General features: G+C 38.0%; 20 protein-coding genes, 3 long non-coding RNA genes and 5 pseudogenes across 47 annotated transcripts; 13 read left to right on the top strand and 15 right to left on the bottom strand.

Moving 5' to 3' along the window:
* Positions 1-8,338: 8,338 nt before the first annotated feature.
* Positions 8,339-9,947, bottom strand: LOC126584428 (F-box protein At2g17036-like; annotated as a pseudogene).
* A 2,528-nt stretch (positions 9,948-12,475) lies between these two features.
* Positions 12,476-15,558, bottom strand: LOC126584427 (F-box protein At2g26160-like; annotated as a pseudogene).
* Positions 15,559-16,355: 797 nt separating this feature from the next.
* On the bottom strand, positions 16,356-16,697 carry LOC126584426 (60S acidic ribosomal protein P1-like; the record flags this gene model as incomplete). The annotated part of the gene is made up of 1 exon (XM_050248814.1): positions 16,356-16,697. A coding segment is annotated over one exon (342 nt), but the record flags the coding sequence as incomplete, so codon positions are not given.
* An 8,225-nt stretch (positions 16,698-24,922) lies between these two features.
* Positions 24,923-27,922, bottom strand: LOC126586537 (xyloglucan galactosyltransferase MUR3-like). Its single transcript, XM_050251394.1, has 2 exons — positions 27,808-27,922; positions 24,923-27,685 (listed from the first exon to the last, which is right to left on the bottom strand). The coding sequence occupies exon 2, from the start codon at positions 27,253-27,255 to the stop codon at positions 25,258-25,260; it is 1,998 nt and encodes a 665-aa protein (XP_050107351.1). The 5' UTR covers positions 27,256-27,685; positions 27,808-27,922; the 3' UTR covers positions 24,923-25,257.
* A 12,049-nt stretch (positions 27,923-39,971) lies between these two features.
* On the bottom strand, positions 39,972-43,806 carry LOC126585696 (NADH dehydrogenase [ubiquinone] 1 alpha subcomplex subunit 9, mitochondrial-like). Of its 2 annotated transcripts, XR_007610623.1 has the most exons (13): positions 43,614-43,806; positions 43,426-43,522; positions 42,835-42,899; positions 42,523-42,608; positions 42,326-42,410; positions 42,171-42,241; positions 41,720-41,851; positions 41,523-41,638; positions 41,278-41,401; positions 41,128-41,196; positions 40,733-40,853; positions 40,420-40,630; positions 39,972-40,278 (listed from the first exon to the last, which is right to left on the bottom strand). XR_007610623.1 is itself a non-coding variant. In XM_050250174.1 (12 exons), the coding sequence occupies exons 1-12, from the start codon at positions 43,705-43,707 to the stop codon at positions 40,491-40,493; spliced, it is 1,200 nt and encodes a 399-aa protein (XP_050106131.1). In that variant the 5' UTR covers positions 43,708-43,806; the 3' UTR covers positions 40,417-40,490. The 2 variants fall into 2 exon arrangements, 1 of the variants encoding a protein (XP_050106131.1); XM_050250174.1 differs by lacking the exon at positions 39,972-40,278 and having other exon boundaries at positions 40,417-40,630.
* Positions 43,807-44,260: 454 nt separating this feature from the next.
* LOC126585695 (ABC transporter C family member 5-like) lies at positions 44,261-52,453 on the bottom strand. Its single transcript, XM_050250173.1, has 12 exons — positions 52,126-52,453; positions 49,710-51,971; positions 49,257-49,577; positions 49,064-49,150; positions 48,058-48,744; positions 47,780-47,944; positions 47,031-47,325; positions 46,308-46,522; positions 45,788-46,093; positions 45,560-45,623; positions 45,212-45,451; positions 44,261-44,933 (listed from the first exon to the last, which is right to left on the bottom strand). The coding sequence occupies exons 2-12, from the start codon at positions 51,834-51,836 to the stop codon at positions 44,821-44,823; spliced, it is 4,620 nt and encodes a 1,539-aa protein (XP_050106130.1). The 5' UTR covers positions 51,837-51,971; positions 52,126-52,453; the 3' UTR covers positions 44,261-44,820.
* Positions 52,454-61,628: 9,175 nt separating this feature from the next.
* On the bottom strand, positions 61,629-64,413 carry LOC126585157 (uncharacterized). The gene is made up of 3 exons (XR_007610338.1): positions 63,747-64,413; positions 62,661-62,729; positions 61,629-61,972 (listed from the first exon to the last, which is right to left on the bottom strand). It is a non-coding gene; the product is annotated as an uncharacterized LOC126585157 (long non-coding RNA).
* Positions 64,414-66,053: 1,640 nt separating this feature from the next.
* On the bottom strand, positions 66,054-70,158 carry LOC126587365 (tyrosine decarboxylase 2). Its single transcript, XM_050252400.1, has 12 exons — positions 69,802-70,158; positions 69,526-69,598; positions 69,137-69,367; positions 68,829-68,992; positions 68,565-68,705; positions 68,319-68,378; positions 67,969-68,133; positions 67,523-67,579; positions 67,326-67,390; positions 66,709-66,832; positions 66,432-66,569; positions 66,054-66,346 (listed from the first exon to the last, which is right to left on the bottom strand). The coding sequence occupies exons 1-12, from the start codon at positions 69,919-69,921 to the stop codon at positions 66,224-66,226; spliced, it is 1,461 nt and encodes a 486-aa protein (XP_050108357.1). The 5' UTR covers positions 69,922-70,158; the 3' UTR covers positions 66,054-66,223.
* Positions 70,159-71,438: 1,280 nt separating this feature from the next.
* LOC126587476 (pleiotropic drug resistance protein 1-like) lies at positions 71,439-78,756 on the bottom strand. Its single transcript, XM_050252558.1, has 24 exons — positions 78,271-78,756; positions 78,060-78,180; positions 77,438-77,526; positions 77,261-77,345; positions 76,999-77,158; positions 76,829-76,905; positions 76,632-76,685; positions 76,455-76,545; positions 76,068-76,369; positions 75,692-75,973; positions 75,286-75,602; positions 75,045-75,205; positions 74,855-74,958; positions 74,612-74,768; positions 74,472-74,534; positions 74,213-74,367; positions 73,785-74,117; positions 73,368-73,658; positions 73,182-73,265; positions 72,971-73,104; positions 72,639-72,866; positions 72,377-72,548; positions 72,014-72,268; positions 71,439-71,886 (listed from the first exon to the last, which is right to left on the bottom strand). The coding sequence occupies exons 1-24, from the start codon at positions 78,597-78,599 to the stop codon at positions 71,629-71,631; spliced, it is 4,302 nt and encodes a 1,433-aa protein (XP_050108515.1). The 5' UTR covers positions 78,600-78,756; the 3' UTR covers positions 71,439-71,628.
* A 7,837-nt stretch (positions 78,757-86,593) lies between these two features.
* Positions 86,594-89,959, top strand: LOC126585812 (uncharacterized). The gene is made up of 7 exons (XM_050250358.1): positions 86,594-87,400; positions 87,537-87,737; positions 87,996-88,103; positions 88,269-88,406; positions 88,524-88,775; positions 89,074-89,394; positions 89,493-89,959. The coding sequence occupies exons 1-7, from the start codon at positions 86,702-86,704 to the stop codon at positions 89,658-89,660; spliced, it is 1,887 nt and encodes a 628-aa protein (XP_050106315.1). The 5' UTR covers positions 86,594-86,701; the 3' UTR covers positions 89,661-89,959.
* A 1,123-nt stretch (positions 89,960-91,082) lies between these two features.
* On the bottom strand, positions 91,083-99,306 carry LOC126585810 (uncharacterized). 12 transcript variants are annotated; one of them, XM_050250352.1, is made up of 20 exons: positions 99,122-99,305; positions 98,136-98,831; positions 97,564-97,764; positions 97,381-97,464; positions 97,221-97,280; positions 96,171-96,215; positions 95,856-96,055; positions 95,244-95,738; positions 94,907-95,003; positions 94,627-94,806; positions 94,432-94,521; positions 93,917-93,979; positions 93,749-93,823; positions 93,572-93,640; positions 92,895-92,972; positions 92,470-92,604; positions 92,147-92,315; positions 91,958-92,023; positions 91,521-91,811; positions 91,083-91,366 (listed from the first exon to the last, which is right to left on the bottom strand). In XM_050250352.1, exons 2-17 carry the CDS (start codon positions 98,481-98,483, stop codon positions 92,151-92,153), a joined length of 2,385 nt encoding a protein of 794 aa, XP_050106309.1. In that variant the 5' UTR covers positions 98,484-98,831; positions 99,122-99,305; the 3' UTR covers positions 91,083-91,366; positions 91,521-91,811; positions 91,958-92,023; positions 92,147-92,150. The 12 variants fall into 12 exon arrangements, with proteins under 12 accessions (XP_050106309.1, XP_050106306.1, XP_050106308.1 ...); XM_050250349.1 differs by having other exon boundaries at positions 91,521-91,864; positions 92,130-92,254; XM_050250351.1 differs by having other exon boundaries at positions 92,130-92,254.
* A 1,306-nt stretch (positions 99,307-100,612) lies between these two features.
* On the top strand, positions 100,613-103,880 carry LOC126584425 (uncharacterized). Its single transcript, XM_050248813.1, has 4 exons — positions 100,613-100,724; positions 101,435-101,541; positions 102,406-102,889; positions 103,649-103,880. The coding sequence occupies exons 1-4, from the start codon at positions 100,613-100,615 to the stop codon at positions 103,708-103,710; spliced, it is 765 nt and encodes a 254-aa protein (XP_050104770.1). The 3' UTR covers positions 103,711-103,880.
* Positions 103,881-105,949: 2,069 nt separating this feature from the next.
* Positions 105,950-138,604, top strand: LOC126585092 (RPM1 interacting protein 13-like). Of its 3 annotated transcripts, none has more exons than XM_050249485.1 (3): positions 105,950-106,732; positions 136,794-136,880; positions 136,995-138,604. In XM_050249485.1, exons 1-3 carry the CDS (start codon positions 106,082-106,084, stop codon positions 138,279-138,281), a joined length of 2,025 nt encoding a protein of 674 aa, XP_050105442.1. In that variant the 5' UTR covers positions 105,950-106,081; the 3' UTR covers positions 138,282-138,604. The 3 variants fall into 3 exon arrangements, with proteins under 3 accessions (XP_050105442.1, XP_050105444.1, XP_050105443.1); XM_050249487.1 differs by lacking the exons at positions 136,794-136,880; positions 136,995-138,604 and adding exons at positions 107,468-107,554; positions 107,680-108,151 and having other exon boundaries at positions 105,952-106,732; XM_050249486.1 differs by lacking the exon at positions 105,950-106,732 and adding an exon at positions 135,362-136,038.
* Positions 116,072-116,997, top strand: LOC126585096 (uncharacterized; annotated as a pseudogene).
* Positions 138,605-138,617: 13 nt separating the features above from the next.
* LOC126585095 (uncharacterized) lies at positions 138,618-142,436 on the top strand. The gene is made up of 8 exons (XM_050249489.1): positions 138,618-139,417; positions 139,517-139,729; positions 139,869-140,060; positions 140,165-140,367; positions 140,486-140,564; positions 141,306-141,441; positions 141,955-142,047; positions 142,137-142,436. The coding sequence occupies exons 1-8, from the start codon at positions 139,313-139,315 to the stop codon at positions 142,208-142,210; spliced, it is 1,095 nt and encodes a 364-aa protein (XP_050105446.1). The 5' UTR covers positions 138,618-139,312; the 3' UTR covers positions 142,211-142,436.
* Positions 142,437-143,055: 619 nt separating this feature from the next.
* LOC126585094 (alcohol dehydrogenase class-3) lies at positions 143,056-146,468 on the bottom strand. The gene is made up of 9 exons (XM_050249488.1): positions 146,302-146,468; positions 146,016-146,152; positions 145,357-145,403; positions 144,945-145,270; positions 144,561-144,643; positions 144,404-144,479; positions 143,783-143,940; positions 143,546-143,707; positions 143,056-143,457 (listed from the first exon to the last, which is right to left on the bottom strand). The coding sequence occupies exons 1-9, from the start codon at positions 146,333-146,335 to the stop codon at positions 143,341-143,343; spliced, it is 1,140 nt and encodes a 379-aa protein (XP_050105445.1). The 5' UTR covers positions 146,336-146,468; the 3' UTR covers positions 143,056-143,340.
* A 902-nt stretch (positions 146,469-147,370) lies between these two features.
* On the top strand, positions 147,371-149,674 carry LOC126584167 (uncharacterized). The gene is made up of 2 exons (XR_007610007.1): positions 147,371-147,783; positions 147,966-149,674. It is a non-coding gene; the product is annotated as an uncharacterized LOC126584167 (long non-coding RNA).
* Positions 149,675-162,074: 12,400 nt separating this feature from the next.
* LOC126585099 (uncharacterized) lies at positions 162,075-162,894 on the top strand. The gene is made up of 2 exons (XM_050249491.1): positions 162,075-162,291; positions 162,568-162,894. Exons 1-2 carry the CDS (start codon positions 162,173-162,175, stop codon positions 162,806-162,808), a joined length of 360 nt encoding a protein of 119 aa, XP_050105448.1. The 5' UTR covers positions 162,075-162,172; the 3' UTR covers positions 162,809-162,894.
* Positions 162,895-165,670: 2,776 nt separating this feature from the next.
* LOC126585788 (uncharacterized) lies at positions 165,671-172,552 on the bottom strand. Of its 2 annotated transcripts, XR_007610654.1 has the most exons (15): positions 172,291-172,552; positions 171,414-171,569; positions 171,169-171,285; positions 170,998-171,082; positions 170,567-170,675; positions 170,365-170,432; positions 170,140-170,259; positions 169,003-170,063; positions 168,568-168,768; positions 168,418-168,478; positions 167,907-168,020; positions 167,338-167,451; positions 167,122-167,228; positions 166,661-166,739; positions 165,671-166,051 (listed from the first exon to the last, which is right to left on the bottom strand). XR_007610654.1 is itself a non-coding variant. In XM_050250317.1 (14 exons), the coding sequence occupies exons 1-13, from the start codon at positions 172,380-172,382 to the stop codon at positions 167,130-167,132; spliced, it is 2,397 nt and encodes a 798-aa protein (XP_050106274.1). In that variant the 5' UTR covers positions 172,383-172,552; the 3' UTR covers positions 165,671-166,051; positions 167,122-167,129. The 2 variants fall into 2 exon arrangements, 1 of the variants encoding a protein (XP_050106274.1); XM_050250317.1 differs by lacking the exon at positions 166,661-166,739.
* Positions 172,553-173,134: 582 nt separating this feature from the next.
* LOC126585789 (WD repeat-containing protein WDS homolog) lies at positions 173,135-176,813 on the bottom strand. Of its 2 annotated transcripts, XM_050250319.1 has the most exons (5): positions 176,113-176,813; positions 175,118-175,969; positions 174,888-174,989; positions 173,628-174,263; positions 173,135-173,516 (listed from the first exon to the last, which is right to left on the bottom strand). In XM_050250319.1, the coding sequence occupies exons 2-5, from the start codon at positions 175,760-175,762 to the stop codon at positions 173,331-173,333; spliced, it is 1,569 nt and encodes a 522-aa protein (XP_050106276.1). In that variant the 5' UTR covers positions 175,763-175,969; positions 176,113-176,813; the 3' UTR covers positions 173,135-173,330. The 2 variants fall into 2 exon arrangements, with proteins under 2 accessions (XP_050106276.1, XP_050106275.1); XM_050250318.1 differs by having other exon boundaries at positions 175,118-176,813.
* Positions 176,814-177,716: 903 nt separating this feature from the next.
* Positions 177,717-182,359, top strand: LOC126587380 (receptor-like serine/threonine-protein kinase ALE2). Of its 5 annotated transcripts, none has more exons than XM_050252421.1 (9): positions 177,717-178,185; positions 178,352-178,435; positions 178,673-178,801; positions 178,883-178,981; positions 179,526-179,894; positions 179,978-180,238; positions 180,330-180,725; positions 180,821-181,061; positions 181,388-182,359. In XM_050252421.1, the coding sequence occupies exons 1-9, from the start codon at positions 178,128-178,130 to the stop codon at positions 182,100-182,102; spliced, it is 2,352 nt and encodes a 783-aa protein (XP_050108378.1). In that variant the 5' UTR covers positions 177,717-178,127; the 3' UTR covers positions 182,103-182,359. The 5 variants fall into 5 exon arrangements, with proteins under 5 accessions (XP_050108378.1, XP_050108380.1, XP_050108376.1 ...); XM_050252423.1 differs by having other exon boundaries at positions 177,719-178,185; positions 178,397-178,435; positions 180,327-180,725; XM_050252419.1 differs by having other exon boundaries at positions 177,719-178,185; positions 180,327-180,725.
* A 653-nt stretch (positions 182,360-183,012) lies between these two features.
* On the top strand, positions 183,013-187,390 carry LOC126587581 (uncharacterized). Its single transcript, XM_050252667.1, has 13 exons — positions 183,013-183,165; positions 183,261-183,312; positions 183,394-183,483; positions 183,892-183,969; positions 184,077-184,151; positions 184,529-184,581; positions 184,876-185,026; positions 185,130-185,240; positions 185,686-185,812; positions 185,956-186,053; positions 186,187-186,325; positions 186,723-186,775; positions 186,869-187,390. The coding sequence occupies exons 1-13, from the start codon at positions 183,077-183,079 to the stop codon at positions 186,950-186,952; spliced, it is 1,200 nt and encodes a 399-aa protein (XP_050108624.1). The 5' UTR covers positions 183,013-183,076; the 3' UTR covers positions 186,953-187,390.
* A 29,176-nt stretch (positions 187,391-216,566) lies between these two features.
* Positions 216,567-217,280, bottom strand: LOC126587582 (uncharacterized). Its single transcript, XR_007611124.1, has 2 exons — positions 217,123-217,280; positions 216,567-216,852 (listed from the first exon to the last, which is right to left on the bottom strand). It is a non-coding gene; the product is annotated as an uncharacterized LOC126587582 (long non-coding RNA).
* A 2,594-nt stretch (positions 217,281-219,874) lies between these two features.
* LOC126585088 (transcription elongation factor SPT6 homolog) lies at positions 219,875-227,533 on the top strand. Its single transcript, XM_050249484.1, has 14 exons — positions 219,875-220,156; positions 220,244-220,357; positions 220,537-220,663; positions 220,809-220,881; positions 221,004-221,103; positions 221,201-221,577; positions 221,663-221,848; positions 221,935-222,558; positions 222,636-223,415; positions 224,530-224,677; positions 224,762-225,960; positions 226,174-226,383; positions 226,472-226,967; positions 227,068-227,533. Exons 1-14 carry the CDS (start codon positions 220,126-220,128, stop codon positions 227,289-227,291), a joined length of 4,689 nt encoding a protein of 1,562 aa, XP_050105441.1. The 5' UTR covers positions 219,875-220,125; the 3' UTR covers positions 227,292-227,533.
* A 3,872-nt stretch (positions 227,534-231,405) lies between these two features.
* On the top strand, positions 231,406-232,552 carry LOC126587647 (uncharacterized; annotated as a pseudogene).
* Positions 232,553-234,436: 1,884 nt separating this feature from the next.
* Positions 234,437-241,570, bottom strand: LOC126584423 (uncharacterized; annotated as a pseudogene).
* Positions 241,571-243,460: 1,890 nt separating this feature from the next.
* LOC126587834 (probable mitochondrial import inner membrane translocase subunit TIM21) lies at positions 243,461-246,747 on the top strand. 4 transcript variants are annotated; one of them, XM_050252913.1, is made up of 9 exons: positions 243,461-243,617; positions 243,759-243,880; positions 243,979-244,044; positions 244,130-244,148; positions 244,780-244,943; positions 245,294-245,472; positions 245,595-245,643; positions 246,103-246,222; positions 246,314-246,747. In XM_050252913.1, exons 1-9 carry the CDS (start codon positions 243,614-243,616, stop codon positions 246,485-246,487), a joined length of 897 nt encoding a protein of 298 aa, XP_050108870.1. In that variant the 5' UTR covers positions 243,461-243,613; the 3' UTR covers positions 246,488-246,747. The 4 variants fall into 4 exon arrangements, with proteins under 4 accessions (XP_050108870.1, XP_050108871.1, XP_050108872.1 ...); XM_050252914.1 differs by having other exon boundaries at positions 243,498-243,617; positions 243,736-243,880; XM_050252915.1 differs by having other exon boundaries at positions 243,503-243,617; positions 243,696-243,880.
* Positions 246,748-251,903: 5,156 nt separating this feature from the next.
* Positions 251,904-263,658, top strand: LOC126586564 (myosin-6-like). Of its 2 annotated transcripts, none has more exons than XM_050251419.1 (39): positions 251,904-252,220; positions 253,294-253,422; positions 253,569-253,712; positions 253,915-254,060; positions 254,149-254,305; positions 254,457-254,515; positions 254,617-254,776; positions 254,903-255,052; positions 255,137-255,273; positions 255,392-255,538; positions 255,673-255,774; positions 256,182-256,239; positions 256,329-256,430; positions 256,637-256,674; positions 256,817-256,943; positions 257,063-257,233; positions 257,345-257,476; positions 257,565-257,674; positions 257,775-257,835; positions 258,036-258,213; positions 258,316-258,521; positions 258,765-258,884; positions 259,105-259,203; positions 259,465-259,677; positions 259,815-259,954; positions 260,058-260,178; positions 260,401-260,445; positions 260,556-260,636; positions 260,712-260,882; positions 261,013-261,156; positions 261,297-261,482; positions 261,729-261,854; positions 261,965-262,035; positions 262,117-262,216; positions 262,309-262,365; positions 262,452-262,508; positions 262,647-262,727; positions 262,832-262,914; positions 263,163-263,658. In XM_050251419.1, the coding sequence occupies exons 1-39, from the start codon at positions 252,218-252,220 to the stop codon at positions 263,275-263,277; spliced, it is 4,527 nt and encodes a 1,508-aa protein (XP_050107376.1). In that variant the 5' UTR covers positions 251,904-252,217; the 3' UTR covers positions 263,278-263,658. The 2 variants fall into 2 exon arrangements, with proteins under 2 accessions (XP_050107376.1, XP_050107375.1); XM_050251418.1 differs by having other exon boundaries at positions 259,815-259,963.
* The last annotated feature ends 850 nt before the right edge of the window (positions 263,659-264,508 follow it).

Genomic DNA, 264,508 nt, shown 5'->3' with positions numbered 1-264,508 from the left:
ATCGCTCAACCCTTCGTGCCAAAGCTAAGGAACTCCATTTCTAATTTTATAGGTAAAGCTACTAATAAGATATGGCAAACCCATCAACAAGGAACACCACTAACCAACTTACTTGTCCCATGTTTCATCTGCGTGTATTGTCCCTAGAGACTTCGAGTGTGTAGGGATCTCTTATTCCTAAGGTACAAGTAATAATTCCCTATCACTTGTGGTCACTCGGCGAGGCAGGCATGGCTAGGAAAGTTGTGGAATCCAGCTACACTGTATCTCAGCTACTCCATGCATATCAGTTTATCTCACTTATCTAGTGCGAAATGAGGATCCATATATATATAAACTGCAGTTTTTAAATGTTTTGCTTTGTTGTGTGTTGCACTTATGCTGTGATTATACTGGTTACGAGAAGCGGCAACAATCGCATTAGAACATAAATAGAGTACTGGAGGTTTCACTTAGTATTCGAAACACAATCCCTGCCCCTTTGTCCTCACCACCACATGTCTTTCCTTCTCTGCTCTCTCTTTTCATGTTGGTTTTATAATATTCCTAGGGTTCATAAACCAACACATATGCAAGCACCCAGAGATAGATTCTCATCAGGTTCATAAAACTAGACAAATGCACACACACAGATAGTTTACAAGGGTGAACACATATGCATAGCTGCATACATTTTAGTTTCTAGTTTCGTGAATTCGACGCAATAGGCGGACTGACAGTTTATGAATCAACATTTTCGTTTCTAATGCATGGTAGTATACCGTTGCACCATTTGGGTGGAATGCACAATGCAGTGAGACAGTGGTGGAGCCAACATGGGGTCATTGGCTGCTTATGACCCCAATAGGTTCATAACCCAAATGTATATTTATATATAACACATATACACAACTGCGACAAGTTAGAATAAGTATTTAGTCTCAAACTTAGATTACAACATTCATTTAAGTGTTAGTTCGTCGTGATTGAATAATCATATACATATACGCGTACCTGAGGAAGCCATGAAATATGAGATTAATGCACCGAAGAGAAAACTACCAGAAGGTGAACGTATCTCTGGTGAGCAGGGATGTTCTTATTTATAGAGTATATCCCTAACCAAATCCCAGCTATCATGGGATCAGTTAGAACCCATTAATCTGCACGTTCAAATGAGGTTGACTAACCTCATCTATATCACGTTCCCCTTAATCCTATTATATAGGAATTCAGTTTATTCATATGGTCATGACTCCTAATTGGTTTAAACCACATTTCGGTATCCTTGTGATGATACGTGTAAGTTCAAAACCTAACATGCTCCCACTTTGAACTTTCACTTATCATGTCTTATCCAACGCATTAAACCAATCCCTTAAGTGATCACATGAGTCAATTCAACCATATAATTTCCCATACCTGCCATGAATAATATCAAAGAGTTGAACCCCATAAAATTTGTACATACAATGAACTTGTACCAACACTTTGAGATCACATCTCCCAAAACTATTCATGCATGATCCTAATGGAGCCAAAACATATAAAATGTTTATCCTTTACGCTCCCACCGATCAAACCAAACATCATTGTCAAGTCCTTATTTGGCTCCAATGAAAAGCTTTAATAGTCCAGCTCGTTCTGCTCTCAGTTTCATTATTTCAATGCATTGCATATATATATATATATATATATATATATATATATATATACAGGGAGCTTAAGGGGAGGGATCCCCATTTTTTCAAAAAAAATGGGGACACGCTCCCCACCGTTAGATTGACTTTAATGAAATTGTGTGGTTGAGATTAAAACACAGGCCATAGAATCTCAACCACAGGATTTCATTTAATTCAAATCCAACGGTGAGGAGCGTGTCCCCATTTTTTTGAAAAAATGGGGATCCCTCCCCTTAAGCAATTCCTATATATATATATATATATATATTTGTATACACATACAATACCTTAAACAATCAATTCTCATCAATTGCCATGATGACAAATATACGAATACATTAGTCCATGCTTGTTCAAAACACAAGGAAAATTGAGATAAAAGGAACAACCTTTACTCCCACATAGCAGCGGAGTCAAATGAGTCAATGACTCCCATATTCATGATATGATCCTTGAACACCCCATAGCCAAGGGCTTTGTGAGAAGATCTGCAATCACTGATGCAGTGTCGGTGTGGCTCAATAGACACCTCTTGCCTTCACCTTTTTTTTTATAGACAAATATTCACGTCCATCATTCATACATGTTTATGTTATGCCTTTGGGCAAGAAACGTAAACAACCATCATTTTAGAAATAGATTATGTAACCTTATTGTAAAATAGTCATGTAAAAGATTAAGAAAACAACCAAGATTTATCTTTTGACAAGAAAACAGTCAACTTAATTTTCTCAAAAAATTTTATGCCTGAACAAATCTCAAACTATTCATACATTCCTCTATTAACATGTTATGAATTTTAAAAACAAAATTTACATAATCCATTACCTAAAGTCTTTTCACTTTTGTACCAAATCTAAGACTTTATTGTTATGCTTCCAACCATCTGAAGAATCCAAGAAACATTAGGCAAAGGAACAGTCCACTTAACATTTTACAAAGTACAATAAACTGAACAACAATTTGAAGCACACAAAGTTCTTTTCTTTTGAAAAGAATAAATACACGGTATAAATTGATGATCATATATATGTTTATATATAGTTTCTTTGAACAAAATTTCCTTATAATTAATTTCCCTTTATTGAAAAATTATATCAACATTTGTTCAAGAATAACTCATTATGGTTGTTGCTCCTGCAAAATGTTAGTTTCAATAACTTTCGAGATGAGTAATTTTTATCATCTTGCCATTCAACTGGCGCCTGAGAAACTTTATGCACATGAATTGTTAAAATCGAAGACTAGAAACCCAAGGTCAATTTATAAGGTGATTTGAATGACTTCAGATCAATATTCTTTACGAATCTCAGGCAGGCTAATTGCATGATAAATCAAGATACAACATGAATGAAGTCTTTATTCATATACTACATATACCATTTGTAACACGTTCAAGGTTGAGCATGCGATTGATATCATGGTGAATTAAAAGAATAGCTCTTTTTAGAGAAAATTAAGGTTCATTACAGCTTTATGCATATTGGATGCAACATGTATATCAATTAGACATCAATAGCCATATAATGAATTCATAGTAACATTTTTACCTTGCCAAAAACTTCAAAATATGATTCAACCATATTCAATCCTTTATCAAACTCCAATGAGTTTGCCTAAATACTTCCAACAAAGCTTCAATTCTGCCATGTGCAGATAAACTAGTTATTCAATGAAGGACCATGACATGCAATTTTATGTCACACCTTTGGGCAAGAGACATAAAATATTAGTTGTGCAATCAAATTAGGTCTTTGTCTAGTATGCATGCATAAAACTTTAACATGATAAGTAGGAGAACCTTCCAGTAGGTTTCGAGGTATGTGTAGTTTCTATTTGGCCAAATAATTTACTTTACATTAGAATGTGGCACTACAGATTGAAGCCAAAGCATGACAACATACTAATACATCCAAAAGAACAACCACTTTGCAATATGGTATGGACATCGAACTCAAACCAGCTTCTATAATGAGAAATGAACACTCCAAACTAAGCACAGTGCAAAGCAAAGATACAGAAACAGAGAGATTGAGAAACCTACAATTGACAGCAATGGCGAAAATATAGGGGTACACATACCATCCCAGCCTTTGGGGACCAAATTGAAGTCTGCGAAGTAAGGCCTTCCCTTGAGCCTGATGGATCGAACGTCCGGGAACCACTTGATTATCATCCTAAGGATGACAGCGTAGAAATTCCGACTGAAAATCACATCATGCACCACCGTTCGATCTCGTACCACGACTTGCACATCATCAAAAACGAGTTATGGTCTTAGTCCGTCAGTATGAATGAGAACACGTGCTCCAGCACCTCATTGGGAAATTAGTTCTGTCATGTTTAGCATTTTCCACAACTCAAATTGGTCGAACAACATTAAACCAAAGCTGCTCTTCTAACTTCTCTTATGTCACCATTCAGTGATGTCAGAGGAAACCCAGTAATCACAATGCTCTAATTCATTAATTGAACCGTTCACATATTGTCTTTTTTATAAGAACTTATATGCATGTTATGATTGATGAATTACAATTTTATGCTATTATCATACTCGTATAATATATTATCATAAACCTTCTTTGATGTAGTTTATGCAATCAATTGTCCCAAGAAATAATCATACGGTCTTTTCGAGATCCTTCATTTGTTCTGAAATCACTGATGAACACAGTGATGCATGGATATAAATTGGAATAATGATAAAACACGAATCCAAGTGAGACTAACTAGGCTCTGATACCAAATGTTAGAATAAGTATTTAGTATCAAACTTAGATTACAACATTCATTAAAGTGTTAGTTCATCGTGATTGAATAATCATATACATATACACGTACCTGAGGAAGCCATGAAGTATGAGATGAATGCGCCGAAGAGAAAACTACCAGAAGGTCTTCTACTCTTTTTTTTTTTTGTCAAAACCTGAAGGTCTTCTACTCACTCAGACCTTATGTTCAATACTAGTGATAGTCTAGTTATTAAGTGAATGTATCTCTGGTGAGCAGGAACGTTCTTATTTATAAAGTATATCCGTAACCAAATCCCAGCTATAATGGGACCGGTTAGAACCCGTTAATCTACACGTTCAAATGAGGTTGACTAACCTCATCTATATCACGTTCCCCTTAATCCAATTATATAGGAATTTAGTTTATTCATATGGTCATGACTCCTAATTGGTTTAAACCACGTTTCGGTATCCTTATGATGATACGTGTAAGTTCAAAACAAACTACAAAAATGAGTCAAAAACACTAAATTACGACTAACTGCTTCTTTTTTGCAACCTTATGTATACTTATTTGTACCTTTTTTTTTTTTTTTTGTCTTCCATAAAATGCCTCACTCGACAAAAATCGACACAACAAAGCATAACTAGCTAGGTACCCACTAAAAGCTCGATGAAAAGATCCAATGAAATTTCTTTGGCCGAAATTATGACATCATTATTATAAAATTATGGCTCTGCCACTGCAATGAGGAGTGCATTGCATTTCTTTTCCTGGGACTCAGTTGCTTTCAGTTATGAGTTACTGCAAGCGTTATCTTGTTTAATTTCCCTTCGCATATAATTGTTTAATTTCCTAGGACAGTAAGCTCTTTACTCTTCTAGATCAACTTATATATATTGATAAATTTACAAACAAGTCTCCACCAAAGAGGAACCTTACAATTGATGCTATTTCCTGAACTCATTTTTCCCCTTTCTTATTCATCCATTGAACCTCCCCTCCCACTACAAAACAAAGTATCATTAGCGAAGGTCAAATACCGTTGGAAAAGGCATTTTGCCGTCGCAAATACTTATTGTCCCATTGGAAATACTTTTGTTCCGACCAGCCATCGGAATTAATGCATTTTCGACACACATAACTCATTGTTAATAGTTATATTTATGTTGGAAATGAATGTTCAAAATGGCAAACTTATTTTATTTTCGACATGGAATTTTGGTCACAAATACTTATAGAGTTGTCGAAATTACTTTTTAAGTGACAACAAATGTTTTTTGAGATCACTTTTTTCCGACAAAACAATTGTGTCAGAAAATCTTTTTCCAACAAAATCATCTTTTTTTACAAGAGTGCACAATCATCGCAATTACAATTACCGACCATACAAGGTTGTCGAAAATACATAACGGCTTGATAGAAATAGGCACAAAAGCATATTTGCTATGATCAAGCGTCGTCGAAAATATGTACTTCCAACGATGAAGTTTTGTCGGTAATACATATTTGCAATGACAAGCTTCGTCGGGAATATATATATTTTCGACAATGAAGCCTCATCGAATATATATATTTGAAATGGTGAAGTTTCATCGATAATATATATTTCTGACGATGAAGCTTTATTGGAAATAAATATTATTGACCATATTTAGTCGTCACAAATTTTTTCATAACCAATATTTGGTTGAAAATGGGTTTTTCCTATATGAGTGTCTTTGTTAGAAATGTGCACATTAATGAGAGGAATTTACAGTCAAATAAAACTTAACAAGTTCAGATATTTGGTAATATCAAAATGAAAGTATGATGCACTACTAATCTTCATGTTGAGCATCTGACCAACTTTCAACATTCTCCTGTCAAACAAACAATAAAGAGAGTAAGTAAAGAAATAATATATTATTCAACAGTAAGACAAACAATAAAAATGAAATAAAACAATTTACCATAGAAGCAGACGGTCTTGAGCGCGCATAATTATTTGAGTTGTTTGGCATCAATCTTTCAACTAATTCTTGCAAAGAATTCAACTTATCTGTTAAAGTGTGAACTTGGTCCTTCAATTGCTCATGGCTTTCTTCACGTTCTAAGCACGTACATTTATTACAACTTTGGCTATTTGAGGGATATGCATCTTTAGTACTAAAGCCAGCACCTACACTAAGAAGACAACCATGACTTGGGCCACAAATCACCTCCTTGTATATAACCCAATTATTTACTTCATTTTGGTCTTCCATAGCAGTATTCTTTTTGTTGTCCATTTTTTCCTTCAATAAAATTGTAATATGTAAGCATAGGTAATACACACAATATCATGTAAAAAAAAGATTGAAATTATGATAACATACATAAAGTTCTTTAGCCTTTTCACTTGCCCAAGTTTCTTCACCTTCACTCTTACGCTTACTCACATGGAATTTTTTGAAACAATCAATCGGGCTAGGTTCAATTCCACTACAATCAAGCTATTAAGATTAAAAAAAAAAAAAAAGTTCGTTAAATAAATTTTAAATATGCAAGAATGACAGTATGGAAACAAAGCATAAACATAGTATTTTTACCTCATCTTTTATGTACTTTGCCATTGGAACTGAACCTGTGGTGTGCACAATTGTGGATTGCTCCCTATTGCACGCGTTTTGCACACTTTGTTTCTGCATGAAAAAGAAAGCAAAATTAAAACCCAATCGTCTCACAGTAAGCAGATACATGTACGGAAAATAATATATTAACCATCATAAGATGATATTTCTTATATTAAACTTTTACCTTCCATTCAGGTTTCTCCCACTTTTCAACCATTTTACACCAAACATCTTTAGATACATTTGATGGGCAGTTAATGTATCTCTCCCTAGTAGTCTTGTACTTGTGAAAAACTGAATTCCTTAATGTGCTCATCCAATCCGCATATCTTGTTTTAATATGCAGTTCAAAAGCAGCCCTCATCTCTTCTTCAAAACACGTGTATGTGTATCCAGTTCCCTTAAAACGATCATACAATTCATCCATTTTCTCTTTTGGATAATCTTTAAATGTAATCCAAAGCCCTTTAATAACCTGATTAAAGAGCACCCCTATAGTTCTCGTAGCATTTGTGGTTACAATCCTATGAAATTAAAATTAGATTAAAACACTCACATATCTAAATAGTTAACTATTTGACAATCATGCTTTTAGTGACTTGTGCTCATTACCTGCTATCATGTATTACAATCGGAGTGTCATTCCCATCTTTACCCTTAGCCTTCCCTCTACCTTTCTTTTTGGTAGGGCCTAATCAATAAAAATAATAATGTGCATATATGTTTAATAAATAACCAATTACAAAAATGCACATTTTCAAACCAATATAAATAAGGTACCTTGGACACTTGAAGGTTGATTCTCAATAGATGTTTGTTGTGTCTCATGTATTTCGCTACCATGTGATGCTTAGGTAACACCAAGTTGGTTTGAAGAGGGTGTAGGTGAATGAGTAGTAGTGTGCGGTGCTCTATTTTGACTCATTCCTCTTGTTGCCGCGGCTACAATTTTACAAAGAAAACACAAAGATAAATAAGACATAATTATGAGAGAATTAGTTTCTTTTAGCATAGGACAAAGTTTATAAAACAGCCAACAACCTTTGAATCATGAAATTAAGCAAACAAAATATCACTATCTTCTATCTTCAAGTATACTTTGAAGTTAGACTATACATTCCAATTTAATTATTTGCACCAAACGGCCAGCCTAAGCTTTTCCCTCCCCCAACATCTTGTAATTTATGATTTATCGGCTGATTATCTTGAATTGTACTTGATTTTATAATTTTTTTTAATAAACAAAAAAGATATATCAACTATCAACTAGTTCATGTGGCTATGTACGTTCCAAACAAGACCTAATAAATTAACTATAAAATAATATTCTAAGGGACAAATAATAAATTATTACATATAAACAATTGGTTGAAGCATAAATGGAGGGTATCTTGTCCTCTTTACTGGATTCCTCAAACGTGCAAGTTTTGTAACGCTTTGACTTTTGAAATTGTACACCCCAAAATTGTCAAATGTATACCGATAATTTATACCTTTATAATCATTAATAACAAAGTATATGCAGCTTGACTAACATCCTGAATGCATTGAAGCCACCACATATATTGAATCGTTATCATCCACAAACAAAGCAATATCATCGATCGTCGTTTTTTCACAATCCACTCATCATTAGAACTCAATTAAAAAATTCTAAATTTCCTCGACTCGCGGGTAAACAGTCGATACTCACTAAATCTATAAATCATCAATAGTCCTTTCTTCTTTGAACCGACAAGATACATCTTCTGAGGTTCATCTGCTATGCCAATAGCAACCAATTGTATGTCTACAGTGGATATGGAAGTAGAATCAAAAGCCCAATTTTTTCTCTAATTATCAACCACATAAATCTTATCTTCAATTAGAAGAACATCTCTAATCCATGGATAAATTTCATCACCATGCTTATCAATATAAGTCCACCTTGTTTCTTTACCAAGTCTATTAATAGGAGCCAATTGACTAAGAGGTTCATAGAGAACCATAAGAATGCAATCTTTGGAGTTTGAGATTGGCGTCTGCTAACATCATAGCCTTTATGACAAACTAGTCAGAATGAGCTTTAGGCTTTAGCATAACACTTGTATTTTGTAATTAATTTGAGATTTTAGTTGAGGAAGACAAATGATTGAAGGCCTCTTTGTCCTCCCTTTAACATCAAATTGTGGATTCCTTAGGGTTACAACAAAATTCTCCACTGTTATTATCCATCCGTTGAAAGATCCACAAAATCGCGTCTTTGGTAATTTTAATTGAAAACCAAGGACTTGATTGTTCACGAAATCATATTCAGTCCATGTATTTTCTTTCCTTTCAGAAACCAAGGCCACTGGAGTTGTCAACCTAGCATGTTTATATTTTCTGTCTTTCTTCATACAATGCCATGACCTACAAATGGCCATGAATTGTACGCAATCTGATGTACTAAACAACCTGTCGTAAATCAAAGACAAAACATCTTTTGGCAAGTTCGCTCAATCTGATAAGAGTTGACGATGATATAAAAAAATTAGTGTAACAAGAAACTAGGAAAAGAACAAGCCGTGAAAGTGCACAAACTCGTGGCAATCAAATCGGTTATTAACTAATTTATACTCATTATGTAGTATTGTTTGACTAAAAGATTAAGCTTTTTAGCCTATGTGTATATAACTAGTGCTGAATTTGATGATTTCTTGAAAAAAAAGAAAAAGAAAACGTAAGAACAACATATGCAATAATAATATAAACAACTGTGATGAATTTCAAAATAAATGTATATGCACCTTGATTCATAAAGAATTAGGATATTGTTTGGGCGAAGATTTCTCTAAAGAAGGCTTCTCGGAACTCAGCACAGCTTCCTAAGGGATTGACACTTTGGATGTACAATCGGGCTTTTGCTTGTCGATGTGCTACAAGAAGATGACAAAGCTAGTTCTGAAAGATGCTTTTGTGGGGCCTTAGATGTAGGCATTGAGGCTCGCAATCAAAACTAACTGAGTGCTAGGCGTGCCACTGCTATCTCAGTATAGCAGATGTAAAACAAGTGTATTTTAAGTCGATTACTTGTGCCCCAAGTTACTCGGACTTCTTGTTATCAAAGGATTGTCGTGGATGAGTTAAGTCCACATTAAGTTCTTTTTCTTGCCTTGTAAACAAGGACTTTTATTTCATAGTCTTGTATGTTTGAATGAAGGGAGTCCATATCCCCTTAAGTCATTTACTTAGTTCTTGATTGATTTTAATGACAACATGTCCATTAAATTAACTAGATCCAGATGCAAATGGAACTCTTATAATAGGAGACCTGATGGAAATGACTTGAATACATGCTGGAGAATACATCAAGCAATAGATCTATTAATTCAGAAAACAAACAAATAGCCTCGGGCAAGATTTCACCTTGTTTGGCAAGGTTAAACTTCTTGCAGTCACTTCTCCTTGAGTTTACAAGGGTTATATGCTAAAAAAGGATGGATGGTAAACAAGTTTACATAAGGGAATCGATACTACGACACTAAGGGAGATAATAGAGCTTTAAACTAGACAAAAGATAGCTTTTGTAGGGAATTATCCTGGAAATGACTGAGATCTGGGCTGATTACAACTTTTGGATGCAAATCTGGCTTGAGAGCAGAGTTTGTATGTTTGTTTGTTTGATTAGTTGAGTATCCTTGTCTCTTGGGCCTCTTCCTCCTTTTATAGGCAAATTAGCTCGACTGCTGTAACTTTATTCTTGCCCGAAAACACTTGAAGGGTAGTAAGTCATCAACTTTTTACTGTAATGCCACTGAAAAGTGTTCTTTGGTTGGTAGTGGGTTAGTCTCCATCACTTGTCATTTCAATGGTAAGCACATGACTTATATCTTGACTGAGAAGGCTTCAATTTGCATTTGGGCTCGGTGCTGGGCTTCGGGCAAGTCTCCTTTTAGTTGGCATCCTTGGGCTTTCCTTCATTTAAACCCACTGTTCAAATATTAACCCAAACAAATATCATGATAATAGAACGTAAATAAATAAAATATATACCTGAAATATTTGATGTCAAAAGTAGAAGAGATGTCTTTCTTGGAGAAGAATTGAAGGGATTGATGTTTTCTGATTTGAAAGTGTGAGAAGAGATTGATGTTTTATCAGAAGCCTAATTGAAGTTTGAATAGATGCGCCTTTTTTTTCTTTTTTCTTTTTTTGAACGAAACGATAGTAGGATTTTATAGATAAGAACCAAAAGTTTTACATGGTAAGGCAAACAAGCCAATAGGCTGTGCCCAAATCAAGAACACTCAGACAAAATAAGGTTCGAAAGATAATCTGGAAATTCCTCGAATCAGGAGCAGATTGTGGAACCGTTGTGGAGAGCGAAACGAGCAAGGCGGTGGTCTATGCTACCGTATACTCAATTACTTTGTTATTATTTCCTAAGGAAATAGGAATATATGTTCCAACTTCCAAGAAGACTGAGGAAACTAATTAATTACTCCAATTTGAATGTTAATTTATTCATACTATACCGACTGCTGCTGGTCCAACTTTAGGGTTTTCTAACCGATTTTTTCCTGCATATCTTTTTTTCTGCTGGGTCACTTTACGTCATTCACTTGCATACAAGGGCCAAATTCTAACCGGCAAACAAAACTGGGACCAAATAAAGTCAAGATTCTCGCATCCAATGGGGCCCCAGCTTTAGAGATTCTCACACCGATGGCTAATGGTCTAACTAATGAAGCTGCAACTTTGAGAGAAAGATTTGTGCCGAGCACTAACGTTATTACAAGAGTGGCTGTTGCTGCTGCGGGGTAGTGTGGCTAGCAAATATGTTGGTTTGATTTCCATTATCTAAATATGTTGAGCGTTGCCTTAGTGGAATACCTGATATGTTGAGAGCTTGAATTGATTGGGATTTTTCTCTCCAGTAATTTTCACTCTATGTTGATGGTGCACTCACAAACTCCCTAACTTCATAGTAGCTTATCAATTTCGCCTTCTTAAGTGTGACATAACTAAAGAATTTGTGCGCAGTTTCAATGCTCCTTCCGTCCATGAAAATTTAACTAGAAAGATTTGTAGTCTATTTGATAGGGTTGCAAATTTTATTCGACAATATGAAGATATTAATTTGAAATTTCGAATAATGTATCGCCTTTTGTAGATGAACTTTTAAAAATAAATTAGAACAGCCAAAGGTTGATTTCCTTGAACTTATATGATGTTAGAGGTGAATGTCTTGCTAATGGTTTCATAATTTCGTTTGCCTTGACAATAGGTGAATAAGGTTCCGTTAAGGGCAGTAAAGTGATTGCAAATAATAAAGTCATGGGTGAGTTATGGTTGATTGTCCTTGTAAAAAACTAAAAAATCTAAATTCCCAATAGCCTCTCCGAGCCTGGAATAGGTAGATAACTGTGGCTTACCACCAATTGTCTCCCTTAAAAATTAAAAAAAAATTTAAAAAAAAAATTGCGAGAAACCTCATAATAATATCTTGAGGGACAAATAATAAATTTACATGTAAACAATTGGTAGAAACATAAATGGAGGGTACTGCGTCTTCTTCACTGGGTTCTCCAAACATGAAGGTTTTGTAACACTTTGATTTTTGACATTATACACCCCGAAATCGTCAAATGTATGCCGACAATGTATACCGTCGTTGTCATTGATGAAGTATATGCAGTTTGATTGACATCCTGAATACATTGAAGCAAGCACAGATACTAAATCGTTATCACCCACAAACAAAGCAATATCACCTAAGTCGTTTTTCTCAATCCACTCGTCATTAGAATTCAATTAAAAAATTCTAAACATCCTCGACTCGCGGGTAAACCGTTGATACTTACTAAATCTGTAAACCATCAATAGTCCTTTTTTCCTTGAACCTACAAGATACATCTTCTGAGGTTGATATGTTATGCCAGTAGCAACCAATTGTACATCTACGGTGGATTTGGATGTAGATTAAAAAGCCCAAAGGTTGCTCCAATCATTAATGGCGTAAATCTTATCTTCAATTAGAACAACATCTGTAATAAATGTATAGATATCATCACCATGCTTATCAATATAATTCCATCTTGTGTCTTTACCAAGTCTAATAAAAGCCAACTAACTAAGAGGCTCATACATAACCATAACAACGTAATTTTTGGAGTTTGAGATCGAGTATGCTGAAATCGTAGCCTTGACAACAAAATAGTCAAAATGAGCTTTAACAAAACCTCGTATTCTGCGGTTAATTACAGGTTTTAGTTGAGGAAGGCGAATGATTGGCCTCTTTGTCCACCGTTTAACATTAAATTGTGGATTCATTAAGGTTACAACAAAATTCGCCTCCACTGTTATTATCCATCCTTTGGAAGACCCACAAAATCGCTTCTTTGGTAGTTCTAGTTGCAAACCAAGGACTTGATTGTTCACGAAATCGTATGAATTCCACGTATTTTCTTTCCTCTCAGAAACCAAGACCATTGGAGTTGTCAACCTAGCATGTTTACATTTTCTGTCCTTTTTCATACAACGCCATGACTTGCAAACGGCCATGAATTGTACGCAAACTGATACAGTAGACAACCTGTCATAAATCAAAGACAAAACATTTGTTGGCAAGTTTGCCCAATCTGACAAGCAAAAAACAAAAAAACATCAGAGAGTTGACGATGATAAAAAAAAGTTAGTGTTTTGTGGAATGGTATAGCAAGAAACTAGGAAAAGATTGATCTTTTTAGCCTTTGTGTATATAAGCTAGTGCACAATTCGATAATTTCTGTAAAAAAAGTGTAAGAATAACATATGCATGTAACAACATAAAAAGCATATATACCTGATTGCATAATGTCAAAAGTAGCAGGGATTTATTTTTTTACAGAAGAAAAGATTGACGTTTTTTTATTTTCTGGGTTGAGACATGAGACAAAGAAGACATTGATGCTTTATCAGAAGACTAATTGAAGGTTGAATATACGTGCCTTAGAAAATAGGCTAAACCCTTTATTTATAGGTGTACCGTATACTCAATTACTTGTTCCTATTTCCTAAAGGAAATAGGAATATATGTTCCAATTTCCAAGAAGAATGAGGAAACTAATTACTCAAATTTGAATGTTTCTTCGTACTACACCAACGGCTGCTGGTCTAACTTTAGGGTTTTGTAACAAAGGCTAACTACGTCATTCACTTGCATATAGAGGCCAACTACGAACTGGCAACCAAAATTCCCAAATAAAGTCAAGATTCTAACACCCAATTGGGCCCCGGCCTTAGAGATTCTCACACCAACGGCTGATGGTGTCGGACGTTGGAATATAAATAAGATTAAGATTTAGCTAATAGTTATAACTTGTACCCCAAGTAAGTTAATATATTCTGAATTTCCTTGGGGAATAAGGGCTCCTAATCCTATCCTATATGGAATGAAATTTGGTTTTTCAATTATCCTTTCTAGATCTCTCTGCTATTATCTGCCTTCAAAACCCCAAATCCTTCATCTCCTTCCATCTTGGCAATTCCAACTCTCTCTCCTTAAAATTATGTCTTTTTCATTAAAATTTAAATTTTTTTGTCCTTTTAAAAAAAATTTAAATAGTTTTTCATTAAAATTTAAGTCTTTTTCATTAAATAAAGTTATAGCATGATTTTTTTTATTAAGATAAACTTAGTTCAAGCCATTTCCATGAAAGTTCTCTTATTTTAATTGTTTAGCAATAACCAAAGCACCACTATGTATAAGTGGTGAAGAACCAAAGGGGGAATTGGTTAATGTTCATCCAGAGGTGTTTCCATCACGGACCCAGGCTTCACGTACTACCTCAATAAAAGCTAGAATTTTTGCAGCCACCAAACTCACAAACTCTGTAATAGAAGCAAAATAAGCATCAAGGACTTGTGCCGCAGTTGTACGACCATTAGCACAAGAACCATCTATGTTTAATTACCTAAAGCCATCAAGACATTGAACGATTACAAAAACTGGAATAAAAGGAACCCAAACAACAAGCGGAGAAATGCGCAACGAATAAACAGTCAACTAATAACAAACTTGTGTTGAATTAGTTTCAGTCTACTGTGTGTCTTCCACTTCTTTCCTTTCTCGTTGACTCAACAATCCTATATATGGACATGGAAACCAGTTTTTACCAATCAATAAATAGGCAATGGTGCAATTATATTTGGACACGTAAAGACTGACACATTTTGCTAATACACTATCTAATTTGGGTAATTTTTAAGAAAAGTGTTAGTTTTGTACTCTTGTACGTATAAATAGGCATGATCTTTGTCTTTCCATTCTGTTGCCATCTTTTAAATCGTTCCAAATTGGTTTTAAATATCCCCTACTCACCCAAACCATTTATTCTCACTCAGGTCAGAAACACAGAAATTAGAACTCGAAAAGGAGTTGCCAATAATTGGATGACGGTTTAGTAGTATTTATTTTCATTTGTGAGTATGTTTTTATTTCAAATTTCAAGAATAGCAAGTACACAATCCATTTATTCATAATATATTCCCCTCAATTAATCGGCAAAAAAAAAGTTTAATATGATGAGCAATATAATTTTAAAGAATTAACCTGGATTTCCTTCCATGTTTATGCTCATGGAATCATTCCATTATTTTCTCTCGTCAACGCAAATTTAACTAAAATTTATTTTATCTTAACAATCTTTAACAATCTTAACTAAATCATGTACTCCTAACAAGATTCTCTTAACAATCCTAGTTTTTATTTTATCTTTTAAAATTTAGCACAACTTTAACTAAAAGAATGATGTTTTACAGGCCCATTGGTTTGCTGTCATAGATTGCAAGGAATGTTTTCTGTGTTAGTTAAAACATGAAAAACGATTATATAATTGATGTTCTGAACACAAGAAAAATTAAGCAGTAGTCCGAGTTCCAGTAGGGAAAAGGTTAATATTTCTGTATGAGCAGCCACGTACCATGAGTAATGCAAGAATCCAGAAATTAGAGAAGGGATTTTAGGAGAGGAGAAAGTAGCGTTCAAGCTTGAGAGAAGAAATATAGGGATTTAGAAGAGGATGATTCGTTTTCAATCATTCATCAAGCTATATCTTTTTTTATTAGTAATATTAAAATGGTAACATACTTTTATAACCAGACACTCAAACAGAAGATGTTCATCAAAATTAGGATGGCCAGAAGAAAACCAGGAGTCTGAACAATTTGTCCATTATTATGCTGATTCAAAAAAAGGAAGAACAATGTTCATCACCAATACATATCATAAGCCCAAGAAAAAACATGAGAACCCTAATACAATACAATATTGATAAGGTAACTTAACTAATCTCATATTACGTACTAAAAACAAGCAAATTAACTGAAGATATCCAAACTCATATGTCACGTTTGAAAGGAGCTCCTAATCGAACAAATTGAATAGTCCCTCGTCGTCACTTTCTTCCTTGGGTTCTTCCTTCTTTTTCTCCTCTGGTGGCGGAGGAGCAGCAGCAGCAGGGGCTGCAGCTTCGGCAACACCTGGGGCAGCGATGGAAACTGCACCGCCAGAGCCAGCATTCAGGACAAGATCCTCAATGTTTCTCTTCCCGGAAAGCTTGGCGAAGAGGCCGGGCCAGTAAGACTCGACAGGGACATTGGCAGCTTTCACCAAGGTTGCAATCTTCTCGGCAGTGACGGGGGTGCCTTCGTCAGGGAGGATCAGAGTGGCGTAGGCGCAAGCAAGCTCAGAAGCCGACCTCGTTTTTCACCGAACTAAGGTAGACGAGGTATATAAGATTGAGGGCTCTCTTTTGCTAAGGTTTTCTATTGAACTGCACAAAGCATAGATTTATAGGTGGAGGTTTTAGGGTTTGGCGGTTTAGGGATGTATTCCTAATCCTACGAGGACATGAAGAGAGAATCCCACCGTTGATTTTAAGGAGAAAATCCTGTCGTCGATTTATTAGGAAATAGAATATATTGATTGTAATTATTATCACGGTGATAAGCTTATTAATTACATTATTGATGGGTCGTTTTGTTAACCCATATGATTCGATTGACGGGGACGTGTAAGACGAGTTGTAACTCATAGACAAGGTTAGATCAGATAACACACTCTATTATAAATTCAAAACTCATCATGTGTCTATCTCACATTTTTACACAAAAAAATAATAGACTAACTAAACTTTATTTTAATTGGTCACAACCAACCCACCGAAAATAGACTTTTTAAATTAAAATTCGTCTTAATACTTCTCACATACTAAGGACGGCTTGTAACTGGAATAAAATAAAGGTTATAACTTTCATTTTGATTGCATAACGACTGTTTGTGAATGACACATTGGGAAAGGGATCCTCTCCGGATCCCTTCCTACTAATCCACCAAGTTCGGAGATCCGGACCGTTGAAATTTGATTTAACAGCTACAAACAGGGGTCAACTTTAAAAGTTATAATAACTTTAGCCGTTGGATCAAATTTCAATGGTCCGGATCCCCAGACTTGGTGGATTAAGAGAAAGGGATCCGAAGATGATCCCTTTCCATTTGGATATCAGACCAATTAATCAATTTGAAAGCAGATTTTGGATCTCTCTCTCTCTCTCTCTACATATATATATATATATATATATATATATATCTGACGACTGAAGAAGTTTTATATCACTGTTGTAGGCATAAGTTATTGAATGATTATGGAGGCCATAGAGAGAGGGAGAGAGTGCAGCATAGAGAGAGAAGAGAGAGATTGTAATTGTGAGGTGTGTTCCATTCCACCCCATTGTGCCTTTATTTATAGTAGGGAAGGTTAATTCCTTACCCCTTTAGGATTACAATTCTAATAGGATATTAACTACTAAAGGAAATATTCAAAGATATCCCTAGATACACTAGGATTTACACAATCACATTCCTATTTTAATAGGACTGCAACACTCCCCCTTGAGTATGTAAATACTCAAGTAAATGGCGTATCAAGTCTTAAGTGATGAAGTAAGTTCAATTGATGAAGTCGTTGGCACAATGAGCGAATATGCGAGTCTCAAATTAATGGAAAAGTGCATAAAAAGGTAAAACTCACAAAACCTCGCTATGGTAAAACCCAAGGTGGGAGAAAAACCCATAAACTAAGGAGAAAAGTGACAAGTTGCATTAAGTCAAAACTATAAGTCTTTTGGACGCAAGTAGAATAAGTCACAAGGGTATGATCAGCCCAGGATGAGTGCCTCGTTAAAACCTAGTTAAGTAGCAAAAACCCAATGGGAAAAGTGCTCCTAATCGTAGGAAAAAGAGTACATTAAGATCAAGTGAGTATAGTTCTGGATACTCCGCCTAAGTTTGATAGAACTTCCAAATGAGAACTACAAGCATTGCATATGATAGTTAGGCATACCAATTCCTCGAACAAGCTTGTGGAAGGTTGACTTCGGCGGTGACGTCGTGTAGAGGTCGGCAAGGTTGTCTGGGATCAACTTGCATGACTTCAATCTTCTGATGCTTAGCTGATGTAGATGTAGACGCAATATGTCTTGGTGTTGACTTCGTTGATGTATCATGTCTTTGTTGGGTTGATACATGCGGCATAGTCTTCATGGATCGTTGTTGGGACTCAACGATTGATGAAAACAGCAAGTACTTCGAATATGCCCAACAAGAACTCCTAACCATATCTCATTTGTGGCATAGTGAAATGAGGTAAGTTTTGGAATGATTTGAAGATTTCGCAACTAAGGTCATATCGTGGACCTCCAAGATATTACGATATCCCTTAACGGTAAAGACATAACCATTCTGGGATTTTACCTTGTGCAGGTTTGATAAGTAACCAGCGTCAGCATAACAAACAAGGCAAGATCATTCTGAGGATCAGGCGGGTTGGATCCACTCGGGATGCATTGGGATTTGCTCAAATGCGTAGTACCTTCAGGGTACATCTTTAATACCAAGTCAGTGGCTGCTCGTAGAGGTAGTGTTGCATCTTTACCACTAGATCAATAACGAATCATACGAACCGAGTGATCTGTCATGCTCCAGGCCAAGACAGATTGATTGGCTATCCGTCGATGTATTGGACCATCTAATAAGGGCAGCACACCCTCCAGGGATGTTGAATCGACGTCCGTTAAGTACGTCTATCCTTGCAGACATGTTTGCAGCTGGTATATGATCTCATCACTTTAGCTAGATTAGATGAATGTATTTGGAGCAACATTTTGAAAACTAGAATTCATTGCACTTGCTTATTATACTTGTGTAGTACGGGGATCGAGATAAGATATAGTGGGCTACGTCCGTGCAACTTCACGTCGTTCTACAGGAACGTTGACGTTCTTATCTCTCCCTAACAGGAGGAATACTGTCTCATTGAAGTGACAACCCCAAATGAAAGGTAAAGAGATCGCGTGCAAAGGCTCTAAGAAAGCTAGTGTGAAGGAGAATCATAATCGACAAAGATTCACATCCTTCTTTAAGGAATCATATTGGTACATTGCGGCGGCATAACTTGGCACGTGGAATGCACACCCAAAATGAGTAAATATGAAAAACGTCAAGTTCGTACCTAGTAACCAACTGTAACGTCGTATAGGTTGGATGGTAATGGGCCTCAAGGCGGACCAACATAACTGCGTACAAGATTGCATAGTCCTAGGCAGAAACTGAAAACTTGGTGCCTTCACCAAGGTCTGGGCGATCATTTAAATTGCGCTTTATGATCACTATGCGAGGCTATTTTGGGGTGAACAGGGGAATTCGATGTCCAATTATAAACCCAAGAGACAAGCAATACTTTATCGAAAACCGTCGATAGAAACTCTTCAGCATTATCCAGTCTCCCGAACTTTAAGGGATAAGTAGAGTGGTGAACCCTTAATCGGCCAGAGGATTTAGCAGCAATGTGTGTGGATAAACATGCGGCCAATTTGTCGATTTATCAACCAAAACCATAAGTATTTATATGGTCCGCATTTTGGTTGGACTAATCCATATATATTCCCTAAATCCACTGTGAAAAAAGGATAGTTTCGTATCTTTGTGAGGGATGATTTAGAAAATCAATCTCCCTAATGATCAGGCTTGGCAAAGTGTGCTTATAAGCACAAAATCCTTAATTCAGGTAAGGAGATGCATCGTGGCATCATTGTTCGACCTAAGTGTCCTAAATAGTCGTGCCAAAGCAAGTAAATTGCTTGAATCACCTAGCTCCAGGCCGGCCACATGTGTTCCTAATTGGGTGATAGCCTATTGGCCCCAAAGCAAAGCTTCAGGCTCATTTTTGGAGGTGGTGCAAAGATATTCAACTCTATTTTCCAACAGTGGTTTCATTTATGATCATTGTCATCTTGAATATCCTTAAAAACTCAGAACGGTGAGAATATAAAGTCTCTTAAATGGTAATGTAGTACCATTCATACAACAAGGAGTGTGTCAATACTCTTAATCAGGTTGGATAGATTGAAGTCGTTGCTAGAGATGTGATTTAGGCGTAAAGTTAGTGTGCGTAGTATCGCATTCATCCAGACAACTAATTGTCCCACATTCGCACCTAATCACGTGTTTAATTGAATTCAGTCACATGTATACAAGAAACATGATTCAATTAACTCGTATTCAAGGACAATATCAATAAGATTATCCATAACGAAAAACAAACATCAAACTTGAATCCAAGAGCATGGAAAAATGTTCACAAAGTAAACCAAAGTTACTAAGGGGATTCGGCCAATAAGGTCATTCATGTCAAAATTCTGCTATTCCAACGATGTTTGGTGGAGCAAAATTAGTCTCATAAATTGACTACGAGAATGAAACTCCTAAACGACATTGGTAGAGGCACGAACAGGTGCATAACCAATGATTTATTCCATCGAGGCGGAAGTAGATTCTGCAGGGTTGAGGTTCAGGAATAATATCCCTTATTCTTGAAGTTTTAGGTTTAGATGCCAAGGATCATACTTCAGGCATGATGCCACAACTTGACATGCCCTAATTCTATCATATGTTGTAAAAACAAACTTGAAATTGGATTGTGAGAAAAGCAGACCCCGAATTGGGTTCAGTAGGCTCTAGCCTAAGCTGGAAGGGTCTATTCGGTAGGTCTCTGCCAAAGCAAAGCATCACCATTCGGTAGGCTTTGACCGAACTGGGTTGAGCCATTCGGTAAACTTTAGCCGAACTGGGTCTATACCGTTCGGTAGACTCCAGCCAAAACTGGGTCTATACCTTTCTTTCATTCTTGTAGTAGTAATCAAATCCGAGAATTTGGTAAACTTCTGCTTTCTACACTGCTGCTTTAGAAGCGAGTTAAAAACATGGAAGGACGAGAAAAGTATTCTCCAGTGAAAATTCGATCGGATTTATAAACTTCAAAATTGTACTTATTCATGGATGTAGTCATGGTGTGCTTCAGGCAATTTCTTTCATGATTAGACAATTTGTAGAAGCAAGCCAAAGAGCCATGGAATCCTCGTTCGAGAGGTATTTCAGTTTGTAATGCTTCGGGCATAAGTCTTCGAATGAAGATATGGTAGAGGCTTATTCAGCTCTTCCTTACCATGTTGGCTTCAATGGTGTCTCAGCTACTTGATAGTTAAGTGGAGATTCACTTCTTGTACCGCTACATGAAGTGGTTTTTATTAGAAACATCCAAATCAGGGAAAATTAAACTTGTGATGGTTCGACAATCCACTGAATTGGTGGGAACAAGATTGTGATTGGTGCTATAGGAATGAATCATCCATAAGCATCAACGTTAGAACATTTGAGTTCTAAGACATGATTTTCATGAAAAACGTCAATTTTTTATCGGTGTATTGTTTTATAAAAACTTCGGGTTTCAAAGGCACTAAATTTGAAACTACAGGTTCAATTTAGTTTATGAACGGTTAGTTCATAAAAGAGAGGTTCCTGTAAGAACAAAGAATACAATTATATTGATTTAAGTGTAGTGGATTTGAGTTGCTTCAGGAACTCAAGTATGACTGCTTCGGGACTACAAAAGTGAGTCAACGGTTCAAAGAAAAGAAATAAAATATTGAATCGTTAATGTCCAATAGTGGGCTTTAGGCCAATAATTTTGGATTAATTGTCAGATTAATGGATTGCAAGTCACTTTTAATTAATTCAATAGATCGGGACCATTTGGGATCGATCGTAGAAGCAAAATAATACAAAGTATCAGGCATATTGGTTAAGGCCGTGAAATCAGGCACCAAAAATAAATAAATAAAAAAAACCAAAAAAATGGCTTTGGGTTGAGAAAATGAGCCAGCCCAGCATTGGCTTGCTGGCTGCTATCCAATTTGCAAAGCCCAACAGCTGCAAGCTTCGGGTTGGGCCGTGTGAGGCTTCTGCAATTAGCCCAATAACCTACAAAAGCAAGCTTGCAGGCTTGCTGCAGTCGTGGGCCAAGAAGAAAAATGGAAGCCTAGTGTGCTGTAATCAGAGTGGGCCAAGACCTCCTAGCAAAATTTTTTCTTCTTTTTTTTCATAGTTCATGCGGATTGCTGGTCCAATGTAAGGGAACGGGATAAAAAGCCCAGGAAGAAGAAAGGTCAGCCCTGACGGGCTGCAAAGGAGAAGAAAAAAAACTAGGCCTATCTTGTGGGCCAAAAAATCCAGGTAAGTTGAAATCCCAAGTTTTAGGAGCTGCATGCTCAACTAGCTAGGTGGCTTGGCTGAGTCACGGCTTCCAACCGCAACTTGGTTGCGATTTTGGGTTTTTTTTCTTTCTCAATTTCTAAGGTTTTCAGAACCCAAAAAATCATGTTTCTATTTTATTTCAATTCTTTGACTCACAATTTCCACATAGTGAATTTATAATTGCGTAATGCATGAACATATATATATATATATATATATATTGACAAATATATGAACATATACAATATATATCGGAAGGTCAATATAAATGTAGGGGGTTCATGCATCGTGGGGAATGTTTTCATGCTTCATGGTCGTTTCAAATATCTTCCTTTATTATAAGTGTACTTGATTTGTAGAAAACAATAAAAGCCTTTGAATTTGTAGAATATCATTCTCAGAAGTCGGTATTGCATCTCCAATGCGTTGTTTCATGTTCAACACAGAAAAATTAAATTGAATCAATAGCATGTAAATCAATTCAATAAAATAATAAATTAATCATAAAAAGAATGATTAAAACGTAATACTTCTCTGATTGAAGAATAATATCTCTTTAGCGCAGCATCAAGAGCATGTTGATAACGTGTTGTATGCATAATTTACTGAACGATTATGGAGGCCATAGAGAGAGGGAGAGAGTGCGGCATAGAGAGAGAATAGAGAGATGTGTAATTATGAGGTGTGTTCTATTTCACCATATTGTGCCTTTATTTATAGTAGAATGGAAGGTTAATTCCTTACCCTTTTAGGATTACAACTCTAATAGGATATTAACTAATAAAGGGAATATTCAAATATATCCTTAGATACACTAGAATTTACACAATCATATTTCTATTCTAATAGGACTGCAACAATCACATTTTTATTTTCCTTTCTTTGTCTCTAAAATTCAGGTTATTATTGTTTTTAAAATTTTAATTTCATGTTTCATTCGTCAAAAATAATTTTTTATTAAATGTGTTTGTTCTACTATAAAGAGTGAGAGTACTTTGAGAGCTTAAAAAAAAAGAATACAAGTTGAACATGATACGGTGGTGTATGAAGAGTGAGAATCCTCGCCGGATCCTCTTTGTGGGGATCTCAGGGATCCTTTTTGTGAGGATTTTAGGGATCCTCAAATCACATACGTTCATCGTACATCGTGCGGTCAAAAATTATTGTAAATTTTTTTATTTAAAATTAAATATAAACAGTACCTGATGAAAAATGGCCGCACAATGAACGGATATGATTGAAGGATCATCAGGATCCTCACCTCTAGTGTATGAATTCATAAAATAATTTTCCTTTTTAAAATATTATGGGGTCTATATAGTCAATTCATATTATAGTATACAAGTTATTTAATAATAAATTCTTGTGTTAAGTATATTCAATAATATTAATACGTGGGAGCACACGGTGCGTTACCATAGTGAGGGAAAACAATTATCATGCTTATGACGAAAAACAATCATATCTATGCACCATAGTGCAAGTTTGATCCTCATCATTGACAACACCACTAATCATTTGTGAAAAAAAAAAAATCAATTAGCAGCTGAAGCAAGAAGTTCATTGATCCAAGAATAAAAGGGCAAATGATTCAAGTGAATCAAGACACCACTAATCACCATCACGACATTATATTATATGCAGTGAGCATCTCGTTTTAGATCTTCGTAGAATTAAAAACTAAACAACAGTAGCTAGTTTGATTGTTTATGTGCCTTGTAAATAGTTGAAACTTCTGAGTTTTGGTTGTTGAATCATTCATTGGACCTTTTAATCCACATCTAACCATTCATTGCTCTAATGCATATGTCATACACCGAATATAGTAGAATTTTGTATATTTGATATTTGCTTAACCGTCTACAGCTCCCTACTTACTAATGTCTGTTGAGAACCAAAGGACATAATACATTCTCTTTCTCTTGTATCTCACATCACGTAACCTACTGGAAATGCATCCCCTTCTTTCTGAGAGAGAAGGGGAGATACCGGAGACAGCCAAGAACCCCGCTAAATTAATGCGTGGACTTTAAAGAGAGAGATTGCAAATGCTATGCACACAAATGTACAATTTTTTTCCATTTGGTAAATATAATAGTGTGCAATTGATCGTCTTCTGTCCCACATTTTTTTCATTAATCACAGTTCTTTTGACATTTGTTTTCAGACTTGGTAAAACCTGTGATCCGAAGGAATGGCCCAAATTGTTGTATAAAGAACATACCAAGTTCACGGCCAACAAAACAAAAGAAGAAAAAAGTTAAATTTGTGCAGAAGCAGAAGCTTATGGTGACATATATAGCTCCTGGAAATTGTATCCATGCAACATCGTACACATTCGCTTGTATGGTAGAGGACCAATAATTATACTCATTTTTATTTCCTGTAAGTAAATACGAACACGAAAAACTCAGCTAAATTACATGGCAAAGAATTACTAGACAAAATTACGTAATGCAGAAACAGTAACTTTTCTATCGGAAAAAACAAAAGCACTAGAAGCAGAATGCGTATATGTTTTGGATTTGAACAAGAATGTGGGGCCTGGATATCTTGAGGGCGAGTTCAGTGATGAGCGCTCGTGACAATACCTGCCGAAACTCAATGCGGGAAGGTTCATCCGCTGATTGGGTGTCTTCATGCTTTAGTTATCAGTGGAATCCTTATTGTTGTGCTGTTATCTGCCCGATGATTGATGTCGTCGTTCATTATGCCAAGAATTTTTCGCAGCTTCGGCAGATGCATCAACAGAATCTCCGTTCCCATCCTTTGGCTTCGAGAAGAAAGGATCCCATTCGTGAGCTCGTACCTCACGTTGTCCCTCCTCCAACAAAGCATACTTCCAACTGTTTTCTTCAATGAAGTTATCATCTATACGGCCTTCGATGATGTCCTTCCTCAAGTTTGTAACTTTGTCAATAATTGCCTGTACAGAAACATCAAAGGCATCTCTAAAAATCCTCAACTTTGAGCGAGGATCGGCATATATCATACTTGGAATAAGGTTTATGACCTCCTCCCTCATTTTCTTCACCTGCTCGGGAGGAATTCGACCAAGTGTTTCCTCTATGCTAACATTCCTCTTGCGAATATCGTCCTCTGGGATGAACACTGAATACCTTGTATAATCTTTTGGTAAATGCCAAGTATATTGTGTGTATGCCGACCCAGGATGGAAGAAGACAGGTATGCAACCAGCCAACATTGAATCAAATGCAGACCTTCGTGTGTATGAATCGCCTTGAGGTTGCAGGCAGAAAAGAGAGCGCTGAAACATCTGCATTATACTGCTTGGAGAATGACACTTGCTTTCCCCAAAATCACATTCCAACAGCTTACCAACCTTTGAACTCCTGCACTGATCAATGATCTGCCCCCTAATTGACTTGGGATTGTCAGGACGCGGGGCACCAGCAAAAGAGAAAAGGAATTCACGCTTTAATCTTCTCATTCGCTCCTGCCAAACAAACACATCAGCATCTTTTGCTGGATGGAAATATGTGGGATACGGAATACCAAAATCATTAGCATTCCACGGGCTTGATTCTACCACAAGCATAGACATATTCTTAGCAGCCGGCAGAAAGAGAAGCTTGTTACCCCAGTCCGATTCTTCCTCCGACAGTCTCCTGAAATCCCATGTTATCCTTCCTGCAACAAGAAAGTGGTCTTTGCCACCCATAATGCCCCATTCTGGCCTCTTCATAAGCCAGTCAACCAGATCAAGTGAAGCCGCATCCCTCCTTGATATGTTGAATCCCCAAAGGTATCGGGCAATGTCAAACCCAGCATAAAAGGGAACAAAAATAGCTGCAGCGATAGACGAATCATTTGTCAAGCACTCATATTGCTTCATCCGATTGTTAAATATGACATCCACAGCAAACTGATTCGTGGCATACCAACTCGTATCCCCGAACACACCCTCTGCATTCTCAAGTGGAGGCCCAAGCCCAGCATTCGTTGTGAACTTGCACATATTTGTCCAAAGGCTTAAACTCCTACACTCCTTTAACATATCCTCATTAAACCTCGAGGGAAGATCATGCACATAAATATACTTCCCACCACATGGATCACTCTTGTTTTCGGCAGTTCCCAATGCTCTCATGAACGGATATTTCTCCACTTCATTGATCTGATCGGTTTTCGCAGGGGCCTCCGTTTGCTGAGCAATGGCTACATTGGTAGGGGTTGATCCAGTGCTTTGGTTGCCCATCTGCTGATCACCGGTTACACTGTTAGGCGCCGCTTCAGTGTTTTTGTTGTCCATCTGATGATCATCCGTGTAGGTAGGTGTTGCTTCAGTGTTTTGGTTGTCCATCTGAAGATCAACCGTTACACCAGTAGGTGTCGATTCAGTGTTTTGGTTGTCCTTCTGATGATAACGGGCTACAGGGGTAGGTGTCGATACAGTGCTCTTGCTGTCCATCTGAAGATCATTAGTTACAAGGGTAGGCTTCACCTCGGAGTAAACAGGACCGGCTTGTATACTGACAGATTCATTCACGGTACCCCCTCCCAGCACAACGAAATGGAAGTACAACAATAACATCCAGAAGAACACAGACAAACAGGCCAAGAAATAAATCCTTGTATTCTGATTCTTTCCTGTCCCCTTCTCCATTGGCTCCACAGGTACACTGTCCGGAGAGCGGCGTCTCAATGAATTCATAATCCACTCAATCAAGCAACCTTCCTACACCCCATATGAACCCAAAATCCCAAATCCCTAATCATTCACCAAATTCCCACAATCCCAAATCCCCCAAATCAATCACCAAAATCCCACAAAAACCCAAATCCCAAATCAACAGAATCAATCACCAAACCAACAGAAACCCAAATCCCAAATCCCAAAACTTGCACCAACAAAGAACACACCCACACAACTTAACTCAAAAGCTTATATATTGAGCTCCAAAAAGCAAAGCAGAGAACTTTATTTTTTCCCAACTGAGATATAGAGATTTGAGGAACAAGAATGTAGTAACAGATGCAACCTTAACAAACTGAAATCGCCCAAATCTAGGACAAACCAGTTTTCCAGTCAACAATTCAGAAGGAATGACTGAGTTGTTCCGTAAGTTGCGCCTCTTTCGGAGCTGAATAAATATTACAGAAATTTACAGTCTGTTAACAGCTAAAAATAAACAAACTTTAAAACATTGAACACGAAACAATGTGGAAGAAATCGAAACAAAGGAAGACAGACAGAAAGACTCACAGAGGTTTCGTTTTGCCGAGAAAGTTGGACAAAATTTTATGTTGTTTGGTGCTGATATTAAGAGACGGTGAGAGAGAGAGAGAGAGATGAAAGTGTGTATAATATGACCAGGAGCTCGCGCGTCGAAGGCGAAAGTGGGCGCACGTTAGCAATGTGAGTCGGCGGCTGTTTCGTGTCGGTAGCCGGTAGGATCTTGCCGCGTGGAATGATGGGAGGACGGTGTCTTGTTGATGGATGTGATGTCACTCCACTCCCTCTAAGTTTCGAATCAACGATGCATGAAGTTGAAAATCCCACTCATTTCTTCCTGCCACAAAAATATTGAATGTATTTTTGCTCGCCGCTTGAAGTGAGGGTAATTAGTTATAATTTTGTAATTCGTGTGTTACATCAATTAAGTTAAATTAATTTAAGATAATTAATGAAGAGAGTGAGCATCATTCTTATTTTAAGAAGTGAGCAAAGTAACGCTCAAGTAAATTAAAAAATTCCCACTATTTTCTCACCAAACAAAATCTCACTTTTGTTTGGTTTATAAAATCCAACTCATATTTGTGAGTGAGAAATGTTCTTGTTGTCATTTTAAATTTAATTGGGCATCATTGAATAATATTTAGTTTTGACAAAATAAAAAAGAAAATAATGTTAAAGGGCCCATATGGAATCAGTGAGTAGAGAAATTCTTGCATTCAAGGTTTGAAACACCAAATTCCTACATAGCAGCAAGGCTCTAATGGCACACCCCTAATTTGAAGCACATCGCTACCCTATGTTTTTACTTCAGTTTCTCTCCCTTTTAGGCCATCTCCAACTAAAAAAAACTAAACATAGTCCCGTCTAGAATTATAGTCATGCAAAATTATACACAACTCCCTCAACAATTTATTGGTTTTATATTTTATACTTTAAATTTAGAGAATTATTATTGGCACTTCAAAGATCTCATTTTGCACTTCAAACTTTCTATAATTATAAAGAAAAATATGTTTGTGAGGAATGTAGAATGTGATTAATGAAGTACTAATAACAGTTCCTTAAATTTATTGCTTAATTTAATTAAACCAGCGTTGGATGTTTTCAAATAGGAAAATTTTGAAAAATAGCCAATTTTAGAGGCACAAATAAAAATTTAGCCATATCACCTAACTTCTAATAATTGTAACAAAAAATCTAGGTAAAAAGTCGTATTCACCCTTAGTAACGCCAATCCTCTCATCTTCTCTTCTCCTATTCTTTCTAACGAGCTTGAGCCGCTACTATTGTTGGGATAGCCAGGTAGCAAGCGTTGGCTTAGCCCGGCAGCAGCTTCTGCAATGCCAGAAACTATTGCAAGTAATTTTCAAGCAAGTGATTTTGGTCTTCCAGTCACAAATTTTAAAAGCATTTTCACGGTTAGAGATCAATACACCACAAGCAAGGACTAAGTATTTCCTTTTCAGTTTCCGCAAACCCTTCCACCCCCTGTGTGCACACAAATTATTAGAACTCCTTCGGAAAGATGTCAAACACATTCTTGGATGCATTCGATCTTTGCCGTCTGATAAAATGAGCGAATCTAGTATTCCAAACTGGGGTCAGCTAGATGAATCCTTGGTGCAGAGATTTGGTTAAAGATGACGACGACGATTGATTTTTTTGCTTAGTGAGAGGACAACGAGCAGTATTGGCTTTTGAATTCTCAACTTCCATGGCTGGAATAGCATCTAATTGTGTCAATAGTTGAGTTATTTGCATGAATACATCAATAGTTTCTGGCACTGCGCAATGGTCCACAAAGGATGAGAAAAAGGTTGTTGCCCGTCTACGACCAGTGCATGCTGCTCGACTGACGAAACAATCGTAGCGGCTCAAGACAAGGAGGATTAGTATTATTATGGGTAATTAAGACTTTTTATCTGGATTTTGGTTAGAATTATAAGGGATTAGAAAGTTTGGTTAAAATTCAATCCATGCATTTAAAATTGGTTATTTTTCAAAATTTTCCTTTCAAATATAACTGTTGAATTTGAATCAATTATTGCAATTGAAGATAAGGATCCCAAAAAAAGGTTCACCATGAAACTCCTTTGTCCAAATAATTATCTGGTGGACTTTATAAAATTATAGTTCATCCATTAGTTGGAGATAAGTTTTTAAACAAACCAGATTATTTTTTGGATCTTTAACCCTCTCTATTGAACACGATCTTAGTCTTGTTTGGTGTCCGAACAGAAGACCTTATTCAGGGAGTGTTGCTAACATTGTGAGCTAAGTGGGTCTCAAAATATAAGGTTAAAATTAGAGTTAACTTTGTTTTGTATGCAAATTAGAATTAATTGTAGGATGTCAAAAAGGAGACTAAAACCAATGGTAGTAAACCACAAATAACACAAGTTTCCTCTTTTTTTAGGAAAATAACAAATGACTCTCTTTTTGCCATTGTGATCAGAATCGACAAAGGTTTCTTGATTTTTCTTAACATGAATGAATAAGCAAATTTTAGCAAAAATCATTGTTTCCATTTGATATCTTAGACCCCATCGTAATTAATTGATTTTGGACAATCTCATTTTATTTACCCCATAAAGAACTAAGAAAAGTGGGGATCATGAGAACTATCAGCCATATCTTACCATACATTTTTTATGTGCATTATTCAACCTATATGTAAAATAACATTAATTAAACGTATGTGTCAATATCTCTTTATATGGAGAGAGGATCCTCGCCAGATCCTCTTTGTGAGCATCCCGATGATCCTTCAATCACATTCGTTCATCGTACATAGTGCGGACAGTTTTCGTTAGGTACTGTTTATATTCAATTATTGTAAAATTTTTACCGCACGATATACGATAAACGGATGTGATTTGAGGATCCGGCGAGGATCCTCATTCCTTTATGTGATGAGATACTGACACGCACGTTTTGACATATAATGCAAATCAATTATAACCGTTGATTCAAATATGCAACTAAAATAATGATAACAATGAAAAAAATTGAGGTTCCACCATAAAACTAGTTATCAATATAAGGAGTAGCTCAACCTCTTATAAACACATGCACGGTCCTTTTTTCCTCAATGTAGGTTTCGCTATCAACACACTCTCTCATGTGTAGCAAATGTTTAAGCCTAATACATGACAACACAAATCGGATGAGTTGGAGCATGTGTGGTTATTGGACTTCACACATGTGAGAACTTACTCTAAAACCATGAAAAAAGTTGAGGTTCCATCATAAAATAAATTAGCAATATAGAAAGCAGCTAAACCTCTTATAAGCACATGCAAAATTTCTCTTTTCCCCGATGTAAAATTCACTCTCAACAGTATATGTTTCATCAATAATTTTTACAGTTTTTTCGACCTAACATATCAGATTTTTATAATAACAAACACCCTAATGTCATATAAACACGAAATCTGAAGAAAGAGTGGTATATGGCGAAGATGGCACCGGCCATCTCAATCGAGGATTAGATCGAGCTGCAACCATATGGTTGTACCAACAAGCTTTTCTCCAGCATGTGAATGTGCATGTGCATGTGCCTGTGAGAGGGGCAGGATCCATCTTATGAGTGAGCTTAATTTTGGGTTGTCAATTTCTCATAAGTAAAGCATGACTGGCTCCGCACTGTACTGCCCAATCAAAGAAAAGGCTCATGCATGGTAATTTGACACTTGTGCTAACAGTGAGTTTATTTACTGCTTATTTATCTTTTAAGCATAATATTTGCATTCCCTTGTAGAAAGGGATGCACATATTTTATCCCTTACAAATGACGTATCTTTATCATATAAATTTTTTAACTTGACTCATTTTATTTCTCAATTTTCATTTGAAAATTAACCATACAAAAAACATCCAAATTGGTGACAATTGATGCATTCAAGTACGGAACAATTTGACAAGTTGAGTAGCAAGCAACATATTTATAATGAACTTTTCATTTAGATGATTAAGTGATTTTCAATACGAATAATTTTAGTAGAATGATCTTCAAGTGAAGGGTAAGAACTTGAACGGTTTTGAAAGAAAATTAATACAACAAAAATACGTTATTAGTAGGGAGTAGAATACATCATTCCCATTAAGAATACATTATTCTTATTTCAATGATTTTCAGAGGCTCATCACATGTATGGTGGAATGACCATAATAAACATATCGATATTTAATTAATTAATTTAGGGTCCACAATTGTTGGGAGCAGGGAAAGGATATCAATTTACAAATACCCCCTTTTTCTCAGTGTAAAGCAAGAAAATTTGTGGTTATTAACGTGGAGGCAGATTTTCTACCCTCTCACTTCCCGTGCTTTCCTGTACCTTTCTATTTGTGTAGTTAGAATTAAGCCAAGTCAACATTTTATATTACTATTTCTTTTTGTCTTATTATCTCTATTAAAAAAATAATATAAAATATTGACGTGGCTTAACCGTGACCATATCAAACAGGAGAGCACGAGAAGTGGGAGGGCAAAGAATCTGCCTCCTATTAATGTGCCTTTAGCGATAAAAAATTCTGATTATTAAGGAAAGGAACCTTATCCATATATACTAAGCCTACTGAGCAGGCTATCCGAGTTATTGAAATTTGATCAAACGGCTACAATTATTATAATTTTTAGAGGACTTTCTTGTTTGTAGTCATTGGATCAAATTTTAACTATCTGGATTGCCTGTTCAATAGGCTCGGTTTTATTGGATCCAGAGAGGATCTGGTTCCTTAGGAAACGCCTTTAATTTTTTATTTAACTAGTTTAGTCCCCATATGACAACTTATTATATCAGTGAGAAATACTCATCAATTAAACAATAGGGAAATCATAGGTTATAGTCGGTGATAAATTCAAAATTCTAATCTTATGGGTCCCATTGTAAAATATCTAGGGTTTATTAAGTATTTGGTGAACCTATTGTCAGCTATGTTCGTTTAAATAAAACCCCATGCCATTTTATTTAACACATCCTACCAAATGCTATCGAGATATTTCATAAATGCATTTTGTCAAACATTTAATGGATACAAAAAAAGCTCCTATCTGACATTCGGAGGGTATCCGAACCTTCACATGCATGTTCCCCAACCTTCGGAGGGTTCGGGGAGCACCTAAATCCCTATGTGGATCTGCCCATGCTTTTACAGTGCAATAATAGTGGTGAAATTATAGTTGAGTCCAAAGTTTGTTTTAAATCGAAACTGACTCTTGGAAGTATTTTTTTAGCATGCGTTTTGAGAAGCTTATTTGTGAGGAACTCTTCATATGTTTGGTCATTAATCCAAATCCAATCTGAATTTAGTCTCATAACAAAATGAGAGAGAAAAAAAGAGTTAGATCATATCTAATGTGTTAGGCAAGGGCAAGAGGCCAAAAAGGCAAAATCTAGCCCCTCACAACGATGATATAGCTTGTTAATATTTTTTTTGTTCTAGTGATGAAGGGCTAGAGGCTAGGATTCTAAATGTTAAGTGGGTCCTATGATGTCCAAGGCTTAGGCTATGGCTAGTTTGGCCTTGCAAGAGGATTAGGATTCTCTCCCATCTTATTATCTTCTTCTTCATTTTCCTCCTCTCACACTTTTCTTTTTGTCTTTTTCTTTCTGTAAAAAAATCAAAACAAGATGTTAAATGTGGCTTAATCATAACCGTTTAAATAGGAAGGAACGAAGGAGAAGAGAGAATATGAGGGAAGAGAATCCTACTCTCTCGCAAGATGCCTAGGCTTTATTTTGACTAAGCAAATTTAATTTTGTTGGGCTAGAAATTAGTTTTTCATTTTTGAGGCAAGATTATCAATTTATCTAGGTCAGAAGGCTCCCATTAGATATGTTCTTATAGAATATCTTCGAGCAATGAATGAACTTTTGTTAACGGTATGGAATCTCCATCTCCCTTAACATTAGCTCTCATCATCACTAAATCAAAGCATGGTGCTCCATTCTTTAATTTATAAACTATCTTATAGAATATCTTCGAGCAATGAATGAACTTTTGTTAACGGTATGGAATCTCCATCTCCCTTAACATTAGCTCTCATCATCACTAAATCAAAGCATGTTGCTCCATTCTTTAATTTATAAACTACAAATGATATCTCCTTACATGACCATCATATATTTTGTTAGTTTGCACTATAATATTGTTTCCTCCAATAAGATGGCTCGACAATACTAGGACTACAGGGACTAATCAAGCACATTGACTAGTAGTGACTACATAATTTTCGTACCAGAAAAAAATTGAAAAGGACCGGTGGGGAAATATGTCATGTCCTTTATTATACATGTAGGTGTTAAGGTCCATTATTTATTCAAGCAGTTATGGCTATTTTTAGGGTATAGTTTAGAGAGTAAAATTTTTATTATTGTAGTTCGACGATCAAGTCTTATGCGTAACTCGACTCGCTTAATCCATTGACATTAAAAAAATAAATAAAAAAAAAGGAGCAGCTAGCTAAACCTGTGCAATCACATCGCATATAAGGAATCTCTTATATATTTTTTGTCCCCGAGTTGGGCATCACAACTTTTAATATGCAATAGAGAGCGGGCAACCTCAAATATTTCTGTGACCTAGGATCTTTGTACTGATTGATTGTAATAATCTTGATGGATCTAATAATCTGGACGAGGGAGTTATTCTGAGCTCAAATGTTGCCAAGTGTCTGACGTTTTGAATTTTGTAATAAAATATCGAACAAAAGTAACATCTGTTGTTAATGAACACTTATGATATTTGATTTGTTGATAGTATGGAAGAGAAATATTAACCAGAGAATTCGAATTTATAGATAGGTAGCGTCTACGAAGGTTTCTTATGGTATTTTATGAAGGCATATTGATGGATACTTGCAATTCAAAATAAATATCTTCCATTATTTATGTGTGAGACAAGAGACAAGAAGGAATGTGAAAATTTATTTAAAATGCATATATCGTTTTGTTTTCATATCATACCTACAACTTAAAAATTACAATCTATAAAAGCACATCCTGCATAACGTCAAAAAATTCTTCGAATCAAAACAATTCATTTACCAAAAATAATCAAAAGTTAACCAAACGATTGAACAACAATATTAGCTTGCCGACTAACATAGAACTTTACATAACGACTTCAATAGGCCCACCAATCAATGATGTATCGAGTTCTTCTTTTTATATCCTTCACAACTTGTAAAACATTATATCCTTGACGTGTCAAAATTGCCTGAAATGACCAATTATAAATTAATCTCCTAGAAGGAGAAATAACGTAGATTTGATTTTTCACATTTTAATTTTGCCTTACCGTACTTGAATGCATAAGATGGATCCTGTCCCTCTCACATGCACATTTTGATTTTCACATCAGAACTGGAGACAATTGATGCATTCAAGTACGGAACAATTTGACAAGTTGAGTAGTAAGCAACATATTTATAATGAACTTTTTATTTAGACGATTAAGTGATTTCGATTCGAATAATTTTAGTAGAATGATCTTCAAGTGAAGGTTAAGAACTTGAACATTTTGATTGAAAATTAATACCACAAAAATACGTTATTAGTAGGGAGTAGAATACAACATTCCCATTAAGAACACTTTTTCTTATTTCAATGATTTTCACTGGCTCATGACATATGTATGGTGCAATGACCATAGTAAACATATCGATACTTAATTAATTAATTTACATCGGGTTCCACAATTGTTGGGAGCAGGGAAAGGATTGCAATTTACAATTAAATTACCCCCTTTTTCTCAGTCTCTAAAGCAAGAAAATTTATGATTATTAATGTGCCTTTAGCAATAAAAAAATTTATGATTATTAAGGAAACACCTTAATTTTTTTTATTTAACTAGTTTAGTCCCCATATGACAACTTATTATATCAGTGAGAAATACTCAAAAATTAAACAATAGGGAAATCATAGGTTATAGTCAGTGATAAATTCAAAATTCTAATCTTAGGGGTCCCATTGCAAAATATTTAGGGTTTATTAAGTATTTGGTGAACCTATCGTCAACTATGTTCATATCAACAAATGCTGAAATAATATGCCAAGTGATGTCAAGACCCCATGCCATTTTATTTAACACGTCCTGCCAAATGCTATCGAGATATTTCAAAAATGTATTTTGTCAAACACTTTATGGATACAAAAAAAACTCCTATCTAACATTCGAAGGGTCTCCAAACATTCACAGGCATTTTCCCCAACCTTCGGAGGGTTCGGAGAGCACCCGAATCTCCATGTGGATCTGCCCATGCTTTTACAGTGCAATAATAGTGGTGAAATTATAGTTGAGTCCAAAGTTTATTTTAAATCGAAACTGACTCTTGAAGTATTTTTTAACATGCCATTTGAGAAGTTTATTTGTGAGGAACTCTTTATTTGTTTGGTCATTAATCCAAATCCAATCTGAATTTAGTCTTATAACAAAATGAGAAAGAAAAAAAAGTTAAGAGCATATCTAATGTGTTAGGCAAGGGCAAGAGGCTATATGCAAAATCTAGCCCTTCAAAACGATGATATAGCTTGTGAATATTTTTTTTGTTCTAGTGATGAAGGGCTAGAGGCTAGGATTCTAAATGTTAAGTGGGTCCTACCATGCCCAAGGCTTAGATTGAGGCTAATTCAGCCTCTAAGAAGAGTGAGATTATCTCCCATCTTATTATTATGAGTAATGTTATTCATACCATGTTTTTGTACCATACTTTTATACCATCTTAGATGACATTTGATGTGGACAACCACATCATTTGAATTAATCAGATTTTTTAATTTAGTTCATTATTTAATAAACTAATAATTAAGAAAAACTAGTTAATTAAATGATGATTGTAGTATACGATAAGTCTTTCTCCTTCATTTTCTTGGGTTTTACAAATTTTTCAAATGATGTGGCTATCCACATCAGATGCCACCTAAGGTGGTATAGAAATGTGCTATAAAAACATGGTATGAATAGCATTACTCTATTATCATTCCTTTATCTTCCCTCTTGTCACACTTTCCTTTCTGTTTTTTTTTATATATAAAAAATTCAAAACAAGATGATGAATGTGGCTTAATCATAACCGTTTAAATATGAGGGAATGAAAGATGAGAGATATTAGAAGGTAAGAGAATCCTACTCTCTCGCAAGGTGCCTAGGCTTTATTTTGACTAAGCAAATTTAATTTTGTTGGGCTAGAAATTAGTTTTTCATTTTTGAGGCAAGAGTATCAATTTATCTAGAGCAGAAGGCTCCCATTTGATATGTTCTTATAGAATATCTTCGAGCAATGAATGAACTTTTGTTAAAGGTATGGAATCTCCATCTCCCTTAATTAGCTCTCATCATCACTAAATCAAAGCATGGTGCTCCATTCTTTAATTTATAAACTACAAATGATATGTCCTTACATGACCATCATATATTTTGTCAGTTTGCACTATAACTTATTGTTTCCTCCAATAGGATGGCTCGACAATACTAGGACTACAAGGACTAATCAAGCACATTGACTAGTAATGACTACATAATTTTCGTACCAGAAAATATATGAAAAGGACCAGTGGGGAAATATGGTTCATGTCCTTTATTATACATGCAGGTGTTGAGGTCCATTATTTATTCAAGCATTTATGATTATTTTTTGGATATTGGTTCTTTCTTTCTGCCTTGTACAGTTTAGAGAGTAAGATTTTTACTATTGTAGTCTGACGGCTAAATTTTATGCGTAATTCGACTCGCTTAATCTATTGACATCTTTGAAAAATAAAAAATAAAATAAATAAAAAGAGCAGCTAGCTAAATCTGTGCAATTACATCGCATGCAAGGAATATCTTATATATTTTTTGTCCCCGAGTTGGGCATCACAACTTTTAATATGCAATAGAGAGTGGGCAACCACAAACATTTCAGTGACCTAGAATCTTTGTACTGATTGATTGTAATAATGTTTATGGATCTAATGATCTTGACGATGGAGTTATTCTGAGCTCAAATGTTGCCAAGTGTCTAACGTTTTGAATTTTGTAATAAAATATAGAACAAAAGTAACATCTGTTGTTAATGAACACCTACGATATTTGATTTATTGATAGTCTGGAAGAGAAATACTAAGCAGAGAATTCGAATTTATAACTAGGTAGCATCTACGAAGGTTTCTTATGGTATTTTATGAGGGCATATTGATATATACTTGAAAGTTTATTTTGAAATGCATATTTAGTTTTGTTTTCATTTCATACCTACAACTTGAAAATTAAAATATACAAAAACACATCTTACATAACGTCATAAAGTTCTTCGAATCAAAACAATTCATTTACCAAAAATTATCAAAGTTAACCAAAGGATTGAACAACAATATTAGCTTGCCGACTAACATAGAACTTTACATAACGACTTCAATAGGCCCACCAATCACTGATGTATCGAGTTCTTTTTATATCCTTCACAACTTGTAAAACATTATATCCTCGACGTGTCAAAATTGTCTAAAATGACCAATTATAAATTAATCTCCTAGAAGGAGAAATAATGTAGATTTGATTTCCATGTTTCAGTTTACCGTTATATCCTTGATTTTCACAGGGATAGTTTGGAGCAACGAAAATGATCTGCATCTCGTTATGCCTGTAGTTTTTCACTTTGCAAAATCAGTTCAAACTTTCTTGCTGAAACAGTTTTTAAATAAACATATTTATTTGGAAAATTAAAGAATAAGTAGAAACAGAAATATGTAGAAGTTTGATATTAAAAAAAAGGAGGGGGGGGGGGAATAAATATATGTAGAAAAATAAACTAATTTTTGGCTATGGACAAGTGTTCTTTTTTCAGTCGAGCGACAAGTTATACTTTACATCTAAATATGTAGAGACACAAAGACCTAACTTCAAGTGCAAATCACACAAAAGTGTGTAGAAACAGAAACTAAAAGAGATAAACATTCAAATTTCAAACATATTTACTAAAAAAGATTAGTTCAACATCAATAATTCATAAATTCATCTAAATTAGGTTTGAGTGCGTTACCTTTTCAAAGTGTTGATGCAGAAATATCTGAGTTGTTTTATTTTTTGTGTGTTTTTAGTTTTAGTGAGAAAATGTGAAATGGGAGGAGGAGAAGGGCGTGTAAAAGGGATGGATGGCGACGGAGGAGGGGCAGAGCCGATCTTCAATGGCTTCCAACTTCATGGCCTAGGTTCATTCTGAAAACAACAAAAAATCGAAGTTCAGGGTTTATGTGTTCCAACTTCAATACCAACAACACCAATATTTCTAGTTTACTAGATCTTCATATCAAAACACGATTTGGAACATATCCGAGCGACATGAAATTGCTGAAATGGTGGCGTCGGAAAACTTTGCATCTGTTTTTGCAGATCGTGCGAAATGGAAGGAGGAGGTCAGCGTGATGGTTTTCGGCAAAAGATTAAATTCCCACACACAAATGAAGTAGCACGAAAATCTTAAATTTCATGGACAAAACAATGAAAGCAACAAGAGGAATAGAAAAGATACAAATAAAAACGTGGGCCAAAACCATAGCTGCTTTGAACCAGATAAGCTTTCCTCTCTCTCTCTCTCTCTCTCTCCATCTTGTTTGATCTAAATAAAAAAGACCTACCAAACTTCACTCCCAGATCCTTCATTTTCACAAAACTCCCATGCAAAACTGAATTATTGCACATTGTTGTTTATATAAATGTTGCTGCTATAGTGCGATTCAGCTCCGATGCCTGGATGCATGGAAAATGATGCACCGGTGTTCTTCCCTCCATGAAGCTATCTTTCAGACTATAATTCCAGATCATCCTTCTTGCTTCCTTTGCTTGCATTATGAATCTGGTATTAGACTTCGGAAGAAAGGCCAATATTCCATGTTGAACGACTTTATGTCAAACTAGAATTTTAACAAGCAAATTGCATTTGATTTCAGAGTCAGAAATTGGAGTTTGGAGTTAATTTTCGGACATCTTTTCAGCTTCTCACACGCTGGCATCGTTTTGAGTAAACCGAACGTAAACAGTAGCCATAATTAAACAAAATGTGTGAAAAGCTAAAGAAGGTTTGTGTTTATCGTTTCCCTAAAAAATAGTGCTACTTTCTTTTACAAGGCAATGTTTTAAATCATGCTCCGGAGATGGAGATTGTATTTCGCACAAAAGAGCATTCACACAGCTCTGACCAACAGGCCTTGAAGCAGAATCTATAAATTTAATAAATGAAGGGTAAAATTAAGGACAACAAAACTCCATCATTTTTCCCATCCCACTACCTCAGGACGTCCGTTCAGCAAAAACAGATGAAAAGATGCATCAAATTCCCTTCATGGCACAGGGCTTATGAACAAGCACAACAAAATGATGCCAGATGCGTTGAAATTACAAATGGTCGAAATTCGGTCAAATATTACAGATATGAAACTAGAAAAGAATCATTCTCCATATCTTTTATTTCTTCCTACTATTTCTCAGAAGAAGCAACCCACACCCTCTGGAAACCTGTCGTACAAATAGTAGACAACCCTTAGTATTAGTACAATTGTTCTGAAATACCACGAGAAACGGAAACAGAAGTTTGGATCGGAAAAGAGAAAAAAATAAATAAATAAAAAGATAAAACACACGTCCTGCAACCCTAACCTGATTCCAAGTTTCCAAGTGGGTTGAACTCCTCGACTTGAAAAGCATTTGAAAATTGGAAAGCCTGGGACTTATGGCCAAGCATCTGGAGAAACTCTTTCACTGACAGTAGAACCGTAGTTGGGCCCACCCTTGCGAAATTGGATAAGAAACTCAATAGGGTAACCCTTCAGCTTATGGGGCACAAGTCCAAGATCATTGAAACTCAAAGCTACAAACCCCACCACAAAATTGAGGAAAGTGAGAAAAACCAACCATGGATAAGAAAATGGGGAAGAAGGAACTATCACATCCTAAAATTTGTCAAAGTTACCGTTTTCTGACACGAGTGTATCTGTAGCTTGGGCAAGGATCTGATCTCGGTTGAAGATTTCAGGATTAGGTAATGGAAATGGAACTTTGTTAAGCAATATTTCTCGTGGAGCTCCCATTGCCTGGAACAATCAAATCCATAAACATTGGAGGTCAATTAGACATAATTAATTTTAAAAGAGAAGAGAGGCATGCACCTAGGGTATGAAGACATACAACTAACATGGTCATAAAAATATTCACACGACATGATCACTAAACGAAGTTGAATAACAACATTACACTTATTTTGGTGTGTGTGTTTTTTTTTTTTTTTGAGGGGGGGGGGGGGGGTGGGGTTTTTGGGTTTGCTGTCACGTCCAGTTACACTTGGCATCCAAGTACACACTTGCATACCTTTGCAATTGGGAGAGGAACCTTCACGTAGCGGGGCCATTCACGGATTGTATCAAACATAAGCTCTGCCTGCAGTCAGTCTTTTGATGCTTAGTAAGAGAAATTCCATATCAATGCAAAACACCTTCACATAAACAGATGAGAAATTACCAATTGATGCATTGTAAAGACCTCAGGCCCACCAAGTTCATAAACTTTTCCCATGCTGGTACCATCATCTTTCAAAGCTGCCACAATTGCCCCAGCAACATCAACAACGTATACAGGTTGGAATCTGCATACAAGTTATTGCATACAGGTTGGAATCAACAACATGTGCATGAGCAGAGTTGTTAAATTACACAAATTGAAAAATTAAAATTAACTGACTTTCAAATGATAGATTGAAGACATACTTGGTAGTTCCATCCCCAATAAGCGGAAGAAAGCCATATTTTTTCGCAAAAAATGCCCAGCGATTCAAAATCCGATCCTCAGTACCAACCATCACAGCAGGTCTCAAAATGGTAGCCTATTGATGAAAAGCGAATGTTAGACACTGCTCCTGAGATAAGCACGCCTACTTACGTGAAATCAAAGCACATAAATCTACCTCAGGCAATTCACTTAAAACAGCTTCCTCTGCAGCAGCTTTAGTCCTTAGAAATCTGGAGGGAGATGAGGAAGATGCCCCCAAGCAAGAAACTTGAATGAATCTCATGATACCCCCATGTTCTTTGGAAATCTGCAGAAATATAAAGATTAAACAGAAGAACAATATTTCTTACCACAAAACTTGAATGATCACATCCAATTTTTTTTACCACTAATCAGATATTGAACAGAATTTCAGATCCCAAAAGACACTTCCATGTATCTTGAAATAAAAATTCAATTGTAGGCAGGCTAAACAGCTGCTGCATTATAATCTTGATACACTTTTTACCATTTTTGTTAAGGATGATGCTTATAAAAATCAATTTTTAAGAGAAGAAGAAGGCACTAGGATCAGAAGCAGCACAGGAATAACACTAATGTCATGAATGTCAACGCAGGATACGTACCGTTGCCAGTTGTTGCGCCATGGAATGATTCACTTCCTCAAAGCTAAAGTTTCTCGTCTCATAATCCCTCCCTGCCAAGCTACAAAGTGTTCCTTCATTGAAGCCAAAGAGTTATGGATCTTTAACATGTAAAGTCATAACTGAAGAATTCATACCAATGAGATTGATAATCACATTTGCTTTTGACATGACTGCCTTAATTGAATCTTCATCTCTTGGATTGTATTTCATTGGTACTATCTGAGTACATGAAATATGAGAAGATCAGAAACATAATAGATTGAAGAATGGGAATAAATACATTCCCAGTTAAGAAAGAACATTGACTAAGAAACAGCACAGAAAACCTTACCTGTCCCAAATCCCCCATTAACTTGAGGTGGCGATGGGAGTCTTCAGAACCACGGAAAGGAACTAACACTTGACTTCCCATTTTGGCTGGAAGAGAAGTAAAGAATCAGCACAAGCATGCATGAAAGATAACCAAGCATCTTTCAGTCATTTTTTTAAAGATGAAAGATTAAAATCACACTTCCATAGATCAATTTCAGTCCAACAATCTCCTACTCGAAATGTTCCAAATCAAACAAACAGAGTCTAAAACAATGCATGCATGTGATTCGACGGAATTCAAATCAAATGCATTTATAGACAGTTAACTCACCAAGTTGTTGCACAAGATAACGCCCAAGGAACCCCGTAGATCCAAAAACTGCAGCAACAATGCCACTGAAAAAACACAAATTAAATTTCCAAACAACACAATCATGTGAAACAAGAAAATTCGAGTTCCAACACCTACGTTTCCTGGGTTTCTATATCTGTATAGTTAAAGCATTAATAGCACATTATCTTCACCAAGCGCAATCATAAAACATTTTTTTTTTCTCAAGACTTCAGCTGGCAATTAGCACCTTAGAAGTTGCATTCCATCGCCAATGACAACTTTGCTTACGAAGAAAAATGTAAGAAATCTATCCTGCCCTAAAATAGGCTCATTCTAGCTCATAAATTTGAGAAGAGAAATAATTTCGACGAAACGTTAAGTTTTCCTACATTGTCCCCAAAAACAAACGGAGCAACAACAATTAAACATTCTAACCATTTCAATAATATTCGATGCAGTAAAATCAATTTCGACAAAAAGTCTAACCTTTCCTACATTTTCTCAGAAAACAAACGGAAGCAATAACAAAAGGTTTAAACTTTCCAGACCGACTGACGCCAAAAGAGAAATGAAGAATTCGGGTGTTACCTAACAGATGATCTTCCACCTGTGCCCTTGCGCACAAGGTGCCCCACTCCCTTGGTGGCGAGGGTAGATCCGTACTTTGGACGATCAGCTCCATAATCTACAAAATTGACAAATTGACAAATTGAGGTCACCAAAGCGGGGGAATTTGAAAACCAAACCCTAGAAATGGAGAGGGAATGAGAAGTTACAGTGATCGGAAAGGGGGTAGATTGACTTGAGCGACGAGATTGAAGATGATTGGGTCAGATACTGGCGCCCAACGCGCTTCGACGCGGCCTGCATCGCGCTCTCAGCTACAAGTTCAGAGTGAGGCCAGAGAGAGAAAGGGAGACAGAGGAGACAGAAACCTGTGCGAAATACAAAGGTGCTGGATGAAGAAGATGGTTGGGCATATGCTTTACTTTGGTTTGGGCCATGATAAACTTGGGCTCTACAAATGACCCACTTCTTCTTCTTTTTTTCTTTTTTCTTTGCTGTTTTTAAGTAAAAACGACATTCTACTCTGAACTAATCCATAGGGTCAGAAGCCAGTTCAAAGTCGAAATCATAAGAAAATACACTCGTTTTCACATTATATGTTGTCAATCCGAATAACTGAATCAAACGAACTCCTTTTTTCAAATAGTTTAAACATGTTACGTTGTCAAACTGTTAACCTGGACAAGTGATTTAATTTTCACTCGTGTATACGATAGTTTAACATAACATACCAACTTAATAACATTAAACTTTCATTGATTTAAACGTGTAGTCTTGATCACATCACAATAAAAATTCTATTGTGAAGTTTTTTAAACATGTTACGTTGTCAAACTTTCAATCTAAATAAGTGATATAGCCGAAGTATTAATATATACATCAAAACAGAGTTATCTGTGAGGAAACAAGAACAAAAAAGTGGGATTGAGATTCTAGCATTAGGGTCTTTAACATTGTTCTTTTGCTACCAAAAATTGTGGAACAAACATTCACCCATCTTCCCTTGAAACCAAAAACATTGACTAACCGAGCTGCACCTATTCCCTAACTAAATCAATAGACCTACTGCGACAATCTAAACAACTACATTATTGAACACGATTACGCACAAATCTACTCCCGTCTTTGCCTCTCTCGCGCATTTTATTACACCCCTCGCCAACCTAACTTATTTGTCCGACCAAGAACACTGACCGTGAAAGGATTCCCCGATTTGGCTTGGGGGATGAATTAGAAACAACTTTCCTCCAATGGGGTTCTGCATTGATACAATGACGTGCGCCTTTATCCTTCCCATTTGTCTTCAATTTTCCGAATGCAGCAGCAGCAGCAGCAAGGAACGCGGCATCAACTGTTTTGTATCATCTGCTCTTGCTGCTGCCTTTGAATCAAAGTTTCTCGGCCATGACATCCGAATCAAAACTCTGGTATGCCACTTGACCTAGAGGAATACTCTGTTACCAATTTTAGAAACATGGATGACTTATCTTCTAATAGTCGTGTAGGAGTATCGAACTCTGCAACTCGACCTGCAAAAACATCAAATGTCTAGGTTAATAAGCACTGCATGAATCCCTATAAAACCTCCCTGAAGCACCAAAGAATAACTTTTCCCAAAAAATGCAGAATAATGACATCTCAATGCATTTACATACAAAGAACCATATGAAAACTCGACACAGTTTTCTTTATCATTATATATTATGGTTCAAGAGAAGGAACTTTTTTATTTTCAGTCACGAGTTTAGACTATTTTCCTTCTATTGATGACTAGGTGTGGAAATTCATAACAAATCATTTTACTTACCATCACTGAGTACCAGTACTAGATCACTGTCAATGACGGTTGGAATACGATGTGCGATAGTGCACACGGTGCAGTTCTTAAACTCTGTACGAATAATCTTCTGGATGAGATTGTCTGTGGCTGTATCAACTGATGCTGTCGCCTCATCAAGCACCAATATTTTTGCCTGCTTAAGCAATGCTCTTCCGAGAGAAACAAGTTGCCGCTGCCCCACACTCCAATTATCTCCATTTTCCAGCACTGCAATTTCAACATAAAAATACAACTCATTGGTAGCCATATACCCAAACAAAGGCGTTCTAGTTTCTTTATTTATAGGGTTGGATGTGTAAGAGATTTCATTCATACCTGGTGCATCAAGCCTTTGCTCTTTCTCACGGATTACATCTCCAAGCTGAGATTTGTCAAGTGCCTATACCGAATAAAGCAACCTTAGTTAGGAACTATGTGTATAATACACGCATGTACAAATTCTTGAAAAATACTGCTGATTAGGTGATAAAAAAAATTGTTTGAATCCCAGAGGATGTAATCATATTCCAAATGAAAAAGATAGGATATGCAACGGCAATCAACCTGCCAAATCTCATGATCCAAATGCTCTTCAAGGGGATCAAGATTGAGCCTAATGGTCCCTTCAAATAAGGTAGGGTCCTGGGGTATGATACTGAGACGGCTTCGGAGATCATGAAGACCAATCGTCGAAATATCAACATTGTCTATAAGGATCCTCCCAGCTGATGGTTCAATAAGTCGAAATAATGCCTGGATCAAGGTAGATTTACCACTTCCAGTACGCCCAACAATTCCAATCTTCTGTCCACCAGGAAAACTACAGGTTACCCCATGAAGGACGACAGGAAGATTTTCCTTGTAGCGAACCTTCAAAGGAAACAAGGAAGCAGAAATGTTTTCATTTCGTAATCCAATTGCAATACTTCATATATATCGAAACTACACATTATTCCAAAATTAAGCATAAGCATAATAAAACCTGTCCCCGACATCATGAATAGGCACAGCTAAAAAACTTATCCCTGACGTTAATCAGGAGCACATGTAAAGATCGGATGAGCTTGAACTGCAAGCAGCATACCTTTAAATCAATTATGTCAATTGTTCCATTCTCTGGCCATGTAGATGGAGGTTGAGAATCCTCAATAAGGGATGGAGCTTCACTTGGGATTTGACTGTACTGATATATCCTTTCAATGGAAATAATTTTGTTTTCAAGCTTGCAAAAGCTAAGTATCCATCGTGATAGGCGTGCATTTAAATTCAGACCATATGTGACAGCGAGGCCAGCCATGCCTACATGGAAAAAGCAATTACCATTAGATGTGGCATTTTGTCATAATCTGCAAACTCTTCTCCTTTGTCATTGTCCCATCACACCATTTAATCATCTGAATTATTTCGTGCGACTAAACTTTAGACTATATCAACACTAATCCAGTTCTCAAACCTGCTCAGTTTTCTTAAGCTAGCAGAAAGGGTGCTTTTTTTACATTACAAAGTGTGAAATGCACATCAAAGCTCATTAATAAATGCGAAATCAAAATAAGTAGTATAATGATGGTTGAAATTATGAGCTCAGAGATTCAATCAGGTTAACATGCAAGAGATCCAACGTCATAGATACTCCCACATAAACCAAGTCAAAGATTGTTCATATATGTGTGCACGCTTCGAAATGGAGGCGATCATTCAGACCAAGCAAATCTTAAGAATGGCAATGCTATTTCATATTCAAGTTATGTTTTTACGGGACTCAAATCTCATGATAACATACAGATAAAAGTATAAGACATGTACTTACTTGGATCGATACTCCCATGTGGAAAACTCACAAGTAAAATCATGCAGAAAGCGAATACAAAAGTTGAGAGTAATTCCATGCGCAGACAGAGCCATTCAATAGCTGCAATACTGCAGAAGAATGGGCGAGCAAAGCAATCAAGAAGATAAAGATTCCTCTTCATGAACCTTTTTTCTTGTCCAAATCCTCTTATAGTGGCAGCTCCAGCAATTGACTCACCAAAAAGATGGATAATTGGAGATTTCTGGATGCTAACAATACGGACCAGTTCCCTTGATGAAGACATGTAGTATTTCTGTATTGAAGAATGCTCACATTAGGTACAATAAAGTAGGTTTGATAATGTAACATACAGTAATTAGCTCAAAGATTTATATACACAACGTGATAAAAAGACAAACAATAAGATTGCTCAAAGTGATGAAACTGATCACAAACAATATGATTTATCTTTTGCAGTAGCAACCATTAGATGGTGCATAGTACTCAGCTAATTTATAGTTACATAAATATTATATATTTCGAAACAAAAATATATTAGTAATTGTACACTCCCGATCTCTTGAAAGAAAAAAATAAAGAGAACAATTTTTTGAAGATCTTATGTGATTAAAGTTCTAAAATCTGATTTAACTACCACTTAGAAGATGTGCACTACTGTGAGTTATATCCTTTCTTCTTTTTATCTTCATTTCCTAAATAACAAATAGGAGTTAACACAACAAATTCAGGGCAAAAAATTTAATTACCTGCATCCACAAACAAGCAATGGCCATAGGAATAACAAGCAGCAAAATTTGCCAGGTAACTGTTGTCATCACACCAACAATACCAATAAGTTGTATTGTCGTTGAAGCAAACCCGCCAAGTCTAAAGGGAATGTCAAGATCCACCACACTTTGATCAATTGATACCTATAGAAAATAAACAATGCAATAATTATATATGCAAACGAAAGGAGTATGTGAATTAGGTATTTGTCACAAACAAAAAATCACTTGAATTCCAAAAAAAATGTGAGACTTACACGATTCAAGATCCGTCCAGCAGGAGTAGAGTCAAAGAAAGACATTGGTGCCCGGAACACACTTCTAAGCATCTTCACAAACAATTTTTGAGCAGCTGCTAGACCAAATGTAGCTACCAAAACAGCCCTAACAAATATAAACCAAGAGCTTCCGAATGCAAGGGCCATGTAAACAACAAGGAGGACCATTGAACTCACTTTCGGTTGGTCTCCTTCTGTTTGGGGATTTGCCCAAGCCATCCACCAACTACTAGCGATTTGAAGGAACTGAAATACTATTTGTGCAATGATTATGAGTGGAATCAGCAATCCTTTATATGCTGCAGCCATATATGAAAAGTAGACCTTCATGCTCACCCTTCCTCGTACCCTTTCCTCTTCTTGGACAAGCTGCTTTTTTCTTGAGTGCTTTGCTTTCTTTTTCTCTTTAATTGCTTTCTGCTCTGAAGCTGACATACCTTCTTGCACCTTTGCCAAACAGTCAACACTACTGCTAGCTTTATCACAATTTTTTCGGAGCCCAATATCTGCACACAAGCTTTGATCTGAATCTCCCGATGAATAATTGGGAATATCCATAGCTTCAATTGCTTCATGGTGAGCTGAGACTAGTGATTTAAAATCAGTTCCTGCCTGCAAAAGATCATCATATTTTCCTGCCTGTATGATGTGGCCTCCTTTAAGAACCTACAGATACAGAAAATGAAGGTTACAGACGACTTCTCAAAAGCACATATAATAGAATACATAAAGTCAAATATAACAAACTAAATTTGGAATAAATGGAAAGGGAAGTAGAAAGTACGGAAAAGAAAAAGGAAAAAGAAAATACTTAGAAGGTGTTGCAATAAACTTAAAGAACAACATAAGTAGAGATTCTCCAAGCCAACAGAGATGGTACAACTGCTAATGTGTGACTGGCCTTATACACATAAGCTACAGACTATCAATGCCAGCGTGGACCTTTCAGTTCAGAAACAATATATCAAAGGTTTGAAGACAGTACCAGTATTAAATCAGCAGCAGGCAGAAATTCAACTTGATGGGTCACGAAGACCACAGTTTTATCTTCTAATGCTGTCAATATGTATTCCTGCATCGCCCCAATATAATATACTTAGCCATCAATCAATGTAAATATATGTAAAATACCACTTCAACTGAATTGTGATATCAGTGATACTATCAGCAAGTCTAACCTTAAACAACTCTGACCCAGTGTGTGCATCAACTGCACTAAAGGGGTCATCAAGTAAATAAATGTCAGCATCTTGATACAGCGCCCTTGCGAGCTGCACACGTTGCTTCTGGCCACCACTCAGATTTATACCCCTATCACCAATTATGGTCTGATCTCCATGTGAGAAAAGTTCCAAATCCTTTTTCAGTGAACAAGCATGGATAACCTTCTTGTACTTTGGTTTATCCATTGGGCTGCCAAAAAGAATATTTTCTTCAATATTTCCAGACTGTATCCACGCTGACTGAGGAACATAAGCAGCAGTGCCACATAGCCTTACCTGAAATGATAAGGTAAGAAACAAGTATTGGGAATATTAATACTTAATATTCATCCTAGGAAAACAACTCCATGAAAGGAAAGAAAACATGAGATCCAAAACAGAACCAAAAGTTCAAAAACACCAACTTACTTCACCGGAGATTTTTGGAATCTCACCAAGGATGCAAGAGAGAAAGCTTGACTTTCCAGCGCCAACCATTCCACAAACAGCCACTCGCATCCCTTTTTCCACTTTCATTTGTATTCCTGATAACGTTGGCCTGGGTGAGGAAGGGTCCCAGCAAAAGACACCATCTTCAATTTCTATTGACGTGGTTGTGATGCCTACTGGTAGGACAATTGTTGCATCCTCCTGCAACTCTTCCTCCTGCAGGAATCCAGAAATTCGATCAAGGGAAACTTTTGTCTGAGCCATCATTGATACAAGGTCAGGGAAATTCCTGAGTGGTTCTTGGAGTATCCTGAAAGTGGCTAGAGCAGAAAGAACACCACCTGCAGTTAGATGGTGACCCAAGAATATAGAGGTACCAAATGTTACGGCTGAAACAAATATAGGAGAGCTCCAGAACATGAATGTAATAAAAGCTTGAGAGTAGAGAGCTTTGCGTAGCCACTTGAACTCTACACCGCGCATTTCCTCTAACTTCAACCGGTACCTGTCCTCCCAAGCTTGCAACTTGAGAATCCTCATGTTTCGCAGACACTCAGAAGTCTTCCTCATTCTTTCATCCTTGGCAGTCATCAACTTGTCTTGATACTCTTCTTGTATCTTGGCCACTGGAACAGTAAGAACAATGGAGATAATGGTGGCAATCAATGTCGCAACAGAAGCAATTCCAACATTCTTGTACAAAATTGCAAGGGCAAGAATGATTTGCATAGGGAGCATCCACATGTCATGGAGATACCAAGAGTAGTCCCCTATCCTTTGCACATCAACAGCCATGTAGTTAACAATCTCTCCACTAGTGTGACTTTGCTTGGCTGAGCTGGAAAGTCTAAGTCCCTTTCGGTATACCATTGCCGTTAGAGCTGATCTTACATGCATACCCAAAATGTCTACCCCGAGATACCACTGCCGGGTCGTTATGGTCTCAACAAGCTTTGCCGCAAAGAAAGTACCAGCAAGGATATACCCTTCATGGGGGAAAGTCTCTATCCCCCCTAAGTAATCAACAAAATAGCTAATCATAAATGGACCCACGTATGAAACAAGAGTATTCAATCCAGCAAATACAGCATTACAAGCTGCCTCCTTCCAAAAGGACTTGAGAATTGCCCAGGCTAAAGAAGGCTGCCCTGAAGGGTTTTCAGCCTTACCTTTCTCCCAATTTGAATTCAAGATCTTATAATTGGTTTTGGCTCGATCTTGTGGCGCAAGAAGGGGAATGTCCTTGATCTCAAGCGGTCTCTTTGCCCCAATTGAAAGAAGCGGGTTCATCCAAGACAGTGTGGCTAAACTGAAAAGCCCAGCATCATGATAAGGGCTAACCTTAAGACACCCTGCTTCTTCTTGCAGCAATGGCTCTTGAAGATCAGATTGTCCAGAAACTTGAATACCAGTAACACCCCTAAACGCGACGAAACAAAGAAACGCCAGAGCCGGTGTCACAGCAAGATTTGCCACAACATGAGAACTCATGCGTTTCAATCCTTCAATTGCAAAAGCTTTCCCATCAACATATAAAGTGCACAAGCAAATCAGAAATGACACTGACCACCAGACCCTCAAAAGTAGTGGGAATTTCTCACACCCCTTGAATTTACAATGCAGAGCCGAAAAGCTCAGCGCGAACCAAGCCAAAGCTTGTGCAGCAGGCAAGACCATCACAGACCAATCCACAACATTCCCATTACGTCTCTCCCTTATCAGACCAACCCCATCAAAACCCAACACCAAAACTTGCACAAACAACACATAGAAACAACAAAAGACTGAAAATTTGAAGTCTGTGCCAACTCTAATCTCATGAGTTCCTCCATCCACAGCACTATTATGCCGAATTGAGCTCGAGTTCGAACCCGAATTGTCCTTGAAGATTCTAATCCGACCCAGACAAGCAAACACCTGTCGAGCTGAGAGGACGAAGAGGAACCCAACAAAGAGTACCAAATTGATGAGAATTGAAGCGAGCTCCAAAACAGGCAGAGCCTGCAGAGCTGTTAAAAGGGTAATCGACCATTGCTGAGCTGCTGGAGATAACGAAGGAGCTGAGGAGGTGCTTCCCTGGAAAAGGAGGAGGAGAGTGGGACCCATTATTGGATGTAGCGGAACTTATGCAGGAGTAGATTGACAAGAGTGAGTCGATGGTGAGCTACTAAGCGAGAGGAGAAGGAGAGATCGAATTGTTTGATAGAGAAGGGCATTTCACCATCTGGGTTTTGAGATACTCTGCAGAGACACATTGCACATGGAAACAAACAGATACAGATTTTTATCAACAACACGCAATTCAGAGCGAGACACACACGCACAAGGCGACAAAGACGATGACGAAAATTCGAAAACTTAACGGAAAAATACCAAAACATAAATTAAAACTTGCCTGAAATTTTTTTGATTCAATGGCGTGAACCGATGGAGGTCTGTGCTGAGGCAAGCCTGTGATGGAGGTTGCCCAACAAGCTCTGCCTGTCTCTCTCTCTCTAAACGCAAAATTGAACAAAACCCACAAAGATTTTACACTGAAAATCAACAAAGAAAACGTTAATGGCGATGAGAATTGAGAAAGCTGAGGGCTTTAACATGTGGAAGTCGAGAGAAAGAAAAAGAGGGTCTTTGTTTATGGGGTTTTTTCTTCTTTCTCTTTTTGTTATATAGTTTTTTAAACTCTGCATGTCAAGTTTTCCGAGGAGAGAGCCTTTATACTGCCGGTCGAGAAAGAAAGATGGAGGAAGGAAAAGGAGGGACCAAAACGAGTGAAATTACTTTATACTGCATGCCCATTTTTTACTGCATACTCTTTTTTATTTTTAATTGACAAATCAAACGAAAAAGAAAACAATAACCAAATTATTTAGTGTGTAGAAAAACAAAATGTGTATTTATGTTTTTCTTTATGAAAATAGGAAAGTTATTTGTTTATTATTCTTTTTTTTAGAAATTTTTTATTTTTTTAATATAAGCAATATCTTACTTCAAACTTATCCAAAATATAGTACAGAATTTAAACTTGTATGCAAAAGGTCACACTGCTCCAACCAATTAGACCAAGTCTACGGTGTTTGTTAATTTGTTGTTAGGTTTTAATTTTCATTGTATGTTAAGCTTTATTTATTATAGTTTTCCAAACCCCATTATTTATATAAATGTACATGGTTGTAGAGTTAGAGACATGTGTGTATGATATTAGAAAGAGATTTTTTAGGCAAGTTTAATTGTTTGAATTTGATTCGAATGCTTTTTTTAGGAATGGTTTTTAAATAAAGATTAAAAATTGAGCAATCCGATTATGAATTCTTCAAACACTTTAAATAAATTTATGGATAATATTTGCCTCTCCCGTTAAGTTCAAATTTGCACAATTTGTGTATTACTAGTTTTTAAATTTTCAACTTGTACTATGTTTAGTTGTTTATTATTAGTTTGCAAACCCTATTATTTATGTGTAAATGTACATGTTTGTAGAGTGTGATTTGAGAAAGAGAATTGTAGATAAAGAATATGTTGTTGGTAAAGAGAATCGTAGAAAAAGAATATTATTATTATTATTATTATTATTATTGACATGTTTAGATGTGTTTATTGATGAGATCATGATGGGGATCTCATCAAACAAGAAAATACTAGATTACGAGTGGACAGTCCATTTGGTAGTGTATGAGAGAGAAAGAGAGACAGAGACAGATATTTGTTTGTTTACACATTACAGTGAGTAATTTAGGTGGCGTTAGGTCGTAGTGGTGGATTTTTTAATGAGAATATTGGATATGACTCTGATGCCATGATGATAATTTTGTTTGGGTTCTCACTAATATCCCGATATTATTCCAATATTCACTACAATTTGACTTTGAGGCTTTTGCTTTTAGCACCTTAAATATTCTCAATCAACATGTTACATCCCACATCATTCAACAAAATGGGTCTTCTAAGCCTTATATGTACATACTCATCTCTTTCTAGCACGAGACATTTTAGGAGCTCATTGGTTTAGGGTTCCATCAGAACTCCGAAGTTAAACGAGTTCGCGCGAGAGCAATCCCATGATGGGTGACCCACTGGGAAGTTCTCGGAAACAAAACCGTGAGGGCGTGGTCGGGGATCAAAGCGATTAATATCGTGCTACGATGAAGTCGAGCTTGAGATCTGGTAGATCCCGAATCGGGATGTGACAAGGCACCAGATCAAATATTTGTTATAATATTCACTGCTTTCAGTTTGAGGCTTTGAGCATCCCAAATATTCTTCTCCAGTACCATCATTAGTGATTTAATTAGTAAGAGAAGTCATCAACCGGAGAGAAAGGAAAGTGGAAGCTTGGTTGATCTGATCCATAAATTTTCCGATATATGGATTTTATTTTTTTTAAATGAATTCACTCCTTTTTCTTTAATCAGAAGCGTCAATAAATATAAGGAAAATCATGAATTTGAACGGTTCCAACACCATGTTTTAGAAAATGCATGCAAATCAAGAAGCCGAATAATTTCACTATCCATTCTATATAAGTAAATTTACCACAACATAAAGCATATTCACATACTCAAAATGGAGGAATTCATTAATATGTGAAAGGAGTATGAATAAGAACAATTGCTCGCTTAATAAATTAATCCCGATTTTTTCAAGTATTAGGTTAATTACCAATTGTAATGTAAGAGTCACATGTTTTTTTAATTTCATACATATTAACAAACGCATGAAAAGTTATAAATCTTTCTTTGTAGAAACAATTATAGATACATATATGTTAACTAGGTAGCAGTGGCACACTGGCATATGCAATGCATGTAACTGAAATCATCAGGGGATTCACAGTTAGGGTTTATTAACACTACACTATGAATCTAAGAAGAAGAACAGAACAATCTTACGTAAAGAAGCAGAGAAAGAGAGAGAGAGAGAACGAGAGAGTGAATGGTGATTTTGTATATTTCAGAATGTATTGGAATACAAGTCTTAGAGAGAACCTTTCTATTTATACATGCTCATTTCTGTCTTAATCAGTTTCTAACAAACTCATAACCACCTTATATCTTCCTACAATCCCAACTAACTATCTAACTGACAGAATAACAACCTTGCTGATGTGGATTGCTGATGTGGATTGCTGATGTGGTATATCATTCAACATCCCCCCTCAATCTCAACTGGGTTTCCTAGTTTGAGATTGAAAGAATGCTTGAGAAATAATGGACTATGCAGCCCCTTTGTCAGAATATCAGCAGTTTGTTCTTCAGTGGACAAGTAGTGAACTTGGAGATCTCCCTGTTGAACTTTCTCCCGTACAAAGTGGTAATCAGTGTCTAAGTGCTTAATCCTGGAATGAAATACTGGATTTGCACTTATAGCAATAGCCGATTTGTTGTCACAATAGATCACAGGAGCAGAATTTAAAATGACAGCCATATCTTTGAGCACACTTCTGATCCATGCTATATCAGCAGCTGTATGAGCCAAGGCCTTATATTCAGCTTCGGTAGAACTGCGGGACACAGAATCCTGTTTCTTCGATTGCCAAGAAACTGGATTGCATCCAATATAGACCACATAACCAGTAACAGATCTCCTGGTATTCAAATCCGCAGCCCAATCTGCATCACTGAATGCATGAATTCCCACTTCTGTATGAGCGGAGAATGTGATTCCATGATGCATAGTGCCTTTCAAAAACCGTAATATCCTTTTAACTGCCCCAAAATGGACCTCAGTTGGTTTAGTCATGAATTGACACACAGTGTTTACTGCATATGCAATATCTGGCCGTGTAAAGGTTAGATATTGCAGTGAACCAACAATACTGCGATATAAAGTAGGATCTGATAAAGGATCTCCTTCATTTAGAAGCAAAGGAGTATGAGGTTTGCATGGTGTTGATGCGGGTTTACAGGAGTCCATACCGGCCTTGTGAAGAAGATCTTTGACATACTTAGACTGATTAACCCCAATATCTCCATTGGATTTATAAGTGATCTGCAAACCAAGAAAATATGTCACCAGGAAATTGTGTTTGTTTTTTGTGTTGAACATACTAAGTTGGCTGCTTCTGCAGTTATGAAGATGCTGACAAAATCACCAGGAAACTTTTGCGGGTTTCCCTAGGTATGGCCCCCAGCTGCTGTGGGCTGAGGTGAAGGATGATCAAACTTCTTTCTAGCCGACATGCACATGTGGCTGTGGGGGCACTTGCTTTTGTAAGTTTTGGTGACAGTTCTTATAATTTCTGGGCCGTGATCTCTGACTGTGAATCTGTGATGCACTCATTTTGTTTTCAATGAAACAATTGCTCATCAAGCGAGCCACATTTTACGTGTCTCCCAATTGCATGGCATTTTATAGGCAGTGCAAGCATGGATGCCTGCATAATTAAAGCCATCCCAACGAAGAAGAATAAAGTAGCTTTATTCTTTGTTTTTAATTCAAAATAGTTGTTATATATAATGCACTTCAAATAGAGAATCAAACTATTCCCTTTTGAAAATTTTCGACAAAATTTTTATCAAGGTCCTATCATAAAGTTTGTACGTATTTCTATCGTTAACATCGTACATTTTCTTTAAAAAAAATATTGTTAACCAAAAATAAAAGTTAATTGTTTTCTAATTATACTACTGTGCTATGTTATGGAAGAAAAAAAGGCAAACTTTATACACCAATAAGCTCAACTCAATAGGCTGCCCTCTCAGTTTCATGGCGACCTTTTACATCCATTTGTTGGGTACATTTTGTGGTTTTATGCACTGAGCTCTAAATAGTTTTTAGGGTTCTTTATAGATAGACTCTTAAAACTCTTTTTCCTAAACAAAAACCCACCTACCTTTTTTTTTTGAAAGCTAAAACCCACTTAACTTTAAACATTCAAATGAAATCCAAATTTCAATAGACTGTCACGCAGACAAATATATAACTAATTATTATTATATCATAAAATTCTAATTATGTCAATAAATGTTATTACTCACCCTAATTATGATGAGCAATTAAACCTATATGAAATTTTACCTTCCTTGTATCATAAATTTAGTAGCATATATAAATTAGTTTACCCATAGGGAACTGTTATTAACACTCCAAAAATCTCATTCTAGACTCCTCACAAGTATAATTTTCTTACTAATTATAGAAAGTTTGGAGTGCAAAATGAGATTTTTGGAGTCCTAGTAACAATTCCCTATCCATATTAAAAATAATATTAGGTATCTTTTGTATGATAAAAATTCCTTTGTACAATCAATAATATTGTTTGATAAAAATAAAAGCAATTACTATTGTTTTATTTTGTAGTTAAATTATTTTTCATGGATTATTACATATATCAGGCACTTTTTATTATATATATGCATGTTGAAATAATTTATCTATATTTATATGTAAAATATAGTTAATTAACTTTGAATTATATAACATGTTTTCTGCATGTATATTAAGGACGTTGTATTGTTATTATATACATATATACTATGTGTTTTTAAAATAATTTGCTTATATAATAATTTTGTTGTTAATATATATGCATTCAAATCATGACATTAATTTTTTTTTTCAATTTGTATAATTTATTTCCTCCTATGCATGAGACATTTAATTGTATTGTGAAACATCGATATTTTATTGAGATAGTAGAGACTGCATCAAGTCTTGGACAAGAAGGCCTTGAATGAGATCAAGAGGGCTCCTCGAACCAAACTAATAGAAGTGGTAAACTGAGCAATCCTATGGGCTTAAGCCATTGCAAGATCTTGAAGCATACACAAACTCAATGTGTATAGATTAATTTGTAAAATAAATGTTGATAACAAGTAAATAACCTAAAGTCAAATGTTATTAGGGGTATTTTTGGCACCCAAAAATACAAATTGTGCAAAGTTTAATAAATTTGTTTAGTTGGATCCTAGTCATTGGATTTTTGTTGGAAAAATTTTTATGGTGGGTTTTAGCATAAAGAAAATTGAATTTTAAGAGGTAAGGTGACATTTTCAGTAGTTTCTAATGCTATATATTAATTAATTGCTAACCATGCAAGTAATTAACCAGTAAAGAGAGTAGCACAATAAGCTTAAGGCTTCAAAATACTGAAATAAGGCTGCACATATGGTGGCATCTTATGCCGTGCGTATGGGGGGTAGTCATTCCTGGGATGGGTTGGAACCAGAGTGGTTGTTTAATACTCTGGCTTCTGGTGTAAACATTTCGATTCGTATTTAATTTTAATCCAACCTTTGACAAAAAAATAAAAATAAGCTTAAGGCTAGTTGGTGTTTAATTGCTCTTGTTAAACCGTTTGCCATTCAAACATTTGGCATTAAAACTTACGATCTTCACAAAGTTAGCCACTGGGTATCCATCACCATATAAACGTCTTAACAGCCTTTCTTGAACTCGGAATTAAATTCTTTGTCTCTGGACTGATGCTGACTTAAGCTCACACAAGTTGTAAAGAGCTATCATATATTCACGAGAAATGCTAAGGAGACTCTCTCGAAGTGATATTCTTTATAGACTCTTCGCTACCTCATAGTTTTGGCACAATATTTTATAAAAATGGCAGGGAAATTGTGCCAGAAAACATAAGATAGCGGAGAGTCTCACTTTTAAGAAAGTTTCCTTAACATTTCTCTATTCGCATTCACCCCCTAGATTGGACCAACAGTTTTCAATTAGGACGGCACCTTTGTGTCTTTCAAACTCCATAAAATTCAATAATACATGTCATGATTATTTGGTTTAAGACATTAGTCTCTATTTTGTTAGATGAAGCAGTAGGTTCAAATATTGTAAACTATAATTGTTTGTCTATAAATATACATAAATATATATATATATATATATTAGTATAATATAAAGTTTTTATATTTCAGAAGATGATTGACCATTTTGATTTTGTACATCTCTCACACGGTTCACCAACCGACGTCCTATACACATATACGAGAAGCGAATTGTATCACGTTTGCATTTTGTTGGTGACATATTTTATTGCATGCAGTTTCTTGTCGGTACGTCGTAATATATATCCCCACGAATAAGTCCTGTGAGCCGTGCTGATATTTTTTTTTTCGGTGGGAAGGTCCACGACTCTATGGGCTAATTGAGGATTAAGGAGGAGTTAAACACTTCCTTAATCTTAATTAGATATTGTCACTTAGTACTACGGTCTAGTGATATTCCTCTTCACTTGTAAGTGAGAGGTCTTAGGTTTGATTTTTACCAAATGCGAGTTTGAACTACATTATTGTTAGCTCATTGTGAGGCTAAGCTCACCCCCTCCAATTAGTGTAGATAATATCACTTGTTCAAAAAAAAAAAAAAAATTAGATATTGGTTAATCCATATGTACGTAAGTGGCTTGCATTTTCATCCCAGCTGCGTAACCGCGTTAGGGTTTGGAGTTTATTATTATGCCCTTGTACGTGCTTATCCAAATGGTTGAGCTACTTGTCCATGCACAATAATGATCGAAGACTCAACAAACAACCATTGCATCTATCATACAGTCCACATGTTCACCTACGTGTTCTTCTCAGAATAATATCGACATGTTATTCTTGCCTCTCAGTTAATTTAGCATTGAATTCCATGCATATCCCACTTATAGGTGTGGCATGAACTACAAAATCAATTACTTCGTAATCTTGATCGGTCGTTCCACTCTACCAGAAATTTACGGAATATATTAGGATGTAATACGTATTTGAATAGTGACAAATTCATGCATAAACATTTTGTATCTACGTGAAGTAAGTTAAATGTAGATATAACAGGACTTTAGCCCTTGAAATATGCTCTTTTTTTTTCTAAAACCAGACATAGTTTTTAACCTGAATAAAACTCAATGACTAGGCAGCACATAAGTAAATTTATTAGTTAAGCTTGACTTTACAAATTTTGTAATTTGTGAATATCTAAAATACCACTAATTATATTTTGACTTGTACTTTTTTTGTCAACGATAAATTTTGTTAAATTAGTCACTGACAAGGTTCGAACCCACATTGTCATGCAAGGGCTCAACACTTTTTTACCACTGTAGTAAATGACCACTTGCTATTTTGACTTATACTTTGGGTATGTTACTTTTGTGTTATCTACAATTAATTGTATGCATATTATGTGAATTAATGCCAATCTATTTTTATAAACTTTCCCTATTGAAAAACGGGTTACAGACAAAAAAAGAAAGGGCATTATATGTTATTAGTTCTATGCACATTGATGTTATTTGATTCGAAATTTTCAGATTGAAAGAAAGGAATGAATTTATTTACCGACAAAAAAAGAAAGGGCGTTAATGCTATAAATTCAATGCACATAGATGTTATTTGATTCAAAATTAATTTATTTACATATATTTTATGATCCTTAAGGTACCGTTTGGTATGTGGGACGGGACGGAATGGAGTGGGACAAGACGTTCCGTCCCACGTTTGGAGTGACTAAAACGGGTGGAACGCGCTGTTCCACGGAATGAATTTTGGGTAAATTTTCGTTCCGCCTCACTCCCTGGAACGACTCGTTCCACATCCGTGGAACACAAAATTATAACATCTCCGTCTCCTTCTTCTTCCTCCTTGTTTCCATCCGAGGGCATCTTTGCTCCCTTTGCGTTTCGTCTCGTCTCGTCTGCATACCAAACGATACCTAAATGTGTCCAATATATGTAGCAATACATGCAAAATAGATTACATATATAATAAAAGAATGTTGTTTGATTTGAAGATAACTCTATGTAATTTCAATTGTTTCGTAATGCTTTGGAGGATAGTTAACTCTAAGTTGTTGTGCATGACTCTCTTTTTTAGGATAAGATTTGATTTCCTTGCCTGTTAGGTTTTGGATTTACTTCCTATTACGATTCTGATTGTAGAAGTCGTATACTCTATTAATAGGACCTTAGGAGTTAGACTATTGTGGTGTGTCGTCGCCATTAGTTTAAAGAGTTTTCTCTCTTTTGGTTTTAGGGTGGAGATCACCGTTTAGAGGCATGAGTATGTGGAAAATTTGTGACTTATTTGAGTGGCAAGTTTGTGAGAGTTAATTTGTGAGTTTGAGAGTTTAGTGAACAATTTAGGAGAATCTCCTCCGTGTGTTTTGAGTTCTCAACTCGTTTGATCTAGGGTTTGTAAATAGTGAGATTTAGGTTGTTGAGAGTTAAACATTCTTTTGTGTTCTCTGTTTGTTTAGTGAAATTTCCATGGTGCTTCGCCTTTGGACATAGGTTTTATGCCCAACCACGTTAGTCTCTTATGTTCTTATTTTGAGATTGTTTGTTTCTTGGTTTTCACATGCGACATTGATATTTGGGAGAATCTCCTCCGTATATTTTTTTGTTCTCTACTCATTTTATTTAGGATTTGTAGTGTGTGGGATCTTGATTGTGAGAGTTAAACTCTTTTGTTTTCTTCGTTTGTTTGGTGAAATTCCTCGTCATGCTTCGCCCGTGGAGTAGGCTTAACCACGTCAATCTCTTATGTTCTTATTTTGAGACTGTTTGCTTCTTCACTTTCGCGTCGTTGATAACTTAGTACTTTGTTAGAATTTCGCTTCCACTTGCGCATAAAAGTACAACACTAAATATTCAGTCCATCAAACTTTAAAAAATGTAAGTTGTGATTACTATCATTTGGTAGAAGTGTCATATATCCTCTTTTTTTTTCCTTAAACCAGACGATATAGGAGGAGGGTGAATTTGAACATTGAATTTTTCATGCAAAGAAAAACATTCTAATCAACTAAGTTACAAGATACCACTTAGTACTATGATCTAGTAGTATTCATCTTCACTTATAAGTGAGAGGTCTTAGGTTTGATTTTCTCCAAAGACAAATTTGAATCACATTATTACTAGCCCATTATGAGGCTTCGCCTACTCTCCAACCCTCTTAGTGTGATAATATCGTTCGTTAAAATAAAATAAAATAAAATAAAATAAAACTAAGAATACAAGTGTTCCTTACAAAATATGTGGCTGAGCTCCATTGTCAATCATGAATTATTAAGCTTCGGATCCTTAATATTGGGCACTGAAAGCAGTCCTCATTCTTACTCTCTCTACAATGATTACAGCTGGAAATTAATGTAGGATACCATAAAGTCCGTCCAACCCCAAAAAGCTTCATAATTGATGCCTTTGATTTTTCCAACCATATAAGGTTTGATGTACATTTGTGGTCCAAGTGTAAACTGGAAGGGACCGAGAAAGGATCAAATGTGATGGTGTTAGGTTCCCCAACCTGGACAACATTTTCATGCACATGCATCTTCCACATGTCACAAATGTCTAGCCAGCCAGCTAGCTAGTAAAGAGATATTTTCAAGGATTCTGTAGATCTAGATTCATCATGATTCCTTAATAAAAATCCATCTAATTTTTTTTTTAATAAATAATATTATTTATACTAAGATGTATAGTAAGCTTCGCCTCAACAATTACAATGATTTAAGGGGAGAGAATTTGAAACAGTTACATATATTGGGCACATTATTATTATTGCATGTAAAATAATTTATTTATTATATTTAGTTATTTAATTATATGTAATATAGGTAAACTAATTGTTGAGAATAAGTCTCACATTGATGGAAGAAAAGACCTTTCATGAGTTTATAAGAGATTGGGTTACTCCCTATATTGCCAATTGATTTTATGGTGGAACCTCAACAACTTTCTTCACTAATTTTGAATAAAATAACAATAAGAAATGGTGTAGGTAAATTATCTTGCATGTATTAGTACATATATTGGGCACATTTTATTTTTATTATATGTATTTGTGTGTAAAATAATTTACCTGAATTTATATGTTAAATATAGATAAATTAACTTTAAGTAAAAAAAATTATACTTGAATGCATGAGAACTGTTTTAGGGTTTGAACTCCAAGTATAATTAGGTCCATGGGCTGATTAAGAATAGTTAACCTGCAGTTTCATCAGGCTGCATTGGTTTTGGACTTTGCCTTGGCATCATACTTATCCAAATGGTTGAATCTAGTAATGGTCAAAAGCATCAAAACAAAAGTATTGATCAGTGTGCGGACAGAGATTGCATCACACAGTATAACGTGTTCTTCTTCTGAAGGGTATAATCTCGACATTCTTTTGAAGAGCATAATCTCGACATGTTAGGATGCTACTCATGAGTTTATTTTGCCCTTGAATTCCTTCTCTCATTTAGTCGTGGTAACAAACAACATCTTATTGAGTAGTTATAAATGCACAACTAAATTCGTCTGATACTAAAATTTACATTGGAAATTCATCACTTTTAGTTTCGGACGTTCTATTCTATTGAAAATTTAGTGATAACAAACTCATAACACTATTTGTACATGTATGTAAACAATGTATATGTTAAAATTTGATGTCAATCCCAGCCTATTGTAGAAGAACTCATTTCTATGCCGCTTCTGCTGTTGGAATTCATAACACTTTATGTATATCTAATCTTGCTATTTACACTATCAAACCTCAAAGTTTTAACATGTGATTATCTAAACTTCTTCTGGTAGACCCTGCCATTTTAAGCTTAGACAATCATGAAATCAAAGATTTGAGCTCTCTCTGTAGTAGTAGCGCACACGGCATCAATGATAGAAGTAACAAATATTCAATGTCGGTGATGCCAATCATGATCTGGGTGACCCCGATTTATGTACGGCAGGAAAAAGGGTAGGGTTAGGGTACCATATATAAAGTCCGTCCAACCACAAGGCTTGTGAAATGTTGCATTCTATTTTCCCCAATAATAAATGTGATGGTGATAGCGCTCTTCAACATGCATAAGGATAAGGGATAACATTTTTCTCACACATATATGAATGTTTTACATGCCACAAATGCCTAGCTAGAAAATAGTTTTTCATGCAATTATCACCAACGTGCGGACCTTTTCGGCCGTTGATGTCGAATTTATAAAAATAAGAATCTCAAATAAGTAACAATAATTTTGTTATATGTCGACAAAAAAATTTAGGGTAAATTACATAAAACTACCTCAACTCATACCTTATGTCAATTGTCTGTCAATTTCTCCGTTAAATGCTGACGTGGCTTGAGGCGGGACCCACTTTCAATTAAATATTAACTAAATATTAAAAAAAATAAAAATAAAATAAAAACCAAAAAAATCCAAACCCACACCCAGATCCCCTTCCTATCTTCCCCATCGACCTGTGTCCCCACCCCCCAAAACATTCCTTCCAAACCCAGAACCCCACCCCCACCCCTTTTCTCGCTCCCGAGCCTCCCAACCACCTCCCTCTCTTCCACTCTCTTCACCTCCCCTCCCATTCAAAACTTTAAAAAATAAAAAATAAAAAACAATGAGAAACAAATCTGAACCCAGATTGTCCAGATCGTCGCACCCCACCCAACCCTTCCTTCCTGTCGAAGTCGGACCACCTCAACTGGTCCTCAAGTACCAGGAGCTCTGCGACCATTACCTTCACTAGACCTATCTCGCTCACCCTCTTCGGAGCTGATCACGATTTGGGTGTAGCGATGCGGATCACGATCTCGGCGACGAGCATGATGTCACTGTTGTTACTAGCGATGATGGGGGGTTGGGATTGTCGTCTGGGTGGGTGGTCGGGTTAGGCTTGGAAGGGTCGGGTTCGAAGAGTGGAGGAGAGGAAAGTGGTTGGGAGGCTCAGGAGGGAGAAGAGGGGGTGGGGGTGGGGGTGGGGGTGGGGGTGGGGGCGGAGGGGGGGGAGGGACACAGGTCGATGGGGAAGATGAGGAGTTTCGGGGGGGGGGGGATCTGGGTGTGGGTTTGGATTTTTTTGGTTTTTAATATTTAGTTAATATTTAATTAATTTTTTATAGAAAGTGGGACACGTCAGCATTTAACGGAGGAATTGACAAACAACTTACGGAATGTATAAAATTGTAACAAATTCGTAAATGAGGTATGACATTGACATTTTTTAAAGACGGGGTATGAAACTGTGACTGATCCAATAATTGAGAGTAATTTTATGTAATTTACCCAAAAATTTATTATATACATGGTTAACATTTGTCTAAGATGGGAAGCAACGTGTTCCACAAAATCTACCAAACATCTGTAATTGCGATATGTAATTTTAATTATTGAAGTGAATGTGATGGCATTGGCACATTAAACTTCTGCATTGCGATATGTAATTTTAATTATTTCTTTTAGCTTAAGATAAAACATCTGTAATTTTATTACTCCACAAATCAAATTTTAATCTAAAAATTACTGCATTTCGATATGTAATTTGAACGTATTTAAAGCTAACAGTTTCGTATAAAAAGTGGTAGCAGTTTCTGAAAGATAAACTTTTACCATCACCCTGCAAACAGGTTCAAATAGGAATCGAAAATGAATGAATCAGATTATTTCCATGTAATGTTTTAAAACGAGTGTTTGCGTTAGAGTCTAGAAGTGTGTCGGCTAGGAAACAGATATACCATTCATGTTGCAAGATGCAACAAAAGAGAATACTGATTTCTACTACAATGTTTGAATATTATTGGCTTTTTAGTCAAAATGGTCTCTGAGATTTTCATAACACATCACTTTGGTTCCTGAGATTTGCATAACACATCACTTTGGTCCCTGAGATTTGAAATCAATAGAAGTGATTCCTAAGATTGTCCATCATCAATCATTTTGGTCTTTCTATTCAAAATTATGTTAAATAAGGATCAAAATGACAAATATACCCTCAATTTAATAAATAATAGGTCAAAATGATTTGACAAAAATTAAGGGTATTTTGGTCATTATATTCTTGTTTAATGGAGATTTTTTTACGGAATGACCAAAATTATTGATGGTGGACAAACTCAGGGATCAATTCTATTGATTTCAAATCTCAATGATCAAAATGAGAAGTTATGCAAATCTCAGGAACCATTTTGACTAAAAAGCCAACATTATTTCATTTTTAGTTATTAGTTATTGTTCATTTTAGTTATTAGTTTTTATTTTTGAAAAATACATGAGAGGAAGGAGGGATGTAAAAGCTAGAGATGATGACTGATGGAGGACAAGGGTAGAATATGTGTATCAGAAAGTACGCAAAATGAAAACCAAAAACTAAAAATCCAAAAGCCAAAAATTATTTTGAGGGTTTGTATGACTGTCATTTCGTATTTAGTTTTTAGTTTCACTTTCTTCAAATATATTTCCTCATATATCAAGCACCAAAATAAAAGCCAAAAAAATAAAAAAAAATTATTATCAACAGACCCTAAATTATTTTGACTTTCAAGATGTTTCCATTAATTCTTCTTTATTTATTCCCCTCACTTCCACCGCTTTTCTTGTAAATTTACTTGGGATTTCTTGTTTGTATAAATAAGAGCTTTGAGCAATTTTTTATTTATTATATAGTTTTTTTAAACTACTTTAATTTATACTAAGAGACCGTTACACTGCTTTGACCACTACCATAACCCACATTTGCATAATATAGTTTAGGATTAGATAGAAATAAATCATATCCTAAAAACTAAAGAGGTGCAAGGAGGGCAGAAGCTTCCTTTTGCAAAAGCTTCCATGCTGCAAGCACATGCCTCTCCTCGGTCAATGGAGCTCCTACTGCAAAACGTAATACGTACTTTCCTGACAACACCTGCATATATAACATGTTGGTATCATCAGGACTTGCGAATTTACAACAGAAAAAAAGTGTCAACGATACCAAATAGTGAGCTTACAGTGTGAGAAACGAAAAATTTTCCAGTCGAGTTTACAGTATCTAGTAGATCATGGTTCAGTTTCGTCGCATAAGTTTCATCGTTGTGAGGGGGTAGAAGACGGAAACAAACCAACGAAAATATTCGGGGAGTAACAATCTGCAGTTATGGTGATTATCAACAAGGTAAATGTTCATAATATTGCAGCATTCAACTTGTAATGAAATATAGTAATCAAACAAGAAACTTCACTTTTTATCAAAAAACAAGAAACTTCACTAGGAATACAATTAATTACCTCAAACCTGGAGTCCTGAGCAACAAGATCTTCGAAGCATTTAGCCAAATCGATATGGTTTCTTATGTAGGATTGTAGATTCTCCAGACCATAAAGTCTTAGCACCATCCATAGTTTTAGTGATCTGGAAGCAGCAGTCGATATATAACAGTCAGTTATTAGCTTTAATGTGTGAGTTTGTTAACTTACATTCTTTTTTTCTTTTTATTAGCTGCCCAATCATGGTGGATGAGGGACCCTACTAACCTGAGGGCTTTAGGGTGCACATTGTGTGATTTCACCCAAGGGTGAACAAACCAAGACCACCATAACCTCACCTGGTTAGGATTCATCCAGGCAACCAATCACTTTAATTCTCTACTTAGTTACAAGTCCACGCTTCTAGGCTCGACATTAGCTTACCTTCTTAAAGAGAGAGATTCTACTCTAAATGATCTCTGTACTACTAAGACAACCCAATGTCACTGAGAGCATTACAACGGAGAGTTATAATGCCGTGTTTGGGAACCTTACGGAAATAAATATATTGAATTTCTCCCAACTGGGTTGCACATATGAGCTCTGAAAACTCATAGCATCGATCTAACTCTATGTGTGAAAAATGTTCAAAGGCACACCTAAACCGACGTCCAAGTGGAATTTGCCAATCTTTGTAATCCACAACCAGGTTTGCTTGAGAGGCCTGCAGTATCAACAATGTAATAATCAAGGGAGAATTAAGTGATGGAAACAAGGGAAGAAGTGCAGAAGGAGAAAACGCTAGTGTGAAATACCCATAGCTAATAGTAAAGAAGATAATTTAGGAGAAAATTACCTTGTTTTTAAGGAACTCAGGATTTGTAGACAGCGCCTGGACCAAAGCGTTTCTATCCTGTTATAAGTAAATAAGTATATGCTCTATTAATCAATCACAAGAACTGGAAAACGATAGCAAAAGGGTGTCACACAAAACAGATATTTTGTCACATGGCAAAACTGTCATGCTAAATCTCCGACAATTAATGAACGATCATACTAATTTCCCACAGGATCACACGTTTCCACTACAAGTTTACTGCATGGAAGTAGAATTCATGTAGAACTATTTGGGCAGTTCTCAAAGTTCATATCGTGAATGCTGAAAATGATAATGGTATTGCGCAAAGTCTTCAGAAATGATGCTCGCATGTGGTTCGTAGAGAGAGGAGCCGTTGGCAAAACTTGGAGGAAGTACAAAGTAATTAGCAGATGAACAATGTGCACAACCGCGTAATGACATACCTTGATCCAGAGCAACGAACAATCAAAGTTCGTAAGAAACCATTTATGTGCATTCATGTTAAATGAGTCCGCTTCTTCAACACCATTAATGTGGTGTTGGTATTCTGGACATATACAAGCGCTACCAGCGTATGCAGCATCCACATGGAACCACATTCCATTGCTCTGAGAAAATACAAAGAATTACAACAATTATGGACAAGATTATTTGCTCTGAGAAAATACAAAGAATTACAACGATTATGGACAAGATTATTTTACAGAAGTTTAATGTACGTGATCTTTGTATTAAAAGAGGTTTTGCATAAAATTGATAAACCATAAAGCAGATTAGACGATTCATTTGTTACCTTAGTAATCTTTCCCAGTTCTAGCAAAGGATCAACCGCCGTTGATGAAGTAGTACCAACCTAAAAGTACAGATGCAAAGTTTCTTTATTTAATTAGGATTCTAATTTTATGAATGTGGTAACCTTATTTCCATTATTGTAAATAGTTAGACTATTTGTTTTTTAAACCAAAATTTTTCCCGTTAACGAACATTTCAAGAACAAAATGGAAACATGCTCAGCATCTGAAGTGTCTTTGTATCTTACCGTTGCACATAAGAAAAATGGAACTAAACCACTCGCGATGTCATTTGAAATCGCCTCATTAAGTACATTGGGAGAAAGGGCATAGTTAGTAGAGGAATCGGTACTCAGCACCCTGCAATTCTCAGGATGGATTCCCCCTATCTGCAGTTAAACAATAAAAATCATTAAAAATGAAAGATATTATCAATATAGCAAGCTGAATTTAAGTGTTTACAATATATACAAATACGTTGATACTAGAGCTAGAGCACATAAGGAAGGTACCTGACAAGCCTTTTGTAAAGCTGAATGTGTTTGATCAGATGCATAGACAACAAGCTTCTCGAGGGCTTTTTTTCCTTCCGCCCTCAAAATCCTATCACGAGCAGCCAATAGTACAACCAGAACTGCTTCACTCGCTGTGCCTTGTATCACTCCACCGCCTTGTCCTGCAACAAGATATCTGACTGTAAGTCCAGAAGCTCAACAGTTCAAGAAATATCTTTCTTCATCTATTGATAAAGGAGAAAAAGCACAATTTTCTATGAGAAATTCATTAAAAAATATAGTTGTATATAGAACAATCATCTCACCTGCTGAAAGAAATTCTTCAGGAAGTTTAAGCATTTTAGCAAACCAATCCAAGACGATCATTTCAAGTTCAGTTGCTGCTGGAGAAGTTATCCAACTAAACCCCACAATGTTAAGGCCAGCACTTAGCATTTCGCCTAGGAATCCGGCGACACTGCTGTTTGAAGGGTAGTACCCGAAAAAATTTGGGCTCTGCCAATGTGTTACCCCTGGTAAAATCTTAGCCTGAATGTCTGCAACCACATAAAAGTTTGCTCTTCACATATGTTTATGTCACATGAGTCATACAAATCAAACATATACAATCAGGCCATGAATTTTCTTTTGTATACACATTTGCAATAGGTATGCAAGAAAATCTAGAACATAAGAACCCTATTAGAAATTTCACCATCGAAAACTTGTTGCAAAGACTCGGGATGAGTAGGCGCAGAATCCGGTAAAAGATCACGAAGATATCCAGGCTGCAAAATGTGACTAAAGTTATAACAATGGAAAAACTTGAATTAACTGAATCATCATCTGTGCCAATATGTGTGGAATACTTTTGCAAAGTTTTCACAAAACCTAATGCCAACATTGATAAAGGGAAGAAATAGAGATTTCTTCAGAGTTCAAATTGGCTTTGCATTTAAAATGTAAGAGAGATGGGATTGAGAGTTGAAACCTGAACTTGGCTGAGGACAGGGAAATCCTCAATGGTTTTGTAGTAATCAGCAATGAAATCTACCATTTTGTGGGCATTCTCTCTGAGTTGCTCAGCGTCCATTGGCTTCAACCCACTCATCTTCTGCTGTTTTTCTTGTTTGTTCCTCAAAATTATGGCAGAAAAACGAGGGAGATGAAGATGCCTTGGATTTCCAAGGAAAAATAAAAATAAAAACAAATGAGAAGATAAACGAACTGCTTCTCTTTTTTTTTTTTCAAAGATTCAATTCGATTTTTCTGAAAATTTGAGAAATTGGAGCAGAATGTGTTTGTCCTTTGTTTTGGACTCTTTTGTTTTGGACTCTGCTGATTGCTGAGTGGACGATAGGCAATCATCCACTCCACGACATTCGTTATAAAACACTTGGACGATATGCATGTTGGATTTTTGGATCCGCGGCTCGTGGGATTTCATTTTAATAACACCGATACTATTTCTAACTTTATCATCTGTTTAATCTATCAGATGTGGGATTTTATCAAAAAATACCTTATACTAGTTAGAGTGGAGTAATCATATTTAAACCTATGGTTTTCTTTTTCACCCACCGATGTGGGATTTCAACACTTCCCCTCATATGTAACCTCATTTAATAGTTCACACGTGAAGATTCACACATCAGCAATTGAAACTCAGAAGTCGGCTTTATGTTAAGAGTCCAAACTTACTTTCAATGGAACTCAGAGGTCAACTTTATGTTAAGAGTCATGGCTTGTTTCCTTCTTGGTGACAAGCTCGTTAGCTTGCACGGACATGAACCTTGACTCTGATACCATGTTGAAATTTTTTAGATCGACGAGCCCAGGGGGCTCACTCTTAATGACACCGATACTATTCCCAACTTTACCATATGCGCAATCCGTTAAGTGTAAGGTTTTACCATAAAAAGCATCAATATTAGTTAGAGTGGGGTAATCCTATTTAAAGTCATTGTTTTTCTTTACCCCCACAGATGTGGGAGTGCTAACACGCCTCCTCACGTGTAACCCCATTTAGTGGTTCACACGTGAATGTCAATTGAAACTCAGAGGTCGGCTCCAATGGAGTCCAAACTTGTTTTCAGTCTTTTCAGGAAGTGCCTCTTAAGAACTCAGAGGGCAGACTCTATGTTAAGAATCCAAGCTTGTTTCCAAGTCTACACTTTCTTGTGACAAGCATTTGGCTTGCACGGGCCCGTAACCGGGGGCTCTGATACCATGTTGAAATATTTTTTAGATCGACGAGCCCGGGGGTCCCACTCTAACAACACCGATATTGTCCCTAACTTTATCACCTACCCAATCTGTCATGTGTAAGGTTTTACCACAAAAAATCTCGGTATTAGTTGAGTGGGGTAATCATATTTAAACCCATTTTTCTTTTTCACCCACCGATGTGGGATTTTAACAATGCAATCATCCACTCATCATCGGCTTTTTTGGTTGATTAAAAGTATTAGTTTAAACAAATTGGCTAGAACAATGTGCTCTCTACTATGTACTCAAGTTTGAATTCTCTCTAGTGCTTAATTAAAATTATATTAGAATTTAACTTGAATAAAAGAAATAATTTTGTTTATATAAAATTCGAATTAAATACTAAATCTAACACTTCAATTTTAAATATTAAATTGTTTATATTTATGGTATGATCGTGTTGTATCTTAGCTCTATCTCCATTCATTGGAGTGTCTGTACCAAAAGAATTATAACATTTATAAATTTAGGAAAGGATTGACCAATTACAAAAAGTTGCACATAAGATCAAAGCAGTTCCTGCTTTCTTGATGTACAAGCAACAAAATATTCATCTCCTCTGGAAACTCAACATCTTGATGGACAAGGCAAAGATAAGTGCAAAGAGTAGAGCGAATCCAACAACCACAGCTGCAACCACTCCGATAAATTCTTGCTTGAAACCGAAGTATTGCCTCATGAATTCTTCCACTGTTGCACCCGTCTCGAGCTCGTCCTGTATATCTCCAAACTGCGATGTAGCCAGTCCGTACAAGGTCCAGGCCATCGGACACGCCCAATAGTACCATCTCCACCATACAGGAATCCTCTGCCGTTGGCGAAATGAACACGAATGAAAATTGCAGGATCAGAAAATAAAACATCAGTATATGTTTTAACTTCTAAGGACATCAAAGCCTGCATAAGTTAGGAACTAAGGGCAAAGCAACACTTACAGTCCGTGGGATTATGAACCCCGAGAAGACATTCCATATTGCGTAAAATGCGCTGGAATTTATAGCGGCTATGTGTTGGTTCGGCGTCAAGGCCACTCCCATCATGCCGTAGTAGGTGAAGTACAAAAATGTGAAATACATGAAGAATAAGTACCACAAGAATTTAGCCAGAGTCCATTCAAACCCGATCATTGCGTAAACTATGACACTATAGACAAGGGCTTGTACAAAAACGTAAGGGATCTCAATTGTAACCTGCAACGAAATATGGAAACTTGGCATAAGATAAGATAAATAATGCAAGTAATCGTATAAATTAAATTTAATATAGGCTAGTCTTAGGTAAAATGTATGATTAGTCACCTGTGCGAAGGCGTATGCCAACGCAGAATACATTCCAGCTGCTCGTTCTCTGTAGAAGACTGTTCTTTCAACGTCCACAACAGGCTGCACGGTTGTAGAATTTTTGATACCGAGAAAGAGAACAGCAGCGTACATTGAACCAATTGCATTGAAGAGATCCTTTTCTTTCGTTCTGTACTCAAAAGTTTCATAGTTACATTTGGAAGCAAAACGTATTGGTTAGAATATATTTATCTTTTATGTGGGAGGCATTGTGACTTACGTTTTGGAGCCAAGGTTCCAGAACATTGTCCCGAACATCAATGCTACGATGGTTGTGTAGATCAACCTGATGGCCGTGTATGGCGGATTGCGCCAATAGGACCAATGTTGTTTCCATAAGCAAGCTACGCATTGGGTTAAAAAGGGCTGAGAGTATTGAGTAGGAAAATGAAGATCCTTAGAACCAGAAGCAGGGTTGCTTAGTTCTGCAATAAGTGCTTTGTTTCTCCTGCATTTATGCCATGTGTAAGTACATTTTCTCAACAAATCTGGTTTACGGAGAGAGACATTCTTTTGTAAATTGTTTCTTAGGCCAATAGGTAATAAACAAACCTGTACAGTTCTGATTTCTTATACACTTCAGCAAAATCAATCTCCATGGCTATTTCTTTGGCTGACGAAGTGACTTCCAACATCCATGTTGCTGGATTGTAGCCATCCCTAATTTTACTGACGTTATCGATCCCCTAGATATAAATGTGCATTAGAAAACCTTCAACAATTATAAAGCTATCAAGGCTTGAAATTTCTTCATTCACTATACCTCAAAGTACTTGATCAAATTGCAAGAATGGCGGCCTAATGGTCCTACATAGAGCTCTTGTCCTCCTTTCTTCAGTAAGAATAGCTGCAACGACATGTTACATATATCATACTCGAGTAGAAAAGACCAGTCAAAATAGAGTTCAAAGTTTGAACAATTTGTATCAAAGAAGATTTTGATTTTCACCTCATCGAAAGCATCAAATATGTCAATGCTTGGCTGATGGATGGTGCAGACGACTGTTCTTCCAGTGTCCACAGTGTTCCTAACTGCTCGCATAACAATGGCTGCAGCTCTTGCATCCAAGCCTGAAGTCGGTTCATCCATGAATATTATGGAGGGGTTAGCCACTAGTTCAACCGCAATGGTCAGCCTCTTACGCTGCTCAGTTGAAAGACCGCTCGCACCAGGCAACCCTACTAATGCTTGCCTCAACGGGTTCAGCTCCACAAGTCCCATAACTTCCTCAACGAACATCTGCAATCATGTTCAAGTTTATGAAAGATAACGACAATGAGGCCGGTAGTTGCCTTAATAACAGGACCTAATTTTCCATCAGTTCATAAAGAATTAAATTTAAGCTTACAAAGTAAAAATACCAACCTTCCTGGTTTCAGAATCGATTTCTGAAGATAAACGCAGCCATGCTGAGTACATCAAGGATTCATAGACAGTAACATGAGGAGAGTGGATGTCATTCTGCTCACAATATCCAGAAATCCGGGCAAACGATTCCTGCTTTTTTGGGTACCCGGAAATTGTGATATTTCCCTCAATATATCCTCCAGTTTTTCTACCGGCTAGTACGTCCATTAGAGTTGTTTTACCAGCCCCACTCACTCCCATTAGAGCTGTCAAAACACCAGGCCTAAAAGCACCACTCACGCGCCTAATGAGCACCAGTTTATCCTCGGGAACACCTTGATTCTTCATTTCCTGCAATTTCGATCCAAAGAAATGTGTCACAATTTTGGATTTGCACAAGCTTGTCAAGTGTCAGACACATTTTACTTTGGTTGCATATACATCACCTGTGGCATGTCCACGGAGTATGTGATTTCATCAAAGGTGATGGAATGTGGTTCGAACGGAAGAACCATTCCTCTTTTCTTGTTACCATTTGCGTCATTAGTAGCTTCTTTTGTAATTGAGGAAGACCTGGAGGAGTTACTTCCATTCCCTTTTTCTGTACACCCACAAAATTTGGTTTTTGTCAAAAAGATAAAAAAAATAATGCCGGATAGACAATTGCACACAAAAACCGACATCCACGAATGTAAGATATATTACCTCTACTAATTTGAGGAGTCGAGATAGGATCTTCCAACTTAACAGCCTGTGGCTTCCCGATTGCTGCACAGTGTTTACATATTCTGAGTTAACTGTCGCTTCGAAGATTTGATGCAAAGCATTAAGATGAAAGTACTCACGCTTTAGGTAAGTGAGAGCCAAAGTGAAAAAGAAGTTGAATATAATCATGTATCCAGCCAATACTCCCGCGCCAATCCAATACCAACGAGGCTCTGTGAAGAATCCGCGTGACTTCAGAACAGCGACTCCTAATGGTTCTGTTGAGTTCGGAAGAACCTTCAAGGTAAAAAAGAACTTAGACTATGAACTGGGGACAAAACACAAAAACTAGAATGTTTGAAATGAATGTTCAAAGGAATTACATGTCTCCAACTCTTTCCGAGGAACTCATTGACTACTATTGCATTCTGTCCGTACATCAAAGGCGATATCCAGTAGCCCCACATCCACCATTTCTTTATATCGTCTGCGCCATCCAAGCCAAAAGATAAATATACAAGTTCAACTACCAGTATGTAATGAAACATTAAGTTGTTTTTTTTATTGTTATACCTCTTGACAGAACAAAACCACCCAAGGAGAAAAGCATGACAAGTGCAAATGATCCGAATGTGCTTGCAATAGTCATGCTTCTACCAACTCCAGCAATGAATCGGAACAACCCCGAAGCCATCTGATTAATGAGTAAGAGTAGAAGCCATTGCTTAAACAACCTGCATAATGTGCATAAATATTTATCATTTCGGATGGAGAAAACATGAAAAAGGTAGGAGAATTTTCTAGTTATTTTTACCTTCCGACATTTGGATCATATCCGATGACATAATAGGTCATAAATACCCAAACCACAACTTCAACACAGGTGATAGGGATCTTTAGGATCCACGAGGGAAGGGTATATGTCCACGGCGGAAAGAAGAGGAGGTTTCTCTGCTTATAAAATACAGGGAGCTTTGTAACAGTCATCGAAAGCTCTGCCAGTCCATTGAACATAACAGCAACCAGGGAGAAGAACAAAGCACCGGCATAAATTACCCCGTCATCTACTGAATTGCGATGCATCTCAGTTCGTAGGAACAATGTCATTGTAATCATAGCCAAGATTGAGAGCTAAAGAAAATAAGGAAACTTTTAATAAAGATTAAAAACATGTAAGATTGCGCGAAGCATGGAGTAAGTCGAATAAAGGAAAACATTACTTGGGCAAGCTTGAAAAGGTAGACAAATGAGTTCCTCTTCATGAGCAAGAACTCCCTTGCAAAGCAAGCTTTCAACAGTTCAGTTTTACTAACGCCATATCTTTTTGTTGTTAATGCAGCTGGGTGGCTCTTGGCCTTGTCAAATGGAGTTGCGAGTTCATCTCTAAGTTTGCGCCCGACATGGAACGATTGGAATGCCTCGACAAATTCTTCGACCGTGATGAACGTGTAAGGCTCATCTCTGCTTGCCCAATACTGCTTCTGATCTTTCCTTGATGTCACCTACAACATTCAATATTATGATTTATTCACACATGGAAAATTAATATGACAATTTTATGTGTAATGCTCAAACCACATCTATGTAGTGACATACTTCTTGCAGGAAGTCCGCCACGCCTTTCCTCTCAGGACATCTGAACCCCATGGATTCGAAAAATTCAAGAACATTTTCACGAGGACCTTGGTACACAATGTGGCCATCGGAAAGGAGAACAATGTCATCAAATAGTTCATAAGTCTCAGGTGCTGGTTGCAGCAGTGAGATGAATGCAGTCCCATTGAGAATGTGAACATATTGCTTGATCGAATTCACGATTTGATAGGTCGTTGAGCTATCCAAACCCGTAGATATTTCGTCCATGAACAATGCCTTAGCCGGTCCAACCAACATCTCACCTATATATAATTCATTAATCAAAATCGCTCGCTTAAAAATTTTGAAAATCATGTGGTTTATTAAGAACTAGAAATATGTTTTTACCAGTTGTGAGTCGTTTCTTTTGTCCACCGGAGATGCCCCTTATTAAGTTATCCCCTACCAAGGTATCTGCACATCCCTCTAATCCCAAAATCTGGAAAAATCAAATGAATTTCTGATCAATAAGGGGTAATTTTCAGAAAATCCTTCTCTTAGTACAAAATATAAAGGTGATTTTACCTTTAGTATATAATCTGTCACCACTTGTACCCTCTGGCCTTCTGTTGCCACTGCCTATATTAACCGAAACAGTGAATTAACAGTACGTAAATTGTTGATTATTCCGAAAACATAATTAACAACACACTAATTAACTAACTAATTGACCTCTCAAGTAGATATCTAAGTTCTGCTAAGTAGCTTTTCTTGTTTCTCACCTTCATGTAGATATCTATGTCTGCATCCGGCTTAATATTCGCTTCTTTCTCTCGTCTACTTAACTCTACAAGGATCTCTGCCATAATTCAAACCAACAACGGTTAATCTTCGAGTAATAGAGTCATTGGTTTGATTTGAAATTGAACAAAAGTCAGTTCTCTAAACCCACCATAACGTGCTCCGACCCCTTGGCATCTTGCAGAGAAGTGCAATGTTTCTCCGACTGTCAATTCTCCCATATGAACATCATGTTGGCTGATATAGGCAGCAGTCCTCTGAGGCACAAACTCATGCATGCCGTGACCATTGTAGGTCACACGTCCTGAAAACTGCACAACAATTTTTTACTCAGATAACTGAGTGACAAAAACCAAGAGCAGCCCCCGAAGCTAAAATCGGAAATCAGAAACCCAGATTTCGTGTTGTTTAACCTGAAGATCCCGGTCAAGCTCTCCAGCCAAAGCCAACAACAGCGTGGTCTTTCCGGAACTCGGAGGACCCAAAAGCAGTGTCATTCTGTACAATAAACACATGATCAGCCAAGTCAGATTTTATTTTCCAACCGAAACACAAAACACAGATGAACCAAATTTGCAACGTTCTCTCACCTGCAAGGCCTAATGATCCCACTAACATCTTTGAGGATAGACAAGTGCTTTTTCTTGCTAGGAAGAATATGAACGGAGTTCAACAAACCCTTAGGAAGCCGAAAACAAATATTCAGTAAGAATGTACTAAAACTAAAAATGAAATGGTTATCAGACGGGTCCAAACATGTAATTAGGTATGGGCAACGGTTACGACGGACGGATAATCATGGTTATTTATCCATAACCGTTTATTCTCATACCCGTATAACCGTTTACTTGTTGGGTAATTCTCTAAACGGCTATACTCATACCCATAACCGTTTATAAACGGTTAACCATACTCATAACCGTGTACCCATTTAATCGTAACCGTTTAGTACCCGTTTACCCGTTTATCATTTTTAAACCCGTTAATCCTTTCTTTTTTACCATTTAAACCCGTTTATCCGTTTATAACCGTCTATTTAAATTTTGCGGGTAAACGGTTATACTCATAACTGTTTATTTATCTAAACAGTTACCCATAACCATAACCGTAAAATTTAAATGGACGGGTAACCGCCGTTACCCATAACCGATGGGTATTTGCCCATCCCTACATGCAATGGAGAACTTGGAACTCTAGTAGTTAATCATTTACCTCCACTAAATTAACACAGTAATTAAAAACTGTAGGCAGAGCCCTGCTTCCTGCATAAGCTTCAGCTGCAATTTTCAAATGCTGGAATCTAACTTCAATTTTGGGAAGATTAATTCCAACTCTGAGATAAAAACCAAGTAAAACAACCCCATCATTATCAAAAACCGAGAAGATGGCAACACCCAGAGTTGCGAAAACTTTGAATTCTCACCTATCAATGCGGTTCTTAAGTCTCAACAAGAAGTTCTCATGATCCTCCTCGGCTACTCCAACTAACCGCTCGATCAAATTCTTCCTTTCTTTCACTTCAAGATTGCTCACGTCAACTTCGTTGGTCTCCCCTTGAGGAGTAGCGAGCAGGCCTTTCTTCAAGCGCTGAAACGTTGGAAGTCTCTGAAGAGCAGCCCATTTGAGAGCTTCCTCATCGTCCTCTCCGTGCGAAGACGTTGAGAAAGCTCCGCTGCCATTGTCAATCCAGAAGGAAGAACCACTTCGTCTAAAACTGTGGCCAGCTTTCTGAATATCACAACTGATCTCCATTGAAGAAGAACAGCTTGGAACTGGGCTAGCTGATAGCTTGAAATTAAAAACCAACAAAAACCCAAGTTTCGTTTCCCTCCAAAGTTCCAAACTTTATGAAAAAGTGTGATGGAAAAAGACTTTGGCTTTGTTGTTTAGTTGGCCACTTCCTCTATTTTTTGCAGCATCGAATTTATAGGAGGATAAGATGCTAAAGTGTGATGCAACTTTCATGGGGTCCTCCATGTCATGATCGAAAGTTTATGGTGTTGGCATGGGACATCATGGATGGCAATCGTATCATTACCATTACTTATGTTTTTTTCTTAATGTCATAAGTTGTTGGCCCACCTTTTTTCTTGCCAAAATTTTTGACCCTATGTTTTTGGTCAAAATTGTTGGCCCTATTTCATCATGTGAGGGTTTCGATTTTTTGACTTGCTAATTCCCACCATCTATAAACCCTAAATTCAAACATTCGCACCCAAAAGGAGAAAAAAAACATTTTCGTTTATATGTCTGGGGGAGCTTTTGAACTAGAGACCTAGGGTTTTCTGATTTCTGACCTTTTGTATATTGATGTATAAAACAAAAATCGTTAAATACATAAAAAAAACAATTTATTTTTATATCAAATATTATTAAAAGTTAATCAAAAGAAAATATTACTTAAATATTACACATCTCACATTTTTAGATGTAAATGTACTAATTAAGTTTATATAATCTAATTTTTTAACAAATTTTTCAATTGAAAAATAGCTAACTCATTCAATCTTCTTTTGTGATATAGTTGACCGAAGATAAGATTTTATCAACTTTAACTTTGAAAATTTTATTTTTGCAGAGGCAATGGGCTATTGTATATATATTTAGACAAAAACTCAAAGCCTGTAAAATTAATATATATATATATATATATATATGTCTTATATAAAATGTGAGTCTCTTAGGAGTGGGGACCTAGACCACCGCCACCCTCAGGGCCGACCCTATTAATAGGTGTGTAGTTTCTATTTCGTTCAGAGTCATATACGCACACAAATATATTAACACTAATTACTATGATCAATGGAAAATTAGGAATCGAACTTGAGACTTTGAGAGGGATAATGCTAGGAGACTAAATTTTTAAACCAAATTTGTAAACCAAATAATGTGTCACCAATAGAAAATAAACATATTAATCAACACTTAAGTAATAGTCTAATCATTAATATCCACATCATTTGGTTTACAAAATTTGGTTAAAAAATGTGGTCTCCCTAACATTACCCCTTTGAGAGAATTTTTTTTGTTTTTTGTTTTTTTTAACAAATGATATTATCTACACTAAAGGGATGAGGTACTAGACTAAGTCTCACAATAAGCGAACTATAATAATGTGGTTCGAATTCGTCTTTGGCGAAAAGTGACAATGAAACCTCTCACTTATAAATAATAATAAAAATATCACTTGATCGTAATATTAAATGACGGGAAAAAAAGTGTTATTTAAATCAAGATTTTAGAGCAAGTAAGACGCGTTAAGCTATTAATGTGTTTGGGCAAAATGCAACGGATTTTTTAACTTTTTATTTATTACATATTTTGGTCATGTGAGTAACACGGTTGTACCGACTAAATTTGAGGCCAGCACTGAAACAAACGAGTCAACGATAAGTCGAGGGTAGAATTTGGGTGGTCAATTCTTTGCATGAATGATTGGATAAAGTGGGACTGGCGGCGCACATACGATTTAAATGGGTTGAAGATGGGTTACAGGTACAGAGTTCAATGGTACAGAAATTTGCCAAATTCCCCTCCCCCAAAATTGCTTGTAGAAAGAGGAGACTTGGCTAACAAAAATGGTTGAAAGAGGAGGAGACTTGGCTAACAAAAATGGTTGGTAAAGCACAACTTTGAGGGAGTTAGTCAATCAGAGAGATACCATATTCAATGAATACTTTTCACATATTCTTCTCAGTTTTTAAATGTCAGATTAAATGAATTGAAAAGAATCAAAAGAGGGAAATTAACAGAGTATGTGGAAGGTAAAAATGAATGTATGGACAACACCACCTTTGAAGAACTGACTTTGATCTTGGTTAAGAGGCATATTAAAGTATAACTACAAATATATAGATTTAGTGGTGTGTATATAACCAATATGCATATAGTTTATATACCCCCTAAAATTTTTCAAATTCTTAGGTTTCATTAGGCTTTATATACTTTATCTTTCCGACACAGGTGACTATATCTCGAGGAAGACATATCCCTTCAAAGCGATGGTATGGTACGTGTGGATGTCTACTAAACTCTCAACTTTGATGCTAACTACCATCTTAATAGAAATGTGATAGGTTTAATAGCCCTCAAACGGAATTTAAGAGACATGGAAATCTATAGACACATCAATTACGTGAACCGTGTCATGGAACAACACAAAGGCCTAATGGTCCAACAATTCAAGGAATGCGTTCCACTAGATGGTTGGTTTACAAGTTCCGTTGATAAATGGATTCAATTTGCAATGGAAAAGGGAGTTCAAAAACTTGACTTGGAATTCTTTTTGAGATATGATTACTACCAATAATATGTCCCGACTACTTACTAGGTCTCGGAAAATGACCCTTCTACACTCTCATGGATACAATAGCGAATTTAAATTCTTAAAAATTCTTAATTTCCGTTATGTTGATGTGAATGTTAATACTCTTAGGGCACGTTTGTTTGGCCGGCTTAAGTTTCACTGGACTGGACTACTAAGCTAGAATCAGTAGTCCTGTGTTTGGTGTAAATTGGGATTGTGTTTAATGGGATTAAGCCGGACTCGTGCCGACTAAATCCTTCGCTAGGTGGGCTTAGCGAGAGCCACCAAAAACGAGGGGATTTGTAGTCCCGCTTCTGTTCTTCTCTTCACCTCATGTTGCTTCGCTTCACCCCAGGCTTGAACGACAACTTGCGGTCCCTTTCTCTGACTCTCTCTCTCTCCTCCTCCCTCTTCTTCATCTCAGAAGATCTCCAAATCTGCAATTTTGGGTTTGACGGAAACGAATCCAAGAAATCCAAGCCATCGCCTTCTCTCACTTCCCCGACTCCACAAACCCCGACTCGTTGCCGGACAGCTTGCCAGGCATTGTTGCAGGCTGGTTCCGCCGCTCCACAGGCTTGCGGCTCCGATTGAATCCACGGACTTGGAAAGCTCTCTCCAGTTGTAATCTTGCACCGAACAAAAACCTGAAAAACCAAGCTCGATTCTTCGTTTTGCAGAAAAAAAAATTGGCAATTAATCGGAAAAAAAGAGGGCAGGAATGAGAGAGTGGGACGGAGAGAACGAGGGAGATAAAGAGGGAGAAAAGGATGAGGCTTCCACAGAGAGAGGGAGAGTTTTATTAGAATAAAAAAGGTAGAATTAATTAATATAATATTATTAGATATGAATTAAAAAATATAATATTGTAGTTTGCTATTATCCTTCTTTTTAGTCCGACACTGCACCAAACGCTTCACTAAGTTAATCCAGCTTAGTCTAGTCTAAGCCAGTCCAGCTTAGTCCCTGAAGCTAGTCCAGTCTGAGATAGTCCGGTGCAACAAACGCACCCTTAAATACTTCTTGTGTAATTGTCCATTTCTTGAACGATTAATAGTGTTCGGTGCCAAAATTTTGGTTAACTTAAGAGCTGTTGGCTCCTCAGTTACATTGAAGTATCTCGTGATATATGCATGTGTTCACCTCAAAAGGATTGAGATTTGTGACGCAAACCCTGTTTCATTTATCTATCAAGGTAGTGTTATAGACCTGCGTCTCAGCAATGTTCCTTCACTTGTTGAGGTATCTATTCTGATCTACGCTGCATCGATACAGCTTCCCCTTTACCATTCCTTCACTTGGTGAAGGTATGTGTTTGTACTTCATGGATCATTTAGTAAAACATTTCTGTTGATAATTTTGAAGAACGAAAGGTATAAACATAAATTAAAATTGTTTCCTTGGCGCAGATGAATTGCACTGGTGACGGGAAATATGTGGATGAGATAAAGAAAGCTAAGGCATGCCCCCATCACTGCCTCAAGGTAGTGGAAATCGAAGGTTATCGCGTGGTGCACCTGCTAGAAGACATGTCACGTACTTAATCAAGAATCTTGTGGCATTAGAGAAAATTGTTATTGATCCTATCAATCGTTGGAGGTATCTTAGCCATGGTTTGGTATTGAGGTGATTCTGAAAAAATTGTCTATAAAAAAAACATGGGAGTTTTTTTATGTTTGGTAAACATTCAGCTTCAGTTTTTTTTCACAGTTTTGGCTGAAAAAAAAAAGCCAAAAACACAAAGTTGCAAAGCCCAACTTTGAAAAACCAGTTTTTTTTTTCACATCTGTTTTACATAAAAGTTTATCAAACACTATAATATTGTTTTTTTTTTCAAAAGCATTTTTACAAAAAAGTTTACTAAACACTCTGCTGCTTTATTTCATAGTTGTAACACCCACCCCCATTTATAAAATATATTTATGTAATTATCCCCTAAATTTTATGAATCTATCTATTTGGTCCTATTTTGACTACCTTATCAGGATCTAAGCTTTGGATTCTTTTCTTCCTCAAGCTGCCATGTGGCAGCACCCCAAGCAATTTCTCATTCTTCTCTCTTTGTCCCCCCCCCTCGGTGAACCCATCTTCTTCTTCTTCTTCTTTTCTGTCTTTCCCGTCTCTCCCTTCTCTCTCGAAACCCTCACTCCCTTATCTCTCTCTACTCTACACTGTGAACCCACACACACATCCGCATGCAGAGGCTCACGCCTACTCGAGGAAGACACCCATCACCATCATCATCTCTTCATCCTTCTCTCTCCCTCTTTCCCGTGCTGCTAACCCAGAAAACCGGAAAGGAACTCCGACGAGTTTTTCAAATCTCCGGTTAGGTAAGCCTCAAATCTTCCCTTTTTCATCCTAGAATCTTGTGAGATGTGGTTTAATTGAGTTTATTTCGTGATTTTGGAAGGTTTTAGGACGAAATCAAGGCAGGTGTAGACACACCCATTTCCGGCGAACTCGAGAGTGTCAAGGGACTTTCCGGCCATCTCCAGCCATCCCAAGGTGAAATGAAGGTATAAAAATACTCCCCTTGTGTTGTACTTTGTTTTGGTACCTAGATCGGAGTCTAGGGTTGTGATTTGAGGTCGGCCGAAGCTGTAGAAGCTCCGACGTTCTTCTCCGTCGACGCCAGGCCATGCAGGCCGGTTCCAAGGCAAAGGGGCCTTACGCCCGTGGGGAGTCTAGCCCAAAACCCTAACCCAATTGTTTTTAATTGTTTTAATTAAATTGATTTAGGACTTAAAGGCCTTCGGGCCGTGCCATTCAGGGCTTAAGGCCCGTGACCCAACCCAAAAACCTTTTTAGGTTTTAATAAATTTCTGTTTTAGAAATAAAGGCCTTGGGCCAATCTGAGTTGGGCTTTCAGCCCTTTTCCAAATCCATTAGCCTTAGTCTAGACCCAAAACCCTTAAGGCCGTTTCGACCCAACCCAATCCAAAACCCATGTTTGACTTTGACCTTTGACCAGTTGACTTTGACTGTTGACTCGGTCAACGGTCAGCGTTGACTTGGTCAACTGTCAGAGTTGATTTTGACTTTGACTTTGACCAGTCAAGGTCAACGTTGACTTTTTGAGTTGACTTTTCGGGGTTTCGTCAAGGACCTCTCCTAGGCTAATTTCAACGTCCTGGACCTGTTTTTGAAGTCCGTTTTCCCAAATTCAATCGTTTAAATAGAGTTTGACTAAAGATACTCCTTTATGTGAATAGATGCAATTATTAACGGTGATTCCGTTATACTTTTTTGGTATAGCTTTGCACCATCGGTGTACAGTGAGTGGACCCCTTCAAAAGCATGTTTTAATAATAGAAATACATACATGAAAAACATGATTTAATAATTATGTTTTATGAAGTACTTTGTGAGATAACATGCTTAATGAGGCTAGATTAAATTACTACTATTTTTCATATAACCCATGTTCTTATATAATATCCAATGGATGACGATATGATATTTAGAACATGTTTAGAACACCTCTTTATAGTATAGATGATGATGACTTTATACTATGAAGTTGTTTTTCAATATAGATATGTTCAATGATTTTGTACTTACCTAGTGGTCAATTCCGATACGGGACGTATGGATAGATTCTGGTCCTTCCCGAGCAACGGTTTTGTGTTGGCATAGGGCCTGGAGTGTGTTTCCTCTGGCTATTTAGCACATGGACGGGGAGCCGGTATGGGGCATGAAGTGTATTTTCCTCTGACTGTCTTGCTCAGAGACGGGGAGCCGGTATGGGGCCTGGGGGTTATCGGACAGATCACTAGTGTTTATTACTTATACAAGTTATGAATTTGAGATACTGCATATCATGCTAGTTTTCAGAAAACCTATTTTTTTCATTATATATGTGTTTTCATAAACCTGGGGGTTAGTATGTTGATAACTGTTTTATTATATCTATATCAACTTGGTCCACTCATGTTTGTTTTGCGCCCCTTCAGGACCTACAAACGAGGATTATGATTTAAGCTACGAGGCATTTCCCTACCAGTGATTCAATGCTATATTTCCTCTGCTTCGACATCTACTGTAATATAGCACATCTCTATCTTAAATTCTGTTTGTACTCTGTAATAGACGTATGCTCTAAGCTTGTGTGTATGACCATAATTTTATAAATTAGGAGTTGAACTTTAGTATTGTGTTGCTAGTTCCTGCTGCCTGTTTTAGCTTATTTCTGAGTTTTTACTTAAATTAAATGGCTTTCGTCACCCTTCGGGTGTCGGCCAACACGTGACCATCCCGATGTCCCGAGGACATCGGGATCGGGGCGTGTCAATATTTGCTTATTCTCACAGCACAGCAGAAGTAGTTTTTTTTTAAAGTACAGCAATATCAAACCAGCCAACGCATCATCCAACACAACTTCTCGTTAATCGTGGAATTAACATAGAAAATGAAGAAGTCGTGTTGGAAGAGAAGGCAAGAGATGACAGCAATGAATTACCTTAAGAGAAAAGTGCCTTCATCTGTTGAATTTGTGTACTTATGTTTAACGTGGTACGAGTTGATTTTTGGATTGTTTGGAAATAATGAAACTGATTTTGGGTTTGATTTACAGCTGATGATGAAAACTGTTGTTTAGCGTGGAGATGGAATTGTGATTGTGAATGTTTATTATTTGATGAGGATCTCTAGTGATGGGAAAGACATGTAACAATTATATCACCATCAGCGTGGTGAGCTAATAATATAATATCAATTATGAGTTTCTTCGTGTATTATTATTAACTGGAAATATCACAAAATAATATCAGCATTACAATTTACATGTAAGCCTCTTCTGAATGGTGATGTTTAAAAAAAAAAACACTTTAGTTAACAAAAATAAAAAAAATAAAAACCACCACAGATGGTCCAGTAGTTGGAGATGAATTTCAGGATTGTATTCCACAAGCCACTTCCTGAGTTTGATTTTTGGATTCCTGACGCTAATGAATCATATGATGATGGTTAAGAAAGACTAAAATGCATGTGTTAGACCAAGTTTGCAACTCATATGATGTGTCACCAATAAAAAAAGCACGTATATCAACACTTAAGTAATAATCTAATTATTAACATTCACGTCATATGGTTTACAAATTTAAAACTAAATAGTTGGTCTCTTAGCGTTACTCTTGTAAATTTTGTAAGTTAAAAGGGTGTGCTATCCACACACCTCTTTTTACTTCTCACATACCCTTCTAATTTTTGACCGTCGGATCGGATGAATTAAAGAAGATCAAATGACAGAAATTAGCAAGGTGTGTGTAGATAGCACACCCCAAGTTGAATTTTAGGGACTGGGTATCAAAAGTCAATTGGGCTTTAGAAAAAATAAAATATTTTTGGGCTCGGTCCGAGAAAACACAAAAATTGGGCTAGCCCACCAGCTATTCCCCTCTCTCCCGGTTAAAGGCGGTGGAGTCTGGACGCATATAAACAGGTCTATATCGGAAAACACCAGAAAAACGGCGACGTTTTAGGCATCGACGACGAAACGAAGAAGAAGAAGAGTGTAGTGCAGAGAGAGAGAGAAAGACAAGTTCCAATGGCGGACGACGAGGCAGAGATGTACGACGGAATCAGAGCTGCTTTTCCTCTATCGTTCGGGAAGCAATCTAAGTCTCAAACCCCTCTCGAAGCCATTCACAACACGACTCGTCGTTCCGTCAGCAACAACCCTCCGGAAAAATCCTCCTCCGCCGCCTCCAAAACGACCGGCCTCCCTTCTCTCTCCTCCTCCTCCCAAACCTGGCTCAGCTCCATCCGCGCCCCCAAAAACCCTAACCCCAATCCCAACCCCAACTCCAACCCTAACGAGAACGACGATGGCGATGCCATGGTTGGACCGCCCCCTCCGCCGCCGCAATCCGAGCTTGGAGACGACGACGATGGTGAGTTGATTGGACCGCCGAGGCCGCCGGCTGGGTCCAATAGGGACGATTCCGATTCCGATTCTGATTCGGAGGCGAATTTCGAAAACAGGTTCCGAATTCCGGTGAGCAATGAGATTGTTCTCAAGGGACACACAAAAGTCGTTTCCGCACTCGCCATCGATCACACTGGGTCTCGAGTTGTTTCAGGCAGCTACGACTACTCCGTGCGGATGTACGATTTCCAGGGAATGAATTCAAAGTTGCAGTCTTTCCGGCAGCTCGAGCCATCAGAAGGCCACCAAGTTCGAACCATCAGCTGGAGCCCCACGGCGGACCGGTTTCTCTGTGTTACTGGCTCGGCTACGGCGAAGGTGCTGCTCAACCTTACAATTCATCTTCCTGTTATTGTTTTGCATTATTTGGTTTGGGTTTTGTGTATTTGGAGTTGGTGCGTGATGGGCAATTTGCATTGCTTATACCCTTTTCGATTTCATGCGGATTTTGCAGATCTATGATCGTGATGGACTTACTTTGGGAGAGTTTGTAAAAGGGGACATGTATATTCGTGATCTCAAGAACACCAAGGGCCACATAACTGGATTGACTTGTGGAGAGTGGAATCCTAAAAGTAAAGACACGATTTTAACTTCGTCCGAGGATGGATCTCTACGTATTTGGGATGTCAATGACTTCAAAAGTCAGAAACAGGTTCGATATTGTTTTCGATTTTCTTTAAGGCAATGTTTTTGAATAATATGAGCGTCACTTGTCATGCATAACTATGGCACTAGAAAATTGCTTTGTTCATTGCTGAATTTGGAATTGCTTTATGTAATAACGAATTGGATTGCTAATTGAGTTTATTGTCATTATATTCATTTCTACTCTGTTTTACTTGTGCTAATGAGAATGCATGTTACTGAACTTGATGTGTTAGACTAAATGATGCTGTATTTCAATGAATAGGTAATCAAGCCAAAACTTGCTCGGCCTGGAAGAGTTCCGGTCACCACTTGTGCTTGGGATCGCGACGGAAAACGTATTGCAGGTGGTATAGGAGATGGTTCTATACAGGTATTGGCTGGAATATCTTACTTCAATAACCGCAGTAGTGAATTAGCTCACAAGGCCCCTCCCCACAAATGGAAGTTTGCATTGCTTGGATAGATAAATAGATAGATTTATATTGTTCGATTTTTGCATTAGCTTCTTCTCACAGTGCATGTATCATTTTGACAGGTATGGAACCTTAAGCCTGGATGGGGAAGCAGGCCAGATATACATGTTCAGAATAGTCATTCAGACGATATTACCGGGCTAAAATTTTCTATGGATGGGAGAATCTTACTATCAAGAAGCCTTGATGGGACATTGAAGGTAATGCATTTCCTGTATAAAGAATATACTGCTGTTTATTAGCAGTCTAGGATGTGCTTCGTCAAGATTTGTTCTTTCTGTTGTGTATTTCCCTACTAATTACATAATGTGTACTAGGTTTGGGATTTGCGTCAGATGAAGGATCCTCTTAAGGCATTTGAGGATCTCCCAAACAACTATGCCCAAACTAATGTAGCTTTTAGTCCCAATGAGCAACTCTTCTTGACTGGAACGTCTATTGAAAGGGAGAGCACCACTGGAGGTTTGCTATGCTTCTTTGATCGAGCAAAACTTGAACTTGTTTCAAAAGTTGGGATATCCCCCACCTGTAGTGTTGTGCAGTGTGCCTGGCACCCAAAACTCAATCAGGTAATGCTCTCAGTGATGGTCCATCATTTTCCTGAACTGGTCTAGCATGCTCGTTGATCTATTTGAGAATCGTACAACACATTCGTATGCATGCATGCACAATTTATGAAGAGTGCAAATATACTCAGAAATTACATGCCTTTGATTTTCCAAAGTTTAAAAAAAAAAAATCGCACAACTCATTCGTATGCATGCATGCACAATTTATGAAGAGTGCAGATATACTCAGAAATTACATGCCTTTGATTTTCCAAAATTAAAAAAAAATGAAAAATCTTACACGCCTTTGTTTTTGAAGATTTTTGCAACATCAGGAGATAAAAGCCAAGGAGGAACTCATGTGTTATACGATCCAACCCTTAGTGAAAGAGGAGCCCTTGTATGTGTTGCGCGTGCCCCAAGGAAAAAGTCTATGGATGATTTTGAGGCAAAACCAGTGGTTCACAACCCTCATGCTCTACCCTTATTCAGAGATCAGCCAAGCCGTAAGCGTGAGCGAGAGAAAGCACTGAAGGACCCACTGAAATCCCATAAGCCTGAACTCCCCATGACCGGACCAGGTTTTGGTGGAAGAGTTGGCGCAAGTAAAGGAAGCTTATTGACCCAGTACCTCATGAAGGTAACGTTTTTTTCCCCATTAAACATGTATTTATCTTTAGTTCCGGGATTTAGTATAACTGCGGAAAACATATACTGATCCTTTGAGTCCCATCTCAGCAAGGGGGTATGATCAAGGAGACGTGGATGGACGAAGATCCGAGAGAAGCCATACTGAAGTATGCCGATGTTGCAGTAAAAGAACCAAAATACATTGCTCCAGCTTATGCACAAACCCAGCCTGAAACAGTTTTTGCAAAATCAGACTCTGAGGATGAAGAGAAATGATCCGAGCAAACTCGCGTTTAAGACTATTCCCGCAAGCTCTTGCTGGCAGTTCACAGAGATAGTGGCTCCCAATCCATAGTAGGTTGAGAAAAATTCATTTGCAGGCCATCCCGGACAGAAACAGAAACCGTTCCACGCCTTATTCTAAATGTACTCGTGCCTTGTGATTCGTCAAAGCAGCTACAGAAGCCATGACAGACAAAACTTCGACTTTCAACTCGGAATCATTGTACGATGAAGCATTTTGAACACGAGAAATTGTAACGACCCTAACTAGTACGGTTTGATGGATCGTTAAACGACCCTAGTTTACGGTAGCTGGTAAGAATATGTATGCCTCTCTCTCATGTTGGAAAGGTTTAATTAGCAGTGATATCTTGTCTACAGAAATGTCTAGTTCTAGCTAGAACCCGTCAATCCTTACCCTCTTCCTACAAACAAAAAGCAAAAATTCAAGATAAAATAACATGCAATGAACACAACTAGTTAAGGCTCCATATTTAATCTTAGGCGTGTCAGTCCACCACGGCCAGCCTCTCTTCGCCGGATGTGGCTGCTTCCGTGACATGGTCTCGGCCGATGTCTTGTCCGAGAGCATCTTCAGCAAGACCGATGTTGTAGAAGCCACTCAATACCGTCAACCCGGGCTGCGTACAAGGCTGCACCGGCTTGGTATTCCGACAAAGTCCAAAACAAAATGTGTGGCACCACATTCCCATAGCCTTCATCCTGACCTCATACACTCAATCTTCCAGGTGCTACAATATTCACCGCTATGATCAGTCTCGGTGGCTTGCACCTAACATCCTCGCCTTGTATAAAATGCACCTCATGCCAATCGCCGTGACTGCTCACATTCCCCTTCCATGGCTCTTCACTCAATTCAGACACCAGAAGTCCAAAAGCAATGGGGATATAGGACCATGTCTGTGTAATCGGCCTCTGTAACATCATCTTGGTATTCCGGTCGTGGGAAAAACTTCCTCGCAATGCTTTCATGCATCATAATGGTTCTATAGGCCTGGGAATACTGCTCCCTGTCGGAAAGGCAACTCAATGCAGGCTTGCTTATGTGCGTGCTACTACAACTACTCTTCCCTCCGTCTTCCTGGCCTTCTACAAGGCAATGCAGGATCCGGACAATGTTGCTAAAACACCCAAATGATGGGGGGAATGGACGGGATGTTGCACGCTAGGGTTTTGGGGTGGATTTGGTGAGCCACGCTGATCATAAATCATTTGACTTTTTTTTATTTAAAATTAAACACCAATAGTATCTGACGAAAATTGATCGCACGATATACGATAAACAGCTATCCCTAAGATCCTCACAAAGTGGATCCGGAGAGAATCCTCTTCCATGTGAAAGAGCGCTGCTATTTATCCATCCACTTTTTTCAATGACAACTCTATCCTATGTAATATACAAAACTTACGTATTTATTGGGAGACATAAATGGTATGGGCAAACATGATTTAGTTTACTGCTACAACTAGTGTCAATATTTTTCAGGACCCATGATTTTTTCTCTCTTACGTTTTATTGACATCAGAAGCAACATCTTTTATGTCCATTGACATTTACAAGATTTTTGATACGATACAGAAATTCGTTACATCGAACATCATATTCCCGTAAAATATCGGGATTATGATCCTATAGGGTGTGCAATACAATACATTGGTGTGGAGATTTGCACTTTGGACTATAACTTTTGGGGTGTGATATCCACACACCCTTTTTTACTTCTCTCACACCTTTTTTGTTTCAACCGTCGGATCGGATGAATTAAAGAAGATCAACGGACAAAAGTTAACAAGGGTGTATGAGAAGTAAAAAGGGATGTGTGGATAGCACACCCCTAACTTTTATGTTGCAAAGTATTTGCTGCAAGCTTTAGCTAGCAGTTTGCAGAGATAGAAGCTCCCAAACCATGTTAGGTTGAATAAAATTCCTTCGGCAGGCCATCCCAACCGGGCCAGGAGCCATTCCACCCCTTCCCTCCAAGTTACTTGCACCTCGTCCTTCGTCAACAGTTGGAGAAGTCGTTATCCTTGAGACAAATCTTTGAGTTGCAACTTGGAATCTTCGAATGATGTGCTCATTTAACTTCTGTATCAGGTTTCTCTTAGGGGTCACCATTCTCGAAGCTTGACAAACGAGAGTCAGTTAGAACAGTGAACATCTGTGTGTCCACAAATAACTGCACAAGCCGAAAATTGCAAATGAAATAAAAGAGAGGCGATAGGCTACAAATGAAAGATCCAGGAGAAGTTTAGAAAGGATTGCAGGTTACCTTCATAAATTGTCTGTCCTTGCTCGGAAAGGAATCGATAAAGCTATCTTTAAGAAGTAAAGAAACCTGAAAGGACGGTAAAAGATTTACATGTCAAAAAGTGTAACAAGCCATGTACTCTGTGGTATTTTCAGTTTATTTCATCGAGAACTTCTAGGAATATAGAAATTACAGTGTTAGTTTCTCTACCCTGTCACTGTTTGATTGTACACTTGTTATTGTGTAAGACCTTAGATCTGAACAAAGTGATTCCGCGTAGTTCTTCATGACTTCCAAAAACTGGCCTGCAGCTTCGATCTGAAGCATGTAGGAACGAGATATGTATTGGCATTCGTGATAAGTAAAATGCTGGAACTGCCTAGAAAAGTATGATAAATTGTTGAACAATCATTGATTCTAAAACATTTTTCCATAATTTGGTATCTGCATGTGCAATAAAATATGAAGTTTCCAAGTGTAAAGCCAGCAGAATCACGAGCAGAAGCAGTAAGCATGCAAGTATGACAGTAAACCTGCACTTCGTTGCACCTATATACAGGATGCTTTTGAGCAAATGAACCTTCACGCGACAGTCTAGCATGGATGGGCCCTAATTCAGTGGCTAGATCTTTATGTCCTGGAAGTGACGGCAAATGACACATTTTCACCTGCATGAACAAGTAACAGTAAGTACACTCGTTATTCTTAATTTGAATACTGCAAGATGTAAAATATGTTGTAATTCCTCTAAGGTGGCATAAAAAATTGAGCATTCTGTAGTTCTGAAGAGATAATCCCTAAAAGAAAAAAGGACTTCTTGAATGATCAACTCGTTGCTTGACTCGAAGATGCGAGAATTCAAAGATCTTCCCATAGCGTTCTAGAGACACCTACCTCTTTATAAAGCCAGTGATAAGGAAAAAAGTAGCCGAAAAAACTAAATGAGAATAAAAGAAACCTGATCCTTTTGCACATTAACTTGAACAGGATCCGACGTTTTCCTCTTCAGGTCTGCAGGAACCTGTTGTATCCCAATCTGCCATATGACAAGAGCACAAAGGAAATTGAACTAAAATTAATGACAGTTTTTTTATTACAACCCTCAAAATTTAAGTGAGAACTTGACACATGATTTCTCTTGGCAATACAATTAGGATTTTCTATATATACCAGAGAGTAATATAACATTTAGGCACAGAATAGAATTCCGAGAGTTAAAACTATCAGAAGCTTTCTAGAGGGTAATACTTGACGGGATTACCACTTCACTTCAAACCCTAGTTCATAAACAGTACATGCTGTTTCAAAACAAATATTCAAGACTCAGTAATAGGTAAACTAAACAAATCAAAAAGAAAAATTAGATGCGGAATGTTTTAACTGCCTAAGAAGTATATGAATTTGGAGATGACTTGATGACATCCCATTTAGATTTCTGGCTTCATGAATACAGAATATCCAAGCAAAGCAAGGAACTGTTTTTGGTCAAGCCTTAAAGTTAACCGCACATACTAGCATAGCATTAACACCTCACTTGGAAAGATGAATCCTAAAATGTCGAACATTCGGTCTGAGAGAGTAATACAATGAAATACATTTATACAAATACAACTGTAAAAATGAAACGAAACTCACAATAAATGGAACTGGGGCGTCAAGAAAATCAAGTATTTTCCCTGGTAGAACCTGAAGATATTGAAGAAACTTAGAGAAAAACATATTTTCAGGATGTCATCAATGATATCGCTTAAATAATTAACAAGGTTTTAGCTATAAGCAAATATTTTACGTTCAGCAATAAATCAAACTTACAGGAAGCATTAAACTCTGCCATTGAAATGGACGAATCATGGGAATGAGAGACAATACTGTAGCTGATAGCACACCCTGCATTGATTGCAGTGTCAAATGATCAAACGATGAAAATAGAAAGTGCTCTCAGGATTGATGCACGTAACTCCAATACAAACAATTACTTACCAGATTCGGACACACTACCACCACTTGTTTTTCTAGTAATACTCCCGTAAGCAATGACAAAATCTGGCAAAAACACCACTGATGAATCAGTAAGTGTAGACAACAATATTTACTAAGGGGTTGACGGAAAAAAAAAGACTTCTTTTTCCAGGGACAAAAGTGAGCCCACATGCAAATACGCAGTTAGGTTAGAATGTCAAGGGGTCGTATGCCTAACAATTCCAGAAGAGCTATGCTAACAAGTTCCCGTATTTTTTTTCTGTAACTAAACAACAATCCACAAAATATGGTAAATCACATGAAAAGTGAAAAGCTCAAGCATAAACATCATTGTCAGTGTGGTACGGGATTCAAAATGTTTCAGTCTCACAATGGACTTGAATCAAAGGAAAAACAAAAAACTAATTGAGTCACATGGTGCGAATAAATATTGCTTAAAAAGAATCTGGACCAGATGGTAAAAATTATTTACAATCTTAACACCAGCTGAACTCAAGGCAAACATTGAAGCTTACACTTTCAAGGGAGAGAACTCGGCAAATTGTTGCAGTTGTCCATATTGATAGTGCAAGCGCTTCCTCAGCAGCAGCTAACATAACATTGACCTTTAACCAAGTGAAGTAACGTTAAGCCAATATTAAAGAATACAACAAAATTTATAGAGAGAGAGAGAGAGAGAGGCCTTAAAAAATGAGAAATCAACCAAATACCCCAGGATCTTCAAATGAATCAACACTATTCTCATCAAAACCAAGAGCAGCAACTGAAGGTCTCCTATACTCAGTAGCTTGTAGGTGTTCAAGAGGTTGAAAAGAAAACTCACTTCCTCGTTGCGGGAGAGGCAAAGCATGAAAACCACAAAGAATCTGTAATAAATCGTTCTTGTTCTCCTATCATAGAGAGTTGATACAAAAATAACTGTCAAAGGGAAATCAAATTATCAATAATAGAGAAATAAAATTAGTAAGATTGCAGTGTTGGTAAACTCACCCTAGCCCATTCCATTATTAGTTCATCACCAAACTCTTTCTCACACGTTGAGGAAAGGTCATCATCTTCATCCTCCGATACCATGCTTCTAGCTGGACTGCCAAAGATAATAATAGATTATTGAACTTGTACTTGTATGGTAACATGGGAGAGTGGCATCAAGTTATTTTACACGGCATAAAGAATTGAGATTGAAACTAATAATGGAGCTATTCAAGTACTACTTAATCTCATATAGCAGCATATATACAGACATAGCATTAAAAAAAACCCCACTACTTCATCTCTAAAGCATAAAACAATAAATCGAATAGTAGAATAGACATATATTTACCACCTGAATAGAGATTCAGAACTGCCAAGACGCTCCAATGTGCGATTCCTGGTGGAGAAAGATGTCCCAACCTCTGGAGAAGTATGGTCATTTCCATAGATTGCGCATATTCTTTCTGAAGCCTCTGAACGAGTTTCAGAGGCCTCAAAACCATAGTCATCAGAACATTGTGAATCCCTTCTACCATCTTTGTCTAAATACCGTACTTGACAAAAATCTGAACTTTCGCTAGCAGAAACACTTTCAGGGGACTGCAGTTCCCATATCTTGAGTGAAGAAGGTGGAGTCTCATCCTCCGGTCTGATTCCTGCACCAGCAACTGTAAGTGCAATTGAACTGTTCACTGGTATTGCGGAGTCCATCCAATTATCAAAAGACTCCCTCTCAGGGGACTCATTATCATAATCTTGTACTTTGGGCAATGTAGGGACAAAATCATTGAGGGCCATTTCACTAGCAAATTGTGTTATTCGCTTCAGACGCTCCTGTTGAATGATACTGCATCATCCAAGTAAAATGCGGTGAAATGCATTGATTTTTTTACAAGGATAAATAAAATTTTGAAATGTCTATACTATACTTACAAATTATAGAGAAATAAAAACTACAACTCACCTATTCAGCATCTCGTAATGTAACTCAAAAAAAGGAACTCTGGATAGCACACAGTAGCATCGAGGTGCAGAAACCAAAAAGCGGAAGAGTCCTCCTGTCGAATGAGAATTAGGTGATGAGATGCCTAAGATAGCAGGAGGCCTCTGAACAATTTCTGACACGTGCAGGCAAACACCATAAAGTGTTGCATTGTCTGCCACCTGATCAAAGGGTATTACCTTTTTAGTAACCGTGTGTGCTACAAACATATGTAAATAGCAAGCTGAAATAACAACTGTACAAATCTTCAAAGGGGACAAAATGAACATAAGATACCTTGAGTGAGAAAATAAATGATAAATCATCTTTGCCTAAATGCTCCTGTCGAGAATATCTGATAATTAGAGTGCTATCTGTGTTTTATATTTAAATATTTATGTAAAACTAATCGATAAATAATGAAATGAAACATAAAGTGGAAAATCAGTCTGCAAACTCTAAATGGACACGACTCACAATGATTTTTTCGAGGCCACACATAACTGATTAAACTTAGGACCCATTTTAAAACAATTGATCTTGTTTTAGCTTCTGATGTTCAATGGTAATATCAGAGCTTTATCCCCAGGGGTCTTGTGTTTGAAACCTCATATCCTTGTTACCCTACTTATTTATTAGTTTTAAAAGTGCAGGTTGGGACTGAACCTGCGTTTCTCCATCAACATGTATGGTTGCCTTTCCACGTGCAAGATCGACTGCACGCGAAAAAGCATGTTAGCTTGATACACATTGGTGGCTCATTTCCTAACTGTTTAGCATTAAGATATGAGCGAGCAAAAATAAAAGGAAAAGGTAATTTTGTGTCACCTACTCTCCATTGTTCAATACCAATTACACTTTGTATTCTTTTGTTTTTCACTTGGTTATTTTGTAGAAAAAGAAAATTTAGATGCAGAAGTATAACGAAAAGGCAATAAAAAGGCTACAGGCTCTACTTTTCCTCATACAGTGTTTATGTTACTGTGCTATTAGTACCTAGATTGTGAACACCAGGCCCTGTACGACAATATTGTCAGAGACGCAAATTTGAAGTTTTACAAAATCTCGATATTTTTTCCTTCCTTTTTTTTTTCCAAAGGACCAATTTCAATTTTTTTAAACAATTTTCAGATTTTATAAATATAAAAAAAAACTGAACCAAAGTCAAACCAAACCGAAGATAGCTCAGTAATTTCAGTTCAATTTTTTGTTTTGGTAAAAAATCTAACCGATTGAAACTGAACCAACCCCTACAAGAAGTTGTGTTTTGTGACGAGATAAAATGAAGAGAAATTGAAAAGTTGATGAATATATATGTAATAGATTATGAGACACGTTTTCGTGTACCTGTCCATAAACAACTTGATTTAAATCACTTAGTGACGGAGTCTTCTCCAATAACCGTGCCTGTAAGAGAACAGTATATTATATCAATGCAACATAAGTGTTAAATAAATACAAGATAATGAGTGAATTTAAAATTAATGGAAAATGAGCAATATCAAACCTTAACCCCTCCAGGAAAACAAAAGGAAGCTAAATCTGTCAAACGCATATCAAACCGCTTCCCAGGAGGATATTTAAAAAGTATCTGTAGTTCCAGTAAAACATTCAGGAACATATAAATTATCATCGCATGCCAAAGAGAAACAAAGTTCCTGGGAACTTCTGATGCAGTTATACGCCCAACCTGAGGTTCTAATGTAGGAATTGGAGGTCCCCGCTGCTGTAGCAATTTAAGGTCAACAATTCCGCAATTTATCATCTCCATCTCCCATTTCTTTCTTTTAACAAATGCATCCTCCGCAGTGTCAAGGTTAGCATCAGGATGAAGCCCCGCAATAATAAAATGCTCAAAGAGTGAAGTTGGCTCGGTATATTTTATATGGCCCTAGAACGGCATAATCATAAAACTTTAGTAAATTAGACAGACAATTAAACCAGTAAAGAAAAGAGATTTTTTAAGCAATAACATTCAAGCATCGCGGGGGAAACTGGTTCCAAGATTTTTATAATCGCTACATTTAATCATTTACTTTTTCTAGTTTTCATGTCTGATTATGCAATCAAAAATCCTACACCTATATTCATAAACAAAGAAGAGGAAAAAAAGGTTACTTTCTTACACAATAGATTAAGTTTAAACCGTCTTTATTTACTATTACTCGATAGCATGAAATTCTCGAGTAATCAAGTTCTGTTTTCTGTTTTTCCTTTTTTGTGTAGCAACAATGTATCAAGCAATGCCATAGAAAAGGATACCTTTGATTTGGAGTAACGCTGATACCACTGGCGTTTTTGGTTTGCCAAAACCTCAGGATTGAAAGACAACCGCAAACCATCCCGCGAACTTCCACCCCATCTCCAAGCCTTCTGCATCTGAGTTTTCAATTTTTGAAAGCTATTGCTCCGTCTGTGTGTCGTAGTTACAACTTCACTTTGGGAGCGCGTATGCCCCGGTGCCAGTGGTGGCATGCTCGATTTACCTGAGACCACATTTTGCAGTGTTTCCCCTGCCACTTTAAATGCCCCCTCAGATATTTCCTGCAAAACCTGAGCAGGCGACGGAGGCCGCTCTTCGTATGCTTCACCATCTTCTTTACCCTCCATTTTAAAACCCTTATCTAATCTTTATAAAATGCTCATTTCACCGAATTAATACGCGTCGCTCCATTGTTTAAAAAATCCCAAAACCAGCATACATTCAACCCATTTTACTATTTCTTATCACTCCAACATTCCGACCCACAATAACAAGACCCAGATGCAAACAAAAAAAAACACGAAATCCGAAAGGATTCTCTCCTTAAATGTGTTTGATCCTCGATTTCGCAAAAACCCAGATCACAGAAGCATTCAATCTACTCACAAAATCCACAAATTTATGTCCTTTGCGCACCAACTCCACTGTTTTGAATACAAGTTTTGAACTTTTTAATCAGGCAAACAATTTGCACCCTGAAAGTACCCATAGAATGTGAAGCAAAGCACAAAATTCAATACAAACACAATAATAATGCAGAGAAATGAAAGAGCAAAAAATCAGGCATTTATGAATTTCAAATAAATTTCAAAATTTGTGAATGCTATCATCATTGATTTGTAACTGAAACAGAAGATGAAGGGGCATAATTCAGATGGTAACTGCATGAGGAAATTAAATATCATAATGCAGATTAATAAGAAAAAATGAGTAAATAAAACAAATAAAAATTCATATTAGGCTGGGATTTGAGAAATATTAGTACCTCTTTGTTTGGTTTCAAATGGATTGTCCTTCAGAGAGAGAGAGAGAGAGAGAGAGAGAGAGAGAGAGTTGCTAAATTTGGAATGGGGTTGTATAAAGAGAGAGGAGAGGAAGGTTTTATTTAGGACGAGGTGGTCTGTGAAAGCAGGGGGCGGAAGTTAGACAAACCCAAGGGACAAGGATGTGGCGAGAGCGAACAGAAAAAAGGAAAAGACAACTCAGGTAGAAATCGAAATTCAGAGAATATCTGAAACCACCCCTTGATTTTCACATATTCGCTATTGCACCATGCAGACATTTTCAGTTTTCTTATCGGGACAAAAGAAGATAAAACAAAAAAGGTCTTGTTATTTTTTGGACCATATGCCGTTACAAACAAATATATATATATATATATTTTTTTTTTTGGTTATTCTATACGAAAAGAAAATTTACGTGGATGTGGATGCACCCTATTCATTATATATAATTGGATATTGTTCCTAAGGAACTTAGAATTTAAGTGATTAAGAACATTTAATTTACACAATAAATTTTATATTTGATTTAGGATTTTCCCCCTATCAGTTGTATATTACAAAAACAAAATAAACTGTCTAAGAGAACTATCATTTATACTGCCCATTTTAAAGCATTTCTAACAAAATTGAAATTATGAACAATATTATAATTAATTATATATTATCCAGTTTCTAATAGAAGAAATGTCGCATGATGGGATCCTTAGTATGTTGCTAAAATGGAAGGAGCAACTTTTTAAGAGCTGCTTAGTATTACGGTCTGGTGGTATTCTTCTTTACTTGGAAGTGAAAGGTCTTAGGTTCGAATCTCGTGAATGGCGAATTCGATATCAAATTAGGTTGCCTATTGTGTGGTTTAGCAGAACTCCCCCTTTCCTAGTGTAAAAATATCGATGTACTAATAAAAAAAGTTATTTTGTAAGAGTGTCACATCCCTGCCCGGGCGGGACCACTTTCTGAGCTCGACTCCGTCCTAGCATGATATTGTCCGCTTTGGGCTTCAACCATGTCATCACGGTTTTGTTTCTGGGAACTCACGAGCAACTTCCCAGTGGGTCACCCATCATAGAGTCCTAGCATGATATTGTCCGCTTTGGGCTTCGACCATGCCATCACAGTTTTGTTTCTGGGAACTCACACGAGAACTTCCTAGTGGGTCATCCATCTTTGGGAGTGCTCTGGCCACCTTCTCGCTTAACTTCGAAGTTCCGACGGAACCCGAAGCCAGTAAGTTCCCAAAAGGCCTCGTGCTAGGTAGAGATGAGAATGTACATATAAGGCTTACAGGATCCACTCCCCTGGATGATGTGGGATGTTACAAAGAAACTTTTTGGTGTTCTCTTTTGTTTCTTTTTTATTCGCACTGTGTAATTATTTTTACGTAACGAGTATTTTATTTAAGATTATGTTTTTGTTCTTGATAAAATAAAACACCTTATTCCTATAAAAACAAAAAAAATGTATGTTGCTAAATGGAATCACCTCCTACAAATTATGTGAAGTGTAATATTAAAGGGAAGTGGCTGAGGTCAACGAGGGTTGGCTTGGTTGGTAAGTTTCATGCCTTCTGTGTTGCCCACCAAGGTTTGAGTTTCACTATCAATAGTTCCAGTTGATGCGTGATCTGTAAATTCCTACGTAAATCCATATATACATTTGGCAGTTGATAGTTAGGTGACACATGTAACTACGTCTACCTCGAAGTTGTTGGTATGCACTGGTGCTGATTACGGGATTAACCAATTTCCCCTTAACTTTTTTGAAATTGAAAGAGCCCCTCCTTAAGATAGTTTCCCATAAAAAAAAAAAAAAAAAAAAAATATATATATATATATATATATATATATATATATAAGACAATATATTAATACTAGAAAGCAATAACTTTCAAAACAAATTTGAAAACCTGTGCAATTGCAACTTTTGTTCTCCCCACCCCTCTCTAAAAGTTACCTCTAACTTAATCATAACTCATTTCTCATTGTCACCACTTCGACTATTCCTAACTACATAAAAGAATGTAGCATGAATACTTTCCATGATGTATTAGAAAGTAATGGGTAATATGCATACTTCCATGATGCATTCCTAACTACATAATATTAACTAAATAAATAAATAAAAATAAGAGGGGCTCCCCATGTAGAAGAGAGTAATGGGTGGAATTACGTCATTATAAAAAACCCCAAGGCCTAAAACGCAATTATAAAAAAAGTTAAAAAAGTATCATAATCGTAATAACTTCCACTAACAAAAAATGTTTTTGGCTTTAACATCCGACGTGTCGTGTGCAGAAAGTACCCCACTTCCACCGGACAAAACTGTAAATGCCGTTGCGATGCTGTTGTGTTGTAAGTCGAATGATCCTGACCGTCGAATTTTGCACCGAATTAAATATAGGGTAAATTACATAATACCTTTTCATATTTGAAATATATTACAATCTCATACAACATTTTTAAAATATTTCACTTTCGTACCTTACGTACTATTTTATTTCAAAATAATACCTCTGTTACATTTTTCATCTATTGATCCGTTAAGCGCTAACGTGGTTGCCATATGGCTGCCAAATGTGTGCCACGTGACAAAAAAAATAATTTTTTAATTTAAAAAAAAAACATGAATCTTCTTAAAAAAACAAAACTTAGAAGATGTAGAACCCACCCCCACAACCTCTCCCCACCCCTCTTCTCCCTCCCAAGCCTCCCAACTAGGGGTGGGTTCAAATAACCGAAAAAAACCGAAAACCAAACCGAACCGAGGCCGAAAAAAAACCGAACCGAAACTGCCAAACCGAACCGAACCGAATCTGGCTGGTTCGGTTTCGGTTTTTAAGGTTCGGAAACCGAACCGAACCGAACAGATATATATATTTAATTTTTTTTCAATATTATAAATAATTTAGTGATACAATCATAACAAGACATAACCAGTTACCAAGTTGGTTTGCTTGAAACTCTTCAAGCCCCTGCGCATGGGTTCGAATCCTTATGCCTCCAAGGTTTCAGAAAAGTTTTTTAGTTTTTTTTAGCAATCAACAAACCTTTTAAGTTTTAACCCTAGCCGCACCTTTTATTTTTTTCATTCCTCTCTTCTCTCTCTCATTCCCTGCCTCCAGTGTAACCTAGCCCAGTAACCCTCTCGCGCAGCCGAGCCTCATCTCTCTCACTCTCTCTGTCTCTCTGTGAAGAGCTTCATCGAAGCCAAGCGCAAGGAACGCGAGGCTCGCGAGAAGGACGAGTAGTACTGGTGCGAGGTGAAGGGCAGCAAATCCCCCGCGGCCAAGAAGCGCGAGGAAGATGACGGCGTCCTTGGAGCGAAGGGAGCACCGCCAAGAGGAGGAGGAGGAGGAAAGGCGGCGGTGGGGGAGGAAGTTGGAGGTGTCGTAGATTTGGGGGTTCTCGGGGATTGGGCTTTGAAGGATTTGAAGGATTTGGGGGTCACCGACTCCCTGGGATGGCTGCAACGAGAATGCTTCATCAGCAAATCCCCCGTGGCCAAGAAGCGCGAGGAAGAAGCCGAGAAGCTGGCGGAGGCTGCCACGCGGAAGTCCGAGGCCCGCCGATTAGCGGATCTGGAGGAGAAGGATCTCGAAAAAGAGGAGCAGGCGGCGTTGGAGAAGAATTCGGATGAGGTGAAGAAGAAGCAGAGCCGTACGGTCGAGGAGGAGGAGTATGAAAGGATGGTGGTGGTGGAGAATAAGAAACGGGATGATTCGTTTAGGAGGCTCAAGGCTTCGTTTAAGGGTGAGCTTTTTTTTTCTGTTATTGGGAGAATTTAGGGTTTGTTTGGTTAGGGGTACTGGATTACATCGGTTTAAATTTCATTTTGGATAGTAATGCATTCGGATTCATAATAGAATTGTTGTAGTTTGTATTGAATAACTGAGCTTTAGGAATTAGGAATGGTACTGTACTAGCTTGAAGCTCTGGGAATTATTTGAGTAAGAAATCCGACTCAGCATTGAAAACATGCGACTCGGTGTTGTTTGAGTACGAGATGGGTTCCGTTCTGCAGATGCTTTGACTTAGATGTGTACGAGATGGGTTCTGTAGATGTTTTGTATAAGATTTTAGTACTACACAGGATGTGAGGAAGAAGAGTTGAAGTCATTAGCAATGCTGTCTTAAATCTGTCAAATTTTGCCATGGCATGGACTGTCTTTAGCTTATTCAAGTCACAAGGCTTGTTTACGTTTTGTTATAAATAATACAAACTGTTGCGTTTTTGCTCTAACATGGTTCATTAGTTAATTTTTCAATACAGCAGATGAACCTTTAAGGGAAGTATGTGAGAGTTTTTTCTCGTTGCATGTTTAGTTTGTAGATCCAGATACTTTGAACTAAGGTGTCATTGTTTTCTTCGCTAGTAACTATGTACTATAGTTGCTGGAAATTTCAATTATGCCAAGTATGTGTGCCAAAAATATAATCTGAAATTTCAATTATGCCAAGTATGTGTGCCAATTATGTCATGTTCTTATTTTTATTTTTATTTGTATGTAGAAATGGCAAGGGGAAGCTCAAAGAAAGGTGATATGTTGCCTCCTAGGCCGCCTATGCGTTGAGCTTGAGCTTGAAGACTTGGAAGATTTTATTTGTGCAAGACATGAAGTGATGAAACCTTGAAGGTTTATTTGACTTGTGTGATGTTTAAATTTGGACTTTTTGAAGACTTAAACTTTGATGTTTAATTTGGACTTTTTGAAGACTTAAACTTGATTGATGATTGATTCTATTTCTAGTTGGACTTTAAGTTTTATGAGACTTTTAGTTTTATGAGACTTTATACGTAGAGATGGAAACATGTCATATTTTCTATTTCTATATTATGTTGTGCTTGTTTTGCATTTTTTGGAGGAAAAAAAAAAAAAAAACCCAAAAAAAAGCCGAAACCGAACCGAAAAAAAAAACCGAACCGAAAAAAACCGAAAAAAATTTGGGCCGAACCGAACCGAACCGAAATTTCGGTTTTGGCAAAAAACCGAACCGATAAGAACCGAACCCAGCCCTACTCCCAACCACCTCCCTCTCCTCCACTTTCTTCACCTCCCCTCCCATCCAAAAACGAACCCCACCCCCACCTTCCCGAGCCCTTTCTACTCTTCACCCCCACCCCCTTTCCCCCCGCACCCACCCTCGCACACGCACCTACCCTCCCTCCGCACCCACCCTCTTCCCTCCTCTACACACCCCACTCCTTAAATCCACACCCATTCCTCCCATTTTCACCTCACGAACCCGGCGATGGCGGCGTAGACAGGATTTGGGTTTTTTTTTTGGGTTGAAGGTAGGGGGTTGGGGGAAGAAGATAGGGAAGTAGGATGGGGGAAAAGACAAACTAAATGTTTTTTTTTTTTTTTTGAGTTGCAAGGGAAAAAAGATGAAGATGGGGGAGACGAGATAAGGATGAGGAGGGGGAAGACGAACTGAAGAGCATTTTTTTTTCCTGGGTTGCAAGGGGAAAAAGATGAAGATGGAGGAGGAGGAGGAGGAGGAGGGGAAGGAGGTGCGTCTACGTGGGTTGTGGAGGGATAAGGTTTATGGGTTTGGGTGTTGCAGGGAGGTGTGTTTCAGCTTTTATTTTTATTTAGAAGATTCAGGTTTTTTTTTATAAAAAATTAAAAAAAAAAAATTTTGCCACGTGGCACAAATATGGCAGCCACTTCAGCGCTTAACAGATCAATTGATAGAAAATGTAACGGAGATATTATTTTGAAATAAAATAGTATGTGAGGTATGAAAGTGCAATGTTTTAAAGATGTTGTATGAGATTGTAATAGACTTCAAATCTGAATGGTATTATGTAATTTACCCTTAAATATAATTAATAATTAGTCGCAGGAAATCCTCCTAGGTTTTACTGATCAGCATGTGCCTTTTTCTAGGTAATTGTTTATTAAAACCGACTTTTGGCGCCAATTCTGGACACCTTACTGACAAATATGGATTCTCTACTCTCTTTAATCTAAATCATTTTAAAAATGTTTAGTATTTATCTTTATTTGTAAGTGAAAAATTTTAGATTCGATTCTCGTAAAAAACGATTTGAATCATATTATTGTTAGTTCATTGTAAGGGTAAGTGTAAGATCCCACATCGTCCAGGGGTGAGGATCCTGCAAGCCTTATATGTATATTCCCATCTCTACCTAGCACGAAGTCTTTTGGGAGTTCATTGGCTTCGGATTTCATCGGAACTCCGAAGTTAAGCGAGCTCGCACGAGAGCAATCCCATGATAGGTGACCCACTGGGAAGTTCTCGTGTGAGTTCCCAGAAACAAAACCGTGAGGGTGTGGTCAGGGCCCAAAGCGAATAATATCATGTTACGGTGGAGTCAAGCCGGGGATAGGTGGTGGCTGGTCCAGGATGTGACAGTAAGCCAACTCCCCTCACTTAGCATATATAATATTATTTGTTTAAAAAAAAAGGTAATACGGAAGATCAAAATTTTAAACTAAATTTGTAAACTAAATGATGTGTCACAGATAATAAATAAGCACATTAATCAACGCTTAAGTAATAATTTAATCATTAACAACCATATCATTAGATTTACAATTTTAATTTAAAAAATTTAATCTCCCTACTATTAAAAAAAAAAAGAATTAAAGTTGTGCCACAAATTTAATAAGCTTTACTTTTTTTTATTGTTTTTGCTCAACAACCTTTCCTCTTTTCCACGAATTTTCATTGGTGATTCAATTGGGTTTGAATAAAAGAAATAAAAAAATAAAAAAAGACTGATTAAATATGTGACAGAAGTTTAAATGATTAGATTCCTTTTGAATGGTCTACAGATTTAAGAAGGAATGTGACTTTACGGAAAGATTCTCATAAACAGAAGTTATTAGATTTCCTTGGTCTTCCTTCCTTCTCTCTCTTGTATGTGTGTGTAATACTTAAGGTTGAGCTAGGGTTGAGATTAGGGTTTTATCAATGGTATCACCCGTATTGAATTCTGGATTCCCTTCCTTGCGCGCTCGCCAATCCGCTGCCACTTGCGACTCTGCCATGGAAACTCGCGTTGCTTCCTTGGAGGCTATCATCGCCTCTTTACCTTCCCTCATCGCCACTGCGATCGACAATGCCTTCGAAAAGGCCTTCACCAAGGCCTTCGAAAAGGCCTTCACCAAAGCCTTCGATGCCTCTCTTGAAAAGTTTCGTCGGGAAATGCTCTCTCGAGGTGCCGGGGAAGGCATCTCTGCCCCTCTTGCCGGCGATCATCATGCTTCTCCTGCAACTGATCCGATCCAGCTACCTCGGAGCCCAATCTGTGCTGAAGGAGCCCAATCGCGTATCTCCGACGACCAACTGGGTCGGATCGACCTGGATGAGGAGGACAACTTTGATTGTGTATCGGAGCTTCTGGAATCCGTCGACAAGGTAACCGACGACGATGATTCCGATGACGTTGTGTTGATTAGTGAGGTCAACTCAAAGCCTAGCCAAAAGTCTTCGAAACGGACGGTGGCGGATGATGACGATGATTGTGTGGTCTTGGACGGCGACCCGGATAAGCCCGTTTCGGTGGTGGAGGATTCGGGTAGCGGCTCCGACGAGTTGATTGTGGTTGGGGAAACGGGGCAGGTATAAATTCGACCTGGTTTTGGTTTATGTACGATTTGCATTGTTTGGTTGGTTTAGTTTACCTGAATTGGAAGTTAGAGAAAGATAACTAAATGCTTTGGAAGTTTTTTTTATTGTTGGTTTGATTAGAGAATTTAAAGAAATTTAATTTCAACTGAAGGGTTGCGGTTATCGTATCTTAATAATTTTTCGACTTGTGCTTAACTCTGTTTGGTTGTCATGAAAACGTAGCAAGCTGATTAGTTGAGGCATTAAGTTTTGGGTTAGGCTAATGATATTGTTGTCATATGAAAGAGGAACAATCGAAGACTTGTTTTTCTACTTTTCGCGACTAACTTTCTCGTAAGGGAGAGTTGATTGTGGATGCATCGGAATGATTTACACATATTTCAAATTTTGCCCCGTTGTCTGCGAGCATGAACTTTGGTCTTTCTGGATGATATTGTTTTTCAGACGTAGTTATCTTGATATTCTTGGTTTATGGTAAAAGTGAAAACCTGTTTCTTGCTTTTTGGTGACCTTGATATTGAAGTTCAATGGGTTTGAAGAAGTTCCCTTTGAATTTTTGGTCTTGTTTGCTTGCTTGGCCACTTATTTATGTTAAACTTGTTTCTCATAATACAGGACCGTAGCACCATACATTGTCTAACCCCTTAATTTTCGTATTAGTTGGATAATGGACGCACCGTTTGCTTTTCCATCTTAATTGATCTTACATTATTTCTTTGGTTGCAGGTAGCATGTAGAGACTACCCTCATCCACGACATCTTTGTGCCAAATTCCCTTTCAAAACTACCCGGCCCGAGAACCACTGTAAACTTGTGAGTTGACTCTTACAAGCTGTTGCTTATAGAATTTCCATCAAATACTGTTTTATTGCCTGAGTTTGACAATATACCACTGCGATGTCTTTTTTTTTTTTTTTCTTTTTCCTTCTAAAATGCAGTGTCATTGTTATGTCTGTGACTCGCCGGCGCCATGTGTACATTGGACCTTTAATCATTGTTATGCCACGGATGAAGAAGAGCTATATAGAAAATGGAGAAAAATATTCAAGACACTGAAAATTGGTCAGAATTCTAGCCAGGAAGTTAGCCAGCAACAGCCTCCGCTTCGGCAACCTCCCATTCAGCAACCTTTGTTTCAGCAGCCGTCTCCTATCCAGTGTCGCTGGTTATGAATCCCATTCGCTTTTGAAACGAAAAAATCTGTTTGACACGACTTGTGATTGACTTGTGATTCGGCAAAATAAGGCTGGTTGTGAGGAGCGTTGGTAGTATATAGGTGTTTGAAGTAGTGTACAAGGTATCCCTGCTTGAAGATGCAGTACAGAGGCAGGTTGTTTCCCAAGTCTACTGGTTAATTATTATTTCTGGGTTTCCCATATGCTTGAAATCATGGGGTACTTCATTCCTGCATACTGTTTTTTTTTTCCTGCTCTTTTGGGTTCCCAAAGAAAATCGAAAATGACAAGTTTTTTTTCAAAATGTTGGAAGCACTTTATGGAGAGTAGATGCTTCTTCAGGAGCACCTTGAAGTGCTTTTTTCAGGAAGCATTTTAATATCAACAAAGCATTTTTTAGCGAAAACGTTTACGTGCCGAGTACATAAACAACTTTAAACGACATAAACAACTTTAAACGAGCCATTTGGCCATGCGTGAAGTTGTCCCAACCTCAATGGCCGCACCAAGATGGTTCCGAAGACAAAGCCTACAGAACCACCAAAGACCTTCAAGAGGAGTGTTGGTCGATCGGGATAATGCACTCCAAAGCAAAGTCAGGGTCACACTCCTTGTTGATCATCTGTACAACATTCTTTGCATCAGACTAAAAAATGACTTCATCATATCCCATCTCTCAATGCAAAATTCCATTGCTTCCCGAATGGCCGCAGCTTCAGCCGTTGCTGCACTTGAAAAATGCACATCACCTGAGCCTCCCGCCCACTCCCGCTCGCAATGACACTTTGCACCATGCCGCATCGGTATAAACCTTAACAGTCGCGAACTCCGGTTTCTGCCACGCCACCTTTTGTCCTTTCGCTACCTCCCTCACCGCCGCGCCAAACCTGCACGAAGGGGCAGCCACCTGTAGCTTCGCTCCTCAAAATTCCCCAATGTTCTTCTTCCAGACCTCCAAAATCTCCATCGGATGTCAGTGCACTCCATGAAACACGGCTTCATTTTTGTTCTTCCACAATCTCCATAAACCAAAAACGGAATCTTGTACGATCTCATTTGCATTGTCCATGCTCCTAACTCTATTACAAAAGTTTATATTTTCCTCCCCTTGCATTTAGAGTAGTTTTCGAATAGGTTATGAGGTGTTAATTTTGTCATTCCACTCTTAAAATTTTGTGAACTTATCATTTATGTTGCCACTTCATATTACAGTCTAGTGATATTTCTCTTCACTTGTAAATGAGAGGTCTTAATTTTGATTTTCGCCAAAGACGAATTTGAACCATATTATTGCTAGCCTATAGTGAGATGAAATCCACCCGGCTTAGTATAGATTGTATCATTTGTTCAAACAACAACAAAGTCTTTTCCCACTAAGTGGGGTCGGCTATGTGAATCCTAGAACGCCATTGCGCTCGGTTTTGTGTCATGTCATTCGTTAGATCCAAGTACTCTATGTCTTTTCTTAGGGTCTCTTCCAAAGTTTTCCTAGGTCTTCCTCTACCCCTTCGGCCCTGAACCTCTGTCCCGTAGTCACATCTTCGAACTGGAGCGTCAGCAGGCCTTCTTTGCACATGTCCAACCCACTCATTCCTAATCTTATCCTTTCTCGTGAGCCCACACCTCCAATGAAGCATCCTCATCTCCGCTACACCCATTTTGTGTACGTGTTGATGATTCACCGCCCAACATTCTGTGCCATACAGCATCGCCGACCTTATTGCCGTCCTATAAAATTTTCCCTTGAGCTTCAGTGGCATACAACGGTTACACAACACGCCGGATGCACTCTTCCACTTCATTCATCCCGCTTGTATTCCATATATTCTGTCTTTGATCGGCTTAGGCGAAAACCTTTAAATTCCAACACTTCTCTCCAAAGGTTAAGCTTCGCATTTACCCCTTCCTGAGTTTCATCTATCAACCCTATATCGTCTGCGTAAAGCATACACCGAGGAATAACATCTTGAATATGTCCTGTTAACTCATCCATTACCAATGCAAAAAGGTAAGGACTTAAGGATTGTTGATGCACAAAATCAGTGAGGACTTTGGTACAACAGAAAGTATTAAGTTTGTGACCTTCGCTGGATTGCTCTGGTCATTAGTGTGGATAAGTATGTAAAAGGATAAAGACAGGAGAGCAAACACAAGATGTACGTGGTTCACCCAGATTGGCTACGTTCACGAAGTAGAGGATTTCTCATTAATTGTGAAGGGTTTACACAAGTATATAGGTTCAAGCTCTCTTTTAGTGGGTACAAGTGAATGATTTAGTACAAATGGCATTAGGAAATATTTTGGGAGAATGATCTCCTTTTATAGAAGAGAGTTTCTAGCCTTGTTTTGACATTGACACGTGTTATGTTGTGATTGGCTTCCGATGTTGACATGTGTCGCGTTATGATTGGCTTCTGATGTCGACACGTGTCATTCTGTGATTGGCCTCTTGGTTGGAGAGGAAGCTCCTTGGTTGGGGACTTGCAAGATCCAAGCCGCTGAGTAATCACGAAACTTCTAAGTACCGAAGTGTGGTATCGTCTTCACTTGCCTTATTTGTCTCATAGGTAGATGTGTCATCTTCTCTGGAAGTACTCTTCCTCCGTCCAGGGGTGGTATCTTTAACTGGTGGAGATGCATAAGGTAATGTATCAATTTCACTTGAAGCTTACTTGTAATTTCAGGCGTGGTCAAGCGCGATACAAACCATGTAGTAGGAGTCCCCCAAGTCGCAGAGCTAGGGGATCTGCTGAAAGAGGTGACAGACAAGGTAAGCAATCAGAGCTCCAAGCAATCAGTCCCAGATTAGAAGTTTGATTTCGAGTTCCGGCTGATTGTTCTCATTCTCCTTATCTTGCAGGTAACATGAAGGATAAAGAGAAGAAAAGGAAAAGATATGATATGAGATACTTTTGCTTTTGAAGAAATAGCTTTCCACAGGCTTTTTCTTGAACTGGGCTGGAGGGTTTTTTGGTTACCTCCAGAGTATAAGGCTGACTGAAGAATTTGAGGGTCAAAACAAGTCCATCAAATCTAGAGTACGTTCGACCCTGCTGATATGGGATACTTTTGTTGTTGACAAAGTAGTGGAAGTATTGGCACGTGTTCTGTTACGCTTGTCTCCACATGCTTCCTTTTATCATTCTCATTGGCCCTATTTGTTCCTCCGGCATATGTGGTATCTTCTCTGGAAGCATAAGATGTTGAAGATGAGTACTCGAGAGTAATGCCAGGTAAGTAATCAGGTAAGGGGTTCCAGGCAGTCAGTTCCTGATTGGAAGCTTGATTCCAAGTGCTGACTGATTGCTCTTTTTCTCATTGTCTTGTAGGTAAGAACAAGGCCAAAGGAAAAGACAGGGAAAAAGCATGATATGAGATACTCTTGCTTTTAACCCTGATGATATGAGATATTCTTGCTCTGGTGTAGCTTGTTTGCAGAGGTATTATCGGGGGGAAAGAAAACTGAGTATTTCGAGAGGCTTCGTTGGGAGTGCCCTCTCAGATATGAGGAAGGGTTGAGCATTTTTACAGGTCTGCCTGTCCGTTGAGGATGGAGGTCGACATATATAGGAGTCTCCGTAACAACAAGTAGTAATGCTATTCCTTTACCCTTCTTGGTCATAGTACTGTAGTGGGAGTTGCCCACTTCACGTGTTTTAACTCTGTTAGAGCACTTTGAAAAAGTGGTCTATGGTATCTGGAAAGCTGATGTTGCGTGTGAAGATTACAGACAAGCTTTATCCAAGGAGATCTGGCTTTCGAAGTTGAGAAAGCGATGCCTCTTCGGTTTTCAAACAAGCGATCCTTTCGGGGATCTGGCTCTCGAGATTCGAAGAACGGTGCCTCTTCGATTTTTGAGAAAGCAATCCTGCTGGGAGTCTGGCTCGGCTCTCGAGATTCGGAGGGCGGTGCCTCTTCGAATTTGGAGCAAGCAATCTTGTTGGGAGTGTTTTCTGGAATGTGAGTAAAGGTTGGGCATTTTTGCTAGTCTACCTTGCCACGGAGCACAGAGGTTGAGACATAGGGACTTTCCAATTATCCAGCAGTGGTACTGTTCCTTTACCCTTATGGGTAATAATATGGTATCTAAACCTTCAAAATTTATGTGTCTAAACTTTGTTAGTGCTGTTTCTTTGCTATTCTTTTACCTTTCTTGGTCATAGCGATGTAGTGGGAGCTGCAAGCTTCACGTGTCTAAACTTTGTCAGAGATCTTTGGCAAAGTTATTTGTGGTACCCATGAGCTGATGTTGCGTGTGGAAAATGGATGATTGAAAAGTAAGATTCACGTGCTTTCTACTTCACCAGAAATCTTCGACAGATTGCCCGTAATTTCCGCAAAGCTGAGTGTGCATGTGACAAGTGCTGACAAGGCTGAGAAAATAGGTGCCTCTTCGATTTCTGAGATCGGCCCTCGTGGTCTATGAGCAGCCCAGCTTTTGAGAAAGCAAGCGCTTCTTCGATTTTTGAGATCAGCCATTGTGGTCTTTGAGCAGCCCAGCTTTTGAGAAAGTAAACGCCTCTTCGATCTTTAAGATAGTTCATCGTGGTCTCTGAGCAGCCCAGCTTTTGAGAAAGCAAACGCCTATTCGATTTCTGAGCAGGCACTTCTTCGATTTTTGAAGCTCCGTCGAGTGCAGATTTTTATAGAGGCTGACATTAAGTTCCAAAGCACACTTGAATCTCCACCAGTAGAAGCTCATTTCTTGCACTTCTAAGATCTTGATTTGTTCGACCTCTTCTCTCTTCAACACCTTTGAAAATGTCTGGCCCTTCCGACCTTCGTTTTGACTTGAACCTTGGTAAAGAGGCAGCCGCGCCTTCTCCAGACAACATATGGCGCCCATCCTTCTTATCCCCTACTGATTCTCTTACCGTTAGGGATTCCGTGATGAAGAATGATATGACCGCTGCGGTGGTGGCTAGGAACATTCTCACTCCCAAAGATAACAGACTTCTTTCCAAACAGTCTGATGAGTTGGCTGTTAAGGATTTTCTGGCTCTCAATGTTCAATGTGAAGGTTCTATGTCGAATATGGCCCAACGCCTATTTGCTCGAACCCACCAAGTTGAATCATTGGCGGCTGAAGTGATGAGTCTTATGGCTCGTTTGGTTGTGTTTTTGAAAGAGTCAAAAGCTCTTCCTAATGAGTAAAAGCGCTTTAGTTTTAAAAAATGGTCGTTTGGAAAATATTTTAAAAGTGCTTTTAGTTAGAAGTAGAAGCACTAATAAGCATTTTCTAAAAAGCACCTAGGAGGTGCTTCCTCCTAAAAGTGCTATGCAGAGAAAACAAGGGAAGCACTTTGCTCCCTTTAATGAATTTTTTTCAATTCCCGAATTATCCCTATTTTTTAATTTGCAAAGTCTAAAATGCCATTACACTTGAAAAAAACATCAAAATTGACATCACCAATTTTTTCTAGGTTTGCACGTTAAAAACCTAGAAGTCTTTTATTTTCATAATATTTTGGTGGCTGGAGAAGTCATCTTGGTCTCCATCTCTTCCTCTCCATCTTCCCCAAATCTCTTTGCATCTCCATCACCTAAAATTCTTGTGGAGGTATGTTTGCTATTTCTTATCTTAAAATTTGTATGTAGTGTGTGAATTTGATTGTTGATATGTTATTTTTATCAAAATTGTTGTGATTTTTGAACTACACGAAAATAATTTTAGGGTTTAGTGATCGTTCATTGACATTCCAATGGTATTTTCTGCATTTTTTTCACGATATTTCTAATTTTCCTGATTCATTCTCTGATGCCCTTGAGGTTGACGATTCATGACTTTGCACATCCCATCCCATGTAAGTAGATGCGTGTGACACAGAACGTTCATGTTGTACGTATTACATGGACACCATCATATCATGAATGAAACCAAGCATTCGAACGCTGAAAGACCGACGATGAACAATAACTTGCAGATTTGATGCCGAGATTTGATGTCGTATTAACGATTGTAGATACTACTAATAGCAAATTAACTTCCAATGACAACAGAAAGCAACACTAATGAATTTATTGTTAATGGTTACATATCCTGCATTATATATACAAATACTAGATACATATGCAATGGTGTACTGCATTATTATATATAACAACGGTGTACTGCATTATTATATATAACAAATACTAGATACATATGCAATGGTGTACTGCATTATTATATATAACCACGGTGTACTGCATTATTATATATAACAAATACATACGCACTGCAGTTTTGGAAGCAACGGTGTACTGCATTATTATATATAACAAATACTAGTTACAAATCTTGCATTATTGCTTTTAATTTACTTTTGTGTTGTTAGCTAGGACGTAAGTAGTGGTATATGCTCTTCTTATGTGCTATGGTTTTTTTTCAACTTCTCTTTATAGATATGTCTAAGAATATAGTTAAAGATATGCAAGATCGTGGAGAAGGTAACGAAAAAAAGAGCAAGGCAATGTGGGATGATGCAAGTGTTGAGATATTTATAAGTGTTTGTGTAGCTGAGACATTAGCTGGAAATCAAACAGGTGGTCATCTTATTAGAATTGGATGGAAAAATGTTATTAAAAAATTTAATGACCTTACTCAAAGGTCATATGTTCATAAACAACTCAAGAACAAATGGACTGCACTTAAGAAAGAATGGCAATTGTGGGCATCATTAGTTGGAAAAGAGACTGGCTTAGGATGGGATCTTGTGAAGCAAACTATCATTGCAAGTGATGAGTGGTGGGAGAAAAAAGTGAAGGTGAGAAATTATTATCTCATATCCATGGAAATCTAACTTCATATTTATGTTCTTTTATCATAATTTGTTAATTGCAGTTGGTCATATTTCAGGAGAATTCTGAAGTTGCAAAATATCGAAATAGTGGATTGAAAAATGTTGACCAACTGGACATTTTGTTTAAAGAAGGAGCTGTTACAGGTGTAGGTGCATGACCACCCTCACAAGGGTTGATGAGTAATAATGTCCAAAAAGCTCCAACATGCGAACAAAATGACGGTCAAGATGATTTGGAGAATGACATAGATAATAATGAGGGGCTTGACGACATAGCCGATGCTGAGACACCTTCCCCTGCTCAACCTTCAACACAAGGAAAATGAACAAAAAGAACAAGAGATTCTAAAAGAGTTGGAATTGGGGCCAAGATGATAAAACAATTAGATGGTATTTTAGAAGCTGTAAACAACCGTTCTAAGAGCACAGATAAGCCTGGTTGTAGCATTGAGGAAGTGATGCAAATGTTGGAAGGAATGCATGAAGTTGTGAATGATGATGAGCTCTTTATGAAAGCGGCTGATATCTTCACTGAAAGAAAAAATAGAGAGATGTTTGTTGCATTGAAGCAATCTAACCGACAAATCATGTGGCTCAAGAGCAAGAAAATTTGATTCATCACATTTATCTTAGGATTATATTTTTCAACATGTTTTTTTTTTTGGTGGTTGAATAAGTATTTATTATGTAATGGATTGGTTAAACATGTGTGCCTCTAATATCTTTAATTATATGATTTTTTTAGAACTTTATTCAGAATGTGATCTTTATTTTTTCCATGATTATATATTCCTCTCATATTAAAATTTTCTTTTGTGTTTACAGCTATGAGTTCTAGCAGCAGTGATAGTAGCAATACAAACAACTCTACTGATGGAAGTGATGATGAATTTTATCAACTGGTTTCTGCAAGCTGTGTCACGGCTGTCTCTGAATGGTTAAAGTATGTTGACAAAGAACCTTGTAGGACTTCTTCGTATACGGGATATAGATGGGTAATGGAAGTTTTAAATGGTCATCCTATAAGATGCCATGAACAATTTAGGATGGAACAACATGTTTTTAAGGACTTGTTAGAGACTTGGAAGCGTGATTATGGCTTAAAAAGATTTGGAGATATAACCCTAGAAGAAGCATTAGCAATGTTTCTAAACACATTAGGTCATGGGCACACTAATAGGATGGTCCAAGAAACGTTTCAACACTCTGGAGAAACTGTTTCTAGGTGGTTTGGGATACTATTAGATGTTGTTTCTCGCATGGCTACTGATATTATATGTCCACATGATCGGCAATTCAAGAGAGTATCAAATAAAATTAAGGATGACAATCAGTATTGGCCATATTTTAACGGTTGCATAGGGGCAATTGACAGAACACATGTCCCAGTTGTGGTACCTAGAGAAATGCAAGTGCCATATATAGGTAGAAAAGGAAATACAACTCAAAATGTTATGGTTGTACGTGATTTTAATATGTGTTTCACATTTGTCTGGGCTGGATGGGAGGGTGCTGCTCATGATTCACGTATATTCATGGAGGCCTTGAGAAGACTAGAATTGAAATTTCCTTATCCCCCTTCTGGTTAGTAATCAACCTTAGTCTTATATGAATGTGTTTATTTATTTTTTATCTTAAGAACGCAAAAATCTTTATATTTTTCTTTTCAATTATGGTGTAGGCAAATATTATTTAGTTGATGCTGGATATCCACATATGAATGGATATATTGGACCTTATAAGGGTGAACGATATCATCTTCTTGAATTTCGACATGGAAGTCAGCCAAGAGGGAAAAAAGAGATATTTAATCAGAGACATTCATCCCTAAGATGCACAATAGAAAGAACTTTTGGTGTTTGGAAAAATAGATGGACAATGATTCGTCTTATGCGTAACTTCCATTTTGAAAAACAGGTACAAATTGTTGTTGCTTCAATGGCCTTACACAATTTTATTAGGAAGCATTCCATGACAGATTAAGAGTTCCAACCTTATGATGATGATGATGAGCTACTTCCACCTGGACATGAGGAAGATCATAGAGATGAAGAAATTGTTGATGAAAATTTTACTCATAGGCGAGAGATGGATGTTGAACGAGAAAGGATTGCTAATCTTCTTATATCTAGTTAATGCTTATGTCACATTTGATTGTCATGCAACTATAACGTATCATTTTGTTTTCAAGAAACAAACACATATTCTCAATAAGTATGTATAATTTTGTTAGTGATCATTATTTTTTGTAATTGAATTTTCATCAACTCTTAATCAAATTGTATGCTAATTATATACAAAAAATACTTATGCAAAAATTATTGAGAATTATTAATGAAAGCGCTTTTTCATTTGACAACCAAACACTCTATTTAATATAAAAAACGCTTCTATCCAATACAAAATCGCTTAGTTGGTTGCATGCCAAACAACAAACTACTTCCTCATAGAAGCACTATTGAAAAGTGCTACAAACAAAAAGCGCTAGTGAGTAAAAGCGCTTTATAGAGTAGCACATCCAAACGAGCCCTTAAGCAGGAGATTAGAGGGCTCAAGCATGAGAATAAACAGTTGCACAGGCTCGCACATGACTATGCTACAAACATGAAGAGGAAGCTTGGCCAGGTGAAGGAATCTGATGATCAGATTTTACTTGATCATCAGAGGTTTGTGGGTTTGTTCCAAAGACATTTATTGCCTTCGTCTTCTGGGGCTGTACTGCGTAATGAAGCTCTAAATGATCAGCCTCCGATGCCTCTTCCTTTTAGGGTTTTGTCCAGTACTGAGGCTCTAAGTGATCATCCTCCGGTGCCTTCTCTTTCTGGGGCTCTACCGACTGCTGAGACTTCTTCTAAGCAACCTTTGTGAAGGCCCTCTCTTATTTGTTTATTTTGACTCATGTATATGTACATATTTGTAACTTATCGGAGATATCAATAAATAAGCTTTGCTTTATTTCAACGTATTGTGTTAAATACACCAAAGCCTTCTTCACTAAGTTCTTTGAATTTTTCTTTTGTTGAAGCTTGTATGTTGAAGCTTTGTGAGTGAAGCATGTAGGTTGAGGTAGTGTTCCCTTAATTTCTCGAGTGAGGAAAACTTCTCAATTGGAGACTTGAAAAATCCAAGTCACTGAGTAGGGTCGGCTATATGAATCTTAGAACACCATTGTGCTCGGTCTTGTGTCATGTCCTCCGTTAGATCCAAGTACTCTAAGTCTTTTCTTAGAGTCTCTTCCAAAATTTTCATAGGTCTTCCTCTACCCCTTCGGCCCTGAACCTCTATCCCGTAGTCGCATCTTCTAACCGGAACGTCAGTAGGCCTTCTTTGCACATGTCCAAACCACCGTAACCGATTTTCTCTCAGCTTTCCTACAATTTCGGCTACTCCTACTTTACCTCGGATATCCTCATTCCTAATCTTATCCTTTCTCGTGTGCCCACACATCCAACGAAGCATCCTCATCTCCGCTACACCCATTTTGTGTACGTGTTGATGCTTCACCGCTCAACATTCTGTGCCATACAGCATCGCTGACCTTATTGCCGTCCTATAAAATTTTCCCTTGAGCTTCAGTGGCATACGGCGGTCACACAACACGCCGGATGCACTCTTCCACTTCATCCATCCAGCTTGTATTCTATGGTTGAGATCTCTATCTAATTCTCCATTCTTTAGCAAGATAGATCTTAGGTAGTGAAAGCAGTCGCTCTTTGGTATTTCCTGATCTCCAATCCTCACCCCTAACTCATTTTGGCTTCCATTTGCACTGAACTTGCACTCCATATATTCTGTCTTTGATCGGTTTAGGCGAAGACCTTTAGATTCCAACACTTCTCTCCAAAGGTTAAGCTTCACATTTACCCCTTTCTGAGTTTCATCTATTAACACTATATCGTTTACGAAAAGCATACACCAAGGAATATCATCTTGAATATGTCATGTTAACTCATCCATTACCAACGCAAAAAGGTAAGGATTTAAGGATGAGCCTTGATGTACTCCTATAGTTATGGGGAAGCTTTCAGTTTGTCCTTCATGAGTTCTTACGGCAGTCTTTGCTCCTTCATACATATCTTTTATAGCTTGGATATATGCTACTCGTACTCCTTTCTTCTCCAAAATCTTCCAGATAATGTCTCTTGGGACCCTATCATACGCTTTTTCCAAATCTATAAAGACCATGTGTAAATCCTTTTTCCCCTCTCTATATCTTTCCATCAATCTTCGTAAGAGATAAATTGCCTCCATGGTTGAGTGTCCTGGCATGAACCCGAATTGGTTGTTCGAAACCCGTGTCTCTTGCCTCAATCTATGCTCAATGACTCTCTCCCAAAGCTTCATTGTATGACTTATTAGCTTAATACCCCTATAGTTCATGCAATTTTGTACGTCGCCCTTATTCTTGTAGATAGGCAACAAAGTGCTCTTTCGCCACTCATTTGGCATCTTCTTCGTTTTCAAAATCCTATTGAAAATGTCAGTGAGCCATGATATACCTGTCTCTCCCAAGACTTTCCACACTTCGATTGGTATATCATCTGGGCCTACTGCTTTTCTATGCTTCATCTTCTTCAAAGCTACAACCACTTCTTCCTTCCTGATTCGACGATAAAATGAGTAGTTTCTACACTCTTCTGAGTTACTCAACTCCTCTAAAGAAGTACTCCTTTCATGTCCTTCATTGAAAAGATTATGAAAATAACCTCTCCATCTGTCTTTGACCGCGTTCTTTGTAGCAAAAACTTTTCCATCCTCATCCTTGATGCACCTCACTTGGTTTAGGTCCATTGTCTTCTTTTCCCTTGCTCTAGCTAGTTTATAGATATCCAACTGTCCTTCTTTGGTATCTAGTTGCTTATACATATCGTCATAAGCCATTAACTTAGCTTCTCTCACAGCTTTCTTCGCCTCTTGCTTCGCTCTTCTATACCTTTCACCATTTTCATCGGTCCTATCCTTGTATAAGGCTTTACAATATTCCTTCTTAGCCTTCACCTTTGTTTGTACCTCATCATTCCACCACCAAGATTCCTTTTGGTGTGGAGCAAAGCCCTTGGACTCTCCTAATACCTCTTTTGCTACTTTTCGGATACAACTAGCCATGGAATCCCACCTTTGGCTAGCTTCTCCCTCTCTATCCCACACACATTGGGTGATTACTTTCTCTTTGAAAATGGCTTGTTTTTCTCCTTTTAGATTCCACCATCTAGTCCTTGGGCACTTCCAAGTCTTGTTCTTTTTTCTCACTCTTTTGATATGTACATTCATCACCAACAAGCGATGTTGATTAGCCAAGCTTTCTCTCGGTATAACTTTGCAATCTTTACAAGTTATACGATCCCTTTTCCTCATTAGAAGAAAATCTATTTGTGTTTTTGACGACCCACTCTTGTTTGTGATCACATGTTCTTCTCTCTTCTTCAAGAAGGTGTTGGCTAAGAAGAGATCATATGCCATTGCAAAATCCAAGATAGCTTCCCCATCCTCGTTTCTCTCCCCAAAACCATGGCCACCATGAAAACCTCCATAGTTGCCTGTCTCCTTGCCCACGTGTCTATTTAAATCTCCTCGTATAAATAACTTCTCCGTCTGAGCAATTCCTTGCACCAAGTCTCCAAGGTCTTCCCAAAATTTCTCATTCGAACTTGTATCCAACCCTACTTGAGGTGCGTACGCACTAATCACATTGATGAGTTCTTGTCCTATTACAATCTTGACTGCCATGATTCTATCTCCTACCCTCTTGACATCTACAACATCTTGTGTCATGGTCTTGTCCACGATGATGCCAACACCGTTTCTCGTTCTATTTGTGCCCGAATACCAAAGTTTAAACCCTGAGTTTTCTAGATCCTTTGCCTTAAAACCAACCCACTTAGTTTCTTGTAGGCACATAATATTTATCCTTCTCCTCACCATAACTTCCACTACTTCCATAGATTTTCCCGTTAGGGTTCCTATATTCCGCGTTCCTAAACGCATTCTATTCTCTTGAACTCTACCCTTCTGTCCTAGCTTCTTCAACCTCCCCCGTCTAATAGGATCAAAATACTTCTTTTGTGTGTCCTATGTAAAGTTGATAGGAGCATATGCTCCCAAACAACTTTGAATGGAGTCGTTCGAAAAGAAGTTTCTATGGCCCCTTGCTCATTTAACACTGCATCCGGGTGCCGATGGAGATACAGCGACCCTTGCTCACTTATCACTGTGCTCGGGCCACATAGCGTGTCACTTACGGGTGACGCCCTAGCTTTAGCGCGATTTTATTCTGAATTCATTTTCATAAGGATTCGACGTAAACTAGGAGTGTCGGCTGTCAACTACCTGACGCCCTCCCCCTCCTCCTTTATCCGGGCTTGGGACCGGCAATGTAAGATAAACTTACACAGGCGGAGCCGCGGAGTTAGATTGTATCATTTGTTCAAAAAAGAAAAAATAATTATCATCTATGCTTTATGCTTGTTTGATTATTTGAATCTTACTTATAATTGATCAAGCGACAGATATGAAACTCGTTTATAGGCTGTATAGAAGGTCATATTTGCAGCATTGTTGTCAAACTATGCAGTGGGTTATCATTTGGGATACAAAATATAAATTTATGAGAAGTCAAAACTTAATGACGATTATTTTTTGTTTATGTGGTGCAAATGCAGTTTCTACGTCATTTGAAAAATAGGCCACATACCATTCATGTCATCTATTTATTAGGTCGTCTCTGATACAAAACTATATATTACTAATACTAGACATATATTCTAATATTTGAGTAAAAAAATAGTGGTAGGTTTGAGTTTTTCTGATTTTCTTTCAATGCACAAACACAAGTCTTTAAACTTATTTTGAGTTTTATGGTTCGAATCTATGCGTTGGAGAAGAAGACTTCGGAAATGCAGTGTGAGATATTTAGAGAGACGAGTTATTGTCTCACTCTTAATCACATTGATATTGTTCCAAGTTAACCACATATTGTTAGGTGTTTAGTTTATCACAAAATACCTTAGTGTATTAGGAGTGGAACTATACACATATATTTTATTTTATTTTCTAAATTTCCCAATGTGGCCTCATATTTAACACGCCCGTTCATGGGAGACCATCATATGGCTACCATATAGTGAGCCACATGTGCAACCAATCTCACATCGGAGATTAGGCGTGAAAGCATGATGTTACATTGAACTCGGTAACTTGAGCACAACACGGACCCACATGACCCATAATCAAACCCGTTCTTCCATGTTAGGTCTTTGGAGAGATGGACCATTGGTCCACTCCTAACCACACCTATATTCTCCCAACTTAACAACCTATTGTTAGGTGTTGAGTTCTATCACAAAAGGCCTTTGATGTTATTATGGCTAGAATTATATGCTTATATATTGTATTTTATTTTCTCAATTCCCGATGTGGGACTTATATCCAACATGGAGATGGTTGTAGACTTGGAGCCAAAACTTAAATCTTATTTTTCTTGGTTTTGGTTGAATAACATTTTTCTTTGTTGCATGAGCTCCACTTTAGAATTAAATCTCGTATGCAAACCTAAATTCGGATCTCACTTTAGTTGAAAACTCATAAATAAATTTTGACTCATATTCAAACTCAAATATAAAATTTAAAGTCCAAATTTTTTTGGTACATCAAAAGTATTTGTACAACTGTTATTTGTCATGCTCGATAAATATTTAGTATTTCTCCACAATATACCTAAAATTAATGTTGGTCTTTCTTTTTTACGATAAACAATATACCTAAATTATGTTCTAATTCGAATAACTTTTATGCCAGTGACCCTTTACAATCAGACTCTATTTTAGTCTCCGACATCAGAATTGGGAATAGTCTTGAAGAGCTTTGTGCGTCTACCTTTTTCAAGGTACAATCTTCACCGATTTGATGTTTTAGTTTGTTTATAAATTTTTTTTCTTTTGGATTTGTTATTCATCCTTTTGTACGTGACAATATGTGGTCCGATGTTTTAGATTAGATATTTTTGTGATTTTGGGTTTGTGGATTTTTTTGGTGCCTGAAAAAATGTCATCTTATGATTTCAATGAGTGAAATAACTAAAAGATAAAAGAAATAATTAATAAATAAAAGAAGAGTGAACGATTATCCTCGAGAGGAGTGGGTGGAAAAAGGGAGGAAAAAAGGATGAATTTGGGGAAAATGGGGGAGTGCGAAGAGCTGGCCCTAAGGGTAGCCAAATAGGCGCCCGCCTAGGGCCCCCATTTTGGAAGGCCCCCCAATTTTTAGGCAGAGTTAGACAGGTCTGGACAAGGATGGGCGGGAGCTATGCATGCTTATATGTAAAAGCCGGAATTTGGAAATCTTTTGTTGCAGGGTCGGCCTCGCGTGAGGAAGAAGACAACCCTATTCCCAACATCATTTTAATTGCACGATTTTACTTAAGTTGGTCCCACCATCTTTTTTTTTATATACATCTGCACGTCTTCTCCCCTTTAAATAGTCCCCACCATCTTATTTTATGTCACATCCCAGTCTTGACTTCGCCATAACACGATATTATCCACTTTGGACCCCGACCACACCCTCACGGTTTTGTTTCTGGGAACTCACACGAAAACTTCCCAGTGGGTCACCCATCCTAGGATTGCTCTAGCCCAAACTCGCTTAACTTCGAAATTCCGATGGAATCCGAAGCTAGTGAGTTCCCAAAAAGCCTGATGCTATATGGAGGTGGGCATGTACATATAAGGCACATAACCCCCTCTCCATTGGTCGATGTGGGATGTTACATTTTTACTATTTTACTTCTCTCTTAAATATCACCTTTATGTTTATTTTATGGGGTTTTATTACCCTATTTTAAGATCACACCACTTATATCATTATTATGTACCTAAAGGTCACACCACTTATATCATTATTATGTACCTAAAGGGCTAAAACTCTTACCTTTTTGAAAAAAGATGTTATTAAATGTTCAAATTAATTAGTTTATGTAATATATAATAAATTATTCAAATCCGTTTCGGCCGCCTAGGTGCGTATATGAAAATTACTATCATCTTCACTCTATTATTTTTCCTAGTTGTAAGATGTTGTCTCTGTAATCCAACCATTCATTCATTTATTGAATGTAATAAGTAACATTGTAACAATAGAAAAATGATTGGAATTTGGCATACTGGGTAGGGACTTCTCTTTCGGTTTGAATTGGTTGAAAATTAGATTATGTAAACTTAATAAAATGCATTTGCATCTAAAAATGCGAGACAGGTAATACATTAATATTTGAGTAATGTTTGTATATCTTTCTTCTTTTGATGTTAATTTTTAGGGTAAAAAACTGTTTACTACCCTCATGTTTCGTGGTTTTCAACATTTAGTACATCAAGTTTTTTTCGTCTCAGAGTCATACCTAAAGTGTAAATTTTGGGACAGTCTCATACATCCGTTAGTCAAACTGTTAAATGTGCCGTTAATTGTGACGTGGCGCCCATGTGGACAATGACTAGGTGCCACGTGTCAACCACGTTTTTTTTTCTTTTTTTTTGTCTTTCTTCTTTCTTCTTCTTCCTCCGACTGCAACTTTTTTTTTTCCTTCTTCCTCCTCCTTCTTCCTTCCTCCTTCTTCCTTCCCCTCCTTCTTCCTTCTTCATTCTTCTTCCTTCTCCCTTCTCCTTCTTCCTTCCTCCTTCTTCCTTCCCCTTCTTCTCATTCTTCCTTCTTCTTCCTTCTCCCTTCTCCTTCTCCTTCTTCTTCCTTCGAATCTGGGGAAGTTTCTTTTTTTTTTTTCCTTCTTCCTCCTCCTTCCTCCTTCCTCCTTCCTTCTCCTTCCTCCTTCTTCCTTCCTCTTTTTCTTCTTCTTCCTCCAAATCTGCCCAGATTCGGTTTTTTTTTTCCTTCTTCCTTCTTCTTCTCCTTCTTCCTTCCCCCTTCCTCCTTCTTCCTTCCCATTCTTCTCCTTCTTCCTTCTTCTTCCTCCGAATCTGGGGAAGATGAAGGTTTTTTTTTTTTTTTTTTTTTTTGAGGAAGATGAAGAAGAACTTCCTCCTTCTTCCTTCTTCTTCCTCCGAATCTGGGGAAGATGAAGGTTTTTTTTTTTTTTTTTGAGGAAGATGAAGAAGAAGGAAGAAGGAAGAAGGAGAAGAATGGGAAGGAAGAAGGAGGAAGGAAGAAGGAGAAAAAGAAGGAAGAAGGAGGAAGAAGGAGAAAAAGAAGGAAGAAGGAGGAAGAAGGAGAAAGAAGAAGAAAAAAAGTTGCAGTCGGAGGAAGAAGAAGAAAGAAGAAAAAAGAAGAAAAAAAAAAGCCGAATCTGGGCAGATTCGGAGGAAGAAGAAAAAGAAGAAGAAGAAGAGGAAGGAAGAAGGAAGAAGAAGAAGAAGGAGAAGGGGAAGGAAGAAGGAGGAAGAAGGAGGAAAAAAAAGAAAAAAAAAAAACCGAATCTGGGCAGATTCGGAGGAAGAAGAAGGAAGAAAGAAGAAGGAGGAAGGAGAAGGAAGAAAAAAAAAACTTCCCCAGATTCGGAGGAAGAAGAAGGAGAATGAGAAGGAAGAAGGGAGAATGAAGAAGAAGGAAGAAGGAGAAGAAGGGGAAGGAAGGAGGAAGGAAGAAGGAGAAAGAGGAAGAAAAAAAAAGTTGCAGTCGGAGGAAGAAGAAGAAGAAGAAGAAAAAGAAGAAGAAGAAGAAGAAGAAAAAAGGAAAAAAAAAACGTGGCTGACACGTGGCGTCCAGTCATTGTCCACATGGGCGTCACGTCACAATTAACGGCAAATTTAACAGTTTGACTAGCGGATGTATCCCAAAATTTACACTTTAGGTATGACTCTGAGACGAAAAAAACTTGATGTACTAAATGTTGAAAACCATGAAACATGAGGGAAGTAAAAAGTCTTTTACCCTAATTTTTAATGATATTTGATGTAGAAATAGACTTTTCATGTATTTAGTGAATTTTTTTTTTTACGTTTTTTTACACATGTTAATGTACAAAGGGTCGGGAGTCAAAGAACTCTAGGGCCCCATTTCGAAAGCTCGCCTAGGGCCCTAAATTCTCAGGGCTGACCCTAGTGCAAATGGAAGAAGAGGAATAAAAAAAAAAGAATAAGGGAAAAGGGAGAGAGAACTTGGAAGAAATTGAGGGATGAATTTGGTTTACGTTTGTGGTTGAGGTTTTTTAGTGGTAGACCTCTATTATGCCCATAGTTGGCCATTATCACTAGAGTAAACCAACAACACCCTGAGTAAAGTAAAAGTCACATGAATACAGTAGCAGATATGTTTACACTAATATTTGAGTAATGTTTGTATATCTTTCTTCTTTTGATATTAATTTTTAATGATGTTTGATGTAAAAATAGACTTTTCATGTATTTAGTGAATTTTTGTTACGTTTTTTTACACATGTCAATGTACAAATGGTTGGGAGTCAAAGAACTCTAGGGCCCCGTTTCAAAAGCTCGCCTAGGGCCTTAAATTCTCAGGGCCGACCCTAGTGCAAATGGAAGAAGAGGAAGAAAGAAAAAAGAATAAGGGGAAAAGGGAGAGAGAACATGGAAGAAATTAGGGGATGAATTTGGTTTACATTTGTGGTTGAGGTTTTTTAGTGGTAGACCTCTACCATGCCCATAGTTGGCCATTATCACTGGAGTAAACCAACAACACCCTGAGTAAAGTAAATGTCACATGAATAAAGCAGCACATACGTTTACACTAATATTTGAGTAATGTTTGTATATATTTCTTCTTTTGATATTAATTTTTAATGATATTTGATGTAGAAATAGACTTTGCATGTATTTAGTGAATTTTTTTTTACGTTTTTTTCACATGTCAATGTACAAAGGGTCGGGAGTCAAAGAACTCTAAGGCCCCATTTAAAAAGCTTGCCTAGGGCCCTAAATTCTCGGGGCTGACCCTAGTGCAAATGGAAGAAGAGGAAGAAAAAAAAAAGAATAAAGGGGAAAAGGGAAAGAGAACATGGAAGAAATTGGGGGATGAATTTTGTTTACGTTTATGGTTGAGGTTTTTTAGTCGTAGACCTCTACCATGCCCATAGTTGGCCATTATCACTGGAGTAAACCAACAACACCCTTAGTAAAGTAAAAGTCACATGAATAAAGCAGCATATACGTTTTAGTTTAATATCTCCATTTGTGTAGCACCGAGAATCTAACATGCTAGTTGTGGATGCAAATTTCTGCTTTCTTCTTCTTGGACAAAATTGCACCTACAAAACAATTAACACTTTAGGTCAAGGCCAATAGCCTCATGTGCCCACGATGAATTGGGGGGGGCTTTGGCCGAAGAACCTCCGATGCCAAAGTTAGAATTTAGAGAGAAAAGTATTTGGAGAGTTTTTTGGAGTTTTGCAAGAGTGTGAAACTTCTTTTTTTTTAGAAAAAATAGGGTCATATATATAGGGAATGGAGGTGGCCGGCCCTTAGAGGGTTTTTGTGTGAAAATTGGTGATTAATGGATTAATTAGCCAATTGATCTCCATTTATATGGAATAATTTGTAGGTTATGAAGTAATTACCTAAGATGAGGATGGATGAGATAATTTGGAATTGGTTACCTTTTTTGGACATTCTTGCTTGATTAAAGAATGATTGTCCACTGCTCGCGCGTAGGAGAACCGATGTGTCTCAGGGGTAACTTTGTCCTTTTTACCAAAAATCCACGTGTCGCCTTGTGATTATTTTTTTCTCCACAAATGCCCCCACACCTACTGGGCTGCTTGTAGGAAAGGGCAGCAGGTGTAGAGATCTTCTTGCTCTTGGAAACTTATGACTGCTTCCAGTTTTGATGTAGATTCCCTCTTTAATATGAAATTAGATCCTTCTAGGAAAAGGAAATAAATTTCTCTCAAAGCCTATTTAAGTCCACCTTAAGTGGGTTATTAAATCAACTTTGGAGAGTGATTTATTCTACCCTACAAGAAAGAGAGAGCTTAGAGGATATTTGTTCCCCCTCATCTAGCAATCTTCTACATCTTGCTCGTGCAAATGACCGTTTTTTGTTGCTTTCTTTGTCTTCTCCGTGCCGCACCAATGTAATGAAAACTTAATTTCTTCTTGTCTTCTTCTTGGGTAGTGCTGCCACGGGGCAGTCGTCGGGGTGGTGCGGCACGTCGGCTGGTAGGGGCCAAGAGTCGGCTTGGCATGGACCAAGGATGTGATGTGGCAGGGGCCATTGCTTGAGTAGCTCGGCTTGATTGAAGTTAATGATTGGTTCAGCATAGGCTAAGGAAGTGGCGTGGAATAGGCAATTGTTTAGGCTACCACGTCTGGGCTGTCTGCTAAAAATGAGGAAACTGCTTGAGTTTGATTTTTCAACTACCATAGATGGAGCAGTCAACGATGAAGTTGCCAAGATCAGAGTTGCTGAAGATGAAGTGTCGGATGAGAGACATGTTAAGTGTAAAAGTGGCTGCTGCCCCCTAACCATTTGTTGCTTAGTTGATCTTCAAGCATTCGATCTTTTGAACTATGTGGCCTTCTCACACTGGAGAGCTTACCCAGATGGGTGTCAGGGATTTAGTTTACCCTCTCGCACTGGAGAGCAATTAGTTTTACCCTCTTGTACTGGAGAGCAATTAGTTTACCCTCTCGCATTGAAAAGCAAACCCATATGGGTGTCGGGGAATTGGTTTACCTTCTCGCACTGGAGAGCAATTAGTTTATCCTCTCGCACTGGAGAGAAAACCCATATAGGTGTCTGGGAATTGGTTTACCTTCTCGCACTGGAGAACAATTAATATATCTTCTCGTACTGGAGAGCAGACCCATTTGGGTGTCGGGGAATTGGTTTACCCTCTCGCACTGGAGAGCAATTAGTTTATCCTCTCGCATTGGAGAGCAGACCCTTTTGGATGTCGGGGAATTGGTTTACCCTCTCACACTGGAGAGCAATTAGTTTATCCTCTCACACTGGAGAGCAGACCCATAAAGGTGTCGGGGAATTGGTTTACCCTATCGCACAGAGCAATTAGTTTATCCTCTCGCACTGGAGAGCAAACCCATATGGGTGTCGGGGAAATGGTTTACCCTCTCGCACTGGAGAGCATGGAAGTCGTTGTCATGAGTGCAGCTGAGGAAAACTGGACTGCTGGGATAACCGAAATAATCCTTAGCCTGCGAGGTCATGTTTAGCGATCTGCTTAAGACTTCAAACTGCTTGTGGACCTTGCGTAAAGGTGTAAGCGCAATGAGCTACTTTCATAATTATTGTGCCATCATTAGGTGTTTTGTCGTGTGCCTTTTTTAGGCATGGTTGGCATGAGCCACATGGCAAGATCGGCATGGTTGGGAGCCATAATGCAAGATTGGCACATTTATGAGCCATGGTGATAGATCAATGGCTGCCAAGAACCGTGGAACAGGCATGCGTGGTTGTGAAATCAGAGATGGGGCTAGCTTGGGCCAGGTTGTGCGCAGCAGGAGGAATTATTTGGAGTGTTGAGAATAAAGTCTGCCCTCGGTTCTTGGTAGTCGAGCTGGTGTGTCATTCTGGTACTCGTCTACCCCTGACGTGCCATTAGGCTGAGCTGTTGTGTTTGTCAGAACATAAGAAGTCTTTATATATGGCAATCTATATGAGGTAGTCATGTTTACTTGATCTTGTCATTGAAAGATGACTTGCTTATGTTGGTCATGTCTCATCGAAGCGCTTTGTCAATCGCTTCATTGTGCGGGAAATTGTGCAATCGCTCGGTCATGAGTATTTCTACTTCTTCCTGAATTTGCCTTTGTTGGAGTGGCAGAGCCCTCAGCTGCCCCTGGTCATGACCTGCTGATCTAGGCTGTTTTTCCATGTGTTCGGCTCGTCTATGTCATGGATGCGGTCGGTGTGGTATGTTTCTAGCAGGAGAGCGAGTAACTCGCAGGTTGTTGGTTGAACTTGAGCCGGATTAAATGATTGCTTATCTCCGTCCGCTGTGCTGCCTACTCTGATGTGAGGTGCAGGATGCTCCTTGCGGGCCTTGTCGCGAATGAACATTTCACCTAGAAGGTTGCTCATGCTGATTATCGGAGTGTGGCCCCAACCGCGAGTGTATGTTTGTCCGTGGGACTAACTGTGAATGCACACTCCTCCACGCGTTAAGACATGAGTATACGCTATCTTGGGGGTCTAGTCGGGAGTGTACTCTGTTAGAACGCTCAGTTCATGACTGGTCAAGTGGCTGCTTGCCGGGACGCTGGTGGAAAGGTTCATCTGTCCTTGTCCTTCTTCGAGACACTTCGTCTGGGGCACGTTAGACCCCGTTGTGTTGCAAGAGTTGATTCACCAAGGTTGTCTGTTGTGCAAGGGCATTCGTTAACTCTATGACTTGTCGAGACAAGTGTTGTTCGTCATTTGGATTAGAAGAGCTTGGAAAGAATATGTCTCCTTGAGCAGTGGAAGTGTGGTAAGCTCCGGGCGCGAGATTTAAATTAGGAAATGTCAAATCCACGAAGAAACCAGGTGAAAATACCCCCGGCTCGATGATTGGTCCGAATGGTTGAGATAGTCTTGGGCCGATCTGGGTTGCTTGGAATGCCACGAGATCTAGCTGAGCCACGAGATTAGGCTGCTCGGCAGGAGCAGGATGGGCCACGGGAGTGGGCTGTTCGGCGTATGATGCACTCATGTGCGAGGCTTGGGCTCGGCTTGGCAACACGTTGGGCATGGAGTGACATGGCTTGGGCCGTGGCCTTAGTGTCGTGAGTCACCTTGGATGGCACGGCTTGGGCCGAGGTGGTGACACGATGGACCTGACCGTGGGTGGCTACCATGGTAGCCACCACGGGAACCACCGTGGTGGAAACTCGTGGTGGTGGTGCCACTCCACCTATTGTCACATTTAGCCTCATGGATCATCGTGGTCCCATCTCTTGAATGTTAAAATTTTCATTTGTTGAATTTTCTAAATTTCTAGCCATTGTACTTCTCTTTTACGTTTTATCAAAGAATTTTTGCAAATAAAAAATTCTAATAATAAGAACGTACGAAAAATCTACAAATGGACAAGAAAATAGAAAACCTTGGATGCGAGAGTCTTCTACGAGTGTGGGACTTAGCTCTCAATGAAAGCACCAATTTGTGGATGCAAATTTCCGCCTTCTTCTTGGACAAAATTGCACCTACAAAACAATTAACACCTTAGGTCAAAGCCAATAGCCTCACACGCCCATGATGAATTGGGGGGGGGGGGCTTTGGCCAAAGAACATTTGATGCCAAAGTTAGAATTTAGAGAGAAAAATATTTGGAGAGTTTTTTGGAGTTTTGCAAGAGTGTGGAACTTCTTTTTTAGAAAAAATAGGGTCATATATATAGAGAATGGAGGTGGCCGGCCCTTAGAGGTTTTTTGTGTGAAAATGGGTGATTCAATTGGTGATTAATGGATTAATTAGCCAATTAATCTCCATTTATATGGAATAATTTGTAGGTTATGAAGTAATTACCTAAGATGAGGATGGATGAGATAATTTGGAATTGGTTACCTTTTTTGGACACTCTTGGCTTGATTAAAGAATGATTATTCACTGCTCGCGCGTAGGACAATCGGTGTGTCTCAGGGATAACTTTATCCTTTTTACAAAAAATTCACGTGTCGCCTTGTGATTATTTTTTGCTCCACCCTAGCCGTTAGCTTTGGTCTTTTGCCTGAGGGTCATGTTGAAATCTATGTTTTTGTATTATGGGTTTTGAAGAGATCAACATGTGTTTGAAATCTGTTGGGATTGAAAGATTTTTTTATTTGTTGGTTGATTTGCGTATGGACTGTGTATTATTATTTTTTTTTACGAGTTTTATGTGCATAGTGCTATGTGTAAACAGCAGTGCAAGGATAGGATCCCATTGCTTGCACTCAAACAGTGGTTTGTTTCTCGAATCACATTCATTAGTTAGATTATTAATGTGCCTAGATTGTGGTTTTCAATATGACTTTCTAATTTTCCCTTTACAACATTCTCTTTTTGGTTTTTGAAGTGTGTAAGCTTGAATATAGAAAGAAAGAAAAAAATTAATGAAACACAAGAGATGCATCAATTAGAAACATGGCTGCAAGTGTCTTTCCTTAAATTACTGTATTACTTTTGTAGTGTATGCATGCATAACAGAAATCCAAATCATAATACAAGATTTTAGAACTGTGCAAAATCGTGTACCAAAATACTCAAAAATTAGAATTGTGAAACCAAGTCATTGTCACTTAAAAAGTGTACATAATGTTAATGTTATACCGATGCAAGTTATTTTTCACTTATTCTCTAAACCTTTTACATCCCTTCTAAACTTGAAAGCAGGAAGCCAAGTCTCCTGACTGCTCCAAGGAATAGGAGGGTCATCCATAAGCAACCTGGCATGAGGACTTTACTCACATGGTTGGGCTTCTAAACCTCATTATATTTAGTATATTCTTCTTATATATAATGCGTCTATTTGCGGATTTAAACATGTCTTTTTTGAATTTTAAGGGCATGAAAATTGAAACTCGGGTGCTACCCCCAATTTCAAGGCAAATGAGACTGCTTGACTCTGGTAACCAAATCGTTTTCTTTGTTGTTTTCCTGAATGGATTATCGATTTCTCACTTTTTTCTGAGTTTTTTACTATCGGTATTTTGCATTTCTGGCCTTCAAGACATAATTGCCCAGTGCATATATTTGTTTTCATAAAGTGCAATGGATAATATGTTTATCTGATTATTTGTGTGCATAAAGTATTTTTTTTTTTTAGAAATATATATGGTTATTGCTTTTCTAGTTTGCAAAGGGGTTTACAATGCAATGTCAAAAAGAATTTTTGGGTATTTAATTTACTGCCAACATATTGGAAGTTGGGTTTATTTTTCTATCAGTTTTATAGTTATTACATCTTATTAGGTATGTTGCTTCTTAGAAGTAATTTGATCACATTATGACTATGTCAGAATTGATCTTGATTGGGAACATTTTGACATCGGTTGAGAGAGGTAGCATTTGTAAATTAGGTAACACCTAATACTTAAATTAATTGGTTCATTTTCATCTTCTCTCTTTTTCGTCTTCACGAACCAATTATTTGTGTGTTATATATTTTTTCTTTAGTGGAATATTAAATTACAACAAGGTTTATAACACAAAAGTCTTTTGGGGACAAATGGTATATTGACTGAAAATATCATTAAGAAGATGAAAAAGTACTTTATTTAAAATTTATAGTTATATGTCACTCAGTACTATTGTTTGGTGGTATTCCTCTTCAATTGAAAGTGAAAGGTCTTAGGTTCGAATCCCATGAATGACGAATTCAATACCAAATTAGGTTGTCTATTATGTAGCCGAACTCCCCATTTCCTTAGTGTAAAAATATAAATGTACTAAAAAAAAACTTATAGCTATATGTGTGACAGTTGAAGTTTTTGGTATGAATTTCCTTAATTTTTTTAATTTGGTGTTGTTTAGTAAGTAAAGATTCATGACTACTTGGTTGAAGATAATTTATTACAATCCATTGTTTTGTTGGTAAATATTTATCCTTTGCTTGTAAATAATATTGCGTTTATAGTTTTTGTAATGATGTTGAGAATTTTAAATATGTTTTTTTTGTGTCGAAACAATAAACAGTGCGTTGTACGCAGAAGCAAAACAGCGGACAAGATTTACTCCATATGAGAAGAAGAGGTTAACTTAATTGTGATTACTTTTTTTTCGTTTAGTTTTATTCAAAATTGGTCAGATTCAATATAATTCAATCAAAATTTTTTTTTTTTGCAGTATGGATAACATAAATCTGTCATTTATTTCTTCTCTTTTCCTTAGTTGGAGCTACCCACCTAAAAAATTGAAGAGATGATGAATGTTGGTATTCGAAATGAATGTTGGTATGTTTCTTCTTAGAAGCGCTGCAATAATTGTGAAAGAAAAGCAGACGAATTAAGGGCATATTATGTGGAGGGTGAACTGCTTGCCTGAGGTAATTATATATTTTATGTGTGGATGTGACTTATGTGAATATTAACTGAAATGTCAAATGTGTGTGACATGTAATGTGTATATGAATGTGAACTAATTTAATATATGTGAATTGAAATTGAGATTGGCAAAATAATATTAATTGGTCAATTTTTGAACTCCGATCAATTTTTGAAAAGTTAATTGGTCAACCAATCTATTGTATTTTGGATAATAAGCAGCTCATAATGTAATGTAGATGGAAAAATATGATTGATATTTGTACCTAGCTACTTTACATTATTTTGGTTGTAGCATACCAAGAACCATGACCCTTTTGTTCAAATGATATGTGTGTCTAAATGCATTTAAGATATTCTACATTTGTTCAAGACATTTATATTTCGAGATCTCCAAATACACTTCGAATCATTTTTAGATTCTAACATGAATGTAAATAAATTTTAATATATTTCAAATGTTTAACATAGTTTTATAACCTGCAGTATTGCACGGATTTAAATACTAGTACGCATCTGAAATCATCAATAAGTAGTAAAAAATTGAAGAGATGATGAATGTTGGTATTCGAAATGAATAGAGTTCATCAAAACCCACCTAACAAATATATATGTCGGATGGTCTGGTTGCTTTCACTTACCCATCAATCCACCTCCAACATTGCTATATATAAATAGCAATGTACTACATGGGATGCTATATGGACCAATCAATTCACATTCAGCATTGCTATGTATACGTGTGTATATAACTATGGGAACGGATCCATGATGTATTTCAATGATTCGAACCGTTTATCTTTTAGATCTTCTCTCAAACATCATGTCTACAAAAAATCACTCAAATTTGAAACCATACGGCCGTTGGATTAAGGGTTTATGGTTTCTTTGTAGAACCATCTTCATCTATTTTTTTCACTACAAATGAATGTCTTAATGGTTTTGGATTTGTCTAATTTTTTGCAATGATGATCTAAAATATAGATAGTTCGGATCATTAAAGTACATTACAGAGTACGTCCCACAAAAATTTGTGTAATGAAATGGTGCTATAGATTCGCCCTCATACATCCATATATGTCTTAGACAATTTTATGATACTAGGACCACATGGCCAGTTGTTAATTCCTTCCTTTCTTTGGTTTGAAAAAGTGTCACATGAATTACCAGACCAAAGGCCACATAAATCAGAAATTAAGGTTGCGTTTGTTTGAGAGAATTGTTTCTAACAAGATCATTTTTAACGACTGTCCAAGTTAAATGTAGAAGATGAAACAGTCATGAAGAAAAATTATTCGCCCTAATTCACAAATTAGCAACAATTGGTGATGCAGCACACGTAGAACTCCATCATACACCTACATATTTTGAAGGGGTTGATCTCAAGTCTTAACATAAATCGGATGATTTGAAGCATAATGCCGAATCTGCTTTGTTACTAAGAAAAAAGTTAAAATTTTATCATAAAATCAATTCACAATATAATAACTTGTAAATAGCGGACTTCTTATAAACACATAAAATATCGATTCTCTCCGCGTTGAAACTCTCAACAAATTCTTGATGTAGCCCAACCCAAAATCTAACTTACCCCACCGAGATCGTCTACTCAACCCACGACCACAAGGCCAGCATGACCCAACGGCAAGAACGACAATCCCTTCTTAGTCGTAAAGTGAACGCCCCTCACAAAACTGAAAATTCCGTCAATATCCCTGACATTCGTCGTCGGTTAGGTAAAACGACTTTGAGGAGTTGAGTCACTTCCTCACTCCTCCTCCTCTCTCTCTCTCTCTCTCTCTCTCTCTCTCTCTCTCTCACCGCCAAAGTCGACGATCTATTTCAAACCCTAATATTTTCATCTTTCTCGCTCAATTCAAAACCCTAAATGCCCTTCCTCAATCTTTCAACTTTCCCTTTACAGAAAATTTCCCGGGAAAGTCCGGAAATTTTCCCGGAAATCCGAGGCTTGCCCATTTTCATGTGGTTCGGGCATTGGCTTCCCGTTTAATTCATTCGTTTCTTTCTTCACAACCCATGCCTCGAATTCTCCAGTTCAATCAAAAGTTCGAGCTTTTCTTCAAACCCTAGTCTTTGAACTTCAATCAGCCATGAATTTGGGTCCAATCTACATAAGCTCCGACGACGAACTGGGGCGGAACGACCTGGATGAGGAGGACAACTTTGATTGGGTATCGGAGCTTTTGGAATCCGTCGACAAGGTAACCGATGACGATGATTCCGATGACGTTGTGGTGATTAGTGAGGTCAACTCCAAGCCTAGGCAAAAGTCTTCGAAACGGACGGTGGCGGATGATGACGATGATTGTGTGGTCTTGGACGGCGACCCGGATAAGCCGGTTTCGGTGGTGGAGGATTCGGGTAGCGGCTCCGACGAGTTGCTTGTGGTTGGGGAAACGGGCCAGGTATAAATTCGACCTGATTTAGGTTTAAGTACGATTTGCATTGTTTGGTTGGTTTAGTTTACCTGAATTGGAAGTTAGAGAAAGATAACTAAATGCTTTGGAAGTTTTTTATTGCTGATTTGAATAGAGGATTTAAAGAAATTTAATTTCAACTGAAGGGTTGCGGTTATCGCATCTTAATAATTTTTCGACTGGTGCTTAACTCTCTTTGGTTGTCATGAAAACGTTGCAAACTGATTAGTTGTGGCATTAAGTTTTGGGTTAGGCTAATGATATTGTTGTCATATGAAAGAGGAACAATCCAAGACTTTTTTTTTCTACTTTTCGCGACTAACTTTCTAGTAAGGGAGAATTAATTGTGGATGCATCGGAATTGATTTACACATATTTCAAATTTTGCCCCGTTGGCTGCGAGCATGAACTTTGGTCTTTCTGGATGATATTGTTTTTCAGATATAGTTATCTTGATATTCTGTTTTATGGTGGAAGTGAAAACCTGTTTCTTGCTTTTTGGTGACCTTGATATTGAAGTTCAATGGGTTTGAAGAAGTTCCCTTTGAATTTTTGGTGTTGTTTGCTTGCTTGGCCACTTCATCTTTCTCATGCTGTTGTTATTTTCTTATGTTAAACTTGTTTCTCGTAATACAGGACCGTAGCACCATACATTGTCTAACACCTTAATTTTCATATTAGTTGGAAAATGGACGCACCTTTTGCTTTTCCAGCCGTAATTGACCTTATTTCTTTGGTTGCAGGTAGCATGTAGAGACTACCCTCATCCACGACATCTTTGTGCCAAATTCCCTTTCAAAACTACCCGGCACGAGAACCACTGTGATCTTGTGAGTTGACTCTTACAAGCTGTTGCTTATAGAATTTCCATCAAATACTATTTTATTGCCTGAGTTTGACAATATACCACTATGATGTCTTCTTTTTTTCCTTCTAAAATGCAGTGTCATTGTTATGTCTGTGAGTTGCTGGCACCATGTGTACATTGGAGCACCGGAGGCTCCAACTTTAATCATTGTCATGCCACGGATAAAGAAGAGACATGGAGAATACAGAGAAAAAAATTCAAGACACCGAAAATTGCACCATTACCAGCTTTAAACAATCTGTCACCGACTAAACACAGTCCAGTTCCACCACACAATATTATTCAGTTGGCACCTAACTCTATATCACAGAATCAGCTCTCAAGGCCAGCTACAATTCACCATTGTACCTCAGCTGGTCGTACCGTGCCTAGTATCAGAAGCCACCAATCAGAATATCTTTTCCCTAAGAACCAACTCCAACCATGTTCAGTTTCTAAGCAGTTGCTTGGTGCACGCACTAATGTTGTTGGGAGGAACAGAGGTCAAAGTATTGGTCATTTAGGCCCCATCTCTTCTCATTCGACATTCAAAAGAGTAGGAGCTCTTGGGGTCTCCTTGCCAATGAACCGAACCACATTTGTTTCGTCAAATAACAGTAGTTGTACCACTCCATCAGTATACGGCAGAAGTTCCACTCCCATGGCAACATCAAATGACAGAAACCCCTTGAGGTTGCAGGGTGTTCATTCTAGTGTGCATCAAAGCGCCTCCCAGCTCATGACCACTTCCGTTGGAAATACAGTGCCCTCCCAACCCCAAACTTATAGTCAGGCCATTCCCCAATCAATTTATAGCCAAACTTTTCAACAGCAAGGGAATCAAAGTCAAAATGATAGCCAAATTTTTTGTGAGCACGGGATTCCAAGTCCGGATTCCAGTCAAGGTGTATATCAGTATGGGAATCAGAGTCAGAATTATAGCCAGAAATTTAGTCCGCAAGGTAATTTAGGTGTGAGTGTCACAGATTTGGATTTTACGAATTCTGATTGGGTAAACAATTCCAGTCCAAACATTCAGCAGCCTCCTGTTCAGCAGCCTCCAATTCAGCAACAGCCTCCGCTTCAGCAACCTCAGTTTCAGCAGCCATCTCCTATCCAGCAACAGCCTCCAATTGAAATATCTGAAATTCAAAGCACCGAGCCTGTATATGGGCTAGGTGCTGTCAATGAGCGGTCTAACAAAGTCGCTAATTTCAGTGGTTTGGATGAATTTGAAAGCTGGCTTATGGAAACCCAGTGTGGTCCGGCAGAATCAAATGATCCGATGGCATCTCATCTGAATATCATGTCTCCCGAGCCCAGTCTCATAGACTCGCTCATGTTTGATTTTGAACCCCCCTGGAATGGTCTTGCGCAGGTTTAGTCGACTGTAACTGTTAATCCTTCCCTAAAAGCGGCAAGCTTATGTGCGTAGGTGAAGTGATTCTTACTTGTCTAGTTTTTCAAACGAAAATATCTGTTTTGACACGCGTGTGATTCGGCAAAATAACGTGCTTGTGAGGAGCTTTGGTAGTGTATAGGTGTTTCATGTTTCAACTAGTGTACAAGGTATTCCTAGCTTGGAGATGCGCTGTAGAGGCAGGTTGTTTCCTATGTCTTCTACTCGTTAATTATTATTGATGGGTTTCCAAAGAAATTTGAGAATTACGAGTTTCTTTCTTCTAATAAAAAGTTGTTGCCAGGGTTTGTCATTGTTTTCCGGCATTCAAAATGTTGGAAGCACTTTATGGAGAAGCGCTTGCTCGTGCTTCTTCAGGAGTACGTTGAAGTGTATTTTCTAGAAACATTTGAATATCAATTGTATTTTCAAATAAAGCACTTTTAGTAAAAACGTTTACGAGCGAAGTACATAAAACAACTTTAAACGGGCCATTAGGCCATGCGTAAAGTTGTTCCAACCTCATGGCCAGACCAAGATGGTTCCGAAGAACAAAGCCTACAGAACCACCAGAGACCTTCAAAAGGAGTATTGGTCGATCGGGACAATGCAACCGTCTACCGGCATACAAGTTCCGATCGATTCATCCTACATCGAAGAATTTGTAACGCAATGTGAAGTTCCGATCGATCTACAGGGAGATCTTGCAATATTCTTCCGACATCGAAGAACTTGTAACGCAATGTGCAGAGAAAGACAAGACACATGAAGCGTAGCCCGTTGAAGGAAAGTTTTATCCAAGAATTGAAGGCCTGTTTGGAAAAAAAAAAAGCTTAAAACTCAGCCCAGCAAGCCCATCACCAACCATAATTTGCTGCTTCCTGTTGCAGATGAGTCTAGAGACTCTGCTGACGGTAGACTGAAGAACACTGCTTCTCTCTCCTCTCTCTTTCTCTCTAGTTGCAGATAGCAGAAGAACAACAAAACATAGCAAAGAGGCGAATTTGAAGTAAGAAATGGCGCTGCTGATGGAAAAGGGGTCCCAACCCCAAACCGAAAGCGAAAAGGCCGACCTTGACGCCATCGCCGCCCTCAAAGAAAGCGCTGCCATTGAACTCAAGGTTCTCTCTCTCTCTCTCTCTCTCTCTCTCTATATATATATATATATATATATATATATGACCATATGGATTTTTTTCTTCATATTCTGGGTTTGGCAGGAAAAGGGAAACGAGTGTGTGAAAAAGGGTAAAAAGCATTTCGCTGAAGCCATAGATTGCTACACGAGGGCAATCAATCAGCAAGCTTTGAGCGATTCCGACACCTCAATTCTCTTTTCGAATCGAGCCCATGTCAATCTTTTGCTCGGTAACTACAGGCGCGCTCTTACTGATGCCGAGGAAGCAATCAAGCTCTGCCCCACTAATCTCAAGGTGCTCCGTTTTCATTGTTGTTGTTGTTCTGAGCTGGGTTTGTTTGAATTTCTAGTCTTTTTTGTGTAGTTCGAAGCTGGGTTTTGTTTGAAATTTTAGTCTGTTTTGTGGTTTAAGAAATGTGGGTTTTGATTGTTAGGCTTTGTACCGTGCTGCGAAAGCGTCTTTTTCGTTGAATTTGTTGTCTGAATCGACATCACATTGCGAAAACGGGCTTAAACATGACCCGGCTAACGAGGAGCTGAGGAAGCTGTTGAGGCAGATTGAGTCGAAGAAAATGGAACATGAGCAGCGTGAGGCTCAAGTCTCCAAGGCTATCGCAGAGGCTAAGGTGTGATTATAATACTTAAGGAGTAATGGGGATGTTGCGATCATGCTTGAACTGTTTGTGATTATTATTGATCTCGTCCTTGTTTGTTTGTTGGAACAATGCAGGACCTTGTTTCCGCGATTGAAGGTCGAGGCATGAAGCTTGGGAAGGCAATGTATCGAGAACTTACCGGATTACGAAAGCCTGTACTAGACAAGAATAACATGCTTCATTGGCCAGTTCTTCTGCTGTATGCAGAGGTTATGTCCAGTGACTTCATTGAGGATTTCTGTGAGACCGACATGTTGTCAGCTCATCTCGACATGATATCCTTCTTTTAAAGTGTTCTATTATATTTTAAAGCTGAATTGTCTGTGAGTTTTCTATGTAGCATGCCATGCTTTTGGATAGATGTACATTTTGTTGTTTCCTGAACCTTCAAACATGTTTTCAGATAGCTGCCCGCCTTTGTCATGGGATCAGGAACACAATTACACTCGTGATGCTATTGAGTTATACTACGAAGTAAGTCATTTTAGTTTATAGTCGCTTTGTTGACATATAGTGCTCGCAAAAGTATACTCTCTTTTTTCACTCAAAGTAAAACGAAGTTGCTTTTTGAAGAGTCTTCTCAATATTTTGTGATATTAAACTTCTCAAGAAGTTTATCTATATTTTGGGTTGCTTATATTGTGTTGGACTACTGAGACTCTGAGAATAATTGGCAGAGTCACTATATCTCAGGAGTCTGACCTTATCAGCTACATGAAGTGATATTAATTATTAAATTTGGCGAAATGGATGTTGTGGCATTGATTGTTGTACTGTTGGGTTAGCATAAACACATTATCTGATTCGAGGATGCTTCTATCCATTTATTTGAGGTAATATTTCATGGACTTTGAGATGCACGTCGCTTATAGGATTGTGATTAGATGTTAGGTTTGGCTAGTTCTCGATAGTTGGGGCATGAGATCACAGTTGGCTTGTAGAAATGGTTTGTTTTACCCTGAGGTTAATTGAAGTAAAGTGTAACTAGTAGAGCCTGCTGGGGATTCCTTTGGATGTTGGTGCATCAAAGAGCAGGAAATGAGGCTTATGAGTGAACTTGTATAAACCTAGTCATCTCCATTTTTTGTTCTTTCGCTGTAGACCTGTTGATTGGATGTCCAAGTAATACTTTTTTATGGGTACATCACCAAGTAATAGGTTTATGTATCTTTGAAGATCCGTTATTTATGATTTCTCCATCCTTGATTTTGACAGGCTGGTTCAGGAGTTTCTCTGTCGAAGACAGAGATCCTTCATTGTCTCCTAGAGGGCACTCCAGCTTCTAATGTGGAAAGCATCAATGGCGAGCAAAAGGATGCCAATGAGAATTCTAATGGTGGCAGCTCAGCAGGTATGGTGCCTTTACCATACTTTTTTAGCCCAGTTATCAGTAGTTCATTGATTATGCACTCTGAGTTTTCAGCTATTAGGCTGGATATGATTTTCCGGTGCACTAGAGTGGCTCATGCCTGTGTTTCTGCGTGTTTGTGGTTTAGGCTATGAAAAGTTATATTGTTGGTGGCCTCTGGTCGTGGACAAATTTTAGCTTCTTCTCTTTAATGATTAATTTACTTTTATCCTCTCTATCCCTGTCTTCGGGTGTTTATCATATGCGTATTTATGCTTTCACTTGGCTGCGATGGATATGGTTATCTTGGGTTTGTGGACTGATAACCGTACGTTTTCATGCTCATATGATCTCAAAGACTCAACACAGGATTGGTCCTTTCAGCTTTAAACATTCAATTTGCTGCAGTCACCTGTCTACTCACCAAATACAAATAAACATTATCGACCCCCCTTTCCCCAGTCTTTACATTTTTCGACAAGGTTATCTGAATTTCCTTTATCTGATGCTCCCCAGGAAAAGGTTCCTCTAAATGGGTCAAAGTAAACGAAAAGAGAACACTTCACGACGTTCTGAAAGAACCTAACTTCATCGTTCCAGGGATACCAGGTGCGCCTTTAGCGCAGTCACCTTCAGTTCAGACGCAATATAAGTTTCGTTCCTTTGGTTTTCTTACCAGTCGTTTTATACTCGTGCAGTGTTTTATGTTGTTTCTAAACGCTCCAGCTTCCATAAAGAGTTCAAAGCCGGGAACTGGGCTCCTCCATCTTGAGTAGGCCACGACGTTGCGTCTCATCCGCCTTGAGCCGCCGGTTGGTTGTCTCTTGAAGATGGGTGATGTTTGTTACGAGTCAAAGTTAGTCATTTTTTGGTATTACAAAGAGTCGTGCAACTGACATAGCGTTCCAAATGTTTTGTTATTGGTTTAGGTAGTGCTTGTACCAAAAACATGAAAATTCTAAGGGTTGTTTTATTGACACGTTGCATTTTGTTGATTACACCCCGTGTACTATAAACATCGTATGTGTACTTTTTAAATTAAAATTTATCTTAATACACTCTGCACGCATTCTCACACTACCCTCACGTCTCAAACCCTCCACACTTCACATCAAATTCGCATATTCGTCTTCACAAACTTGTTGCACAGAAGTACAGGACAACGAATCAGTTACGAACCGAAAGTTTCCTCCGGTTTTCTTTTCAATTTTCATGTCAGTAGCCTATATAATTCCACAGCCATTATTTCCGTCCATCTAATATTATGGACTTGGGGTCTTTTTATATGAGAAAGTAGCAAGACTCCCTAATCTTTTTCTCGAAAATGAAGTGATTTTCAATCACACCTTTTTTTAGCCTCACACAACACTCTTTATTTATAATCATTGGATTGAATAAATCAAATAGAATCAACGAACATAATTAAATATGGGCGTGTGTAAGGCCAAAAAGGGTGTGTACCATTTCACTCCTGAAACTTAGGACAACGAAAGGCTTTTCTTTGACGGAAAAGCAATAACTGAAAAAAAGAAGGAAGAAAAAAGCTTCCTTCATAAACTAGCATTTAGGCTTCTCAACCGATAAACGTAAGGCTACGCGACGGATAACAAGATTCAATTATGACAAAACACCAATCAGAATCTTATAATTCTGCAGCAAAACATTCCGACAATTGCATACGATAGCTAAGCACAAGAACAAGACTTTTTAATATGACAAGTAGCAAACCCGCCAGAAGTTTTATTTATAATCAAAGCAGGCAATGTCAAGGTTATTTTTTCAAATCTTACCACTAAAAGGGATAAGGATAAGGAGAAAGTTCCATCACATGAGACACTTGGAATGAGCCTAAATGGCATTCTTCGTGAATCCGAAGCAAGGGCAGACCGGAGGCATCCCATTTCATGCATCGGTAGAAAGCACACACCGGAGGCATCCCCCTTCGTGCATCAGATCAAATGCTTTGTTGATCTCACCAAGAGTCAAAGTGTGGGTGATGTATTCATCAACTTTGATTTCCTGCAAAAGGCCATGACATAATGTTATACGTTATATAATTTGTTACAAAGGAATTCATATTGTTGAATATTTGTTAAAAAACATTTACCTTCTTCAAGTACTTCTCTACAAGCCATGGCACCTGCGAGCGACTCTTGAAACCACCAAAGGCTGTTCCCTTCCAGACACGACCAGTTACCAACTGAAAAGGACGAGTAGAGATCTCCTGCCCTGATGCCGCAACACCAACAATAACAGATGTCCCCCAGCCCTGCAAAGAGTTTCAGCAACCTCCAGATGCGTTTTATGCACAATTATTCGAGCCAGCGGTCATAAAAGCACTCACCTTGTGGCAGCACTCCAAGGCAGCCCTCATCACGGAGACATTTCCAATGCACTCAAAACTGTAGTCAACACCACCATCAGTGAGATCAACAAGGACTTGTTGGATTGGCTTCTCGTGATCCTTTGGATTCACAAATTCAGTAACTCCAAAGTTCTTTGCTGCAAATAAGAAATTGCAATAGAATGTCAACTTTAAACTGTTAATAAAAACCTTGCTGAATGAATCCAAGATACTGCTAATGAGAAAAGATATTAAAAACACAAGCTTGATAGGCATTGTTCTGTCTTATATGACAAGTTAAATAACATAAGAAAAAGAATCAAAGGTGCAGGAAATAAAAGTACAATACTACCAAAAGGATAATTTCAGGTGCTTCAAGATTATGCGAGGAGCGCGAATGTGACCTACTGACTACCATTATGCACAGGAACTAGTTTCCTAATATTCTTCCTTCCTTATTCCCCTAAGGGGTAGAAGTCAACTTTTCCTCTCGCTCACTAGGTGATACCAGCTTTGTCCCCAAGCTTGTAGAACCAGACCTCTTCCATACTTTCGAAAACAGTAAATTACAAGACACTATATAGTATAGTAAGGTTTTAATATGCAGAACTTAATATGTACCTGTATCAAACTTTTTGCTGTCAATATCAATGCCAATGATTCGCGATGCACCAGCTGTTTTGGCACCTTCTGCAACCTGTCAAGTTATGACAATTACTTCATTACAGTTTAGAACTCAGCACAAGATTATTAACTTAAGGTTCGATTACAAACTTACAGCAAGACCAACAGTCCCAAGGCCAAAAATAGCAACAGTTGATCTCGCTTCCACCTTTGCCGTGTTCCAAACAGCTCCAAGACCTAGTATGTGTCACACACAGGGACATACATGATTAATCAAGATAGAAGCATAAGATAAGTCGTACATCATATGCAACAACCATAGAGAAGAAGACAATCATTACAATCTTCTTTCTTTTTCCCCATAAAAAGGACGAAGCCAATTACTAAGACGGCGGTGATGAAAATTCCATGCTCTAATCTATCAATATAACCAGTTATAGAATTTAATATTATAAATTATTATGATTAAGGTGTATGCTTTAACAAAAGTTGAAGCACATTCACCAGGCCTAGCTTAAAAAAGTACTATTATCCTTACCAGTAGGAACACCACATCCAAGAAGGCATACTTTCTCCAACGGAGCTTTTGGATCTATCTTTGCAACACTAACATCATGAACAACTGTGTACTGGCTAAATGTTGATGTTCCCATAAAATGATAGATAGGTTTTCCGTTTACAGAGAAACGGCTCTTGCGATCACTCATCATGACTCCAACTCCAGTGGCAGCACGTACTTTTCCACAGAGATTTGTCTTCCCTGATTTGCAAAACTTGCATTCTCCGCATTCTGCCTGGTAACAAGGGATGACATGGTCTCCTGGCTGAACTTCAGTAACACCTTCACCAACGCTCTCAACAATCCTGCACCAAGATGAAGTGGACCTCCTTTCAGCACCAAAGACACAATAAACCATTGATCCACGACACTACGTGCATAAGTAACATACCCTGCAGCCTCGTGACCAAGAATACAAGGGAAGAGACCTTCAGGATCCTGCAAGGAAAATTAAGTGAACATATGTACATTGCCCTCTAAATAAAATTGATCCTCAACCAGACTACTTTTCATCTTCAAATAAGAATCAAATGCCCCCGTCATATTTCTTTAAAATGAACAAACAGAACTATGAACTAGAGTGCTGCAATTTGAAATTTTTTGACTTGACGACACTACTATTAAGAATTCAAGCTCCTTCCGAACCATCCCAAGAAACCTACTAAGTTTTCATAACTATTATGAAATCAGTTCAGTTCTATTATACCCTATTTATCGGTCAGATTTGATTTCCAGACATTATTCAGAACGCCTCTATTACGCAATATCTCTATACAACATTAGGTAATGGAAATTTTCATATTTTGATGAGACGTCTGAAGGCCTGTGGATCCAAGCTTCAAAACCAAAACAGCAACAAAAATTCAATAAATAACCACCCCATTTGCACTACATTCACAACAGTCGCCGCCGGCTAAGCCACCGAGTACTAGACAAACGTAAACAATGCATTATCATCTCAACCAAACAAAGATCACAACTTATTCTAACAATCCAAGCAAGTACAAATTTTATGGAACCGACTCGGAGGAGAAATGGAAAAGCTTTTACCTTGCCGCCCCAGGTATAAGCGTCGGTGTGGCAGAGAGCGGTGTACAGAATCTTGACCCGGACCTCTCCAGCCTGCGGCGGAGCCACCTGCACGTCTTCGATCACCAACGGCTTGTTGGGTTCCCAGGCCACCGCCGCTTCGCATTCCCAATTTCAATTTCACCCACACAACATATTCTCAATCACAACCAACCATATCATTGTATATATATATATATATACAGAAATATATATATACACACACACACATATATTATACATATATATAGAGAGAGAGAGAGAGAACCTTTGCAGGTGATGACTTGACCTTGGGTAGCCATGGATTTGACTGAAACCACAAAGCGAAACGGGGAGAGAGAGAGAGAGAGAGAGAGAGAATGTGGGGATCGGAATATGTGAACAATTGATTGTTGTGAGAGTGGACAGAACGTGCTCTTGTGAACTACACTGACCCGGGTCTGTACTGTTTTTTTGGGGCCTCTACAACCGTTTGGATTGCATGAAAAACTAGGGTACTGCTTGTGTGGACTTGATGAAACCTCGAGGTCTTTGGGCTCTTTGATACTGGCTTGGGTCCAAGAGAGTTTCCTTTCAATTGACCCAACCCATGATTAAGAGAGAGAGAGAAAGAGAAACAAGGAGGGTTCTACTTTTAGGGGTCGTTCGGTGGTTGAGACTGGACAAGATTGGAAATGAGTCTGAGCGTTTTGAACAAGACTTGAAAGACACAATTTATTAGACTGTTATCTAGTTTATAAAGTACGGTTAAGCTCATCAAATTATGGTGAGGACAATAGTTTAATTTTGTTAGAATAGTTCAGTCTAAGTTGAGCCACCAAATGAGCCCTAAGCGTGTTGTATTAGTGCATTGTAAAATTCCTCTTACCCTAACACAAGATGATACTATCATGTTCTAGACCGGAGATTTGAGGAAAATTAACTCTATATTTGGTGCGCAAATTAAAAAAAAAAAAGAAAAAAAGAAAAAAAATATGTCTCTTAATTTACTTCATAATTTTCACAATACAGTCACGCTCTAATTTACATAATAAAAGTTTTAATAGGTAACTATGAAAGTCAACTACTTTTTTAGGTCTTTAGTTCAATACCTGTCAAATACTCATAAGGGGTGAGCTTCTAGCTTAGTAGGACAAAAATCACAATGCTTGAATGTAATGAATCATCTCTTTTAAGAAAGTAATTTTTTTTTTTTAGAAAGAAATGTACATTGTTGGAACTAAATTCACACACTGTCGTACTAGGTGGAGATACACAAATCCGAGTAATTTGTAAAAGAATAAACAATTGTGAGTTAGCCAACAAATGGGGGAGGGGGTGCCGATCAAATGCTCGAGGATGATACCTTTTAGGATAGGCCAATCTAGATTAAACCAGGAGAATCTCATGACTACAAGAAAAAGGCCCTTTAACGACACCTTATTTGCGACAGAGCACACAACCATCGCAAATTCTCAATAATATAGCGCGCATGGTGTTTGGGATGAAACTTTTGCGACTCTAGTTTAAGTAACGTCGCAAATGATGTATTTGATACGACGCCCTTCCAAACAATTTCATTTAGCGCCTGATTTTCATTTAACGCGCCCCATCTTTAAAAGAAAGATATTTCGCCGTTTTTAATCTTTCGGTAAAGTTAATGGCTGCTTCTCAGATCTACAATCAAGTTGCCCCAAATCAAATCCCCTCTCTCTCTCCGATTCACAGTCAAGCGCCGATTTCCAGCGAAGCTATGCTCTGATCACTTGCCGTATGCTCTCTCTCTCTCTCTCTGTTTGTTTCCTGAGAAAAGTTTTGATGAATGAAAAATACGATTCCGTTTCTTGCGTTTTCTCACTAACCAAACATAAATATCGCTCAGTGTTCATAATTACGGAATGGTCTTTGACTTCTCTTTGTAAATGAAGTTTTGATTTCTCTTTTTGGTGCCAGTGCGTCTAATTATGATTTACAGTGTGAAGGAGTTTTTGGAAGATGGGGTTTATATGTACCCACTGATGTGAAGGTGAAGCAGATGAAGAGGCCAAAGTCGGACTGCATGACGGTGCATAAGGAGTTTAGCATGCAAGGATAGGGATTCGGTGGTGATTGCTTATGAGGTTAAGGATAAACCCTCGGTGTTGAAGGCGGAGGATTAGGACTGGGTTGTGGTGGTTTTCGTCTTGTTGAGATTTTCAATAAGAGTAAGTGGAAACTTTCAGTTCTAAGGTTTTAATTGCATTAAGAAATTGTTATCTTGGTCATTGAGATTGTAGCTTTCTGAATTTGTTTTATGTGACTTTTGAAAGCGCATTCTAGCGGTTATGGATTTTGTTGTTTGTGTATGTTGTCTTGTGATGCACTTATGGGGGTTTTCATGCGATTCAAAGATGATAGTGTGGAGTCAGAGCAAAGATTGTGAACCCGTGGAATGTGAAGATCATCTCGGTTGGTTGGTAAAATTTATTTGATTTAATGTGTTACCAATAAAAAACTAAGTTATGCTTGTAGGAAAAATCAAATTAATTGTCTTAATTTCTTGCTGCAATGGAAAAAAAAAATGGTTCCCTTTCATTTATGCTTGTAGGAAAATCAGAATGATTGCTTTCAAGGTCAATGGTTTGTTAGACCCCTGGAACCATTATGCACACAAGTAGTTAATAGTTACCCCTTCCTTTGTGCTTTAATTATCTTGATTTGTATCGCTACAATGAAATATGATTGCTATTATTTACCTGTAAGAATTTCACTGCATCGAATACGTATATTTACCAAAATAAAAAGTACATGGGAGGGGGGATTGCTCATGAATTTCTAAGATTGGTCCTGATTGTATAATGGCTTGCTCAAATTGGTTGCCTATGTTGTGAAGCCTACATACCAAATAATTTTCACACACCTTATCATTATTTAAGATTTGCATAGAAAAAGGAGGACACACTTGTTATTGCAAAGGGAAACTCTTTTTTGTTAATAGCTTGTGTTATATGAAAGTGTTCTCTCATGATTTTGCGCTTATCCTGTGTTTCTGACTGCAGATTCCTTGTCCGCAGTGATATGCCTCTCAGAGTGCTTCCCAAGTTTATTGGGGTTCAACTTGTTAACTTTCATATTCAATTGTATTTCAAGAACACTACACCTCTCATTGATAAGCAGAGCTGCAGTTTTTTCTTTTTGTTTCCCAAATTATTTGCCTACCTTGTGTTTGTAAGAACTTCAATTCTAGCACTGTTGCAGAGGCTTTGATGTCTGAATTTGATGCGGAGAATAAGGGTGACAATGGAGATCTTCACACAGCCTACACTGGCAAAGGGAAAGGAGACGACTCTGAATCATTAATGTGTTACCAGTAAGAGTTCCATTGAATTAGATACTTTTAATTCCCAGTCAATTGGCGGACATACCTCTGTTTTAATTTGAGCCTCTATGAAGAGTACTAAGAGTAGAGCTGCTGCAAGGAGTGACATAATTACTCGCAGGATCAAGGGGAGGAAGTTAGTTGTCGAACTAACAAACCAATCTGGAGTGACAATTCCTGTAGGATTATAGATGGTATAACCGTATAAATGTTTAGGATAATGTATATATGTTTAAATACTAGAAGTGAAATACATTCTTCATTCTCATCAAAGAAACCAAATAAATATTTTTGGATTTGTGAATTATGAATAGTATCAGTGAGGTTGGATTGTTATTTTAGTTTGGAACCTATAGTAAATTTCAAATGAAATAATTTTGGTGAAGCTATTAAAAATAATGTTGTTGTGGCGTCTCATTTGATGCACACTTTTTTTTTTTTTTTTTTTTTTTTTTAACCTGAGACCACTTATTTGCGACGCGTAATCTACTGTCACAAACCAGTAGTAAATAGTATTTGCGATGCACTAAAAGCGTCGCATATAATCGACCAAACATTTACGACACCACTTTGTTGCGACGCGTTACTAACCGTCGCAAGGCCGTCGTTAAAGGGCTATTGCGACGCATTTGGCTACTTTTGCGACGCATTTTAAGCGTCCCATAAGACCCTTTTTTTGTAGTACAGAGGATATCTAAAAAGTAAATATTGCATTTTCTTAGGAGTGAGATTACTTGTGCGCACGTCAATCCTTAGATAAGGACTCTACGATTCTAGGAAACATGTTGATTGCTTACTGAATTAGGTTTCAGTATCTTGCAAAACAAGCATGGTGATGACTTCGCCCACTAATTCTTGAACAAGATGATGGTGGCATTGCTGCTCCATTTATTCAGCTCTGCAAAAGAGGTTGTTGAGTCCATGACCATACTTCTAAGGTATTCGGATTCGATCCACCATGCTCTGGCCGCAGAAAATAATAGTCCTACATACACTGTATGTGTTTGATGAGTTTTATTAGCATTGAGTTGTAACTAATAAGATATTAAAGTAAATGGTTGTATGAGAAGATCACGCCTTATTGTACACACCAATAAGTAGCTAGCAAGTAATCATGATAAGAAATATATTTTATGTTATTTTGTTAAAAGATAATGATAAGTTAATTGGGTGGACAAAGTTGTACATAAGATTCTCCTTCTAAAACCGTCCAATAAATTTCACATGTAAACTTACTTGCACACAAAAGAAAAGAGTTGCTTGCATGGGTTGATCCTCTACCCTATTTAAACATATGGAAAATGAAATTTAATTTGGTGACTATGACATGATGCATGTGATAAGTCAATGGTAAATAGTAATGAGGGAGGGAGGAAATAAAGGGTACGCCAATATCTTGCTCCTTTTTTTATAGTAGAAACTGTAAACAAGAAATTTTCTTGAAACAAGCAAGACAAGAACACGTGCACAAAATAATATTTGTATTTGATGATTTTGGGTTACAATCTCTCTCAAATTTGATCATTTGATTCGATCTCCGTAAGGTGTTGATTTGTGGATGTGCGATTGATCCAAAGGGCCGTTGGGCTTGATCTTAGGATGAACGTTCTTTAAGGGCCGTGGGCTTGATCTTTGAAGGTGGATTTGAACGGATCTTCAAGGAGCCGTTGGGGCTTGATCTTGAGGATGAGTGTTTCTTTAAGGGCCGTTGAGGCTTGATCTTGAATAATGGTGATGAACGGATCTTCAAAGGCTTTTGGGCTTGATCTTGAAGAACAGTGATAAACGGATCTTCAAGGGCTTTTGGGCTTGATCTTGAAGAACGGTTGGATGTATGGATTTGTCGACGTTGTTGATCCAAAGGGCCGTTGGGGCTTGATCTTAGGATGAACGGATGATGAACGATGAACACTTTCTTCAAGGGTCGTCGGGGCTTGATCTTGAATTGGTGTAAGTTCTTCAAGGGCATTTGGGGCTTGATCTTGAATTGGTGGAAGTTCTTCAAAGGGGTCGTCGGGGCTTGATCTTGAAGGTGGATGATTGTTGATCCAAGGGCCGTCCGGGCTTGATCTTGGAAGAACGATGAACGAAGAACGAAGAAGGCTTTCTTGATTCTTCGGGAACCCGGATGCTTGAGAGCTTCGGAGTTTCAGAGCTTCAGAGCTTCAAGGTGTAATATCTATTGGTTAAATGAAATGAATGAAATTGGCTTCTATTTATAGAATTTTCCAAGGCCTAATTTTGAATATAATATTCCAGATGAAATAAGTCGTTTCTGCCAGGTGTTGACACGTGTCTTGTTTGATGACTTTTTTTACTCATTTCAATTTTTCGTCGAGTCACACGCTACGTGTAAAATTTATGTAATACATGAGCGTTGAAACTTTGATTTATCGGTCAACATTTATTTACCAAAATTTCGATGTCTACAAATGCCCCCACTTCAAGGCGCATCGTATACATGTGCTTGTCGCATGTAGGAGATGCGTTTTGAAGTCCCTTAATGTAGATGTCGATCCAAAGGCCGTCGAGGCTTAATCTTGAATTGGGTTGGAGATTTCTTCAAGGGTCGTTGATGCTTGATCTTGAATTGGGCTTGAGATTTCTTCAATGGCCGTTGAGGCTTGATCTTGAATTGGGTTGAAAATTTCTTCAAGGGCCGTCGAGGCTTGATCTTGAATTGGGCTTGAGATTTCTTCAAGGGCCGTTGAGGCTTGATTTTGAAGGTTGAAATTGGACCACAAGAAGCTTCATGTGGTAGATGATCTTTGGATTTGGTAGTGGGTGAATTGGCACGTATTGTTTTTTGCACTTTGTTGACTTTCCACAGCTTTGATCTTGAACTGGGTTGGAGGATTTTCTGGATTCCTCCAATTGTTGACTTTCCTTAGCTTATTCTTGAACTGGATTTGATTTAAGGGTGGTGGACGCTTAATCTTGAATCGGACTTGTGATTTCCTCAAGGGTCATCGATGCTTGATCTTGAATTTGGCTGGAAGCTTCTTCAAGGGTCGTTGATGCTTGATTCTTGAAGGTTGACTCGAACACATGGCAAGCAGGCACGAGGTGAAGGTGACGACTTGTAGCTTTGTTCAATCTTTCTAATTCACACCTGAGCAGTTTGGTCAACGGTATGATATTCAAGATTGATGGGCTCTTCTTCCAGTTGGTGGCTTGATCTTTAATGATTTGATTCAAGGGTAGTGAATCGGCACGTGCAGCCCATAACGCCTAGCGAGTCAACCCAAGAATTTGAGGGTCAAAACGAGTCTTCCACCCAGAATGATTACAACCCTGATGATATGAGATACTTTTGATTTTGAAGAAGTAGCGGATGAATTGGCACATGCTTTGTTGTGCTTGTCTCCATATGCTTCAATGTATCATTTTCCCTTGCCTTATCTATTCTTCTGGCAGAATGTGGCATCTTCTCGAGTTCCTCAGCTCAGACTCCTTCTGCTGAGTTGACTGTGCAGGCTGCATTCTTCTCTGCTTGTTTCTTTTGCACGTTGTCTCCACATGCTACAAGGTATCATTTTCACTTGCCTTATCTGTTCTCCAGGCAGATGTGGCAGCTTCTTTGGAAGTACAGCATCAATGGAAGACGAGTACTCGAAAGCAGTGCTAGGTAGGCAATCAGGGAAAGGTTTCAAGCAGTCGATTCTTTACTCGAGTTTGAGTGGAGGTTCCGGCACATTGCTTTCTTTATCTTTGTCTTTGCAGGTAAGAACAAGGACAAAGGAAAAGACAGGGAGAACGCATGATATGAGATACTCTTGCTTTCTACCCTGGTGATATGAGATACTTTTGCTTTGGTGTCATTTGTTTGCAGAGGTACCCCAAGGAATAAGGAACACTGAGTGACTCGAGAGGCTTCGTTGGGAAGGCATTCTCGGAGATGAAGAAAGGTTCTGTATGTCTGCCTTGCTATGGAGGGTGAAGGTGGACAGTTATAGGAAGTTCTTTAATACCTGTAAAGGTACTATTCTTTCACTCGTGTCGGCAACCATTGAGTGATTGATCAGTATGGCTTCACGTGCTTTCTTTTTCATCAGAAATCTTCGACAAATTGTCCGTAATTTCTGCCAAGCTGAGTGTGCATGTGACATGTGTTGACGAGGCTGAAAAAGGTTGGCGCCTCTTCGATATCTGGGATCGGCGCTTTGACAAATTGCCCGTGATTTCCGCAAAGCTGAGTTTGCGTGTGACGGGTGCTGACGCGTTTGGAAAAGCAAGTTCCTCTCCGATTTTTGAATTGGCCTCTTCGAATTCTGAGCTCGCCTCTTCGATCTCTGAAATCCCGTCGAGTGTTGATTTTTATAGAGACATGCAGTTCGTTTCAAAGCACATTTGAATTTTTTGCTTGTAGAAACTCTTTTCTTGCACTTCTAAGATCTTGATTTGTCCGACCTCTTATTTCTTCAACACCTTTGAAAATATCTGGACCCTCTGACCGTCGTTTTGACTTGAACCTTGGTGAAGAGGCAGTCTCGCCTTCTCCAGACAACATATGGCGCTCATCCTTCATATCCCCTACTGGTCCTCTTACCGTTGGGGATTCGGTGATGAAGAATGATATGACCGCTGCGGTGGTGGCCCGGAACCTTGTCACTCCCAAAGATAACAGACTGCTTTCCAAACGGTCTGATGAGTTGGCTATTAATGATTCTCTGGCTCTCAGTGTGCAGTGTGCAAGTTCTGTGTCTAATATGGACCAACGTTTATTTGCTCGAACCCGTCAAGTTGAATCATTGGCCGCTGAAGTGATGAGTCTCAAACAGGAGATTAGAGGGCTCAAGCATGAGAATAAACAATTGCACAGACTCGCACATAACTATGCTACAAACATGAAGATGAAGATTGACCAGATGCAGGAATCTGATGGTCAGATTTTACTTGATCATCAGAGGTTTATGGGTTTGTTCCAAAAACAGTTGCCTTCGTCTTTTGGGACTGTACCGCGTAATGAAACTCCGAATGATCAACCTTCAGCTCCTCTTCTTCCTAGAGTTCCGCCGAGTGATGAGGTGCCACGTGATCAACCTTTGTGAAAGCTCTCTATTGTTTGCTGCTTGCACATTTGTAAATTTTTTTTGTTTGCATGTAGAATGCATTTTTATGTAATCTTTCCAGAGAAATAAATAAAATGGATTTTATTTCTCTCAATGCAATTTTTTTTTTTTTTTACTCATGTAAAAAATGTTCATTTATGTAAAATTTTGTTAGAGAAATAAATAAAATGGGCTTTATTTCTCTCAATGCAATTATTATATTTTTTTTATACATATTACATTATATATATGCACACACCGCACCATCATGACCCTTTTTTTTATTTTTATTTTTTTTTAATTTTCTTTCGGTGCTAGCCACCACCACTTTCTTTTGCATGCACCATTCCACATCTTTTCATCATTTTTTTTTCTTCTTTCATGGTGCTGAGGCACCACCTTTGCTTTTCCCTTTTCTTTCTTTTCCTTTCGCGGTGCTTACACCCACCATCACTAATGAAATGATGGTCCTTATACTCATACCGCACCATGATATATATATATATTATTTTTTTTCTTTATATACGGTGCTATGTAAGGCTGGGTTTGTGGGTGAAAACCCAGGCCGAGCTCGAGAGATGACGAAGGAGGAGGGGCTGCACTTACTGCTGAAGTTGATGGGCAGAAGGAGAGGGCCTCGGAGCACCGGTTCTTTAGCCTTGGAGGGCACGGGGTCGAGCTTGGAGCTGGAGACTCGATGAGCTGATGGTTTTGAGGATGTCAGATGGTGACTTTCGCCCCGACTCAGGTTGCTAGCCATGCACAAAAGTTCTTTTTGCGCTGGAACACGACATATTTCCTCTCTGCCCAGAGAGAGTCGTCAGCCTTCAATCATCGCCACCGTCATTTTCAAGCTTTTCGACTCCAGCTGGCCTCTCCACCTTCATCACCGTATCGGGGCAGAGAGCACTGAACAATCCACTCGTCATGGAAGTCGAAGCTCAAGAATCCAATTCCCAAAACAATGCCGTCGTCAGCTCCTCCTGCGAGATCACATCTGCATCGAAGCAAGAAGCCCTCTTCTTCGTTAAATCCCACAACTGAAACCTTGATGCTGCCGTTTCCATATTTCAGGACAACAATGCCGCCGTCCTCGCCGCTGCTACCGAGCTCGGAGTCGAGAATCACGCTGCTGGTGCTGACATTGCTGATGATGTTGAGGCCGAATCAAATGTTGCTGAGCATGAGAAGCACACCAACCTTCGAACCCAAGACCTTCCACCTGAGCGAAACATGGAAGCCATTTGTGGTGCAGCGACGGTGGTGTTCGCATATCTTAGGTCTGAGGATGAGCAATCGAAGTTGGCATCGCCGCCGAGGCCAAATGTGGTGAGTACGAGGTTGGTGAGGAATGACACGGGTCCAGTGGTTGCTGGAATTGGGTTGCGCCGGCGCTGAAGAAAACGGAGGAAGCAGAGTGGCATTGTCTTGTTCAGTGGGCTCCTCGAGGAAGCTGGGATCCTCGTCCTCGGCGTCGGTCGGGTGCGCTGAGAAGAATGAGAAAGGGTTAAGAACAAGTGGATGAGGTGGAGGGCATAACAGACCCGAGGGGGATGACAGATTGGGCTTGGAGGGAGAGGGACGACAAGTTGGAGCTTGGGCCTGGATATGTGGCTGGGCTCGCTAGCTTTGGAGAGATGAGCCTGGACGGAACGAGAACTTGCAGGAAGTGGGAAGGAATTTGGGCTTAGAGGCTGTCACTAGGGCCTGGATGACCTCATTTTGAGAGGCTTGCTGCTGATGCATATATATATATATATATATATATATATATATATACCATTTATTATATTATTTTCTTTTAATTATTTATTTATTTATTATTATTATTATTTTTTACATGTGCTCCCTGCATTCATGGATTTCCTTGCTGTTTTGATGGATTACCCATGTTCACAGTTGGTGGCAGCTTCTTGTGAATATACAATTAGCGATGGAGTGGGCAGGATGTGGGTGTAACTGTCCAAAAGACTGCAGCGGGGCTTCGCTGTGTAGTGCCTCTTGATCATAGTTTTCCCTTGTTGGTGCGCTGCCGTGTGGTGTTGTGCAAGAGACTGCAGTGGGGATTTGCTGTGTAGTTCCTTTGATCATAGTTTTCCCTCGGTGGTGCCTTTGCCGTGTGGTGCTGTGCAAGAGACTGCAATGGGGATTTAATGTGTAGTGCCTTTGATCACAGTTTTCCCTCGGTGGTGCCTTTGTCGTGTGGTACTATGCAAGAGACTGCAGTGGGGATTTGCTGTGTAGTGCCTTTGATCACAGTTTTCCCTCGTTGGTGCCTTTGCCGTGTGGTGCCGTGATAGAGACTGCAGCGGGGATTTGCTGTGTAGTGCCTTTGATCACAGTTTTCACCGGTAGTGCCTTTGATCACTGTTTTCCCTCGGTGGTGACGTTGTCGTGCATATTGACCTTGCCGCTTGCCGTCGTTGCTTGTTGTTGCTTGTTGTCACTGGAGTTTGAGGCAAAATGTAAGGCGTCAAGCTTCATGATCGGCTAGTCGTTTGACGGCGGTTATTGAAGTTCTTCATCGATATTGATCATGGTGGCCAGAATGCACTGTTGTTGCTGCTTGGAGCTCGTTCCAGTATGTCACTTTTTACCGTGTGGGGTTGTGCAAAAGACTGCAGCGAGTTTATGCTGTGTAGTGCCTTTTGTTATAACTTTCCTCAGAGGTGACGTTGCCGTGCACACCGACCATGCCGCCTGCCAACTCATTCCTTTAAAGAAATAAAGTATTCGTATTTTGAATTTGCTCTTTATTCTTCAAAGCGTTCATGTTTTTGTTTTTGTTAATGATGTGATTGTACTTGAAGTTTTAAAGTTTCAAGTTGCCTACGTACCCTCGGTTGAGGAGGGATCAAGTCATGACGTAGTTCAAATACATTTTTTTTTGTGCCGTACGCAACTTCAACTCGTGCAGGCAAGGAGCTTTTGGTGCCGTTTGCAGTTTCAACTTGTGCAGGCAATGAACGTTTGTTGCCTTGTACAGTTTAGGCTCATACAGGCGAGGAGCTTTTGTTGTCCCCTTTTATGCTCGTGCAGACAAGGAGCTTTGGTTCGTGCAGTTTAAGCTCGTGCGAACAAGGAGCATTGGTGTTGCCTTTTAGGCTCATGCGAACGAGGAGCATTGTTGGTTCGTCAAACGATCCGAGAGAGTCGTTCCTCGCAATCTTCATAGCATGGAGTCTTGACTGAGTAGTTGAAGAAGTCTTCTGGGAAGATGTCACGCATCGTGATGGGGATGGATGATCTTCGTGTCAAAGTTTCATTATCTCCAACACTTTCACATTGTTCTGGAGGTTGACAGGAGCTGTTTTGCCCCCTTTCCCATTGGTGAACTTGTGGAAGAGATGGTTGCTGCTTGGAGAGGCGTTCCTCGCAATCTTTATAGCAAGGAGCCTTGACCGAGTAGCTGAATAATTTTCTGATGAAGAAGAGATCGCTCATGGTCGATATTTGTGTCGAAATTTCCTCATCTTCAACACTTTCACATCGCTTTGGAGGTTGGCGAAAGCTGCTTTGCCCCCTTTCTTATTGGTGCACTTGTGGAGAAGACATATGCTTCTTGTGCAGTTTCTTCGGAGTGACACGAGTCCATCCTTCAACTTCACTCAGCTTGACTGGCATGGTTTTGGAGCATGCCTTCAGCGATTGAGGTGAAGATTTTGAGTTGACAGAGTTGGAAGTGACGTCTTCTTCTGGGATTTCGTCTTATTTGTCTTCTTGGGCCTCCTCTTCAGTGAGGTCTTCTTGGGTTTGTTGGCGTGAAGATTGGCCGGTGTAGATGATGGTGTGCCTCCTTACCTTCAGTGGTCCTTTTGTGTCAACCTCCAAAGTTGCTTGGCGCTTCATCCTTGAAGGAATCAAGCTTTGAACATCGTCTTTTCCTACTAGACTGTCGAGCTTTTCTTCCTTTGGCGTTGTCTTCCTGTTTCTAGAAGGCTTCTTAGTTTCTTCAAGTCTGTCTGAAGTCGATAGTTGTGGAGGAGATCTAGCTGTGCCGCTTTGTTTCTTGGGTTTTGATAACCTTTCAAAAACAGATCTTTGCGGTGTTGGCGTCATAAGCCTTTTGAAGACGAAAGTTCGTTCTCGACCACTAATGCGATCAAGCACCGAAATTCTAGGTTTTAAATGATTCAGCTTGTCGAAGACTGAAGTTCGAGGGGCGGGTTTAGGCTCCTCTTTTGGCCTTGTGGCTTGTGGTCTTGGCTTCTTCATTTTTTTGTAGGTTGGCGATGTCCACCCTTTCTTATCACCAGTATATGCATCTTGGTTACTTGCCCCTGGTGATGGTTGTGTAGGAGGTACCGTGTGACTGGAACATTGACGGGAATGGTCATGCATGCTTCGGAGATGCACAGGATCGAGTGATCCAAACACGATAGTAGTAGTGTGTGCCGCAACCGTGTCTTCGAGGTCAAGCTCGATTTTCCCTTGTTGTGCTAGCTTCAGGATGAGATTTTTCAGTACGAAGCACTTTTCCGTTGGATGACTGATGAAACGGTGGAATTTACAGTACCTTGGACTATCAGTACGATTCATCTCTTCCGGCCATCTGCATTCAGGTAGGTCGATCATCTTTTTGTCAAGCAAGTCTTTCAACATGGCAACTACATCAGAGTCAGGGAATGGATACGTCTTCTCTTCGAGCTCATTCAAAGTGCGTCTACGCATCTTTTGATCACGAAAAGCTTCGGCTTGAATCGCCTTACCTCGTGTAGGGATTTTGAAATGAGCTGTGTTGACCGTCATTGCTTCCTTGGTGGGTTTCCACGCAGTCTTCTCCACCTTTGGACCAACAACTTTGTCATTCTTGTAGTCGGCGATTGGTTCTTTCTTCCCATGATGGGCGATGCTTAACTCCATGTCATGGGCGCGAGTGGCCAATTCCTCGAAGGTCTATGGTTTAATGCCTTGAAGGATGTATTGCAAACCCCATTGCATGCCTTGGATGCACATCTCGATTGAAGAGGTTTTCGAAAGCCTGTCTTTACAGTCGAGGCTTAGAGTGTGCCATCTGTTGATGTAGTCAATGACTGGCTCGTCCTTCCATTGCTTTATGCTCGTTAGCTCTAGCATGCTCACAGTGCGGCGGGTGCTGTAGAAGCGGTTGAGGAATTCCCACTCCAATTGCTCCCAGCTGTTGATGGACTCAGGTTCTAGGTCTGTGTACCACTCAAAGGTGTTTCCTTTCAGCGAGCGCACAAACTGCTTGGCTAGGTAATCCCCTTCGGTCCTTGCGTTGTTGCAAGTTTCAACAAAGTGGGCAACGTGCTATTTCGGGTTTCCCTTTTCATCAAATTGCATGAATTTTGGCGGTTGATAACCCCTCGGCATCCTTAAGGCGTCAATCTTCTTTGAATACGGCTTCGAGTACAACCCGAAGGTATTTGAGCTCAATTCGTACTATGCCTTGATGGTGTTGGTGATCATCTCCTGCAGCTGCTAGATAGAAAGAGATCCCATGAGTGTCGCTGCTTGGTCTGGCTTCGGCTTCACATCGATTTTCTCCACATGAGGCTCTTCTTCTTCACCAGCTCATCTCTTTAGTGGGTCGGGGTTCTCGCCGTCCTATGGCTCCAGTCGGCTGACAAGTACAGCAATTTGCAAGTCTTTTTCTTCCACAATCCGTGTTAGCCTTGCGATCGCTTCATTCATTTGAGCTAGTTGTTCTTCGATGGAGGTAACGCCGATGGTCATGACTTGTGCAACCAATAGACATGACTTTCCTTTAGATATCCAAGATGCTGACGAAGAACGTCGTTGGCTGCTTTGGGATGTCATCTTGTGTGCCTCAGCAGCATGCTTCGGTGCCCCCAACAAGGTCAGGTTGATGACGGACTCACGCCTTTGATGCTCTCCTTGTTTCTTTAGCAGCACCAACTTTGAAGTGGCATGTTGAGGAACAGTTGTGGCGCCAATGGATTATCCGTTCACGGCAAAAATGCTCAGGATTCTTCCCTTGGTGGTTGCGAAAAAAGCTTGTTCCTTGCTTGATGCCATTGACTTTGAGGTGTGTTTGGATTCCTTGAACGAAGAAAGAGATGAGAGGTAAAGATAGTCCCATTGAGCGTGCCAAATTTGTGAACACGAAATTTTCCTGAAACAAGAGAGACAAGAACATGTGCACAAAATAATATTTGTATTTGATGATTTTGGGTTACAATCTCTCTCATATTTGATCATCTGATTCGATCTCCGTAAGGTGTTGATTTATGGATGTGCGATTGATCCAAAGGGTCGTTGGGCTTGATCTAAGGATGAACGTTCTTTAAGGGTCGTGGGCTTGATCTTTGGAGGTGGATTTGAGCGGATCTTCAAGGAGCCGTTGGGGCTTGATCTTGAGGATGAGTGTTTCTTCAAGGGCCGTTGAGGCTTGATCTTGAATAATGGTGATGAACGAATCTTCAAAGGCTTTTGGGCTTGATCTTGAAGAACAGTGATGAACAGATCTTCAAGGGCTTTTGGGCTTGATCTTGAAGAACGGTTGGATGTATGGATTTGTCGACGTTGTTGATCCAAATGGCTGTTGGGGCTTGATCTTAGGATGAACGGATGATGAACGATGAACACTTTCTTCAAGGGCCGTCGGGGCTTGATCTTGAATTGGTGGAAGTTCTTCAAGGGCCTTTGGGGCTTGATCTTGAATTGGTGGAAGTTCTTCAAAGGAGTCGTCGGGGCTTGATCTTGAAGGTGGATGATTGTTGATCCAAGGGCCGTCGGGGCTTGATCTTGGAAGAACGATGAACGAAGAACGAAGAAGGTTTTCTTGATTCTTCGGGAACCCGGATGCTTGAAAGCTTCAGAGTTTCAGAGCTTTAGAGCTTCAAGGTGTAATATCTATTAGTTAAATGAAATGAATGAATTGGCTTCTATTCATAAAAAATTTCAAGGACTAATTTTGAATATAATATTCCAGATGAAATAAGTCGTTTCTGCCAGGTGTTGACACGTGTCTTGTTTGATGACTTTTCCAACTCATTTCAATTTTTCGTTGAGTCACACGCTACGTGTAAAATTTATGTAATACATGAGTGTTGAAACTTTGATTTATCGGTCAACATTTATTTACCAAAATTTCGATGTCTACAGAAACACTTTAAAGTAATAGTCTATACTGGAATAAATTTTTTAAAGTTAAAAAAAATTTGGTCCCAATTTGGGAAGCAGTTATGTATTGAAATAAATTATGTATGGTAATAATTTTTTTTATTTTTTTTTTGGTCTGATTTAACGAAACCCGTCTCCATATACTTATAAATGTCATTGAGGACAAAAAAATGCGGAGGTTTGGTTCGATCAAGCCGACTAGTATTGGAAATAAGCCATAGTGCAATAAATAATATTTTCTAACCACACGTCTATTAAATAATAACTTTTAAAAAGTTATAAAATTTGTTTGATCCCAATTCGTACAATTTTAAAATTTGTTTGATCCCAATTCTCATACCTTGTAAAAGATTCCCTTTTTCTGAAGCTTCTCGAAAAACCCTTACAATAATAATATGAGATTTTTTGATATAGATCTAAAGTAACAAAAAATTAGACCTATTTCAAAAGTTAAAAGTCACTAAAAATTAAACTTGTTTCAAAAGTAGGCCTACAAAATTGACCATATTCCAAATTCTCCCTAATATTATATATATGTAGCTCAAAAATTCAACCAAAAAAAAAAAAAGAAGTCTAGAAGATATATTCCATTCTTCCAACTCATATTCCATCCTCTCAAACAACCATTCCTTCTTAATATTTTCATGGCTGCAGAACCCTCCTCATCAGCAAGTTCCTCATCATCTTCAGACCTAAGAATCATAGTTGAAAGAAACCCTTCTGAATCTCGCTTATCCCAACTGGACATCAAGTGCTGGCCCAAGTAAGTCTCTCCCTCTCTCCCTCTCCCTCTCTCAATAAATAGAGGATTAGGCGCGATTAGCTCTTTGTGCCAATTAGAGTCACAAGTGAGCCACTTTAAGCCCTAAATAAGTGAGGACTAAAATAATAAAAGATCAATCATTGCTCAAGAGGATTAGGCGTGATTAGCTCCTCAGTGCACATAGTTGCCATCTCTCTCTCTCTCTCAAGTATATATAACTTAGGTTTTTTTTTTTAAGGTTTATTTATGATTTGTTTTGGAATTATGAATTTACAGATGGGGTTGCTCGCCGGGGAAGTACCAGCTGAAGTTTGATGCAGAGGAGACGTGTTATTTGTTGAAGGGAAGAGTGAAGGCGTATTATCCAAAAGGGTCGTCGGAATATGTCGAGTTTGGAGCTGGAGATCTTGTCACCATCCCAAAGGGACTCACCTGCACTTGGGATGTTTCTCTTGCTGTTGATAAACACTACAAATTCGAATCTTCTTTTTCTGCTTCTTCTTCTTCTTCTTCTTAATTATTATTATCATCATTAATCCATAATTATTGTCTTCTTTTGCTCATAATTTATTCATATTGATTATTGTCTTCTTTTGCTCATAATTTATTCATATTTTTCGATATTTTATTATTTTATTATTTTATTTTTCTAGGGTTAGTGAATTTAGTGAGAGATGGATATCTTGTAGTAGTGGCCTAAAGAAGGAGAACAATTAGTCAATGCATGTCCCATTGGAACTAATCCTCTTTACGTATTCGAGATCGCCTTTAATGTTCCTTTGACTGGTCAAATATGATATTTTAGAAAGAGAAAACCAAAGAAATTCAACTATTTGTGGGCAATGATATTGACACCCGCCTGTTCTTCTGGTTTTTTTTGGCTTACAAACGTAACAAATATGATAAATTATAAGAAAAACTAATGAAAAGGGTTTGAAGACTTTGAATTTTAATGATAAGAACAAAATAAATAGTACCATGATTGACTTTTTAGTGTAAAAATGTGATTTTTCGTTAAAGTGAACAGTACCGCGTAAAGAAGCTAAAAATGTTGAAGACTGTAACCCAAGAACACAGAGTACTGGTCGTTAGCTCATACCTCTACAGAAATCACATGGATTTGTAAAGCTTTCAAATATATTGGATTTCCCCTACCTCAAAATCCTCATCTCTAGTGTGATAATATTTCTTTAATCTCTTTAGCTTCTAACCCTGTTTTCCATGCCCGAACTAAACATGTTGAAATTGACTATCATTACATCCGTGAGCTTGTTCTTGCTCAACTTATCAAGATTCAATATGTTTGTAGTCAAGATCAATTGGTAGACATTCATACAAAGTCCCGGTCTTGGCAGAGATTCTTATATCTTCAATCCAAGCTTTCTCTTGGTCCTTTCGATGCTTCCAAGTTCAGCTTGAGGGGGTGTAAAGAAGCTAAAATTGAATCATCAAAGTGTTGATAAGAATGGTTTATAGTTTGTTATGCTGTTTTGTAAATGGTTAGTTTGGTTATGGGTATAAGTGTAATATGCTAGAATACCCAATACTATATATAACAAACTCTGTTGTAATTATACATTACATTGAATGAAAGGAAAGCCTTCAGATTCTATACAACATGCTTTTCGTTAAAACTCTCTAAATTATATATTACCCTCTCTTCTGGTCCTCTCTCCTCTTATTTTCATTCTTTTCTCTTCCCTTCCCTTTGCTTTTTGTCTTTTTGTCCGCATAAAAAATTCAATATAAGATGTTAACGTGGCTTAATCGTAACCGTTCAAGTAAAATGGGAGAAAATGAGAGAGATTAAAGGATGAGAGAATCCTATTATGGGTCAGATTTGAGTTTTTTTTTTATCTATGTGGTACAAATTTTGTGGGGCCTGAGACGATCACGTTGACATATAACGGTGAAGCTGACGGAAATTTTATCGGATGTATAAAACTAAAATATAATAATAAGTAATGTACAAGATTGAAATGTTTTAAAGAAGCTATATATGGTTGTAACTTCACTTAAGAGGGTAAAATAAAATGTAATTTAACCCAGACAGGTATTTGCACAAGGTAGTGCTATTTACACACTTTTTTTTTTATTTTTTTTAATTTTGCACACATCTTTGTAATTTTTTTTCCATTAATTTTTTCCAATTCTTTCATATGACAACCAAAAATTGAGAGAGGTGTGTGAAAGATAAAAATGAATTTGTTGATAGCACCACCCTTTACGCAATATCACCTAGACTTTTGCTAGTGTGCGTATTTACCACTTGATTTTTTTATTTACAACCTAGACTTTGCATTATGTTACAACGTATTATCTACTTTTAAAATTTCTGTTAACTGATAGTGTGGCAACATAGTCGCTACATTTAATGTTTACGTGGATCCAACGTGTGCACCACTTGGACACAATTTAATTTTGAAAACAAAAATTAGAAAGAAAAACAAAAAAGAACCCTAATAATTGTAGTGGCTCCTACGCGTAGGCCCCCTTTAATCTCCCCCACCAGCTTCCCACCCCACACCCTTCAACTTAACCACATCGACCACTCCTCTTTCTCATTGCTTCCAAATTTGTGGAGTATAGCTGGGAGTTTCAGAAGTCGTGAATCAAATGCGACTCGATCAAGTTGGTCGGTGGTTCCACCAGGAATTGTTGGTTTCATATAGAAATAGCAGGAAAATGGGGTCGTATTGATTGATGAAGGAAAGATATCATTTTTTTATTTTTTATTTTTTATATTGATTTATATTTTCTTTATTGTAGCCCTATGTTGTATATGTTAATTAACAAAATTTGTAACTATAGGTGGTGCATTGCTACATAATACAAAGTTCGGGTTGTAAATAATAAAATTTGAAAGTTCAAGTGGAATCGCACACCAGCAAAAGTCCAAGTAGTATATGTGCAAATTCCCCTAACAATAACGACTACCATTTATTTCTGAATAATTTATCCTAAAAAGTTTAGCTATTAATTTGAACGCAATATACAAATAAATTATCAATATGAAGATTGGTTAAGATTATTATTTGTATGTGACCGCAATTAACAACCTTGGCCAACAATTTTGTCAATACAATGTCTCAAACCATTTAGCAAGAAAGAAACACTCTAATTTAATAACATGTTAGATTGTCAAATCAATGCAGAAACGTTATGGCTTCAATTAACAATCTGACAACCCAACATATTCGACTACCTAGCAAGAAAGCATACCCTAACATCGAGTGATGGGGGAAACGTTTTGTGTTGGAAGTATTAGGGTTTCTTATTTTGGTAAAAGGATGGTACAAGTCCAATAGACCAAAACTTTTGTTTGGACAAAGTTTACTCTAGGGCTTCAAATCCCATCCTTTTTTGTTGACGCAAAAGCTGGACCAAGATTTTTGGATTTTTTTTGTTTGGAATTACAGACACAGAGAAGCAGTCTCCATATCAAAATTGCACTTCACAATTAGATAAGAGTTACATGAATACAAAATCGACTTCGAACGGTCTGTTGATTGACCAAACACGGGTTTATGTACAAGCACGAAACTTCAATCTCACTTTGTTGTCACCCGTAAATGCGTAAACTCCGCCATCAACCTCAATGAAGCTGGTTGTGCAATCTTTCAGGACCCCCGACGCCAGCTTCCCCTGCTGATTAGAACTGTGGTTTGAGAGAAGCACGCATAGGGTTAGAACTATGTGGCTCCAACTGCAGAAGCTGTTTTATGGATTTGCTTTCCCAATATCTACATTGCCATGGATCCTGCAACCAAAAAACCATTCAAACAAAAGATGTAAGGCGGACGATTACTCCCAAAATACGAAAATATACGATGCTCATAAAATCTGGATTGCAACAGTCTCGGTAAAATGCATTTTGTATCGACTGCAGAGTAAATTTACAGGACTCAAAGCAGGGGAAGTGGAAAAAGAGATGCTACACGTTCTAGTCTAGTTTTTATAACTTAGCCTCTTCCGAATTACTAGACATGGAAATTATAGAGCAATCACATACAGATGATACGATTATATGGAAACTTCCATCCAAAGCCACAAACATCAAACAAAACCAAACACCAGTACTCGAAACCCTAATGTATTAGATTGAAGCCAACAAACACAAATAGTCAAATACACATCAAATTTTTAACCAATTGATACGATCCAAAACCATCCCCAGAACTATAAAAGTCAAAATAAATATATAAGTACATAAATAACCCTCAATTTATGATACCAATAACACCTCCCCTCCCCCCACCCTCCAAAAATAAACAAAAGGAAACAAAAGCCAATAAAAATCAAACCCAAGTTCGCAAATTATTATAAAGGTAAGCATGCAAACATTGAACTTATAGGAAAATATATCTACCTGAGGGAAAAAGGCTAGGCTTTTGGAGTTTATAATATATATGCTCAGCAAGCAATCTCTGAACCATTTCCCTCAATATCTGAACAAAGAAGAGGAATTCAATTCTAGTGAGATTAAATTTTGGAACGGTTTCTGAGTTTCTGAGAGAGAGAGGGAGGGAGAGAGAGAGAGAGAGAGAGAGAGAGAGATGTCAAAGTGAAGTTCCAATAGATTGCATGCAGTGAATAATTGAGTCAAATAGGTGGTATGGGCATATAAGAACACAACAGTTGACAACAAACACTATATTTTTTCAATCAACACATACACACCAACTTTAATTGTGTACCGAATGTAAAGATTTTCAAATGGTAACATTATCACCCGCCAAACCCGGCACCCCAACTTATGACTTTATTGACCCCTTATAATGACACAAGGAAAACTCATGAAGAAACATGAAAGGAAGAATATGCTACAACCTTGCTGACTATACTGCAACAGCTGTATTTTCCTCTGTAAAGTATTTTGGTCCAACGAAATTTTCATCATGGGTACCATCAAACTGGAGTACCCTAAGCTTCCCTTCCTGCAATTCATAGAAAATTAGTATTGTAAATGTCAAACAAAACTTCTAGAAAAGAACAAAAGAGCAGTAGATTGATCATTGCAAGATTTCTGAAACGTCAGAAGCACACCTTGGTCCCATAAACCAGACCTCCACCAGCAAAGGGATGAAAGCAAGCAACATTAACCTCATCCTCTGCACTGGGAAGTACTCTCACAAGTTCCATGTCTGAAACTCTGTAAACCTATATATGGTAATTAAGAGTGCGCCAAAGTAAAACTTTAGTAACAATAGTAAACAACATGCCAACTGAGACAGTGCTGACATGTTAAAATATTAAGCAGAAATATATCTGCAGTGCTTTTCATTTTCCAATTAAATAAAAAGGAAAAACAGAAAAAGAAAAAGTTCACTCGATTTTGAATTTTTATTCATCACTCTGTCATAAGCATTGAAAAACAAGTTCAACCATTGTGCCTTCGCAATATCACCAAGTAGGCACACTATTACATTCCTTGAATGAAAACCATCCAGCATTTTACGCTTTCTAACTTATATGTCTACAAAAAGAAAGCATATGTCAACGAATGGTACTTTTTGCCAACTAATACTTTCCCAAAGAACAAACAACACGCAGAAAGTGAGATAAAATAATATCTATTCAGTTACGGAACAAGAGGGAAGACTCTGGACGCTCACCTCAAGAACAGTGTAAATAGGTAAGGTTGTATCCCCATCAATGACAATACTTTTAAGAAGAGAACCATGGCGTCGACCATAAGCCAATAATATGTGCTCAGACGTGGGGGAGAACTGCAGGCACAACATAAAGCACAGAGGCTCAACTCAAAATATCCTTCCCACATCGAAAGCAAAAGTACCAGTAGTTGGAATTTACGCTAAATCAACTATAAGTACCAAAGCAACAGGAACATATACAATTTATTGTCAGTGGCAAATGACAATAGATGGTAGGCTAAACAGCTTCCAGAAATAGACATATAAGATTAAACCAAAAAGAAAGTCATTATCCAACTTAAACCTGCATAATTATTAACCATGAGTTTCGACCTTATCATTCATAGAACAAGAGGTCAAGGATCCAAATCATGTTAGAAAATGAGTCCAAGGTAATAAAAGCATGGTACAAGGCACCAGTGAATAAATCGAAACAAAAGCAAATAGCAGTCAAATTTTCAATGAAACTAACTTGGATTGAAGTCAAACAATGTGCTGCTCTAATAGCCCGAGACACAAGTATCAAACCAAATCTGCACGAGATAGTTGAATAACTCATATGTAAGATGTTGATAAAAGAATAATGGAAATAAGAAAGTTGACGAAAGGATTAGAAGTTTACGTGGCTTCCTCAAGTGAATATATGCGAAGCTCATACATAACTTGGTGCGCTGAGATTGGGTGGCGAGTCGGGGATGTTGCAATTCCAGAATCCTGAGGAACTGGACTTTGTAGTCCAGGGTCAGCTTCCGTATGAGGAAGCATGCACGCAACACAGGCAGCTAAAAATCTCCCACAAGGGGAGAAATGAGCACCCATTTCACTGCAAAAGCATATGCAACACAAAGAAGTTGTAACATAAACATAATTGCAAGCTAAGCACAAAAAATCCACAAAATGCATCTGATTACAACTGTTTTCAATATAGATGTGAGTGCTAGAAGATATTGTAAATTTGCAATCAATTATTAAGCCATGTAGAAGAATGAATAAGATTACAAAGAGAAAGCTGGAAAAAGAAAACGAAAAAAAAGGAATACCAAAAATGTTCACATACCTGCAAAGAACAGCATGGGGAACAGTTAAACGACATCTTTCATCATTCAGCAGAGCAGAAGGATTTTTTATATCATGCGACCATACTCTTAGTTTTACAGTGCATGGTAATTCTGCAGCTGCTGCTGCAGCCATTAATGTATCAATATCAGACTGGATTCTACTAATAATGGGCTGAGCATCATTCTCATCGGGTTGGGTATTTAAGGCAGTACTATCCCCTGATTCTGGTCCAGAGAAGTGGAACCGTGGATAATGCTGCAAATCAGATCTTCCAGAAAGCCCAGATACACTGCGCCTTCCTGGCAATGCCAAAGAAGCTACCACATCCGCCACATTATGCGCAGACAGATGCGACACCAAACTAGAAGAACCCATAGACTGAGCTACATTGTCAAGCCCACCACGATTTAGAGGAAGCATTGAGGGAAAACTAGCTTGGCTTTGACCTGTTAACCACCCTTGGAGAAAAGGTAGCTCCCAGAATGCAGGATCTCTATATGGAAACGTCCTATAAGGTTGCCCAGATTCAGTAAAACCAGGATGATTTGAAGTATTTTCAACTCTAATATTCGCAGAATCAAAATTAGTCAAGCTTCCATGCTGGCTTCCCCCTACAGCCGGCATCTCATCAGTCTCCATTGCATCTCCTGTGCGGTTACAAATACCACTTCTCGTTCCATTAAGGAAAGAATTATCTGCATTGCCTTCAGCGTTGAGATTGGAAACAGTTGGATCTGATGGAAATGTCTCCATTGGAGAAATTGTGGTAGTATCCTGCTCTGCTGCATTTGCATCTGCTTGAAACTGCATTGAAGCAGAGGTGACTTGCATGCTATTTGATCCAGCAGGCCCGTTTTCAGGCTGCATTACTATTCTTGGATCATCTACACATGGCAGCACGAAGACAAAAGGCAAGGACATAAGTGGTAGTTCAGTAGCCAAACTAAGACGTTCACTAGAATCAGCGTTTGCCACAAAAACAGCAGGAGATGGATAATGCACGTAGCCGGGAGATGTTGCTTGAGACATTGAGGAATCTGAAGAGTCAAGATCATTGACCTGCATATCAGTTCAATAATGTAACCTATACGATATCAGGAATGAATAATCATTTAAATACCCTCTGGAAAATTACCTCAGCAGTTAAGAGGAATGGAGCAGCTTGGGGGTGAAAATGCACTGCTCGAAGGGAACGCCATGTTTTCAATACCATGTCTGGAGAAGAAGGTTCCCCATTGTATTTCCATATAAACAACTGAAACCATATTTTCTATGTCAGTGTTATCAAAACATATATGCCCATTACTAATCATCAAGGACTTATATGATATAACAAAGAACTGTCATAAAAAATCAACACCTTGTGTCCTGATGCAACAGCTAGGAGTTCCCCTTTGGCATGAAAAGCAATAGATGCAATAGGTCGATCTAGGAAGAGATTCATAAAGGGATATGAACTATGTCAGAATTCTAGGAAAAATACAATGTGTCAAAAAAAAAAAATAAATAAAAAAAAAAGCTGCACTACTAAATTTGTAAGACATTGAAATTTCAGAAATTACAGAAATCACGAGAGCCGATACAATCTGATGTGTTTAAATCCCATAAGCGAACTTCATGATCCAAACTTCCACTAGCAATTATTTCTGGATTCAGAGGATGAAACCTAACCTGTAAGAATGCCATTAGTTACATCCACGTCAAAACAATAACACAATTTGGTGGTTCGATTTTGGCTGTACTGAAAAACACATGCCCCAGAAGCAACTACTGCAGCCATTAATTAATTAATTAATTAAACATTTTGGACCAGCTAATTGGTACATAATATTTCAAATAAATGGGATAAGATTATTTAATTTGTATCTGGTTTTTCAGCAGACTTCTATTTACATAGATTTCACTTTTGGCTAAGAAGTTCAAAGAGAAGGATGCAAATATTAGGAAGAAAATGAAGAATAAATAGATCTGCAATTGCACAAGCCATACGTACCACCCAAGGTGTCCTTCTATGGCCGCTCAAAACCTTTACGCATCTGCCAGTTAGGCAATCAATTATCTTTACAGTGTGGTCACCACTGCGAGAATGAAAAGATTTGAAATAGAGTCAAAATCAGAAATAAGTATTCAAATCTAAATAAGTGAACAAAATGAGATAACTTACTGTGTAGAAGCAAGTTTTCTTCCATCGGGGCTGAATGCTGCTGCAATGGTAGACCTTGGAGGAGGCACTAAATCACAATACTTGGCTGACAAGTGCCGCAGTGACTCTGCTTCAACCCTGAAAGATCAATGAAATAAAGATTCAATAAATACTGCATGGCATCTTTGATAACCTCATATAGAAGGTACAAAAAACCTCACACCCAAACCTGCTTGAAAATAGTTAAAAAAGAGAATGGTTGTTACCATGAGAGAAGGCCACGTTTTGCATCTCTTGTTGCTTCACCCTTAGGCCCATAGGAGGAACTAGCTTTCCTTTTAGAAGTTTCTCCCCACCCCCTTCTGGGCACATGTTTTGCTCTAGGTGAAATCTCCCTTCGTGCTAGCAAGCCAACCACGTTTCTGCCACAGACAAAATTAAAAAGTTCACTTGTTTAGGAGTATTATGATGTTAATTCACATGTAAACTTTCACTATTTATGAAATGAAACGTTTGAAATAATCAAGGAAAAATTATTATTTCAAAAAGGTATAAAAATCTCTCTATTTATGGTCGATCTTTTAATAATATATAATACCAACAATTCCCACCAAGTAGTCAAATCCGAATCTATCGTTTTAAATCAACATCTCAAACTGCAGCCTTGCAGTATTTGCCCTATTCCAGAGCCATAGCTATACAATCAATTCACTTCTGAAGCGTATAAGCGGTCCAAGCCCATCGGTGCTGATCCATTCTTATGCCCTATGTACCTTCGATCATTAACACCGAACCGTCCTATGTACTCAAGACTGTATCATAATTCGAACAAGCATTTCGCACAAACCAACAGAATTGGAAAGCTACATTGAACTTGAAATCTATAAAGCGCAACTAACCACTAAGATAGGATAATTTCAAATTAAACGAAAATAAAAAAACTGAATTAAAATATCCAACTAAAACTAAACACGACGATTATCGGACTGGAGATTCCTAATTACAATAATATAACTCAAATTCAACACTTGCAAGAATCAAATTTAGCCAAATCCAAAATCGCAGATGCATACGGATCGAATTACAGCAAACAAACAAAACCCTAACGCAATTCAGGGACGATTGAGGGATTCGAATTCTGACCTGCAGGGAAGATGCTCGGAGGACGGAGGGGGAGAAATCGGGGTCTGATCCAACGGCCGCGAAGGTCCTGCCATCGTAAGATCGGACTTCATGGGAATTTCGCCGAACTTGCGACCCCAATTTTGGAATTTGAATTTTGAGGAGAATTCTGCGAAATCTCAATCCGAGGAGAGAGAAAATTTAGGAGAGAAAATCGAGGCTCTCTCGCTCTCTCTGATGCGGGAAGAAGAAGAGTCTATTCCTCTCTCATTCCTATGTACTTCCTTCGTCGATTTTACCAAAGGCCGAATGCGCAGTCGCTGCGTTTTTACCAAAATGCCCTTCTGATTCCCTCCCTTACTTTCTACTTCCTAATTCCAACCGTCCATCTGAATTTCTCGAGGGTTCTTATTGCGCCACATCAGCGTAAACATTTTAAATGTTTTAAATCAAAACGTTATGTCGTTTGTCTCCTTCATGTCACGAATAAATCATGACCATCCATCACGCATCGTCTAGCGTATTAACTTTCTAACACTAAATCATACCCGATTGATTTGGTATAGTATCATAGTAACATCTCGTTGGTTGACGTTCTTCTCAACCGGCCTCCTATTGTTTGTTTCGGTTTTGGAGTGTTTTCTTGCTTCCTTACTTTTGGGTTGTGAGGGAAACACAGCAAACTGGAAATAGGAAACAGGTTTTAGGATCTCAACAGTGCCCCTACCACTAGGTACAGTAGACTTGGGTGGCACGGCAAAAGTTGGGTTCGTACCACCGTACGTCACTAGTTCTTAATTTAGCGATATTCAAATCTCTCGTCTCCATTGATGGAAAAGCAAAAGAAAAGCAAAGCTAACAGATATTTAATAGCACAACACGCTTCCAATTTACTTCCAACATTATGTTCACAGAGACTAAAATTAAGGATCTAAAAATGGAAATCTACACCAAAATTTTCAAAAAACATATTCACAAACTCATTGATGAATAGGAGCTTGAAAATAACAAGGGCTATATCTACAGAAGGCGACGGATGTAAAACTGGAGACGTGATCTTTTCAACAGAGCTTCTGAGGTTGAATCTTATTAGGTCGGCTAGACCCCCATATGCGGATGGTATGATCGTCGCTTGCTGATGCCAGCATCTGCGGTCTCTTAAGATTCCAACTCACACAGTTCACGGTCATTAAATGCCCACGCAAAACCTCTATCGGCCTAGAGTTTCTTCGGTTCCAAATGTATACCTAGACAAGATAATGATTTGAACTTTGTGAGGTTCCGTTTGGTTCATTGGTACAAGAATGATTTGTATATCTGCAGAACTCTAGGTAAATTCACAAATTCGGGAAGCATACCTGTGAATTCTCACTACCACTGGCAATAAATGTGCTGTTCAATCCACCAAAGCAGGAGCGTATCACATACTTGCTCTGCTTGTGGCCCATGTACTTCAGTGGCTTTTCCCACTCCCCGGCAACATCCCACATATGAATCTCCTGGCTATTTAGGTTGACAATAAAGAACTTGCAGTCCCCCGAAATTGAAAGGGATGTGATAGAATGGTCTTCTGAGATGACGCGTTCAGCATTTGTTCCCACATTTAAAATCCGAATTTCTTTATCAGAGAAAATGCTGATAAGATTTTCCCCATCTGGTGTCACAGCAAGATCTAAAATCTTGGGCATCCTCATCCCTCTCCATGCTTTTAACTCATTGCCATCGCAATCCCACATGTAGATGCCCTTTTCAGGGTCGGAACTGCCACACACAAGTCGCTTTGAGTCGGGAAACCAAGCACATGAGCTGACAATGAAGCCAGGATCCCCAAATGTATGCTTGCATGTACCTGTTTCCACATCCCATAGCTTGAGGACTTCAACATTTCCACATGTAAGCAACTTTGAGTCATCAGGGCTCCATGCTAGAAAGGATACCGGTTTGTGGTGACTTCGCAGGGTATGATTTAATGTCACCCTACCATCCTCCAAAACCTGGCCCAGAATGGCAGAATTAATGTCAGAAACCCTAACATCTTGGCATCTTCTAGTTATTCCAGTTAGTATCTTATTTTGTCATTTTTTGCACACACTTTTTAAGCATTCAGTTCATACAAACATGAAAGTCCTATTTAAAGTAACAATCATAAAAGTTAGGATCCTGTATAGCGTTTATATCTGTTTTGCATGATTGAAACTATATTAACATTGCCACAATACCTCTGGGAACAATACAAATGCTTTTACTGCATTACCAAAATTTAATGATTAAACATACACCTCTTTGGATCATGCATTCCTCCACGTGACACAATGTGTTATATTGAAGTAGCTTAAAAACAGATTCCTTCCTACAAACCTCTTACTAAAACAGAATAAACTATTTTTCTTTCCTTATAAATTTAGAGAATACTAAAAGCAGGATTTTTCATGATCTCAAAAGATTATCTTTTCCCTTTTCTACTTCTTATCCACAATTTTTTATGCATGAAGACCACACTTCCACCAAATAAGTAAAACATCATGCGCTTTAATATATTAATCATCATTGAAACTTTAGTATCAAAGCAATATTCAATAAGTTGAATAAAAACTTATACGGATATAATTCTATGGTACCTTCCATATGATGGCTGTGCAATCACTTGACGAAGAGGCCAAATACTTCCCGTTATTAGAAAATTGTACAAACCACACTTCATTCTTATGCTCAGTCAAAATCTGCTCCAGGGAAAACAAGTGTTCATGCGTATGTCAGTCCTCCAACAGAAGAACATATGAGCAAACAAAAGTAAAACTCTCATAACTTCAATTTTCAAAACATAAGCATTATTGCTGGCAAATCACACCTGAACAGTTTCAGTAGGGATCTGGTCCCTACCACATAAATGGTCAGCATAAAGTGAAACTGCATCCGACAAATTGTGATACATACATGAATCAATCTGGGACAAAACAGCGGTTTCAACCAGATGTTCCAACCTGTTCTCAGGCAGCGTGATTGGTGGAGGAAGCAATTTTTCCAATTCCTGCAATAGTTCTTTTCGCAACTCACAGACAGCAATATCGTCTGTCTTGCTCTGCTCCATTTCCTTTGCGGAAAGGATGATCCGAGCCAGGTTGTGAACCTTACTTCTGTCTACATGTAATGCTGACACCTCTTTCTGCAAAATGGCCAAAGCCAATTTGTCATCCCCGCAACTCAAATACTCCAAAAGGCATTGTTTGAATACAAGAAACAAAGCAGCAGCTCGGGTCTCATCTGTCAAATCCTGAGCGGTATTAAGCGTATCAACACAACCATCCCAATTCCCGCTTGATATCTGTGATTCCAGCATTTGAAAATCATCGGATTTGCACGAAATGCCAGACTCCAACTCCAAGCATGAAGCAGACTTCTCATAGCCAATTGAAAGCAGGCATTGAATTATTATCCTTACAAACTCATGTTTCTTAACTAGGCCTTTTGAGCCAAGCCTAGGCGAACCCTCCATCAGCAATGGAGTTTGGCAAATCCTTTAATGGTTTGATGAACTTCCTAGCCTTTTACAGTCAAAGATCCCCATTCCTTCCACCAGCCATGAAATCAGAAGAGAAAGCAAACATTCTGCCAATTGCCAAATTTCACACCTCCTATCTCGAATTTCCAGTAATGGAGGATTCCGAACGACCAATCTTGAAAAGAATTCGACTTTATATCTCTGTAACCAAATACCCCAAACCTAAGAAAATCAACTTTATAACCCTTCACTCTGCAAAGAGGCTCCCTAAAACCCAAAACCTCCAATTTTGTATTCAAACAACAAAGGCAGCAAAACCGAACAAAGTTTAAACGAAAGCGTACCAAGTCAAGGGAAGCTCTCAAATCTCAATGCCCAAAAGTCCTCATTGAGAAAGCACTCATACTCTGCAGAGAAGCTCCCTAGAACCCCACTTCCAATTCTGAATTCAAACAACAAAATTTACTGCCAAACAAAAGCTCAAACGAAAACGTACCAGCACAACAGAAGAGCTCAATTCTCATTTCTCAATGCCCAGAAGTCCTTACGCGAAAAGCACTTGTACCTCAAATGAAGCTGCCAGCTTTACCATCCTAACCCATAAGCCCAAAAAACACAGAAACCAACACAAAAATAGTATCCACCTAAAATCCCTCAATTCCGAAAAACCTTCAAATGGCAATTAAACAAATTCAGATAAAACTGGAAAAATTAAAACGAACCCAGAACAACTCCGATCTCGGAGAGAATAACCCTAGAGCCCGATACGCCGAAAACTGCCATGGCTATTCAGAAGAATCCAACGAACCCAGAAGAGCATGGAGCTCGTAGAGGAAGAAAGAACGATAATTCGAAAACCGGTAGGAATTTTTGGCGGTGGGAAGATTAGATAGGATTCGTGGAGAAAAATTGGAAAAAACTGTAAATTTGTGAGGGTGGATTGGAATTTTGGGAAGCAGCAAAGTAGCAGTCAATGGGAGAGATTCACAGAGTTTAACCATCGTTTGCTTCGTTTTGAGGGAAAGACCGGGTCCCAGTTTATCTTCTGGTTTATTCCAACAAGATTAAACCGCACGTCGTTTATAGAGTTTTGGCTAAATCAAAATATTTATATCATCAAAAGAATATATCGTTGTGTAAAAAAAATTAAAATGCTTATGATCTAAAAAAATGTAATATAGTACGCATGACCTATGAAAAAATAAAGTTTAGAACTTGAAAAAAAAAAATAAAAAACTCAGCTTAAACAAATGCTATTTTGGTTATATTTATTTTTAAATATTATTTTAGTTATATTCTTTTTTAAATAAATGTGATAGCTTTATCGGACTTCAAATCAACTATAATTTCAAATCAATCAGGACGATTCTCAACTCAATCTTGAAAATTACTAATTGACAAACCAAACTTAACTAAATGGTGTGCCAAACCAAACTTAGTCAAACGGTGTGCCAAAGCAAACTTAGTTATACATGATATTGTTATGCGATTTTAACTTTTCAACCACTTTATTTATTACCGATAAATATGATTATATGGACTCTTCTATTACAACCATCACATCATAATGAGTCAGTATCAACTCTGATGACTCAAACATAAACAATTATGACATATCAGACTATCCACATAATAATTACGTTATATGTAAGAAATATATATAAATTATTTCTATGATTGAACAAAATAGTTTCTAAATCCAATTGTTTAACTACTAGTTCTATTTATACGTGGGTTAAGTTCAATCAAATAAAACAAAATCCAAATCTTTAAAACAGAAATCAGGTAAAACGGCCACGTAACTTGCGTTTCGTCGGGTGGGCCCCTTCCCGAAAACATACACTCATTCGCGCAATTTGGCACGTGGATCAGATGGCATCATTCAATTTTGCCAAGCCGGTATTGCTGGAGCCGTACACACGCACGCCAGACTCAGAGACACAAGCAATAAGTTCTCCCCCACCTCACTCCTACTGTCTCCCTCAACCTGCCTCCTCCTTCCTCCTCTCTCTCTCTCTCTCTCTCTTCATTTTCTCTCTCTAAAACACCCACATTCTCTCTTTACACCTCCGCCTCCGCCTCCGCTTCCGCCTCTCTCTCCTTCTAGATATTTCCACCGCGTTTCATGGATCTACAACCCCCACTCACTCCCCCAGTTTCTGCCTCTCATTCTCTCTCCTAGGTTTAGTCACCGCCACTCTTTCCACTGTTTTTTTTTGTAGCTTAAACCATGCAATCCCTAGCTCAATGCGATGGAGAACCTCGCCGGAAACCTAGAAGCCTCGAGCTACTCTTCTCCGGTCACTCTCTCGAGCTCCAAGGCGGCTGCTTTTGACGATGTTCTGTGTGAATTTCGACAATGCGAACTCCGATTCTGCTTCTGCTGTTTGTTCTCCTCTTGATTTTCTGCTGCTTAGGTAAAATATTCAACTCTTTATACTGTGCATTGCAGTCCAATTGTGCTTGGAGTGTTTATTTTATGCGATTTTATTAGCTTAAATCTTCGCGGTTTGCTCGAAAAGTAGTGGTTATGTAGAAAACTGACGTAGCTTTTTTTTTCTTTTTAATTTTATACTATTTCAGGGGGTTTTTCTCTAAATATTTACTTGTTTCCTTCTCAATTGCCAGACCAACCGTTGTCTATGAAAAATTTCTCAGTCGAACGCGGTAAGGATGCTACTATTCTGTGCATAATTCATTTGCCAGGCTCCACCTTAAGCAGTACAGTGTGTTAGCATAAATATTGTCTGTGAAATGAGCATTCTTTGAGGTTGCCAATCGTAACTTTGCGTATGCGTCGGTCTTGCATCTGCTACGGTGTTTTAGTTATACCTCTTGCCGTGTTAAGTTTACTTCTTTTGACAGCTATGCATTTATTTCTTAATCTGCGGATGACATATGCGGTTGTCCTACCATTTGCAGCAAGGTCAACGTTGATGGTTCTTCCATTTGCTTCATCAAAGCGATCCAAAGCATGGGCGGTCAAGCCTTTTACGGGAATCCTTGCACCTGCACCTTCTCCAATTCATCTAGGTATGTATTCTTTTCAGACTATGAATACCTAGATGCTCTAGTGTCACTGGCATTGCATTGATGTTGACTTCGCAATTACAGGTCCTAGCAGTCCTCACCCACCACAGCACGGCCATTATCGTCATCATCATGTGAGAGTGAAACCCCGTGCTGTTGCTCCAGCTCCATCAAATGACCCAGGTAACTATATGGGGTTTCAGATTTGTCATCAATTGTCAATGTCAGGTGTCACTCATCTGGTACAACATCCAGACAATCGGTAGCTGTTCAGTTGAAATTGTTGAATTTCCAAAAAAGTTGTTTAATTTCTATTATGACCACAATGGGGTGGCCAAGAACTAATAACTGGACCAACTAATCTTCTAGTCCCTTATAAAACCATTCCTCTACCCAGGCAATAGTTATATATTTTAGACTTTCCATTTATTCAATACGACGACAACGTAATGGCCTATTTAATTACATCTTTTGGAAGATGAGTTTGAGGTTTCACCATCTTTTCAACAAGGAAAAAAAAGTTCTAAGCTTTACCTTCAACTCTGGGTTGGGGTGCTGCTTGCAACTTTTTTAGCAGCTGCTGCTAGAAAAGGGACTCGGATTCATGGAAATGAAAAAAGTTTTGTTAGTTTAACTATGGTCATGACAATATAGTTTACCTCAGAATATTGTTTCTCTTAGCAAGTACCTTACCAGTTTACTTCTGTGATCATGGTACTTCTGGCAGGTTGTGACCAAATTTGTGTAGAGCCACTTACCACATCTCCATTTGGTTCACCTTGTGGTTGTGTGTTTCCCATGAAAGTCAAACTTTTACTGGACATAGCTCCTTATGCTATTTTTCCAGTAATGAGTGAGCTAGAGATTGAGATTGCTGAAGGCACGTATCTGACACAAAGTCAAGTGAAAATAATGGGTGCAAGTGCTGATAGTCAAAATCAAGGAAGAACAGTGGTGGATATTAACTTGGTTCCACTAGGGGAGAAGTTTGATAATACCACTGCGATACTGACATATGATAGATTTCAGCATAAGAAAGTGCCTCTGAATTTGACACTTTTTGGAAACTATGAAGTGGTATACATTAGTTATCCAGGTACTCCCCTCAATTCTCATGCTAATGTGTTGGATTATCATTTCAATATTGTTTGAGGTTGAGATTGAAAGGGTTATAATCAGGGCTACCTCCTTCACCGCCATATGAGATTTACAATGGGCATGATCCAGCTGGAATTGCTGGAGGTCTCCCTTTCACCGCGGATTTTGGCGGCAAGAACCAGAGGATGAATATTAGAACGATTGTGATTATTGCTCTGTCTGCATTTGTAGTCCTGGTGGTTCTCCTTGCGGCTATCTGTATCTTTGTGAAGGGGGGGAGAGTTGGAAGACCATCTAGCGCAGTCAGTCCTGTATTCACACCTTCTGTTCACAAAAGATCTGGTAAACATGTGGCTTTTAATGAATTTTTAATTCAGTCCCATGGTAAACGACTGTAGACTGAGTGATTGGATATATGTGTGTATTGCAGCAGGTATCGGGTCTATCTTATCAAGTAGCATTGCAAGCTCCACTTCAGTGTCCCTAATGTCCACCATGGCTACCAGTATTCTCTCTGTCAAAACATTTCCACTAGCTGAGCTTGAGAAAGCAACAAATAAGTTCAGTTCCCAAAGGGTTTTGGGAGAAGGGGGATTTGGACGTGTTTACCATGGAATTATGGAAGATGGGACTGAAGTTGCAGTCAAAGTGCTTACAAGGGATAATCAGAATCAGAATGGAGACCGTGAATTTATTGCAGAAGTTGAGATGCTAAGCCGTTTGCATCACCGTAATCTTGTGAAGTTGATAGGCATTTGTATTGAAGGGCAGACACGCAGTTTGGTATGTGAGATTGTTCGCAATGGAAGTGTTGAATCTCACTTGCACGGTATATTTTCTTGTCTACCGCGGTCTCTTTTGGTTTCTGAATTGAATTGCCAAAGTGTGTCAACTAACTAATTGTATGTTATGGTTGTTTTTCAGGCATTGACAAGATAAATGGGCCTCTTGACTGGGATGCAAGGATGAAGATTGCCCTTGGGGCAGCAAGAGGATTAGCCTATCTTCACGAAGATTCTAATCCTCGTGTTATTCACCGAGATTTTAAGGCTAGTAACGTTTTGCTGGAAGCTGACTTCACACCCAAGGTTTCAGATTTTGGGTTAGCTAGGGAAGCAACTGAGGGAAGTCATCACATCTCCACTAGGGTCATGGGAACTTTTGGGTAATCAGAGTTGCTTAAGCTATTGCGATATCAGGATTTCACAAAGCTTTTTACAGTGCATTGTGTTTTCGTTGTTTTCTTTAAGCTAATACAGTGTTGATAAATGCACTTGGGTATAACAACATAGTTCACTAGAGATTGGGAACCTTTAATGAATGATTAACGATACTTAGGGAACAATTTAAATAGAATTTTATATCCTCTGTCCATATATATGTAAAATTCCTAGTATACTTTGATGAGTATGTGATGAAATAATGTTTTAATAGATTTTTTTCAGAGCACCATTTCAACTCTTCTCTTGACCAAAATGATGGATTTTACAGGTATGTTGCCCCAGAATATGCAATGACAGGGCACCTACTTGTCAAGAGCGATGTTTATAGTTATGGCGTTGTGCTGCTGGAACTCCTCTCTGGAAGAAAACCGGTTGACATGCCCCACTCTCCGGGACAGGAGAATTTAGTAACATGGGCACGACCATTGCTAACGAGCAGAGAAGGCTTGCAGCAGTTGGTGGATCCCACCTTAGCTGGAACCCATGACTTTGACGACATGGCTAAAGTGGCAGCCATTGCTTCCATGTGCGTTCACCCTGAGGTGACCCACAGACCTTTTATGGGTGAAGTTGTGCAGGCTCTAAAGCTGATATACAATGATAACGATGAGACTGGTGGGGACTGTTATAGTCAAAAGGAGTCTTCCGTCCAGGACTCTGACTTTAAAGGTGATCTTGCCCCATCTGATAGCAGTTGGTGGAATGCTGGTGGACTCACTCCCCGGATGAATTATGGGCATGCCTCTTCATTCATCACAATGGAGTATAGTTCTGGACCACTTGAAGATATGGAAAACAGACCGTTTTCAACTTCAAGTTTGGTAGGGGATGAGATATTGTTACCAATCAGACACGGCAATAGGTCAGGGCCGTTGAGAACAGTCCGAAGCAAGCCAGCATTCTACAGAGTAAGAGGAAGTAGGAGCGAGCACGGGGGACTGCTCTCGAAGAAGCGTGCTTGGAACGATGGCTTCTGGGTTTGAACAAGTTTGTTAACTTAATTTTTTGAATTTTGTACAGCTCAAAAAGGACCGCGGCGGCTTTTTAGTTAAGCCGTTGGTGTAGATTAGGGTTGGAAAATCCTGCGGATTCCATGTTTGGAAGATGAGAGAGAAAGTGAGGAGAGAGGATTAATGGGTTCTAATTTTGGAATTCTTGATTCATTTGCATACAAGCTCAAGATGGATGGAGAAATGTAAGTTGAATGTAAGTTCAATGGCTTATTGATTTGACAATTTTACCCTCGTTTGTATTTGTTCGTCTGAAAGTCATCTTCTACTTGTAGCCAGATATAACTTATCTGATTCAGATACATACTTTCCACTGATATTGTCAGCTTATGTTAATTTGTACGGACGAATCTTCAAGCTGCGTAGCATTTGTTTGTATTTTTCATATTTTTTCTTCTAATGAACAAGATCATTATCGTAAATAAAGCGATACTCTAAATTACTAAGTACAAGGGGCGGATTCACTGTAGCCAGTTGACTTAAAGCAGGTTTTCATTTTGGCACTATTAGCTCCAAAATTTGTTCTCTAAGACTCTAACTATACTTTTTAAAGGTTAAAAGTGGATTTGAATTTAAAAACAATGGAAATGAATTCGAATACTTTTCAATCTGTTCAACTCACATTCACAATCTTAATAAACGAAGAACTTGACCTAATACTATTGGTTCGGTTTACGATTTGACCAAGTATTTACCAACATAATCGGTTCAATTCGCAAATTAACTGTAAATCAACCAAGCCAATCCATCCATCGACCTTACTTGTTCAGTTACGATATGATTAGACATATTCAATTTAATTCATAATTTAATTATTCATCAAACCGAACTGAACCGAACCAAACAACACGACTCCCTTCCTTTAACAATAGTCGCACGGATACTGAAGCAACACACACATTGCCTTCCACGCGCGTTGCCATTGGAACATCAGAAAGAAAAGAACGATGCTTTCTTTCTCCCCAACTTCCAATGCCACTCTTCTCAACTCACCAACATCCTTCTCCCTCCCTCCCTCCCCACCTCGCTCCGCCAGGTCTCCTCCTCCCTCCTCCGCTCCAACCACCGCACCATTCTCCTCCAACCAAAATTCTACATCTTTTAATCACTAATTTCAAGTTTTGATTTCAGGTTCAAAATGTCAATCGATTCTCTCCCTCCTCTCCCCGAAAACCGAACCGTCGTAAGTTCATCCCCATTAATTAATTATCATACTTTTTACGATTGTTAATAATATAAACACTGACCAACTGTGAATGCGCAGGTCGGCGTCGGCGCGGTGGTCGTTGATTTTTTGGCCGCAGTGGCCTCTTATCCTAAGCCGGACGATAAAATCAGATCCACCAGCGTAAAGGTTACTTGAATTTACCCAACTTGATTTGACTTTAGTAACTCGGTTGCTTGTGCAATTTTTACCGATGAAAGCTTTGTTAGGAATTAGTAAACTGTTATCGATAGGTCGTTGTAAAAAATGTCTGCCTTTGGGGGAGGGGGAGTTTCAAACCCAGGACTCGTAGGTGAAACCCAACATCCTATCCAGTCGAAGCTTTATTGTTTAATATTATTAAATTGTTATTGACATTCCAAAAAACTTATTTGCACTCGTCACGTGAAAATTTTTCATGTATGCTTAAGAGCGCATGATGACTCTTTTGGAGTGCCAGTAACGACCCCCAATTGTTATTGTTAATACGTGTTATTACAGCGTGAATTGTGCTATGGCTTTGCTTTAATAGTTGCCAATGGTTGGTTGGTTTCTTAGGTTCAAGGAGGTGGGAATGCAGGTAATGCCTTTACTTGCGCAGCTCGTTTGGGTTTGAATGCCAGGCTGATTTCCAAGGTCTTCAATCTGAATCCTTTACTTTGAATTTTCAACTGTTTTCGCCGAGCATTGGTTGTTTGATTATTGTAAGTTTGTAACATGTCTTGAGCAATGTGAAATGATAGGTTGCAAATGATACACAAGGCAGGGGTATACTGGAGGGGCTGCAGGATGACGGCATTGATACTTCTTTTGTTGTGGTAAGCTTCAAAAGGAAAGTCATTCATGATCTTGGTTTCACCTGCGGTGTTTTATCAGGCAATTATGATATTAATAATGATGCTTGCTGCTTAAGTATTTTAAATCTGGAGCCCATCATTTTTATTTCTTGGGTTAGGTTATGTATCTTTCGATTACTGTATATTAATGCTTTATACACCTTTGCAATATTGAAAAGTAGATTTAGAAATATATTTAAAAAATAGCTAACAAAATTTGGTTTTTCGCTTGAATGCTTCTGGGAACTCTCTAAATTGGTTGATTATCAATTCTGGTTATTGAACAAATAGGACCTGACTGCTGTGCAATCCAATATTGCTATCATTTTTTTTTTAAACTCGACCTGTCTTATTTTCAGGTTTCCGAGGAGGGTAATTCACCATTTACCTACATTATTGTTGACAACGAAACGTGAGGACCTTTTCTTATATCTGTTCTGCTCTCTCTCTCTCTCTCTCTCTCACACACACACACACACAGACACACGTTCTTGCATGCACACACACACACAACCTTGTGGCAGTCTGACTGTATTGCTTAACGCAACCTATTTTTTTCTTTCAACATTTTGAATCCGATCTGATGGCATTGAAAAAAGTAGGCACTGACCCTACATTTTGCAATGGAATTTCTCTTTACGTAGCATCTCAAAGGCTGTTTTTGATAATCATTCTCAATTTGATTAGCTGTGAGTGTCATTTCCAGGAAAACTCGCACCTGTATTCATACTCCAGGATATCCTCCCATGATACCAGATGACCTTTCCCAATCAAGTTTATCATCTGCGTTGGATGGAGCAAGAATTCTTTATTTAGATTGCCGAATACATGAAACTGCATTAGTTGTTGCGCAGGAGGTAATTGTTATCTTCTTGTTTCTAGTATTTAATTTTCTTTGAAGTTTACTATTTGGTAATTTTAACTAAAGAGAATAAATCAAGCATAACTGAATTCTTACAGGCTGCTCGGAAAAATATACCTATATTAGTTGATGGTGAACGGCTAAGAGAAGGGTTGGATGGTCTTCTAAACTTGGCTGATTATGCTGTATGCTCAGCGAAATTTCCGCAGGCAAGTCAACTGTTCTTCCTTGAAAGGAAACTAACTTATGCTCAATTTTTTTTTTTTTTTGAAACCCCTAAAACTAGAGATACGACGTTGATTTCCTTCCTGTCTGTTGCCTAACAATTTTCAGCCGAAAAAAAAAAAGCCCATGAACGAAACTTTTCTCCAGATAATAAGAGGTTTTCTAGAGCACTGCTCTTCTTATACCATATTATTTATTAGTCTTAACAATGTTATAGATATACGTTTCACTTAGGATGTATGGTAATGTGTTGCTCTTATTTTACAATAAACTTAGACCACATTCAAAAACATTTTTTGCTGTTCATTTTTTTCTTCAATTTCTTGTTCTACGTTTTAAAAAAAATTCTTACAAGATTTTCTTTGCATTCATTGTATATCTTCATCATGTTGCTTAAGCTTAACACTGCTAGATCATTTATGTGAACAGGCATGGACAGAAGCAGCATCTGTTTCTAGTGCTCTTGTTTCAATGCTTTTGAAATTGCCAAAGATCAAATTTGCAATTGTGACATTGGGAGAAGATGGATGCATTATGCTTGAGAGAAGTGTGGACGGTAAGTTCTTTCCAGGGTTTATTGAGGAGGAAATCAATATAAAACATAGGGTACAAAACTGCGACTCAGAATTCTGTAAAGATAGTTTGTTTTATCAGATTTAAATTTTTTACAGGTTTTCATTGAAACTCTGTTTCTGGCAGAAACTCCTCAGATAGAAGAAATGGATGTCGACAGCTTGTTGGAATCACTGAAGCAGAGAAAGGATGATAGCACAGCTATCCCAACATGTGTTTCATCGGTTAGGAACTTTAACTTCAGACAAGACTTGTTTCCCTTTGCGTTATAATAAATCAGCCTGGAACTGCTGTATAGTCCTTTGTATTAAATTAAGATCTACTAATTCACAAGTTTTTCTATTTTAATCCTCTCAGCCGGTGACAAAATTGAGAGCCAACGGAATAGGGACAGTTTGTGGGAGGTTGTTGGTTGGAACAGCTGAGAAAGTACCGCCGGAAGAACTCGTAGACACAACAGGTGCTGGAGATAGTTTTATTGGAGCAGTTCTTTATGGTATCTCTCTCTCACTCTCTCTCACAGACACACATTCTTGTTGATTTCATAAAGTTGAATTTACTACTTTTTGCAAATTCTTCTCTCCATCCATTGCCAGAATCTTTTAACGCTAGTTTGGTATTGGTGTGATTTGAAAAAAAAACTGTTTCTGCTGTGCTGTGAGAATAAGCTCATTTTTGCTGCTTCACGTCTTCAGCTATTTTTTTCACCCAAAACTGTGAAAATAAGCTGTTTTTAAGTGTTTACCAAACACCTTTTTGAGCTCAGCTTTTTTTTATACCAACTTTTTATAAAAGCACCTCAATACCAAATCAGTACTTAGTTTATCCATCGGAAGATATCATCTCTATCGTGTCATGTACTTTTTTCACGGATGGGATTGTTGGTTTTGTAGCTATTTGCACCAACATGCCACCAGAGAAAATGCTGCCGTTTGCTGCACAAGTGGTAAGTTGGGGCAGTGTTTTGATGTGGTGGGCTGCTGCAACATAGATTTGTTTGTGACCTTTTTTTTTTCCTCTGGCGTTGTATCAATTGCAGGCAGGTGCCTGCTGTAGGGCTTTAGGAGCTCGAACTGGCCTTCCACATCGCACAGATGCACGCCTGGCATCATTTCTATCTTAAGATTTCCCAGGAAGTCCTACGCGATTGGCAAAGTTAATTGGAAAACGTGAAATTTAGCGTAGAACTTGAGCTATTTCCTCTCACTATTGATGCGGAACAGAAGTGATGGCTTTCCTAAATCAATGGGTGTTTTAGTATTTTAACAAGCTTACCTTCCTGCGTTCATTAGGTTTAAGGCCTTGTAAACATCCCTTGTACTTCAGATTAACAAACAATGAAGAGTTTATGTATAGAAAAACTTTGTTTTCCGGAGTACAAGAACGGGTGTGACGCCCCTGAAGTGATTTCAGTTACCCTTATAGACATAGTTTAATTTAAGTTTTCTGTGGCTTCCGCTAAATTATCTAAATTCCGCTGCCGTACTCTATACATCAATGAGTTCGAAACTTTGTAACGGACGGTGTAAATTATCTTATCAGTCTACATAAATTTTAGGCAGTCTGAAGTTGGAGCCTTCTTACAGGTCTATTTTATCTTCTCATTCGTCCTCACCATCATCATAGACAAAAGTATAACGACATATACAACAACAAATTTTACAAGAACCATCTGGACAACAATCAAACTTTGGAGGAAGGTACAAATTATTTAGGAACTTCTTACACATTGGATAAGCCATTTCCTTTAGGAGCTTCTCCGTAGGATCACCTGAAACTTTGGTAACAATTTGACACCGAATAATGGAGATCAAAAGAGAAACCACAAGTGAACACTCGAAGATAAATAACTCATCATTCTAAGAAATTCACCAAAGAGATACGAGTTTAGAGATAGGAAGAAAACACGAAAACACTCTTTCACTAAACCAAGATTAAAAGTAATTCTCAATTTTTGGATAATGCCTTTTCATACATAAGGAAGAAAAAGGGGGGGGGGGGGTGTTTAAATAGTGTCGACATGGAACAGCCTTCCATGAATAGCCTAACCCTTATTAATGATGAGCTTAAATGAAAACATTGAACATATTTTGAATTAAATATGATGAATGCACCGTGTAATAATTAGACGAATCCAGATTCGGGTCATTGCTATAGGAGCAAATTTGGAAGGAGCAATTTGCCCCATTTTAATTTTGAACAAGTTCAATGTAATTTTTGACCCTTTCCTTTTCCGGCAAAAGTAAATTACTCGATTCTTTTTGGTGTCCTAGTTTGATTAGACTTTGGGAGAATTCTCAATTCCTGGCCAAATCAGGAAAATATTATTACTATGTGTTGATGAACAAAACCGAAGGTCTTGGAACAACGTAAATCCGACCGTGCATCTGCAAGAAATGTAAATAACACAAGATGTATCGTGGTTCACCCCAATGTTTGGGCTACATCCACACTTATTATTGTATTTCTCTGTTTGTGAGGGAGAGAGATGGAGAGAGCTTCTGAGGGTGAGAGAGGCCTTCCATGGCCTAAGAATTGGCCTCTCTTAATGAGGAGAGTGAAGGGTCATTTTGTAGAATAAGGACTCCTCACTTATTACATATTTGCCCATTCCTTTATTACATAATTACATTTGAGTCCACCGAGTATTTATACGAGGTCTAAATACGGAGGCCCTAAGTATGATACAAACAGTAGTCCCCCAAGTCTTCAGTCAAGAAAGTCTTTTGGCTGGAGACTTGAAATTCAGTCCATGTGTGTGCCGAAGTAACTAGATGTCGTCTTGAACTGATACTTGATATGAGGCGGTGCTCAAAGTGAAATGATGCTACACTAGAAGTAGCATATGTTGCGAGGCTGCTCTGCTTGTGACTTATGTTGCCTTGGTTGGCTCGGCTTGTGGCGTTGAAGGTGAGGGAGTTCATTTTATAAAATTAAGGGCTCGCTCCTCAATACATAAGTGATGGGTTAAGAGTGATGCTCGCGGCGAGTCGGTTGCTCAGCAGGCGGCGATGCTTTCTAATGATGGTGAGGGAGTCCCTTTTATAGAATAAGGGCTCGTTCCTTAATACATAAATGATGGGCTAAGTCCCCCAAGTATTTTTTTATGAGGCCCAATATATGGTGATGGGCTAGAGTTGATGCTTGCGGCGAGGCGGTTGCTCAGCTAGCGGTGATGCTCTCTAATGATGGTGAGGAAGTCCCTTTTATAGAATAAGGGTTCACTCCTCAGTACATGAATAATGGGTGCTCTCTAATGAAAGTGAGGGAGTCTCTTTTATAGAATAAGGGCTCGCTCCTCAATACATAAATAATGGGCTAAGTCCCCCAAGTATTTTTCATGGGGCCCAATTGAGGCCCAATATATGGTACATAATGTAGTCCCCCAAGTCTTCGGTCAATAGAGTCTGTTGGCTGGAGACTTCAAATTGAATCCATGTATGGGCTAAAGTGTCGGTTGTTCGGAGGCGGTATTTGTATACCCTGCACTGAAGCTTTGTAGATGAAGCTTTGCAAGTGAAGCTTTGAAGTTGGAGCTTTTGTAAATGCAGCTTTTGAAGTTGGAGCTCTGTAAATGAAGCTTTTGAAGCTAAAGCTTTTATAAATGAAGCTTTCGAAGCTAGAGCTCTGTAAATGAAGCTTTTGAAGCTGATTGACATGAGTGATGATCATGAATGTTTATGTTGATTGACATGAGTGATGCTCATGGATGTTGACATGAGTGATGCTCATGAATGTTTATGTATGATTGATATGAGTGATGCTCATGAATGTTTATGTATGTTTGACATGAGTGATGCTTATGTATGTTTATGTATGTTTGACATGAGTGATGCTCATATATAATTTTGGAGTACATGACGTACTTTTGATCACCTGGTTGGTGATAATAGCGACAGGGTGCCGAATATTTGTGGAGTACTGGACGTACTTTTGATCACCTGGTTGGTGATAATAGAGGGTCTGGCTCTTTTAGGCATATGGGCCTTCGCCCTCCACATAACATTCTAGCCCATTATTTTGGACGTGCCGTTTTTTATTTTTATTTTTATGATTATTACCCTCTGATGGGGTTTATACAGTTGTCTCCGAAAGATAAGAAAAATAAATTACATCACTCAAAAATAAATCTGACCCTCTGCTCAATGGGTCACGCCCATAATTCCCTTTTCTGCATGCCATCACCACCGTAATTATGTCTGCTTCTTTTTATCTTCTTTTACTTTTCTAGTGTCCCCCATGTGCTCTCGCAGATGAAAGCCTCCATTTATTCCTTGCTTTTGCAAATTTGCGTGCCTGCTATCCATAGCTTTTCTGTGGGTGGTCGACAAAATAAAGAAAACACCAACCGCTATTATCGAATTGCTTCAGATTTTAACTAAAGAAAGCATAATTCTTTCTTTTCTCTCTCCACTGCGTCTCTCTCTCTGTCTTTCTACCTCCACCCTCTCTAGTAGACTTGCTTTTGCTTATGCAAACTTTCTTTACAGCAAACATATCTATAGTTTTTCTGTGGGTGGTCGACAAAAGTCATCCATGTGGGTGGTCTGATCAGTGCTGCCAGTGATGAGCAAGCAAGATGAGATCCGGCACCTAGACGTCGTAGTGAGGGGTGACAAGGCGGATGAGGTCAACGAACTGCCATGTTGCGTCGACGCCGAAGCCAGGGATGAAGAGAAGGTTGGGCTTGGAAGGGTTCGGCAATTGCGGGACCTAGCAATGCAAGGGTGTTGCATTTGCTGGATCATCGAGGGGCCGAGATGTCTAATAGAGACTGTCATTCCAGAACCTTAGCAGCCAGGACATTTCATTGAAGCACCTGACTTCGACCATTTACCCTTGCACTTGGAGCAGATTTTGTTACGCGCGAGAGAAAGCTTTTTGGATGTTCCATTGTAGAGATTTTCCAAAGAAAACTTTAAGGGGATGGATCATAGAATATAGGTGATCAAGAAATGCTTAAGGCATCAAGAGTTGCAGAGGGGAGAGATGATTGATTGGCCGGGGCAACAGTGAACATTTCAAAAGAAATGCTGGTGTTAGCCCAAGAAGAAATCCAGTTGAGGAGGATGTCAAGTCCGAGGATATCTCCGGTGACTCTGAAAATGAAATATGGGAATTAAACGCTGCCAGCGACTCGGAAGCATCGAAGGCAGGGAGATTTGATTACAACAGCAGCGACGAAAAAGATTATCAAGTTCTCCACAGCAGCGACGATCTCTTCGACGGCGATCTTGGCGATCCACTTTAATGGGTCTCTGCCTGTCGCCCTCTTCAATGCCTCGGAGCTGCAGCTCGAGGTCCATGCGGGTGTCAATCTCGACGGCGATGACCCTCTAGGTGACTTCCCGAATTGCTTTCCAACTCCAAGGTCGAGGCTTTTGATTCTCCTCCCAGCCCAGAATTCATGGTTGCCAATCAATTTTACGATTAACCCAAGTCCTCCAGAAATAAAATAAAAAATTGTTGCTTTTTGTTGTTTCCTTATCTGGGTTGGAAAAAGGTTTAGGCTTTTGAGTTTGTGGCGTGTGGATTCTGAAAGTTTACAAAGAAATTGTATGAAATGGGGCGATGGGTTTTCTGAGGGAGAGGAAATCTGAGAGGGAAATGGGGCGTTTACTTATCCGATTGGGGAGAGACAGAAGAATTTAGATCTGTGGTTTTTTAGGTGAGCAGATTCACGGTGGATATTGTGGTGAGGTTTCACGGTGGTGAGATGAAAAAATGAAAGAGAACCGACATAGCTTTTCGTGTCGATTCCCACAGACGGCGCCAAATGTTGATGCATAAAACCAGAGGTTTTGAAACAACGTAAATCCGACCGTGAATCAGCAAGAAATGTAAATAACACAAGATGTATCATGGTTCACCCCAATGTTTGGGCTACGTCCACACTGATTATTGTATTTCTCTGTTTGTGAGGGAGAGATTGAGAGAGCTTCTGAGGGTGAGAGAGTCCTTCCATGGCTTAAGAATTGGCCTCTCTTAATAAGGAGAGTGAGGGGTCCTTTTATAGAATAAGAACTCCTCACTTATTACATATTTGCCATTTCCTTTATTACATAATTACATTTGAGTCCCCCGAGTATTTATACGAGGTCTAAATACGGAGACCCTAAGTATGGTACAAACACTATGTATACCTCAAAGAGTTCCCAACTCTTTTGCATCAAAAACTTGGTTGGTTAAGATCATTCACAACCGAAGTTTCGAGTTCAAATCCTCATCCCCTTATATATAAGATTCATTGTATCAGAAAAACTAGAGCAAATTGTTATATTGCAAAATTGCTTTGTGTTAAAACCATATTGTTGGGCCTATCACCTCTCTTTCAGCCCATACTTGTTAGCTTTCAACTTGTTAACTTGTTTTGTTGCTCAAGGCCTAAGCTCTTGGAACTACATATTGTGGTTGTGTTTTATCCTTTTAGCTAGGGTTTTCCCTTTTCAACTCAATATAAATAATTTTGATGGGCTCTGTAGAAGGGATGTTGAATGAAATGAACTTTCTTTCCCTTCAAATCTCAATTCTCCTTCCATTCTCTTTACATTTCCTGCATTATTCTCATTAATTTCCCAATTCCATCATCCTGAACCGATTGGGCGCACTAATTGGTATCAGAGCCTATTGATTCGATGGGAAAAAACAGCCAGTCTGCCACCTCTTCCGATCCGAATATAGTCGCCGTGGCGATGGATGCTCTCCAGGAGCACATTCACACTTAGGTTGAGGGTTTCTCCAATTCCATCTCAGCCTTTGAAACACAACAAACCAACCTCCAGAAATCGTTCGACCATATGAACAATTCGAACGCAACCTTCCAAAACACAATGACCTCATAGTTTGCAGCGTTTCAATCGTTGATGCTTGACGAACTTCATCTTTTGAAATCTGGTATTCCTACCTCCCAAACCACCACCGCTCCACCTATCACAAACCCAACCCAGGTGCATACTCAGCCCTCCACACCCATCCCCACAACTTCGTTATGTTCCCTATTTGCCCCTCCCACCGCCATATACTCCGATCTGAGTCTTTCTAACCATTGCTCACCAAGTTTAGCTCCGCTACCTCCATATTTGTCCTCCATCCACACCACCCCATCCTTCACAACCATAAACAGTCGACCAACTTATTCCCAGCACCAAACCGCCTTTTCTTCACTTTTTTTCCCCACACCCACATTCTCCCGCCCTATCCCAACCCCAATCATTCCATGTCATCCCCTCCACAGTGCAATTTCCCTCCCAAAACCCCCCTCCCATAACACCTACCCCATATCACCAACCCTTTAATTTTAAGGCCATTAAAATGGAATTACCTCGTTTTAATGAGGATGATCTATATGGTTGGTTGGTCATGGTTGAAAGGTACTTGGACTACTATGAGGTACCACCACATCAGTGGGTTATGGTGGCCGCCTGTAATTTTGGGGTTGATGCCTCTATTTGGATGTGAGAGTTTAAACAACGCTATGGTAGAGATAATTAGAGTCCCTTTGTTGAGTTGTTGCTTCAGTGATTTGGTGGTGGTGATCAAGCAAATATCGAATCACAGCTCACCCATATCCAACAAACAGGCACGATGGATAAGTACATAACTGAGTTTACTAAACTTTCATGTCGAGTGATTGATTGGACAGAAAACCAATTGAAACATGTTTTCCTCGGTGGCTTATGAGAGGATATTCATCATGATGTTTTTGCTCTCGAGCTTGATTCTCTTCACCAAGCTCAAAAATTAGCCAAAATTTTTTAAACCAAAAACCATGCCAAACGTTCATCTCGTCCTATCTTTTCTCCACAGCACCAATCACCGACTCTCAACCCACCATTCCCACCACCACTATGCCAGGCTACTTACATCAACAAACATCCCACACCCCCAATGTTCCCTTCAAATGTTTAACCCCAGCTGAGGTCCAAGAAAAAATCGAAAAAAAAATGTTTCCACTGCACAGAACCTCATGTCCCTTGACACAAATGCAAAACCCCTATGATTGTATTGCTGGACATTGACATCCTAGATGATGAACACCATGAATTCCATGATTGCAATTCCGAGGAAGACAACACCCTTTGTAATACCTTGGAAAATTTAAGTATATGAAATTAATATTCATAATTATGAATGTGTAGGAAATAAAAAAAAAATTGATTTATGGTTATGAAATTTCGAAGGGGGGAAATGTGAAATTCCGCATCCAAATTCTATTATTATTTATGTCGTATAATTTTTCGTTAAGTGGAAAATGGTGAAAATGCCCATTTTTGGTTAACATAATTATAAGAGGACGTATTTTATCCTCATATATTCTATTGTATTTTTTGGCATATTCGGATAGAGCTCAATCTCATGAACGAGTAGGCGCAAATCATTTGTGAAACGAAATTATAACGAATAAGATATGAACGAGCAAAGTTAGGGGTGAAATGGTCATTTGACCATAATCTGGAATGTTCCAGATAATCTAGAAACGCCACGTGGATGGTTGTGATGGAAGAAGGAAAGAGGAGAAAAGGAGAGAAATGAGGAAAAAAAGGGGGGGGGAAATGACCAATAAGGAAGGAAATGAGGGTAATGAGGGGAGGGAGAAGCATAGAACTGGCCAACCCGGTTTTTCCACCCGGTCTTATCTCATCCGTCTGATGTCCGTTGGAGGTGATTCCGGTGTCTATGGAAAGATCTTGATAAGTCCAACATCCCAAGGGTGTTATATTCTTAAAATTTCTTAGCCAATGTTACAAATCGAAGCTATAAACCCAAGGTTATTCCCGCGGGTTTCTCTTTTTTTCCGGTGAATTCTGAAATGATTACCTTCAATTACCACCACCTTTGGACTCCCCTTGAGGCTTGGAACAAAGCCCATGCATTGGTTGGGGCGTCAGAATGGTTTTGGAGTCAAATTAAAAACACCCAAAATCAAGGGTTTCTGGTGGATTGATGGTGATATGAGGTGTTTCACGACCAAATTGGACTTTGGCCCAGGTATGAAAGTTGTTCCTCTCATTGAACTCTACTTGCAAAATTTGGTAATTTTTAACGTTAGCCGAAAAGCCGGAAACCGCCACCCAGGGCGGCGCGTGGCCAGTGGGCCGATATTGCCATTTTGTACAAATTTGGATATTCTAAATGCGAATTTGGTATCCATGGGATGTGTTTCAATCATTAGAACTAATGTTGAATATTTTGTTTATTTGGAATAGAATCGGAAGTGGTTAAAGATTGAATGGTGAACTACGAAAAGTTTGATCCCGTTCAAGGGTATGTAGGCAGTCTAATAGGGTTTAGATGTTGCCTTAAATTATCGAGGCAAATCTTTTGTTGAGAAATTGAACTAAGAAAAGGAATTTGGTGAATAATTTGAGATTTAACCATATGTTTTGGTAAATAAATGTTTATCATAAATTTTGTGAGGGATTAAGAAATTGTTGTGGAAAATTGTGATTAATGGTAATTAACTAAACAAGTGTTTTTGGGCCTATCACCGATATTATTTTCCAAAATAAATATTTCGGAGCGGGGTGTTACAAATGGTATCAGAGCAAATGATCGTACCTTATAATGTGAAATATTATTGTTGGTTGTGAATTGTGAATTGCATTCATATTGCACTGTTTCATAAGTTCTTTGACTAGTGATGAATTTATGTGAAATGTTTATATTGTGAATCACTATGAAGTGAATTGAATTGAGTAGGAGTAGAAAATTTTCTAATGTCATATTTTATGTATAGCTTTAAGAATGAGCGTTTGATTTAAAGTTTCGGAGTAATCTTGAATTGAGTTGATATTATGTTATGCATTATAAAATTTTGAAAGTAAGATGATTGTGAAATGGTGACAAGTAGATGGAAAATTTGTATTATACCTGGGCAATTGAGAATGTTGAATTGGGCAAAAAAGGCCCGTAGATGTTGAATTGGGAGAAAAAGGCCCGTGGATGTGAAATTGGGCCAAAAAGGCCCGTTGATGTGAAATTGGGCGAAAAAGACCCGTGGATGTTGAATTGGGTGAAAAAGACCCGTGGACAAAAAAGGCATGTGGATGTTGAATTGGGTGAAAAAGGCTCGTGGATGTGACATTGGGCAAAAAAGGCCCGTGGATGTTGAATTTGGGTGGAATAAAAAAAAAGAAAAAAAAAAGAAAAAAAAGGAAAGAAAAGCGCCATGTGTGGACTGTGAGAATGTGTTATCAATGTGACCAGGTATATTATGATCTTTTCCAGTTGCTAGTCACTTATTGGGATAAAAGGAAAAAAAAAGTGATGGAATTGTTGTTAGCCAATGATGGTGAGTAATTGTGATTTGAAATTCCAATGATTTTGGACAGAATTTTTGATATTTGATTTGCCAATTTTGATGGTTTGGCTTGAAATTCTGAAATTGATTTAGCCAATGAGACTTGCGGCCTGATGTTTGATATTTATTTTGCCAATGTGTATGGCTAGAATTTCTAATATTTATTCTGCCAATAAATGTGGCTGGGAATCGGAGTATATGGATGAGAATCACAATGATTTATATGTTGATTTCTTTATTTTGATCATGAATAAACTCGTAAGCTGGGGTTATGATTTATTCACTATAAATGGAATGGTGGAAATAATTCTAAACCCTTTTTCATTAAATCGATGGTAGAAATGGCTACATAGTGATATTAGTGATCATGGATCGCTTAACCAAATACGGTCACTTCATTCCAATTAAACATCCATATACTTCCTCCTCCATTGCAAACACCTTCATCAAGGAGATATTTCGTCTATATGGCATGCCGAAGTCAATGGTGTTTGATCGTGACCCAACATTTCTCAGTAACTTCTGGCAAGAATTTTTCAAACACCAAGGTAGCAAACTTTGTCATAGTTTGAAATATCACCCTCAACTCAATCGGAAGTCCTCAATCGCACTTTAGAGCATTACCTTCGTTGTTTTTCTGCCAATAAACCCATCAAGTTATCCACTCTTCTTCCCTGGGCCGAATGGTGGTACTACACCACCTTCCAATCCGCCATCAAGATGTCACCATTCCAAGCATTATACGGGTACCTCCTTCATCCATTCACTCTTATTTGCCGGGAACAATTGCATTACACTCCATTGATGTAGCTTTATAAGACCAAGGCAAGTTGCTTTGACTTTTAAGGGCTAACTTGCAGCTCACTCATAATCGAATGAAACAAATCTATGACAAAGGCAGGATGAAACATGAATTTATGGTGGGTGATTGGGTTTACCTTAAGCGGCGGCCATATAGGCAACAATCTGTTGCCATGCGCCTATCCAACAAGTTTGCACCCAAGTTTTATAGACCATTCAAATTCAAGCACGCATTGGGTCTGTGGCTTATCGGCTTAATCTTCCACATGAATGAAGATCCATCCAGTATTCCATGTGTCCTTGCTCAAGAAGAAGATTGGTGACACTGTTTCTCTTAATCCCATTCTGCCACCGATCAACGCTACTGGTTTTTTACATTGGCAACCTAAAAAAAATCCCGACGGAGGCATGTTCAAAAAGAAGAATGTTGTAGTGACCAAATGGCTTATCAAATGGGCAGGACTGCCCAACGAAGATGCTACCTGAGAAGAAGCCGACGACATCATTGCCCGTTATCCAGATTTTCAGACCTGAGGACATGTCTCATCTTAAGTAGTGGGGAGAGAGTTGTTAGAACCATATTGTTGGGCCTATCAACTCTCTTTCAGCCCATACTTGTTAGCTTTCAACTTGTTTTGTTGCTCAATGCCCTAGCTTTTGGAACGACGTAATGTGGCTGCGTTTTATCCTTTTAGCTAGGGTTTTCCCTTTTTCAGCTGAATATAAATAATTTTGCTGTGCTCTATAGAAGGGATGTTGAATGAAATTAACTTCTTTTACTATTCTCATGATGTATTTGTCAATGGTAATCTGCATTGGCTTCAACTTCGCCGGAGCATGGACTTTTTTATCGCGTCATTTGATATGTCTAATGAATTAGTTGGTGAGATAATGGTATAAGAATATTTGAGAGAAAACTTCAAATTTGTTTATACAAATACTCCGTACTTTATTTCAAGATACGGATAGTCCCTTGCTCATTTTATAAATCGTCGTGACGAAGATGGTGATGATGAGTATGATAGTTATCTTCATATGTGGGTAATGAAAACGTATGGTGAAGCAGAATCATGGGTTAAATTATTTACTATACGCCTGGAATATATGGTTAGCAAGCCGCTTGGTTTTACAAAAAGTGGTGGAGCAGTGTTTGATCTGGGGGTGGAACGTGGAGCTATACTGCTGGAACTGAAGTCCAAACAGGATAACCAACTCCAAATTGATGGGATTTGCAAGTACAATTGCAACTTGATGGATTCTTTCATATGAAACCTTGTCTTATTTGATGAACACAATGCTCTTTTATTGAAACCGATTTGTATAAGATCTCAATGATGGGTTGTCATCCTCACTTTAGCTAAGTCATGGGCTAAAGTGATGGTCTTAACCCTGCTTTCATATCTTCCCATAACTTGTCATTATCCTTACCTACTTTGTCAACCTTTCTTAGTTGCTTGTAGGAACTTCTTTCCTTATAATTAGGTTTTGGCTTTTCCACTTGTTAGGGCAAATTTTAAGGATTGTGTTAGAGTAGTTAGCCTACAAATTTATTGTAGCTTTCTTTTTGGCTTTCTATAAAAGTGGACTTTTTTTTCTTGTAATCTTCACAATGAGAAATAAAAAAAGGTTTGAAACCAAAACTCAACATGGTATTAGAGCAGGAACCATAGGGTCTTGACTCTGTCCATTTTCTTTTTTACTTCTTCATTTGCTCATCATTGGTATAGATGGCAGAAGAACATTCCTCTAGTGTTGATAGCTCTTCATCCGTATCCCTCAACTTAACTCAAGAGGGTGAGAACAACCCAAATCAACGACTATGTTCGGTGCTACTAAACGAGTTCAACTATCTACCTTGGTCAAAAGCTGTGTCACTTGCTCTAGGAGGAAGATTGAAGCTAGGGTTTATCAATGGAAGCTCTGAGTCTCCAGAATCCACATCACCAACCTATGATGCATGGCACGACACTGATCAGTTGGTCATGTCTTGGATCCTTAACTCCATGGAGCCTAAATTGTTTGAGCTCTTCAGCTACTCTGAATCTTCCCTTCTCTTATGAGAGTCTGTCAAAGACATGTATGGCAGCTAAAACAACTCAAATCGTATCTTTCAACTCAAGAAGAGTGTTGCTAGTTTGAAGTAAGGTGACCACTTTTTCGTTCAACATCTTAGAAGCATGAAATCTATTTGGAATGAACACGATGTGTATCGTCCATACACGACTGATTCTGCTGTGCTTCTGAAAAATGTTAATGAGGACAAGGTGTTTCAACTCTTGGCAAGCTTGAGAGCTGAGTATGAAGACCTACGTAGTCATTTGTTAATGACTCCAAAGCTGCCCTCCTTTTTCAGTGTGTGTCATGCAGTCCAAAGAAAGGAAACTCGACGAAGAGTGAAAAACGTTGAGTCCAAATCCAACTTTGAGGTTAGGGTTTTCACGACCAATCACAAAGCAATTAGTGATAAGGTGCTAGGGAAGAAAGCAAACTGGAAATGTTTTTACTGCAACATGAAATGACATTTGAAAGAAAAATGTTAGATCCTACATCTGGAGTTAAAGCCTAAGTTTGATAGGGACGGCAAGATGATCCAAGAGGGAAGGGGAGTCACTCCAAAAGCCTTTCACTCAACTTGTTCCTCAGCTAATGGGATGGCTAATTTCTCAACAAACCCTATTTCCTTAATCAATGAGTTTGTAGCTTTTCTTCAAAAGAAGCAAGGAACCACTGAGCATGAAGAATTGACGACTGAAAACCCTACTGCAATGCTAGGGAAATTCAATGGATTCTTAGCTGACTCGGAGAACACATCGAAAGGCAATATTCCAAGTATTATCAGTGCCATTTCCACTGCTCTTAATGCAAATATTACACATGATTTTTGGATTGTTGACTCCGGTGCCACTGATCATATAACTAATAAACCTTCTAGTCTCCATGAATTTCAAAAATCTATTGATCCAATTCATGTGTCTATTGCAAATGGGAAAGGGGAACCTATTCTAGGGAAAGGAAAAATTAGATTGTTAAGTGACCATACTAATTCCACTGCTTTCTATGTACCCTCTTTTCCTTTTCAGCTATTGTCCATAGGAAAAATCACAAAAACTTTAGATTGTCTTACCATATTTTCCCCTCACAGTGTTATGTTTCAGGATTCGAGTTACTCAGAAGAAGATTGGTGAAGGGTTATTCTTAAACGAACTCTACTATTTCTCAAAGGAGTCCAATTTTGTTAAAAAACCCAGTGTCAACTTAAGTCAAGCTCAGAAACACCAACTCTGACACCAACATCTTGCCCATCCCTCAAAACCTGTGATGACCAAGTTGTTTCCCATTTTTTGTAAAAACAAACTTGAGTGTGAAACTTGTTAAATGTCAAAAACCACTGGACTTCTTTTTGTTTCTTCTAATTCTGGAACCAGTAGACTTTTTTGAGATTATTCACTCAGTTATCTAGGGTCCTTCTCGTGTAGAATCCTTTGATGAGTATAGATATTAGGTTACATTTGTTGATGACTATTCTAAAGTGACCTGGTTGTATCTTTTAAAACTTAAAAGTGAGTTGTTTGATGCTTTTAAAGATTTTCATACCCTAATCACTAATCAATTTTCATCTAAGTTATATATGTTGAGATCAGATAATGGCACCAAGTGCATTTCTAATTACTTGAGCAATCATGGCATTTTACATCAAACTAGTTGTGTTGGTACCCCACAACAAAATAGAATGGCAAAGAGAAAGAACTGAGACTTATTGGAAAAGACTCGATCACTTATGATCCAAATGAATGTTCCTAAGAAACTTTGCTCTAAAGCCATACTCACTGCCACTTACATCATTAACAGACTGCTAACTCGTGTGTTGAATACTAAATCTCCCTTCAAAGTCTTAAAGGGCAGGTCTATAGACTTGTCTCACCTCAGAACCTTTGGTTGCACTTGTTATTTGAGCATTCAAGCTTCCATTATGATAAACTCGGCCCTTAGGCTATCAAATGTGTGTTTATGGGATACTCAAGTTCTCAAAAGGGTTACAAAATGTACAATCCTAACAATGGGAAGCTGGCAGTCTTTAGAGATGTTCGATTTGATGAATATTCACCTTATTTATACAAAAGTTTGGATACTAATCCCAACAGGGAATATCTTATGGATCTATTTCCATTGCCTACTCCAGCAAAAGTTCATGAAGTCACTTATGCACATATCAGCACTGAGAATTCTCATCCCACTGAGAATGTAAGTGAAGAAGTGTCTAACTCCTCTGGACCATTAGAACCTGAACCAAATTAGCAAGCTATAAGTGCACCAAGAAGAAATCCTCACGAGATAGACATCTACCAATGAGGGCACAAGAGTACATTACTTACACTACAAGGCATCTTATCTCTTCAGCCATTTCTTATCATAGATTCTCACCCTCTCATGCTTCTTTTCACAACAAATTATCAAACACTTTCGAACAAAGGAATTTTCAAGAAGCCACATGCATGCTTGAGTGGCAAGATGTTATGACTAAATGGCTTTAAGCTCTGAATGGAACGAGACATGGAGTGTGGTGGATCTTCCAAAGGGCAAGAAGGCAGTGATGAGTAGATGGATATGTAAGACCAAGTTCAACTCTAATGAAAGCATTAAGAGACATAAACCATTGTTAGTAGCTCAAGGCTTTACTCAAACCTATGGGATTGACTACAATAAGACCTTTGCTCCAGTTGCCAAAATGAACACTGTGAGGGTATTGTTGTCTATGACCGTCAATAATGCATGGCCCTTATTCTAAATGGATGTGAAGAATGCATTTCTTCATGGGGATCTTGAAGAAGAAGTGTATATGAAGTTGCCTCAGGGTCATCCAAGAGAAAAGGAAACCAATAAGGTATGCAGGCTTCACAAAGCCATATATGGTCTCAAACAGTCTCTTCAAGCTTGGTATTCGAAGCTTAGTTTAGTTCTTAAAGCTATAGGGTTTAAAATGAGTCATGCTGACTCTTCTTTATTTGTTCAAAGTGGTAATGTTGGCAAATTAGTTGTGCTTATATATGTTGACGATCTAATTATTACAGGTGATAATGTGAGTGAAATCAAGGCTCTTAAGCAGTCACTTTATCCAAAATTTGCCATTAAAGACTTGGGGCCCTTGAAATGCTTTCTTGGAATTGAGGTGGCCACCTCTTCAAATGGATTATTCTTAAATCAAATAAGGTATGTTCTAGATCTTCTAGATGAAGCTAACATGATGGAGTGCAAACCAGCTCGGACACCCTTATCTAGCAAGCTTCAGTTGCATGCAAAAGGTGAACCTCTCTCGGACCCTAGTGTTTATCAACGAATGGTTGGTCAACGAATGGTTGGGCAACTTATTTATCTTACCATTACTAGGCCTGATATTTCATATTCAGTTAGCCTAGCCAGTTAGTTCATGCACTATCTTACTTTAGTTCACTGGGAAATCGTCAAGAGAATACTTCGTTATCTCAAGGGCTCAGTAGGTAGTGGGATAATTATGAAGAACAATGGATTAAATCACATTTTGGCCTACACAGATGCTAACTGGGCTGGAAATGCCCTTGATCTAAAATTCACAACAGGTTTTTGCAAATTTGTTGGAGGGAATCTTGTCACTTGGAAGAGCAAGAAACAAACTGTGATTGCTCGACCTAGTGCAGAAGCTGAGTACATGGCCATGGTAGTAACATCGTGTGAACTTATACGGTTGAAAGGTCTTATTTATGAGCTTAGATTCATAAGCATGGCACCAATGTCTTTGTATTGTGACAACCAAGCTGCCATGCACATTGCCTCTAATCCCGTGTTTCATGAAAGGACCAAACATATTGAAGTTTGTTAATGCACAAAACCGGAGGGGTCTTGGAACAACGTAAATCCGACCGTGAATCTGCAGAAAGTAAAGAACACAAGATGTATCGTGGTTCACCCTAATGTTTGGGCTACGTCCACACTGATGTTGATATTGTTTCACTCTGAATGGTGAATATACAAAAAGGCTAGAGGCAGTGTACTCTCTAGCCTATTTTCTGTGTTTGCCCTATCTGAGATATTTTCTCTCTTCCCATGGCCTAAACCTTGACCTCCCTTAATAAGGAGAGTGAGGAGTCCTTTTATAGAATAAGGGCTCCTCACTTATTACATATTTGCCCCTTCATTTATTACATAATTACATTTGAGTCCCCTAAATATTTATACGAGGTATAAATACGGAAGCCCTAAATATGGTACAAACAAAGTTGATTGCCATTATATTTGTGCTGAAGTTCAAGCCAATGTGATAGACACCGTGTTCATACGCAACCACGATCAGCTTGCTGATTTGTTCACAAAAACCCTAGACTCTACTCAGTTTCAGTGTTTGTTTTGCAAGCTTGGATCAATCAATCCCCTTGATCCAGCTTGAAGGGAAGTATTGAAATCGATTTGTATAAGATCTCAATGATGGGTTGTCATCCTCACTTTAGCTAAGTCATGAGCTAAAGTGATAGTCTTAACCCTATTTTCATGTCTTCCCATAACTTGTCATTCTCCTTGCCTACTTTGTCAACCTTTCTTAGTTGCTTGTAGGAACTTCTTTCCTTATAATTAGGTTTTGGCTTTTCCACTTGTTAGGGCAGATTTAGGGATTGTGTTGGAGTAGTTAGCCTACAATTTCTTGTAGCTTTCTTTTTGGCTTTCTATAAGAGTGGCCTTTTTTTTCTTGTAATCTTCACAATGAGAAATACAAAAAGGTTTGAAACCAAAACTCAACATCTTTCATACTAGGTAAGATGTTGTATCAGTATTATACAGAGTTATGGTTTGTTGGAAGCTGACATACTTGTACTTTTTGTTGCTATACCCTAGGTTCAAAATTAGGGAGATTTAGATGTAGTGACTAGCTACTAATATTCTTAAACTAAAATTTTTTAGTAGTTTTAATTTTGGGTAAATCTCAGTTTACTAACCTCAAGTTTCGTGGTTTTCAACATTTGGTACATGAAGTTTTTTTCGTCCCAGAGTCATGCCTAAAGTGTTAATTTTGGGACAGTCTCATACATCCGTTAGTCTGGCTGTTAAGTCTCTCGTTAACTGATGATACGGCACCCATGTAAACAATGACTGGGCACCACGTGTCATTAAGGGGTCCACGTGGAAATTAAAAATTTTAAAAAAGGAAAAAACCACCTGTCTTCTACCTCCCCCAACCCCCTCCATCATTTCTTTCTTCTGCAACCCATACCCTCCCTTCTCTCCTTTGCAACCCACACCTATCATCCCTCCCTTCTCTCTTCTGCAACTCGCACCCCCCTCTCTCGTCGCTATTTTCTTATACATTTGCATCCAAATGTAAGACGTCCTTGAGTTTGCTTGGATTCCAACCTACCAAGATCAGATTGAGCCCCTTCCGAGCCAGTTGGAAGGCGAAGGCCTTGCCAATGCCATCGGTGGGTCTAGTGACGAGTGCCCAAGATCCATACTTTCTGAGATTCTTGGCAGGTCTAAGGAAATTGACATAGACCTATTGGATGAGAGAGAGAGAGAAAGAAAGAAAGAAAGAAAGAGAAAGAGTCGAGAGTGAATAGCACAAGAACCCAGAAAAGCTGAGCCTTGAAGTGCTCGGGTAAGCAGGAACCCATGTTTGTTTCTTTCTTTGGCTCTGAATTCTTGAATTCTGAGATTAGGGTTTTTGGGAAAGGGGAAGGAAGATGGGTTAGAGGATAGAATTGAGGGTACGGGTTGCAGAGGAAATAAGGGAATGAAGGGTTGGGGGAGGTAGAAGATGGTTGGGTTTTTTTTTTTTTTTTAATTTTTAATTTCCACATGGACCCCTTAATGACATATGGTGCCCAATCATTGTTCACATGGGCACCATGTCATCAGTTAAGGGGAGACTTAACAGCCAAACAAATGGATGTATGAGACTGTCCCAAAATTAACACTTTAGGTATGACTCTGGGATGAAAAAAACTTTCATGTACCAAATGTTAAAAACCACAAAACTTGAGGGTAGTAAATTGAGATTTACCCTTTAATTTTTTATCAATGTCCTTTGATTTTGTACATCTCAACATATTAATAGATTTTCATATTATCTTTTTTATATTTTTAATTAAAAATTGTATTTTTTTTTCAAGGTAATTAATTTTCTCGCTCAATTGGCATAGTTAATTACTAGTCTTCATGCACGCGCGTGAGTGCGTGCAGAAGGCATTTTTTGAACCACAGCGTGCAACACTCGACTTTCACGTTTTAAATGTATTTATATGCTTGAATTGTTTCAATAATTTTTTTTATGACAAAAAGAAAGTAAGATATTTGAAGTAAATGAATAATATTAGACCATGCTAGAAGAAACTCCTCATAAACCAATCAAAGTAGCTGAATCCATATAATAAAATGGGTTTTTTAATTTCTATCTACATTCTATTGAATTTACATTAAGAATAGAGAAAATAATTCGACAAAAAAAAAGAGAGAAAATAATATTTAATGAACAATTAATTGAATTATATTATTACTAACCAATTGTGAGGCTAAGCCCACCCCTCCCCCTTAGTGTAGAAAACATCGTTTGTTAAAAAAAAGAAGATCATTTGATAACTAATTGAATCACATTATTATGTGCACGTGAAAGACTTTTTTTATAATGGGCACTATGTGCCTCTTAAGTGTTTAAAAATGGAGAAAATAATACAATTGATTGAATTACATTATTGTGCGCGTGTGAAAGACATTTTTTATCACTGGCAGTACGCGACTTTTAAGATGTTTTGAACGTGATTAAAAATAGAGAAAATAATATTTAATAAACAACTGATTGAATCACATTATTGCTAACCCAATGTGAGGCTAAGCCCACCCCTTCCTCCTTATTGTAGATAATATCATTTGTTCGAAGGAAAAAAAACAATCATTTGACAACAAATCAAATCACATTATTATGCATGTGTGAAAGACCTTTTTTTTTAATAACCAGCACTACGTGCCTCTTAAAATATTTTGAATGTGTCTAAAAATAAAGAAAATAATATTTAATAAACAACTGATTGAATCACATTTTTGTTAGCCCATTATGAGGCTAAGACCACCCCTCAACTGGCACTACGCGCCTCCTAAGATGTTTTGAACATGTTTAAAAATAGAGAAAATAATATTTAATAAACAATTCATTGAATCACAATATTGCTAGCCTATTGTAAGGCTAAGTTCACCCCTTCCCCCTTGGTGTAGATAATATCGTTTGTTAAAAAAAAAACAATAATTTGACAACTAATTGAATCACATTATTATGCCCGTGCAAAAGATTTTTTTTTATAACCGGCACTATCCACCTCTTAAGATATTTTGAACGTATTTAAAAATAGAGAAAATAATATTTAATAAACAACTAATTAAATCACATTATTGCTAGCCCATTGTGAGGTATTAATTATAAAAAATATATATATATAAAAAAAACTGTACAAAAAGAATTAATTATTAAAAAAACATTGTTGATATGATGAAAATACTACTGCATTATTTGATGCATTAATTTGGATTGCTTTTGAATTTTTTTTTTGTTTGGAGGGCATTTCTGTCCACTTTTTTGGATGAAGTTTGTGACCCCAAAAAATACTGTTCACATCAGTGTTGGCTTTATATATAAAGATATATCTTTTTAATCTTTTTTTATTTATTTATTTATTTATTTTTTGAAAAAAAAATTGTCTCAATTCAATGTAATCATGGAAATTCATTGACAATTATTAGAAAATGTACTATTTTACCTAACAATCTTTTCTCATCCTTTTTTTGTTGGAAAATGTACTATTAATTAATTTTATAATAGAAATGTACTCATGTGACCGAAAAATACTTTCAACTCATACAAAATTGCATAAACGAGACAATAAAATTAATAGAACCTTCTGGAGAACATTTTACCCATTACCCATCATTAGTTATTGCCATTAACTTCCGTGAAAAATAATACAATAAAACCTCTGTAAAGTGATACTTTATAAAGAAATAACCTTTTTAAAGTAATAAAAAATTATGGTTCCAACTTGAGATCGATTAGAGAGAAAGGGGGCTGGCGGTATTGAGGGAGAAGAGAGAACATTTAATAGGTAATCAACTCCTAATAGAAATATAAGATACATTCTCATATCTACTAGGATTTATACAATTATATTCCTATTATAAATATGACTGCAACACTCCCCCTTGAGTGTGTAAATACTCAACAAACTATCACATCAGATCTTCAGCAGATAAGGTAGAATAGTTGATGAAGTCATCGGCATAACAAGTGAACGCGAGTCTCAAATTTAATAAAGTTTGCATTTGTAGTAAAACTCACAAAACATTGCTATGGTAAAACCCAAGGCATGGGGAAAACCCATATACTAAGTAGAAAAGTGAGAAATATGCATAATGTCTAAAACAAACGTCAAACAGGACGAAAGTAGTGAACTCAATGGAGTATGATCATCTCATGATGGGTGCCTCGTTAAAACCTCGTTAGGTAGCAAAAACCCAGTGGGAAAAATGTTCCTAATCATAGGAAAAAGAGTACATTAAGATCAAGTTAGTATGCTTATAGATACTCCCTCTGAGTTCGACATAACTTCTAAATAAGAGAACTACAAGCGATTCAACTCAAATAATTTACACATACCAATTCCTTGGACGAGCTTCTGAAAAGTAGACTTGGGGAACGACTTGGTGAAGAGGTCGGCCAGGTTGTCCTGGGAACGGATTTGCTTAACTTTAATGTTTTGATGCTGTTGCTGGTGGTGTGAGTAAAAGAACTTCGACGTTATGTGCTTGGTGTTGTCTCCCTTGATGTATCCCTTCTTTAACTGCTAGATACATGTTGCATTGTCTTCAAAGATCGTTGTAGGAAGGTCAACAACTGATGTAAGACCACTAGTGCTTTGAATATGTTCCATAACCTCTCTCAGCCAAAAGCACTCACGCGATGCTTCAAGCAGGGTAAAAATCTCAGCATGGTTCGAAAAAGTAGCAACTAGTGTTTGCTTGGTAAACCTTCAAGATATAGCAGTGTCTATAATGGTAAAGACATAACCCGTTTGAGATTGTGCCCTATGTGGGTCAGACAAATATCCAGCATCTACGTAACCAACAAGGGGAGAATCAATCCGAGAACTATAGGAGGTGGCAACATTTGAAGATTCGTGGGAATAGAACAAGCCTAAATCCGTAGCACCCTTAAGGTAGCGGAAAATATCTTAAACACCATTTCAGTGCCTACGTGTGAGCGCATTGCTGTATCTTGCCAAAAGATTAATAGCGAAGGAGATGTCGGGTAACCAAGTGCAATAAAGCCCCAATTGCACTTAGGTATGGAACTTTGGGTTCCAAAATCTCTTCCTCATCCTCATTTGGATGGAAGGGATCTCGTTTAGCATCTAGAGTCCGAACAACCATGGGGGTACTCGAAGGCTTCGCTTTATCCTCATTAAAACAACGCAATAACTTTTGGGTGTAGTTTGATTGATGTACTAGGATTCCATCCGAACAATGCTTGATCTCCAAGCTGAGACAGTATCAAGTTTTCCCAAGATCCTTCATCTCAAATTCCGATTTCAAGTATGCATCAATTTCCTCAAGCTCTACAAGAGTCCCGATGAAATTCATGTCATCGACATAAACTGCAACGATTGCAAATCTGAAATGTGACTTCTTTATGAACAAGCATGGGCATAATTCATAGTTCACATAACCCTGACTTGTCAAATATTCACTCAGATGGTTATACCACATCCGCCCAGATTGTTTTAATCTGTAGAGTGGCCTCCTAAACCTAATTGAGAGAGTGTTCCATGGTCTAGAACTATTTGAACCAATCAATGGAAGTCCTTCTGGAACTTTCATGTATATTTTTGTATCTAAATCCCTACAAAGATATGCGGTTACCACGTCCATAAGTTGCATATTCAGTTTTTCGGAAACTCCCAAACTGATAAGGTAGCGGAATGTTATAACGTCCATTAAGGGGGAATATTTCTCCTCATAATCAATCATATGGCACTGAGAGAAACCTTGTGCTACGAGGCATGCTTTGTATCGCACTATTTCATTTTTCTTATTACGCTTCCTTTTGAAAACCCACTTGTAGCCAACGGGTTTCACACTTAGTGGTGTAAGAACGATAGGTCTAAACACTTTACGTTTCGCAAGCGAATCAAGTTTTTCTTGGATTGCTTGTTTCCAGTTTGACCAATCGGTTCTACGTCGGCATTTATCGATGGAACATGGTTCAATGTCTTTGCTAAGCATGATGTCAGTAGCCACAAAGTATGCAAATGCATCATCGACGATCATCTCATTCTTATTCCAAACCTCATCCAATAATGCATAGTAGACCGAAATCTCTCGATTCTCGGGAGGCCGGCATGTTTCATCTGAAGCATCACCGTAATCTAGAATAACCTCATACATTGGAACAGATGAGTTAGCGATGGTCGGATTCAAACTAAGGTCACTAGTTGGTGCCATTTTCCTCTTTCGGGGTTATGAATCCTTTAAACCAAGAGGTCTACCACGCTTTAGGGTCAGAGCAGATGACTGGCTAGCCGTCAATGTACCTTGCCGCGTGGAAGGTGCAGCCTTCCCAAGCGAGTTGTTAACGTATGCGGGGTACATATATCCTTGCATGTGGGTTTGCAGCAGGTATATGTGTTATTGTCACCTTTGCTAGATCATTAAAAGCATCTGGCATGCTTTGAGTAATGCTCTGAATGAGACATAGTGGGAGCATACCACAACAATTCGCGGCGTTCTACAGGAACGTTAGCATGCTTATCTCCCTCTAACGATGGGAAAACTGTCTCGTCAAAGTGACAATCCGTAAAATGTGCGGTAAATAGATCATCTGTCAAAGGTTCTAAATAGCGAACAATTGATGGCCAATCATAACCAACATAAATTCCCATTTTTCTCTAAGGACCCATTTTGGTACATAGTGATGGCAATATTGGCACATAAATAGCGCACCTAAACACCAGTAAATGCAAGACGTCATGCTCGTATCTAGTGACCAACTGTAACGGTAAATGTGGTTGGGTAGCGGTGGTCCTCAAGCGAACCAACATAGTTGCATGCAATATTGCATAGCCCCAGGCAGATACTGGCAGTTTGGTTCTCATAACCAAAGTCTGAGCTATCAATTGATGGCGCTTTATGAAAGCTTCTGCCAGGCCATTTTGGGTGTGAACATGGGGTACAGGATGTTCCACATCAATCCCTACTGACATGCAATAATCGTCAAAAGTCTGTGACGTAAACTCTTCAGCGTTATCCAGTCGAATCAACTTAATCGAATGATTAAGGTGGTGAACCCTTAGCTTAATTATTTGAGCTAGAAGTTTAGCAAATGCAACATTGCGTGTGGACAATAGACAAACATGTGAACATCGTGTCGATGCATCAACCAACACCATAAAATATCTAAATGGTCCGCATGTTGGTTGGATAGGTCCACAAATGTCCCTTTGAATCCTCTAAAGAAACTTAGGGGGGGTCATGAATATCTTTATATCTGAGGGTTGAGTATTCAACTTCCCTAAAGAACACGTTTTGCATGGTGGGAGGCCAACATAAGGAAGTAACCAATGCCCATGAAAAGATTTGAGGATATGGCGCATCATGTCACATTTAAGATGTCCCAAACAGTCTGCCAAGGCAACAAAGTATCCTGGAACTCAGGCATAAGGTCGGCCACACTGTGGGCTTCTATGCTGCGAATGGTTGTGATGTACAACCCACTCGGCAGACGTTCCAACTTGATGCAGGTGGCTTGCCTTGAAGAAAACAATTTGAAGCCATTAATATGCCTTGGAATAACAAAGGTTTTGTATTGTAATTATTTGGGAATTTGTTAAGTTATTTTGGAAGTTGCAAGGGTGTTATAGAAATCTGAGGGCAATTAATTTGTAAATCCGTATAAATATTGTACTAGAAAGTCTTGAATGAGAGACTTGAATGAATTAAAATATAGTTTGCTTTGTGCAATTGAAGTGAGTGATTTCTCCTTCTAAAATCAAGCATTTGGCTTGGTCGTATGAGCGAATCCACGATTAGCAATGTGAACGAGCTTCGTTGCCCCTGGTTGAGTGATTCCCAGGTTATCTATCCCTCTTTTTTTCGAGACCCTTGTTCTTCCTGCATCACAACTTCTCGTGAATATGCTTATGGCCATATTCGTACGAAGTGATACAAAGAAATTCAGAACCATTATCTTCAGTGGTTTCAATATGATATTGATTAACTCGAATATCTCTAAAACTTAGCAACGTTCTTCCGGAACATGGATAATAGAGTGCCTCCTTAATGGTTAAGATAGTACCATTGGACAATATGATAGAAGTCTTTCTGTATCTTTCAATCAGGTTGGATGGGCCTGAGAGAGTTGTCAAATGAGCTTTCTTGGGTAAAATAGTGTCATTCACGCAAGATGGTGTGTATGGTTGCACTATCTGCTAGACAACTAACTTCCCCACTATACATACCTAGAAATAAATTGATTGAATTGGTCACATGCATAAATATAATTATATTCATTCAATTAAGCAATTTGAGAAAATAATATCCATTCAAATAACAATCCATAATTAAAAACAAACTAAAACCAAACAAATTATTCCAAATACTTAGAAAAATTGTTCAAAATTAAACCATAAACCTAGAAAATAGGGGGAAGGGCCAGCCACTCCTAGTGGGTTCAGCCACTAGGGGTAAACACCCTAAAAACATGTCTAATTTGTTCATCCATAGGAGATAATGCCTCCTGAAAATTTGATATCTCCATTGATATAGTAGCATCTTCCTGATGATCTACATGTGCAAAGTTAGACTCACGATAGGAATGATACTTGGCAATAGCCTCCAGGGAAACTCGACATACACATGACCAATGATCCCTTGATCCACAGCAGTAGCACATGTCTAGTTCAGTAGAAGCAAAATGAACGGGAGCTTTGCCTTTATTCTTGAAGTTTGGGGCTTAGGGGCAAGTGGTGGACGATGTTGGGTCCATTTCCTCCCTTAGGTGCAACACTTTGTTGACCTTGGGCCCGTGGTTGGGCTTGCCGCCCATTTCCATGGCCACGACAGTTCTTTCGTCGTTTATGACTGCTAGAATTGGTCGCATGCACTTTAGGCGCGGCGTTCGAGCCAGTGGGTCGAACTTGATGATTCTTCATCAAAAACTGGTTCTGCTTTTCAGCGATAAGCAAAACAAAGATCAAATCTGAAAACTTGATGAATTTATGTGCCCTATATTGTTGTTGCAGGACAATATTAGTGGCATGGAAGGTTGAATAGGTCTTCTCCAGGATATCTGATTCGGTTAGTTCCACTTTGCAGAATTTCAACAGCGAACGGATTCTACAAACTTCAGAGTTGTATTCATTCACAGACTTAAAGTCCTGGAAGCGAAGGTGCTACCAGTTGTGTCTTGCTTTAAGCAAGTATATGTCTTTCTGGTGATCGAAACGGTCGGCCAGAGCAAGTGAGAAGGTGCCTGAGTCCTCCTTAACGAGGTACTCGGTCTGCAGTGCATCATAGATGTGTCTTCAGATGAAGATCATTGTTGGAGCCTTCTGAGGTTCATCAACAGGTTTGTCGGTGACAGATGCCTCGATGGTGGCTCTAATACCTTTTGCAGTCATATGAGAAACTTCACATCTTGAACCTACTTCAAATAGTTTCTTCCAGAGACTTCTAGAACGGAGAAATCGAGCTTATTTAAGTTCGACATGTGCCTAAAAAGGAGGGAAAAAAACGTGATTAGTCATATGGTAAGCCATAGACATATATCGTAGAACAAACAGGTTCTATAGACATGTATTGGTTTAATTTATGCATGAAAACTATATGTTTCATGTGGTATGTTTTGAATGAAAACTTCAGGTTACAAAGACACTAAATTTGAAACTACCGGTTCAATTTAGTTTTTATGAACGATTAGCGATTAGTTCATAAGGAGAGGTTCCTGCAAGAAACACATAATGCAATATACTAATTTAAATATAGTGGGTTTGAGTTTCTTTGGGAACTCAAGTGTGAGAACTTCGTTACTACGAAAGTATGTCAACCATTCAAAGTATAAAAAATAAATTATTGAATCATTAATGTCCAAAAGTGATCTTCAGGTCAATAACTTTGGATTTATTATCAGATTAATGGACTGCAGGTCACTTCTAATTAATTCAATAAATTGGGCCATACAGGGTCGATTGTAAAAGCAAAAATAATAGCATTAGGTTGAAAATACCATAGCCCCCAAAAAATTGGGCTAGGTGTCGTAAGCAAAAGGCTCGGGGGTAAGCTGCAGGCCACGAGTCCAGGTCGGTAAGCCCAGCCCTGAAAGCTAGCGTGTTGGGCTGAATAGGGGGGTCATAGGTTTAGGCCAGTAGATTGATGACATGTGGGTTGGCATGGGAAGCCCAGCCAAGGCTGGATCTAGGTCGGGGAAGGCTTCAACCCAGTAGACAGGGCTGCAAGAAGCGGACCAGGATGTAGGACAAAGCCCGGCAGCCTATTGCAGCTGGCAGATTTAGGCCGAGAACATGGGATAGGTCCAAAAAGGGAATGTTGCAGGCTTCCTTTATGGAGTTGGGCTACGGGCCCGAGTCAAACCAGCCAAGTCGAACGTCTGGTGTGTCCATGTGCTCTACAGCAAAGCCCAGAGACCTGATGCCAAAGTCCAGACGTCGAAACAACGTCGTCTCAATGAGGGTCTCCACATGGCTGGACTTCAGGCCAGCACAGTTGTCCTTGTGATGGTGCCACATGATGTCCAATTTCCCTTTTTTTTCAAAATTTCTAGGGTTTTAGAAACCCTAATATGCTTTTAATTTATGAATATACTTTGACTCACATATTCCACTTAGCAATTTATTTGCGTAATGCATGAAACAAATATATATATATATATATTGACAAATATATAAACATATACAATATATATATATATATATATCGTAGGGAAAATATAAATATAGAGGGGTTCATACATCATGGGGAATATTTTCATGCTTCATGGATGTTTCAAATATCTTCTTTTATTTTAAGTGTACCTGATTAGCAAAAAACAAATATAAGCCTTTGAATTTTGTGGAAGATAGCCTCCTCCTACGATTTGTTGATTCCTCAGCTTCTGACAAGAGCGTGCTGATAACATGTTGTACGCCTATTTGATTGAACTAATCTAAGGGATTAGAGAGAGATGGGGTCGGTGGTATTGAGGGAGAAGAGAAAGTGATTTAATTGTGAGGTGTGTTTGTATCACCCCCATTGTGCCTTTATTTATAGTAGTAGGATAGGCAAAAACTTTTCCCTTTAGGATTACAACATTTAATAGGTAATCAACTCCTAATAGGAATATAAGATATACCATATCTACTAGGATTTATACAATCACATTCCTATTCTAAATATGACTGCAACACGAACAATATTTTCTCGTCATTTTTTTGTTGGAAAATGTACTATTAATTAATTTTATAATATAAATGTACTCATGTGACCGAAAAATACTTTTTTTTTTGTCAAAGACCGAAAAATACTTTCAACTCATACAAAACTGCATAAACGAGACAGAAAAATTAATAGAACCTTCTGGAGAACATTTTACCCAGTACCCATCATTAGTTCTTGCCATTAACTTCCATGAAAAATAATACAATAAAACCTCTTTAAAGTGATACTTTATAAAGAAATAACCTTTTTAAAGTAATAAAAAGTTATGGTTCCAACTCGAGACCGCTTATGGGTTGGTTTGGGATTGTAGTGTTTTAAAAAAAAAAAGCTTATTAAAAAAATTAGAACATTAAATGTTTTTGGTAAAACAAAAAAAATGTTTTTTAAAAAAAAAAAATTGTTGTCAATGAAAGTAGAAAAACGTAGAAAAGCATAAGCAGTACATGCTTCTAAAAAAAGTGTTTTTTTTTTCAAAGCATAGTAATTAATGCTCATTTAATGAACTTTTCAAATGGCAAGTATACCTCACATGTTTTACAAAATTACAATATTTGCCCCTACATTATTTGACATTTATTATATCACATTAAATACTATATTATTTTTAGTCATTTAACGTATTCAAAACAATTTATATAAAAGTTTACCAAACACTCAGACACTATTTTTTTATTTATTATTATTAAAATCACTTTTACAAACAAAAAAAGGTTTACCAAACACTTAACAACTTTATTTTATAGTTGTTTATTCTCACAGCACATCAGAAACAGTTTTTTAAAAAGCACAGCAATACCAAACTAGCTCTATGTATAGGAATAAACTCCACATACCACAGTGGTGGAAAGCTGTTGAGCTTTTGCATGACGAAATGAGTTCAAATCTCATCGGTGGCTAATCTAATAAAATCTATCATTTGACAAAAAAAAAAGATAATTTTTCTTAATCCCCATCTTAAGAAAACACACTACTACATAGTAATAATTGTCAATGAGTACAAAAAGTGTGCAATATAACTAGTAAAAGTTTAAGATGAACTAAAATATTTCTCAAAAAGTAATAATTGTCACTTAGTACTAAGGTCTAGTGGTATTCTCTTCATTTGTAAGCGAGAGGTCTTAGATTCAATTCTCGCCAAAAGCGATGATTGTTTTTTTTTTTTTTTTTTTTTTGTCGAAGCCAAAAGCGAATTTGAATCACATTATTATAGCTAACCCAGTGTAAGGCTCAGCCCACTCCCCTATGCACCCTCTTAGTGTGGATAATATTGTTTGTATAAAAAAAATAAAAAATTCCTAAAAATTGTTTGGGACAATACTTTAGTCTTCAGAGTTGATGTCATGTCTTTGAGCTTGCAACTACATAATACTTCATCAATAAGGACACTTTCTTGTTGAAGTCAAAATGTTTCTAACTTCCCCACTCCCCTATGCACCCTCTTAGTGTGGATAATATTGTTTGTATAAAAAAAATAAAAAATTCCTAAAAATTGTTTGGGACAATACTTTAATCTTCAAAGTTGATGTCATGTCTTTGAGCTTGCAACTACATAATACTTCATCAATAAGGACACTTTCTTGTTGAAGTCAAAATGTTTCTAACTTCTCAAGCATGTTCACAGCTTCTTGGCATGAAACTTTGGTATTTCTATATTGTAATCCTCAGGAATCCTATTTAGGAAATACAAGATTCATTAATGATGTTTAGAGTTATGAAATTGTTTTGGTCCCAACTTTATGACTTGTTAGGAGTTTTACTGTATTGTGGATTGATTGTTGGTCCTATTTCTTGGTTCCACGTAATTAAGGGCATGTTTACTAAATACAAATGAAAAAAAAATGAAGAAATCTGAAAAATAAAGCTGAATAGAAGTAAGGAAATTTCCTCATGGTACATATTTGGTATGTTTGTATTCTTTTTTGTATGTATTTGGTATGTTTGTATTCTTTTTGGTACATATTTAGTATGTTTGTATTCTTTTTTGTATGTGTTTGGTACGTTTATATTTATTTTAAAAAAAACATATTTGGTACATATATTTCTTCATGGTATATATTTGGTATGTTACATTATATATCTTCTTGGTACGTATTTGGTATTGTTTATATATATATATATATATATATATATATATATATATTATCAGTACGTTTATATTTATTTTCAACAAAAAAAAAAAGATCAAAGAACAAACTGAAAGATACAATGAAGAACAGATTTTTGTATACTCCTAATCCTTGTGGGATATGAACTAATTAATATACAAGACATACACAAATTACAATTCAATATAAGTCTAGAACTCCTTGTCCATGCTGAACTAAACAGCAACAACAATATCACAGCAAGATTATACTGCAGCAGCAATCATAGTTGATTCAGGCTTCTTTGGTTTATCACAAACAACTCGGTAATTTTTGCTCTTTGACTTCCTCCTGTTGTAGGTATAATTTACTGAACAATTATGGAGGCCTTATTGAGAGAAAAGTGCGGCAATGGAGAAGAAGAAGAGAGATGTGTAATTGTGGGTCTGTTCTATTCCACCCCATTGTGCCTTTATTTATATAGTAGTAGGAAGGGTAAAACATTTCCCTTTAGGATTACAACATTTAATAGGTAATCTACTCCTAATAGGAATATAAGATACATTCCCATATCTACATTTATACAATCACATTCCTAATCTAATAGGACTGCAATACCTCCAACATTTTTGCCATTTTTTCTTTTTTCTTTTTCCAACGTTCCAACGCTATGAGGGATTCCAACGCCATTCCAAATAGAAACAAAACCTGAAAATTAATGGGATACATATCATTTTTATTTGCAATTTGGAAAACTAATGAGGTACATATCATCTTTATCTTTGAACTTCAAAATTCAAAAAATATGTCCCCCAAAAAATTGCCGAATAAAAAACCCTCTCCACAAATTAAAATTTGCAAATTATCATAGCTTTAGTAGGCAAAGAACGTAGCTTTTCTTTATGAAGTAATAATTTGGAGCAATTATGTATTCACATAAACTACTAAAAGACTAAGAAGATGGATCAGCGTACCAGCCTCTTGATAAAACCTGAAGCAGTAAAGAATCTTGATGAAATCTGCTCAACGTAACAACATTAAGCCGCCGAAAACAGAGAGTAATTAAATAGCAGAACGTACCAGCATTAAGCTGCCGAAAACAAAGAGTAAATAGCATATCACATATATGTCTAATTATCTCAAATGATAACAAGATAAAAATGTGAAAACAACCATTAATTGAATTGGATAAACCCATTCAAGATTCAAAGATGGGAGATCACAAAATCAAACGTGGGAGAGAAATCCACGTTCTCATCAAATTCAACAAACCATAAACTACTTCCTAAAATAAAGGTCACATACAAAGAAATATCAGCCTAAAAGGATATATTTGGAATTCAATAATTAGCATTTTAATTTAAAAAATAAAATAATGACATATAATTTAAGTAAATATAAAAACGCTGACGCGGCTATTGTTTAAGGCGTCTTAATCAAATCTTAAAATGGAACCAATGTTTGATCTAAAAAGTGTTGGAAATGTGCCCTAAAACCAATCATGTGATGATACTTTACGGACATTTCACATGTTAAACTAATCTAGTTTAATATAAAGGGCAAAGATTATTGTTTGAGCCGTCTCATATAAATGTTATATGCTTAAACGATAAAGTCCAAGGAATATGTGATTGGGAGAATGTAATCTAATGAAGTTAGATTCATGAGACCATTCTTTCGTAGACACATCCTAAATGTTCCTGATCATAGGATTGCCAATTGGGCATTGACAGTCCGTCAAGATCGGTACGTGCTATGTCTTCTCTCAGGGAGAGTGACTTGTCTCGAGCCATTGGTGTGTGTGACATCAAGACAAGTACGTAGGTGCTCAATAGGGAATGAGTTCACTGAACGCGATCAACGAAGAGTTCTCATACTCATGTCACATGAGAACTCATGGTTGGGATAATGCAAATTAGTCCTTTGACCTGAGGCATCACAGTTGTCTTGTGGTTAAGTCCTTGATCTTTGATTATGTCAAAGTCACCCCATCGGGGTGTCCACGGCATCGTTGGGGTTAAGCCACTTAGTCATGGAGGCAAGTGAATGCGCAACAAGGGATCTCTAACCTTCAAACCGTTTGAGGGAGAATACTCTATGATATGATTTAGAATCTCTGGCCAGAGTATGAATGAGATTTAGGAATGCGTTCCAAATCACATTCAAAGTAATCATATATGCACAAGATTCACATTGGATAGTAGACATGAATAAACTATCAAACCAAACAATGTGGTCAAGAGTATTGTATTAGAGAAGGACCATATTGCATTTGTAATCCTAAACTGAAAAGGTTCTTAACCTCTTATGATTAGCTTGGGTAACCATGACATACGGCTAGGTGTCACTCATGGTTTGTGGAAGCCCTAAAAGTGTATTATCACTAAAGGGAGAATTGAAAGTAAGTTTCAATTCATAATCGATTTGAAAGAGTTTTGATCGCCCACTGCCTCGCTAAAAGGAACCTAATGGATCGTACACCGTATAAGGTGGAGATGGATGAAACAAACTAAATGAGTAAGAATAATTGAATAGTTTAATTATTTATGGCAAGGATTAATTAATATGTTAATTAATCAAACGAATAAGTTCGTTAAAGACCTCGGGATAGGTTTTGGACCTTAAGGCCCAATGGGCTTCGAACGTCAAGCCCATTGACTTAAGTTGTATGACAACTTAATGAATAATGATTCACTAAGACCCAAAAGCCCAAACAACCCCCCATGGCCGGCCATATAGAGAAAGGGTAGTGAACTTGCTTTAATTACAAGTTTGCCACTCAAATGAATAAAGGTATAAATATGACTTTATAGCCTTTTATTCATTAAGGGTTTGTTTTGGGAAAAATTGGTGAGAATTGTCTCTCCATTTCTCTCTAGAAAGGCCGGCCACCATGGAAGTTGTAGCTAGCCATCTATTCTTCCATGGTCACTCATTTATCATCCATGCTCTCCTTGGTGTAGATCCATCCAAATCCATGGATCTAAGATGCAAGGAATGAAGGCCCTATCTCTAGGGTGATTAGCCTTTGTTTAAATACAAAGAGGAATCTACAAAGGTATAAATTTCAACTCACTATGTTTTGAGTTGATTCTTGGTTCACCAATCTACTAGGCTTTGAATTTCATGGTTAATGTTTTGTTTTTAAGTGCATGCTAGCATGATTCCGCCTTTAATTGTTAATTGCATGCTTATAGATGTTGCTTAAATGAACATGTTTTCACAAAATATTCCTTCAAAAAGTATTAGAAAGATGTAGGGGATTCTAAACAAAATTAACCCTACTTTATTCAATCGGGGAGATATAAAACTTTGTGCTTGGAGCACTACGGTAAGACGACAATAGGAGAAACAAGTGGACGTGCTCTTCTGCATGGAGATGGAGGGCTGCGTTACTGCAGGCTGCTGATCGGGCGTAAAGCAGAAGATCAAAGCGGGACCACTCGTGCGCTTTTCGCTGACTTGATCCTCACGCGTTAATTTGGAGAGAGAGAGAGCGGGAGAGCCGCGAATGCTTATAAATGGAGAAGCATATTACAATTTCCAGTTTGTAATTTAGGGTTTTGCAAAGAAGAAGAAGAAGGAGAGAGAAAGAGAGTGTTTCTTGTTTCAGCAAATCCGATGGGCAAAGGTGTTGTCTCCGACGAGGAAGGTTAGTGCAATGTATCTTTATTTCTCTCATTTCGCATAAAATATGCTGAAAACCCTAACCCTAATCAAGCTTGCTCAATGCTTTCAGATGAGATGATTCATGGAGAGGACGAGGACAGGTCGCTTGTTGACGACGTTGCAGTGGATGACTCTGACGGTGGCGGTGACGGTGACGACGTGGAAGATGAAGAGGAGGAGGGCGGTACGGGCTTCAATTGTTTCTTCTTGAATTCGCAATTTTGGACATTTTATTTATCTTTGAATTCTTCTTTCTTGTGTGCAATGTGCTTCAACCTTTGTTTAGTTTTCCTCGTTTATTTTATTCGCTATTATTAATGAAATTTGACTCGTGTGATTAATTATCGAGTGCACTCTTTGCAGAAGGTCTGGATGAATATGAGAAGGATGATTTTCTAGTGGATGATGTCGAGGATGAAGAGGAGGAGGAAGAAGGGAGAGCGGACAGTGATGAAGAAGAAAGACAGAAGAAGAAGAAAAAAAAGAAAAGGTGAATGTTCAGTACCCTGAATCGGAGCAATTATCTCTCTCCCGAGTTTTCCCATTTCTTTTTCTCTTTTAAAAATCTTGTAGCAATTGAACAGAAGGCTAGTTATAATTCTTTTGTATAATTCTTTCCGTGTCTAATTTTCTAGGGAGGAGTATGTCCTTGATGACGATGACTATGATCTCCTGGAGGACAATAATGTGTATGCCTTCCGCAGAAAGGTTCTGGTTCTGGTTCTGGACATAGTCTACATCTCTTTATTGTTTCAGTTGCATTTGAAACTAATTCATTTAGTTCTTCTAAAGTTGTTCGTGATATGGATTTTCTTTTTCTGTCCAAACAGTCTCAGGGGAAATTTAAGCGACTGAAAAAAGCTCAGAGGAACTCTGAGGGGGTATCTGATGGGAAGACGATTGAGCAATCTTTATTTGATGGTGAAGAAGGTATGCCTATCTCTACATATGTAGAACTTGACTTGTAGAATAATCAATATATGAATCTGATCTTTTTTCTTGTTGATTTTACACTATAATCCTACAGGTTATCCGCTTGAGGACATTGCAGAAGAGGAGGAACCAGAAGCAGAAGCCGATGGAGATGTTGGTGAAGATGATATGGCAGACTTTATTGTCGATGATGAAGAGTTTGATGTGACTGGATCTCCAGTGAGACAAGGGAAGGTTAAGAGAAGAAAATCTACAAAGGCACCAGAAGTCCCATCATCTTCTTTGCAGGAAGCACATGATATATTTGGTGATCCTCAACAACTGATAGAACTTCGAAAGCAAGGTTTGGATTCCGGGGAATGGAGGAATATGAGGATTAAAGATCAGTTTGAACCCAGTGTTCTTTCTGAAAAGTATATGACAGACAAGGATGAACAGATTCAGGCGCTTGATATTCCGGAAAGAATTCAGGTTCTTTAGTTTGCCCTTCATGACTATATATGCTACAAATCGCAAATTTCTTGTCCCAAACCATGACTCTATTTATTTGGTACAGATATATGAGACATGCACTGGTTCTCCTCCACTGAATGCAAAACGTATAGATGATGAGAGTACCTGGATATATGATCAACTTACGAGTGGTATAATACCCTTCTATGGCATGACAGACTTGGGGAAATCTATAAGCAGGGATGACATCAGAAATTTTTTGGAGTTGCACCATGTGCAAATGTTCGATGTTAGTATTCTCATTAATTTTGAAGCACTTCTGTTCATTTATCTGATATTTATTCTATGGGATGGTCATTCTCTCCTTGTTTTCAGATTCCCTTTATTGCTATGTATCGGAAAGAGGAGTGTCTAAGCTTATTGAAAGATCCCAAACACCTTGAATTGGAAGACGAAAACCAGGACAAAAATAAGAACAAACCTGAGCTAAAGTGGCACAGATTACTTTGGACGATTCAGGACTTGGACAGAAAATGGCTGCTGCTTCAGAAGCGAAAAAGTGCATTGAAATCATACTACAAGAAGCGGTTTGAGGTAGAATCTCAATGTATATCTGAGGAGACCAGACTCACATTGAATCAGCAGCTTTTTGAATCAGTTATGAAGTCACTTGAGGCTGCAAAATCAGAGAGAGAAGTTGATGATGCTGATGCCAAGTTTAACTTGCATTTTCCTCCAGGCGAGGGAGGTGTGGATGCAGGACAATATAAGAGGCCGAAGAGGAAATCACTTTATAGTATCTGCATCAAGGCTGGCCTGTGGCATGCTGCAAGAAAGTTCGGCTACAGCTCTGAGCAATTTGGACTGCAATTATCACTAGAAAATATGAGAATGGATGAGTTGGAGGATGCTAAGGAGACACCAGAGGAGATGGCTTCCACCTTTACATGTGCAATGTTCGATACACCTCAAGCCGTGCTCAAAGGAGCTAGGCATATGGTATGCATTGTTCATAGAAAATTTCATAGAAATTTTAGGTTGTAAGTATTTTGATGTTTCTTTCTGGCTTCTTTCAGGCAGCTGTTGAGATAAGTTGGGAGCCATGTGTCAGGAAGTATGTTCGAAGCAATTACTTGGATATAACTGAGATATCAACAAACCCAACACTTGAAGGAAATGTTGCAATAGATGCTTCTCATCAGTTTGCAGGGGTGAAGTGGCTGAAAAGAAAGCCATTAAATAGATTCGAGGGCGCGCAATGGCTGCTTATCCAGAAGGCTGAAGAGGAGAAGCTTCTTCAAGTTACTATTCAGCTGCCGGAAGACAGACTAAATAAGTTGATCAGCGACTTTAATGAGTACTATCTTAGTGATGGTGTTAGTAAATCTGCACAACTGTGGAATGAGCAGCGGAAGCTGATATTGCAGGATGCACTTTTTAATTTCCTTCTACCTTCAATTGAGAAAGAAGCAAGATCCTTATTGACTAGTAGAGCAAAACACTGGTTACGTGTGGAATACGGAAATGCTTTGTGGAATCAAGTCTCTGTGGGACCTTATCAACGGAAGGAAAATGATGGTAGCTCAAACAATGAAGCTGCACCGAAGGTCATGGCTTGCTTTTGGGGACCTGGTAACCCAGCAACCACTTTTGTGATGTTAGATTCATCTGGGGAGGTGCTAGATGTACTTTATGCCGGGGCCCTCTCTTTACGCTTCCTCAATGCTAATGACGAGAAGCGTAAAAAGGATGAACAAGAACGCATTTTGAAGTTCATGATTGATCATCAACCACACGTCGTCGTCCTAGGGGGTGTTAACTTGTCTTGTACTCGCCTGAAGGACGATATCTATGAGGTGAGTGTTATTATAGTAATCATTTTGTTCACTGGTTTGTGTGTATTACGATTCTTTTTCTCTAGGAGTAGTGGAATGTAATATTTCTTTCTCTTCTTATATAGCTAATATTTCTTTCTCTTCTTATATAGCTTTTCTTGTGATGGTGTATTTATTTAATTAACGTTTTTTTGGGGAGGAGAGGAGGAAATAATGAAGCAATTTTAGAAAAATTATCACCAGCCTTTTCTCTGAATGCCTTGTTTATCTTAGCAGTTAAAATTCAAAGGATTCTTTACCATCCTCTTTTGTGGTTTATCTTTCTTCTGATGGAAGTTGTATCTTCTATAGAAGAAGATTATTCAGTTGGAAGATTAATCTTAGTACAAATAATCAGATACGAAATGAAGAAATGCACTTTCTTATGTTGTTTTTCATTTTTATCTGGTTCTGTACATATATTTTCTTAATCTGTATCGAGTATATATGTACCTCATAACCAATGTTTTAAGAGGCTCGCATCAGGGCGCGTCTAGGTGTCCTCTGAGGTTGGGCTTGAGGGTTGCCGCCTCTGTTTTGAGGGAGTGGGCGTAAGGCTTTGTCGGAGCCGCCTAGGCAGCGGAAAGGCACACCTCAGGGCTTTTTTTTTTTTTAACTCCCAAACCCAAATTTTGGGTAGGGTTTTAACTGCCTCATACCTCTTCCTTACACTATGGTCTCTCTGCCTTTTTCTTATTTTTATTTTTTATATAATGGATGTGTATGCTGTCTGCGTGCATTGTATATATGTGTTTATTGTACTTTTCACCTTTATTTTATATATATATATATATATATATATATATATATTATGTCTATATGTGTGTATATATATTTATAATATATGTGTGTGCTCAAAGTGATTATTGGTTAATAATCTTTTTTTTTAATAAAATATATATGTACGCTTAGTGTATATATTAAAAAATTAGGTCCGTGAGGCTTCACCTCACACCTCACGCCTCATGCCTAGGCCGGACTATCCCTCGGACGCCTCGCCCACGCCTCACACTTTTAATACACTGCTCATATCATATATATATCAAATCCGTATCTGGTTTACGTGATGCTTATTTTTCTCCCTTGCATTTATCAGATAATTTATAAGATGGTGGAGGAGCATCCAAGAGATGTTGGGGCTGATATGGATGGCCTAAGCATTGTACATGGGGATGAATCTTTGGCTCGCCTATATGAAAATTCTCGGATTTCATCTGATCAGCTACCAATGCAGCTGCAGTCAGGTATATATTTATGTTTCCGATCTTTTGAGTTTTGTGTTTATGAAGATGTCTTATGGCTGATTTTGATTTCTTCTATGTTATCAGGCATTGTCAAGAAGGCTGTGGCTCTTGGGCGTTATCTTCAAAATCCATTGGCCATGGTTGCCACGCTTTGTGGACCAGGACGAGAGATCTTATCTTGGAAAATCTGCGCTCTTGAGCACTTTCTCACCCCAGATGAGAAGTATGAGGTGGTTGAACAGGTCATGGTAGATGTTACAAACCAGGTAGGCATTGACCTAAATTTGGCTATAAGCCACGAATGGTTATTTGCACCACTTCAATTCATTTCTGGACTCGGACCTAGAAAGGCAGCCTCGTTGCAGAAGATGTTGGTAGGCTTTGGTGAAGCAGTATATACACGAAAGGACATGTCAAAGGACACGTCAAATCCACCAACACTAAAGGACAAGTTAAAGAGAAAATACGGGCTTGATAATAGGGTTTTTATTAATGCTTGTGGTTTCCTGCGTGTTCGGCTGAGTGGGTCGGCTGGTAGCAGCTACACCGATATTGATCTGCTGGATGATACCAGAATCAATCCGGAATCTTATCAACTTGCAGAACAATTGGCGAAAGATGTTTATGATGTGGAAGGTCGCAATGATGATGATGATGTGGTGGGGTTCGTCAGGGAGCATCCTAAATATCTAAAGAACATCGATGTTGAAGAATATGCTAAAAGCAAACGGTGTGAGAAAAAGATAATTACATTGTATGATATAAGGAGAGAATTAATACAGGGTTTTCAGGACTGGCGTAAAAAATATGAAGAACCAACCCAGGATGAAGAATTCTACATGATTACAGGTGAAACGGAGGATACCCTTGCCGAAGGAAAAATTGTGCAGGTCACAGTTCGCAGGGTGCAAGCTGATCGTGCACAACTTGCTCTTGAATGTGGATTGACTGGTATTCTTATGAAAGAAGACTATCAGCCAGATGATTGGAGGGGTATTTCTGACTTGTCTGATAGACTGAATGAGGGTGATATTCTCACTTGCAAGATCAAATCAATTCAAAAGAAAAGTTACCGGGTGTTCCTAGCTTATAGAGAGAGTGAGATTAGAAATGACCGATCTCACATTCAGAATCTTGATACCTATTACCAAGAAGACTGGAAAAGTCTACAGAGTGAGCAAGAAAAAGCTCAGAAGAGTATGCAGCTGGAAAAGAAGAATTTCAATCCAAGGATGATCGTTCATCCTCGCTTCCAGAATATATCTGCAGATGAATCGATGAGGGTATGTTTTAACTTGGCTGTTAATTTGAATTATGTAGGATAGTTTAGTTCTGATTAGTAACCGCTTGTGTTATGCAGGTTAAGGTTGAATTGATATTAAGATTTTTATGGTATCTTCATCTTTATTTTTGTTATTGAATGCTTGAGTTACGTAGACACACATTTATATTATCCCCGAACCATTTCTTACGCTGTCATCTGTTATGTCTAACAGTTATTGTCTGATAAGGATCCTGGGGAAAGCATTTTTCGTCCTAGTTCCCGTGGGCCTTCTCATTTATCCTTAACCCTCAAGATTTATGATGGAGTTTATGCTCATAAAGACATAGTTGAAGGTGGAAAGGAAAAGAAGGACATTACGAGCATACTCCGTATTGGAAAGACCCTGACCATTGGGGAGGACACTTTTGAGGATTTGGACGAGGTTTGTATTTTAAACACAATGTGTTATCAGAGAGTTGTACTGTATTAGTCCTATTACTTACTTTTTCAGTTTATAACTTAAAATCCAGGTGGTGGATCGTTATGTTGATCCATTAGTGGCTCAGTTGAAGGCAATGCTAAACTATCGAAAGTTCAGGAGGGGAACAAAGGCAGAGGTTGATGCTCTTTTGAAGATTGAGAAATTGGAGAACCCCGCGCGGATAGTTTATAGTTTTGGGGTATCACATGAATATCCAGGCACGATAATTCTGACCTATATTCGGAGTTCAAATCCACACCACGAGTTAGTTGGAATGTATCCAAAGGGATTCAAGTTCAGAAAACGGATGTTTAAGAAAATTGATCAGCTTGTAGAGTATTTTCAACGCCATGTCAATGACCCTCCGCAAGAGTTAGGGCCACCAATTAGATCAGTTGCTGCTATTGTGCCAATGCGAAGCCCTGCAACTCGGGGTTCTTCAGGGGCATCCGTGGGCAGTGGTTGGGGTGGTTCAACCAATGATGGTGGGCGGAGAAGCCAGACTTCTGGCAGGGATCGATCATCTACATCGAGTTCACGAACAGGTGAAGCTTATACAACATGGATTTGAATCTGTTTGTTTTGCTTGCAGTTCAATTAAGTACATATTGAGAAATACCTTATTTGGTTTGCAACTTCTTCCAGGCCGAAATGATATGGGCAACTTTCCGGGTGCAAAGGTTCAAAACTCACCGGGAAGGGAAGCTTTCCCAGGTGGCTGGGGTGCCGGTGGAAGTGGCAGTGGCAGTGGCTGGGGTGGCAAGAGCAATGATGGATGGGGTCAAGGAAGTGGTGGTGCATATGGAGATGTTGTTGATCCTAGGGCTTCAGGCTGGGATTCTGACCCAAAACGAAGAAGGTTCAGATAACGAGCATTGACGATGGGATGCGCAGTGCTTTATATTATTCTCTTGATCGACCATTGCATAATTCCGGTGGTTACTGCCATGCAAGTTAAACTTTAGCTAACTAGAATATACTTACTGCTCGAGGTCCAATTTGTTGAACAATTTCATGTTTTTTTTTTTAACGTTAAATTTCAAATTGGGAAAGAGGTATTAGAGCTGTGTAAGTTAATAATGCGGTCTAGTGGTATTCGTTTCATTTGTAAGTTAGAGGTTTTATGTTTGATTATTGTTAAAGGCGAATTTGAACCACATTATTGTTAACTTATTGTGAAACTACCCCTCCCTTTAATGTAGATAATATCGTTTTTTCAAAAATAAAAATAAAAAAACTCCCAGCACCACTCATCCTCAAACTTAAATTAGCATCTTATTTTATAGAGAAATCAATCTTTTAAATTTAAAATCTGAAGTCTAGTTTAATTTTATAAAAAGATATTATTTTATATTGCCAATTGAAGAAAATAAACTTTGACCTTTTCCTCCTCCCTTTCTTGAAAATTCATATATTTTGCCATCCAAATTCCCAACCCACAACGATATTAAAGTTTGTAAATATCTTTGTTCTCTTTAAATTTTTACCAAGTTTTTAAAATATCATATATTTTGTTCCCTAAATTCCTAATCCATTCATCTCATTTTTTGTTTGAAAATTCCCAACTTATTCTATATTAATTTGAGTTATGCTAGAGAGACTATTTATTTGAGTCATATTTTGAGACCACGTGATAATATTGCGGTTAATGGTTAGACTGCTTCTTTAAATCATTAAAGAAGAAATCTAATCATCAACTGTCACATTATGTGGTCTCCAAAATATGATTTCCCTAGCATATTTCATAGACTTGATATTGGAAGGTTAATTTCTCTTAATCCTCTTTATATTTGATTAATTACTCTCTATATTGGCTTGATAATGGAAGGTTAATTTCAACATGAAAAAAAGCATTTAGGCCTCAAAAAAATTAATTAACTCACTAATCAAAGCATGTATTATACTCTCTTGTAAATACTATCTATTTTTTAAAATATTTATGTAAAGCTCATTTTCACGTAAAATTCTGCTTCTGCCATGGATCCCACTAATTAAAGAATAAAATTAAATAAAATTTCAAATTCACAACTCTTTTACTTGACCCTCTTTTCTCCGCCTTATTCTCTCTTGTCTCTCTCTATTCTCATACAAACCTCTGACTTTGTCAGAAATTTTGTCAAACAAAATGGTTTATGAGTCAAAACTTTAGACATAAAAAGTTTGGAGTGTTTTTCAAAAAGTGTTTTACATATATAAAAAATGGTTTGTAGATTCTTTCAATAAAAAAAATTAATAAAAGTGGAAGCAAGGCCTATAATATGAAGAGAAGATTTTAGAATTGGTCCAAGAACTTCCATACGTAAATTAAATTGACAAAAAAATGTCATGCAAATGGTGCATGCCTGTCTCGCTCTCCAGTTCACTTCAAACTCTGTTGGTTTGATGATGTGGTACGGACATGGGACCGGTTGAAAATTTTAATAATATTATTATTATATTAAATTTATAATTGAATGGAAATTAAAAATGATGCCTTTTGGTGAAAATACATGTTTATTCAAATGAAGAATTGCAACTTTTAACTCTTCATAAATAGTCACATGCTTTCTAGAGAAGCATCTCAAATTCTATAAATAGAGTAGCGCCTACAATCACTTAATAACTTTTAATCATACATATATTGCACTAAATTAGAGTCTACATTGAGTTTATGTGATAGAGTATTCAACACATCATGGCTCATAGAGTCTTGTGATTTGGAGTGCTATTATTACAAAGACATGGTCATTGTATCTTGAGAGACAAGCGCCGATCAACCATGAGCACCGTAGTGGGGCGTAAATTTGTCTTAATTAAGGATAGAGTGTCTAACACTTGCCTCAGCCGAATTTTTAGGTTTTTCTAATCCATTATGTCACTTTCATTTAACATTGGTTACTCATGCGCGTGCATTAATTTTGATAAATAATTGAATGAATTATTTCTTAATTTTGTATGTGATTTAATATAGAAAATAGGGGTCTAATTTTTCCAACAGGACCGGCATGCTGAATTATAAATATGTGTTTGGTTTTGGTATCAAATAGCTTAGGGACCAAATTAAATCTTAAATGACTTGAAAGTTTATGGACTAATTGTGAGACCTGTATATATTCTGCAATTGAATTAATTTGACGGAAAAGTCTCATGGAGAGACATAAGTGACAATTGTCTTATAAACTATCACCGGTAAATTTTTTGTTATTTAAAAAACGCATTGAATAAAGAGTGCATTTTTGCTCACCACCATTTAGTGTGGTGTATGCTCACCACCCTATTTATCACCGTTAGATGAGTTTAAATTTTGAGATTTGTGCTTATCCACTACACGAATCTTGAAAATTCAAACTTATCTAACAGTGATAAATAGGGTGGTAAGCATACACCACACTAAATGGTGGTGAGCAAAATAAAACATGTGGCACAACTTCTTCAAATTGGAAGGCAATCACTCCGCGCGCTTAATTGTATACTAACATTTGTCTACACACACTTGTGTGTATGAACATATTTTTTTAGAAAATAAAAAGGAGAGAAAGAACGTGAGGGGAGTGGGAGGTTTTTTTTTTGGTTTTTTTTTTTTTTTAATATTGGAGGTATTTTAACATCACTTGTAGGTGAGGCTTCAATAAAAATAGTAAAATTTGAACATGTGAAATTACATTATTGCTCATCATTTTTTTTTTTTTTTTTGGTAATAGAAGAAGTAGTTTTTTCTTTCTCTTTTGATTGACAAATATAATTTCATTAATTAATAGAAATAAAAGAAAGTGTTTAGACCCAAAATATTGGTTTGGGCCGAGTGTAGAATCATTCTCAGCCCGAAAGGATTTATTTAAAAACTGCTAGGGGTCGTCTTGTTCATGGGCCGCATGGTTAGGGTCGTTTGAATCCTAGTAGGAAAAGGAACGGCCTGGATAAGGAAGAGGCGGGGGAAGTTCTGCGGTTAACAGAAATCCTGATGTGATAAGGAGTCTCGGTGAGATGAGGAGGTTGAGACACATTTTGAATGCGGCCTGATAGAAAGGTTAGGTCCAAAATCCTGATGGGAGTAGGATTACTCGAGATGGTGTTTGATTAGAAGAAGAAGTCCCAATCCGAGTAGGGTTTAACTACTCGGATTAACTCTACTTAGGAAGTATCTGATGCTATAAATAGAGGAGGCTGTGCATTGTTCAACCCACTCCAATTCAACACACAACTGCCATGCGTAAACTCTCTCAACAACTTTGAGATTTTTTTATTTTCTCTTTTCGCTGACACATCTTCCGTTGGCATCAACAGCACTGTGAAAGCAACCGGTGATATCTTCAGTCGGCATAGATAGCTCTATCGCCGTAGAATCAGCGGATCTCGCAGTATCTTCCGTTGGCATCAACAGCACTGCGGTGAGGACGGTTGGTTACCTATCCAAGTCTCGGTCGAGAAGGATTTCCGAATCCTTATTGATCGAGGTCATCTCATTAGCCTTCTCGGCGAAGTGAGGTGTTACAGCTTACTGAGCTCGGCGCATTACACGCCGAGTTATTTTATGATTAGATACTCTCAAGTGGGATTTAGAGTTCGGCATTCAGACGGCCGAACCACGTTCACTATTAAGACTTATATCCGCTTTGAGTATTTGTGCCCTTACACTTTGGTGTCGATTCGGTGTGAGTTTACTCTGACGAATACCATCACTATGGCTGAATCTGACGACGACGATTCGTGAACTTTGTAAGAATAGTAGCCTTGTCTTCAGGTTCGAGAACCCAAGAGGTTGAGACGTGTTCCTTCCTCGACCGCAATCACAAAACGCAGAAGTCAGCCGCGCACCCAACGCAACATCAACAAATTTTACTCCTCGACCGAGAGCCGCTCACCCAACGCAACATCAACAAATTCTACTCCTTGGCCGAGCTCGACCGACGAGTTGGTATGTCCCGCATTCACCGAATGACGTAGTTAGCTCATAGATTACTCGGTCTGCGCTCCACGTAGACTTAGTGGTTTTTAGGGTTAACAGTGAGGTTCAAATCTGGTTCGCTCGCTCTCTCTATATATATCTATCTTGCAGGCAAGAATCATCCATGGAGGAAGATGAGAGCGAGATCGGCGAAGCTGCGACGACAGAACACCGTAAGTCCGGTTGTCATTCTCGAAACTGATTTCGTACGAGGATTTGGCTGAATTAGGATGATTTTGATTACAAATTTTCGTTTTAACTTGCTGAATTAAGCTGCGCATATTGAAATTAGGATTTGACAAAATAATGTTGATTTCAGTTGCAGCCGAAGGTGCCGTTGAAGTGGAAGATGAGAGCGAGATCGACGAAGCTGCAATGACGGAACATCGTAAGTCCGATAATCGTTCTTGAAAGTGATTTCGAATAAGGAATTGGCTGAATTAGGATGATTTCGAATTCAATTTTCGGTTTGAACTTGCTGAATTGAGCTGCGCATAGTGAAATTAGGATGAAAAAAAAGTGATATCGAATGAGGATTTGGCTGAATTAGGATGATTTCGGATTTCGGTTTAAGTTGCTGAATTGACCTGCGCGCATATTGAAATTAGGATTCGACTAAATGATGTTGGTTTCACTTCCAGCCCAAGGTACGGTTGAAGTGGAAGAGGAAGAGCAGAGCCAAATAGACGAAGCGAGGAAGACGGACTATCGTAAGCCGGTGAATGAAAGTGATTACGAATTACAAGGATTTGACAATTGTTGCTGAATTTTTTATTAATTATTTATTTCAGATGCACAACCTTTGGCCAAGCTGCCCGAGAAGAGGAAAAGGTCCTGCTTGTGCTTGGCTACTGACAGTCAAATAAGTGCAGTGATGGTAATTTTTTTTCATTCGGCAATCAAATTGAAACGCAAAAAAAGTAAGAAAGAAACCTCGAAAAAGGACACTTCCATTCCAAGAAGCTCTTGTGTTTAGCCCTCAATCTCATGTAGTAATCTCTACTTCCATTCCAAGAAGCTCTTGGGTATCAATACGTATATGATTGATTTTTTTTTCTTCTTTTCTGTTTCTTGGGTATCAATATAGCCGACCCCACTTAGTGGGAAAATGCTTTGTTGCTGTTGTTTTCTGTTTCTTATCTTCAACTTAAGACTTTGTTGATAGATTGATTTAATTGCCTTCCTTGCTGTTTGTTTATTGTATCAGTTTGAGATGCAACTTTTATGTCTTATCCTTTCTTTTAATGTGTATATATATATGCTATGATTGATTGACAAGGTTCTTTAAAATTTGTTAAAATAGGATCATATGAGGCTGTTGTTGAACAACTACGTAACCTCTACATGTACGCGGTCGATCCCCGTCTTCCGTTAGGAGGTTCATGGGTTTGTTTGACAAAACTATACGCCAACGATTGGAGCGGTAATTGCATGAATGGTTACCGTATGTCATACACCGCAACTGGGAGTATTAGAACAACCAAGATGTCCGGCACCTTTTAGATCCAATAGCAGATACAATACCTATCAGGAACCACATCAAAACATGGGAGGAATGCCTCAAGTTCTCGATGGAGCCTAAGTCTACATCAATCTTCAAGATCTTGTCACCCAAAAGAAGAACAAGATTGATTCATCCACTGGATCCAATTCCGCTGCTGACTACCTATAAGATACGTACATTCCATATTACCTATAGCTGCCAAATCACACCGTGTGTGTATATATACATATATCAACTACATAGCTATATGGCTGAGCCTCAATTGTCCCACTGTTTTAACTACCAGCTAGCCTATAACAGCTAAACAATATGTGCATACATAATCTGGATGAGTTCTTGTATCATCCAACATAGTAATAGCTTTTGGTTACTGCTAGCAACCAACCCACTCCAACCGAGTGTTTTCAGCAAGTCCTTTTGACTCGTGCTATCTAGATACTGCACCAATGACCTCTGGTTTTCAACAAGTCCTTAGACTCTTGTTGTTTAGATATTGCACCAAATCTTACCAACGACCTCTGTAAAGGAGGCCTTCCGAGGTCCAAGACCAGAAATCAATTCCAAATGGGCAAATAATCGTTCATGGCTTCTGATGATGACGCCTAAGATCCACAGCCTTTTTGAAGATGCCGATTACGTTAGCAGCTGCTAATCAGATGAAATCCTAAGATCTGGTGCAGTATCTAGACAGCAGGAGTCTAAGGACTTGCTGAAAACCAGAGGTCGTTGGTGCAGTATCTAGACAGCACGAGTCAAAGGATTTGCTAAAAACACTTAGGCAGAGTGGGTTGGCTGCTAGCAACAACCAAAAGCTATTAATATGTTGGATGATACAAGAACTCATCCAGATTATATATGCAAGATTGTTGAGTTGTTATAGGCTAGTTGGTAGTTAAAACAGTGGGACAATTGAGCCGCAGCCATATAGGTACATAGCTGTTATATGTATATATACACACTCGGTGTGATTTGGCAGCTATAGGTAATATGGAATGTACGTATCTCATAGTTAGTCAACAGCGGAATTGGATCCAGCGAATGAATCGATCTCGTTCTTCTTTTGGGTGATGAGATCTTGAAGCTTGATGTAGACTTGGGCTCCATCGAGAACATGAGGCATTTCTCCCATGTTTTGATGTGGTTCCTAATAGGTAGCATGTCTGCTATTAGATCAAAAAGGTGTCGAACATCTTGTTTGTTGTAATACTCCCAGTTGCGGTGTATGGCATACAATAGCCATTTGTGCAATGAGCACCCCAATTGTTGGCGTATAGTTTTGTCAAACAAACCCATGAACCTCCTAATGGAAGATGGGGGATCGACCACGTACTTGTAGAGGTTACGTAGTTGTTCAACAACAGCCTCATATGATCCTGTTTTAACAAATTTTAAAGAACCTTGTCAATCAATCATAGTATATATATATATATATATATATATATATATATATATTAAAAGAAAGGATAAGACATAAGAGTTGCATTTCAAACTGATACAATAAACAATCATGCTACAATTTCTGAACAAACCCTTTACTTCCCAAACAGTCAATCCCACATTTTGATGAGCTACACATCCAGTAGGGATTTTAAGAATAAACCATGCTGCAATCTCTAAACACATATAAATGCACTCAGAAGCCACGAGTTATACAGTTGATAATTGAAAAGGTGCCTTTCCGAGCAGTAAAAATTGAAGCAATAATTGGCAGATTGATCTGTGTGAGAGAGAGAGAGAGAGTTGAATGGTTAACTATACCATAGAGAATTGCTCCGGTAAAACTATCTCCAGCACCTGCTGTATCCAGAAGTTCTTGGGGTGGTACTTTCTCAGCTGTTCCCAAAAACTGTCCCTATTCCATTGGGTTTCAATTTTGTCACTGGCTGAAAGGATTAAAATGGAAAAACGTTACAAATCAGTTGGAAATATTTTCCACTTGGTACTTATGCTCCTAAGTCCACGTAAATATTCAAGTCACGTGGATGAAATCCATTAAGCAATCCTCAAAAACTGTATAGAAGGGATGAGGGGCTACTGAGAATTTCATCAAGATTCATGGATACGATAGTATTCCCTTCTAAATTGTCTACCAATGAATGCTCAAATTCTCTTAACCATATGGGGTGCCTTTTGCCCGTGTCACAACAGCGCCTCCAATGGTTTCATCATTTCTTTGGTTTCAATTCACCAGAGTAGCATTCAACTAGACTTACCGACGAAATACAAGTTGGGATAGTTACGCTAGCATCCTTTCTCCGCTTCAGCGATTCCAATAAGTTGTCGGCCTCCATTTCCTCTGTCTGAGAATCCTCTGCAAAAAACAGAGTTTTGAACGAAAACCTAAAAGTTATTTCAATCAGATAAAAACATGCTATATTTACAGAATTGCAAACCACAGCCTTGGACCCTCCGTTTCACAATGTTCTCTTCCTCAATAAACCCTCGACAGTTGAATACTTACCGCCCACACTTCTCTCAAGCATTATGCATCCATCTTCACCCAATGTCACAATTGCGAATTTGATCTTTGGCAGTCGCAAAAGCATCGAAGCAAGAGCACTAGGAACAGATGCTGCTCCTGTCCAGGCCTGTAAGACAAGATATCCAAAGTCACCCACATAAATGACCTAGCGGCATTACACTTGGACCAAGAGATCAAACCAAAAATTAAGACAGCAAGTTTTGGGATTTTGGAAATCAAAAGAAAGAAACTGAACATATATGATTAGCCCGTGGAAATATCGCTGAGCATATGGCATAATCAGCCAAATTTAGGAGATCATCCAACCCTTCTCTTATAAACCTAACCGAGTTCCTATCTTAGTCCAATCTGTCTCATTCGTGTTGTATCATATACAGGCGCATACAACATTAGGCATTACAGTAATATAAGATTCTCAAGATACATTACCTAACCAAAATAATAAAAACCAAAAAACAAAAACTATTGACTGGTTCCAGATTTGAAGTACACAAGCAAGTGTACCCGCGCGTTGCTGCGGGGTTTAGAAAATTGTTGAAAATGTAGAAAATGTAGAAAATATATGTGTTAAGGAGTAGTGTTTAATATGTACATATATTACATTCGTGTGTTCTGATGTTCTTTACAAATATATATATATATATATATGAAAATAAATATTCATGATATTGCATTTAAAATAATTAATTAATTACCAAAAGCAATACTACACATTGAGTGACGATTATATCCCTCTAAAATAACTGACTCACTAACTGCCTCTTGACACTACACTGAGATGGTTTAATCTTGTAACACATGCTACCATCTTCATATGACATTGATTGAACCTCACAAACATATAGACAAATCATGTGACACTTGGAATCACCTTAACTCTATATACTCTAACAAATTGAACCCGAAAATAGAAGGCCTTGAATTTCAGTGAAGTATCAATAAGCTGTCCACAAAGTAGGGTGATCAAAGAACATATATAAAAGCATACTAAAAATTGATATACCTCCAAATAGTTCTTCTCGTGGAAATAATTGATTTCAAGTGCCCGCATGCTTTCTTCCCACACATTGCTTAACAATCCATGAACCCTGAGGAGAGAAGAATCAGTTAATAGTTAAACCTTGAATTTCATACGAATCATCCCCCTTGATAAAACTCTGTAGCAAGGGTGTATCTTCGACTGGAGAATTCATCATATGGTATAATGCCAAACCATAAGTAGTTGAACTTGGACCTAGTTCACATAGATAATTTGGTAATTAATGGCAGGCAACAGGGAAAAACTGCAAAGAATAATAGAAAAACCCATGAAAGACAGATTTACCTGAATGTTCACTGGTATATTAAGATTTTGTAAACAGACACACTTCACTCGCACTGGTATATTAAGATTTTGTAAAAACGCTTATTGCTCATATCCCAGCCGCTTTCTCTATCTGCACAAAGCATACACAACTTTGATTGAGACCTGCTGATGAAAGAGTAATGAAAAACATATATATGTTGGATTGATTCTGGGAATATGATCAAAGATCGAAATATGAACTAACTATCAAGCAAGAGAACAACTTTATGAACTGCTTTAATGTATGAGCCAAAAGCACGTTCTGGTCTCAGCATGAACTGGAAATTGCAATGCTATTTATGAAGCGTTTGATACTCATACTCAAGGGTCCAAAATAAATTAACTATAAAATACGGATCTTTTGGGGATAATTTTTCCAACATGAAAACTTAGGGCTTCTAATTGCAAATGATCAAAGCTAGTTGAAGTTAAAGAGATTATCATAATTCATTCAAATCTTTTAGTCCACGATCAAAGGAGCAAACCCTTCATAGATTTTTAGGCAACAATCAATAATAAATAAAATTAAGAGGAAACCAAATAAAAAAATTGGAGACTTTTAAGAACCAACATAATCTACAGAGAGTTTAGAGAGAGAGGAGAGGGAGGGGGCTTAACATCCTTCAGAGCAACCAAAACTTTCAGATAAAATCACACCAAAAAACCCACAAATTTAACGAAAATTTGAGCACAACCCAGAAATTTGAAGGAAAAAAATACGAAAAATTAAATAAAACCCATTTATATTAAATCAAATATTTGAAGCAGAATCTTTACATACAATACATGAAGAAGGTACCTGAGTTGTTGAGGAATAGTTTGAGACCAACATCGACGCCGACCTTCGCCGGAATCGTCGCATAAACGTAGGAAAACTCTGAGGAGTATTAAAAAAATCCTCATCGAAACCGTAACGAATCGAGGCATGCAACGGGTGTTTCTTGTTCCTGAGATGAAAGGGAGACGATTGGTAAAACGTTGAGGTCTGATTTGCCGGCTTTCAAACAGAAATAGCCCGTCGTCGTCAGCTGAGTCACGGAGGGAAGAGATATGGAGACTTGTAATAACACAAACTAAGGGAGGAATGGAGGAGCCCTCCGGACTCGGTGGGGATCTTTTTGGTTCAAATTGAAGTGAGCAGGAATGAACAGATGGAGGAGGAAACTGAGTTTTCTTGCTGTGCTGTCGAAGAGAGTGAACGACAGCTCAATAACTCAACACCGAATGGCAGACATGTAATTACACAAACTAAGCAAGGGCAAAATCGGAACTACACTGTTCTTATGAACAGTGATTCAGTTGTTTTTGGGTTTTAGTATAGATTGAATTTAAACCGTATGCACTATAATATTTGCCTAAAAAACACCAAACGGGTATTCAAATTTATAAATGGCTTTCCAATTGAAGCTTACCACAACAAAAGAAGTATCTATGCTGTCGGCTTGTAGCTCCTGCAGTATACCCCTGCCTTGTGTATCATCTACAACCTATCGTTTTACAAAGCTTACCTAAATCAGACAATCAAGGTTCCCTCTGCAGAAAGAAAATTCAAAGTTACTGATAAAATTAAAGACCATGGAAATCAGCCTCAGAGTCGGACTTATGATTGGTTTAGTATTGAGGTGCTTTTATAAAAAGTGGGTATAAAAAATGAGCTAAACAGCTTATTTTCACAGTTTTGGATGTAAAAAAGCTAAAAACGTGAAGCCACAAAAATGAGTTTATTCTCACAGCATAACAGAAGCAGTTTTTTTTCAAAGCACAGCAATACCAAACCAGCCCTTAATCCCAGACGAGCTGCACACGTTAAAGCATTGCCTGCGTTCCCACCAGCTTGAACCTACGAACCCAACCAACCTCACTTATCAAAGCCAAGCTATAGCATGATTCATGTGTCAACAAGATTTATTACCAATAACAATGCAGAACATGGTTTCATCGGCTAAAAGTGCACAAACGACCGGGCTACATAGTCAACCTAAGTTCAAGTAGCGGTAGCGTAAGTGCAATGGGAAATTAAATTACCTTGAAGCTGGTTGTTTTGATCTTGTCGTCCGGATTAGGATAAGAGGCCACTGAGGCCAAGAAATCAACACACAATGTGCCGACACCAAGCTACCATTAGATATCTGATGGTGGGAAAATAGCCTAAGGTGGAAAGAGGTCAGCCGAGGCATTGCACCACAATAGCAACAGCAACAGCAATAGCAATAGCTTTATAGAAAGCAATATTTTTCTTCAGTGTCGGGAACAAAACCAACTCCGTACAAATAAATTGAGATTGAATCGAAATCGAAATCGAAATGAAATAGTTGTGAATCAGTTATAGATAGGATAATACAGAAAATCAAAGGAAATACCGAATTAGTTAAGCATAATACGTATTCAATTAGGATTTTGGGGGATTCTAATTCTTTCAACGAATCTAGAGGTATCCAACTAGAATGTTAAGTAATTCTCTAAAATTCAATGCGTATTCAATCAGGATTTTATAATAGTGTATTAAAATCTTTAGAGATCTGGGTGTATTCAATTAGAATTTTAAATAAATTTATAACATTTCAGGTATATTCAAGTTATACTTTTGGTTTTAAAGAATTTGAAAAAGTTGAGGAATTGAAGTGAATTGGAGAGATTTTGTAGTGTATTGTAAACATCCACAAATTTCATTCTCCCCATGAGATTTCAAGGGAATTGATTAAAATTTTATATGAAATTTCTACTAATCAATTAGACTCCATAAAAATTCATGAATTTATAAATCCATTAAAATTTCTCAAATTTCCAATTGAATACACCTTCGTAGGCATTGTTTCTTTTTCAAGTCACAGTGCCGTCAAGGTTTAAGGGGTTTTACTTATTAATTCATTTGGCACAAACAAATAAAAGGAAAGCGGAAAACAGCAAACAGAGAAAATCGAACAAAAGAAAAGTTACCTACGCGGTGATTGCGGAATAATTTGACAGCCATCAACCAGAGCCGTACGATCGGCAATTTTTTGGCTTTCTACCCTCTCCGATTGAATCTCCAAGTACTCTCTTTTGCTTCTTTGTTGAGAACCTTAGTTATAATTTCTTATTTCTACCCTTTTTTTTTTCTTTTTATCCCTTGTGCATATATTTGTTTGTTTAATTTGTGGGTAAATTACACAATACCCTATCAGGTTTGAGATCTATTACAATCTCATACAACATTTTTAAAACATTTCACTTTCATACATCACGTACTATTTTATTTCAAAATAATACTTCCGTTACATTTTTCATCCATTGATCCGTTAAGCGCTAAAATGGCTACCACAGTTATACCACGTGGCAAAAAAATAATTTTTAAATTAAAAAAAAAACTAAATCTTCTAAATAAAAATAAATAAATAAAATAAAATAAAAAAACCTAAAACAAAAGTTGAAACACACCTCCCCGCAACCCCCAAACCCAGAAACCTTATCCCTCCACGACCCACTACCTCCCTCCCCCTTCTCCTCTCTTCCCCCCGCAACATAGGGAAAAAAAAAAAACCTTCAGTTCATCTTCCCCCTCATTCTCCTCCTCCTCATCTCTTCTCCCCCATTTTCATCTTCTTTCCCATGCAACCCAAAAAAAAAAAAGACAGATCCCGTCTACACCGCTATCGCTAGGTTCGTGAGGTGAAAATGGGAGGAATTGGTGTGGATTTAAGGAGTGAGGTGTGTAGAGGAATGTGTGAGGGTGGGTGCGGGGGGAAAGAGGGTGGGGGTGAAGAGGAGAAAGAGCTCGGGGAAGGTGGGGGTGGGGTGGGTTTTTGGATGGGAGGGGAGGTGAAGAGAGTGGAGGAGAGGGAGGTGGTGAGGAGGCTTGGGGGGGATAACAGGGGTGGGTTCCGTTTTTTTTTTTAAGTTTTTTTTTAGAAGATTCAAGTTTTTTTTTTAAATATAAAAAAAAATTTGCCACATGGCACACATTTGGCAGCCACGTGACACAAATGATGAGTAACGAAACCGTGAGATTAATGTATGGAGGCATGTCATTACTATTAGAGAGATTTTTTAGTATGATGTTACATTGTCACATTATATTATCAATTTCATATTATAACACCATACCACATATGTCTATTTAATAAAATTGTTCGAGGTTTATAAAATATCAACCGTAATAATGGCAATTTCTAAGGTGCGGATGACATATAATCCATTCCGCACCTTAGAAACGCCCATGTTATAATAATCCAACCATCATTTGGTGTGATCGTCACATTAACGTAACGGGAATTGAATGTAAGGAATCGGAATTACACTTCCTCCAATTGATTGAGGTGTTTACTAACACTTGGGTTATGAAAAAAGTGTGTGGGACCCACTTAATATAGGGAATCAGACTCCTTAAACTCCCGGAATTCAATTCTCGACATTGAGGTGGTAATTGAATTCCCCGAAATGAAGCCTATCAGGAATCCACCTTTTGTACCAATATTACCCCCATATTGTTTTTCTAATTCTGTAACACTCTTTGCAGTTTTACCTTCCAACTCCTCTGCAACCCCAGACCACCCTCCTTCTGTCTTTCCCAAATCTACCACCATGAACGGACACAATAACAACCCTACCCACCACGCCATCACAACCCTTCCTAAAACCACCACAAATATAACAGCCACCATATGTAGAATTATCGCACCCATCCTCAACTTCAACAATCAAAATTTCAAATTTATAGAAAATGAAAAGAAAAAAGAAAAAAGAACCCATCAGCCAAACATCATACCCATTATGATCGATAGTAGGCAACTCGCACAGGAAGCATATATGAGATCTCTGAACTTCGACCCACTCACCGGCTTTCATAGACGTATTGGATTGAACGGCGTTGCGAACCATGGCAAGAGTAACCAAGAAAGCGAAAAGGGAAGGCATGGAGGAGTCAGAAATTGGGGCTAGGGCTAGAGTTTCACAGAGGAGAAGGAAATAAAGGATGAGTCACAGATCAGCAACATTTTATCTCTATTAATTAATGAAATCTTCTTTGTCAACCAAAAGATTGTGAAAAGACTACTTAGTCTTCTATCACAAAAAAAATGATGGGCAATAATGTAATTTCAAATGTTCATATATTTACTGTTTTTTATTGAAGCTTCATCTACATGTGATGTTAAAATACCTCCAATATTTAATAAAAAAAATATTAAAAAAAATACCAGAAACAAAAACCTCCCACTCCCCCCACGTTCTCTCTCTCTCCCTCTCTCCTTCTCATTTTCTAAAAAAAAAAATGTATTCATACACACAAAGTGTGTAGGCAAATGCTAATATCAATTATATTAATTAATTTAGGACAAGTGCATTGTATGTTATATTAAGAGGCCTATTATGGGTAAAAAATTCATATGATTTTTTTATTAATTAGTATACAAAATAACTAATTTAAAACAAGGGTATTTTAATAATCATATTAGTTTTTATTTTGATTCAGGTAGTTAGTAAACAACAACTTATATGAAATCAAATATCATTCGTCCTCTGATTCCAAAACAATTTAGTAAACTAGTTTAATAGAAATTCAATTATGACTCCTCCTTATTCCAACTTCTCCTCAATTCAATTCCTCTCATTTTGATTATGGATTAGTAAACAAGTCTTAGCAGATTAGTATCATCGTCTAGCAATGAACTCCCACATACCAAACAAAGAACCATTTGGGGACGTTTGTTTGCCCTCACTAAGTATCACTGGACTAGACTGGACTAACTATTAGTCCAGTCCTGTGTTTGTTCCACATTGGGATTATGTTTAATGAGACTAAAGGGGACTCGCATAGACAAGCTCATTCGCTAGGAGTTCTTAGCGAGACCCTCCAATACTCATGGGATTGCTAAAACCTCGTCTACTTCGTCTTTGTATGCTACGTCTCATCCTCTATCTGCTCTTTGTTATCTTGAGCACCGACAACCACCATCACACCACAACTCACCAACTCCAATGAGATCACACAACCAGCCCACCACCACTCTCTCCCTCTCTCTTCATGCCGAACCCAAAATTTCGAATTAAGGAAGATCCCACTCTTACCGTTATTTGTCCAACTCTAGCGATTTGCTTCGCTTCGCTGCACTTCGAACTCAACCTTGGACTCGTCTAATTCGCTTCGAACTCGACCTTGGACTTGTCGACTTCACGCGATTGATGTGATCTTGTGAACCCAATGATGGGTGAGCCACCCAATGCACTTGAAGAAATATGGGAGGCCAAGAACGCCGGAGCCTACGATGGCGATGAAGACGTTGGCTGGATTGGGACGACAGCGGCGTGTTCTGCGTCAATGGTAGCGGCTTGGGATTCTTGTTTTCATTTGGTTTTGAACTAGGTTTGATGTGACCTGGAATTGGCATTTGATTTGCTCTGTAATTGTTTGAATGATCTGCAGGTGTGGAATGAATTTTGGGGAGAGAGGAAGAGAAATTAGAAGAGGCTAAATAATAAAATATTAATATATATTTGATTAAATGATATAATATTACAATTTGTTGTTATCCTGTTTCTTAGTCCGACACTGCACCAAACGCTTCACTAAGTTAGTCCAGCTTAGTCTAGTCTAAACCAATCCAGCTTAGTCTAGTCTAAACCAATCCAGCTTAGTCCTTAAAGCTAGTTCAATTAGAGACAGTTCAGTGCAACAAACACACCCTTTAAGACATGGTTGGTCCAATCAACTCCCACATACCAAGCATTGAGGCCCATTAAAGAAAATGAGTCCACTAACTCAATCCTAGGCTTCTTCCAACCCACTCAACTCGACGTGAATTTCAAATCGAATTAACCCGACCCGTTATTACGGATCCATAACAAATCCCCTTTGCGCCGTGAGGGTGAGGGTTTTACGATTGAGCAGAACAAGAAGCTGAACAAAAAGCTTTTGGGCATCAACCCTCGAGAGACCAGACTGAACCAACATCAACCGCAATGGGTATGCATCCTTTTCGGAATTTCTCACACGTTTTTCTCACCATCCAAACAGGAAATAAAGCTCTCTTTATGTTTCAAGTGTTGTTCTTCAAAGGGTTTATCTTCATCTGACTTAGCAGCGGCAACCCTTTTGGTTCTTTAGGATCCTACAAGTGTGCAATGGAGTTATTGAGGAAAAATCAAGTAGATTTGATTAGGGTTTTGCCCAGGATGAGATTGAGGGGGCAGCGGGCTTTCCACACAGAGGAGGTCAAGGCAGATCAGGTTTTTTTTTTAATATGATTTGATTGATTTGCATTTCTGTTTTACTCAGAAGAGTTGAAATTTATGTACTGAGTTACTGTTTGATTGTTGTGGTACAGTTGCTGGCAGTAGTAAGATCAGGTTTTGCGAGTCAATCTGCTGCTCCCGGAAGCCATTTGACTAGGGTGAGGTAATTGTATGATATTGGTTTTAGTATTCTGTTTCTTTCGCACATTGCTCGCTGATGTTCGTTTTCTTGTAATTCTGCAGGGCGTAGCCAGAGCTAATGGTTAGTGACTGCTTTTCCAATTCATACAGTTGATAAGTAATTCTTGTGCTCAGGATAAGTATTTCAATTGTCTTCTGTTGGTTAGTATCAGCAAAAGAATCTCTGGTTGGCTTCTTTTTCATTTTCCGTCATAGATAGTTTTCCTTCAACTATGGGATGTGAGAGAGTTACTTAAAGTGGATGACCTTTTTTCGGTCGATCAAGTCTTCCGTTAAATGACTTCAATTAGAGTATTAATATGATGTGCCTCTAATCATTAATTCTTTTCTTAGTTTCTAGCTTCGAATATACAGCTTAAACAGGAAAAGTTCATTAGTTAAACTTTCCAGGGTCTAGATGTATATGTATGCTGTATAGATTATGGATAAATACCAGGAAGCGTTTGGTGCCTAAAGTTTGCCTTCGTATTTAAGTCTTAGGTGTTAAACTTTCTACGGTCTAGATGTATATGTATGCTGTATAGTTTATGGATAAATACCAGGAAGCTTTTGGTGCCAAAAGTTTGCCTTCGTATTTAAGTCCAAGGTATAATGATACACTCTACCCATGGGGAGTAGGGAAAGATCCTATTGTTTTGAATTATCTAGTAGTTTATTATTTGCAGTTGAGTTTTATACAATCATGTTTCCAGGAATTCCTGTTCTATATGGAAGGTATCCTGCCAGAGAGTTTATGCATGCTTCTTGGCCACAGTCACAACTCATAAGAAACTACAGAGCAAGTACCACCATTCCTCTCTTTAGCAGATCCTTTTCATCAAAAGCTACACGGAAACAGCAACAAAGTTCATCTGAGGTTTTAGTTTGAACTGATTTATAAAAAATTTACATGTGTGATCTGTCTGCTTGTTTGTGGTTGGGTGATTTAACCTAGTCTAACATCATTCATGTTGACTGGTTTGATCCGTCATCTATTTGCTTGATCTGAAACTAGCACTTGCTTCGATGAAGAGAAATTATTAGGTTGAAGAGGTCAAGGGCTTTTCTAGGCATCTCATTCTGTGTTATGTGGAAACATTAGGATTATCTGTATCAACTAACTTCCTCAAGACTCTGTGCTTGAGGTTGCTAAACTTGCTTTTCTCTTGATACTTTTTGCAACCTCAACTTTTGGTTTCTTAATTCGTCAACTATTTGTTTTGCCAGAATAAGAAAGATGTATCTACTATAGAGGATCCTTTTGATGCTCCTACATACAACATCCCAGAAAAGCCTGTGACGTTTGTAGAGGGAGCTTCCTACAGTCTTGTCATTTTTGCAGGGCTTGGAATTGCTGTTGCTGCAGGATATGCTGTTTTCAAGGAGCTTATTTTTGAACCAAAAGAGTAAGGAGACAAAAAAAAAAAAACCTTATTTTAATTTTCTAGATAAAATATTTGATTCTGTCATAAATTGAAACTATGAGTTATTCAGTATTACTCTGTAATGACAACATGGTCATTGGCAGGTACAAGATCTTTAACAAGGCTCTTAAAAGGATTCAAGATGATGCACAGGTTAGTATATCATTATTGTTTGTCTAAATGAAGTGTAAAAATTTCTCTTCATCCTGGAACCGTGATTTCATGAAAGGGGTTGGGAGTCTTGAGACTATGCTTTATCTGTACAGTGGCAATGAACCTTGAAAATATTGTAAATTTGTTGGGTGACAAGTTTTTTTTTATGTCCAACACTGGAAACTTCAAGAGCTACATAACTAAGGCTATCAATGTATAAATTAAATGTGTCAACACCTCATCCCGTACGCGATGCATGTGCTAGCTACAATTGCATATACGACTACAATTGCTTGGGGAGAGAAATGCGTTTTTTTCATGCAGTGAATGGGATTTATGAGCCAATCCTGAATTAAATACTGATCAATTTTGCACATAATCCTCTTCGTGTGTATGTTTGTGAATATTGTGTTGCCAATATTGTGGCTTAGATGACCCTGATTTGTTTTTTTTTATCAGGTTAGGATGAGGGTCGGATATCCTATTACTGGATACGGTCAAGAAAGTAGAAACCGTGCTGCTCGCCAACGCATTCCCAACAGAGTATGGCACGATGAAGAAGGCGTAGAGCATGTAGAGGTGATTTCCTATTGTCAACTTCACCATGTTATTTGCAATACAAGATGATTCCCAGACCCTCATTTGATGTGCTTCTACCAATTGAGCGCAGGTTAACTTTCATGTTCGCGGACCCCATGGAGCCGGGAAAGTATTTGCGGAGATGTTCAAAGACGGAACAGACAATCAATGGAAGTTCACGTATTTGATTGTTCAGATACAATCACCTTCTCCGACACAATTGATTCTAGAGTCTTATCTGCCTTCTTACAACACAGCCAACTAGTCGCGACGCATGCTCACTTCTGTACCAAAATGGCATCGGGGTAGGATCGACATAGAGTTCGTCCTGTTAATATTTCTTCTTCTTTTTCCCCTAATATCCTGAAAATGTTGAGCTTAAACTTGTCCCATATCTTCCTGGAAAGCTTTATTTTTTAGTCCATGTTTTAATCAACTCACATGAGAGATTAAATAAATTTTATCTGGAATTTCGTGTACCTCATTATTTAGCAGGGAAATTTTGAAATGCTTTGTTCCTTCCTACTCACGTTTGATTGCAAACTTTTCTTCATCTCCAAGTTTTAGATTTTGATATGAAAGTAGTTAATTATTTAATTATTATTAATCAGCTTTCAGTTCAACTTTCGTGCTGTCATGTTAGTCGATCTTACAAGGATCTGGATATAAAAATGTGCTTTGAATTGTATAAAACCTAATTCTTTATATAAAACTAAGAGTTTTATGTTTTTGTTCATAATGTTTTCCCACCAACTTGCTATTATAGTATTATATACAGCTAACTATATTTCACACCCTCTATTTTTACGGTGATTTTTAAAATGGGTTGCGAGGTTTTGATTCTTTCACATTGCCCCTAGATTTTGAAACTGTAACAATTTATACATTTCGTCTAATGAGTTATTTGAGTCTTCATTAAATTTATGACATAGTATGCATGAAACCGTAATTGGCTTGACATTTGAGCTACATTTGCACTATATAGCCTAAAAAGTTCATCAATTAATGAATAATTAGACGTTCAAATATACAAAAGGTGTAAACTAATACAACTTTAAAATCACAGCGTGATTTGAGAAAATTGACTAATTTTAAAATTCCCTCTAACTTTTGAGGGTGTAAAATATAGTTAACCTTATTTTATATATATTTTGTTTTTCACAAGATGATATTATTAGTTTATAGAGAAGTGGAAATGTTGCCAAGTTTTGCTTGTAAAGATAACCTCAAGTCATTAAATTATCTCTATTTAGTGACGTTACGTTATTACCCTTCCAATGTTTTGTTTTTCCTTTTACATTTTGGACCTCTTACTCATTTGTACAAATAAAAGCTCCCTTATTAGGTGCTAAGGATTTTGGCTAAGCAACACATGTGCTAGACGCTAGTTATAATTAAATAGAGCACGCACTTATTTTTACTTCTTACGCACATTTCTTAATTTCTGATCATCGGATCGAATTAATTGAAAACGACCAATAACTAAAGATTAACAAGAGTGTGTGGGAGATAAAAATAGGTGAGTGAATAACACTATCCAATTATGTTTTGAACTCGTCATCTATTAGCCTATACTATTTTTCCGAGCTATTTTACTTATTTTAAAACAACAAACTTTAGTAGATGTGGGAATTAGATCAATTTATAAGAGTAATGTGCTTGTTTCTTTGTATTTAGGCTGAAATTTATCTTTTCGTCAATTACAATAGTTGGTTAGTCAATTCTTTAAAAATAGCCTGATAATACACAAAAAAAATACATTTAAATTAGTTAAAGCTGTCGTTTTTCACCTGAGATTTCGAGTTCGGTGCTTGCTACGTACCATCGCTTGTTAGAAAGAAAAAAAATATATATTTAAAAAAAAAAAGGCGGTTAGCCTTAGCCCCCATCTCACAAAAAAGGAAATAAAGCGAACTAGTTTAAAGTATGATTATGATTGCAATCTTCTAATTTGATCCCGTCTGTCAAGGCGGTCTTTAACGTCCACTTTTTCCAACAGTATTTCAGTCCAACGGCTGTGGTTGCACCGCATGTGGGTCCTCTTGTCTGCACCGTTGGTTTGTTTACCCCATATGATGTTGACATTTTTCCTTTTGCACGTCCTGAAAGACTCAAGAGGGAGGCGTCAAATGTTGGAGGGAGATGTCAACACGCGCCCCAGAACGTGCTCACGAGTGACTTGAGACTGAAAATTTTAGCCCACGCTCACATTTTCACGCGCTCCATTTGATTGTCTTCATTTTCTAATTTGGTTTTTATTGTCCTTTTAAATATATACGATATTATTTATATTAAATCTGACAATAGCCTAGCCAATAACCATAATATTCTGTTTGAATTTGCTTTCGAAAGAAATGAACCTAAAACCTCTTACTTACATGTGAAGATGATACTACTATAGTATAGTACTAAGTAGTTGATTTTGTTGTCCTTAGAATATGTCGCTCTTCTTTCATATAGTATTTTAGAGATGTCAAACCAAATAGAGCGATGGCACAAGCACGGTATGGCCACGATCGATTTAAATAAGATACTGCACAACACGATTCGTAAGAACTGGGTGGATCAAACCTAAAATTTAGGCCTAATAAGCTTAGCCAAGCTCATGATTCACATGAATCAAGCACAAGCCGCAATTTGGACCCATTATGACTTTCCCAATAACCCGATGTTAACTGACTTTAAAAGGGTCGTGTCAGAATGCGCCATGCCATTTGACACCCCTATAATCTATATTATTCAATTGGATGACAAACTAATGCAAAAGGTTAATTTTACAAAATAATCCAATAATAAGGTTAAGTTTTCTCAATTTCTTTGCATTGTGGGTAATGAAAATTCAAACCTTAAACCCCTTTTTAAAACTAGAAAGAAAAATGCGGTTTAACAGCCATGTCACATCTCGGCCCGGGGTCCACCACATTCCGAGCCCGCTCCACCACCGTAACACGATATTGTTCGCTTTGGGCTCTGACCACGCCCTCACGATTTTGTTTATGGGAACCCACACAAGAACTTCCCAGTGGGTCACCCATCATGGAAGTGATCTCGTGTGCTACTCGCTTAACTTCAGAGTTCCGATGAACTCTGAAGCCAGTAAGCTCCCAAAAGGCCTCGTGCTAGGTAGGGATGATAATATACATTTAAGGATCACTCCCCTGGGCGATGTGAGATGTTACAATCCACCCCCTTTAGGGGCCCGATGTCCTCGTCAGCACACTTTCGGCCAGGGATTAGCTCTGATACCAATTTGTCACATCCCGGCTTGAGGTCCACCACATCCCGAGCACGCTCCACCACCGTATCACGATATTATTCGCTTTGAGCCTCGACCACGCCCTCACGGTTTTGTTTCTGGGAACTTACACGAGAACTTCCCAATGGATCACCCCTCATGGGAGTGCTCTCGTGCGCTACTCGCTTAACTTCAGAGTTCCGATGAACTCCGAAACCAGTGAGCTCCCAAAAGGCTTCGTGCTAGGTAGGAATGGAAATATACATTTAATGATCACTCCCCTGGACGATGTGAGATGTTACAAGCCATTTGGTTTTTCAAATATTCAATGAAAATACGCATCTTAAATTTATTGAGACTGGTTGATACATTAAAAGGCAAGTCCAGGTTGTACTTGTCGTGTAATTTTTGCCTCAAAATTTGTCATCACATATTAAGCTACTATAATGCAATGAAATATACACGTGTCAGCAAATCTCACTTGAACTTACTTTTGAGAGAGTCTTGTAGCATTCCTCATAATATATTATTTATTCACCTAAAGCTTAGCTTCATAGTTTTTCCTTCAAATCTAACACTGTTTTAGGAGTCCTATCCATCCAACTTGATTCTAAGAAAACTGACAACGTAAAAACTATTGAGTGAGAAGAATGGTTAATGCCAATATTTATTTAGGTCACTTTTATTCGAATATAAATTAGGAAATGTTCCGTGTTACTCTTATACTTATTGTGTTCTCGTTTCATGTAACTTTTCATTAAAGAAAAGAAAAATGTATTCGTTTAATTAACCAACAAATGAAACAAAAATTTGATGCAATCAACCAAAATACGAAAACCAACGACAGGGAGGAGTTTGACAATCAAGACAACATGGTAAGGCGCGTGGTGGGTAACATCCTTAATTTGATGAGATGGCAATTAACAGTAACTTCTGACTTTAACCATTTTACTTGGTTCACCATCTTAGTATCTTACCTTAATATGGATATTATCTACATCTGTTGTGTTGTGGACACCGAATATTTGTCCTCTCCCATAACTACCCACGAAACTGAGTTATTATTACGAAGCTAGCCTCTATTCCTATGCACAGTCAAGAATTTGTGCACCCTCACAGAGTCTAGATTATAAGTTCATACAATCACAATTTAGATATGTACTTACTTGAACTTGATGACGTTATAAATTTTATCAAAGTGGGATTTTTATTACTTATTGTTGATGGCAAGTGCCTTCGCCCATGAGCGGTAGGTCTCGGGTTCGAGACTTGGGAGCAGCCTCTCCATAAAATGGGGGTAAGGCTAACCGACATTCACCTCTCACAGACCTTGCGTAAAGCGGGAACCTTGTGCACTGGGTACGACCTTTATTGTTGATTCACAAATCGTCTATATCTCACGTGATCCCATTGGAAATGTTTTAGTTAATTAGCTATATCATGAAAGAATAAATCAATGAGTGAACTTGAGAATTATATTTGTATATTTTATGTAGCTCACATAGAACAACCTTTATGAATATCACAAAAAAATTATACGGTTGACCTTATATCAAATGTTACAAATCATTGTATTTTTTGTTGAAGCGTTTGAAAGTACTGTATTTATCTTAAAATTATCACGAAAAAACTTAGTTTTCGAAATTTATATATTAAACAAACCTACAAAAGTGTATTATGGTAAAGTAAAATATAGTGTCTCTTTTTTTAAGTTCTTTAAGTTGAGAAGATACCCAAAACAATTAGTATTAGCATTTTAGTGGTAGCCAAACAAATGTAAAATGTAAATGTAGGGATGGGGAGAAAATTTAGTGAAAAATAACAACCTTTGATAAAATTTTATGAATTAACTTATTTCTCTTGCCAAAAATAGCAATATTCATCATAACATTTCTTACAACTTCATACCATATGAATGATAAATTATATATTTTTAAGGTGATTAATTGTAAATGAATATTACTTCTAACAAATACAACTCGTGCACTCAATCATAATATTTTTTTTTATCACGTGCTCTATTTTTATGTTGCCCGTACCCCGAGCGAGCAAACAAGTCTTTTTATACAATAAGAAAGACAATTAACATTCATGCGTAAAGAGAAATCGAGTTTAGTATTAACCAATGTATGAATTAAAATTCAAAAATTAGTAAAGGAAAAACCAACTTTCAACTTTTCACAAAACTTTCGACAGATAAGGAAAAGAAAAGAAGCTGACAAAATTGAGAAATATTGAGAGTTTACCGCCTCCGGAATTCGATACTTAAGGTCAAAGTTTTCAGACGAGTCTTGTGTGCACTCCAGCGGGACCGTGTCTTAAATTCCGTAATTACCGTCAAGATCCAGTGGCATTTTCGGAAACTTGGGAACTTAATAGGCGTTTTATTTTGTTAATTAAATCGTTAATAGGAGCAATTATGTTAATAAAACTTTACAGAGACACGAAAAATTAAAAACCAAAGTCGACAGAACAGAGAAAAATAACAAGAAAATCTAGTTGGAAAGAAACAGAAGGGGCGGGGGCTTAATCTCTTCTGCAAATTATTTGGGTTTGTTGAAGGGTTTAAGCTTCTTAGTTTTCATTTAATTTTTTGATTAAATTATTTTTTGGAAAGAAATATCAGCTAAAATTGTAGTGGAAGGAGGAGAAGTTGGAAGCTTTTTTGATTGCTGGAATTGGATGGTTTTTGTTGAGAAAGGCTGGAAGTAGATCCAGAAGCAAACCCAAGTCTCTGATCCGATCAGTTTATCTGTGAAAATGGTAATTTTATTTTGTATGTTTCTGCTGGTTTTTGTGTTTTTTTTGGATATTTTATTGATTTGGAGTTTTGGGTTTTTATCATTGTATGGAATTTTTGTTTAAAGATTGGAACTTGTTGATGATTTGATGGTTGTCTTTGGTTTACTTGCTTTGTGGACTGATCTGCGTTTGGTTTGGAGCAGAACAGAGATATGATATGCTTTCGTTGTTTTGTGTTTTGTGTCATTTGGTGTAGATGAATGTCATTAGATTTGTTTACTTCTGTAATGTTGGAATGCCCGTCTGGTTTTAGTCGCTTCGAGCTTCGTATTCGGTTGCATAAACATATTGGCAGCGATGCTTAAAGTTTAGGAATTTAATTGACAAGAGCGAGACTTTATAACTCAATGTGAATATACTGAAATGGCCATCTGGATTTAGTGAGCAACCGTTTCGAGCTTCTTCTTCGTAGCATTGACGTGTTGGCAACACTGTGAGACTTTATAACTCAATGTAATCAGTAACTTGGATGTTGGATTCTGGGGTTGTGATCGAAAGTGACTTATTGGTTCAGCTCTCATATCCAATTGGGGACTAGCAGTCGGCCTGCAGATTTCATGACCATGCCTAAATCAGTCACTGAACATTAGTTATATTTGTTTGGCAATAGGAAAATGGACTCTTGGAAGTGACACTGGTATTCGAACTTAAAGACGTGGTTGTTTTTGAGTTGCCAATAATTTTGAGTTGAGTTTGAACTTCGCAAGGTTCATTATTGAGCTTTTCTCATGCCGAATCTAGCTTATTTATCAGTTAACTCATAAAAACCTCTGACACTCTTTTCCCGTTTAAGTAAACTCTTTTCAGTTATCAGAGAATGCAGTACTTTCCTTATCTTCTTTATTTTGGTTTGGCTCAGCCTTTTTTCTAAGTTGCACATGTGCTGACTCTTCTGCTTAATTCTGTAGAGTTTCCTTGCTTTTGAAAATTAAAAGAAAATCCTTGCGGTACACTTTGTGTGTTGTTGCCGTTACACTTAATTCTTGTTCTAATATTCCACTTGATATGTTAACTTTTGGGACTCTTTCCGTTAGGCTGCTGCTATTAGTCTTGTGGTTGGATCTCTTGTTTGGGTCGAGGATCCTGAAGAAGCTTGGCTAGATGGTGAAATTGTGGAGATTAAAAGTGAAAACTACAAGGTTCTCTGCACTTCAGGGAAGACGGTGGGTGCATTTAATATTTATGCACTATGAGTTTGTGCATCCCAATCTCTGTTAATAATGTTTAGTGTTTAATCATTTATTTACAATATTCCATCAGTTTATTCTGATAATTTTTCGATCTTCCTTTCTTTCCCCATTTCCTGCAGGTTGTCGTTAAAGCCTCCAGTGTCTATCCTAAAGATGCCGAGGCCCCACCCTGTGGAGTGGATGATATGACAAAGCTGGCTTATTTGCATGAACCAGGTGTCCTGGATAATTTAAGATCAAGATATGATATCAATGAAATATATGTAAGTATTTGACTAAATTAAATAAGTTTTTCCATTTGATTATGTATATTTTCTATTTAGCTTGTCGATCTGGTGGGGACAGTCAGTTTCTGCAGTTTATCTGCATTATGTCATCTTTCTTTATGCATTTGGTGTGTGTGAGTGTGCTTTTAATTTTAATATATGAAAGCCAATGATCTAATATACTAAATGCTGCTTCCAGACTTACACAGGGAGCATTTTGATCGCCGTGAACCCTTTTTGTAGACTACCTCATCTGTATGATAGCCATATGATGGAACAATATAAAGGGGCAGATTTTGGTGAACTGAGCCCACACCCGTTTGCTGTTGCAGACGAGGCATATAGGTACATTTTCACATTCTCGCTGTTTATTTGTTTATTTTTGTGATCTCTTTTTGTCCAGTGATGTAAAATTCCATTGGTTTGGTTACAGACTTATGATTAATGACGGAATAAGTCAGTCAATATTGGTTAGTGGTGAGAGTGGGGCTGGTAAAACTGAAAGCACCAAATTGCTTATGCGCTATCTTGCCTACATGGGAGGGAGAGGTGTTGCTGAAGGGAGGAGTGTTGAGCAGCAAGTCTTGGAGGTACCAAGGATTTAGACTTTAGTTTGCATGCAAACAGAAATGAGAAGTCATGAGATTTGATACAATTATATGGTCGACAACTATTGCCTTTCTTATTATTAATTTATCGTCTGTATGATTTAATATGTTTTGGTTTTTTTGTGACTTTCAGTCAAATCCTGTTTTAGAAGCATTTGGAAATGCGAAGACTGTTAGAAACAATAACTCCAGGTCAGAGGATCTTTTGAAATGTTTCTCATGTCTTGAATTTTTTTGTATACTACATGCTCGATTGGGGGTATAACTATATTTGCCGGTTGTGATTTCTGCAGTCGTTTTGGTAAGTTTGTGGAGCTTCAGTTTGATCAGAATGGGAGGATCTCTGGAGCTGCAATCAGAACTTATTTGCTTGAAAGATCACGCGTTTGTCAGGTGTCCAATCCCGAGAGAAATTATCATTGTTTCTACATGCTTTGTGCTGCACCACCTGAGGTAATGAATCTCTTAAAATCAAATTATATACAACTAGAAGCAGAAACGCTTAGTATCCATGTTTGCAGGCAAAGCTCAACGTTTCTTCTCTAACAATTTGGATTGACTTTACGTTGTCATCTTCAGGATGTTCAGAGGTTCAAATTGGGACCCGCAAAAACGTTTCATTATTTGAATCAATCAGATTGTATTGAATTGGATGCGCTTGATGATGCTGAAGAATACATTGCTACAAGGAAGGCAATGGAGGTTGTTGGAATAAGTTCTGAAGAACAGGTATTGATACAGGGAGTACCTTCAAATGTTAAGATCTTTCTAAAGTGGCCTTGAATTATAATTAATCTTTGCAACTGTATTTAGGATGCCATATTTCGAGTTGTGGCAGCAATTCTACATCTTGGAAACATTGAATTTGCAAAGGGTAAGGAAATGGACTCTTCCATGCCGAAGGACGACAAATCTTGGTTCCACCTAAAAACTGCTGCCCAGCTTTTCATGTAATTATGCAATTTCATTGGCACATTATCACATACAAGCTGGTTCTCTTATATTAAGTTTGGCTCTCCATCTATAAATTAATGAAATGCAGCCTCCTTTTCCATGAATTTTGTTTAGGTGTGATGTGAAGGCGCTAGAAGATTCTCTTTGCAAACGCATTATTGTTACTCGTGATGAAACAATCACAAAATGGCTGGATCCAGAAGCCGCAGCTGTCAGTAGAGATGCTTTGGCTAAAGTTGTGTACTCGAGGTTGTTTGATTGGTAAGTTTCCATACCAAAAAGTTTGAATGAAGATATCGTAGTATGGTCATTCCTTGGTTTTACCGTTTCCTTAGATTTGGAACCATACTGAGGTTCACATGCTGATATCCTTGTCATTTCTCTTGTTTGTGCAGGCTTGTGGATAAGATTAACAATTCAATTGGTCAAGATCCTGACTCAAAGTTCTTAATTGGAGTTTTGGACATTTATGGATTTGAGAGTTTCAAAACGAACAGGTGCTTAATTGGTATTCCTTTAGTTTACATAATTGATATGAAATAGTTTCGTCGAGTGAAGAAGTGCCCCTCCCCTCGATGATAGTGTGCACATCAGATGCAAAATAGGTGGAGGATCATCTCCCATCAGTTACTTTCACATCATTGCTGTCATGATCATTTAGCAGTCCACTGAGCTCCACTGATCAACTAGGTTTCCTTCCAGATCGCATTGAGGATTGTAAATTTTTAGTATTAGCATAACGTTATTCTAGTACCACTTTATGGATAACCTAGGGTTGGCTGGAAAGTTCACAGTTTGTCAGAAACATGGTGGTCATAGTATCTGTGAATCGGTGTGATGATTCTACTATTAGAAACTTGTTTGGCTCTTTCTCCTGATGCATGGTTGCTTATGAATTTTGTAGTTTTGAGCAATTTTGCATCAATTTGACGAATGAGAAGCTTCAGCAACATTTCAATCAGGTTTGTCAGTCAATGGACTCCCTATTTTCTTTAGTATCCTTGGCACTTCTTCTGTACATCTAATCTATATTGCTTATTTGTTTGGGCAGCACGTTTTCAAAATGGAGCAAGAAGAATATACAAAAGAAGAGATTGATTGGAGTTACATTGAATTTGTTGACAACAAAGATATCCTAGATCTGATTGAAAAGGTTTGTGCTGTCTAACTTGAATTCTGTAATTTGTTTCTATGTCGCTATTTACCACCATGTATTTATATGTATATTTGGTGAATCTACTGTTCACGTAAATTTGTTGATCTGGTTTCTTGTTATTAGAATATTCACATTTATTTTTATGATGATTCTTGTGTAAGAGTTCTTATGATGTTTTTAAATATAAATCTTTTTAATTTCAGAAACCTGGTGGCATAATTGCTCTTCTCGATGAAGCTTGGTAAGTGAAGTAGTTTGGATTAGCCTGTCCTTTTATGTCACATTGCTATCCTTGACGTACCATTGTTTATTTAATTACTATTTGCTTAAAAATTCGTTTGACACTATTTTATGGTGAGATAACTGAGGCTTATTTTTTGTAGTATGTTTCCAAGATCGACACATGAAACATTTGCTCAGAAGTTATATCAAACATTCAAAAATCATAAGCGCTTCATGAAACCAAAATTGTCTCAAAGTGACTTCACAATTTGCCATTATGCTGGTGATGTAAGTATACTTGTTTGTTGACCACTACGGTTACTGCTAGTTTTAGGTAATAATATGTTGTGGTTGTAGAGTTTAGAGTCGTAGTTGTACCAAGTAACAAGGTTTAATATAACTTTCAGGTCACTTATCAAACTGCACTGTTTCTGGACAAGAACAAGGACTATGTGGTTGCTGAGCATCAAGCACTTTTGAGTGCTTCTACATGTTCCTTTGTCTCGGGCATGTTTACGTCTTTAATTGAGGATTCGTCCAAGTCGTCAAAGTTTTCCTCAATAGGTTCTCGGTTTAAGGTCTGATATATATATATATCTATATATATATATTTAAATTCTGTTGAAGTAAGTGATTTGTGTATTTGCTTAGTTTTGTGGTTATGAACACTGCATTTGTACTTTATGCAGCAACAACTGCAACAATTGCTTGAAACTCTCAGTTCTACGGAGCCACATTATATTCGGTGTGTAAAACCCAATAATGTTCTTAAGCCAGCAATCTTTGAGAACAAAAATGTTTTACAACAACTTCGGTGTGGGGTATGACAATGTTGATATCTTTAGGTTGCTTTTTTCTGATAGTGTTGCAATTAGGATTCCCAGCATTTATATGTGGTCTGAATTTCAGGGGGTCATGGAAGCAATCAGGATAAGCTGTGCTGGGTATCCTACTAGAAAAGCTTTTGCTGAATTTATAGACCGATTTGGCCTCCTTGCACCTGAAGTTTTGGATGGAAGGTATCTGCACATTTTGTTTTATGGGTTGGGGATGTAAATCTTGATTGGTCACAGCATTGAAGGTTCTAACTTTTTTTCTTTCCGCTTATGTTATACTTAGCACTGATGAGGTCAATGCTTGCAAGAGACTTTTACAGAAGGTGGGCCTAGAAGGCTATCAGGTAATTGCTGATCCAATAATCAATTTTGCGTATCAGCTTGAAATTTGAAGACAGTGATGCTCTCCTTTGCAGTTAGACATTTTATTGGTACTGTTGTCTTAATTTAGTCTTTGACAGAATGATGTATTTATGTTATCCTCTAATATGCAAAATAGTGTTCTAAAACTAAACCTAACCTACTAGCTTATTCATGTTTTCAGATTGGTAAAACAAAGGTCTTCCTTCGGGCTGGTCAGATGGCGGAACTGGATGCTCGTAGAAGTGAGGTCTTAGGAAAATCAGCTAGTATTATTCAAAGGAAAGTGCGTTCTTATTTGGCTAAAAGAAGTTTTATCGTGCTCCGTCTTTCTGCAATACGACTTCAAGCTGCATGCAGAGGTAAATTAGTTGGATGTTATTCAAGGTTTCAAGTACTCTAGTCTGTCGATACCTTAAGGCTTTCACCTAATTGTTATGATGTTTTGCGTATGTCAATTGTAGGACATCTTGCTCGACATGTCTATCAGGGCATGAGGAGAGAAGCTTCCAGTCTAATGATCCAAAGGCATTTGCGCATGTATCTTGCTAGGAAAGCTTACAAAGAATTGTATTGCTCTGCTGTATCTATTCAGACTGGTATGCGAGGGTTAACTGCCCGTAATGAGCTACGCTTCAGAAAACAGACCAAAGCAGCAATTATCATCCAGGTAAAATGATAAAAAAGATGATTGTTATAATAAATTTCTTAAGCTCTTCGTATTTTGTGTTTTCCTTAATCATATAAAGGTTACAGATGAAATGCCAATATCATTCTTTTGAATTTCGAAATGTTTCAAAGAGTTGTTTAAAACTTTAAATGTCTATAGGGCCTTTCTATTACTATATCTGGCAAAAAAAATTGTTCTTTCATATTTGTCCCAAAAACTTTAGATTCACTTTGGTGTTTGCAGAGCCACTGTCGCAAATTCTTGGCACGGTCGCATTATAAGAAGACAAAGAAAGCTGCAATTGCCACACAATGTGCTTGGAGGGGAAAGGTTGCTCGTATGGAACTACGAAAGCTTAAGATGGTAACAAGCTCTTTTTCTTTTCTTTTCATAAGGTCTGTTAGATGATATGTATGCATTATTAGGTTAAAGTTTGGACATTTTTAACTGAAAATGGAGTCTTTTGGAGATCTATATCCTTCTTCATATTTGGGGGCACATAATCTTCCCAAGTACTACTGAAATAAGACTTTGTGTCATGTTTCCTTAGAGGGTCTCATTTCTTTATTGTTCTATTGTACAGGCCGCAAGGGAGACGGGAGCTCTCCAAGCTGCCAAAAATAAATTAGAAAAGCAAGTTGAAGAATTGACATGGAGATTACAGCTGGAGAAACGAATGAGGGTATGCATGATACTGAATTTAATAAAACATTTGTAAAGTTGTGATACTGGTGTTTTGTCTAGGCATGCAACAACTTAGATTGTTCTCTGCATAATCTTCTTGAGAAAAAAACTACTTTGGGGATGGTTGTTGTTGCTATCCTGTGTATCTCATTCGAATGTGATGTCTGCTGGAAAGTGGGAATATCAAACAAAAAATAGTTACACGAAAGGAAAAGGGCAAGTTATTTGCCAATCTCTTACTATGTTCCCTTGCTTGTAGGCCGACATGGAAGAAGCCAAAACACAAGAAAATGAAAAACTACAGTCTGCATTGCAAGAGATGCAAGTTCAATTTAAAGAAACTAAGGCGATGCTTGAGAAGGAGTGTGAAGCCTTAGAAAGAGCTGAAAAAGTAGTCCCATTAATACAGGAGGTTCCAGTTATTGACCATGGCTTGATGGAGAAGCTAACCAACGAAAACGAACAACTTAAGGTAAAGTGCTCAAAATTTGTTGCCGAGAACTGTACTTTGATATTTTGAGTTGATACATCAAGAACGTACGATAAATTTGGGGAATGAACTCGTACATTTCTATTTACTTGTGTCTTGCTTATTCAAACATGTTGCAGGCTTTAGTGAATTCATTGGAGATAAAAATTGATGAAACAGAAAAGAAATATGAAGAGGCAAACAAAATGAGTGAAGAAAGGTTGAAGCAAGCTTTGGAGGCAGAATCACAGATTATTAAGTTAAAGACAAACATGCAAAGGTTATTTGAGTAAGCTTCTTGTCTGACTATCCATTCAAATTGCGACCAGTCATCTCTCTCTCTCAGTTATTTATTTCATAGTGATTGTTACTTTCATTCGCAGGCTTGAAGAGAAATTTGCTGACATTGAGTCTGAAAACAAAATTCTTCGGCGACAGCAAATAAGTACACCTATTAAAAGGGCACATGAGCACCCACCAATTCCACCAATTCCAGAAACTCAGGTAGCACTCCCTCCCCCCTTCCGTTCCTCTCTCCTTTCCTCCCTCCCCCTATCTCTATACACACACACACACACACATATAAACACACACACACACACACACACACACACACACACACATATATATATATATATATATGTGCATTGTCCATACATAAACACACACACAAACACACACATAAACACACACGTATCTCGTTATTGATTTATGCTATTATTTCAGAGAGTGGAAAATGGTCACCATGTGAACGAAGAGAACAGAGCCAATGTAATTTTACTTTTCTCTTCTCTGTTGCTGTCAATCTTCTTTTATCTTTGCCCCTCATATAGCTGCTCCTTTTCCCTATATTTTAGTAGTTGACATTGGTGTCTTTGCAGGAACCACAAAGTGCAACGCCAAAGAAGTTTGGCACCGAATCTGATAGCAAGCTGAGGAGATCATTTGTTGAACGTCAACATGTATGTTCTAACTAATACAAACATCCTTTGATTAGGTTGGCTTCTTTTAACATCGTGCCTGGTCGTTTTCCGCAGGAGAGTGTTGATGCTCTTATCAACTGTGTTGTGAAAAACATTGGGTTCAGTCAAGGAAAGCCTGTTGCGGCCTTTACCATCTACAAATGTCTTCTCCACTGGAAATCTTTTGAGGCTGAAAGGACTAGTGTGTTTGATCGCCTCATCCAGATGATTGGTTCGGAAATTGAGGTAACTGGGTTACTCTGTATAAGGTTTTCTGTTAGAAGTGAAAAAACAAAAGTGAAATGTGATTTTTTTTAAGCATGATGAATATGACTGAAATTGTGCACCAATCAATTAATCTGTCTGTTGATTCCAGAACCAAGACAACAATGATCACATGGCTTACTGGCTGTCAAATACATCTGCGTTATTGTTCTTACTCCAACGAAGTCTGAAGGGTTCTGGAGCAGGTGCAAAGAAGCCATCCGCTCCAACATCTCTCTTTGGGAGGATGACCATGGTATCCAGATTCTTTAATATATTCTTTTTCTACTTTCATTTTGGTTCTTTTTGTTATATATTATGTTTGAAATGCATTATTATTTTGGTTATTTCTTGGAGATTTCACTCCTGTCTTATAATATGGTTTTGTAATTGCAGGGTTTTCGCTCATCCCCTTCTTCTGCAAACCTTGCATCTGCACTTGAGGTAGTACGCCAAGTGGAGGCCAAGTACCCTGCATTGCTATTCAAGCAGCAGCTTACAGCATATGTGGAGAAAATATATGGCATTATTCGAGACAACTTGAAAAAGGAGTTGAATCCATTGCTTTCTTTGTGCATCCAGGTATGCTGAATTTTATTTGACTTCTTGTCTGACTGGAACAAAAGAATCTTAGTCCTACCAAGAGGTGCAGTGGCTGTGATACTATTTCGGTTATAAATCCAATTGGTTTCGCGTGGGTTTTGACTTCTAAAGTCTTTTTCTTAAACATTTATAATGAGTTTGTCAGATAAAATTGGTTACATTATCCAATTGTTTTTTTTTTTGCTTTCTTCACTTTGAACTTTGTTTTTCTCATCTGCGATACAGGCACCGAGAATGTCAAAGGGTGTACTAAGATCTGGGCGGTCCTTTGGGAAAGATTCTCCAGCAAGTCACTGGCTGAGCATTATTGACGGCCTTAGCACTTTCCTTAGCACATTGAAAGAGAATTTTGTAAGAAACTTATTGTACTATTTGTTTACTATACTATACTAATTTTGGGCAATGCCATACATTCTACTTCATCAAATTTTTTCCTATCTTATTATTTTATGGGGTTTCAGGTGCCTCCGGTTCTTGTCAAGGAGATCTTCACTCAGACTTTCTCATATATTAATGTACAACTGTTCAATAGGTAAATACTTGTTTCCACTTTGACGTTTCATCGTTTATGCCAGAATATTCATTTTACACTGGAACATACTATCTTTTTCAGTCTTCTCCTACGCCGTGAATGCTGTACATTCAGCAATGGGGAGTATGTGAAATCTGGATTGGCTGAGTTGGAGTTGTGGTGTTGTCAAGCAAAAGAAGAGGTGACTCCCTCCCTCTTCTCTCTCTATGTAAACTGCTCGGTTCATTGTTATTTATTTTCTGACTTTCATGGCTTCGTCTCCTTGGATTCCAGTATGCGGGCTCATCGTGGGATGAACTTAAGCACATAAGACAAGCTGTTGGTTTCCTGGTATGGTTATCCTCATCTCTTTATAATTTATGTCATTAAATATGTGGCTGTGGAGTTTACTTGATCTGACTCACATTTATCAACAGGTCATACATCAAAAGTATAGAATTTCTTATGATGAAATCACCAATGATCTGTGCCCCGTGAGTTTCTCTTTCCCTCTCCTCTCTCTGAACTAGTCTAGCATATTCTCCAGAGACACATACACGCACTCCCACTCAACCAACAATCTCTCTCCCGTCTCTCTCTTTCTCTCTGATAACAATTCTTCGTTTCTCCAGATCCTGAGTGTTCAACAGCTGTATAGAATATGTACTCTCTATTGGGATGACAACTATAATACCCGAAGTGTATCTCCAGATGTAAGTTTCTTCATGACGATACCTTCTTTAGTTGCAGTATTTGGATTCATATTGTTGTCCAGTGATTTTTGTTCTTAACAACCACCATATTCATCATTTTACAGGTAATTTCCAGCATGAGAGTACTTATGACTGAGGACTCCAACAATGCTGTCAGCAACTCATTTTTGTTGGATGACAATTCCAGGTGGGCTTTCTTTTTCTCTCCTCATGTGTTCTTTGTTGATTAATTACTGGAAAAGGTTTGTGCGACAGAGTGAAGGAAAACGACCATACCCATACAAACTTGCATGCATGAACATAGTAGCGATGCATAAAATGAAACCATACTTTCTCTGGGATGCAATCTAAACATGTGTTTGCTTTATTTTATTTCAATTAACCTGTGAAGACTTGGCGCTTTGAATTGCTACTAATCCGTGTTTCTTAATATAGCATCCCCTTCTCGGTTGATGACCTCTCTACGTCCCTACAAGAGAAGGAGTTTTCAGATGTCCAACCAGCAGATGAACTTCTTGAGCATCCCGCCTTCGAGTTTTTACATGAGTGAGGCTATAAGGATGCGCGAACATGATTTTATCTTGTTTTCTCTAGGTAGGACAGTAATTCAATTTCTATTGCATTTGTTGTAAATCTTTTTTCTTCTTTTCTTTCCCCCGTTTTATATCCATGCCCCTTCTGTAAAATTCTTTATTTATTCTTTTATTTGGGCATTCAAAGTGTGAAATCCTCGTTGAAAGGGGAAGCAGATACATGGAAGTGGGTGTGCATTCTTTTTTTCTTTCTCCTTTGCCTAGTCTCTTCTGCCAACATATGCAGGAAGATAGATATTAGGAGTACACATACTTTTCTTGTAGTGTGGTGGCTGAGCTATTTCTTCCTCCACCAATTCTTTTGTTTGTACAAAGAAATATACTAGCATTATACATTATTTTAAGGTGTTTTTTGGATGAGATTCTCCTCGTGCTGTCGAGATTGCCTGTTATGCTAGCGGGAAGTAACGATTAGATATGAAGGGGCCGGGAGACGTTTGAAGTTTACACCGGTCCTGTCAAGAGTTTGTGTTTCTAGGCACCATTATATGACTGGAGTGTGTTGTATGATGAGGGTACTAAAAAGGGACAAAAGAGAAGGGTGGAATGCTAATGGTGTTTCCAAATTCAGTTGAGTTACAAAACCGTCTACTGCTATTTTCTCTCACTTAAACCAAATTGTACGGTGGAATTTTACAAACTATAAATTTTGGGTTCCTCTAGGCAAACCTACTAAACAATAATAATATCCTTGAATTCATATTATTATCAAATAAAGAGATGAAAAATTATGCAAGGCGGCTTGATCCATGTAGTGTGATGGTTAATTCCAATATAGCCGATAAAATCTTAGCTATCTATATGCAACGGATTTCTCTTTCTTATCACGTATTTAGTCATATGATGAGAAATAAGGCAGAATTAGAAACAACCTTTACACACTTTAAACTTTCTTCATCCCCACCAATGTCAATAACCTCATGGCTTCTCTTTTAGCCTATTTGAAGAAAAAAATTGGTCATCTCGCCAATCATATACAACTGCCGACACTCAAGAATTTATCTTGTTTGAGAAGCTAGTTGACATGCAATAAAGCCCTCTTGTGCATCACCATCTTTGACTTCTATTTTTTCTATTCCCAATTGCTGCACCTCTCTCCAAACTTCTAAAGTCAAAACACATAGAAATCAAAGAACAAGTTGATAAAATATCTAGCTCTTAGCAACCTTGATTTCCTAAGACATAATT

Source organism: Malus sylvestris, chromosome 10 (genome assembly GCF_916048215.2).
Source record: "Malus sylvestris chromosome 10, drMalSylv7.2, whole genome shotgun sequence".
NCBI classification, from domain to species: Eukaryota; Viridiplantae; Streptophyta; class Magnoliopsida; order Rosales; family Rosaceae; genus Malus; species Malus sylvestris.
The sequence above is the reverse complement of the archived record's forward strand: the minus strand, read 5'-3'. Positions and strand labels throughout refer to the sequence as shown.

Bases quoted from the DNA above. Each gene is read 5' to 3' on its own strand.
- LOC126586537 (XM_050251394.1), bottom strand. From the start codon at position 27,255: ATGAATTCATTGAGACGCCGCTCTCCGGACAGTGTACCTGTGGAGCCA.
- LOC126585696 (XM_050250174.1), bottom strand. From the start codon at position 43,707: ATGCAGGCCGCGTCGAAGCGCGTTGGGCGCCAGTATCTGACCCAATCA. The intron at 42,242-42,325 runs GTATGAATTCTT...GTAGCTTGGCAG, and splicing joins TGTGATTATCAATCTCATTG to GGAGGGATTATGAGACGAGA. The intron at 40,854-41,127 runs GTATGCAAGTGT...TGATTGTTCCAG, and splicing joins TTCCTCTCCCAATTGCAAAG to GCAATGGGAGCTCCACGAGA.
- LOC126585695 (XM_050250173.1), bottom strand. From the start codon at position 51,836: ATGGGTCCCACTCTCCTCCTCCTTTTCCAGGGAAGCACCTCCTCAGCT. The intron at 49,578-49,709 runs GTAAGTTGGTGT...TTATCATTTCAG, and splicing joins TTCCAAAAATCTCCGGTGAA to GTAAGGCTATGTGGCACTGC. The intron at 47,945-48,057 runs GTAAGTCTCACA...TATTTTCTATAG, and splicing joins CTGGACGGATCTTGAATCGT to GTATCAATTGATCAAAGTGT.
- LOC126587365 (XM_050252400.1), bottom strand. From the start codon at position 69,921: ATGAGTGGGTTGAAGCCAATGGACGCTGAGCAACTCAGAGAGAATGCC. The intron at 69,368-69,525 runs GTGAAATTTCTA...ATGTGGTTGCAG, and splicing joins TTTGCAACAAGTTTTCGATG to ACATTCAGGCTAAGATTTTA. The intron at 68,379-68,564 runs GTAAGATACAAA...CTGTACTTTTAG, and splicing joins CATTTTTCTTATGTGCAACG to GTTGGTACTACTTCATCAAC.
- LOC126587476 (XM_050252558.1), bottom strand. From the start codon at position 78,599: ATGGAGATCAGTTGTGATATTCAGAAAGCTGGCCACAGTTTTAGACGA. The intron at 76,686-76,828 runs GTGAGAAACAAG...CGGTTAATATAG, and splicing joins ACATAGATATCTACATGAAG to GCAGTGGCAACAGAAGGCCA. The intron at 75,974-76,067 runs GTATGTCACTAC...TGAATGTTGTAG, and splicing joins TGGCGGACTTCCTGCAAGAA to GTGACATCAAGGAAAGATCA.
- LOC126585812 (XM_050250358.1), top strand. From the start codon at position 86,702: ATGGCGGACGACGAGGCAGAGATGTACGACGGAATCAGAGCTGCTTTT. The intron at 87,401-87,536 runs GTGCTGCTCAAC...CGGATTTTGCAG, and splicing joins CTGGCTCGGCTACGGCGAAG to ATCTATGATCGTGATGGACT. The intron at 89,395-89,492 runs GTAACGTTTTTT...GTCCCATCTCAG, and splicing joins TGACCCAGTACCTCATGAAG to CAAGGGGGTATGATCAAGGA.
- LOC126585810 (XM_050250346.1), bottom strand. From the start codon at position 98,483: ATGGAGGGTAAAGAAGATGGTGAAGCATACGAAGAGCGGCCTCCGTCG. The intron at 93,824-93,916 runs GTAAGTAATTGT...CAATCAATGCAG, and splicing joins TGGTAGTGTGTCCGAATCTG to GGTGTGCTATCAGCTACAGT. The intron at 93,641-93,748 runs GTAAGTTTGATT...TTTTTCTCTAAG, and splicing joins GGCAGAGTTTAATGCTTCCT to TTTCTTCAATATCTTCAGGT.
- LOC126584425 (XM_050248813.1), top strand. From the start codon at position 100,613: ATGGAATCACCTCCTACAAATTATGTGAAGTGTAATATTAAAGGGAAG. The intron at 101,542-102,405 runs GTAAATTACATA...TGCGAGGTGAAG, and splicing joins TGCACCGAATTAAATATAGG to GGCAGCAAATCCCCCGCGGC. The intron at 102,890-103,648 runs GTGAGCTTTTTT...ATTTGTATGTAG, and splicing joins GCTCAAGGCTTCGTTTAAGG to AAATGGCAAGGGGAAGCTCA.
- LOC126585092 (XM_050249485.1), top strand. From the start codon at position 106,082: ATGGTATCACCCGTATTGAATTCTGGATTCCCTTCCTTGCGCGCTCGC. The intron at 106,733-136,793 runs GTATAAATTCGA...CTTTGGTTGCAG, and splicing joins TGGTTGGGGAAACGGGGCAG to GTAGCATGTAGAGACTACCC. The intron at 136,881-136,994 runs GTGAGTTGACTC...TCTAAAATGCAG, and splicing joins ACGAGAACCACTGTGATCTT to TGTCATTGTTATGTCTGTGA.
- LOC126585095 (XM_050249489.1), top strand. From the start codon at position 139,313: ATGGCGCTGCTGATGGAAAAGGGGTCCCAACCCCAAACCGAAAGCGAA. The intron at 139,418-139,516 runs GTTCTCTCTCTC...TGGGTTTGGCAG, and splicing joins GCGCTGCCATTGAACTCAAG to GAAAAGGGAAACGAGTGTGT. The intron at 142,048-142,136 runs GTGCGCCTTTAG...ATACTCGTGCAG, and splicing joins CATCGTTCCAGGGATACCAG to TGTTTTATGTTGTTTCTAAA.
- LOC126585094 (XM_050249488.1), bottom strand. From the start codon at position 146,335: ATGGCTACCCAAGGTCAAGTCATCACCTGCAAAG. The intron at 145,271-145,356 runs GTATGTTACTTA...ATCTTGGTGCAG, and splicing joins CTTGGTCACGAGGCTGCAGG to GATTGTTGAGAGCGTTGGTG. The intron at 143,941-144,403 runs GTACATATTAAG...TCTTATTTGCAG, and splicing joins CAGCAAAAAGTTTGATACAG to CAAAGAACTTTGGAGTTACT.
- LOC126585099 (XM_050249491.1), top strand. From the start codon at position 162,173: ATGGCTGCAGAACCCTCCTCATCAGCAAGTTCCTCATCATCTTCAGAC. The intron at 162,292-162,567 runs GTAAGTCTCTCC...ATGAATTTACAG, and splicing joins GACATCAAGTGCTGGCCCAA to ATGGGGTTGCTCGCCGGGGA.
- LOC126585788 (XM_050250317.1), bottom strand. From the start codon at position 172,382: ATGAAGTCCGATCTTACGATGGCAGGACCTTCGCGGCCGTTGGATCAG. The intron at 170,433-170,566 runs GTAATTTCTGAA...ATCTCTTCCTAG, and splicing joins TATCGGCTCTCGTGATTTCT to ATCGACCTATTGCATCTATT. The intron at 168,769-169,002 runs GTATGTGAACAT...ATGCTTTTGCAG, and splicing joins CCCCATGCTGTTCTTTGCAG to TGAAATGGGTGCTCATTTCT.
- LOC126585789 (XM_050250318.1), bottom strand. From the start codon at position 175,762: ATGGAGGGTTCGCCTAGGCTTGGCTCAAAAGGCCTAGTTAAGAAACAT. The intron at 174,990-175,117 runs GTGTGATTTGCC...TCCCTGGAGCAG, and splicing joins TCCCTACTGAAACTGTTCAG to ATTTTGACTGAGCATAAGAA. The intron at 173,517-173,627 runs GTATGCTTCCCG...TATCTTGTCTAG, and splicing joins GTGGTAGTGAGAATTCACAG to GTATACATTTGGAACCGAAG.
- LOC126587380 (XM_050252419.1), top strand. From the start codon at position 178,128: ATGCGAACTCCGATTCTGCTTCTGCTGTTTGTTCTCCTCTTGATTTTC. The intron at 180,239-180,326 runs GTAAACATGTGG...TGTGTATTGCAG, and splicing joins TTCTGTTCACAAAAGATCTG to CAGGTATCGGGTCTATCTTA. The intron at 180,726-180,820 runs GTATATTTTCTT...GTTGTTTTTCAG, and splicing joins TGTTGAATCTCACTTGCACG to GCATTGACAAGATAAATGGG.
- LOC126587581 (XM_050252667.1), top strand. From the start codon at position 183,077: ATGCTTTCTTTCTCCCCAACTTCCAATGCCACTCTTCTCAACTCACCA. The intron at 184,152-184,528 runs GTAAGCTTCAAA...TCTTATTTTCAG, and splicing joins TTGATACTTCTTTTGTTGTG to GTTTCCGAGGAGGGTAATTC. The intron at 185,027-185,129 runs GTAATTGTTATC...GAATTCTTACAG, and splicing joins CATTAGTTGTTGCGCAGGAG to GCTGCTCGGAAAAATATACC.
- LOC126585088 (XM_050249484.1), top strand. From the start codon at position 220,126: ATGGGCAAAGGTGTTGTCTCCGACGAGGAAG. The intron at 220,358-220,536 runs GTACGGGCTTCA...CACTCTTTGCAG, and splicing joins AGATGAAGAGGAGGAGGGCG to AAGGTCTGGATGAATATGAG. The intron at 221,849-221,934 runs GTTAGTATTCTC...CCTTGTTTTCAG, and splicing joins ACCATGTGCAAATGTTCGAT to ATTCCCTTTATTGCTATGTA.
- LOC126587834 (XM_050252913.1), top strand. The intron at 245,473-245,594 runs GTAAGGAGACAA...GGTCATTGGCAG, and splicing joins CTTATTTTTGAACCAAAAGA to GTACAAGATCTTTAACAAGG. The intron at 246,223-246,313 runs GTGATTTCCTAT...AATTGAGCGCAG, and splicing joins AAGGCGTAGAGCATGTAGAG to GTTAACTTTCATGTTCGCGG.
- LOC126586564 (XM_050251418.1), top strand. The intron at 257,675-257,774 runs GTATCTGCACAT...TGTTATACTTAG, and splicing joins CCTGAAGTTTTGGATGGAAG to CACTGATGAGGTCAATGCTT. The intron at 259,204-259,464 runs GTATGCATGATA...CCTTGCTTGTAG, and splicing joins AGCTGGAGAAACGAATGAGG to GCCGACATGGAAGAAGCCAA.